Source organism: Dermochelys coriacea, chromosome 9 (assembly GCF_009764565.3).
Source record: "Dermochelys coriacea isolate rDerCor1 chromosome 9, rDerCor1.pri.v4, whole genome shotgun sequence".
NCBI classification, from domain to species: Eukaryota; Metazoa; Chordata; order Testudines; family Dermochelyidae; genus Dermochelys; species Dermochelys coriacea.
Genome location: NC_050076.1, coordinates 35,561,941 through 35,794,792, shown reverse-complemented (window position 1 = coordinate 35,794,792; position 232,852 = coordinate 35,561,941). Strand labels below are relative to the sequence as shown.

The following is a 232,852-nucleotide window of genomic DNA, read 5'->3' as shown; positions in this document are numbered from 1 at the left end:
TTGCTGTGTGGGGGTCACTGCTTGACAACAGCCCAGAACAGCTGGAAAGCAGCCCCCACCCAAGCATCCTGTGCTGGGGCAATAGTAGCAGGACCTCTCTGAGAACAACCCATTTAAGATGGATGGGACAACTCCTCTCTCTCAAATTCATTGTTTCATGCTGTCTGCGGACTCAGGCAGGCATCACTGTGTCATATTCTGGTCCTGTTTTCAAGGTTTTTTCCACAATCATGAGAGCAAGAAACTTGCATTGGGTTTTTGGGCTTTTTTAAAATGAAAGCTGAAATCCTAACCTGACCATGGAACTCCAGGAGCTGGGGCCTGCGGCAAAGGCTTATAGGTTTATGCTTCAATCTGGCCCTGTACTGATTTCAAAACGAAGAATAAGGCACATTTTGTTGGCTGTCTCCATCCCCTTCTTTCCCAAAATTCTAAGAATAAGAACTCAAAACATTAAGTTGAAATGGTCAAAATTCCATCACATATGCTAAAATGGTACAATATATTAATATTAGCTTATAAATATTGTGCCTTTTTCCTTCACTTTTACTGTTCAAAACAAAATGACAAGTGGACAAAAAGGAAAGCAGTTTTGCTTAGGAAATTTACTTAAGGGAATGCCACAAGCACAAGGTAAAGCTGGGGGAGTTAGATGTTCCCGGTACTTGACCTTTGATATTATTTCAATTATATAACATTAAGTGTAAATCATTTAGAAATGTATTGGTATTGGGTCCAAAGTATAAGTAATTTATTATTTTGAAAAGAATATGGCAGTAGAACCACTGATTCCTGGATGAAACACTGATATTAGGAAGGCCCCAAAAGAGGAATTTTCACACTCAGCTTTAGCGTATCACATGATGTACTATGTACATTCATCTTTCATCACCGTTTCCTTGCCTGTCTTCACATCAAAACACAGAATTTGTGATATCAGTATATAACAATAGATTGTGATGTCACAAAACTATAGTTTTCACTCATTTCACTTTCAAGCAGAAGCTGGGTTGTAAGGGAAAACTTCCTATTCAAAGATAAGTATCTGCAAAAATAGCAAAGGCAACATAGCAAATATCTGTAGTTTTTAATATAAATGTTTACTTCTTTTAAGTTTTTCACCTAGCAAAAAGACAACTCTTCCCATACATCAGTTACAAATTAATTCTATGTAAATAAATTAGATAAAAAATCTGTAGAAGCATGGTGCAAGAGACCAGTTGGAAATACATTTTCTGCAGGTCATGATCCTGATTAGCTCCCCTTCCGTCAATTTGGATGCAATACCCTTTAGCTTCCTACAAATAATATACAGTAGAACCTCAGAGTTACCAACACCAGAGTTATGAACTGACTGATTAACCGCACACTTCATTTGGAACTGAGAGTATGCAATCAGACAGCAGAGACAAAAAAAAAAAAAAGCAAATACTGTACAATAGCATGTTAAACATAAACCACACGCACAAAAAGAAAGTTAACAAAAAAAGGTTTGACAAGGTAAGGAAACTGTTTCTCTGCTTGTTTCATTTAAATTAAGATGGTTAAAAGCAGCATTTTTCTTCTGCAGAGTAAAGTTTCAAAGCTGCATTAAGTCAATGTTAAGTTGTAAACTTTTGAAAGAACTATAATGTTTTGTTCCGAGTTGCGAACATTTCAGAGTTACAAACAACCTCCATTCCCGAGGTGTTCATAACTCTGAAGTTCTACTGTAGTTTTTTTTAGTATGACTGGTTCCATCTGTCTAATCTCTAGAGGGCATAAAGCTTTTTGCTTTCAATCTCAGAGTTCTTAATATAACATCAGAGATGACAGGTGCTGGAGTAGTCATGGTGTAAGAGACATCTTCAGGCAGCAAGTTCTTTATGTTTGCGTAGTATTATGGGAATTCTCAAGCAGCATTTCCCATAGGTCATGGAAAAGTCTAATGGCTTGTGTGCTTCAAGTACCACTTTTACAACAAACAATAACATCAATTCAAACAGAGTTGAGAATGGGACAGGCTCACTTATACAAGATATTTCCTAGTCAGAACCATGAAGCAAAATGTAATTTTTTTTTAAAAGAGGTCAAGTTAGATTACTTCAATCTCTAAAAACAAACACACATCTGGTTGGTTACATTTATTGGATTAGTATTCTTATGGAGCCTGAAGAGTCTGATCCTGCTCCCATTGAAACCAAAGGGAGTTTTGTCATTGACATCAATAAGAGTCTATCTGGTCCATGTTTAGGAAGTAGCTAGCTGTGACATTTTTCTTTCTGAATACAGTGCACTAGTAATGTAAGGAGACCACTTGGGGCTCTCATACTTTTGACATGCTGAGAATGTTGCTGTATTTATCTTTGCATACACATTTTTGGAATGGATGAAGCAAATATAAAATTGGAAGAGCTATTTAAATTAAAATTCAGACCAGTCTGCTAAATCAACAGGGAATTTAAATTGTCTGAGACCCAAACTGGAATTGCACGTTTTGTTATGAATTGACAAAAGGAAATGGCCTTGAAGAGAACACATTGTGGCACTCCATACCACAGAGCAACACCCTGGAACCCCCATATTCATCATGGTCATATAATTATATGTTTTGTAAAAACTATGACTTGTGAGATATCATTTTGAAAGCCTTGATCTGTTGAACATTAATATCCTGTTGGATTGCATGAGCTATCATTGTATGTGAAGTTATGGAGTTTTGCTACTTATGTGTTACTAAAATATGTTGTGAGGTTGGGAACACCCACAACTAGTCTTTCAAGTACAACAATGGAGTAGCCATATGTGCTGATGGCCCATTAAAGAGAATCCACTATCCCAGGAACTGTATACAATGGAGATTTCTCAGAGAGCATATAGACAATAGAGAATGTTGACCAATGGGGGTGGACCCAAATGTCTAAAGCATAGATCTTTCTAACAAGCTAGAAGCAACTATAAAGAGGGAAAGTGGCAACATGACTTGGCCTCACTCCCCACACAACTCAACACCAGGAAAAACGTCTGGAGGACAAAAACGTTGAACTGGGGAGGGTAGCCCCAGGCTGGAGGAGAGTTTCAGCCTGTGTACTGAAGATCTGCTTAATTCAAATCTTGTTTAGTTTGTAGAACTCAGATTGCGAATTTTCTTTTATTTCTTAGGTAACAAACTATAATCTAAAAAGAAAAGGAGTACTTGTGGTACCTTAGAGACTATTTGTTAGTCTCTAAGGTGCCACAAGTACTCCTTTTCTTTTTGCGAATACAGACTAACACGGCTGCTACTCTGAAACTATGATCTCTATGCTTACCACTTATAATCACTTAAAATCTATCTTTCTGTAGTTAATAAATCTGTTTTATATTTTACTTAAAACAGTGTGGATTGGTTGAAGTGCTTGGGAAATCTGAGCTCAGATTACAAAGGCTCGCATGTGACCTCTCCACATTGAGGGGGGCAGGCTGGGTAATACAGTTCTGCTTCTGACCAGGAAAAGATGGCATATTTCGGGGGTGCAAGGCTGGGGAACTGGGGGGAATTGGCTGGAGTCTCTCTATTGTTGGTTCATGAGTGGCTGGGAGAAGCATTCATGTAACAGTTGGATTTGTCCCTGCCGCCTGTGGATGTCTGTGCAAGTTAAGTACCTGCCAGAGGTTTGTAGCTTGTCACAGCATCACGGTGTGAAGACTACCCCAGGATGGCGCAGAAGAGAGCTCAGTGGTCCCATAGTTCAGGTTTCACCCCAAAAACCCCATCACACACGTTTTAATATCTCATCTAGCAAAAAATTACATCTGACCCAAATTTAAATCAACACAGGCTTTCTAACTTCCAGATATTTAAAGAAATCTGTTGTAGGGAAATCGCATATTGTCTGTTTCCAGGAACATACTTACTGATTTCTACCAACCGTCTTTCTGCCACCCTTTCCTTTCCAACAACTTAATTAGCCCCTCCCCTCACCCTCTTTTTTTTTCTTCTGACATACGGCGTGGAAGAAGATTGGGCAATCTTATCCTGATTGCTCATTTCACTTACCTACAAATATTTTCCTCTTGAAGACTGGTGTGGTGACCTTAATTTCTTTTCTGTCTGTATGACCAGGGCCTGGAGAATCTGACACAGGCATGTGATTAAATTAATAAACTTATAGCATCCTTATAGTAGCAGCTATAAGAAATTATGTTCTTTGATAATAAGTAGGCAAATGCTTTGTGAACTTGGGACATGAAAGCTTTACCACTTTATGCCAACAACCATATGGTTTAGAGAGTACTAAGTCTGCAGCTGAGATATTGTTTTAGTTCAGTGCTGAGCCTCTTTTCCAGAAATGACAGCTGCTGGAGAGTGAGTGTTCCCTCAGTAGGCTAGGGATTCATGAAAATGTTCTGAACGCGAAACAAGTTCAGAAAAAATAATCAATTGAGGCAAAGGATTACTATTGTAAAAATGTAACAAAATTATCTTATAACACAGAGACCAATGTCCAGTGAATTTAAAATTTCCTTTTTCTGAAAGCTATTTTTAGAATTTTGGTTCTATGAAGGTATCTTTTTTCAAGAGTCACACTCTTAGATTTTAGCTCCTTAGTCCGAGGCTAGTGAAATGTTGGGGTGCGGGCTTTGGCTGGGGGTGAGGGTTCTGAGATGGAGCCAGAAATGAGTAGTTCAGGGTGCAGGATGGGGTTCCAGGCTGAGGCAGGGGGTTAGGCTCTAGGTTGGGGCCAGAAATGAAGGATTCAGGGTGGGGGAGGGGGCTCCATGCTGGAGCACGGGGTTGGGAAGCACGGGGAGGGGTGGGGACTCTGGGCTATAGCCAGGGATGAGAGGTTTGAGGTGCAGGAGGGGGTCCGGGGTAGGGCCAAGGTGTGTGGGAGAGGGTGCAGGCTCTAAGCTAGGGCAGGGGGTGAGGGGTGCAAGCTCCAGGCAGCATTTACCTCAGGCAGCAGGGCAGAGGCACTGCACAGAGTTGATATGGCTGCCCCTATGCCTAGGAGCTGGATGGACATGCCGGCAGCTTCTCGGGTGCCACACAGAGCTAGATAGGGAGCCTGCCAGCCCCGCAGCAACTGGACCTTTAATAGCCTGGTCAAAGCCACCAGGGTCCCTTTTTTGACCGGATGTCCCAGTCAAAAACTGAACACCTAGCAAACCTAGTTGGGAGAAGAGCTTCACTGGGATGGGTGACTGTCAGCAGGCTGACAAGCTAATTAAGATGGAAGTTCAACAAAACTTTGGAGAGGAATCGAGATAGAGGTGCTGAATGTTTATTTTTGTAAAACCTTATAGAAAGTGAGTTTATCATCACTAAAGTTTGAAGCTCACTTACTCTAAGCTGAAATCACTGCCAAGAGGAAAAGGAAGACTGACAAGAAACACTTGGTTCAAATGAGCATTCATAATTTTTATTGCCACATTAATATCCCACAACACAATGGATTTTTAAAATAGGAGTGGAGCTAAGTACCACAGGGGATCCTGGTTTACTGTCCATTAGCTAATGATAAGTCAAATTCCAATTATCTAGGTGGAGTTAGCCTTAAATTAGGTAAGAAGGTAGACAAGCAGCTATTGTACATGGGCATGAAATCTTTTCCACATTAATTGTATGGCTATTTGGCAAGTGGCTTATAAAATGGCAGGGGGACAAGAGGCAGCTGCTCAGAGACCCCATCCAAGAAGCTGTGGTTTCAAGTGATAAGCTGAAGTTAGATTTTCAGCCTGAATGCATCAAGTTTGCTCAACAGAACTCAGTTGAGAACCATACCTCTCTGGACCAGTACAGGGCAGTTATGATTAAACATCTTTCAATCCTGGGCTTTGCTAGGCCTTTGCTACCAGAAGGGCTGGTAGAAAGGCATACAGAAGTCTCCTTCACCACTGTACGGAGAAGGAAGCCCTTGCTACCACAACCTCCTTTTGATAGCTTTCTGCATAAGTGAGATGGAAGCAGTATCTCACACTGTAAGAAAATCTGGTCCCTCATGTTCTGATCCAGAGACTTCTTACAAGCATTGGTTACAAACCAATTGTCTGCAATTGTGTTCCTCTTGCCTGGCACATTCCTAGCTACAGATTGTTCCTAGAGTGCATTCATGATCAGCCAAGATAAAAATCATCTATTAGCCAATGGCGTGAGAGTCTCTGAATTACTTGCTTCCATGATCTTAGTCCACAAAACTGCCTCATCTGCAAACATACCAAGCAAACTATAAGTACAATACAGAAATGAGTTTTCATCACAAAAAGCAAGACAGGCACTAAAGTCTCTCAGAGATGCACTGAAAGCAAAGGGCTCAGATTTAGAACTGCTAAAACATGCCTGGGCTGAAAAGCAGGACTGGAAGGAACGAAGAAAGAATACCTAATGAGTATTGCTAGGATGTGAAAGAGAGCTGGACCAATAGCCCATTGTAGCACTAGATCTTGCAGGAACCTCCTTTGATGACCATCGTCAACTGAAACATTTGGAAAGCAGCATTTATACTCAACAGGTGTGTGCAGCAGGGGACTTGGCCTGTGCTTTATCTTACTACTACTGACCTAAGGAACCAAAAAGCTTGATAGCTAAGGGAGCTCCACCAGTCTATAGCTAAGGAGATAAGAATGAGGATATCCTGCACAAGTTGTAGTGTTAGAGACCATGATGTCTCTTGCTACATTACATAAAATCACTGGCTTCAATATCATTCCTCTGTAGGAAGTGGTTAAAACACTAGTGACACTTTAGTTATTATTATCGCCAAAAAAAACAACAAATTAAAAACCAAAAAAAAAACAAAATATTATCGCCAAAAACTAAACGTAACATTAGGTTTCCCTGATTTGAAATTACTTCACTGAAAAAGCTAAACATTTCAAAAGGCAAACTAGGGCTATCAAGTTATTAAAAAAATTAATTGTGTGATTAATCGCACTGTTAAAAATAAACTAACCATTTATTTAAATATTTTGGATGTTTTCTACATTTTCAAGTATATTGATTTCAATTACAACACAGAATACGAAGTGTATAATGCTCACAGTATGTTTATTTATTACAAATATTTGCACTGTAAAAAAACAATAAATCATATATTTCAACTAACCTAATACAAGTACTGTAGCGCAATCTCTTTATAATGAAAGTTGAACTCACAAATGTAGAATTATGTACAAAAAATAACTGCATTCAGAAATAAAACAATGTAAAACTTTAGATCCAACAAGTCCACTCAGTCCTACTTCTTGTTCAGCCAATCGCTCAGACAAACAAGTTTGTAAACAAGATGTGGGCAGCATTATCTCCTGCAAATTGTAACCAAAGTCACCTGAAAGTGAGAACAGGTGTTCGCATGACACTGTTGTAGCCGGAGTCTAAAGATATTTACGTGCCAGATGCGCTAAAGATTCATATGTCCCTTCATGTTTCAACCAGCATTCCAGAAGACACACGTCCATGCTGATGACAGGTTCTGCTCGATAACGATCCAAAGCAGAGCAGACAGACATGTTCATTTTCATCATCTGAGTCGGATGCCACCAGCAAAAGGTTTATTTTCTTTTTTGGTAATTCAGGTTCTGTAGTTTCCGTATCGGAGCGTTGCTCTTTTAAGACATCTGAAAGCATGCTCTGTTTTTGGAAGGCACTTCAAATTCTTAAACCTTGGGTCGAGTGCTGTATCTATCCTTAGAAATCTCACATTGGTACCTTCTTTGTGTTTTACCAAATCTGCAGTGAAAGTGTTCTTAAAACAGACATGTGCTGGGTCACCATCTGAGACTGCTATAACAAGATATATATGGCAGAAAGTGGTTAAAAAGAACAGGAGACATACAATCATCCCCCAAAGAGTTCAGTCACAAATTTAATTAAATCTTTTTTTTTTTTAAACAAGCACCATCAGCATGGAAGCATGTCCTTTGTAACGGTGGCCAAAGCATGAAGGGGCATATGTTTAGCATATCTGGCACATAAATACCTTGCAACGCCGACTACAAGAGTGCCATGCAAATGCTTGTTCTCATTTTCAGGTGACATTATAAATAAGAAGCAGTCAGCCTTATCTCCTGTAAATGTAAACAAACTTGTTTGTCTTAGCAATTGGCTGAACAAGAAGTAGGACTAAGTGGATTTGGAGGCTCTAAAGTTTTACATTGTTTTGTTTTTGAGTGCAGTTATGTAACAAAAAAAATCTGCATTTGTAAGTTACACTTTCACGATAAAGAGATTGTACTTCAGTACTTGTATGAGGTGAATTGAAAAATACTATTTCTTTTATCATTTTTACAGTGCAAATATTATAATAAAATAATAAAGTGAGCACTGTACACTTTGTATTCTGTGTTGTATTAGAAACCAATATATTTGAAAAAGTAGAAAGATCCAAAATATTTAATACATTTCAATTGATATTCTATTGTATTCTAAAGGATGTCAATTAGGAGAACGACTGAACTTTCTCTTCAGACAAAACTGAGCTGAAAGCAAGATTCTCCAATAGTCTACTATTTAAATACGTGACAGACAGAAGGCAGCATTAGACATTGCTTATAATATGAACATACCTTCCTTCTCCTATTCCTAAGTGTGCCTTTACTGGAAAATGTTTAATATTTGAGACATCTGACATTTAAAATGCTAACAAACCAGGTTAGTGTCAAAGACAAAGGATCAAGATTTGTTTACAGTTCCGTGGTACATGTGCCAGCTCAGCAGCAAATTGAGCTTGACTACAGCAATCCTCAGAACACAAGGTGTAAATGGGGCTAATACCACAGGAGACTGGTTCAATCTTTCTCCAACTTCAGTTCCATTCGTTCTCTAATGGTGGTGGGAAAGTATTGCTAAAGCCACATATGAACGGACTTCTCTATTGTAATTGTCCCAGTCAGATAAAACTTGAGATATAGGCAGCTTTCCTTTGAAAAAGATTGAAGGCAAAACTAAGCCAAACCAATCAGGAAAAATAAATTTGATGTAAAACCTATCCCATTTGTTCAGTTTAGTAACTTAAGAAATGAAAAAAAATCTTTTTTGCAATGGACAGAACAAGAGAATGCATAAACAAGATAATACCACATTTCTTGAAAAAGTGTATAAGCTTTAATATAATAGAGTTTCCTTCATGATGTCTGAATTTTTTTTAAAGTAAGTTGTGTAATTTACAAGTGTAAAAAACAAGGAGAAAAAATGAGATTTAAATTGGTTATGAATGCATTTTGCTTCATGAGACTTTTCAATAAATATTTGCTGAAATAGGGATTTTTATTTTTACTAAGAAAAATAAGCACCAACATAAAAACAGTTAGTGCTAACTTTGTTAATTTGTATGCTTAACAGTGTTAATTGCGACAGGAATGGAAGAGTGCTCTCACCCAACACATTCCCTTCCACCCAATATGATGACAAATGCTAATTTTTAAATTAAATTGATTAAATTAAAAAGTCAATACCCTTACACAAGTTTTGTTCATAGATATATGTATTAGAAAGGGTATTCAATACTTCATTTTAAAAAGCCACTTCACTGTAGCTTACGGTAGCTACAACCTATTTATTTCAGAAATTGTTAGAGCATGCAAATTATCTGAAACAATGCAGAGTGCATTGGTCACGAAATACTAGAACATCAAGGTTAATTTAACTGCAGCACTGGCCAATATTCAGCAACTCAATTAAATGCAGCAAAAACTCATGTTAAATTTGTTAAAACAGACAAAGTTGCGTGCCAAACATTTACTTTAAAACATATGCAAGTTTTCATTGAAATTTATATCTGTAAAGAAAAGCATAAGGAGTCCAAGGTGCAACACAAATGACTTGTAACTTAGGTTTACATGTGTTGGTCTGACATTTATGTGGTTTATGATGTAGTCTATGATGTAGTCATTACTGTTTCTTTAGTAAAAACCATGTCAATGCCTTTCAAGAATAATGGAACAAATCCGAGACTAGATTGGTGTTTTCTATCGGAGACGGGAAAAGAAAAGGGTGCCTTTTTCTGGCACCAACTTCTCTGGAGAGAGGCTTTCTGTGGACAAGGGCAAGAGTTTCAAAGGCAGCACCCTCTTCTAACTCTGCCTATCTTGAAGAAGGATGAGAAAAGAAACCCATTCCCTGTGGGCTCAAGGGCCATACTGCAGAGACAGCTACTGTTCCAATGGCCTGTCTCTCCTTGGGAATGCACCTCCTGAACTGACAGTGGCCTAGAGCTGTTTAACATAAGCAGCAGAAAGGACATAGGAAGCACCAATACAGCTTCAAGTTGTATTATTTCTTGACCATCGTTTCCACACGGAAATCCAGAAGCAGAGCCTGACGTCTGTTGCTCTACCCCACAACAAATTAGTGAAGCCCTGCAGATGCTATTAATGGAAATTCACTGGATCAGAGGAGGACATAGAATAGTGCCACAGAAGCAGCACTGCCCCACTGCCTCTTTTGTACACAGGGAACTCCCGAAAATTGTCTAGGCCACTTTTTTAAAACTAAAAACAGAAGTCCAGACACTGCTTCCAGTGAAGCCTGTGTGAATTTTTTCATCGACTTCAATGGAATGAGGAGGAGTGATAATTTCCTGGAAACATGAAGAGTATTAGTGAAGTAATTCAGAGATGTGTGCTCCCTGTTAATATATTGTATTACCTAATTATGCTTGAAATTTGAACTCTGAAGTAGCAAGCTCTATGGTATCCTGCCACCATTCATGGTAGTGCAAAAAGGAAATGTCAATAGAATGTCTGAGTGGATGGGTAGACAATTGAGACAATTTACCAGGAAAAAAAAAATAAGCAGATAAAACAGTATCTAGTTTATTACGTATAGAAAGATTTCCAGAATTTACAAACACCCACATATTTCATTCCAGGAAGAGTTTTGATTTGAAGACTTCACCCATGATTCTTTTTTTTCCTTTCTTCTCCTAATATATACACAATGGAAGACTTTGATTTCTTTTTTCTGCTTTTTGTAAGTTTCTGTGCAATAGATGAGTTCAAGTTGACACTTGTAAATACCATCTACAGTAAGTTTATCTTCATTTGAGTTAATACAGCCTATTTTACAAGAGGAGTACAAATTATTTATTTTTTTTTGGAAAGAATTTAGCTCAACATCAGGGTCATCTTACAACTGATAGTATCAGTAAATATGACTGTACAATCAAGGCCCAGGGGCCAATGATTCATATTATATTATTTTCTGAATTACAATCTTAAAACAAGAATAGTACCCTACTCTATTCTTATTAGCCTTGTTTTAAGCAGGTTCCCCACTCTGTTTACAACAGAATATAGTATACCTCAGTTCCACATCAAAAAAGATGTGCTGTAGGAAAAGTTACATTTTAATTAAAAAAGTACATGTATAAATCAAAACCTATGTTAAATATTTAATACTCTTCAACCAACATTAACAGTTTTATATGTAATAATTTACAATGATGATTTGTCATACAGGTTTTCAGCAGCAAATGAAATGTAATGTATCACATAAATGTGCTAGTACAATTCCCATTCTCACCATGACATAGTGGTGGGCACATCAGTTCACTGTGTCCAGCTAAGTCCTTATGGTAGAGGATGAAGTAATAGAGACTCATTGTCCAGGTGTCACAGTGCTTTTGCTTGGCACAACATAGAATGTGCAGTTCAGTCAACTAACTCCTGAGGTTTGTGTAAAGTAAACAAACTGAACTGGATGCATCGTACCCATCTATGGACGAGGAGGAGGATGTGAGGTCCTAGTTGTGATTCATGTAACATTTATAGTCTGGATACCCATGAGTAAAAAGAAGGATTTGCTGAGGTTGTATAGGTCATCATTCTGAAATTGAAAGAGAAAGAAAGTAACCGTATTAGGCTTGTAAACACACTGCTTATAATTACTGCTTTGAACACCACAAATGACATGTGCCATTCAAACTTCAGTCTTTAACACCTTGGAAAAGAATGACATACATAAACTATACTCAAACATGTAACAATTACTAAAGCCATCAAAGATACTGAATGTCAGAAATATATTTTTAACATATTTGAGAGATTCACATATGGAAAAAAGAAAACAAGAGTGTTCATACTGATTAGAGTTCTTGACACTAATTTCTATATCAAAGAAAAGAGTCCAGACCATTATCCTTTTGGGCTCTTTTGTACTCTCTGCAAGGAAGTTTTTGGTTAGATTGCTGACCCCACTTTCCTGCCTACCCAGGTGCACAATTTCTTGTGTGAGAAGGTGCCATGGAACCTCAACATGCCCACCACTGACCATTAATAAGTTATGAAAAACTATAAAAATGCAAATTTTGGACACTCCTATGGTGCCAGAAGTCAGGACCCATTGTTGATATCCACTGACGTCTTTTTAAAAATATAGTTCATATCATTGACAGAAGACTGATGCCTCATCCACACGGTGTGTTAGTCTGTACTAGTAGGGTATAAATTCTAGTGTAACCCAGCATGTCATGCATCAACTGGCCCATGTTGATCCTGGTGGTATGCACTAGAAGTTCCCTAGTGTACCGGGACTACTAGACTAGAATTTACATCCCACTTATGCAGACTAATGCATCATATAGACAACCTCTGACTCCTCACAAGATGCTGCAGCCATAATTCTGCTTCTGACCCTAATCTCAGTAGGGAGGATATGACATCATTAAAACTAGGACTCTGACAAAAAGTGACCCGCCAGCAAAAAATTTTCCATAGACAGCACTACTTTCTGTTTTACTTCTGGGCTAAACAGAATTTATAAGCTAAGATTCTGATTTTAACAAACGTGAAAAATTTTCATAACATATACTATGTCCTAGAAAGATTGACAGTATATTTCCCCCTGCAAATAAAGACTTCCAATAGGGACACTGAAGTAAAAACTGAAAAGGCCTCCTGTCCTGTACTCTTTCATTTCCCAAGAAACAGAATTTACTTTGTGTGGTCCTTCAAGTGAAAGGAAAATCTATCCTTGCAAATGATGCATGGTATGCTGTGAAAACTCCCTGGAGAATTATCTCACAGATCTCTCATTTACTTTCAACTTTCTCCTGAACTCATATTGCAATCTACTGGAATGTTCCTACCAGAATATCTATATACAGCTTAACATAGCTTCACGGCTTTCAACTATGTTGGACCTAAAAATAGACAGTAATGCCATGCTTTATTAAAGGACGAGTGACAAAGAAAGAAATCGCCTAATTTAAACAGAGAAGTAGTGAAATGCGCATGATTTGCTTTTCATTTCATATCTGGCTCTAATCCAGCATAGCTGAATGAATTTAGTGCAAGAACAAACTGTACTCAGTAGTATAGTCACATGCTCCAACCTGCACAGTGGAAGAAACAGGAAGGGAAATGTACAGTTCTTCTACTTATGTCAAACTTGTTGTTTTGAGATATTGTCAATAAATAAAAACAATTTTCAGTGTCAAAGCAATATATCATATCTATTATCTAATGTTTCTGTAATTTACCTAAACTCCCAAATCTGTCACGCATTACTTATAAAAATCCTCTCTTGCTTTCCCCAACACAAGACTCTTTTGTAAAGAAACCTGGTGCAATCTCTGGGTGTTACTCTCCAGTCTTCTGTACACAGAAACTAATACAAGAGAAAAAAACATTTTCTGGAGACAGAGAAATTATTATCTAGTGAAATCATTCAGAAACTTTAACTGTCCTGAAGAAAATAGTAATTATGGAAGACTAGGTGCATAAGCTACCAAAACCTTTGGAAAAGTGAAACAGGGTAAAGGCTGGAGTAGGTTGTATATCTAGGAATTTGTGACTCAGGATGACTGTCCAAAAATATATGGAGCAGTAACTGTAGTACGCTTTCAATGCATGTAAACTGGCTCTCAGTAGTTCCTTAGAAAAGCACCATGAAAAGGATACTTATAGTAGTAACATGGGTCAGTTTCAGATCTATTACCACACTTTCAATGTCTGCAGGGTTATATATAACAGGATACGACACCCTTGTAAAGGTTTCCTGAAAATTATCTTGTGACACTACTGTGACACAATATAAGCAACTTCAGTTTCCCTGTAAGATAGTTTGGAGCAAAGACACCACCATTTTAACTGGAGAATCTTTCAAGATCTCAAAAGTCTGTCCATTTGAATTAAGCTTTTGAGTGTATCAGTTGTTTTTGAAACAGGAATGAAGAGATGCTCTATACCACATTGTTTGAAACACTTTTACATAGATCAATTAAAAAAAAAAGAGTTATCCCATTTAAGTGAAAAGATTCTATTTTTAAAGAAAAGGAGTACTTGTGACACCTTAGACACCATCTCCCCACTGTATTTTCCACCGAATGCATCCGATGAAGTGAGCTGTAGCTCACGAAAGCTTATGCTCAAATAAATTTATTAGTCTCTAAGGTGTCACAAGTACTCCTTTTCTTTTTTATGAATACAGACTAACACGGCTGCTACTTTTAAAGAATTTGTATTGTTCATTTAGATCTAAAAAAATCAGCAAACAGTCCATATTACTTTGGTCTAAGTGTTCAAAATTTCTTTTAAAAAACCAAAACTAAACGAGTTACAAGGATTCTAAAGTAGGCATCTGAAACCTGTTACGCATGTCCTACATTACAAAAACGTAACACACAAGTAACAAACATTTAGAAACATTTGATTCTCTGCTAAGGAAAGTTTTAGCCTAGACAGCTGATTTTAAAATGACCTACTTATCAATTCCTTTATCCCCTTTTGCCCCCCCAAAAATGTATAATGGAGATACTGACAACCCATACTATAACTGCACAACTATGATGCATGGTCTGACTGATTCCACACACAACAAAAACAAAGATAACATCCATACTGAACGCAGACCTGCTTCCTCAAGGTCACTGTAATATAACCATAACTATATAGAATAAATAGGGCCTTAGATCTGTGTGTACACACATACATTAGAACTTATGAAGTGCACAACCATTAGGATTTAAAAACTTTAGAGTATTTCTTGACTTCTGTGACAAAATAACTGAATTTATTATGGGAATGATTCCCATCTTGTCTGAATTAAACGGACAATACCGGGTCTCATCAGAAAGAGCTCCCAACATCAGAGAGATCCTAGTGGAGGTAACAGCTATTGAGAAGACTATTTTGATATACAGGAATTAACAAACATCTCATAGGAGTTCAATCAGGTCAGCACCATAAGAACCAGAATGCAGGTTGATAATTGGGCTCTACAATCTTGTAGGGTGAAATCAGAGTAGCTCTCGTAGAGAGCCACTTAACATTGGGATGTGCAGAACACCTCCTTTTACTTAACGTAAGAACATAATGTAAAACAGACTTTTTAGCTTGGACACTTGTGTCCTATATAAAAAGGTCCTCCTAGATGAACTCCAGGCAACCTCTAACCAACTTTAACATCATATTTATCCCCTGGACTTTTCATTTGCAAGTAGAATAAGTTCATTTTATAGACTTCTTTCTAGGAGCTATTACTGTTGATACCTGAGTCAATTTTTGTTTTTGTTATCTCTTTCAAAACACAAGACAGTTAGGATGAGCCTATCTGGTCCTGGATAGAGGACTGGCTCTTGTGATGGCAGATCTCTGAGTCAGTGGCATTGGGAGATATTACGCTAGGTGATTGTTTAAAAAAAAAAAAAACCATAAGGAATTTCAGTGTTCCTCAGTTGAGGGAACAAACAAGAAAAAAAACACAGGACCTTCACCTCAGTCAATGGACATGACAGGGTGAAATATGGATGGGATAAACAGGAATTAATGGATCTCTCTCACATGAGTTCTTGTCACGGAAGCTTATCTGTGCATGAAACCAGCATTCCCAATAGGCTTCAATAGAGACTGGACTTTTGTTAAGGACGACTTGTTTTTTCATCATCGGTGCCTTCATTTTTAACATTCTTCCAAGACAAGATTTTGTATCTTGTAGTACCCAATATATCCTAAGATGCTTCAGAAACTATCATTCTGTATCTGATTTCTCTCACCCAGACGCTGATTAGCAGAACTGTCCAGGAAGTGATACAAGATCATTCCCTCCTTCTTTATTCATTATTACAAGTACCATGATCCTGGAAGAGATCCTGAAGCACTTTGCCAGACCAAACACTAATGATCAGAGTGGAAAAAGCTGTCAGCCATGTGTCAAGTAGGATTATTGTCTGTAGATCATACAACGAGAATATGAAGACAAGACAGAAAACCTCTCTGTAGATAAGTCGTCAAGTAGACTTGAGAACATCCCATCTTGAACATAGGCTCCTGTAGGCACTTATTCAGATTTTCAGGCAGAGCCCTGTTTTCTGTTACCAATTCTCCCAGGCTAGAAATATAGTAGGATGAAGAGCTGCCCTTGAGTTCCCTCTGCCAGGGAATGGGGTTGTATTACTCGAATCTGTAATAAATGATGGAGGACTGCCTTCATGTCCTGCCATTTCCATAATTGACTTGAGACAACATTGTCCATTTGATTCTTCCACAGCTCAGAATCACCCCCTATGGACAATGTTCAGGAACTTAATTTTGACCGCTGGTGAGTACCTATTAATTCCCAAATTTAAAGAGCCTGGCACCAATCGGGGTGGGGAGTACTTAGGGTGAGGGTCTATTCAAGACACAGTTGGCAGAGTCTCATGAAGATTGCTCTGAAAATATCCATCATCACTAACTCCTTTCACCCCAACTTGTTCCAACAACCAATGCAAAATGGTAATTTCTCCTGTTCTACTTCAGGGGCTCCTTCAACTTGCAATATGATCTGTATTCCTTTGCATTGTTTGGCAGGTGCCCGGATTATAACTTGACTTTTCTGATGACTCCCTGACCACCACGTCTAGGGTGACCAGACAGCAAGTACAGAAAATTGGGACAGGGGATGGGGGGTAATAGGTGCCTATATAAGAGACAGCCCCAAATATCAGCACTGTCCCTATAAAATCGGGACATCTGGTCACCCTAACTTTGTCCCTTGCCTTCCATAACATTTTCCACTGATATAACAAGAAAACATGAAGCCGATATGTATAGGAATTCGCTCTCAATGACCAAAGACACTCATGCCTACAAAAACAGAGTTGTATCCCACTATTCTGAGTAGAGATATATGGCATACCTAGTGTGATCACAGAGAAAGTGGCTGTCAAAAGACATTTTCCAGAGAGCAGCTCTTAGGCTGTGAAATCTTTAGTTTTGAGAGGCACTACACATGCAGTACTATCTACAACATGAGCACTGCTCATGCAAGGTATGTGGGCGTTTGGAGAGGTTCCTTAGATTGTCAGACAATCCCTTGTAATTCCTCCTGAGTGAGAAGTCCACTCTTTCAGGTAAAAATAACCTTCAGCTAGAAAATGCAGAGTCTTTAACCAGCAGGAAAGATAGGCCTTGTCCATCCTCTGTAGTGTCACCAGGTTGAATTTAGACTGCTACATGCAAATAAACTGTATGCTTTAAAATGAAGGCAAGAAGACTGAAAAGTAGTAACAGTGGGACAAGATGTTGTTCTGCATCTTGGGTTACTCTCATCCTTCCACGTGCAGCTTCAGGGGGATATGGGATGTAGAAGGTGATGGATGATGATGATTAAGGCTACGATTATGGTCACGGGTATTTTTAGTAAAAGTCATGGACAGGTCACAGGCAGTAAACAAAAACTCACAGCCCTGATGTGTCCATGACTTGTTCTATATACCCTTAACTAAAATTTGGGCCAGAGGCTGCAGGGGGGTTGCCCGAGACCCCCCATGGGCTGGAGGGGGCATGTGGCCTGGTGGGAAGGTGGGGGGGAAGCCTGGCAGGCTCCCTACCAGGCTCCACGCAGCTCCCTGGAAGTGGCCAGCATATTCCTGCAGCTCCAAGGGGGAGGGAAGGCCAGGGAGGCTCCACGTGCTGCCCCTGCCACGAGCTCCAGCTCCCATTGGCCTGGAATTGCAGCCAATGGGAGCTGTGGGGGTGGTGCCTCCAGGCAGGAGCACTGCGCAGAGCCCTCTGGCCCCTCCACCTAGGGGCTGCAGGGACATGCCAGCCGCTTCCGGAGAGCCCCGTCCCCCCCGAGGTAAGCGCTGCCCCACACGCCAACTCCCAGCCCTCAGCCTCCCCCCCCCCCCCCAACTGCCCTAGCAGTGGCCAGTGCGACTGGCCCAGGGATTGCCTGATCTGCTCGGGCAGCCCCAGAGCCAGCCACTGCAGAAGTCACGGAATCTGTGACTTTCCATGTCTGTCACAGAGCCTTAATGATGATCCACAGCGGCAGCTAATCATTACAGCCTGGTTGGAAAGGCATAGTGACTTGCAACAGCAGCAGCTAGGTACAATAGCCCAGATATTAGTTAGTATGTGTTAGTCTCTAAGGTGCCACAAGTACTCCTTTTCTTTTTGCGAATACAGACTAACACGGCTGCTACTCTGAAACCTAGCCCAGACGGAGGACCATGGTCCTAGCCCAGACGGAGGACGGAGGACACAGCAAGGGACATTGACCTGCTATTTTCCTATTCTTAGAGATGGTTAGAAAATCCTATTAGTTTCTTATGATATCTTCCCACAGACCATGCAAAGGGATATAAATATAATTTATCTAGAAAGCCACAGACCTTGGCCACAGTATCAAAATTCTCTATCTTTTGTGTTTTGTTTTATTATGGGTTTTCTGTTTGTTTGTGTTATTTTTGATCCTTACACTCTGATTTAGAGAGACTGCTGTGTTAGTCTGTATCAGCAAATTATTTGAGCATAAGCTTTCGTGGGCTAAATCCACTTCATCAGATGCATGCAATGGAAAAGACAGTAGGAAGATAGATAGATCTCACACACACACACACACACACACACACACACACACACACACAGAGAACATGAAAAAAAGAACAACTCTAATGAGTCTAATCAATTAAGGTGGGCTTTTATCAGCAGAAGAAAAAAAACTTTTGTAGTGATAATCAGGATGGCCCATTTCAAAACAGTTGACAAGAAGGTGAGAGTAACAGTAGGAGAAAGGTTAGCATGGGGAAATAGTTTTACTTTGTGTAATGACTCATCCATTCCCAGTCTTAATTCAAGCCTAATTTAAGTGGTGTCCAGTTTGCAAATTATTTCCAGTTCTGCAATTTCTTATTCGAGTCTGTTTTTGAAGTTTTTTTGTCGAAGAATTGCAACTTTTAGGTCTGTAACTGAGTGTCCAGGGAAACTGAAGTGTTCTCAGACTGGTTTTTGAGAGTTCTAATTCTTGACATCTGATTTGTGTCCATTTATTCTTTTGCATAGAGACTGTCCCATCTGGCCAACGTACATGGCAGAGGTGCATTGCTGGCACATGATGGCATATATCACATTGGTAGATGTAGAGGTGAACGAGCCTCTGATGGTGTGGCTGATGTGATTAGGTCCTATGATAGTGTCCCTTGAATAGATACGTAGCCAAAGTTGGCAACGGGCTTTGTTGCAAGGATAGGTTCCTGGGTTAGTGTTTTTGTTGTGTGGTTGCTGGTAAGTACTTGCTTCAGGTTGGGGGGCTATCTGTAAGCAAGGACTGGCCTGTCTCATCTCCCAAGATCTGTGAGAGTGATGGGTCATCCTTCAGGATAAGCTGTAGATCCTTGATGATGGGCTGGAGAGGTTTAGTTGAAGGTGATGGCTAGTGGCGTCCTGTTACTTGCTTTGTTGGGCCTGTCCTGTAGTAGGTTACTTCTGGGTACTCTTTGGGCTCTGTCAATTTGTTTCTTCACTTCAGCAGGTGGGTACTGTAGTTTTAGGAACAGTTGACAGAGATCTTGTAGGGGTTGTTTCTGTCTGAGGGATTGGAGCAAATGTTGCATCTTAAAGCTTGGCTGAAGACAATGGATTGTGTGATGTGGTCTGGATGAAAGCTGGACCACATCACATGATCCATTACGAATATATGGTCTCACTAACGCGCCATACTGAGATTTAACACAATACTTCAGGTGCGAATGCAGAAAACCGAAAGGGAGAGGGAATTTTTCATTAAAATTATGACTTAGATATACATGGCACAATGAAATATGAAACTATCATTTTACACATATTTTACACAAGGTTCCTGAATTACACCATAAATTAAGTAGTGCCCAATTATATTATCTATCCTGACAAAGATAAGCCTGCTTCACTAATTTGCATTTGTTAGACTGTGCAACCTGGACTCACATTGGTGAGCATTACATGACAAGTAGTATGCTTTTCAATGGCAAAAGCTGTGGTGTCGCCTTTAAAATTATTCGAAGGCAAATGCAGAAATTATTCTTTTATTATGGTGTTTTTGCATCATGTTCTAATTTTAGGCACTGAACTTGCTGTCCAGAGTTTATGCCGCATGTTTTATTTGAAATTTTCCACAACTGTGAAACAGCAGGGATAATACACATATTCAACACCTGATTTACAGACTCAAAACTGCCTTAACAAATTTTAGTTTGCAATCCATTGGTAGTATATTTACAAATACATGATTTATATTTTGTAAAATTTTACTAAATGAAAAAAGGACTCAAAATATTTCTTAAGTATTTAAAGTTTTTCTCTTAAACAGTAAGAGCATTTTATTTGTCCTCTCCCCAGTGTACTATTATAAAATGTTTCAATGGGGAAAGCACCTGATATAGATTCAAGTCATCATCTGGGTGCCCTATTGTTTCTTATCAACAAGCATCAGTGTTTCCTTAACAACATAAAACAGCACACACTAGACAAATGTTTTAATAGATGGTGCTAGAACTAGAGCAAGCCGAGGTAAGGATCATTAACATTACTGACATCATTGTTGGCAGCTTAACAAAAGGGAAAACCTGTGTTTAATCTATTTCCTGCTCACCACAGGCTGTAGCTGAGTCCCCAGTAATATGGTTTGTGGTTAACTTTATGGAAGAAGTTGGTAATGCAAGAAAAATGTACTCAAACAAACAAACAAACTTCTTTAAAAGTTACTACACGGTATGTTTGACAAGGGATCTCTACTCATCTGTTAAAAGCTACAGTTAATACTAATGTATGATCCAGTTGGCAGAACTTTCTTTTCACCAGGTTTTTAGACCAGACTGGATACAAGACAGCTCAACTGTAGTTCCCACTACTATTGAAGCCTATTTTAAGATTTCATATTAGCAACATGTCATTTACATCTCCTGAAGAAAGCAACTGAAGACTTTCTGAAGTTCACTTATTTCCCTTTAGGGGTAAATAAAAAATGGGGGGGGGCATTTAGGACTTTAACTATCCTAAAACACCAAACAGTCTAGACAAAAAGGACTTTTTTCCCTGAAGTCAACTGAAACCTCATGCATACAAGGGAAGTGTGCTTAAAAAGTATTCAATTTATCATCCTCATTCTTTCCTCCCCAGGCAATTCTCGTTGAAAAACACAAGACTAAAATATCTCCAAGCTAAGAAAATGAAAAATACAGCTATGTTAAAGCAAAAGAGGCATTCCAGTCTCCCATTTAAATTTCTTATGCTGATTTATTGGGTGCCAACACTGTGTTTCGTGTTGTACAAGGCATATGTAAAACAGTCCCATGCAAACCACAGGATTATCCTGTTTCAAAGAAGAAATATAATTATGCACTTTTCTCCACAATAATTTGACTCAGCTGAAACTGTTCTCAGTTCAGCAAATAGATACAACTAGTTTACTACTGCTTAACATGCCAGGCAAATAGGGCAAAGTGCATCTCCAGTAATACTGGATCTACTTGGTATACTGTGACATTACATGGTAATTTCAACTGAACATCAATACAATAAAAAAGCACAGACAGAAATGGGGAAACAGAAGAGCAGAGACAGAAATAGGGGCGGAACAGCTAGAAGGTGATTAAGGTAGGGATGTCTCTCTCCTCCTCGCCACAAAGGTAGCAGCAGGGAAATAGTTAAACTGCCACAGTAGGGGTTTGTTTTTAGTGTTTTGGGGAGGGGGTGGGAGGGGAAGGGAGAGAGAGCGGATCACCATACATGGAAATATTCCTGGATAGACTAGAAAACTCAATTATGGGATGGTGATAGAATACTCATTACTGTAACAATATACTGGGCTACCATTCCATATTCCTGTATTGTAGGCAGGAAAAAAACCCAAAACACACTTTGGATGAGCTTTAGTCTAAGCAAAATAGTGCCCGTCTAATGTGCAGCCTGGATTTTTCAGACTGCTCACATAGTTTTTCTCTGCCCCTAATTCAGAATCCTGCTCTGCAAAACCAGATGCATCTCCACTGAACATGGGCAGTTTGCTCTGCAACTGCTAAGCTTTTGGTCAGGCAGCTAGCCTGGAGGTTTGGGAAAGGGAAAACACTCACGACCCCTATTCAATACAGACGGTGTTTCAAACTGGGAACTGTGTGAAGAGGTTCACTTTATTCCAAATCCCACATTTTTCCTTGTCCTCTCCCCATCCCTACAACAGATATGCAGAAATCAAGCTCTTCACAACTTCAAGCCTCTGTTTTCATTTGGTGAGAAGAATCTTTCTCCAGACTGTTACAGACAAGGACAGACTAATTATTGGGGAGGAGGAATTTAATTTTTAAAAAATTTCTTCCCCATCTCTTGTTTTTTCTCTCTCTATCCTTCCTATCTGCCCCTGTGGGTCCGGACACAGAATATGCCCATTGCTCCTCCTGCACGTAGTAAGAGGTGACTAAAAGGGGGCTGCTTGGAGAGGGATGGGCTCTCCCAGGTCAGAAATTTGCCCAAGACACACCATATGATAAGCAAGTCAACCATGTCCAGACAGGATTGGTTGCAGCCTGGGTTAATAATGACTGCGCCATCCGTCTCCCAACAGGGTGGATGCAACACATATTCCTGGTGTAACCCCAACAAAGAGGATCCGTGGAAGAGATAACATCACCATAGCCACATGGAATGTAAGGATATTGAGACAAATAAGGAGGTTGAAAGAACTCACATACGAAATGGAACAATACACCTGGGACTTCCTAGGAATCTCTGAGGTCAGATGGATGAACTTTGGAGAGGCACTAACGGAAGAAGGCTATGTACTCTATTACAATGGAGAGAACAAACATATCAACAGCGTAGGATTTCTTGTGCATAAAGATATCAATAATTTAGTATTAGGATGCCGCCCAACGTCCAGCAGACTTATTTCCATTCGTCTAAAGGCAGTACCATTTAATATCAGTGGTACAAGTATATGCCCCTACAACAAATTATAACGATGAACAAATTGAAGATTTTTACAATCAGCTCCAAGACATCATCGTTGATGAACACAAGAAATATATTCTGATTGTAGAGGGAGATTGGAATGCTAAAGTGGGTACTGATGCACAGGCAGATTGGCGAGATTATTGTGGCCCTTTCTGTAACACAGTAACAAATGAGAAAAGTTTGAGACTTTTGGAGTTTGCCAGCTATAACACCTGATTCTTGCAAACACATTAAGCATCCAGATGATCAATGTGGTACACACCTGATGGTCTACATCACAGCCAAATCAACTACATCATGAAGCAAAACCGATTTCATTCTGGGATTAACAGAGCTAAAAGAAGGAGCTCTCCCCAGGGCTGTTATTGGAAGTGATCACAACCTTGTTGTCCAGGTTCCTTCCCCACTCTGAACTCTAGGGTAAGGATGTGGGGACCTGCATGAAAAACCCCCTGATCTTATTTTTACCAGCTTAGGTTAATACTTCCCCAAAGTACAAACTATTTTACCTTTTGCCCTTGGACTTTATTGCCGCCTCCATCAAATATATAACAAATATATAACAGGGAAAGAGCCCGCTTGGAAACGTCTTTCCCCCCAAAATCCTCCCAAAACCCTACACCCCCTTTCCTGGGAAGGCTTGATAAAAATCCTCACCAATTTCCATCGGTGAACACAGACCCAAACCCTTGGATCTTAAGAACAATGAAAAAGCAATCAGGTCCTTAAAAGAAGAATTTTAAGTGAAGAAAAAGTAAAAGAATCACCTCAGTAAAATCAGGATGGTAAATACCTTTCAGGGTAATCAGATTCAAAACAGAGAATCCCTCTAGGAAAAACCTTAAGGTACAAAAAGACACAAACACAGGAATATACATTCCATTCAGCACAGCTTATTTTATCAACCATTTAAACAAAACAGAATCTAACGCATATCTAGCTAGATTACTTACTAAGTTCTAAGACTCCATTCCTTTTCTGTTCCCGGCAAAAGCATCACACAGACGGAGAGAACCTTTACTCCCCCCCCCCAGCTTTGAAAATATCTTGTCTCCTCAGTGGTCATTTTGGTCAGTGCCAGCGAGGTTATCCTAGCTTCTTAAATCCTTTACAGGTGAAAGGGTTTTCCCTCTGGCCAGGAGGGATCGAAAGGTGTTTACCCTTCCCTTTATATTTGTGACACTTGTGATGATAAAACTTTTGGCGGCGGCTAAGGAAAATAGTTAGGCCAAAGTTCACCAGAACCAAGTTTGACTTAGAAAGACTCAAGAGACCGAAACACTGCAGAGTTATTCCAACCAATGATTGGCAGAAAATTTGCCCCATTGCTTGCTCTAGAGGAAGACGTAGAAACAATGACCAACAATTTCAACACTGTAATAAATGAGGCAGCAATGGACATCCTTGGGAAACACCGTAAGAAGACAAAACCATGGGTCACAAATGAAATACTACAGATATGTAACATTAGAAGAAAACTTGAGAGACAAGAACAGCACTGAGGGAGCTGATAAGTACAGAGCGATTGGCAGAAAGATCAAGAAAGGAATGAAAGTGGCGAAGGAGACATGGATTGAAAAACAATGCTCTAAAATTGAAGAGTGTATCAATAATAAAAATAGCAAACGAGCCTTCCAGATTGTAAAATATCTGAAGGAAAGATAGACCAAAGCTAACGCAATTCAAGACAAAGAAGGGAACAGTCTTACAGAAGAAAGGGACATCATCAACAGGTAGGAAAAACTACTGCTCTGATCTATACAACCACCAGACAAATGGAGATCCTAGTGTCCTAGACAGCCCAGATTCAACAGAGGAGGATGACTTTCCAGTATTGCATGAAGAAGTGGAGACAGCTGTGAAGTCATTCAAGAACGTAAAAGGTACAGATATTGACAACATTTCAGCTGAACTGATGAAATTCGGAGGAGAAATAGTCAGATGAAGTCAACAAGATCTCCTACAAGATCTTGCAGACCAGTGAGTGGCCCTCCACGTGAACACAGTCACTAATCATCACTCTGCCAAAGAAAGGTAACCTGCAATTGTGTCAAAATTACCAGATCATAAGCTTAATTAGCCATCCTAGCAAAGTGATGTTGAAAGTCATATTGAACAGACTGAAGCCGCAAGCGGAGAATATCATTGCTACAGAACAAGCTGGCTTTTGTGCTGGAAGAAGTACCACAGAAAAAGATTTTCAACCTTCGTGTTCTATGTGAGAAGTACTTATGACACCAGAAGGACATCTACCACGTCTTTGACGACTTCAAGAAGGTGTTTGATGGAGTACAGAACAAAGCTCTCTGGGCAACCATGAAGAAGTACAATGTTGGTCAGAAACTTATTCTTACCATTAAACAACTGTATGCCAAGGCCAGCAGTGCAGTTCTCGTCAATGGCACAATAGGAGAGTGGTTTCGCACCACGGCTGGAGTCCGGCAAGACTGCCTTCTTTCGCCCACACCGTTCAACATCTACTTGGAGTGCATAATGACTGATCCCCTAGAAGATCACGTATGCAGTCAGCACTGGGGGGCGAATAATCTCAAATCTTTGGTACACTGATGACACCGATGGCTTGGCAGGCAGCAAAGATGAACTTGCCAAACTTGTGAAACGATTAGATGAAACCTCCGCAAAATACAGCATGGAAACTAGTACAGAGAAAACCAAGCTGATGACAAAGAAACGTGACGGGATCAGCTCACATATCACCGTCAGTGGACAAGATCTGGAGACAGTGAAACAGTTCAAGTATTTGGGGAAAACCATCATTGATGAAGGATCAAAGGCAGAAATACTGGCAAGAACTGCGCAGACAGCAGCAGCGGCAAAGCTGAAGCCAATTTGGAGAAATAAGAATATAGCTCTGAAATCCAAACTGAAAGTGCTGCGCACATTGGTCATCTCCATTTTTCTGTATGTATGTGAGACATGGATCCTTACGACAGAACTTGAACAGAAAATAAAGGTAGAAGAGATGAGAAAGTTCCGTAAAATCCTGCGCCTCTCCTACTTCGACCATGTCACTAATGAAAAGGTCTGCAACATCATCACCCAATCCACTGGGTCATATGAAGACCTCCTGACGACCGTGAAGAAGCGCAAGCTGAATTGGTATGGCCATGTAATAAGACCATCGGGCCTATCCAAGATCATCCTCCAAGGGACAGGGGAAGAGAAGAAGAGATGGACTGACAACATAAAAAAAGAGTTGACAAGAATGGACTTAGCAGAGACTCAAGCACTGACACACAATTGTCAGTGGTGGAGACTGCTCATCAGTGATGGTGCCTCAACGATCAATGCAGTTATGGGAGTAGTGATGACGACGACGAAGACTACTTTTCCTTACTTCATATAGTGTTCTTCCCCTCTCCTACTATTTCACTCCTTCAGCTAAATCCCATTTCATCTCACATGCAGTTTTCTTCATTCCGCCAATGAGAAATGCAGGACTTTCTCTACCCTATCTGCTGGAAACCTGATCTCTACTTCTCCACTAACAAATCAGAAGGTACTCTGGTGAGGAGTTTCAAAGTAGATTTGCTTGACAGGCCTTGTCTTAAGTACAAAAAAGCTGCATACTTAATTTGAGTTACGTAAAGACTATGGCTTTACCTTGACCATGTGAGAGCTATAAGCCATCTTGTCACCATTAAGATTTTTACCTTAAGTTTGCTAACTCGAGTTAAGAACACACCTTTCTTCCTATTGAAAACAGCTGCAGAGAATGGTCTTACAGAATATGAGAGCTATTGTTTTAGCCATTTCAAGAGAAGGGAAAGGGTGCAGAAGATATGGTAAAAAGGGTTGTGGAGGTGGGGGGAAATGAAATTTAAGGAGTGCAAGATGTAGAAGAGAAGGCAAAGGATGGGGTGTGAAATGGAGTAGCAGATGGCTACATGAAAGAGAGAGAAGATAAATGGTGCAGAGGGGCTTGTGACAGAGTGGAATATATCTTTAACCAATTGTGAACTCCTTTTTTTTTTTTTTAAACTATGTTCTAGTTTATACCCCGATTACAGTTGAAGTTCATGGGAAAAATGATTGGGCTCACTTACAAAAAAGAATGATGACCGACCATACAGCGTGATTGGCCAGATTGTAAGAGGGCTAATACCAAAAAAATTGAACCCTCCCTTTTTCACCTCTCCAAAAATTATATTCCGTGTCTGCAGGAAAAATTATAAACAAGAGATGTATCACTTGGGCTAGTTCCCGATGCACCTTGCATTTATCAAGAATGGACTTTAAAATATACACCAAAGCTGAGCAGGAGTTGGTCAATCACAAATGGATCACCGTCCCATTCAGAATTCCAATGGAGGAAAGGGTGTCAGCAGCCTAGCCAGGACTGCCACGGCTTAAGATCAGCATTGTATTAGGGATGTAAATATCAGTTAAAAAAAGTTAACCAGTTAAACAATATAATTGTAATAGTTTAACCAGTTAACCAAGGTAACTAACTACAGCCGGCCTGTTATGGCAGAGGCTGGGGTCACTCCAGCTGGCATAACGTGGCCAGTGTTGGGTCCCACTGACTGGCATGGTGCGGCCAAGGCTGTGGCCACTCTGGGGCAGCCAGGGCTTGGTCCCTCTGGGCGGCCGGCCTGATGCAGCCAGGGCTGGTAAATCCATGCTGACAGTTCCTGATCACTTTCCTCTCCTCTAAGTGCTTCAGAATTGATTCCTTGAAGACCTGCTCCATGATTTTTCCAGTGACTGAGGTGAGGCTGACTGGCCTGTAGTTCCCCGGATCCTCCTCCTTCCCTTTTTTAAGGATGGGCACTACATTAGCCTTTTTCCAGTCGTCCAGGACCTCCCCCGATCGCCATGAGTTCTCAAAGAAAATGGCCAGTGGCTCTGCAATCACATCCGCCAACTCCTTTAGAACTCTCGGATGCAGCGCATCCAGCCCCATGGACTTGTGCTTGTCCACCTTTTCTAAATAGTCCCAAACCACTTTTCTCCACAGAGAGCTGGTCACCTCTTCCCCATGCTGTGCTGCCCAACACAGTAGTCTGGGAGCTGACCTTGTTCGTGAAGACAGAAGCAAAAAAAGCATTGAGTACATTAGCTTTTTCCACATCCTCTGTCACTACGTTGCCTCCCTCATCGGTAAGGGGCCCACACTTCCCTTGACTTTCTTCTTGTTGCTAACATACGTGAAGAAACCCTTCTTGTTATTCTTAACTTCTCTTGCTAACTGCAACTCCAAGTGTGATTTGGCCTTCCTGATTTCACTCCTACATGCCTGAGCAATATTTTTATACTCCCCCCGGTCATCTGTCCAATCTTCCACTTATTGTAAGCTTCTTTTTTGCATTTAAGATCAGCAAGAATTTCACTGTTATGCCAACCTGGTTGCCTGCCATATTTACTATTCTTTCTACACACTGGGATGGTCTGTTTCTGTAACCTCAATAAGGATGCTTTAAAATACAGCCAGCTCTCCTGGACTCCTTTCCCCCTCATGTTATTTTCCCAGGGGATCCTGCCCATCAGTTCCCTGAGGGAGTCAAAGTCTGCTTCTCTGAAGTCCAGGGTCTGTTTTCTGCTGCTCTCCTTTCTTCCTTGTGTCAGGATCCTGAACTCTATTATCTCATGGTCATTGCCTCCCAGGTTCCCATCCACTTTTGCTTCCCCTACTAATTCTTCCCAGTTTGTGAGCAGCAGGTCAAGAAGAGCTCTGCCCCTAGTTGATCCCTCCAGCACTTGCACCCGGAAATTGTCCCCTACACTCTCCAAAAACTTCTTGGATTGTCTATGCCTACTGTATTGCTCTCCCAGGAGATATCAGGGTGATTGAAGTCTCCCAAAACTTCTTTTTTACTTTATTATGGAAGTTCCATAGCAGACAGAAGCTTGAACACAGCTGACAGCTCAAACTGCATTTCTAGTTTATCATTTTTACCTTTCCAGTTTTGCAAAAGAAATTATTCTCCATCAATGAGTTGAGTAACAGGAAAGTGAGTTGCAGCCTGCAGATTGTGGGTTTCTTTTTCTTATAAAATGGGAAACATAGAAGAGAGTATATATCCCTGTGGAAAAATGTTACATTTTTAGTGAAGTGCTTGTTGGCTTTTTGCCCCAGTTTAATAAAAACACAATGTGTTTTGGATCCCTTTGCCCTCTCTACAGGCTTTTTTAATAATAATCCAGGCTGAAGATTCAACTAAAGCACCATTCCAACCAATATGAAGGGAATTTTTTTTTTCCACAGGAAGAAAGAAAACAAGTAATAAAGGTTCCCATAAAGTCAGAGAATTCAGACTCTGACTAGATTTGTTTCATCCAGCTCACCTTGAAACCTTTTATAATGCTGCTCTACTACTCTTGGCAACTTAAACTTTCTCTGATATTCCTTACATAAGAATAGTGATGGTACCCATCCTCTTTTCCCCTCCCCAAAATTGCAATTTGCTGTATAGAGTATAAATATCAGATACCAAATGTGTATCATCATGTTAATAGTTTCAATATTCATTGCACAAAGTGTTTGCTGCCGCTCTAAAACTCTCACAGAAATGGATCGAGTTAGTCGAAGAGTAACTAGTTATTGTAGAAGCTGCACTGTTTGCTGAATCTGAAGGACCTGAGAGTTGCTGGGCATCCTCAGTTCCCGCAGAAGATCAAACTATCTATTTACAAATTGATGGAATTTAAGGATGCAGAGTGCCTTTCAGGATTGGGCCCACAATCTAGAGAATCCAAAGTAGAAAACCTGATAGTTACAACCTTTTTCCTCTCTTCCTTTTAAACTGAAATTTCAATTTTAACGTTGAAGAGTAAAAGTTGGATGTGTTCATTTTCATCATCCAGTCAATGTAATCTAAAAGCCTCATCCAAAAGCCTTAAAAAAAAATAAAATAAAAAAATAAAAAATTAAATGATGATACATTGGGTGAGATTTTCAAAAGCACTTAGCAATGTCTTCACTGTTCCCAATAAAAATCAATGGTAAGACTGCCATTAACTTCAATGAGAGCAGAGTTAACCAAATGCTGAGCTTTTCTGAAAAATCCTATCTTTTATTTTTATGCCAAAGATTTGTAAAAATCTTAAATCAAGATTACATATTATAAAAATATTTGTTTTGAGAACTACTATAAATCTGACCCTATTGTACATCTCCAAACAAACATAGGGAACAGAAAAAAGTATATTGCATTTTTTTAAAAAATACACTACCAACTCAAACATATTTTGCATCCAGATTTTTTAATGAAAAAAACCACAAGGATGTTTCTCAAAAAACTCTTATTTGATGGATTTTAAAACTACACAATCTGATGGTTAAAATATGGTAGTTACGTTATAAGTGGTCTGTAAAAACAAGTGTCATTTACAGCTGAATGTATAAGATTACTAATAATTGGAAAATGTTACTTTGCATGATTCTTCATGATGCAATTCATTTCTCAAAAGGAATTTCTCACAAAAGAATATTTCTTTATTTCTTTTAATATAGTTAGGAGTTGAACAATCCCACCAACACTACTAACAACTGGAAGTGCTCTCTCTCCAGGAGGGGAAGTAGGTAACCTACCTACCTCTTGGTATATTAACACAGCCTCAAAATTGTAGCCAGTTTGAACACACACAATTAATCCTGACTGAACTTACGAAGATGCACTGAGACTTCCAGCATATTGGTATAATATAATAAAAGGTTTTCTAGCATCCAACATGACTATCCAAGAGCTCAATTTTCAAGGCAGTCACTCGTACCATTTTTCTGAAACCCTGCTAACAATTCACATGCTGTTTTCAAAGTGAAGGCATTCTCTTTGCTGGTTTAAACAAGAAGAGTGGGACCTATGTATAAACCTGGATTTCTAAGCACTAAAGTTTTTTTTAGTATGAAGCATCTCCAGGGCCAGTGTAAGGGAGAGGCAAAATTCAAAGATATCTAAGACAACTTTTATTAAGTAATATTATTGTTTCCGAATAGAAAATGAATGCTAGACAACTTAAGAGCAATTTTAACACACAAAAAGTGCAGTTACACTTAGCAAGTCTTCTTTGTCCAAGGATAAGTGAACTGGCAGGCAGTACAGTGAGACAGAAATATCTTCCTGACAGCACCTTAAAGAAATGTGCCTACAGCCACATCTACAGAAGCCTCGCGGTGACAGTTCTGGATTTTTGTATGTATAACAGTTCATGTATGTCCACCATAAAGCTAAGCCTGAAAAATTCTGCTTAGCTAGGGCCATTTCTTTTGATAGACATGTATAGGGAGTGCAGAACCTGACTGTGGTGGGAGGAGACTTTGGGTATGTCTACACAGCAAAGAAAAACCATCAGCTGGCCCACTGCCAGATGATTTTGGCTAGCGGGATTCGGGCTGCGGGGCTGTTTCATTGCTTTGCAGACTTCCGGGCTCAGGCTCTAGGACCCTGTGGGGTAGTTTGAAGTTTACACAGCAATCAAACAGTCCCACCAACCAAGCCTGAGTCAGCGGACATGGGCCAGACATGGGTTTCTCTTTGCTATGTAGACATACCCTTTGTGAAAGAAAGGAAAACATACAGCAGTCTCTGGGGTGGGTAACCTGGCCACCGGACCACAGCACCACTCTTCCAGGTCCCCCTGAAGTTTTGCCTCTCCAAATGAATGGGTTAGCCTATACAGCACTACTTGAAGTGCTGAAGGAACAAGTGCTTTACTGACTGTAGAAGAAATTTTCTCTAGTGTCCAACAAGATGACATTAAGGTTCAACAATGATAAGAAAGGAACAACTGGGAGGCAGAACAGAAGAATGAACAGACATCCAAGAAAGCAGAAAAATAGCACAAAAAAGATTGAACCAACCAGAAAAAACACAAAAGTTGCCAAAAATGGAGTGCGGGGGGGAAGGAGAAACTGGGAAACGAGAAGTAGACGAAATGCCATTCAGCCAATTATCACATTATGCGGTGTGTGTAACGCCTTAAATTTCTGTTAAAAGAGCTCACTGTGCCTTACAGCAAGTGGTTCTGCCGAGCAGAAAAAAAAATGTAATTCAAGTAAATACAGAATTAAAAGGAGAGTGAGAAGTCCTGAGTGAAAAATCTGCAACACAGAGAGATGAGGTACTAGCTCAAGACTACCCCACAAGAAAATAAAGCAGTCATTTGACCATAAGCCACAGTCCTCCTAACGGTGACTGCATTAAAGAGATTAGTTTAACTGATTGATTAAAAGATCATCTTGATGTCAAGAAAACACAGATCATATGCGAATTATGTATTTGGAGAACTTGAAATAAATCTTAGCCACTTAAATCAAAAAATTGTTTTTGATAAGAATATTCTCACTGCATTTCTGACATATATTTCCAGTAATCTGAACTCAGTTCGCCCTTCCCTGAAGACCTAACAGTGCTTAGTGCTAGTAATTCTCTCATAGTCAATCATCAAGATCCACATACATTTGGAAAATTTGTACATAAGAAATTACAATTTTGTGCATGAAAGAATAAATTAACTGATTTTTCACAGGTGATCATTTGTGTATTCCCCATTTGACACCTGGGACCTGATTCTCAGAAGGGCTGGGCACTCATAACTGCAACTAAGCCAAAGGAAGTTATGAAAATTTTGATAAGGCAATATGGTCTGGAGGAATAAGCATAGTATTCAAAGTCAGGAGATCCTTAAATCTAATCTTGAGTCTTTTACTGGTTTCTTGTTGGTCTTACATGTGTCACTTATCTCTTCTGTCTCAGGTTCCTCATCTGTAAAATAGATATTATACTACTTCACATCTACCTTCCAAGGTTGTAGTGAGGTTTATTCGGTCAATGTCTGAACAGTGCTTTGAACGTATGAAATATTATAAAAATGCTAGGTGTTCTGAAAAGAAATCATGCTCTGGATGTCTCAAGTTAGGACAGTCACTATAATACCCCAAATTAGCAGAAACTTTTTGCAAGTTTTAGCCTTTATTTCGCTATGCCTCGATTTCTTGCACGTAACAGAAGGACAATACTCTGCTATCTCACAGGAGAGTTTGACTATACATTCATTCATATTTGTGAGGTTCAGATATTACAGTGATGAGTGCCATGGAAATATCTGTGTGGCCATTAATAATTCCATATTCAGTGCAGGCTTTGGATGGTGTGCAATAAATAAGATAGAGGCATAAATTGACCCTTGCGGATAAAAGGGAAAAACTGAATAACTGCTTCATTCCCTGAACGCCATCCATCCTGCACACTGGACTAGGCAGGGGTCCTGTGAAAAAATTATGTGACCATGCAGTTAGAGACTATCACAATGCATATGCACAAAGAGGCAGAATTAAGGTTGTTCAGACAACCTTAATTCTGACTTTCCTAACTTTTGAGTGCTTGACTTTGCAACCTAAATAACGTTCTTTGAATGTGTGCATTTTTTTTGTTTTTTTAAAGAAAGAAAATGTATGCGTACACACACAACCTTCCAAAATCTACTTTTTTCATTATAAAGCATATGGTGGCAGGAAGAAGGTAATAAACACAAATTTCTGAAAAAAAGAAAATTTTTACAGTGCTCTTCAAAGCCTTTTCTTTTTAGTAGAGGGAAGTCCTTTGGTCTATACTTTACTTAAAACAGGATTTTAGGGGGTTTTTTGTTTGTTTTTTTAAAAAAAGTTCAACAAACTGACAACAATTACAGCAAACTGAATCTTTACTATAAGTGCAAGAGCTTGGATGGGCAGATGCATCACTCACACACACACACACACACACACACACACACACACACACACGCCCTCCCCTAGATTTAACTATCAAGATATTTTAGACTTCAATGGGATTAACCTCAAAAGCAATTTAATCAGCTCTCAGTGCAAGACCTGAATTAGCTGGTGAACCTGCTAGACACTGTAATACTTATTTGTATCAAAACAATTACAGTCATTCTAGTTGTTCTCTGAAGACTGTGTAGTAGGAAAATAAGGGCTAGACAGTGATTGGGAAAAGGAAAAATAGTCAATGCTAGTCCAGAACAATAAGGCAAATAAAGAGTGTGACACTGCACCCCATATGCTTCAAAGTGATATTATTATAGCATAATTATGACGTATTTTATACAAGATAAGTCATGTGAGTTGTCATTGGAAAAGTTATAATTTGTTGAATATGATTATCCTATTTGTATGCATGTATTATTTTTGTATCTGAAGTTATGAATATTGACTATGTATATGTACTTCAAATGTAGTTACACCTGGGTAATGCTCACTAGACCAGATGCTTTCAGTCTAGATAGTGAGAGGGGTAGGGCCTATTCATGGCAATAGGCCATTAGGAAAAACTTCCTGAAAGCCTTCTTGAGAACATTCCGAACAGCCTGTAAGTAATGGCTGCTATGACTCTACAAGGACACATGACCAAGCTACGTGATTCTGGACTCCATCTTGGGATGTCAGTATTCTTCCACAAACCTGTCTGGGAACCAAGTTTTGAAACAAAGGGCTCCCACCATATGCTAAAGCTATAGAAGGTGGTGAGTGACATCATCTGTGGTTCTTCAATCCCCACACAAGACAACTCCTGGAAAAACCTGAGGAACAAAGGCTGAACTGGGGAAGTGCTGGACGCAGGCTAAAGTGATTTCTAGCCTGTGTATGAAACACCTGAGGATTCCAAGCTATAAAGCAAGTGCAAGGATCTGTAGCCTGCTTGTATCATTTCTCAGGGTGAGAATCTGCTAATTCATATCCAATCTATTTAGTATAAAGAAAAGGAGTACTTGTGGCACCTTAGAGACTAACAAATTTATTAGAGCATAAGCTTTCGTGAGCTACAGCTCACTTCATCGGATGCATTTGGTGGAAAAACTTGCGAATACAGACTAACACGGCTGCTACTCTGAAATCTATTTAGTATATTAAGCTTAGTTTGCATTTTTTGTTTATTTGATAGGTAATCTGCTTTGATCGGTTTGAAATCACTATTAATTACAAAAGATTAGATTTTAAGTGATTATAAAACTTGTTTTTGTTTTAATCTATACCAGTGAGCTTTGACTGGAGTGCTTGGGGTAAATCTCTGCCTGGTTACCGCAAATGTGCATTATTCTCTTCACATGAGAGGCAGACCAGGTATTAAACCCATATTCTAGCCAGATTTGACCATGGTAGGATGGTATTGTTTTGGGGTCCCAGACTGGGAAACTGGTGGTTAGAGAGTCTGCATGCAACGACAGCTGTGTATGCCCCTACCTGTATGAATGCTGGTGAAAGGGCAGGCTGGTGGGCTTTGCAGCTTGTCAAAGCAGTACACTGTGAGAGGGAGCCCAGGCTGGTGGGTCAGGGGGCTCAGAGGTACTCCAGTTCCAGGTGGCATCCCAGGGGAACATTCACAGAGTTTGCATTAGGTCAGGAGTTCTCAAACTTCACTGCACCATGACCCGCTTCAGACAACAAAAATTACTACATGACCCTGAGCTGACAGGGGGAGGGAGGGGGGAGGCGTGAAGGCTGAGCACCGCCACCCCAGGCTGAAGCCCTCAGGCTTCAGTCCCAGGAGGTGGGGGTTGGGCTTTGGCCGTGGGCCCCAGCAACTCTAACGCCAGCTCTGGTGACCCCATTAAAATGGGGTTGTGACCCTCTTTGGGGTCCCAACCCACAGTTTGAGAACTGCTCTACTAGGTGGACACAGGAAGAAGAATCTAGCATGATCTGGGGTGCTGATTTGGATACAGCTGTGAATAAAATTAAGATTAATTAAGAAAAATAGATTAAATAAAAACAGCCCTCTGTTTTTGCTTCTTTACAATTTCATTCAGTGAAAAGCTGAAAGCCTGAAATACTGCTAGTGCTATAATTAGGGCCCTACCAAATTCATGGTCCATTTTGCTCAATTTCACAGTTATAGGATTTTAAAAATCTTTAATTCCATGATTTCACCTATTTAAATCTGAAACTTCATGGTGTTGTAATGGCATGGGTCCTGACCCAAAAAGGAGTTATGGCAGGAGGGGGGGAGGGTTGCAAGGATATTGTAGGGAGGTTGCAGTACTGCTACACTTACTTCTGCTCTGCTGCTAGTTGGCCGCTGCCTTCAGAGCTGGGTGCGGGGCCAACAGTCGCGGCTCTGGCGACCCAGCTCTGAAGGGAGTGCAGAAGGGTGGCAATATCACAACCCTCCTAAAATAACCTTGCGACTCCCCCGCAACTCCCTTTGGGTCAAGACCCCCAATTTGAGAAACAGTGGTCTCCTCTGTGAAATCTATATAGTACTGGGTAAAAGTCCACTAAAGATTTCATGGTGGGGGAGACCAAATTTCATGGTCTGTGGCAAGTTTTTCATGGCCAGGAATTTGGTAGGGCCCTAGCTATAATTTAAAGGCACTAACATAATAAATGGACTTAATGTTCACTGAACCAATACTCAGAGGCACTAAAACTAAGATTTTAAGTGAAAAATTGTTGAACAGCTACATTAATAATCTGTTATTTTAACAAATCTAATAATGTGAGAATAATATTTTGCTTGCATAATTGTACCTAAAATAATTGAAGCCGATACTCAAACTGGATTTTGAGAATGAGTAAGATATTTTAATTCAATAATAAAAATTACAAAATCTTTTAAACTTGTAGTAAGTTAAAGTCTGATACACAAAATGGAAATGGCTTACAATAATTTCACTAAATGTGTAACTAAATAACCAATACCAGGTTGTAGCCAATTATGTAAGAGACTTATCTTTTTGGTCACACTTACCATTAAAGGTATATTAATAGTTTATAGAGGCTTAATAAATGGATTAGTAGAGGTTATCAGCATGTTACAGGCATGCTTATAAATAAGGCCCTACCAAATTCATGGCCATGAAAAACGCAATCTGGTCTTGTGTGCTTTTACCCTATACTATACAGATTTCATGGGGGAGACCAGTGTTTCTCAAACAGAGGTCCTGACCCACAGAGTGTTTCAGGGGGGTCACAAGGTTATTTTAAGGGGCCACGGTATTGCCAAGCTTACTTCTGCACGGCCTTCAGAGCTGGGCTCCCAGCCAGCAGCCACCACTCTCCAGCTGCCCAGTTCTGAAGGCAGCACCACCACCAGCAGCAGCACAGAAGTAAGGGTAACAGTACCACAATCCCCCTACAATAACCTTGTGACCCCCCGCTACAACTCCTTTTTTGGTCAGGAGCCCTATAATTACAACATTGTGAAGTTTCAGGTTTAAATAGCTGAAATCATAAAATTTACCATTTTTAAAATCCTATGACTGTGAAATTGACCAAAATGGACCATTAATTTATGGCCCTACTTATAAAAGATTATAAGCACATCAGTAGCATGTGTTACAGATGACTAAGTCATGAATATAAGCAACCCATTTTCATGTTTGATTCTATACTAATTACAATAGAAGTTCCATAGCGCACTTTGACATTCTACAGCAAGTCAGTGCATGGTAAGATAGTGCAGTGCAGACGCATACCCAGGCTTGTTATGTACTAAGCGTCTCTATATACAAGCCCCCAATGATTAGAGATATCATTGATGCCATGCCTAAGCCTCTCCAGAAAGGAATTCATTTACAGGAATCATTATCCTTGATATATCAACTTAATTCAAAATTACTCAAAATAAACATTGTAGCATAAACAAAGATAACCTTTCTGCAATGTTTACATTTTTAAATATTTGCTTGACTAGCATAAGAACAACAGTTTCCCAAAGCAGGGTGACATAATAATTGGATAAAACTACTAGTAACTCACACCAGTATTAACGAATAAATACTATTTACAGTTACCAGTATGTACTTATAAAGAATAAGGAGGGAGATTTATGGAATTTAGAATACAAAAACCGGCCCTACAAAAGTAGGTATTAGGTTTTTTTCCCAAATAGATAACAGGTTCTGCAACTCATATTCACATTTATGAATATACATGTTACTCATCACAGAAGAATTAGTTTTGTGGCAGCAGACACCAACACCAGGTCAAGATTTCAAGGTAGCCACAGATTATTTAAATTCTTTTAAATTCCTTTTTACATAAGAATTTTACCTAGGTGCAACAGGAGAGCATTAGGGACCTGAAAAATCATACTGATACAATGATGAGAAAGCTAAAAGAAGAGTCTGAAAACTGGTGAGACCCCAGACTGATTGAGCCAAGCCTCTGAAATCACATTTAAAAAAAAAAATTCCTGATTGATGGGATTTCATCTATAGTAGTGCACAAAGGTCAGAGAGGAACAAACATTTGACAAAAAGAGCTGCATCAACAAACTGTATACATCTAATACAAAGGGTCAATGCTGGTCACACTGAAATGAATGTCTGAACTTTCATTAACTTCAATAGGAGCAGGATTTTAGTCCATAGAGTAAGTCAGTGAAGCTGCAGATTGGTTTCTAAATTACAAATTATTCACTGGAAAAAAAAAAAAAACGCACTTCCTCACTCCCTCCAAGACGACAGCTTGTGCTCTAGATAAATCAGCCCTGACCTTTCCATCTAGATATTTATACCAGGGGATGAGCATGGAATCTCACCTTGAGAGCGCAAAAGATTTCTTAAGCCTTATTGTAATAATTAGTTTTGTTTTGTTCTAGTCATACCCAGCAGTGCCATACGAGAGACTACCAGCTCATTACTGCAGTTTTGTTGATAATCCTTGGTTTCCTTACGAATGATGGATGTACACTGTTCTATGAGTGAAATCCTGGCTCCACTGAAATCAGTGAGACCTCAATTTCGCCCAATATATCTAAATGGAAATTGCACCCATGTTCCATTTTACAACTTCAATACACTGTGCAGACATTAGCTAATTAATCCTAATTACAATCACAATCACTAGGCTACCTTAGGGGAAACTGTGGCAGAAATGTGCAGTGACCTGCCCAAAACTACACAACACATCATCTGCAAGACTGGGACTAGAATTTAGGATTTTGTGATTGCCAACTGCACACTCATTCCTCCTTTGCTTTCCAATTTTTGGTTGTGCCCCTCCCCCCAACCCAGACAGGTTGGGTGTCATGCTGCAGCGAGTCAGTGGGTGAAGGTGACACTCCCTCCCCAAGCCCTTCCCCACAGGACTGCTCACCTCCCTGAATGTTCCCCCACACGTGTGTGCGCGTGCACACCCCACAGTTTGAAAACTTCTGTACTAAATAAAATATGGTGTTCGCTGTTACAACATTTTTCTCACGTACCCCCGATGAGAGCTTGTGAACGCACACCCCAGTTCAAAAACCACTGCTCCAGACTATTCAGTACAATTAGTTCTTTCACAAAGTTTTCAGTCTGGCAATCTTCTCTATCCTTTTAAAATAATGTTTAATGCAAATGTGTAGTCTTCTGTATATTCCACTTAATAAAAGGTCAATATAGCTCATGTTAATTCCAATCTAAGATAATTGTTCTAGCTTTAAACACAAAAGTCCATTGCTGTGTTCAGCACACTCTTGCTTCATTACTCTTCTTAATGAATATCCTGGTATCCCCAAATTCCATCTAGCTCGCTGCAGTACTAAGAACTCAAAAGTGAGAATGATTTTCACTACTTTGTGCTAAGATAATGAATTCCCCTGCAAATTCCTCCAATGACTTTTTCTCACCAGCAACATTAAATTCAAGTTTCTCATCGTCACTTTCAAGGCTCTTCGCAAACTTTGCCCACATCTGTTTTTCTGTTCTTGCTTATCATAGTCCCTGCTTTACTCTACCTAGGAGATGCTCATTCATTTCCATGTTTCTTTCTCTGTGCCTTCCTTTTATGATGCACCACATGCCTGGGGCATCCTCTCTACCCTTATATGTCAGGCATACAACACATTCTTCTTTTAGACTCACTTTTTCTGAAAGACTTACAAATGCGAACTCATCTTAAAATTCCTCTATGAGTACACAGACTATGATTAAAAGGACCCTAGCATCAACAACGCATGCATATTAATATATATTATAGCTGATTGTATGGCTATAGCTAAGGGACCATTCTCAATCAACTAACGTCTTAAAATACTGATAAAGACAGGGTAAATTGTATTTTAAACCATTTTAAACACAATAAAAAAAACTCTTAGTCTGGACATACTCTCCTTTAGCACCATTCTCTGAATCTATCAGTTTTGTGCGTGTCTAAATTTCAATTATACATTCTTTGGGGCACGGTTTCCTTCATGCCCAGGACAAGGCACACAGTTGGATTTTAACAAGCCAAAATACTCTTTAGTTCTGTAACAGCTGTGACGGTGCCCCCCATAAGGCTTTATGGAAACATGCTTATGAACGTATATATGAGACAACTGGAATATGTTTTATGCTACATATGCCATGTAACATATCTATGTAAAGGTTATGATCTACTGAATCTATTAATCTTATTTGTATGCATGTATCATTTTTGTATTCGAAGTTATGAATATTGGCCGTATACTGGCTTGATTTTTAAGTAGCCTTAATAGAGCTTTTGGTCAGTTCCTTGAGAAAGGAATGTGCAAATTAGGTACCCAATGAAGAAACACTTAAGAGACAATGAATCTTGGAATGCTCCAATCCACTTAAGAAGTCTACCTGAAGACATTCAAGGAAGCATGTGAATCATGGCTGCCACCTGTAAGTTCCGAGTCATGCATGGACGTGTGACTTGCCCATGTGACTCCAAAACTACATCTTGGAGCAGGACGTTGCCTGGGGGGGGAGGGTGTCTCCACCCACAAGAGTGAAGTCTATTTAAACCCCTGGGAGACCCCTCCATTTTGTCTTCAGCTGGCTAAGGAGACAGCCTCTCCTTCCCCAAGGATACCTGAAAGAAACTGGAACAAAGGACAGTAACTACAGGGGGTGTGAGTGATTGCTAGACCCAGACTAGAAGGAGTCAAGTCTGTAAAAGGAAGCTTACTGGAATTCCTCGAAGGGTGAGGTTTTTAATCTGTATTCAGAGTTCTTACTGTATTAGACATACACTTGCGTGTTCTATTTTATTTTGCTTGGTCATTCACTTTGTTCTGACTGTTACTACTTGGAATCACTTAAATCCTACTTTCTGTATTTAATAAAATCACTTTTTACTTATTAATTAACCCAGAGTACGTATTAATACCTGGGGGCGGGGACAAACATCTGCACATATCTCTCTCGGTGTCATAGAGGGCGAACAATTTATGAGTTTACCCTGTATAAGCTTTATTAACACTTGTTAAGTTGCTTTCAGTTAAGTCTCCAGCTTTGGGACATGTGGTTCAGACCCTGGGTCTGTGCTGGAGCAGACTGGCGTGTCTGGCTCAACAAGATAGGGTGCTGGAGTCCCAAGCTCGCAGGAAAAGCAGGGGCAGAAGTAGTCTTGGCACATCAGTTGGCAACCCCCAAGGGGTTTCTGTGATGAAACACATCACAACAGCCATGTATATGCACACAGTGGGTGGGGGAATATCAGGAGGAGGATAAACACTATTATCTGTTTCTAATATTCAAGGAACCTTTTCTCAATCAAACTGTTAGAAAATCTTGTTACCTTGTGCTTCAAGAAACCCACATATTGTCTAACAATCAAACTTCTGTTTCAGATTTATTTTTTTATCTACAATTTAACACAAGTATTAACATTTGTAATATATTTGAAGACTCAACATTCCTGTTGGCTAATCTACCCGAGAGAGTTATTTTCAGAACACATCACCTTTTTTTCCCCCCAGTGTTTGTCAAATGGATTACCCAACTGGCAGCTGACAGCATATTAGTCAACAGGCAAGGATGGCTGTTGGCACCAGAGCAGAACTGCAGTATGCCAGCATTTTTATTTATGTTCTTAAAAAAAATTAGAGTTTATGCAGAGCAGAAGGCGCATGGTGGAAAAGAAGACACACACACACACACACACACACACACACAGCTGAATTCAGTAACTCTTTAATCATTTATATGAAAAGTCTTTAAGTGTTTTTTTTTCTTAATACTAGTATTATACTGCGTTACTTCTCTACAAAGAGCATATTAAATCAAATACTAGGTAACATTCTATGGCCTGTGTTATGCTAGAGGTCAGACTAGATGTTCACAATATATATGAATCTGTAATATACTTCAAAAGAATGCAAGGAACAAATGGTTCATTGTATGTTTGAGATTGGAGGAGTGGGGGGAACCATGGGACAGATCACCTCCTGCAACAAAAACACACAAACAGTGCAGTTTTAAATCAGGTCAGCAGTGGCAACAACCAGTTAAAAAGTTTTTAAACGATGTGAACAACATTAGTAAGACACCTGTGAATCAGCATGTCTCTTTATTAGGCAACTAGTTGCAAAGCCAAGGCTGAGAGTTTTACACTCAATGAAATTTTAATGCAAGGTATATCCCTTAAGTATCTGACATTTGATTACATTAGGCCCCCGTCTCTTCATTATTACCCTAGAGCTGCTATTTCATTGTGACAGAAAAGTGGCAAGAACAAACATTTATGACTTTAGGAAAGGGAATAATAAGGAGATCTGGGTTCACCAAAGACTGAACAGAAAAAACAACCACCACCAATGGTTATGTAACTCCAATAGAGGGCCTATTACACAAAAGAAAAAATTTTAAAATACCTTTTTAATATGGTAAATAGATAACTCCCTTCTCTTCATGTGTCGGTATATTTATGTCTGATCTGTAATTTACACCCTACACTAGGCACTATCTGTAGGCTACATAATCATATTTGTCACACAGAAAATCAGAGACTACTTGTGTCATCCCAGCAAAAATCCGACACTTGCTGTCTCAACACCAAAGTCAAGTTTACTGGTTATCCCATGATCAATGAGAGGAAATGTACTGCACTGCTGAAAGGCAATGCATAACTGTTTAAATAGTACTTTTAACTTCCAAAATGTATGTTCCAATTCATGTACCAATTTATGTTTAAGGCCACCAAATTAGCCTTACATTTATTAAAAGCCAACAATGTTAAATGAACTGGCTGCTTCCTAAGACTTTTTCTTTTTTTATATTGTCTTTTTCAATATATTGAATACTTTTGGTTGGTTTGCACTCCAGGGATGCATGCAAGGGGCAGTCCCTGTGTTCCCCTGAGCCCAGGCATTATGAATGTCCCCCAGCCCTTATGGCGGGAGAGGAGGAATGTGAAGAAGGATGGCAGAAAGTACCTCGCACCTCTCCTCCACCTGTATGCTCGTGCACAGGCGGCTAGGGACACACTGGCTCCAAGTGGCCTCACATAACAATACTGTACTGCCGCTAAGGTAGAATCAGCACTTTCATTACAAACCTTCATTTTCTCAAGTTCTTGGAAAAAACCCTGCCCACCACAAAACAAAATGCCAAACCAAACATCGTCTCAACCCATGTTATTTTGGGGGAGAGGGTAGGTTTTCTAAAAATAGGTTGGGGTATTTATAAGTTATAAAGCAATGGGAAGTGGGGGGGTTGAACATATAGTTAAACGTGACTGTTTTAATGTGTGATCATTCATATATAGGTGGGGAAGGGAAAGAACTTAGAGGTTCAGCTATCATATTGAAAAATATACATACCCTCTAGAAAGTTGGGAATTGTCGTCAGGATGGGCATTGCAGGAAAAGGGTAATAAATACAAGAATCTACTACTTGTCTGTATAGTATAAATTACGTAAAGCATAATACTATAACAAACTAAAATTAACATACTGCAGAAGTATCCATGTACACTCAGATGATCTAATTATGGGAGTCAAAGTGAGCTGCAGCTGCTTGCAAGAATGGGTCAGCGCTATTACTACCAACAACGAACAAGATAGGTTATTCTTTAGCTCAGTTAAGTAACCACACTACTTTCAGAAGCAAAGATTTTCAGGTCCATTTCTTATTAAACACACATTTCTCAAAAATATGAATAATCGTCTCATTCGAACTTATTAAGGTTACCATCCTGTACTCTATACAGTCAGGTTTGAAAACTGTTAAGTGTTCTAGCATATTAGCTGACTTTTTGGAAACACTGTTCCTAGTTTAATCTTGACACTGTACTACTCATCATTTTACCCGTTAATAAGAGTGGTGGTTGTTCCTTGGAAAAACAGGATTAGTATTGAACACCATGAAGAGGAAAAAATAACTACAGATAACTCCACTGTAACAAGGAGTTAGAATTTTCAGAACTAATGACCAAGACTATAACAAATTCTATTGCATATGCCCAAGTGATCATTTTCAGCGGTTTTGACCTCTAACACATTTAGGCAGATATTCACTGGGACAGTGTAAAGCAGTCCTAAAGTTTGAGATATATCTTCCTGCCAAATTTCAAGGTCCTACTCCAAAACCTTTAAGACACTAGAAATGTTCAAAATATAGTTTGGACAAAAAAAAAAAAAATTACATAGTTAAAACTACCCATTTTCCCATTGACGATATTCTTGAAAATGGCCAAACTCTTCTGGACCAAGCTTTCTAATAAATTTCAACATGAGGTAGACACCAAATCATGGAAAATTTCACCTGACAGGTTAAAATATGTCAAAGGGAGCCCTAAAATAAAGGTAAGAGGATGCAAGTTAATTAACTCTATAACATACAACACCCTTCCACTTCCGTTTTCTCATTCAGTTTTACATTGGCTTGTTGCTCTGATTTCAAAGACTGAAATCTTTGCAGGCACATCTTAATTTTTTTTCCTCTTTGTGGCTGTATTTTGGCTTTCTAAATAAACAGTATATTTATAAAATTATAATTCACACACTATAATAAGTAAACAAGTACCCTGTTACATTACAGGCCACAGAAGGATACAAGATTAAAAAGTTACAGAAAACAGCTGCACTTTCCTTTCCAATTGTTTACATTTTTAAGGCAGCCACTCTAAAATATTCCCTATGCAGATCAAAATACACTATGCCTGAATAAGAGCTAAACAATTACACTAGTTTTAAAACACAGTTTATGGTAACTTAAGCTAAACTTATGCATACAACCTCTCAACACTGGTATATCTTAAGGATAAAGCAATAATTAAACATATCATCACTGTCTGCAGAAAATCTAAAAACCAATTTTAAAAAGAAATCACTCATGTCATTGGAATGTCCCGCAAATACATATTCTCCTATCTAGGAAGTAATTAAAGTAACTGGGTTTTGCGATTGCAAAAGTGACCAAAGAACATTGCACATTCCTATTTTGCTGATGGGGGTTAGCCTAAAGTCCAGAGTTATTTTATTATTTCGTTCAAGTGGCACAAAGCCAAGTCTTATTCATGTCAAAATTAACTATTGGGATGTTTGATATGCACACATTTATTTGCAATTAGATAGAAATTACTACATTTAACTAAAAGAGTCAAACTCCTAAAGCTTAGGCTGATACCTGTCCTTAAAATATGCGAGTTTATGTTTATTTTTAGCTTTTTTAAAAAAAGTACAATTGTATCACTTACAAAAAGAACAAACAGTAGTTTTCAATTTGAATTCTGTCTTTATATTATATTAGACAAAATATTTTAATATACTAATATTTTTAACATTCTTATCCAATTATACCCATATTTTATAGCTAATAAGTTGTAACTGAGTTTGGTGATGAACATGACAATACTAAGCTCGTGGGAATAGAAATCCTAGAAAGCATGGTTTCAGCCACTGAAATATTGACACATTTTAATATTGATTTTAATATCAACTACATAGGATGTAAATCTAGCAGTATCCGTAGAGACTTTTAAGGCTGGATTTTTCAAAAGCACCAAGTGCTGGTCTAACTCTGCTCCCATTGCACCTAAAGTGTATGAGATTATATACAACCACAAAATTACAGTTATGCTATTTTGTTACAGGAGAAGTGTTGCTAATGATAGTAGTGTTAGCATTACATTTGTAATAAAATACTTTCTTAGAGCACGTCTCTTGATCCTAAATGATTCCTGGGTATTTTTCATTTATTTTCAGTTTTTACCAAACCAAAGCTTGTGCAAAAGCTTAAATTGGGGGACGGAGGGGAAATGTAACTAGAATTTTAGTCATTTCATTTAAAATATTACCTGGGAACAAAAGTGATTTGTCCTATTTATAAGAGTACCCATTGCACAATATTAAAAAGCACTAAAAGGCACATTTTATCAAGCAATATTCATCCTCTTACAGTCATTTTTCAAATGTCTTTTATAATTGCTGCCTGTGGTACGTGTTAGGATTAGCAAATAATTTTAAGAAGTATTTTTGCTACATGGAAGGAGTGGAGTTGGGAGAACATGGAATGCCACTTAGGAAATAAACGACTTTTTGATTATTTCAAGTACAAGGTATGCTTAAAATAAATTCTAGTTCTATTTTCCTCACAGAAAGCAGTTATACAGGATCATACTCAAGTTCAGTAAAAACAAAAAAACATGACAAATATCCAAGGATATTTGAGGTCAATAAAACTACTATGAAAGCATTTATTACAAAAGCAAACCTAATATTGCTAGCATTTAGTGATATCATATCTCAGAATTTTACACATGGTCAATTCCAACACCGTTTATAGAAGTCTCCTTCCTTGAGTATGATGAACTGTAAACATGTTTCAGAGTAGTGGAAATGCAGTTAACAGGCTGGGCACTTTTGGTTCAGAACTCTATCCAATGATCCTCCACTAAGTAAAGTATACTCATGTGTGTAACAAAGCCTAACATGCTAGCTAAAATAAAAATTAGTGCCAGTGACTTAGTGAAACTTATTTTCTTTAAAAGAACGAACGATGTTAGTTCTTCCCCTCTTGTACCTCTCACACCTTTTACATCCAATAAGTAAGCCATAAACATCACATAAGCCATTTATAACTTGGTATAACATTTGTGTATCAGGAGAGAACTCGTTACTTGCTTTGACTTTGAAGAGAATTTATCTGTTCCTTGGATAAAGTTACACTGAAGAGGCCCAGCCAGAACCTCCTCAAGTTCTGTTGATTTGGCCCCTTGCCAACTTGGGAAACTGACTCACCACACTCCCAACTCCATAAGCACTGAATACTACAACTACTTGATTTTTAAACTGGTGTGTTGGGTGGTGAAAGCCAGAAATATTGAAATGGATTACTGTACAAATTTTTAATTATACTTTAGAATTTGATACACTGTTAACACTTGACAGCAAGAACACAGATTTCTTTAATATCTACAAGACATAAAAGCTGTTATAAGCTACAGTACTTGCAGCACATGCAAGTTTTTCCTGAGATTTTGAAAGATTCCTTATGTTATCTTTTAACTTGAATACTTTCAAAAAAGAGCTTTGTAATATATCCAAGACGATTATATACATTTATGAACATTTAAATATAAGCACTGACACACCAGTCCAAAACTACTAGGCTTTATATACCATCTGGTAAGTAAAAAGCACACAACGGAATACTGTCTTGATCTTTTCAGTATAACCAACAGGGCTATCCTGTCCCACCTGTGTGCACAATGTCAAAATGCAGTTCCACTACAGGTAAACTTGAACATTTTTAGAAACAGGAATCACAAAATGTTATTTAACAACAGATAAGGTATCGTTCAATCAGATTTTGACTTTGTCGTCACCAATGGCTCCGCAACACAGGCACAGGTACCATATTCTACATAATGTTAAACGATGACTAAGAAAACAAAACTACTGTGCTTGAATCTGACATGATTAATAGAGACTCAATGAAAAAAAATCCCAATACCTAAATTACATTGTACAACGATTATAGAGATTCAGACTACTCTTGAAACTGTTTAAATTATTGGTTCTTGCAGCATATTACCAAATCGTGAGAAGAAAGCCATATTTTATGTCTGAAATGTATTCTGATTAGGAGAATACAAGCAATTATTTAAAAATAAAAGCATTACAAGAAGAGTAACTGTAGTATTTCTTCCTTTCTGGGTTTGTTTTTTGTTTTGTTCCTACCTCTTTGTCGGGGGAAAAAACATGGTTACTATGGATCACAAGTACTAAGCCCGAAGTTACAAGTTAAACACACACACACACACACACACACACACACACACACACACACACACCCACCCAACTTTTAGGAGTTTGTTAATGGAATCCTGAAACATCTGCACCTCCTGTATTACTATATAATTGCGATGCACTGGCATTGAATGAAAATCACAAACAGATACCAATTAAGCCAATACATGTTCTTCAAAGACATGTAAAAGATTATTAAAAATGAATGGAAAAATAAGAACACAGAACAATTTTTTTTCCAATGTAGTGCATACAACCAATCAGAACCTCTATCACTACATGAAAGAAAGTGTTATAAGTTTTTGTTTGGCAAAAAACATTTGCAGTAACAGGAGTATCATAAAAATGGTTACTAATCTTCCGTAGTTGTTATTGTTCGAGATGTGTTGCTCATGTCCATTCCAATGTAGGTGTGTGTTTTCCCCAAGCACTGTCACCGGAAAGCTTTTCTCTCAGTAGTATCCATCAGATCGGCTCTGGTGCCCCCTGGAGTTGCACTCTCATACCACCAATTTAAAGGGCCCTGCTGACCCGCCACCCTCTCAGTTCCTTCTTGACTGCTAACTGACAGAGGGGTAGGAGGGTGGGTTTTGGAATGGACATGAGCAACATATCTCAAAGAACAGTAGTTACAGAAGATTAGTAACCATTTTTTCTTAGGTGTAGGCAGAGGATTCAGAGTTCACTGACAAGACAACCATAGCACCACTCTGCCAAACCCAGCATCGTCTATGACCTGCTGAATTATGGCATAGTAGAAGAGAACACCATTTACCAAGGGCTCAAATAGGGGATCCATGAGTCTTAACAACACCATGTTGAGATCCCAAAATGGGATTGGTTGTCATACCTGAGGGAACAGTCTGTCCAACCCTTGAGAAAACTACAGATAGAGTTTGCAAAAACAGATCAGCTGGCCATTCACTATGAGTGGAACGCTGAAATTGCAGCCAGATGGACTTGAATTGATGCCACCAATAGCCCTTGCTGCTTCAGGTATAGTAAGTAGTCCAGAATGAATGGTATTGACAAAAAGCGTGGACAAGACGCCTTTCTGCACTGACCAGATTGAGAACCTTTTCCACTTTGCCAGGTACATAGCTTTAGTGGAAGGCTTTATGTTCCTTCGAAGAACTTCTCGAATCAGACTGGAGTCATGAGATGAAGGGACTCGAGGTTCAGGTGACGCAAGCAACTACGGTCCTGAGATATCAAACCTGGGGTTATCAGGATGACTTGTGCTCTGTCCCGTCTAATACTCAGCAAAACCTTGTGTATGAGAGGAATGGGTGGAAATTTATAATACAGAAGACCTGCCCAAGGCAAGAGGAAGGCATCTGTCAGAGATACGGGACTGTGGCTCAGGAAGGAGCAGAACTGGAGACACTTCCTGTGTGCTCTGTTGCAAAAAGATTTATTTGGGGAGTTCCTCTCTTCTGGAAGAGGACTTGTAGGGCCTCAGGGTAAATGGACCACTTATGGTGGTCAGAGCAGATCCTGCTGAGGTGATCTCCTAGTTCGTTCTGACAACCTGGAAGACAGGACGCCTCAAGGAGAGTCAAGTGGGCTACACAAAATTCCCATAAGCAAAGTGCCTCCTGGCACAGGTAAGAGGAGCGTGCTCCGCCCTGTCTGTTGAAATAAAATATGGCTGTTGTGTTGTCTCACATGCATCTGCTCGTTACATGGGGATGGAACATCTGACAGGCCAGGCGAACTGCCCTGAGCTCTCTGACATTGATGTGTAACAAGAGCTCTTTCAGAGACCAGAGGCCCTCAGTACTGAGGGATCCCAAGTGAGCTCCCCATCCCATTGTGGATGCATCTATGATGAGAGACACTGATGGTTTGGGTCTCGAGAAAGGAACTCCTGCGCACACTGCTACAGGGTCCACCATTTGAGGGAAGTGATCACCCTTGGGGGAACCGCAATGACCGAGTCTAGCTGACGTCAGCTTGGTGAGTATACTGATGCAGCCACGCCTGGAGGAATCTGAGCTGGATCACGTACTGAACAACATAGGTACAAGATACGATGGGGCCCGTGAGTTGTAAGCAATTCCTTGCTGTAGTGACAGGGTGATTCTTGAGGCTTTCTATAAGCCTCTGTTTGGAAGTATGCTTCTGGGAGAGAATCCCTGGCTTGTATGGCGTGCAGAAATGCCCCAATGAATTCTATCTTTTGGACTTGGGAGATTGTGTATTTCTGCACATTTATGAGCAGACCAAAGTGCTGGAAGGTTGACTATTCGTCTCACATCTGCCTCTGCCTGACATCTGGACTGACCTCTGACCAGCCAGTCATTTAGATACAGATAAATCTGAACCCCTTACCTCCCCAGAAAGGCTGTGACAACCGCCATGCACTTCATGAATGCCCACGGGGCCACCGAGCACCAAACGGGAGCATCGTAAATTGGTAGTGCACATGGTTCACGACAAATAAAAGAGAAACCTTCCATGTCCCTGAAACATGGCAATGTAGAAATAAGCATCCTTTATGTCAAGAACAGTGCACCAGCTCCCTGGATCCAGAGAGGGAATGATGGAGGCCAAGCAGACCTTGTGGATCTTCAGCTTCTTCGTGAATTTGTTGAGGTTTCGCATGTCCACAATCAGTCCGAGACTGCTGTTGGCTTTTGGGATTAGGAAATAGCGAGAGTAGAACCCGCAGCACCTTAGCTCTGGCAGAACTTCCTCCTTAGGAGGAACTGCACCTCTTGGGCTAGAAGCTGCTTGTGAGAAGCATCCCTGAAGAGGAACGGGGAGGGAGAGTGGGAAGTAGGGGTTACAACAAAACTGATGGATGTATCGCAATGCTATTGTGTGTAGCACCCATCGGTCCGAGGCAATACAGGACCACACCCGACAGAAGTGGAATAACCAGTCCACAAAAACTGGGCAATCTGGATCCATTAACAGTCCTGGTATATCGTCCCTAATGTCCCATCAAAACACTCGCTTTGACCCTGTCCAGTGTCTCAAAAGGTGCAGGTGAAGACTGCAGCGGAGGTCTCTTCCTCTAGCCCCTGCTTCTCCTCCCGCTATAGTCCTATCAAGCAGGCAGGGGGAAGAAGGGAGCTGCCAGCTGTGGCCTATAGTGCTTCCTCTCTGGGGCCGGAGTATGGAAGGCCCAAGGACTTATTGTGGCCTTGGAGTCCTTTAAGCTGTGTAATTTGGAGTCTGCTCAGGAAAGAGCGATGTACTCTCAAAGGAGAGATCCTGCAAAGTTAGTGTGGGAAGCCTGGGGAGGTGGAGCCATGAACTCTTATGCACGTAGTGACTACCAAGGCCATGGAATGAGCCACCAAGTCCACTGCATCCAGGGCTGCCTGCAGGGACACCTTTGCTATGGCCTTGCCTTCCTCTATAGGAGCCACAAACTCATTTTGACCCCTGAGGTAGCAAGTCCTTAAGCTTTTGCACTGAGTCCCAGGTGTTGAAATCATACCTGCTCAGGAGCGCCTCCTGATTGGCAATCCTGAGCTGGATACCCCCTGTTGAATAGACCTGCCTCCCAAAAAGATCAACTTTTTGGCATCCTTGTCCTAGGGTGTCGATCTCTGTTGACCTTGCCTTTCTCGTTCGTTGGCTGGGACACCACCAATGAGTCCAGTGCTGGGCACATACAGGAACTCAAACCTCTTTGCAGGGACAAAATATTTTCTTTCGGTCTTTTTTACTGCAGGGATACTGTGGTCTTCCCCAATGCACTGATGGGGTCCATGATGTCACCATTCAGGGGCAACGACACTCTCACAGGGCCTGTTGCCACTAAGATGCCCACAAGAGAGTGGGAGGACTAATTTCCTTCACCTGGATCCTCAGGTTCTGAGCTATCCTCCTTAGAAACTCTTCATGTGCTTTATAATCCTCTAGCGGGGGCACAACATCAGTTCCTGCCACCATCTCACCTGGGGAAAAGGAGGAGGATGCTTGGGCCTGGACCCAGCATTGGGCCCTGTTCTTCACCCTCGGCACTGGCCAGACCTGTGGTGCAGTCTTCTGGTACACAGCACCGGCCTCAGTACCGGAGCCTTGGTCATGTTCTGGTGGTGGTGGCCGTCTGGACTCTGAAGCTACCAAATATGACCTCCTGGGAGTGGGACCCTGGTTGGGCTGGAAGTGCCCATGGGTTTCAGAAAGGCCACTGCATGTGGAACTGCCACAGCCTGGGTAGCCACGCCACCAGTGGCGCTCCACGGCTTGGGCCTTTAGCAGGATAGTGCCTAGACTGGCGGTGCTGGCTCCTACTTGAGACATAAAGACTCCGCCTCAGAGGATCCCTCTGGAGACCAGGGTGGAGCAGCGCCAGGAGAGAGGGGACCAGGACTGTGCCATCATGGCCAATTTCCCTTTCCAAACTATCTGCGACCTCGAGCCTGCAGAGGTCTTTCCCATCGGTGCCGCCCTTGATAGTTCCCATACAGCCTGAGATGTCTGCATCGGTAGCGCTAATAGTCCCTCACTGCCACAAAGGCCTCCATTGTCGACGACACCAGTACGTTCGTGGGATCGTAGAGCCTCTCTCGTGGCAATTAGTCTGTCAGCGTCAGACTCAATGGTTCCTGTTCAGAGATCAGAGTCAATGGTGCAGCATGGGTTATCAGCGCCACAGCATGGCCCGACCCAGGTCACATCCTCGTAGTATCCCCTTATCCTGCCAATCTCAGTGTTGGTGATCAGCTTCTGTCGGTCTTCATTTGTTTCTTCCTAGGCACCAGCGATGGTGAACGGTGCTTAGTGTCTCTCGCCAGCACATCTTTCTTTGGAACCGGATATGATTGATGGTGCCGGGGTTCTTTAGATGAAGCTGAAGCGTCTCAGCTCAACACTGGAATCAGGGAACAGCACCAGGAGTCTCAAAGCGAGGCCGGGGACTCCTTACTGAGGCCAAAGTACTTGGTGCTAAGTCCAAGTGGCCCAGTTCCAATGGAGGTCGAAGCGCTGCCTTCATGAGGCTAGAGCCAAATCTAGCATCTCTATTCGTAGCATGGGGATTCAATTCCCTACAGATCTAGCCAGTACGTCCCTCGGCCCGCACCACTTCCAGCAGCTCCCATTGGCCTGGAGCAGCAAACTGCGTCCACTGGGAGCCGCGATCGGCCGAACCTGTGGATGTGGCAGGTAAACAAACCGAGCCGGCCCACCAGGGGCTTTCCCTGCACAAGCGGCAGAACAAGTTTGGGAACCACTGTTCTAGATAAACATGAAAAATACTTTTTAAGTAAGACTGCTTCTAAACATGACACCATGCAGTAGAACTTCATTAAATAAAAACAATTACCATTCAAGTTTCCTATAAATTTACAAATTTCAATTAAACTTTCATTTTATGTTGATTTCACACTGTTCATAAGTGAGTTTTAAAATATTCATTAATAGTACATTATTTCTATTACAGCAACACAGATGTGTAAATCAGGATTGGGGCCCCAAATACACTGGCTACTGTAAATACACAGGAAGATACAAGGAATGTTTAAGTGTCAATAAAAAAAGATTATAAGTTAACAATTGTTATGACATCCTACTTACATTTCAGAAATAGTTTTAGCCATTTAAGAAAAAAGATTTAAGATACGTTTAATAAATTAAGCTTGCATGCATAACTTGTTTTCAAAAAGACATTCCAGATGGATAAGAGTAACGTCAGAGACAGAAGCCTTCAACAAGCTTCGATAAGAGTACAAAGTACAGCTGGTTCAGATTTTATTCAGCGCGCGCGCGCGCGCGCACGCACGCTCACACACACACACACACACACACACAATGAACTTCTTTTGTTTTAGCGATTAATTCTTTGTTTAGCATGGGTGCACGCATACACATGCACGCTAAACAAAATTAATCGCTAAAACAAAAAGGTCAACAATTTCAGAAAATGTCCCAGATTAATACAATTTTCATTGGACGGTGTTTTAAACCAAGTGTTAACAGCAAGACTACCACTGACTTCAGCAAGCCCAAGATTAAAAACTGCTGTTAAATATGAAGTCTGCAGCATAACAATCATCTTTAGAAATAAATCAAATACTCATTATCCAGTATCAGTCATTTAAATTGCTTTTAAGAAGTCAAAACCAAGCAACTATGTAGAAAGTTTTCTTTTACAGTTATAAAAAGATCAGTATGCAATATGCATATGTTGAGGAAAACCTTTTAAAGACAACATAGTGCAACACAATACTGTTATACTACACTGCACCATATAGTTATACATGTCCATTTCAGCAGAGCTACAAGAGTTGCTGAGGTTTCCCTCAGTACTTAAATGAAAACCAATACGTCTAGGTTTCACTGGCTGTTTATGTGAAACTAAAGCTAGAAGCTAAACTGAGCATGAAGAAAAATCAAGACAAATGTGTAAGTATGTATGAATATATTTAGAGAGCCCAAACATGTGTTAAGTCAGGAAAGATTTCCACTGACGTAAACGGGAGTTCTGCCTGAGTAATGACAACAAGACTGAACCTATAATTTTATGTGGCAAAAAATATCTTCTGAAAATAAAATGACATGCCTGTTTATTAGTAATAAGAAACAATGGAATGAAAATAGGAACTTTTTCTGCATTTGCTTGAAAATTCTCTCTTCTCATAAGAGATTCACATATACTTCACAACTGGACTTTTCACTGCTCCCAGTTTGAGAGGCAGACATATGTTGGTCTGTGACAAGGAAGGTATCATCCAATGCCTGAAGACTCAGCCAGTTTGAGGTAGCTTCTATAAATAAAGTATTTCTATGGCAGCAGCTAACTTTGAAACGAATAACAATGACTTCAGTACTCTTATAATACAGTATGTTACAGCAGAATATCTGCTGCAGCCAGGGAGGAATAACCATATACACCAAACTAGCATCTGGTCCATGTGACAGCTTGGAGCAAAGGCCGAAAAGGTTTCCACATCTAGTTTGTATAATTGTGGTAAAAAGCATGAACAAAAGACCACGGTTTACATATTTCTTCATCTGAAACAAAGGATCTTTCTGTCCATTTAGTTGCCATTACACTTAATGAACGAGCTCTAGGGTGAAATCATGGCCCCAAGACTACCATTGACTTCAGCAAGCCGAAGACTTTACCTCTAATATGTAAAGGAGGAGCAAGTCTCCTATATTTGTAGGCTACTGCACTTTGTCTACCTACACATATGTGGATAAATCTTTGGGACAGTCCAGGCTATTGCTGCTAGACAGGACAGAGTAAAGGAATCAAGAGTGTCTGAAAGCCTCTGAACAGCCTATGAAGAATTTAAAATGTTCTACTAATACATAGTGCCCGTCACAGATTTCATGATGGGTGCTTGAATATCACTTGTGATCTGTGGAGCATAGTGTTCAACTTGGAAATAAAGGCAAAGTCTGTCCCCAGTATTACATTATCCTTATGAAAAGTACAATAGATTATGCACAGAGTCCAGACAACTCTGATGCTGAAGTAGTGCCAATAAGAAAGATCTGGAAACAAGAGGCTGAACACAGCAAGCCAGGTTGCTATCCAAGTCTGCAGCTCAATGTGCACTGACAACGTTTGCTAAAGGAACTCCGGAATATTCTTAGTTTTGGCCTTGACCAGTATGGTGGTCTTGCTGTACCAAAGAGAGCCTTGACCATTTTTGGAATATAAACCTATTGGACAACCTTTGGTTGTATGAGCTTATAATATTTTCCCCCTTCTTTAAAATACCATACAGCTAAGCTAACCTCGTCTGGCTCTTGGTGGGACATGGTGGCTTGCATCAGCAGCAGGGAATGGTAACCCTTTTAGCTTTCTCCAGTTGGATTGGAGCTACAGGTCTTCTGATGGCTTTCCTATCCCTGTGGGGATGCAGCTGCCCGCGAGGCTTTTCCAGACATACTGTAAAGGGAGCTGCCATGGTCAGTTACCTCTTTATTAGGTGTTTCCAGAAACCTATCTTCCAAGATCCCAAAGCTAAATAATAACCCAGTAAAGCTTAAATCCAATAATAGGAATTTTAAAAATCCCTTTTAGGGGTTTCAGTTTGGGTTCAATTTCTGCTTTGCAGCAAGGAGGGCCTGAAAAAGCTTGCCTGCAACAGAGGTAGCAGACTAGGTCTTCAGGTATTGAAGACTTCACTGTCAGAGACTGATAGTTCTAGTTCTGCCTCCTGAGATGGGAGCAGGCTGAAGATCCATTATACAGAGTCTATGGGCCCCCCTGTGCAGAAGAGTATTATGTAAGCTTTGCAGTAACACAGACCATCAGAAAGGGTTTTGGGTATACTGAATTCATGTGACCTGGTACGAAGTTTCAGATTTTAAGACTTACTTTCTCAGCAGCAGACTCCAGGCATCATCTTTATATGCCTGTTTGCTCCTCCTTCCCTAAAATATCAAATAAAACCAAAATAGTTATACAAAGAAAAATAAAGGGCATGATTATTATATTTTAGATTTGTTTTTCCATATCTTTGCTTATTAGAGAGTGAACTTCACACATATGGACAGCTATCCTATTACAGTTACAGGTTTGAATAAGCGGAAGGGGACATGGGAGATCACAAGGAAAGTAGCTATTCAACGGCACACCTCCTATTGCTGCAAAAGATGCTTCCATGTCAGCTCCATACAAACTAACAAGAGGGAAGCCATGAATCAGACATGTTCTGTGTAAAATACCTCTTGGCCTTGCAACAAGCTGTACTAATATGCTACTCAAAATAGGAGAGAGGGACTGCAGCTACTAATCCAGCCCATAGGCTGGAGTAGCAGCTACTGGTGGACTACACTGTACTCCCCTGTTCTGAGACCAGATTTGGGAAAGACTTCATCTCCCAACCTTCCACCCACATAAAGCTGAATTATTCAGGCTTTTATGCAGGTGAACCAAATTTCACCCAATAAGTGGTCTCCTGATCTGCTACAAGAATCATCTATTTCCAGAATCAGCCAAGAGAGAGTGTGTAGATTAAATTTACCAGTGGGTCACTGCTAAACACCACACTGTCTCTAGTTCTACTATTAAAAAGCTTAGAAAACGCTGCAGTATAAACTCTTGTGGGCAATCTACACTAGCATTGTTACCATTGCTAGTGCCATAGTGGGGGATTTCCCTAAAATTGCCATTGCAGATGCTTCTAGAAGGCAGAGTAAGGTAATGCCTATTTTATTGTTAAGTAAGTGCGTTTTCCAGACACTTTACCTCCGGTCACGGGAATCTTACAAGCAGAAATTACAGGAACATGTGTTTCTAAACCCAGGTTTCCCATGTTACAATGTATTACTCTACTAACCAATCTTTCACTCTGCTTGTAGTGCACATTTTCCAATAGCTGCCTATAAAGATATCATTTAATATAATCAGAAAAGGCAAATTATAATTTCATGTCTAAATTCTAGGATCTAAATTTAAGTTTATTTTAGATCAAACAAATCAATTGCTTTAATCCTTTTTGAGAGTTTGTTAATTGGTATTTAATAAAAACAAACTCTTTGAAAGATAAGTAATCCTTAGTTGTCTCCTATGGAGGGGTCGTTGCTGCTGATAGTGTCAGTCTGATCATTTGCTGATTACAAATCCCAGTCAGGAATCACAATTTTCATGCAAGGTGGCAAGTTAAAGCATGGCAGAGTGCTGTATAGAAAAAAACATGGTACTCCTGCTCATCGTCCAAATGTTGCCTCAAAGTTTCCCTGATTCAAATAGCTCCCTGTTGTGCCTCTCTACTAGCCCTGGGATCTGGCTGACCAAATTCAGCCTTGAGGTAATGGGCCTGCACACTTCACCATGAGGGAAACTTTTCACCATTACCCTCACTACTATTATGAAGCACGCAACAGGCTGCTAAAACCACAGGATTAAATTTTCCTCATTTATGTCAAACCTACCACAAAGGCAGTGCTAGCGCGCCTTTAATCTGTCAAAGGCACATTCTACAGTCATTTTACACCTGCTCAGCTTGTTATTGAAGCACTCCATGCTACTGTCCAGGTTTCCCATGTAAGGCTTCATGAGCCATGGGAGTAAGGAGTTCACTGGGTCTCCCAGGATCATTATGGGTATTTCAGCATTCCCCACTGGAATCTTCTGGTCTGGAAAGAAAATCCCTGCTTGGAGTTATCTACACAGGCCAATGTTCCTGAAGATGTGTGCGTCATGCACCTTCCCGGACAACCCCACATTGATGTCAGTGAAACGCTCATGATGATTGTCATAAAAATAAAGGGAAGGGTAAGCACCTTTCTGTATACAGTGCTATAAAATCCCTCCTGGCCAGAGGCAACATCCTGTTACCTGTAAAGAGTTAAGAAGCTCAGCTAACCTGGCTGGCACCTGACCCAAAAGACCAATAAGGAGACAAGATACTTTCAAATATTGAGGGGGGGCTTTTGTTTGTGCTCTTCATTTATGTGGTTGGTCTCTCTTGGGACCGAGAGAGGCCAGACAGAAATCCATCTCCTCCAACCCATCCTAATCCAAGTCTCCAATATTGCAACCAGTATAGGTAAGCCAGGCAAGGCGGATTAGTTTATCTTTTGTCTTATGTGAATTTTCCCTGTGTTAAGAGGGAAGTTTATTCCTGTTTTCTGTAGCTTTAAGGTTTAGCCCAGAGGGGGATCCTCTGCGTTTTGAATCTGAATACCCTGTAAAGTATTTTCCATCCTGATTTTAGAGATGATTTTTTACCGGGTTTCTTTTGTTTTTTTAATAAAATCCTTCTTTTAAGAACCTGACTGATTTTTCCATTGTTCCAAGATCCAGGAATTTGGATCTTTGATGATTTTGTAACAGATTGGTTAGGATATAGGTGTATAGGGCTTGGGGGGATATTTTGGGGGAAGATGTCTCCAAGTGGGCTCTTTCCCTGTTCTTTGTTTAAAACGCTTGGTGATGGCAGCATACTGTACAAGGACAAGGTAAAGTTTGTATCTTGGGGAAGTTTTTAACCTAAGCTGGTAAGAATAAGCTTAGGGGGTCTTTCATGCAGGTCCCCACAGCTGTACCCTCGAGTTCAGAGTGGGGAAGGAACTCTGACATGGTGGCAGAGTGGTGGGATTTTGAACCAGAGATCATTTTGACTAAAACCACAGACCTGAAGAGGTTTCTTTTTTTTAAGCTGAGAGCCACTAGAGGGTTTTCTGTCTATTTGCCTGGAGACAGAGGTGTTAGTTTTTTTTACATAGGGATTTTTCTTTTTTGAGCTGGAGTTTTCTCTACCTAAAGGCAGGGTAGTTAACCTCCTGCAGGGAAATTCACAAGTTGTTGTTTTTTCCCCCTAACTCTCGGGTGCAGCAAGAGTTAAGCATAAGAAAGCAGGAAAATGCCTACCAGTGAAGCAGCTAATAAACTAGAGCTGGCCAGATTCGAAGCTGAAGAGAAACAAAAAGAGCACGACAGACAGATGGCCTTAAGGTGCTTGGAGATGGAGGCAGAAAAAGCCAGGGTGGAGGCAGAGGAAGCTGCCCACAAGAGAGCTATGGAGGAGAAAGGGGGGGAAAAAAAAAAAAAAAAAAAAGAGAGGAAGCATGCACTGGAGATGGAGAAGGCAAGGGCTCAGCAGAATATACCAACCAACCCTAGCAATCCTTCTCCAGGTACCACTTCCCATCCCAGAAAGTTCCCCACCTACAAGGCAGGCGATGATACCGAGGCCTTCTTAGAAAACTTCAAAAGGGCCTGTCTTGGGCACAGCATCTCTACAGACCAGTACATGGTAGAGCTGAAGCCGCAGCTCAGTGGACCCTTAGCAGAGGTGGCGGCTGAAATGCCTAAGGAACACATGAACAGTTATGAACTTTTTAAAATCCAGGCGAGAGTCAGAATGGGGCTAACACCCGAGCATTCCTGTCGGAAGTTCAGAGCCCTAAGGTGGAAACCAGATGTGTCATTTACCAGACATGCCTACCACATTGTGATAAATTGGGATACCTGGATATCAGGAGCAAGTGTTAAATCTCCAGAAGGCCTTCCTAATGCAAATGGAGCAGTTCTTAGAGGGTGTTCCTGAGGGAAAAGAAGGGTAAAAATCATCTCTGTAAAATCAGGATGGAAAATACTTTACAGGGTATTCAGATTCAAAAACACAAAGGATCCCCCTCTGGACAAAACTTTAAAGTTACAGAAAACAGGAATAAACTTCCCTCTTAACATAGGGAAAATTCACATAAAACAAAAGATGAACTAATCCGCCTTGCCTGGCTTTCACCTATACTGGTTGCAATATTGGAGACTTGGATTAGGATGGGTTGGAGAAGATGGATTTCTGTCTGGCCTCTCTCAGTCCCAAGAGAGACCAACCACAAACAAAGAGCACAAACAAAAGCCTCCTCTCCCCCCACGATATTTGACAGTATCTTGTCCCCTTATTGGTCCTTTGGGTCAAGTGCCAGCCAGGTTAGCTGAGCTTCTTAACCCTTTACAGGTAACAGGATGTTGCCTCTGGCCAGGAGAGATTTTATAGCACTGTATACAGAAAGGTGGTTACCCTTCCCTTTATTTTTATGACAGTGATTTACAAGCACCTGCAATACCATAGAGAAGTACCCCCTTTCTATTGATGTACTCCGTCACAAGCTGGTCCGGGGCCAAAATTGGCATATGCACGCCATCTATCGCCCTGCCGCAGTTAGGGAATCCCACTGTTGCAAAGCCATCCACTATTTCACGCACATTGCCAAGAGTCACAGTCCTTTCGTAACAGAATGTGATTAATGGTCCTACACACTTGCATTACTGCAGCCCCAACAATCAACTTTCCGACTCCAAACTGATTTGCAAACAACCAGTAGCAGTCTGGAGTCACCAGCTTCCACACAATGATCGCCATGCGCTTCTTCACTGAGAGGGCAGCTCTCATTTTGGTGTCCTTGCGCCACAGTGCTGGAGCAAGCTCCACATACAGATCCTGGAAGGTGGCTTTCCACATCCAAAAGTTCTGCAGCCACAGCTCGTCATCCTAGACCTGCATAACAATGCAATCCCACCACTCAGGGTTTGTTTCCCAATCCTATCCACTGTGTTCAGTTGTTCTGTGAATGCCAAAAGTAATCTGGTGTTGTTTCTTTCTATGGCAAACAGTAGGTCAGGCAATTCTGATTCCTCTTCAGATTCGGAGCTCATGATTAAGGCTATGATTTAATCATGAACGTTGTGGAGTCCATAATTTCCAAAGACTTTCTTGACTTCAGCCAACATTGGCTGGGAGCTGCAGGATCCCCTGCCCCGCAGCTCCCAGCCACCATGGGTGGCAGGGAGGGATCCGCCACTCCCAGCCGCCAGGGGGAACCTGGTGAGAGGGGGGAAATCCCTGCCGCTCCCAAGTACCATGGGCAGTGGGAGGGATCCACTGAGCTCCTGGCCGCCAAAGGGGTGGGGCGGGACACCCTGGAGCTAAAGTATCTGTGACAAAAATTTAGCCTTACTCATGATATATAGTATGACTATCCATTATGTGTTTGTAACAGTGACCACAACAGTAGAGAGCAGTGTGGGATCCATCCTTTCAGACAGAGATGGTGGGTGCACAGTAAACAGGCTGTTGAAAAATGCCACGTATTGCAGTTGGAAACCCATGCAATGTTGGGATGGAAAAAAATGCATCATAAGATGTTGAACCCATACCCATGATGCACTATGATCCATTCCACTTTCCCACTGTCGATGCTACAGCACCACATAGGCACTAGGATTTCTGCATAGGAAATTATCATAACAAAAGGTGCTCAACAAGAACCTGCATTTGTCTAAGAACAGAATGGAGTAAGAACTTTTCCCACTAGTGCCAGTTTGGACTAGAAGGTGGATTGGAACCTGCATACCCTTCGTTTTCTGGTGATTTTTTTTGCTGAAGATGAAAAACTTGTGTTAGTGGATTTGCATTAGTTCTACAGAAGTCACCACTCTGGATAATATCCATACTAAAACCTATCTAGTAGCTGGCCATCTTTTATTGAAGAGATGAGAGATCTCTGCTGCAATCCAGAGGTGCAACTGCAGCAGAAGTAGACATAGCGGAGTTAGCTTTGTTACTCTAGCCAGATCAACAGCAATGAAGCCACAGTAGCAGGCTGGCAGCACAGGCTAGCCCCACCCTCCTGGGACCCTGGCTACATACCAAATGGCTAACCCATTCCACCATCCATGCTGCTGGGGCTTTACTGCTATTGTTACAGAAGATAGCTAGATCAAAACCAGCTCAAGTAGTCTAGAGGTGCTGCAATAATATTTTCCTATTGCAGCATACACATATCGTGAGATCATCATCCTCTTTGGACTCAGCACTGATGAGTCATGCACTTCGATTTAAGATTAATGAGGCCCATTCTGTAAATGTTCCTCTACTGTAACCTCCCAGTTTTATTCCGTTTATACTCCGAGAACTGATTACCCTTTCTGCTCTGTTTTGCAAAGGGGAACACACGACAGCTTGTATACTTTCTTGTACTGCCTTGTGGATGAAAGCATCCTCTTGCAAGTCAACGCTCCATAGGTGAGAGCACGTGATGAGATTACACTATTTTTGTAATCTATGGCTCTAGCTGATGTATCCAAAATAAACAGGGTAACCAATCCCACAGGACTTCTTTGGTCTGCATAATAATACCACTTCTAATAGGGCATCTGTCCATACCAGAACTATTCAGTGAAGCATGTACAAAGGTAAAAAGAAAAGGAGTACTTGTGGCACCTTAGAGACTAACAAATTTATTAGAGCATAAGCTTTCGTGAGCTACAGCTCACTTCATCGGATGCATTTGGTGGAAACACCAAATGCATCCGATGAAGTGAGCTGTAGCTCACGAAAGCTTATGCTCTAATAAATTTGTTAGTCTCTAAGGTGCCACAAGTACTCCTTTTCTTTTTGCGAATACAGACTAACACGGCTGCTACTCTGGAACCTACAAAGGTAAAGTTAGTCTTCTCAAATGCAAGTTTATCTTCTCTAAAGTAGACATCTCATGCTCTGTTAAATAAATTGCTGTGATTTCCTCCACACCTCTCATAACATAGCAGGATGTTTTTTTAAAAAGCTCCTGCAAGATCTCTGTAACAGGTATACAGGAAGCATTAAATGTTTATTCCCTAGTAATCAACCACAACACAGATAAATCCTCCTAAGGCTCTCCCTTCAATTTGCACTCACTCAGGAGTTGTTTTCTTGGTTCTCCCCCTCCCTCCAGTTTAGCTGCAGCACTAGAAGGGCTTTTCTGAGAGAGGGGATAGTTGGTTTTGCACTTCCCAGCCAGAGGAAATGACACTCCATGCTCTGAGGGAAGTAAGAGACTCCCACGACAGGATAATTAGGTTTAGAGAATTGTACAAAAAGCTTAAGTAATGAAGTGGTTACCTTCCTAAGAATACTATAAGATAGCTCCCGTCATGCACTGCCAGCTTGGAAGCAGAGCACTTTGTAGCAGGAAGTCATTAGGTAGTTCTTTCATCCCAGTCCCACAGAATGACAGCGCTAGCTTCCTCCAATCACGGTCATGGAGGAACCTCAACCTAGATCAGATCAACAGATACTACTCTGAGAGAACCAAAATATAGCCTCTCACAAAGTTATTTCTGACCTTGTGACTGGAAACAAAGGGTATATTGTGTGCGCCTCTTAAAAGGAGCTAAAAGGTAATTCTTCTTTCAAACAATTTAATGAAGTGCTACAATTCTTTCTGGAATTTTTTTTTTCAAAATTATACATCCACACTTAACTACAACTTTAACAATTTTTTTAATAAAACAAGAAGGGTTTAAATCATTTTAAACAAAATCTTTAACAATTAATGATGTAAATGGTTGATCTGCTAGAAAAGCTATTTCCAAATGTTATTCCTTTCATCACAAGAATCATTTCCAGCCTTGTCCAATTCCAGACGTACTGTCTACTTCGATCACAGAAAACAAAGCAACCTTAAAACCAACTTCATAAACATTTGAAGAAAACACTAAAATTACACTACTTCACCTATATGCTCTCAGCTTTGGTCTTTGTCTTGTGGCCATCAAAAGTCTTAAGTGACACTTCATTAGCTTTGTGACCTTTTAACATGTCTCATTAATTTCAACTCTTGGGGGATTTATATCCTTACATGGGTCTGGTGTTTTTAAAATAGATTTTGTCCACATTCCCCAATGCATATATACAAAGACAACCTGCTAAATATAGAGGAAAAAAAAATTGAAAGCCACCTGCACACCCCCGCACCAAGCAGGAGCTGCCCCAGGTAAGTGCTCTGCTCCTGCCTGCCTGCCCCTGAGCCTCCTCCTGCACCCTAACTCCCTCCCAGACCCCAACCCTGAGCGCTCTCCCGCTAACTCCCTCCCAGACCCTGCACCCCCAGGAGGGAAATGGAGAAAAAAAACAGGGGGAGGGAGGGACATGAGAGAATGCTCCCCCTGCGGGGGGCCCCCAAAAATGAAGCTTAGCACAGGCCCCAGTAATTCTAAATCCACCACAGGAGGGAGGGAGAGGAGAGGGGAAGCATCACATCTCCACTCTTCCCCCTCCCTCCCAGGAAGTCCTAAGTGCCACCAAACAGCTGTTTGGCAGCAGAGAAGTGCTGGGAGGAAGGGGGAGGAGCGAGGTTTGTGGCATGCCCCAGGGAGGAGGAGGAGGAGTGGGAAGAGGCGGGCCTGGAGCATTCCCCAGCAAAGTCAGCGCCTGTTCTTCTGGGGGGGGGGGGAGGAGGGGGAAGCTGCTGGTGCGCAAGGTGCTTCCTAGCATCCTTGCCTACCTCATTGTCTGCAGCAGGCTGTGCCTGTGTGGGGTAAGCTGGGGCACCTCCCCACCACAGTATAGTACTGTACAATATATAATACCTTTTGTCTGCCCCAAGAAAGTTTCCTTGGAACCTATCCCACCACATTTACATTAAATCTTATGGGAAAACTGGATTCGTTTAACATAGGTTCACTTAAAGTTGCATTTTTCAGGAACATAACTACAACGTTAAGTAAGGAATTACTGTAATATGTTTTTTAAATCTTTTCAAAATTGATCTGCCATGTTTATCAGCACCATACAGATTGCTAAACGAGAGCAACGGCACCCACAAGTGTCAGCAAGGTCAAAACATACTGGTATGCTTAGCTGTAGTAAAAACTGCTTACGATACGAACAGCGATGTTGCTTGTAACTGAACACGTATTAGTAAATTCTGGTCAGAAAACAAAAACAAATACCTGAAAAGTTATGATGAAACCTTCTGAAAGGTGCTTCTGTGTCTGAAATAGTACCAAACCTTAGCATACAAGGATGAGAGGAATAACTAGGATTAAAAATTCAAATGCACCGGCGGCATGGATCCTGCAATGAGCTCTTGAGTTTCCGCAGCTGCCCTGCCCTCTCTGACTCTGAACAACCTAATCGCTTGCTCTAGTAAAAACTCTCATGTGACTCATGCAGACGGAGCCTCACAAAAGTTGCTAGGCTAAGGAAAGTAGTATTGAATAACAAGACATAGATAGCATAGAGAGTTTAATGGCAGCTAGAAAAACTTGGAGAAATAATAAGATACAATTTGAAATAAGTTAAATTATTGGTCATACTACAGAACAATATTTGGCATTTTTTTGCAAAAGAATTACAAATTTTACATTACACACACTTTTTAAAGAAAAGGTTTTTTTAAGTGCTTTAAGCATAGAAAGTCCTTGTAAAATGTGTTTACACTTTTTGGAGAATAAAACCTCTATTTATCCAGAAATCAGGTTTCCAATTAACTGAAGTTGAGCAAGTTTCCCCATACTTGCCATAAGTTCTTTCTGGATCCTTCTGACCTCTCTGATAAGACTACCAAAGCTGCCTGGTGTAGTGGCAGCTTGAAATGTATGGGTAATTGTCTCTTATGGAGGAATTCAATCATGCTACAATCATGCACCTCAGTAATGAAACATAGGGCTAGTTCATGCCATGGCTCTATGTGGGCACTCTTGGGAGTAGGAAAAATAAGGACTCTAGGGAATGCAGGGGTTACATCTGGAACTCTCCCCCACCTCAGGTGCATATAGGTTGGGAGTAAGCATAGCCATGGTTTCAAGGGTGCATGTGCTAGCCAGCTCAGGGGCAGGGGTCATGCTGCACCTCATTTACTGAATTTACAGGTCATTTCCAGTCCCTAAATAAGTAGAATAAAAAAAAAAACCCCAACACCACACCACAAATCCCAACATTTACTATTTTAGACTTTTCAAGGGTATCTGAGTTAAGCAACCAACTAGAAACAGTGCAAAAATTTAGCTCAGTGGAGTTGCACCAACTTACTTTAAATATGTTTAAGTTGGTCATAATATTTCCACTTTGAGCTGGAGAAGTGGAAAACATGCCTTGGTTAATGCTCCTTACATCAAAGTTGGGTGTTGCAGTCATCACAGTAAATTCTTCAAAGACTTCTTCATGGGACTTATTTCTCGACCAAAACAGTGGAAGACAATGGCTAAATATTCTGTGAACCAGAGGCCCAATTCTGCACTGCCTCACACCTTGTGCAGTCATTTACACCTACAACCTATGCTAAGCAAACAACAATGAAGTAAATTAAACTCTAGTTAAATTGTTTACAATTGGTGTAATGTTAAGGAATGTTTGTATGTCCCTTCAGTTTGATGCCTGGTTTACACATAAACTTGTAAACTGATTTTAATTCAAAATCTTATTATTGCAGTGCTGTACATAGATTATTCCTTAGTTTCATTACAAAATTTCCCCCATACTTAATCTAAGTCTCGTGTTTGGAAAAACTGACATATGATCAGGTTACTATTCAGCCAAATTAGATTTATTGTTATTAAACTAGGATATTATATATTCAGCAAACAAAAAAACCAGCAGAATCTGGGAATCCATGATTGGAATGTTTCAAGAAGATTTCTGACTCTAGAATAAAAGTTTGCTATTTCAAACTAGTGATTCCCCCTTCTTCTCCAGAAAATATAATCATAGAAATGTAGGGCTCGAAGGAACCTTGAGAGGTTATCTAGTCCAGCCCTCTGTGAAGAGGCAGGGCCAAATAAATCCCTAGACCATCAGTGACAGGTGTCTAAGCTGTTCTTAAAAATCCCCATAACAGGAATTCCATAACCTCCCTTGTTAAGTTATTAGAACCCTTAACTGAAAATTTCTCATAATATTTAACTTAAAATCTCTTTACCTTCAGGGGACATGGAGAAGAATTGATCACAATCCTATTTACAACATCCCTTAACGTATTTGAGGACTATTATCCAATCAACCCTCAGTCTTCTTTTCTCAAGGCTAAACACACCCAGTTCTTTTAACCTTTCCTCTCAGCTCAGGTTTTCTTTTATCATTTTGGGTGCTCTCCTTTGGAGTCTCTCAAATTTGTCCACCTTTTTCCTAAAGTGGAGTGCCCAGAACTGGACACAGTACTCCAGCCTTTTTTGCAACTGCAGCACATTGCTGACTCATTCAATCACAATTTACTATAACTCCCAGATCCTTTTCAGCAGTACTACCACCTAGCCAGTTATTCCCCATTTTGTAGTTGTGCATTTGATTTTTCATTCCTAAGGGAAGTACTTTGCACATACCTTTATTGAATTTAATCTTGTTGGTTCCAGACCAATTCTTCCAATTTGTCAAGGTTGTGTGAATTCTATTCCTGTCCTTCTAAGTGCTAGCAACCCCACCCAGTTTGTCCTTATCTTCAAATTTTATAAGTATACTCTCCTCTCCAACATCCAAGTAATTAATGAAAATGTTGAACAGTACCAGACCCAAGACACTTTCCTACTCTCACTCCTTCCTTTCTGTAGGATCATAAAAAAAAAAAAAAAAAAAAAAAAAAAAAAAACAAACATTCTGTGATCATTCTTATTTAAAAACAGCACAATGCTTGCAATTCCTGCTGTACTGACATGTATACCTATTCGGGAGAATATAAGTAAGTTATGAAAAGGAAATCAATAAGGATTGCCAATGATTTTCATATATGGAATAGAATTATATAAAAAAGGTAATTTGAGAATTTAGTCAGTCACTCTCCAGCAGTTCTGAAAAGAGCACAGTGAGTAGGGTGACACAAACCCAAGCTATTGTCATCTATTCCTGCCTGTTTTGCTAAGGACACATTGGGTGCAGTCCTACCCCCCCCTAAATTTAATGGGAGTTTTGTCACTGACTTCAGTGGGGACAGAATTTCACCTGCAACGTGCAGGTCCATAAGCAATGTCATCTCCTCATGCAACAGAAGGCATGAAGGGGTGCAAGTGGCAGGCTGTCTTAGAAGTATGCTGGTAGCAGCACAGAACTCAAAACTGAGCTTAGTTCCCTGAGCTGGGGAGGCTCCAGCGGCATTCTGTGCTCCAGAAGAAAATAGCGGAGGAAGGAGCACCCTGAAAACTCCAACTTTTCTTGTGGTATTGTAAGTTTCTTCTAGTCCTAAAGGACTCTGAATTGGACACCAACTGAAAGGAGATTCCACCAAGCAGTACAAATGGGCTAAGCTTGTAGTGGCTAGCTGAAGCAGTATGTGGAGCATTTTGGTCCTGCTTTTCTTATTTCTGATTTCCATACCATCACTAATAATAAACTGCCAGATGGCAAATGAAAGGAAGTGTGTGCTGTGTGACCTTCACTTGCTGAGGCAGAATGAACTTGGAGGAATCCTGTCAGAGGGGGAAGAGAGAGAGACCGACCCAGAGACCCCACCCTCCCCTACATTGCCAAAATATCTGACTCTGCCAGAGTCACTTAAGGTAGAAGAAAACGATCCATCAGCATGACCTGGTAGACTCAATTTAGTGTCTTTTATCCTACTATAAAGACAAAGTGTATAACCTAAATTAGTAAATCAAACTAATTTAGTTTTCACAGACTCCTCCTTTAGAGACAGTTCCTTCAAAATACACAAGATCTTGGTGTCCCTCTCCTAGTCTCTGAAGTCACCCATGAAATTCCTTTAAAATAATGGTTAAAGTCTTCAGTTATTACTCTCACTTCCTCAGGTCAGAAGAAACACTCATTTTTTGGATGAGCCATTAGTGTCATTTCAGTTGATAAGAAAATTGCTAGTTAAAAAAAATAAAGCAGTCTGAACTTTAACAGGGGAACAATGCTATATTTTTTCCAACAAAAAGTAAGTTATGCAGAAGGATTAGTTAATACAAAATGCAAATAACTTTTTTTTTTTTTTTAACATACACAATGGAAAAAACTTGAAATCAGAAAAAAAAAACCAATCCAAACTACAGATTTCCTAGTGGTTCTCAGCGCATCTTGATTTCCCCACTCAAGCCACCACTGGAGTTCCTGAACATTTGCAGAGTGAAGCTGTCTTTTAAAGGTAACTTCTGGACGTTGGCCACAATTTCTTCTACACTAAAAAATTTACTCCTTGTTCTTCCATTTACATACCACTTGTGTAATTTGCCTTGAGCATTTACACCACTAGATGAGGGCCAACATTCTATAGAAAGTAATCTTAGTACAAAAATAGGTCTGATGTTTATCTATCACCAACTGACATCTCATCTATCGCTATCTTGCCAAGCGGAAAGAAACATGTCTGAGGGATGCAGAGCTTGGTAAATTGTAGGCTTCTTCATGAACAATCTGGATTAGCTGAATCAACCTTGAGATTTTCCACAGTCACTCTAAGTCTGACTCAGAAGTGGGGATTGGTAATGGGTGCTCTTATTTTTCACCTCAACTCTTAGGTATCTATAGTTGGAGATGTAGAAGATAGTGTCTAGTGCATTAGATTTGTGCTGTTTTATATGTGAAAAGGATTTTACAGGCAAAATGTCAGATTTCAAGGATTCTCCCAAATGTGAGGTCTGTTCTACACTAGAAAACTTACACCAGTACAATACACCCTCACTATAACAAACACATTGGGATCCAAGCCATTTGATAGTTATAGCGAAAGAGCCCAGTCACAGTGGTGGGGCTGGAGATGGGATCCAAGGACCAGATTCATTATAGCCAAAGATTCGTCATTATGAAGGGTGTGTTATAGCGAGGGTTTACCGTACAACTATGGTGGTTAGGCTTTCTAAAACCACCCCACAACAAAAGTGCTCATGGGGATGCAGTTATAACAGTATAAAGAGGCCTTATACCAGTGTAGCTTATTTTGATTTCTAGAGCAGAATAAGATCCAGTCTATTCTGGATATTTTGCCACTAAGCGCTCTTTTGCCGGTATAAGCCGCATATATGTCACAATGGTTTGCCAGTATAGCTATACGAACAAACCTTTCCTAGTGTAGAAAGGGCTTAAGCTATACTGGTATAAGCACTTTGTACCAGTATAACTGTGCTCTCACTTGCAGGGGTGGGGGGGAGGGAAGAGAGAAGACAGGTGGCAGATTGCTATTTAACGACACTAGTACAGTAAAAGTGGCAAGGTTTCCTAGCATACACAAGCCCTTAGTAAAGCAAGGAGTTATGAACTACTGGTGGGAGAGCTCAGGGTGAGCATAAGGGAAATCAGCTCTTCAAAGGTACTCACAGATTGAGGAAAAACAGTGCAGATTGAGTTGTGGCCCTAATGATCTGTCTACAAGTGAGTCAAGGTTACCTCTGGCAAAAAGTAAACTCTCCTGGAAACTGAACAGTCAGCTTGATGCAGGGGTGTCTCTGGTGTTGGCAAGAGGCGGCTCCCAGATCAGAAGAAGAAAGTAATAGTTAAGTGGTAGAAAATGTTCCACCTGACCTCAAAGAAGGCATGGTTGAAGATGTTCCTTCTTTTAAAAAGTGGTACTTAAAATGTTCAATAAGATACTGACTCAGAAAAACAAACCCATTCAGGACAGCACTTAAATATGTGCTTAAATATAGGAATTACTCACTGAAGTTCTACAGCCTATCATAATAATAATCCCTTCTGGCTTTAAAATCTATGACATACCACCCTGAAATGAGATAAATATGTTTAAAATATTTTCCTGAACCGGGATCAAAGACAGTCACACAAAATTAAGCTAAATGATAGAAGTTACTACTATCTGTAGATTTAAAATAAGAGATCTATACACCCGGAAATAGACTCCAAAGCATGAGCTCTACTACTAATGAGCTTGTAAAAGCTTGGGGGGCGGGGAGGGAAAGTCAATGAATCACCAAAAAGAAAAAAATCTGACTGAAAAGCTATGCAAAGATAAATTACGAGTTCAACCCAAAAGCTGTTTTAAACAGTATTTTAACAGTTATTGCTAAACAATAACTGTACAGCAATACTACTAATAATCACCTTTTGCTCTTGATTTTTTTAAACCTAAATACAAATGCTAAGATATGACCTGAATCGGTAAAAGGCAATTAACATCACAAGATCTATCTGCTAGTACTACAGAATAAAAAGCTGATGTGTTACTGTAGCAAGCACAAAAGTAAACAAACCTGCATCAAAACAAAGCAAATATCTTGTCAATCTTCAAGAGAAGAGTTTTCTGAAAATATGAAATACCCAAGGCTATGAGATAAATTTAACACTGAAACAAATCATTTTGTAACATTAATAATATAGATGCAATTAAATTCAACTGGGACTTAATATTAATTCAAACAGAATGCTTTACTGATGGCAAATGATGGAAAACTAAAGTTTAAGGAGCCAGATCCTGGGTGGTAAAAGTTGTTCTAGCTCCACTGACTTCAGTTGGGCTATGATGAGTCACACAAGTTCAACATCTGGCCCAAGATGAGCAATTTTTGCTTTATAGCAGTAAGTGTCCTATACAGAGAGGAAACTGTTTATGGATCTCTCCAAAGAAATATTTTCTCAGAAAGGGTAAAATGTAAGGACCACCGGCATTTCTGATTGTGTAACTGCAGTACAGTTTTCTTCTTTAACCATTCTTTACACATTAATGCCTTTCACTACTCTATTTCCTAAAATATTATCTCCAACTACTCCATTTATTTCTACTTTTAATGTTTAATCTAATGTTATGTTTAATCTAAACCATTAATACCATTTGCATCCACTGAAAATAGAAGCCCAAATTCCTCTCTGCTTGGATTTCTGTTAACCTGGCTTCTGTCCTTTCCACTCCTGACAAACTGCTCTCACACAGTGGTTTCTAACTACCTCTCCCTAGGCAAGTCATGGGACCTCTTCTCTATTCTCACCTTTCAGTTTGCCAGCAACCCTCAGTACTGCTGATCACTCCTCCTGTACACCATCCTCCCTTGGCTTTCACAGTCCTGTCCAGTCTTGGTTCCTCTATTTTCCCTTCCAACCATTTTTGGAATTTCTCATAGTGGAACCTTCTCATTCTCATCTCCTTTTGCCACTTGGTTTCCATAGAGCTATGTCCTTGACCTGTACCTTTTCACTTTCTTACCTTATCCCTAGATGACTGCATTGAGGTCACATGGATTCCACCACCATCTGTCTGCCAATGATTCCCAAATCTAGCCTGCCCCCTTCCACTTAACCCAACTTGTACAGGGGGATCAGACATATCCGAGATGGGCTATGGCCATCTCAAGCTAAACAGGGCCAAAAGACAGAGTTTCATATTTTTCCTTTTAAACCTCATCCTCCTCTGGAAGTGACAAACTAACAGAGAAAAGGACACTTATTCCAGAATAAGAGTGTCCATTCAGGTAGTTATATCTGTATGGCTATAACAATATAACTATTCATATAAATTTCTCCATGTAAACAAAACCTTAGTTCTGAGGGATTTTTCCTAATAGACAGATCAACTGAAATCCATGTATTGATGTACCCTAGCTTGTAGGACCCTTAAACACATGAAATTTCTGATCACCAACCAATTAAGTGACATTGAGTGGCTCAATGTTTATTGTTGTGTCCTTGATAACACAAAACTCTATCCAAAAATCTTGATTATGCAAAACAGGCTTTGAAGGCACAACAACATGCCTCATGATTTTCAAGCCCTGAGGCTAAAGGCAGCAAAGAACCATTCATTCTTCCATCTTGAAACACGTTCCTAACTTAGTTCAAAGGCGTGAAAAACAACATGCCCTAGCTACTTGTCTGCACACCTTCTGAAAGGCTTTTCCCTTGTAACAACTTGCTAGATGATCAAGTTGCATGTTGAAAAATATTTAAGGTGTTTGGGGGTTCTTGGGTTTGTATGGCTTTAAAAAAAAACCACACAAACAAAAAACAGAACGGTTAAACTGCTTGAAATTATAGTCAAAATAAATTAAGAATAACTCCAACAGCAATGTTAACCCATTTAAGATTGAAATATTTAATCATTTACACGTCTAAGTCAGAACTTAGTATTGCATATTCTGATTATTACAGAGGATGTGTTCTTAACTTTTGCTCATTAAATTGGGGTGTAGGGGGAGCAGCTGTAAGAGGAGGACAGAAGGGTTGGCGTGTATTTTCATCTCTTTCTTCCTTCTCAGTTTTCATTTTATATAAAATTAACAAATTATTAATTGCCCATTGCTTATCTACAAAACTAAACAATGAAAGATAAAAATACTGTTTTTCATAAATATTGACAAAAATGTTGCAACAAATAGAAACTCTAAAATGTTGCTCAAAAATTTTTAACCAGTTGCTTGCTAACAGCGCAGTTTTTTGTACAGCCTTATTCAATTTGCTTTTCTGCTAAATTTGAATATTGTTGTGAAGTTAGGGAAAAAACCCACAAAGAAAATAAGCCTACTCAAAATAACTTTGCAGTTATGGAGCAAGGTTGCTTAAGACACGCAACTACTAGAGGTGGTAAAATGTGCTTACTGTTTTTGAGGTTCTTGAACTGTAATAACAGAAGTGATAATATTTCTCTCTAGTTGTTAGGAATCTAGGGGATTTTTAATCTCATTCCCCCCCACAATATGTGCTTTTAAAAGTTAGAAAGTGTCCCCTTACCTATATTTAAAATTTTGTATTGCTTTGATGTATACATATGCTAGCATTAAATACACACATCCTATTAGTTCTAACAAGAAAATCAGATATTCATCAGCCCAGTTTAAATAATAATTGTAAAATTATAACTCAGTCTTGTTAATTATCCATATCATGAAACAACAAATCAAGCATTCGATAAAATATGTAATAGAGCATAGAGGAATACAAGGGAAAGAATTCAACTCTGCCCACACTTCGTAAAGGAAAAGTGAACAAGTCATAGAGAAAAAAGTTCTATTTATATATCAGAGAAAGAAGATAAAATTGTCATTTCAACAAAGCAGTTCCCAAGCAAAATGAAAATCAAGATTAGAGAATGAAAGTACGAGTTGTGCCTTCACCAGATGGTTCCATTTCAGACTCTGCATCTATGTCTTCGCTACAAAAAAAAGATGTGTATTTTTACATCGTTTGCTATCTCGGTGCAAAAATCTTAGTGGAGACAAGGTTCAGGCAGCGAACCCACTCCCCAGCTCAAAGAAAACAAAAACAAAAAACGCTCAACTGTAAGATATATGTTTTCTTCTAATGACACAAGCTGAAGAACCGTCTATGCTATTCAACTACTGAAGCAGCTGGGCCAATCACTCTTGGCTACTGCCATAAATTCTGACCACAGTATGAAGGGAAACCCTCAGAGTTAAATTCCAAAACTAAAAACAAATAAAAGATGAAACAATCAATATAAACTAACCTAAGATGGAGTGCTCTGCACTGGTGGAAGCTAAAACAGGAGAAGGTTCAGATAAGAAAATACTTCATTTTTCCATAAAATGTCACCTTAACAGTCCAAAGGACATTGCGGTAAAGTAGCAAACAATTAAATCCATACTTTAGAGACTAGACAGACACATTAATGGGAAGGGGAGAATTAAGACAGTACCAAATCATTGCAACCTGGTTTTCATTTTCTTTTTTTTTTTTTTTTTCAGAAACCTATAATATTCTAGAGACACTGCAGCCTATAAAATATTAACGTGAAAGCCTGCATTGAAAGAAAATCATAGAGAGAAGCATAAATGGACTGGGAGGATGGCCTCTATTTCAGAGAATGGTTTAGCTTTCCCAGATATATTGTGCTTATCTTGGAGCAGGGTGAGTTGAATGAAAAAGAGTTGATGAAGCATTTCTGCATACCTGAACCAGTAACTTCCAGGATCCACTAACTGGACATCACCTGTGACTAGACATGAATTATTTTTCTTGGCCTCCCTCCAATTGTGTGGCTCTGTACATGTGCCTCCTGACCTTCAAGCAGCTCCTTAAAACCTGAAGGGGCTCCCTGTGGCTGATTTCCTGTTGTCTAGGGATGAAGAACTAAAATCAGTTGAAGACCATTCTCTCATTGGGAAGGTTTTGATCCCTTTTGCCAGGATAGCTGAACCCATTCCCATTGAATGGGCTTCCCTTAAAGCAGGCTCTGGTTTGAGTCATTTAAATAAACAGAATTGATAAGGCTCTTCTCCATAGAATAGCCTGTTTTAAAGGAAAGGCAACTATAGAGGCTATAAGATTGGTTTGTTGTATATTGTTTTAGCCATAAGACTCTTCTCACTGACAAAAATGAGGCCAAGTATTATTCTGAATGTAACATCAGAGATGAACAAGGGTACACTCCATAAAACAGAGCATTGCAGATGGGTCAGAGCCCTCATTCTTGGCCTCTGAAGATCATTTTAAATTTCTGTAGACACCTACCCACAGCACAAGAGGCATGAGTGGAATAAACTGAAGCTTGAACCAACAGAATCAAACAAAAACACTCAGATCTCTTCAGGAATGCCTCAACCTTTCTATTGAGAAGGCTTTTTGGTTCTTTCTCCCTTCTACCAGAATGTTTGTCCTTTCTGCAATTCCTGAGATGGCACCATCCACCCTTGAATACTTCATGAATGTCTTTATGTTCAATACTTGTAAAGGAACGTGGGAACGTCTTGAAAAAAAACAAAACAACCAATGATTCTGTGAAAAAAGGCCAGAAGAAACCATTATAATAATCTAATCTGACCTTGTATATAACAGTCCAAGCTGTGCTCTGTGTGGTAAAGTCATGGGGTTTTTTTGTTTGTTTTTTTTTTTGTTTTTTTTTTTTAAAAACATTTTAAAAATGTACAGTTAGAAAAATATTTTTAAACAAAACAAATTGAAATTTAAACAGGATACCTTAATTTTATACAACATGGATAAAAACCCATTTTTAAATAAAAATCAGATTTAATCAGATTTTTTAAAAATAAAAATGTTGAAAAAATCAATTTTAAATTGACAATCTACATTCAAGCCTAACCTTATAATCTGTTAAAGCCATTAAATAAAATATATTTAAGTAGTATGTGTTTGTTATCAATATTATAAACAAAGTCAGAGCACTCAACTGGTTGAACTCACTTGCTATAAATCTGGATCCAAAGTCCTAAACCAGCTTTAGGCTACCTCTTCTGCAGGTGCAGAGACTATTTTCTTTATTTCACTTTATTCAGCAAGTTCAATTCAATCACCAGTTCATTCAAATATCTGAGAAACTGATTGAGAGCTAAAGAAGCAGGAAAGCTTGTTTTCTGCTTCCAAGCTATGAATAAAAATAAGGAGTGAGAGGATGAGATCTACTAGTACTAAAATCTTGAAGGACATGATAACCAGAAACAATCAATTCCATTCATTAATTACAGACAATACTTAAAGAAATGAGTTTTAAATACAAATGTGTTTTGATCAACTTACTGTTTATAAATTCATTCAGTACATCTGAGACAAGGTGGGTGAGAAATAGTATCATTTATTGGACTAGCTTCTTTTGGTTAGAGAGAGCTTTTGAGCCACACAGAGCGTCCGCTTCCATTCAGAGACACTGGATTTATGGCTTAATACAACTACCTATAACCCACTAACGCCCTCTTTTTGCCCATGACTGCTGAGATGCGTTGAATGGTCCCATGCAATGTGTGCTAACTACTTACCCTAAGCAATCTGTTCTGCCTTGCATTTTGGTGTGACACTAGAAGTACCTTTCCCAGACCTAAGGAAGAAAACTGTCACCAGGGTAGATAAAACTCAATGGATTTTAAAAATAAAATAAAAAAATAAAATCTGATTTCTTTATTTAAATTGGATTTTTTTGATAAAATGCTTTTTGAGGGAAAAAACCCCAATCTAAAGATAATTTTAATTAAGATACATTATAGTTCAAAGATATATCTCATCATGGAATAGGGATAATAAATTCTAATTCTATAGTATGAGACCATATATTCATGTAATGTTTAAAAAAAGTTTTGTAAATGAGTTCCAATAGTTCATGAATTAGGGACCCAATTTTATGGAGTTCCAGGGGCTTCTGTATAGATTATTTAGGTTAATCTTTCTATCTCCCCAATGGGACTCAGGGCTCAGTCTAGAAGATGCCCTCAGAGATGCTTAGTTTTGCAGTTCTCAAACTGTGGATTTGTTTCTCCAGAGGTAACATGCTTGTTAACAGCAAAAATGTTTTTAAATATAAATAAATAAATAAATAAATAAATAAATATAGAGGTGAGAAATAACATACCTCAATTCTATTGTCCCTCTGCAAATTTGTGTACACAGAGTCAATCCCTTACCTCTCCCTAAAAGAGCAAAGTTTCAAAAAGTTCAATGAAAAGAAGATTGTTGGGGGCAGAATAGATCTGGACAAGGAGAAGTCTGGAGATAAATGTGAGAAGGAAGGGACAGGCAATAGAAACAAAAGTGAAACTGTTTGAGCAGCATATTCCAGAAGTCTTGAGGTCTTTCTGAATGCAGCTTTCATTGATTTGAGATTGACCATACCATTCTCTCACTAGAAGGGAAAACCTATAATGGCAGCAGGCCGTAAGAGAGACCCAGTTTGGGAATAAGAACTATTCAAGAAATAGATGTTTGCTGATGATGTTTTAAAGAAAATCACACCAGTGAACTGGTGGAAGTCACTTAAGCACTTGGATTCAGACACTGTTGACGTGATCTCACTTTTAACAGCAGTAGCTTCTTCTGCCAGTGTAGAAAGAATATTTTCTTCCTTTGGACTAATTCATTCCAAGTTCAGAAATCGTTTGGGACCTGAAAAAGCAGGAAAGCTCGTTCTTCTTTTCCCAATTATGAATAAACAGGAAAATGAAGGTGAAGATGACCGAGTTAGTTGTAGAAGCCAATATTTTAAGTTTCTCAGGTTGACCTGGCTGATACCATCGATTTAATTTGGGTGTTTTTTTTTTTTTAAAAATATTTTATTTAACTATTTTAGTTAACAATTTTAACAAAAACAAACCTGATTTTAAAAAACGTGTATGTTTAACTAAATTCAAAAACTCATGCGCTTGTTTTGTTAAAATATTATATGTTTGCTGTTGAAAAAAAAAAATCCAGAATACATAACATAGTTTTAGTTAAATAAAAATGTAAATGTCTGTCTGGTGATGTTCTCCTCCTAATACAGCATGGCAAGAAAATCCTCCAAATATTAATGATTAACTTGTTGAATTGGAGATGATTCACCTCCCAAAGACTTGATAAATATCTTCAACTACCTTTGGTAAATTAAATAACCAATCATTCATTTTCTGATATAGCTGTAAAACTAATCTGAAAAGTTTTCAAAATAAATCACTTAAAAAATGTATAGTGTGTACCTTCTAAAAATGAAACCTACATCTCTCTCAGTGGTGAAGAATATGTACTAAGATTATAACAACCAACAAGAATGCACTTTTATGTAGAAATCCATGATTAAATTGAGTCTTCCTGACTAGTGATTTAAATCAAATCCACCGTCTGTCGCTAAGAAAGCTTGTGTGTCTCTCACCAACAGAAGTTGGTCCAATAAAAGATATTACGGTACCTCACCCACCTTGTCTCTCATATCCTGGGACCGACACGGCTAAACCACCCTGCATCCAGTACATTTAACATTGTTTACTAGTTAAATAAGGCTATTTAAAAATGCTATTTTAGTGCATTTTTAAGAGAGTGAAAATTTCCATCCGAATGCAGTTTGACACAAATCAAAAGGTAAAAACTTATTGTGGTAAGAAATGCATCATTCACCATTTCTAACATAATAAAAAGTAAGTCACAAATCTGAATACATAATTTTAAAGCTATATAACTGCTTAGATGCATACAGATACAGTGTATTCCCCTGGTGAGCAAGTAGTACCAAAATTGGTGCAGAGGTAAATTCTTATAGTTGCAAATCAATACATTTTAATGGTTACCAACCAATGAGAAATCAACCACCCTTAGGGAAAATAACTGAAATACAAATGCAAAAAACTGATTTTTTTTTTAAATAAAGGAGTACTTGTGGCACCTTAGAGACTTAACAAATTTATTTGAGCATAAGCTTTCGTGAGCTACAGTTCACTTCAAATCTGTAAGTCTCTAAGGTGCCACAAGTACTCCTTTTCTTTTTTGCAAATTCAGACTAACACGGCTGCTACACTGAAACCTATTTAAATCAAGGTTCCCTACTTGCTCATTTAAACACAACATTTATCCTGATTCTTCCACAGTACAAAATCCATCATTTTCACATGTTCTCTAGAGCTTGACTTGAGAATTATTACTGATGAGTCACTTATTGCACCCCTTTGAAACAAACAAAAAACCTAGGTAAGCATTAGGAATACTTACCCACAACCACTTATACACTCCCCTATCAGATTTCATTTCTAAAGCGGAAGAGAGGCAGAAGAGAGAGAAAGTACATGCAAAAATCTTTCTCCAAGTGACACCAACTGTCATTAAGGGCACAATCCAACTTCCACTGACTTCAATGGAAAGACTCCAAGAGACTTCAGAGCAAGTCAGATCAGGCCCTAGCAGAACTACAAAAGATCAAGAACCTTCCTCCCCCCCTTCTTCTTCAGTAAAAAACACAGGGCAGAGGGCTATTTCATTCCCTGAAGAGAGAAGGTTGTGGAGGTTAAGTTTGCATTGAAACAGACTATGGATCTTCAAAAAAAAAAAAAAAAAAAAAAAAAAAAAAAATGTTCAACAACATGCAGGACACCTTTTTATTACTGACTAAAAAAGGAGACTCTCCAAAAATGCATGCCATAGATGCTAAAACTGCTGATCTAGAAAGCTGTTTCTGGACAGGTCTCTTAGAGCTAGAAACAAAATAAGTCTGTCAATAGACTTAAAAATAATCCTAAATTAATAAGAGTATTTCTGATGACGCTGGTGTTTCTCTCAATTCCCTTCCCCATTCCTTTGGGAGGATGGATTGTTAGAACTTCTAATTCCTGCCTCATTTTTTGGTTCATTTTTTCCTCCCACACTGCAAGAAGCAGTTGAGTTAAACAGAGCAGCTCTCTTGTTGAGTACGTGTGATCAGGCTTCGAACTGGAGTCCAAGAAAATGTCTGAGGTTGAGAGGTGGCTATTTTTCCCCCCTGCCCCACCTTCTTTTCTTGAAATTCACTGCTTCAAAGAAACCATTGGTGATGCTGATTGCAGATTTCAGAATTCCTATGACTTAGAAACATCCACCCACATAGCAATTGAAAAAATAAATAAATCTAGATAAAAGCAAACAAGACATAAATCAAATTGGGGGTGTGGGCTTAAGAGCTCACAGATTGTATCTTTCCAGCTTCTAACACTTGCGCAGCCAGTCATCATGAATAAATTTCTACAATACTTCTGCAAATGTGATGTGTTTCCATTCTTGTATTAAGCAGATCAGTTTTTGCATGCACAGTTTATGTATCTAACTTCTGAATGAGGGATATTACCTTACCCCCCTGCCTTTCTAATATCCCGTAGCTACAACTACACTGCATACAATAGAATTTTAAAGACAGCTGATAGAATATATACAGGCAAACCTATTATGTACTACTAGCAAGAAGACTATCAATATTACAATTCAAATACTAAAACATTAAGTTTTTAGTCAGAATCTCATATTATGATTAACAGTTCCATATACACACACACAAACTTTTCACTGTCATCCCAACCCCATAGTGAATTATTGTGAAGAAAACAGCACTTTCCAATTACTCAAGTTTAAATCTCTAATGACAGTCTTCAGAGAATGTGACCTAGATATATCAAGCATGATCAGAAAGAATATATATCAAGTCATCTTTTAGTTAAGAGTGCCAGGCTTATTTAAATCTCCTTTATCTAGTCACACCTCTGTTTTGATCTATTTAAATATGATGGGGAAACTGAACAAAAAGAGGTATTACACAAGACTCTCCTCTTCACCACTATTTTGTAACATTCAAACTGCTGTAATTGTTTATAATCAAAATCATTAATTTACCAAAACAAGGAACAATTAAAAAAGAGAATTAATGCTATTCAGTTTAGTGAACATGTACACTTTCAAACTACATTTCAGAGACCAAGTTTCAGTTTTCAGCATTCTGACAACCTGGAATTGTAACCATAGTTATTTGTATTTCAACTCTTGCCATAAAATGTAAGAGAAGATTTATTGTAATAGTAAGTCACAACCATTTTGCAATTTGAGCTTTTCTTTTTATGAGCTACCCTTTAAATTAAATAGTTTAAAGGGGATTTGATTATAAATGCAGGATATGAATAATTAAATTAGCATGTATCAAGATTTTTCATCTAGCAGGTTTATTACAGTAGTCCGAGTAGTAGCACAGTGTAAAGAAAAAAAGCCCTAAAATGAAAAACTGGAAGAAAAAAAAAAGTGCAATTTAAAAATCAGTGTGAATATTATTCCTTTTTTTTACTATGAGGATGTTTACATGACAACAAGATCCTTGTTGCTAAAGGAGTTATTCATTCATGCTTATTCTGTATTTAAAGTCCGACGTTAACAAACAGGGTTCTGTGCATTATATAATCACAGCATTCAAGTGCAATGACAAAGAGCACAGGACAAAAGAGCAAGTGGAAAAATCCTGCTCCCCTCACTCAGGACAATAGGATGCATAACAATGTGAATGGGATTCTGTGATAAATAGGAAGCAGGAACTCTAAGAAAGCTTACTTTGGAAAATAGGTTATCCTAAGTAATGAAGGAGGGGGAAAGAAAAATATAAAATGAATCAATTTTAACTGTAATGATTTTTGCTGTGAACATTTTTCCAAGTTATCCATGCCATCTAAATCTTACAGACCGCCAGCTTTTCTATTTCGAGTTCTACCTTCCTTGATTTTCAAATCAAAGATCTAGATGAAACTTGGTACACAAAATCTAAGTCCAAAAGCTAATTAGTTTTGAAAACAAAAAAAAAATTCACCTGAATGTCACGAGAAACAGAAATTTGAATTTAAGACTGTTCCTTTGAGACTTTATTTTTAAAAATAGTTTCTACAATCAATATTGAATTAATTTAGTCTGTTTTGAAAAGTAAAAAAAAAAATTCCCTTCCTTTACATAAGTGTGCGCGCACACACACAGAGTCACAGCAACTTTATCAAAAAGATATTCAGATGTGGATTCAATTAGCCTCACTGGTTGTAATCAAGTTTTTGCAAAACCATTATAAAAACTGTATGCTCCTAATTGAAATTTTCAAGTTCAGCTGTTCACCAGGCTGCATCCCATAAGTTATACAAGTAACGGAATACACTGAAGATCTTGGTCAGATTACATTGCAACTCCACAGGTGTTGGTCGCATATGTTCTTTAGGGTTCTACATCCCAGCTGTTAAATGTTTAAAACCAACCCAGAACACTTATGTTCTTTTTACAATCACCAGCTAAAAAAGGAGTGTCATCCTTAACTTTCAATTTCGTTTGTTTTTTTAAATTTAAACATGATCCTAAATGTGATTTTAATACTGAGTACAAAACCTGTGTGCCACGGATGCTATTTTATTGCCTACTTGGTGTCCGATTACGTAGTCTCCAATGTATAGAAGAAGGGCTCTATTAACCAGAGAGAAAAATCTTGAAAGCAATTTTCCTAAAACAGCCATGCAAGTCAGAAGTCCAGGCTAACTGTTTAATGCATCTACAGTAATTACATTAAAGGAATAGGTCTTCAGTTTGAATTAGGAATAAAATATTTAAAGAGTGCAGAATATACTAATAATTTAACAAACTGCAAGCACACAGTGACACACAGTCTAGGTTTTAGCAGATAATTAGTTGAGGGGAAAAAATATGTACATACAGTATAAAACACCCTCTTTAGTCTATAATAATACTGCTGTAGCATGTATAAATTGCATATCTTGCTGATGTTCAAGTTACTGCTGCCCCAGAGCTAAAGGCTTCTGAACCTTTTGTCTTTTGAAGTGCTTCAGTTTTTTTAATTGCATGTAGATAAATCTGCTACATTTTTAAAGTAACTTAAGTCCACAAAGTTTTTTAAATTATGAAGTAAACTTAGAAAAAAAGCTATAAAGCTATTTTAACTGCAAGTTAGAGAAAAAGTGGTATTTGAAAATTTTGCTTAGTATATTACACAAGAATTTCAAGATGGCTTCATATTTCAAATATTTTGTGACTCTGTATTCAGATCATCAACTATCAATTCCTCATCTTCGTAATGTTGCCAATTGTGAGAGGCTCCTAAATACCACACCAGCAGCAGGGAAGAAGTAGATGTCTCAGTTAATTCTGCACTGAGAAATCCCAGGAGAAGCCAAGTGAAACTTACAAGAATCCTTGTCAGTTTCACTATACCAGAGTTTACAGCTACCAGAAAAGGCAGGACACAGAAAAGAGAAAAATCTAAGAGTGGTCCATACACAAATAGATTACTGTTCCTTACTAAGAGCACAATAGATTACTGTTCATTATCAAGAGCACAGAAAGAAAGCGAAAACACTCTTTTCCCATAACCCAGGAAGAGAAGAGGAAAGACTGGGGGGGAGGGGGGAAGGAATGTAGTTGTCTGGCATAGGTCTTAAAAATTGCATGTCAGCTCACCAAGGTTGCTAATAAGTGCAATCACAGAGCAACAGGCTCCTTCTCTAGAAAGGAGGGGTGGGGGGAAGTATCCAAAGCACTAGAAGTTCTTTCTGAGGGACAAAGGAAGGATGGATTAGAGCAGCTGGAACCACTGTAAAGGAACTCAAGGAACAGGGTGGAATTTAAACTGCTGATCCTTTAACAGGCTGGGAGAGGAGCAAGAAGCAGAGGACCCTGGTGTTGAGAAACAGTTAAAAGTTTGAGGCCCCCTGTCAACTCAGGAAAGCAGCAGGGTTTGGGATAGCAGCAGCAAAGAGGTATGGGGACAAGAACATAGATGGAGTAAGAGGGACAGAAAAACAGAACAGATTTGGAAACAAGCAATTTGTTCAGGGGGAAATCTATTAGAGTGGGCAGAACTGATTTTTGATGGAGACACAGAATGGGAGATGTTTCAATATCATTAAATGTGCATAACATGCATGGCTTGGGGAGAGGGAGGTTGTGGTAAGGTGGCTCACGTTTATTCACCTGCTAATGAGAAGCTGGAAAGTCCTGATCTGACAAGCTGGGACAACAAAATATTTTGGTCTAGATAAATAAAATCTGTCCAAGTAGTTTAGACCTTTTGTGCATGAAAGCTGTCCTATGAAATATATATATAGAATGCAATCATGTATATAACTTTTTGCCAATTTCGGGGCTTAAAAGATATCATAATGCATATGAACCAGGGAGCCAAATAAAGGGTGCATAAGCTTGTCTCTGGTTTCAGAGTAGCAGCCGTGTTAGTCTGTATTCGCAAAAAGAAAAGGAGTACTTGTGGCACCTTAGAGATCACTCTCCTTACAGTGTGTATGATAAACCCATTGTTTCATGTTCTCTGTGTGTGTGTGTGTGTATATAAATCTCCCCTCTGTTTTTTCCACCAAATGCATCCGATGAAGTGAGCTGTAGCTCACGAAAGCTTATGCTCTAATAAATTTGTTAGTCTCTAAGGTGCCACAAGCTTGTCTCTGTCCTTCTCCGCTCCTACTCATCTCTATCCCCTGCCCTGCCTGCTTCCCCCTTCCTCCTCCCTGAGCCAAACCCAGCTCATATCTCCTCCAGTCTAGCCCCAACCTCTTCTCATCCATCTGACCCTCTCTTGGCATTCTGATCAGGTTGCTTCCTCCTTCTCAGCGCTGGGGCACCAGCAAAGGGAGCAATGAAAGCACAGGAGAGAGAGTCTCCCTGCCCTCAATTCTTTTTAGTGCCAGACTGGTGCAGCCCCAGCAGCCAGAGGAGGAATTTCAGGGAAAGTCCATCTCAGCTCCAGGATGGAGCATGCTCCCTTGGCTCTGTGGAAATGGTGCATGCACAACCAGATCACCCACACAATCTGTGTGGGAATGGAGTATGCGCCATGCAGATGGAATCTGCAGAGAAGTCATTTAGCTGTCAGCCTCTACAACTTCATGTTTAGTAAACAGATTTTTCAGGAACCTATAACATAGCCAATGTTGAGCAGATTTTTTCAGGGAAGGCAAAAGGCACACCCCCCTTGACACTACAGCAATACCCTTGCCAAATTTTAAATCCTGCCCAAAAGGCATGAAGAGTCTAGCACATGCTGATAAGATAAAATAAGACTACCTTAATAATACATTGTTCAAATAAGTGATAATTGCAAATGTTAAAATAACAAATATGGAAAAGGGTGTATTGTTTTTGTTTCAGGTATTTGCGATTCACACTTTTACCTGAACTGGTGAGCCTAGTGTAGAAGGAAAATCCTACATTTGATTGTTAAATCTTTTATCAAATCCACTCCCAGTGGTGTTAGTACTTTACACTAAGCGAAGAAGCAATAAACATATTCACTGAATAAGTGTGTTATTACAGTTTCATACTATTTGACTGTATTTGTCCAACTATGTTGTTGTAAAGGAGTTAAATACATGAAAAACTATACAGGAGTTAAATACAGAAAAAATACAGAGATCAGGAAGAGTGTTAAAATTTAGATTCATAGAATCATAGAATATCAGGGTTGGAAGGGACCCCAGAAGGTCATCTAGTCCAACCCCCTGCTCAAAGCAGGACCAAGTCCCAGTTAAATCATCCCAGCCAGGGCTTTGTCAAGCCTGACCTTAAAAACCTCTAAGGAAGGAGATTCTACCACCTCCCTAGGTAACGCATTCCAGTGTTTCACCACCCTCTTAGTGAAAAAGTTTTTCCTAATATCCAATCTAAACCTCCCCCATTGCAACTTGATTGGAGTTGTCTATTCATAATAGAAACCTTGGAGCAAAACTCAGTTGTATAAAATATCAGTATTCCTGTACAATATGTGGAGAAAATGTTTTATTAAAAAAACACTTTGTATTCAGTTTCTATTTGGCAGATCCATCACATTGGTTGCAAAAATATTCTTTGTCCTATGCACATCTTAATACAACAGGCTGACAAATTTTGCCTAGATTATTCGTTCATTTTTAAACATTTTAAGCTTATAATCAGAGTCCACTCTACACCATTTGCTTCTTCTGCAGTTTGCAGATACTTATAAAATTGTGCTTTGCTAAATTTGGTATCAACACACACACACACACACACACAGTCTATCAGAGTTCCTTTAAAGCACTTTGAAAACATTACCAAATTAATCCTCACAGCAACCCTGTGAGGTAGATACACACATTTTACACATGGGAAAAATGAGTTAGAAAGGTTAATTAGCTTGCCCATGGATACAGGAGTTATAACTGACCACACTAAAAACTTAGAACGTAGGAGCTTCTGAATCCCATACCCACTCCCATGTTCAACATAGTCCACACCCCTTTCTTTTACATCCCCTCCTCCATACCCTCTCCCTCCACTTACTGGGAGTTTTAAAATATATATTCCTAAAGATTAAAGGAATGAGATAAAAGTGCCACTAGAAAGCATTTTAGTCTCAGCATCAATATTCAAGAAGATTTCACAGAGAGAACCACCTCACCATAACGGTTCACAAAACATGAGACCCCATTGCCCCTTGCCTGGAGAAGCTTACAGTGTGTCAAGTCTGAAAAGCATCCATGATTCAAGGAGGCACTGTCAAATCCTAATTTTGCTTCTGGAAGCAACAGCATATTTAAAGCCAAAATGAACCAAAACAGTCATTTAACCCTTTGAGTTAAGACTTGATGTGGCTGCAATATTTTCCAAAACACTTCCCACATAGGAAAAAATATTTTCAGTTCAAAAAAACCATACCATCTAGTTTACAAAAGTCACCACACCACTCTAATTACAGGAACTTCCTCTAGAAGGAATAAGCTTCAACGGATTAATCACCGTTCCAGACTTTATCCAACCTATTTTTGTTATCTGTTACCTAGGGACCATCCTTAGGTGTATTTTGGTCTATTTTTCCCCACAAAAACTTAATTATGCAATCTTTGAAATTGCAGCTATCAAAAGATTAACTCAGTGAGTGAACCTGGATCTTCTTCCCACGCCTCCACAAATACTCCACACACTTAAAGGGCTCTATTTGAGAATAGGACGTGAACGTGCAAAGAAACAAGAGAAAAAAAAAAAACTGTTCTCCAATAAAACAAGAGAACACTACAGACCGCACCTTAAGCTACCCCTTTAGAAGACAGTTCAGTGGTTTGAACAACCTCCAACGAGGTGCCTGATTTTTACTGGCCCTTTGGGCTCACTTTTACGTGGGCGTTTCTACTCGTTTAAAGGCCTCCCCCCCCCCGTGCACTCACCTTCTCTCTGGCTCTTGCCCAGCTATTAGACGTCCTCCCGCCTCTGGAAGCTGATGCTGGCATATGCACTCAAATCGTCGCTAGAGTGGCTACTCCCACAAGGCTGATTAGGGGCTTTGGGCGGCGGCTGCCCCCCCCGCAGCACAGAGGTGCCCTCCTGGGGGAGTTGGCGACGCTGATTAAAATCCTTCACCAAGTCCAGGTCGATGTAGTTGAGTCCGTTCTCAAAGCCACCCCCGGCCCCGAGGGGCTGCTGCTCCCTCCTGGCGGCCGCCCCCAGCTCCCCCGCGGCAGGCCGGAGCCAGACGTTCTCGAAGGACGCCGAGCTGTGGCGTTTCACCTCCCCGGCGCCCCCCGGCCCGTAGAGCAAGGGCGCGTTGAGGCCGCCGCCGCCCGCCGTGCCGCGGGCGTTGCTGGGGGTGGAGGAGAAGGTCTCGGAGCTGTGCCGCCGGCGGCCCCCCTGCGGGTCGGCGCGGATCACTTTGGCGCTCTGGTTGCGGCCGGGGCTGAGGCTGACGCGGGTGAAGGCGCTGTTCGCCCCGGGGCCTCCTATCAGGGAGGAGGAGCGCGGCGGCGCCGCTGCCAGCTCGGCCGGCGGCTGCGCCTGGGCGGCGGGGGGGTTCTCCGGCGCGGCGCGGCCCGTCCGCATGTCGGCGTAGTTGAGCAAGAGGGCGGGGGACGGGGGGTCGCCGCAGCCCGGGCAGGGCCCCCCGGCACCGCCCCCCTGTTCCATAGCCACATAGTCCCGGCTGCCGAGGGCAGCCCCTCCTCGGCCGGGCCGGGCCGCAGCTGCCGCCCCTACGGCCGCGCAGCCGGCTTGGCAGGCAGCCCGCGGCGGCCCCAGCTCCATGTTCATGTACTCGGAGGCTCCGTCCCCTCGGGGCCGCGCGGCCGCCGGGAAAGCCGGCTTGTCACTCGCCACGAACTCAATGTTCACGTACTCGCCGGGGCTCTTGGGCTCCGGCAGCAGCGGGGGCTGCTCCCGCGCCCGCGGCAGGGTGCTGGCCTTGGGGCCGTCCAGAGACAAGCGGGTGGGTCTGCTCAGGCGGCTCCGGCTCTGCGCGGCCGCCTGACGGGTAGGCTGCTGCGGGGGCTGCGCCTGGTAGGGACCGCCGGCGCCCTCTTGGCCCCCGCCTCCCCCGAGGCTGTCGCTGCTGGTGGAAGAGGACGAGTCCTCCGCGGCGTAGAGCAAGCGGCCGGAGCTGAGGGAGATGCGCAGCTGGGGGCCGCTCTCCTCGGCTGCCCTGCGCTGCGCGTGTTTGAAGGAGCGCGGCAGGGAGAAGTAGGAGTAGATGGGCTTGTGTGGGGGCTGGGCCGGGCCCTGCGCCGAGCCCTCCTCCGAGCCCGGGGGCCCCGAACTGGCGAAATAGCAGTCCGGGGGGGTGCTGGTGGCGGAGCCGCTGGCTGGGGACATGTTGATGTAGTCACTGCCGCCGCAGGGGAGCTTCCCTTCGCTGCTCTCCACCGAGAGCTTTGGGTGGTGGCCAGCCCCGTTCGTCCATATTTTGCCGTAGCCGGTGGGACCACCGTCAGGTGAACAGCTGCCACTAGGGGACATCATCATGTACCCATTGGAGTCCACCATGGCTTGGGCGTGGCGACCTCCCCGGCCAGGATTGATGATCTGCTGTGGGGCTGACACGCTCTTGGGGCTCATGGGCATATAGTCACCGCCTTTGGGAGCGCCACCACTGCTGGGCACAGGGGCCACCCCAGGTGACATCGGCATGTAGCCATCATCAGTGTGTGGGGTGGGGTTGGTCCGGTGGTGGCTGCCCTCCAGATGGCGCATCTCCAAATGCTCCTCAGGATAGGAATGAGTGGGCACAAAGGCAGAGTGCCGGTAGGAGGGCAGCCGGTTGCCACCACAAGGGTAGGAAGGCAGCATTTCCGTGTATTCCTCAATGGAGGCCACCGAAGACTGTGAGGGTGTCTTCTGGTGGGAGATGGTGGGTGAGGTGCCTGCAGAGTGAGTCCGCTTCCTGAAGCCCTTCTCCAGGTCAGTTACCTCCTCTCCACCACTCCGGGGGCAGCATGGGGTGCCAGGATAGCGGCACTGCTGTTGCTGTGGGTGGCAACTGCGAGGGATGAAGTGGCCATTGGGAGCTGCCAAGCTGCAGGATGAGGCAGCCTTGCCCCCCATACAGATGTAATTGTTGAGCTCCTCATCCCCCCGTGCTGGCGGGGTGTGACCCAGAGAGTCTGGAGTTACACTGCGAAAAGAGCTGCGGAAATCACAGGGGCTGGAGCCATATTCGTCAGAGGAGATGAAACCACCATCACTGGGGGAGCCTGATACAGAAGCGCTGGACCTGCGTGGGAAGAGGCAGTCTGAGGTGGAGCCATGACCACTGGTGCTGCTGGATGACAGGCTGACTGGGCTGGTGGCTGAGGGGGAACAGCGTGAAGAAGGCATTGGGATGGAGCGACTGTGGTTGAGTGGAGGGTGAAGCCTGGAGTTGCCACGGTGCCGATGTGAATGGGTCCGGTTGGCACTGGGACTTACTGGGCTGCCGTCCACCGAGGCAGGCCTGGACATAGTTCCTTCCCCATCACTTGACGCTCTGACTCGGAAAGAGCTGGGTTTTCCCCCTGTTCCTCCTCCACCTCCCCCAGCAGGGGAGGTAGCAGTCACACTCTCAGTCCTGGACCTGCGACTGAGCCCCACCTGGCTGGGTGGGGGGTTGTTGACATGGTGTCTGCTGCGGAGGGGCACAGAGATGGGATTGGAGCAGTTGGAGGAGGACTGGCTCTTGCTGCGGGGCCGGAATTCCTCACTCATGGCCCGCATAGCCTCCAGGATGGTCTCATGCATGTTCTGTGCCACCACCGAATCATCCACCTGCATCCAGAACTCACCAGGCCCAGTCACCGCAGAGCGCCCCACCTCAATGAAAAAGAAGTTCTCTGAATGGCCACAGCGGCGGATGTTGAGTAGCTGCAGTACCACAGCAGCTGCATCTGAGTTCAGCTTCACAAAGCTGATGGTTTTGTTGGTCAGGCACAGGCGGTAGATGCCGATCAGGTTCTTCGTCTGGCCCAGACCTTTAGGTTTCAGGATCACTTGCCAAACCTCCTTGAAAGCCGGGCCAGGGACCACCTCGCCATAGCTATCGTCACCTGCCTCCCCCAATCCTGCACTGCCACCCCCAAAAGAGACATCACTGTGGTGGTGGTGGTGGCGGTGATGATGGAGGTGGTGGTGGCCCTTGGCCCGATTGTGCAACTGCAGCAAGGCTTGGTACCAGCTCTCCTGCTCAAGCTCATTGTCAGCTGCAATGGCAAAGTGCTCGTCCTTGGTATAGAGGGCCACTAGGTGCTTGTTCTTGGAGTCTGCCCGTTTATTGATGTTGAAACAGCTCTCCAGTGGGATGGAACGCTTGGGGGCTCCTGACTTATGTCTCCATTTCTTCTCATTCTCATAGTACTCCAGCCGGGCAGGTCCTGACTCGCTGGCTGCCCTCAGCACGAAGAAGCGTTTATGCATGCTTTTGGGTTTGCGCAAGTAGCCCACCTTCCTGACATCTGAGAAGAAGCCCTCGTTATTATCTGTGGGGCTAGCCATGGTGGAAGGAGAGGTGGTGGTGCTTTTATGGCAGCTATCAGCCCACAGGCCCCCAAAACTGCCAAGCAATGCAGGAAAAAAATACCTCTTAAAATACAATTCATGCAACACAATCACAATAAAAAAGCAAACTAGCTCAGAATCCCCTCTCCAAAACGGGATGGGGGGAGGGGATACTGGCAGGGTGAGAGCAGCTGTTCAGTGGCAGAGGCAGCTTCCAGCACCACAGCAGCCTTTATATTGCTGTTTATGCCCAAATCACCCTTAGGAGGGTCAATATATCCTTAAAAAGTCCAGTCCCAGTCAGTCCAGATGAAAGTCTAGTTCTCCCAGCAGCCGCCGCCGGGGAAGAGAAGAAACGCATCTTTCAGTCGTATGGGTCGGATTCCTCTGTAGAGAGGAGCAGGAAGGGGGTCCCCCTTGCTTTGCTCCAAAACACCCCCTCCCCTTCACAACTTCGCCTCAGCGAGCGCAATCTCAATCTCTGTAGCAGATCAAAGATCCTCTGGGTAGCGGTTTGTTTTGCAAAGTCCGGGGCTTACACCCCAAAACACACGCCTCTTCTCACCCCCCCCCCCAAAACACAGCCCAGCCCAAAAATCAGCGCTGTGCCTGCTGCTGCTGCCGCTGCCGCTTATGCGTGAGGAGGCTGGCGACCCCATTCAGTCCCATCTCGTTAGGAAGAGAAAGTGCCATTTCAACACAAAATGCAACCAGGCAGCAGCAGGAGGGGAAGCAGCCCAAGTGGGGAAGGAACATCCTCTCTTCCTCCTCCTCCTCATTCCAGTCGGGAAAGGCGCCGAGGCCAGCAGCAAAGCCCCCTCCTGTGCCCCAGGCTGAAGGCGGGTCTGGGGCTGCCTGGCTGACTTCTCCTCCTCCAGCAGCTCCTCGGAGTTTCGGAGCGCCCCAAACCCAAACAAGCGGCGGTGTCTGTGTTTATGAGTCCGGCCCCCTCCAGCCGCCGCCGAGACTCAGTCTCACTCCAAGGGGAGAAACACGTGACGGCGCCAGTGCGTGGACCATCCCAGCAGCGGCCGAGGGAGGCTCCAACCTAGCCTGGTGCCGCGGCATTCCAATCCGCCCCCTCCTCCCCGCCCGCCGCTCCTTTCATTCAGCGCCGCGGCGGCTGCAATTACCTTCGGGCCCTGAGCCGCCCGGCGCCCTGGGGGGCTGCCTTCCTATTGGCAGCGCGGCCTGTCCCTCAACCCCTCCACGGGGGGAGGCGCCCAGGCTAGGTTGAGGAGTGGCGCGTAGTAAAAAAGGCGTAGACGCCATTCACTGGCGTGTTATTTATAAACTAGGGGCTTGCGAGTGAATCTCCGCAGTGTGGCAACTTTGATCGAGGCGCTGTTGCTGCGTTGCAACCACGAGGCTCCCTCCTCTCCCCACCCCTTCCACATACAAGCTGCGTCTAAATTCCAGTGTTGCCTGATCTGCAATATAGACATAAGGGTGCTGAAAATCATCTCTCCCCCCCCCCCCCGCATCTATCCCCGCTCTCCACCATATTAGTGCAATTGAGGCTTCCCTTTCAAAGAGGGTAAAGATGGAAAGAAATTAATGCAACCGCTGAATTCAAAACAGAAACGTCCCCCTCTCCCCAACCCCCTCCCCCCCAAACAAATAAAATCCATCCGTAAACTGTTCATGAATGTCTATGGAATTGGAGATTTCTGTAACATAATACAGAGTGACTCTCCTGTGCCGAAGTAAGATTGTTGTCCTCTGGGCGGCTCAGAACACTGAGTTAAGACTATCCCCGTGAGCAAAATTTTAAAATAAATAATGCAACTTTATGTTGCATAATGTTTTCCATATAATTTGGATCCCAAAGTTCTATACCGTTTCAAATAATATAATCCCAAAGAAGACCAATAATAGCAAAAGGGTATGAGAAATTAAAGGAAGAGACACGTTTGGAGCTGGGAATTTAAAACAGGATATGCATACAGGATGCATAGTTTTGAGACGATTTTGACTGCACCATTGACAATAGAAGATTTCTGTGGGATTTTCATTTGTAGGGATGTTTATAGTTGAAACTCAGCGGTGACTGATTTTGTTATTGTAATTTTCCTAGTAGCATGGAGCCACAAATCACAGATTTTACTTATTGTCTATGCAGTTGGGCCCTGAATAAAGACTTTTATTGATGAGTGGAGATTTATCATAGCTGGAAATCCAAATCTATGCTATCATCTTTTACAGCAGAATTATGTGGTAGAGATTCCCTGTAGAATTTCTCCAATGTGGGGTCAAGCCGTTAAATATATTTCCCGAAATCATTATATGCTAAATTAAACTGAATAGTCAACATGATTTGACGTTTACAGTACTGAAATGTGCTGCATGCGTAACTTTTATTTCACTGTTAGGGTGAAAGAGGATACGAGAAGTGTTGCAATCCAATTCTAAAAAAATAAATTACTCAACGCTGCCATCTCCAGGACAGTTCATTAAAACATCCTTGAACATCTTTTCTCTTTAACACTCCAAATATAGAGCGCATATATATATAAGTTCCAGATTGGTTTGGGTTTTTTTAATGGTCTCTATATATTTATTGGAACATGAATTAATCCACATATTTTATACAGTTTAATAGTTCTTTAATATGTGTGTTGCTGGCAATATATTTAGTGAACAGGCTGTTATTGATATGATACTTTTAGTTTGATAATTTATGTAATAAAATGCAATAACAACATTCAGAACTACTTTCAATATTGAATTAGAATGCATAATTTTAATTTTATTTGCATTTAGGTGGGCCCAAACATGGAATAACTAGTGCAAAATCATTAGGTAATGTTCATCTATTGCAAGGAATATTATCAAATGATCATTAGTTGTAAAATTATTTTAAATCATGAGTAATCTAAACAAAAATGAAATGTTCTCATTGAAATATTTGCAGCAAAATTTGGAGAGCTTAGAGATGACAAGAGGCATCATTGCAGCCTTAATGTCTTTTCCTCTTAGAGTTAATAACTAGATAAAATGCCAGTTACATGACTATTATACTATTATTTGTACTGTGCAATACCTAGGAACAGAGTCATATTGTTAAGAAGTGGTCAGGAATGCAAACTGTGTATCACCTATATGGCTTTCTCTTTGCCATTGTCAGCTCCCTAAATACGCACCCCTTTGCAAAATAGTTAAGCAAAGAAGCAAGGAGTTATACCAAAAATAAATCAGCTTCATGTACACTGGATTTCAGCACATTATGGACCAAATCTTACACTATGCTGTGTAGGGACAGGGTTGGGAGGTTCCTCACCCCAAACTTCATGGAGCTGATGCTGGGCAGAATTTCAGCCTTAAATGACTGTTGAGAACAGTGATTAGCCACCATGCCAGCCAGTCAATAAAGAATTCCAAGGGGGTATGGCTTGTGGACCATAGGGCAAGGCCAGACCCCAAAGCCAGCTAGTGTACATCCTGCATACCACAGCCTGTGCTAGTGGGTCGTGCACACTGCTGCTTTTCAAATTGGTGCAGCTGTCTGTGACAGCATGACTTAGGTACCCTTCTCCCTGTCCCCAGAGGCACATGCACCTGTGTAGACACCCAACGTAGATTTGGCTATTGTTGTTGAATGGATACGTTTTGAAGACGTTATATTTCTGGTAATAAATAACAATGTCTCAAATTTACTGTATATAGTGCTTTTCTTTCCAAATGATCCCGATGTATTTCATACATGATATTGGGATATACAACACTGAAATACAATCGCTTCTGTCATGCAGCATGCTGCACAAGAATGATGGAGAGGAGATTTGGAACAAGAATAACGGGGTAAACTTTTACACTTTAAAAAAAGTGTTATGAGGTCATTAATGTCCACATTCAGCAGTCAGGATTGTCCACTCATTTATCACCAACAACAAACTCACTTTGCAGACATCAAGATTTTTTATTCTATTTCTGATTTTCAAATTGAATGTTTCCATAACTGTCTTCAAACATTTCTATACAGATTTGAGCCCTTCATTTGACACATTATAAAAGGGAACATCTTATACTTTTATCAGGCTTTCAAAGCTACAACTTTAGTGGACAGTTTACATCCCAGCAGACACCATCTTGGAGGAGTTTTTTAACTGTTTGAACTTGGGTCTGTAGCATATTAAACTCTGAAATATTCAATTTTTTTATAATCTAACAATATTCAAGTGTGCAGGACAGCACACCAAACAAGCAGGATGTGTCTCTTCCTGTATCCTTTCTATCCTTTTTCTATGGAGCAAGGTATGCTTTAGCACACATGGATGATGCAGAGGTCCCTATTTTGATGATTGTGGCAGGATCCTTAAACCAACACAATTATATTTCTCAAACACCTTCACCCTGCACTGAGGTTACACATATTTAAATATGCCAGAACTAACTATTGTTATAGAGACAATAAATGTATTCATTATGGAGAAATGAAGGAAATATAATAATCGACCACGTTCTGGCCCATGCTAAAGTTTCATTGTATCGTTCTGGGAGCACAAAGGGTCCACAAAGCTGCCCTAAATAGGTACCTGAGAATTAATGTGGCATGGGCTGATCTATGCCATCAACTCCTACCACATCCCCACCAAACCTAATATAATGGGCATACTGAGAGAGGGTCATGGGCCAGTGAAACCTAGTGGTACTGGGCTGGTGAAACAACCTATAGCAGGGCCATTGCAAACCAGCAGAATTTAGAGAAGCTGTAGTGTAAATTACTGTGGGGACTAGTTTGGCCTAAAGCCACCTTTGTCCACACACACACGCCCCAGCAGGACCAAGCAGAGCTCTGACATACATGAGTCTCTAGCCTAATATGTTTAATTTTTGCATTTGAAATACAGACAGGTCAGTCAGCAGTTCAAAGTCTACATACATCCTCAGTGCAGTGAGAGCTCATTACATATTTATCTTTATTTATTTATATTTATTCAGGTGAATTTCAGTTTGCTTTTCGTCCCCCTGCTTTCACAAGTTTCTTTTGCTCTCTCTTTTCTCAACTCCCTTTCACTCCCTCGACACTTCTTCTTACAAACTTTGCTCTCTTTTCCATTGACCTTTCCTAAGACCTTAGGCCTTTCTTAAGATCTTTTCCTGTTCTCTCCTTGTAAAAAGGCATCCTGCTCCTGTCAATTTTTTTTCAGACTTCTAGGGCTGATTCTGACTCACTTACAGGGGCATAAATCAGAAGTAACTTCACTGAAATCAACAGAGTTACACAGTTGTAAACAAGTGTGAGATAAGAATCAGGTCTTCCCTCATCAGCTAACCCAATTCTAAATATAGCAGGATCTTCTGGTCCCAACCACTGCTCCCAACTGTAAAGAGACCTTCGGATCCCAATTGTCATGGTAGCTTCTAATTCCACCTGCTATTCCTAACTTTTTCAGGACTGTCCTAAACCAGCTGCTACTCCCAACTCTCTGTACTGTTTCTCCTGTTGAAGAGACTTACAAAATTCTAGCCCTAAATGGCACCACTGGAAAAAAAAACGTAGATCAGGAAAGCCACATTTTCAGGGCATTTTTTTCACATCATATCGTAATGGCTTGATCCAACCCCCATTGAAGTCATATATGATCATATGAACAATGCTACCAATCAGTTATCAATCTTACTCATAGCAAATCTGATGAAAGGGCTGTACAAACTATGAGCTTTCCCATTTAAGTAATATTTAACAATGCATTTCTTTTCTTCATCAGACTTTTCATAATAAACATGGTTTTAAAACTGGAAGCCATCATGTGTTTGCCACTGACATCCCACTTTTTTGGCACAGACTCCAGCTGCATTTTGTGACATTTTCCTTCTTGGATGATGATGTATTTTGTGGAGCATATTTAAGTTGTTTTCCTATTATTATTTTCTAGAAATTAAATTAAAAAAATATTTTTGACAAAATAGGTAAATTTTCAAAAGTACCCAAGTCCAGTTGAAAGTCAATGTTCTTATGCACTTAAGTGGTTTTGAAAAATGTATACATGTTATATACATTTTTATACTAAGCAGGTTTTACTCTCTTAGATTTGTTGCTGTTTGTGGTGGTAGCCCCTTTCACATGGGCACCTTCCCTAGTGTCCTCCAGTTCTTTACTAACTCTCCTCAGTATAAGGCTGCTTAGGAACCATTTTTCCAACATGCCTTTCTGGAGCTGGCCTTTCATGCGTGGCAGGGCTAAGCACTGACCATTTTTGATCTGGTTGCTGCATCTTCCTCTTTTACAGCTTGTAAGTATGCTTAGCTCCTTTATATTTTTCCCCTGATTTTCTCTTTCCTATTCCTGAGAATCGCACAGGCTCACACTTAAACAGTGTTTGTAAAACAATTTGACCATAAAACCACTATCTGCTAAATATTATTTGATGGCATATGTACCCATGATTATAGTCCTTGTTTCAAAGTTGATTTGATTACATCTTTTATTTGTTCTAAGTTGATTGAGAGTATTGACATTTCTGTGTCCTTCAGCATAAATGCTGAAGCTCCTTCTCCAAGATCAGAATGGTTGCATTCCTGAAGTAGCTTTATTTTACATGATGAATTAATAATTACTTCTTTAAGCAAACAGGTTGTTTTTCCAATGAGAGGAATGCTACGAATGCAATTATTATAGCACAAATTCAAAACACATAGAATAATTGTGCTGGATACTGCATTCCTTGTACACCCACAACTTCCACTGACATCTCTGAGGCAGAAAGATATTGTATACGAGGAACATGTAGAATGAGGAATGAGAATCTTCAGACCTATTACATCCAAAACAGTAAGCTTTAATGTTTTATCCAGTTGTTAGCAATTATAGTTCACAGAGTCATAGAAATTAGAATTGCAAGAGTCCTATTAAATTATCTTGTCCATGCTCCTGTTTATTCAGATGGTTTCTCCTGTATATTCTCTTGTGTTTTGTCCAGTTAATTTGTAAAACAATTATGTAACAGTAATCAGTTAATCCAGCTTTCCTCTTCAGAACTGTGTGCTTAATAACATTGCATAGTTATAGTAATTTTTGTATTTTTCCCATCTCACTCCCACCTCCCTAACTAAAGAGAGAAAGAGAGAGAGATGGAGCCCTGCTCCCATTTCTTTCTGTTGAGGAACAAGGAATTTCCAATGCTGCACTATTAACCTAACAGCAAACTAAAGAATATGATGGGATAATTCCCAAATTAGACTGTTCAACCTGGAATCCCTGGATCTATTCTCTTTAGATTTCTCTGTAATAAGTTAAAAAAAGGCCTCCACACATCATAGGAATTTTTTCACTTTTAATTCTTGGTGGGTTTTTCCCCCTCTATGAACAATATTGCCAGGAACACTGATTTCCAAAGTGAGATACTGATGGTGCAGTTTTTAATCCATTTTATAAGTATTTTTATATCTGTGTTACAAAAAGTGACAGTCTCAAGCAGTTCTTGATTGAGGAAGGGAATCACATATGTACATAGATGTTATACAATAAATGTATAGTGAAATTGATAGGGACATGAAAAATCAAAGCACTGCAGATGATCTTCCCCAGGGTGGTAGCATATGGGGAAGATCTTGTCATAGAGTAGGCATCCATAAGAACCTGAAGGGTATTAATGCCATAAAGAGAGAGTGGGATTGTTAAGTATTGTTCAAAGGGATGTAGCTAGGAGTAATAGGATGAAATAAAGAGGAAGTGACTCACCTTGTGCAGTAGCAGAGGTTCTTCGAGATGTGTCCCCCTGTGGGTGCTCCACTTTAGGTGTCATTGCGCCCCTGTGCTCGTAGCCAGAGATTTATGGTAGCAGTTCCCTAGTTGGGCCGCATATGCACAGTTCAGCTCCAGGCGGTTAACAGGTGCTGTACGACCAACTCTCCGCCCCGCCACCTGTTCCTTCTCTACTGCAGAGTCTGTATTTGATAGAACTCGGAAGCACAGGAGATGAGGGAGGGTAGTGGAGCACCCACAGGGGGACACATCTTGAAGAACCTCTGTTACTGAACAAGGTGAGTAACTTTCTCTTCTTCAAGTGGTGTCCCTGTGAGTGTTCCACTTTAGGTGACTTCAGAGCAGTGCCCTCCAGTGGAAGGAGGGGGCTTCGGAGTTGAAGTCGTAGCAGATAAAAGCACCGTGTGACCAAACAGGGCATCAGAAGATGCGTGTTGTTGCAACACATTGTGTTGTGTAAAAATGTGTGGTGAGGTCCAGGTTGCGGTCCTACAGATTTCCTCAATAGGGATGTTGTTAAGAAACGCTATGGAAGTTGAGAGACTCCTAGTAGAATGTGTATGGATCCCTGTAGGGGGTTGTCATTCATGCTGGAGATAACAGAGTTTGATACAGTCTGATATCCATTTGGATAGGTATTGTTTGGAAATGGCATGCCCTTTAGATTGTTCAGTGATGGAAACAAATAATCTTGGAGACTTGCGGAAAGATTTTGTTCTATCGATATAAAAAGCGAGAGCCCTGCGTACGTCCAAGGAGTATCATCTGGATTGTCTACTGTCTATATGTGGTTTTGGAAAAAATGTAGGTAAGTATATAGGTTGGTTAAGGTGGAACGATGAAGCCACCTTAGGCAAAAACTTAGGCTTTTGAGATGAGGCTTTTGGGGATCTGGATGGAGGATGCGACCTGCATCCTGCGATAGAAGCCAAGGCAGAAGCAGGAGCCTGTGTGGGGGACAGACTGATGTATGGAGAAGGTAAGGGTACTATATTTATCATGTCCATGTGGGGGCTATGAGGATCACTCGGGATCCATTTTGCTTTATGGAGTACATGGGCTAGGATGGGGGTGGCAGGAAGGCGTACAGGAGGAGGGCGCTCCAACTTGATGAGGAAGGTGTCACCCCAAGAGTGTCGACCGAGTCCTGCTCTGGAGCAGAACTGGGAGCATCTGGAGTTTTGTGTGGTTGCGAAGAGACCTATTGTTGGGAACCCCCACATCTGGAAAATATCTTGGATGACGCAAGTGTTCATCTCCCATTCGTGGTCTTGATAAAACTTTTCCTCGGGGCATCTGTTGTGTTGTTCTGGCAGCCAGGTAGGTACAAAGCTACAACATGGACATTTTGTTTGATGCACCATTACCAAAGACACATGGTTTCCACACATAGGGAGTGTGACTGCACTCCTCCTTGCCTGTTTATGTAGAACATGGTCCGTGAGGATCTGTACTGTTTTGTTTTGGATTAGTGTAGGAAATAAGAACAAGAATTTCAAACTGCTTGTAGTTCCAGCAGGTTCATATGAAGCTGGGACTCCGCTGGAGACCAGTGGGCCTGTATAGAATGTGCCTTTAGATGTGCCCCCCAGCCTCGGAGGGAGGTGCCTGTGGTGATGGTGAGCACTGGTGGATTGTGAAGAAATGGCGCGCCCCTGCAGACATTGTCCGGATTGGTCCACTACAGCAGGGAGTCCTGAACTGCACTGGGCATGGTGACGAGTTTGTTTATGCTGTGCCTGTGGGGAGTATAATTTGTCCATAACCAGGCTTGAAGGCACCATATGTGTAGCTTTGCATGTTGAATGACGAAGGTCGTGGCGGCCATGTGGCCTAGGAGTTGCAGGCAAGTTCTGCAGACACTGCGGGTTGTTTCGCACTGTTAAGATTAAGGCGGTTAGAGTCAGAAAGCATTTTGTTGGAAGGAAGGCAGTTGCTTCAAGGGAGTTGAGGTCCGCTCCAATGGACAGGTGTTAGGGTGGACTTTTGTAAGTTTATTTGAAGTCCTAAGGAGGTAAAGAGGTGTATCGTATGTTGGGTGGAATCTATGGCTGCTTGCAGTGTTCGTGCTTTCAGCAGGAAGTCATCCAAGTATGGGAATATAATTATTCCCTCTCTGCGTAGTTAGGCCACTACTACGGTGAGTACTTTGGAAAATACCCACAGTGCAGTCAAAAGGCTGAAGGGTAAAACTTTGTACTGAAAATGGTCCTGTGCTATTGTAAACCGCAGAAATTTCCAATGTGAGTGATGGATAGATATATGAAAATATGCATCCTGTAGGTCAAGGGCTGAGAACCAGTCCCCCCCTCTCTAATGCTGGGATTATGGTGCCAATGTGACCATTTTGAATCTTTGTGTTTTTACAAACTTGTTGAGTCGCTGTAGATCAAAACTAGGTCTCCAAACTCCTGTTTTTTTCTGTGTGAGAAAGTAGTGGGAATAGAACCCCTTCCCTCTGTACTCGGTCATTATAGGTTCTACTGCTCCCAGAGATATGAGATGGTTCATCTTTTCCAGCAGTAGATGTTAATGAGAGCAGTCCCTGAAGAGGGATGGGGAATGGGGCTGGGTAGGGGGTTTTCAGGTAAGTGGAATGGAGTAACAAGTTTTGACGATTTCTAATAACCATCTGTCCATGGTGAGGGACTGCCAGATGGGATAGAATGGAAGTAAGCGATCTCCAAAAATTTTGCCAGTGGCAGATGGTGCCAGCATTGAGAGAGATGGGATTCTCAAGCCCTCGACCAAGGCTTCAAATCTGTTGTCCAGAGGTTGATGGCTAGGAGGTAGTAGTTGAGGAAGCGGACTGCCTTCTCCTCAAAGTTTTCTGTTTCTGCCCCTGTTAGTCGTAATACCTATTTCGTTGAGTATACAGAGAGGTTCGGAACCATTGAGGAGTTTGATAATTGGTCTCCCATCTCTTGTTCCTACATGTGTGGATGCCCAGAGACCACAAAGTGGCCCTTGAATCTTTCAGGGTATGCAATGACTCATCCATTTTGTCTGCGAAGAGTTTGGCGCCTTTGAAGGGTAAGTCTTCTACAGTGGACTGCACTGGTTTTGGAAAACCAGATAGATGAAGCCAGGAGGCTCTCCTCATAATGACCACTTTTGCTATGGATCTTGCTGCAGAATCAGCGGAGTCAAGGGCAGCTTGTAGCGCTGTTCTGGTGATAAGTTGGCCCTCTAAGATGAGTGCTTTGCATTGATCCTTTTTGTTGTCTGGAGTAAAGTTTATCAAATCTGAGATACTTGCGTAATTATTGTAATCGTACTTTGCCAGTAGGGCCTCATAGTTGGCAAGTCTCAATTGTAAGGTCACAGCCGAGTATGCTTTACGACCAAATAGGTCGAGCCGTTTCCAGTCTTTATCACATGGGTGGTTTCTACAGTATTGTTAACCCACGTCAATAACCAGTGAATTCAGCATTGATGTGAGAAAAGGAATTTAGTGCCCTTGGCTGGCACGTAATACTTCTTATCAGACCTTTTACATGTAGGTGGAATCGTTGCTGGGGTTTGCCAAAGCAACTACAGGGTCCATAATTGCATCATTCATGGGAAGGGCAATTTTGGATGAAGTGGACATCTGTAGTATGTATACTAGCTTGTGGCGAGATTCCTGGACCTCTTCCAGAGAGATGTCTAAGGAAGCAGCCACTCTCTTGTAGAGATCCTGAAACTGCTTGAAATCGTCCGCTGTGGTGGTAGGTGGAGGCATTATTGTATCATCAGGTGAGGAAGATGAAAATTGAATGTGAGCTGGTTGGTTTGGGTCCGAGAATTGCTCCTGTTCTTCTGCCCCTTGTTTGGAGATGGCAGAAGATGCCTTCGATGGCAATACGGGTGGTTGAAGTGGGCCAGCTGCAGGCAGAGTGGTTGGTAATCCCTTTTGTTGCTGTTGTGGGTATGGAGCCCATGGCTGCCAGAATGGCCATTGCGGTTGGAAGGGCATGGTGGACATCCAGGGTTGGCTGTACCAGGGTTGGTTTGTAAAGTTTACAGGGAAGTCCATGCTTGGTGGGGGCTGTGTGGCAGATGTAGCCACAGGAAGAGAAAGCTGTGGTGAGTGTCCTATATCCTCCTCTCCATCATCCTTCCCACTAGAGAATTGTGTTGAAAGCTGTGGAGAGCTGGATTGGCTAAGTACCACGTGTATTGTGGTACAATCGGTGCCAAGGAGAGGAGACTCTGGTACCGATGAGACAGATAAGCCTGTGTGACACAGGAACTGCTATGATATGCCCGGTCTCGGTACCGGTGGGATGGTGGAGCTCAGTACTGTGTGCTGAAGTGAGCTTATCGGCACAGGTGTGTGGCTTGTGTGCATAGTACCAGCAGTAGGTGGTTGCATTAGCGCTGGGATTCTCGGTACCAATGGTTGGCTTGCTGTTGTTGGTGCCACGGCATGGGGTTTCACTTTCCCCTTAATGCCTGTGGCAGAGCTTGACTCCTTTGGAGCTCTGGATTTCTTAGTCCCGTTGGTACCAGAGGGACCTGGTCTGTCAGCCTTGATATGGTCGGTGCGGTTGGTACTGGGAGCATTTGGCCACTATCGGAGTGCCTTTTCTTGGCCAATTCTGGAACCGGGGACATGGTGCCCCGTTTCTTTGTTGCCTTCTTGGCAAGTTGTTCAGGATCTTTTCCCCTGAAAGAGGGGCCTTTGTCCGAGGCGGCCGTTGGTGATTTCTGGCTAGGAGGGGTTCGTACCTCAGGCTCAGACGCCAGGTGAAGTGATTTCTCCATGAAGAGAAGCTTTAGCTGTAAAACTCTTGCCTTTCTCGTGTTGGCTTTCAAGTTGTGGCAGTGCGAGCACTTACATGTCCCTCACTGAGACAGCGGATGCACTGAGAGTGTCCATCTGAGAGGGGTATTGAAAGCCAGCAGATAGTGCAGCACTGGAAGCCTGGGGAGTTAGACATGCCCCTGAGGGAGCGTATTCTCTCAGTGATGTGGAGAGACATAAAACTATAGTGCCACTGCGATCAGGGAGACTAGAAACGTATGGTCCTATGAGGAAATTTTTTTTTTAAAGGATGGGGATAAGGTAGGAAGGGAAATAATCTATTGTATTCTAAGAACTACAAACTACTGCTACAGGGACATGAAAAAGGATTATTTCTAGCTGCGAGGTGCTGCTGAGTGCTCTGACTAGAGCCAGTGGCGGTAGAGAAGGAACTGGGGGGCGGGAAGAGTTAGTCTCACAGTGCCAGTTAACCGCCTGAAGAGGCGCAAGATGGGGACTGCACATATGCGGGCCACTGCTACCATAAATCTCCAGCTACAAGTGCAGGGGCACAATGACACCAAAGTGGAGCACCCACAGGGACACCACTCAAAGAAGAAATAAAGAATAATTTAATATGAATATCTGCGGATAATTTCTTAAAAATTGGATGTATGGAAGATATACCCGTTGAGACAGTTAAAACTAGACTGGACAAAATATATACAGAGAGGTGGGTAGGATGATTTGGACAAATCCTTTCCACCTCAAACTTTTATGATCTAAGTTCTAATTATCAATAGACCTATTTCTGCTTCCACTGATATAGTTGTAAGACACCTTTCTTAATTTCAGAAAGGCTTTCTCATAGCCAACAACAGCTTTATTTGGGCTGGTTTATCATCATAAACAGTTCCAAAATGCATCCTCGAAGTCCAAGTATTTCAAGGTCTATATAACCATACTTCCCCACTCTTCGTCAAGCCATTCCCAAGCCTTCCTACCTGGTATTCCCTGCCTTGACAGGTCACTTTTCACCAGCCTAGCTAGCATCTTTTCTCCCCTAGTGTTTCAGGCTCTTCCACCCCGCCGCCTTCTAATTCTCTACAGCCCTCTCATCCCTACTTCTAAGCCTTCCTATCCTGAATCTTTCCACAGGCCTCTTCCTTAGCTACATGTCAAGTATCACAGGTCCCAAATCTAGCCCTATAGGGTTGCTAAGCAATAGCCTTACCTGCTGCACCGCAGCACTGCAAGGGCATGGGAGGGAACTGCAGCTAACACCCCACCACCAGAGGCTACACCTACTGACTCAGCTGGGTCTGGTGGCTAGCAGCAGACTGCTGACCGGACATAAAGCTTCCTAATCCTCTTTACGTGGTTTCTTCTCATTTCTCCTGTTACTTGCTTCCTTGCCCTAATTCCAGTAACTGATTCCGGCTTAACTTCTAACTCTGATTTTGGCTTAACCCTAGGTGTGGCTACTGACTCCAACTCTGGTACTGACCCTTGGTGTGTCTCCTGATTCTGGATTGACCATTGAACTTTGATTTTTATCCTTGGTGTGACTTCTGACTGTGACCATGACATTACCCCCTGGCTCTGACCACTAGGTCAGACTACCCTGTTACAAGCCCAGGCGCTACCCCAGAGGCCAAATTGGGTACTAAGACCTACTGGTCAAAGGACCTTCATTTTCCCCTCTCCTCTACAGAGGAGAATTTGCTGTGTCACAGATGAGTCTGAGATCTCCCTCTCTTTAAAGGGACAGTCACCCTAGCATTGCATCATTCTGCTTTTTATTTTTCTGCTTATCTTTTTCTGTTAATTCCTGCTTGATTTCCTCTTCTTGAATTCCACTATGTGTTATCACTGTATCTTTCTTCCTTTTTTTACCTAGTGTTCATCACCATTTTATCTGAATGCCTCCCACTGGTGCTATCTGGTCATTCAGGCTTAGCGAAGCTTCAAAAAGGACCCTGAGGCTCTGCACCACTTGGACAAATGGAGGCGGGGTACAGCTTCTTGGACAGTATCTTGGTCAATACTTTCTTTCTTCCAACATCATTTCCATCTTCCTTGGGTTCAGAATAAGCCAGCTGCTGTTCATTCAAGAGCTGATTTCTTGTATGCATTCTGACATCTTAGCAGTGCCGGTGATTGTATCATCTGTGAATGAGATATACAATTGAGTGTTATCTTCATACTGGTGTCTCACTATCCATCACAGTTGTCTCCTTTGGATATTGAAGAGGAAGAATAGTATGGATTCCTGTGGAAACTCACAGGTCTTTGGAGAGGAGGAGCAGTTATCCATCACTACTCTCTGAGATTTGCTGGAGGGGAATGATTAGGGCCATTGTAGTGCTTTGCTATCTATTCCTGCTATGTCATTTAGGTGGATTAGTAGTACCTGGGAGTCTATTGTGCCAGAAAGAGATTCAGCAGTATAAGCATGGAGATCTTCTCTGTGTTCATGGCTATAAGGAAGCTGTCTTTCAGTGCCATTAGGGTTTGTGCTGTGCATCTCAACCCTAATTGTGCTGAATCCAAGATGATGGGTGATAAGGCATGCTGTTGGAGCTTGGTGGTTACTATTTTCTCAATTATTTTGCCTAGGAATGGGAAGCTGGAGGTAGGATGGTATTTAGAGAGGGCATCAGGCTCGAGTGACGGCTCCTTGAGGATAGGATGAACTATTGCATTTTTCAAGTTTGGCAGATGGGCTTTTCTAAAGCAGGCATTGACTATTTCCATTAGTGGTGGGTATGGCTGTTCTTCAGTGACTCTTATCAGCTAGGAGGAGCACTGATCCATTTCACAGGTTGTGGCTCTAATACACTGCAGGGCTTCTTGCGCTTCACCATGTGTGATGGGGCCAAAATCAATCATGGGTGGCATGATAGATAGTAGTACAGTCTGGCCAAGAATCAAGTTTTATTGCCAAGTTAGTTCCATATGTATTTGCTTGATCTTATTAACAAAGTACGCTGACAACCTTTAGCAATGGTCAATGCTTGCGTCCAACATCTGGGTTATGCAGCCTTGGTTGATTAGCCAGTGTACTAGGTGGAATAGCTCTGTCAGTTGTGTTTCTGCTGCCTTGAATGTAGATGAGTAGAAGGCTTTTTAACCTTCTTTTACTGCAGTGGTATAGTCTTGTAAGAATTGTTTCTACTGTTGTCTAAACCTGGTGAGGCACATCTAGGGGCAAGATTGGGGTGGATACAGATGAATAGGTTTGGGGGATCAGATTTCAGGGGCAAGAGAGAGTGGGGGCAGGTTTGGAGGGGCTGAGGGGCAGGATTGGAGGTAGATTTGGGGGAAGAAGGATTAACTGTGGGGAGTCAGGATTGGGGGAGTCATTTGCACCCACAATTATTTGCATCAGCTAACTTATGCCCACAGTTGATTGAGAGTGCAAAACTGAAGGTTGGGTTAGGTCCCTTTTAAAAATTCAGATAGATATGTAGCTAAATGAAATTCTTATTTACTGGATATGAGACAAGGATTAGTAAACTAAGTGTATTGTATTCTTCCTAATTACATCATGCCAAACACCTCATCTTCTGTTCACTGGAAAGGACAATCTATTAGCCTTTAGGCTCTAGTCTATATGGACCATAATAAACATCCCAACTTAATACTGAAAATGTAGCAGCTTTAAAATAGTTAATTACAATGTTAAATCATGTGTGGCATCCTATTAATTTTTTGAAATCACACTAATCATCTAGATTTGCTTCCTTTGTGTTTGCATTTGGAACCCACATTTTGTTTATTTCATATATTGTTTTATGTATTCTGCTTATTGATTTTGCATGTTATAAAATATGATCATTAGACTCCAACTCTCAGAAGAGTTTGACAAACTAAACAAAAGTTAAGATTTCAAAATGCAAACTCAGCAATATTGCAGTAATCCTCTAGACACCCTATAGTATGGCATAAGGCAAGTAGAATCAAATCCAGTGTCTGTAAGCACAGTCTCTATGGATAAAAGCATAACTAATGAGGAAAGAAGTGCAGATGAGGACATCTCCTCGAGGCTTTTAGCAATTACTGCATGGTTATACACCTAACACAACAGAACAGAAATGAAAAACAGTTTCCTAGATTTAATGGAACTCAGACATACATTAGTAAACAGTAGTATTAATCCCATACAGTTGAAACAGAAAACATGGACAAAGCTGCCAAGAACTTTTTTTAAAATGTCAATACACTAAAGAATCCAAATATGCCTTCTAAAAAGAGCCACGAAAGGGAAATACTTCAAAGCACTACTTAAGTAATCCATTCGAGTCCCATACCTTTCTCCTAAAACCTACTCTTGAGCATTTCTGAGGTGAGGCAGAGTCCTAGAAAAGTATCCTTGTGGGCTATGAATAGACTGCATTTAAGTGTGATCCAAGCAGTATTGGTGTAGCAATTCACTTCTTTAGAAAAACACCATTCATACCAATAAAACCCTCTCTTTTTGTATAGTTAATTTCAGTGCAAGAAAATAAAACTTTGCTACTTTCCAACATTAGACTACCTTTCTGGGATATTCTTAAAATCCATTTGCAGTCATCTTGATTGACAAAGTAGTTATTAGAATACATCTATTACCTTAGCCACATCTAGGTTCCTGGTAAGCACTTTGAACTATATTTCCATATAATATATTTCTAGGATCAAGTAGTTCAGCAATAAATTTTTCAATGAAAGCAATGTTCTCAAAAGCTTCTTTTCCCCTGGGTATCCTAAGTGTACAAGTATTCCTGTTCTCCAGTTGATTCTCAAATTGCAGATCATTATCTAGGGGTTGTTTCAGTGAAAATGCTTTTCAAAGTTATATAACAAGTATATGGTATAACCATGCTTTATCACACTTACTATTGTGTTTAGTCCTCATTTTAGTTCTGTCCATCTGCCAATAAAGGGGACTTAGATGTTTTTGCTAAGGATTTACATTTATCTTCCAGCATTGAGAGATGTTATTGGAATATGCCTGGTTTTGAGTGTAGTGCTTCTGTAAATTCATACGGTTTATCATATCTGGAAAGACAGTGATAGCAACTGGTGTTAAGCTTAAATTTTAACTCCCTTTTTAGCCCCATGCTTCACAACTTTCTCAAATGCTTTTTGGGCTCAAATTCTATGACTCATCTCAGACAAGAAGCTGGCAAATTATTTGAGGAATGTATAAGCAAAACCTTTGCAGCTGTGTTTGAGTTCCACATGTGTGAAAAAATAAATGTACACCCTTTTTCATTGGTACCAGTGCACAAAATTTTCCCTTCCTTGACTGTTTTGAAGCATCAGACTCACAGTCTAGCAGCTTTCCTTCACTCCCCAGTCTACTGTAAAGCTTTAGAATGAAAGATGATATATAGATTTAAAATCTTACTACAGTAGGTGCTACTTAAAAGGGATATGCTAAATTGGGACAGTCACTTTACTGGGCCACTTCCCAGGAAACTGATTTTTAGCTAAATAATAGTGAATTACAATGACTGCTACTTAATTGGGACAATGTTAGCAAAAAATTTGTTGTGATAGGGTCAGTTTTAATTAATGCCAAGTCTTTAATACTGACCCTTTCAAAAGTGTCTATTGATCCTGGATGCCTCAAATTTTGTACATACTACTAGAAAAACTTAGGTGTCTCAAACTGACCTGCCAAACCTAGGAATTTTGACCAAAGTGATGTTCAACCAGTTGTTAAACTGGAGTGAAATTCCAAACTCTGGTTTTAGTGTTTGAAACTACAGAAGTGACAAATAAAGGTTAAGGGTTACATTTTCCTGCTTCCCCCGGAGGTCTCAATCAAAGGAGGTTGAGTTCTCTTAGCCTTGGTAAAGGGTAGTTGGGTTCCGGACTTATTAAGTCAAAAAATTCTAAATCATGTAATTCATAGGGTCTAATGGCAATTTTTATTCATTAAAAAACTACCACTAATGCAAACATCTAGTTGAGGAATCCAAGACTCAAAAGTCAGATAATGCAGAATTAATGTTGAAAGCCCAGCCCTAGTATAGCCTCCCTTAATATGATTGCCATTTATTTGTGTAGTGCCAGCAGTGTGCTAGATGCTTTACAAACAAGAAAGAAAATTAGATGTTTGCCTCTAGAAGTCTAAAAACTCATTATATTTTATAAACAGGACTTCTGTTTTTCAGGGTTTATTAATTTAATTTTTCTGGGTTTATTTTTAGCAAATTTTGATTTTTATGTAGATGTCCAAAAATTGGAGGTGTGGGAGAGGGGGAATTTCTCTTTGTATATACTGTAACGAGTAATCTCTTTATAATGTTGTCTAGTGTGTATTAACGTACTATTGTTTCAAACAGTACTATGTGAAAGTACACTAAGGAAGCTTTAGTGAAAACCAGTAGGGTCTCTGTGGACCAATTAATGCCCAACACATTAGTGCAATTTAGAAATCAAACCCCCATAGTTTGCATTACTGCTCCATGTAGACAGACCTTAAGATTGCAAGTAATCATTTCCAGGGTTTATTGGATAAACATTGATTTCTTTTTTTCTTTTGTATCAGGGGTATTTTATCAGTTAAAACCTAAAATCAAAAGCCATACTTATTAATTATCAGTTAGCTGACAATTCATAAAGGTATTCTAGAATTTCTTAAAATCTTACTACAGTAAGTTACCGTAATGTACAGAGTCTTCATACTTGTGTTGATCTTTAAATCTCCAGAAGACTGAAAAAACAAGCCAAGTTTGAAGAAAATCATTCAGTAATATTAATGTTATGGACATCTAAATTTGAATGCCCCAGAGTTTGAGACACTACTAATTCAGACTACCTTCCATCTGAGATAGCACAGAGATTGATGAGACTCTGACTTTTATGATTTGTGAGTAGGGTGATCATCTTTGTTGGATGGAAAAAAGGGACAATCAACTGAAAAATAAGGGACAGTGATTTATTTTAAGGGACATTTTAGCGAAACACCATTTTTCTTAGCATATCATAGATTTTTCTCAGGTGTACATTCTACTGCCCTAAAGTATACAATGCAATTATTATAAGCTTCAATTTATTGTTCAAACAGTACTTAATATCAGTTTTAATACATTTTAATGCATCTCAAATTAAGGGACATGTGGGCACCCTATTTGTGAGTAATGCCATCAACCTAATTTTATGCCAATAAACTATTTATACTAGGGCTGTCAAGCAATTAAAAAATTAATCATGATTAATTGTGCAATGAATCACACTGTTAAACAATTATAGAATACCATTTATTTAAATATTTTGGATGTTTTCCACATTTTCAAATATACTGATTTCAATTATAACACAGAATACAAAGTGTATAGTACTCACTTTATATTTATTTTTGATTACAAATATTTGCACTGTACAAAACAATTCACCTAATACAAATATTGTAGTGCAATCTCATTTTCATGAAAGTTGAACTTACAAATGTAGAATTATGTAGAAAACCCCCCCTGCATTCAAAAATAACACAATGTAAAACTTTAGAGCCTACAAATCCACACAGTCCTATTTCTTGTTCAGCCAATTGCTCAGACAAACAAGTTTATTTACATTTGCAGGAGATAACGCTGCCCACTTCTTGTTCACAGTGTCACCAGAAAGTAAGAACAGGTGTTCGCATGACACTGTTGCCGGCATTGCAAGATATTTACATGCCAGATGCGCAAAAGATTCATATGTCCCTTCATGCTTCAACCACCATTCCAGAGGACATGCTGCTGCTGATGGGTTCTGTTCAATAACAATACAAAGCAGAGCAGACTGACACATGTTCATTTTCATCATCTAAGTCAAATGCCACCAGCAGAAGGTTGATTTTCTTCTTTGTTGGGTAGGGTTCTGTAGTTTCCGCATTGGAGTGTTGCTCTTTTAAGACTTCTGAAAGCATGCTCCACACCTCATCCCTCCCAGATTTTGGAACTTCAGATTCTTAAACTTTGGGTGGAGTGCTGTAGCTATCTTTAGAAATCTCATGTTGGTACCCTCTTTACATTTTGTCAAATCTGCAGCGAAAGTGTTCCTAAAATGAACATGTGCTGAGTCATCATCTGAGACTACTATAACATGAAATATATGGCAGAATATGGCTAAAATAGAGCCGGAGACATATAGTTCTCCCCCAAGGAGTTCAGTCACAAATTTAATTAACACATTATTTTTTTAATGAGTGTCATCAGCATGGAAGCATGTCCTCTGGAATAGGGGCCAAAGCATGAAGGGGCATACGAATGTTTAGCATATCTGGCATGTAGATACCTTGCAATGCTGGCTACAAAAGTCCCATGTGAATGCCTGTTCTCACTTTCTGGTGACATTGTAAATAAGAAGTGGACAGCATTATCTCTCGTAAATGTAAACAAACTTGTTTGTCTTAGTGATTGGCTGAAGGAGAAGTAGGACTGAGTGGATTTATAGGGTCTAAAGTTTTACATTGTTTTGTTTTGAATCTACATTTGTAAGTTGCACTTCCATGATAAAGAGATTGCACTACAGTACTTGTATGCGGTGAATTGAAAAATAGTTTCTTTTGTTCATCATTTTTACAGTGCAAATATTTGTAGTAAAAAATAATAATATAAAGTAAGCATTGTACATTTTGTATTCTGTGTTGTAACTGAAATCAAGATATTTGAAAATGCAGAAAAACAGCCACAATATTTAATAAATTTCAATTGGTATTCTATTGTTTAACAGTGCAATTAAAACTGCGATTAATCATGATTAATTTTTAAAATCATGATCAATTTTTTTAGTTAATCACGTGAATTGATTGTGATTAATTGACAGCCCTAATTTATACTAAAGCAGTGTTTGTACCTATAAGTATGTTTATCACATAATGCCATCAAGTATTTTGTGTCTACTATGTACTTTAAAGAAAAGCTATTTTGCAAATATTATAATGTTTTCTAAAAATTTCACTAATACTCACTTTTATTTTGCTTAGAGACAGGAAACATGGAACTAGAACAGAATCTGCATCTCTCCCTGATTGCTTCGAGAAGAAAAAGTAAAAGGTGAGTTACTGTGAGACCTCCAGCTTGAAGTGAAAATCTGTTTGCTAAAAATGATAGACAAATCTGGTTAGTTAATTCTGTTTACCAACTGCAATACAGAGAAAGGCTTTAATGCAGCTAGGAAAGTGCTGATAAATTTTTTTTTTTTTTAAAAAAGGATTGTCCTTTTTGTGAGAAAGATATATACTCTTTGTTATACATTATTTACTACTTTGGCTATATCTCATAATATTAAGTACTATTAATAACTACATATTTTAAGTGCTTATCTCAGTAATATCTGGGCATTCTACAGAAACTTTTCATGAATAAGGAATGCCCCCAATAGGACTATAGCTCTCCAGTCTTTTCTCCTTCTTAATTCAAGTGGAGGTAGAGCAACTCCACCTAGCCTTTAATTCAGTTTCTCTCCAAGTTCCAGACACTGAGTTTATCTCAGATAGAAGCTATTTGAATAATTTTTTATTTATTGGTAGTTCTGTTGGTGCAAGCATGAATTTACTATTGCTGTTACACAATAAAATAGAATTTGGTTTGATCCAATGCATTTTGTACTCTAGAAATTGTGATGCAGTGCTTGTATCAGCAAATGCAGCAGCTATCTCCAAAAGGCCTAGTAATATATCCATTTGCAGTTTCTATGCTCAGTCTGCACAGAGATGACATATTAAGGATAAAATTGCTTTCTGACTTTAATATTTTTACTAAAAATAAACCTGAACATCCCTCTAAAAAAATTCAGATTTATGCAGATGAGTGCAATTGCTTCTCTTCCTTTCTCTCTCATAGGATTAAACGATAAACATGAATATAGCTTCTAGAGTAATGTATCTGCTTACTCTATTATGCTGTTACTTTTAAAAATTGCACCAGATACATATGAACTAATGAATTCTGAATTTCATTTCCCCCACTCTTTTAAAATCCTTTTTTAGAGAGTTTTTATTACTCATGTAAGGTGCTAGACTGCTAGCCCTGTAATCTGAAACCCTCAATTTATTCATAGTGTCAACAGAGTCCCATGTATTCTAATATTCCATAGCTATGGAGTTTGTCATTGAATTCATCCCTTCCTGAAGAGCTATGCTCAAGAATCTCAGCTTTCATTTAAAAAAAAAACAACATTTCTAGCCCTCATCATCACAGAGGTCACCTTCAGAACATGAACTGAGTGTAAACCAATGCAGCGATGTCTTTCTGAATCTGCAGACAGTCTGAAACAGTTTATCAGAGGGGTCTGACCATTCATCTCAATAGGTTGACAAGTCTGAAACCTAAAGATAAGTTTAAATGTCAATATTAGTGACTATTTCACTGCCGATCATTTTAGCAGAAACATCCAGCTAATGTTCTTAAACCATAGCCTAAAAAAGCTGCCAATCTGGTGGATAAATTTTTAACAAAATAAACATTCAGGGGCTAACACCCTGATTGTATCATTCTTTTTCATATTTAAAAAATTGAAGGTTGTAATTAGTCTACAGCAGCTTCATTTAAATTATTCAGTGTCTTCTGCCATCTCGGAGTGCTGCAGAATCCAGGGACTTGCTGCGGAATTTAGGTTCACCTTGCCAAACTGCACATGGAGCCTTCATTATAGATGCAGCAGCAATGCAAGCTTCTACATATTGCAGCATCAATGCACCCTGTTTTGGAAGGATGACAGGGAGTAAAAAGGTACAGTCTAATCACTCGATGTCCATTCATTCCTTGGCCTCTGCTGAAATGGTCAATTGTGATGTAGACACCTGGCGATTAGGAACTAGAATCAGGGGTAAAAGTAACTTAAAAGACTTAACGGTACGCTGAGCGGGGGCATGGCCTCAACTGAAAGAGGCATGGCCTCAATTGGAAGAGGCAGGGCCTTTAAATCAAGATTTAAAGGCCCCGGGGCTCCGGCTGTGCTGAGAGACCCACGGCCTTTAAATCACCCCGGAGCTACCAGCTGCAGAGTCAGCTGGGAGCCACGGGGCTCATGGGCGAATTAAAGGGCCCGGGGTTCTGGCTGCTGCTACTGCAGAGGAACTCTGGGCCCTTTAAATCACCACCGCCAGTAGCAGGGCTTGGGCAGCGCTTTAAAGGGCCTGGGACTCCCCACAGTGGCTGGAGCCCCAGGCCCTTTAAATCACCGCTGGAACCCTGCTGCTGCTACCCCAGGGCTCTGGCCACTGCAGGGAGCCCCAGGCCCTTTAAAGTGCTGTCCAAGCCCTGCTGCCAGAGCTCCAGTGGTGATTTAAAGGGCCAGGGGCTCCCGCAGCAGCTGCGGCTTACTTTCATCTCTGACTAGAATGCAATCACCAGGTTATTTTATAAGTTTTCTCCATATGGGAACTGCATTGTTGCAATCTGCACTAGTGTAGTTGAACTGGTGAATTTTGCAATGTCCACAACACTAGCAATCCTGTTTCTTGTAGGTGTTTGTCTCTGTCTGATGGGTTGGAGCAAATGCGGTTATATCGTAGCGCTTGGCTGTAGACAATGGATCGAGTGGTATGATCTGGATGAAAGCTAGAGGCATATAGGTAGGAATAGCGGTCAGTAGGTTTCCGATATAGGGTGGTGTTTATGTGACCATCTCTTATTAGCACCGTAGTGTCCAGGAAGTGGATCTCTTGTGTGGACTGGTCCAGGCTGAGGTTGATGGTGGGATGGAAATTGTTGAACAAACACCTACAAGATCTCTATCATGCATTCCTACAACTACAATACCCACCTGCTGAAGTGAAGAAACAGATTGACAGAGCCAGAAGAGTACCCAGAAGTCACCTACTACAGGACAGGCCCAACAAAGAAAACAACAGAACGCCACTAGCCATCACCTTCAGCCCCCAACTAAAACCTCTCCAACGCATCATCAAGGATCTACAACCTATCCTGAAGGACGACCCATCACTCTCACAGATCTTGGGAGACAGACCAGTCCTTGCTTACAGACAGCCCCCCAATCTGAAGCAAATACTCACCAGCAACCACACACCACACAACAGCACCACTAACCCAGGAACCTATCCTTGCAACAAAGCCCGTTGCCAACTCTGTCCACATATCTATTCAGGGGATACCATCATAGGGCCTAATCACATCAGCCACACTATCAGAGGCTCGTTCACCTGCGCATCTACCAATGTGATATATGCCATCATGTGCCAGCAATGCCCCTCTGCCATGTACATTGTCCAAACTGGACAGTCTCTACGTAAAAGAATGAATGGACACAAATCAGACGTCAAGAATTATAACATTCAAAAACCAGTTGGAGAACACTTCAATCTCTCTGGTCACTCGATCACAGACCTAAGAGTGGCTATACTTCACAAAAAAGCTTCAAAAACAGACTCCAACGAGAGACTGCTGAATTGGAATTAATTTGCAAACTGGACACAATTAACTTAGGCTTGAATAGAGACTGGGAATGGATGAGTCATTACACAAAGTAAAACTATTTCCCCATGGTATTTCTCCCTCCCACCCCACCCCCCACTGTTCCTCTGATATTCTTGTTAACTGCTGGAATTAGCCTACCTTGCTTGTCACCATGAAAGGTTTTCCTCCTTTCCCCCCCCTGCTGCTGGTGATGGCTTATCTTAAGTGATCACTCTCCTTACAGTGTGTATGATAAACCCATTGTTTCATGTTCTCTGTGTGTGTGTGTGTATATAAATCTCTCCTCTGCTTTTTCCACCAAATGCAGCCGATGGAGTGAGCTGTAGCTCACGAAAGCTTATGCTCTAATAAATTTGTTAGTCTCTAAGGTGCCACGGGTACTCCTTTTCTTTTTGCGAATCCCCAGAATGAAGCTCATGCAAGCAGGAGATATTAAGGTCAAGGCTTTGGAACTCACCCAGCCAAAGCCAGGGAAGCTAATGATCCAACCAGTGGACAAAATTCAGTGATGAATCTTGGTCACATGCCACCTGAGGCATATTGCACATATGCTAAGAAGACCAGAGGAGATTAGAATGATCACAAATTTAAATGCCTTCGACCTAGGTGTAACAATATTTTTTTAACTGAACTTTTTCACAGCAACACGAATAACAGCAGTGAAGGAGGAAGAGGAAAATGAAAGAGGTAAGTCAATAATGAAGAGAAAAAAGTAGCATGAGTGGTGAGAAGACAGAGAAGAAGAAAATACTCAACAAACAAAAAAGCCCACATATACACTCATATAACCCTGACTGCCTTGGCGGAAGTAGGGATGAAACCAGATCATTTGGTTTTTGTGGTTTGTGTTTTATAATTCTCTGTGATATATTGAAACACTGTGATAACGGGCATGACTATAAAAACCTGGGTGGGTTGGCAGGTCATATATAGACAGACAGAATATAGGCTTTCATTATGGGCCTAGTCCAACTCCCATTAAAGTCACAGGAGAGACTTCCATTTACTTCAGTGGAAGGTGGATCACGCCCTATATGATCACAAAATACCATTTCTGTCGTACCTCTACCTCATGTACTCAATGAATGAGGCAGGAGCCATAAGGATCTCTGACATATTCTTGTATATCCTCTGTTCTAATTTACAACAGTGTAAAATCAGAGTATCTCCAGTGACATCAGAAGGGTCACTCTGAATTTACATTGGTGCAACTTGGAGCAAAATGTTCATGGGTTGGTGGTGCACAGCAAATGAGGTAGTGTTGGCTGCCAGTCACTAGTTACCATGCAGTTTGCAGATTAAACAACGTGCAGTGAATAAATCAGAAGCACATTCATTGAACAAAGATTATAACAATAAATTATTAAAATACATAATTAATTTCCAATAAGTAAGTATTTTAAAATTTGATAACCCCACAGAAATTGTATTGTGAGAAGCCTTCTTCTTCACTTTTGTTTTAATATTGGGATTCAATTGAAATAATGATATGTGATCATGTTATTAAAGACTATAGTAATACAAAAAGACAAAGAGAGAGATTTATGGCTGTGTGAGTAATCTTAACTTTGGCATTTCCTGACTTTTGGGTGGTTAACTTGCAACCTTAATGTTCTCTTTACAGAGGTCCCAACCCTTCAAACACTTATGTACATGCTTAGTTTTATTTCCTTGAGTAGTCTCACAGCCTTTGTTCCTGATTTTTTTAAAAAGTCTCTCTCTCACTATGATTGTTCTCAAGTATTAATTTGTGTACATATAACTAATTACCAAACATTAGCTACACTGAGAATAAAGAAAAGGAGTACTTGTGGCACCTTAGAGACTAACACATTTATTTGAGCATAAGCTTTTGTGAGCTACAGCTCACTTCATCGGATGCATTCAGTGGAAAATCACTGGGAATGTCACTTTGTTGAAAATGCAAACAATTAAGACCTTAAAGACTTCTCTCAGTTGCAGAGGTGGTCTCACTGGTCTGTTATCAAAGCTTGCATAATTAAGTAGATGACACAGCCATTAACTTGCCTAGGGGGCTGTATATGTCAAAGCAGACCAGCTTAATCTAACGGTGAATTCAATAATGTTATGCTGAATTGCAGTCTATAAAGCCTATGATTAAGGGTCAGCATATCTGGCTCCCGATTTGATCTTAGCAGCTGACCTTTCTTTGACCTTCTCCCAGGCAGACTTTCTAACTGAGTAGTGCTAAATATATTGTACAATGTCATTTGCTGACTCTTACTATGTGGTGACAAATTGAATATAGCATCACCTTTTGCTAACACAAATTCAGGACCTGTAATTGTGCCTGGAGACTTAACGTTTTATTTGAATATTCTGAGTTAGGAGTCTAGTCTCATTCAGTTAAGAATATATGCAAAGAGGAGGAAAGTATGACCATTTCCCCCCCCTTTTCAAAATAATCGAACTGCCCACTCTATAAGCTGATCTGATCTACCTATGGAATTGGTTTTCATAACAGAATTGGTTACTAAAATTTATTAGCCCTCAGTGTAGCAATGTGAAACTGAAGCAGCAGAACATTTTGCTTATATTGTATAGGAAATCATTTCCTCATTGCTTGAAGTTTCCTACTTCAGTGACTTTTACTGTCCCTCAGTTTATTAATTTCCTTCCATTTGGCAGGTCATTGTCCTATTTTTATTGTTGATAGGTTGAGAGGCTTCTTTATGCCCTTGAGTAGGGCAGTCCAAATCTGCCAAAAAAATTAGGACAAAGTCTGAGATGCTGTATCCTTCTTTGTGGGGGAAAAAGGGAAAAAAATCTGCCAAACTGGCTTTCCATTTGCATCAGAAAAAAGCACATCCCTTCACTAGAAACAGTTACTGATCTTAAGCAGTCTAAACTTCACACCAACTGAAATCATATAGACACAAACCAGCATATGCTAAAAACAACAGCATATGCTAAAAACAAAAAGCTTAATTAAAAAAAACAGTTTAGGTTGATAATTATACCAATGCACCAACTTATATCATTTACAAGCACTTGAAAGGAAAGAAGGAAATAGATCAAACCATAATGAAGAATATCTACCTCTTATATAATGCTTTTATTCAGTAGATCTCATAGTGCTTTACAAAGGAGGTCAGTATCATTATCCCCATTTTATAGACAGGGAAGAGAAAATAAAGGCACAGAGAAATAAAGCTACTTGCCAGCAGGCCCGGAGTAGAGCTGGAACTAGAACCCATATCTCTTGAGTTCTAGTCCAGTGCTCTAGTCAGTAGGCGAAATTCATTGTTCTTAACTAAATAAATGCATATTATGTCACAACAAGCAATCGTGACTCACTGATTTTTTTTAAAAGATACATTTATTATTTACAATTTGGTATCTAAATGACAGTGGAATTTTTTGTCAAAACTCTCAGTTGTTTCTTGAGGATAATGTATTACAAATAGTTTTACAGGAGAAATGCATAATATTGACAACTGGTAAAGTTATTTATATATGCGGTTTGCATTTTAAGCTTATCAATATTTATCTAAATTTATGTAAGCCTCAATAGGCTTCCTATGCTTGGGATACCCATTAGATACATGAAAATATGCAATGCAATAGAAAATGACGACTCACTTCATTTTGGGAACTAAATATCCATCAGCAAATATAATTATAATAATAAAACCGAAAGTCTTCCTACCTTCATCTCGTCACCTTCCAAAAGTCTGGGGAAAATAGGGCTCATTAATGGAAGCTGGTTGCTGTTGCTTCTCCATAATTCACACCCAAGTAACGAACACACAGACTGTGGAACCCATTTTAGATACTAGGCTATATATAATGAATCCCTATGTGTAGTGAAGTAGTATAAAAGTCTTGGGGTTTTTTTCGGTGCTTTGCAAAATACATATTATAATACTGTTTTGTAGTAAACCTCTACGTATAAACTAGAGGGTTGCACACTTTGTTGCTTCTGTAGGCCAAGCTCATCACTCACATCCGGGGCTCTTTGCATTCCTCCATTCCCTCCACTCTAATCAGTGATTCCCCCCATGCTCTCCCTTGTGCCAGGGACTCAGTGTGACCTCCATCCTCAGGCATCCATTCTTTCCCCCATGTCAGGGTATCCATTCTCTTACCCGTGCAAGGGGCTTTGTGTGACTCCTCATTATCTCCTTGCCCATGCAGGTCAGGGTGGATCACTTCATGAAATGCCTTGTTTTGTTTGCTCCCATTGAAGCATCTGGAACCAGGCACTGCTGGAAGACAAGGATATTGGGCTAGATGGACCACTGGTCTGACCCAGTATGGCCATTCTTATGTTCTTAAAAATAATCTAGCTCTCTGAGTCCAGTCTATAGTTACTATCCATCTGAGGTACTTACATGTTTTTCAGAGCTGTAGTATCCAAGCGCCTTACAATCTTGACCGTATTTATCCTCATAACACCATTGTGAGATAGTGAAGTGTGTTCTTATCCACATTTGTGAAACTGGAAGTCTGTGGAAGAGCAAGGAATTGCACTTACATCTCCCAACTCCTATACTAGTGCCCAAATCACTGGACCATATTTTTTTTTTTACTGGCTGCCTACTCCTGCCAGTAACATACTCTGCCCTGCAAACTAACAGTCCACATCTCAAAATGCCACCAATAAACATCAAGTAAAATATACAGGAGACATACATAGTGTAATAATTTTACAACCACAAGTCTAACTAAAAAACCCCTCATATTACACATTTACAGCCTAATCCTTCAAATGTTTAGGTACATATCCTTCTGCCCATGAGTAGTCCCACTGGGATTACTTATGTATGTGTGTGCTTGCTTAGAGCTTTGAGATGAAATTCACCCCTGTGCAGAGAGCCAGCCTAAAGTATTTGCACCATTTAAATTCTACTTGATCTTAATTGGTCTTAAATTAGATTTGTGGTGCATAAACCTTGTGCTGGCATTCTGCAAAGGGGTGATTTGAAAATCTATTTCATAGCTATTTCTGCTGAATCTTATATGACACTACCACTTTCCAACTACCTATCCAATTCAGCTACCTCACTTTTTAGCAACAGGTGGCTATCCCATAGCCTCAGTTGTTTACATGAATTTTTACATGAAGTATTTTGCATATAAGATAGAGGGAGGGTAAAGATGATGGTTGAATTTGTTGCTATCACTGTGTTGCATTCAATATCCATATAATTAGTGCAAGCCTTCTATAAGCATTTGTTACAACTGGATATGCACAAAACACGTTTCACATGTTCTCTGTGTACAGCTCTGGCTGGCACATTCAGCAGTTTAATTTTGGTTGTGTGAAAGTTTCATGTTTTTCCCCATTATGAGTCCCCACGGTCTAAATTAATATTGGACCCAGCTGTCTCTTATAATTACATTTTAATGATTTAAGATGGTTTGTTTGCATTTTGGCTACTTGTTTAATAGTGATGACATTTAGATTGTCACAACTAGGCTTTGACGTTATCAGTTTATTTAGATGATCAGGGAACTTCACACCTTTGATGGGGCTATTGTTTGGCTGCAAACTCAAAAAGACATCAGTGCACTGATTTCCATAATGAAAGTTATCTTCATAGGGATATCATAGAATCATAGAATCATAGAATCATAGAATATCAGGGTTGGAAGGGACCCCAGAAGGTCATCTAGTCCAACCCCCTGCTCAAAGCAGGACCAAGTCCCAGTTAAATCATCCCAGCTAGGGCTTTGTCAAGCCTGACCTTAAAAACCTCTAAGGAAGGAGATTCTACCACCTCCCTAGGTAACGCATTCCAGTGTTTCACCACCCTCTTAGTGAAAAAGTTTTTCCTAATATCCAATCTAAACCTCCCCCATTGCAACTTGAGACCATTACTCCTCGTTCTTTGTCTTTGTTATATGTCTTTGTTAATTCAGTTGTGAATGGGATTACCTTTCAAAAATTAAATAAGCCATGTTTATTTATTGCTTATTGTTTTAAATGTATTGTCATTCTAAAATGCACATGGACTTGTGCTTCTCATTTCTTGCTGTTTTCTTTCACTTTGTATGCTGATATTTTGGTTTTAATCTCTTTTCCTCCTGCAAATGAGTCTGGAGATTGCAAAATCACGTAGGGGGATATTTTCCCTTGATACACACACTCTCAGACCTACTGATGGATGTTAAGCACACGCAGCATAACCCTTATCAAGTTTTTTGTAGGCATCACAGAAAAGGAGAGTTTTGAGGAGAGATTTGAAAGTGCATAATGAGATAGCTTTGTGGATGTTTGTTGAGAGTTCCTTCCAAGCATGCAGGGAATCAAGGGAGAAAGCATGAAGGTGCTTGTTTGAAAATTGAACAAGTGGCAATGAAATCTGGCACCATGGGCTGATTGGAGATGAGCATCACCCACTCAACAGCGAATGAGAGGTGACTGGTAGGGTGGGGATTGACTGTGAAGGTCCTTGAAAATGAACACAAGCAGCTTATGTTTAATGTAATAGAGAAGGGGGAGTCAGTGGAGGGACTCAAAGAGAGGAGTGACATGGTCAAAGCGACTAGCCAGGAAAATGATCTCTGCGGCAGCATTCTGAATGCATATAAGTGGGGCAAGATTGCATTTGTCAAGGCCAAAGAGAAGGATGTTGCAGTTATCAAGATATGAGATGATGAGAGCTTGGACAAGAGTTATAGCTGTGTGGATGGATAGGAAAGGCTTTATCTTAGAGGTATTATGCGGAAAGAATCAGCAAGATTAGATACAGTATGGATGTGAAGACCCAAAGAGAGACTGAGTCGAAGATGATGCCCAGGTTACAGCCTGAGCAACAGGCAAAATGGTGGTGTTGTCCACTGTGATTGAGAAAGGAGGTAGTGGGGAGGACTTGGGGAGGAAGATTAGAATCTCTCTTTTAGCCATGTTTAGCTTGAGCTGAGGGCTAGATATTCACAAGGAGATGTCAAAGAGACTGGCCAAAGTTTTTAGTTTGGACAGAAGGCAACACGTCTGGAGTACAGGTATATCTGTGAATCATCAACATAGAGAAGGTAGTTGGATTTGTATTTGCATGCCAAGTATTTTGCTAGATATTTCAGTTCTCTGTAGCCACCCAGTATGGCATCAAAACTTGCTTTCAGTTTTCAGACAAAAATATTATATTGATGTATCTGCCTGGTGACCAGGGTGAGTGGGCATACTTCACACTTTCAAAATGTGCAGCAGGTTTTGTTGTTATTCAGTCCAGAGCACGGTACCTCCCAACCTCTTTTGGGATGGCTGGTGTCCCAGAGGACAGTAACAGGGAGTAATCAGAAGAGCATAGAATGGGGAGATGCTCTTTGTAAACTGTCCCCCACTTGTACACCTGGGTAAGATGGTGTCACACACTAGCCAGATCTTTAAATGTAATGGGAATTTCCACTCACATCAAAGGAGTAGGCCTAGTGTTGAGTGTCTCACATAATGCCTAACTTGAGAAATGATCGGTTTCAATTTGTGGAAAATTTTCATGAACAAATTTCCTTTTATATTTTTGACTGGCTCTTTCCCTTTATCATTAGCATTACCTTCAAACAAGCTGTTTTTAGAGTAATTAGAACTCCAAGAAAAGTCGTTTCAAGTACAGAATTGCTTCAATAAATTCCCTAGGATGCCCATGCTGTAGCCATTGGGCAAGATCTAGTGTGAATTCATCTGACGAATAGGCCAATGCTCATTAATCAAGGGAAGGCCTTGCTGAAGTCACTACAAGTTGATAAGCAGAATACTTAGGCTATGTCTACAGCATACCTTACAGCAGCACAACTGTGCCACTATATCCATGCTGCTGTAAGGTCTCCTGTGTAGCCACTCTTTGCTGGCAGGAGAGAGCTTTCCTGCTGGCAAAATAAAATTACCCCCAGAAAGCCATGGTTGCTTGTCAGTGGGAGAGTGTCTCTGGCTGACAAAGCACTGTATACACTGGTGCTTTTTGTCGGTAAAACTTTTGTTGGTCAGGGTGTGTTTTTTCACACCCCTCACCGACAAAAGTTTTACCAACAAAAGTGCAGTGTAGACATAGCCTGAGTCACCTTGTTGTAACCAATCTAGATACTTTGTTATGCCAAAAGCCAAAAAACTGCCACAGATCATTATCTTACAAAAGGAAAGGTGGTTATGGGAACAAGGAAAGTAACTGATTAATTAAAAATAATACTTATGCATTTCCAAAGCTCACTGAACACAAATCAAAATGAACATAAATTCCAAAATAAATAAATCTGAAAGTTATAGCAAGATGCTGTATACTGTTTGACGCCTGAATCTGATGTCCATATATATTTCAGACTGAAAGAGAATTATGGGCTGCATCACCGTTTCCTGTAGTAAATGGGGAGGACTTCCCTATGGGAATCCCTTGAGGAGCTCTTCCGTGATTTTTTGGGAAAAGAGAGGGTCTGTCTCATTGGAAAGCACGTCAGAGCCTACTTCCATGCCTGGAATATCTCCAGAGAATTTTTCAAAACAACTGTATAGAACCTTTATTATGAACAAATGACAGTACAGGAAGTAACTAGGAAATAACTTATTCTTTTAGGCACATGCAAAGATGAATGGCATATTTCTTCTTTTGGGGAAAATATCATTTGGTAACCATATCATGGCTGGATCTTGCAGATCCAAAAGCTGCCTTTAGCAAAGGCATCTTCTCTTTGAGTTTTAGAGAGAGAATTAAAAATTAATTATACTGCCATAAATAATTGCAGTTTTATTTAAATCATTTCAGGGCTAAGGTTATGTTCTCTTTTATTAAAACAACTTGTCTAGAGCAGTGGTTCTCAAAGCAGGGGTCTTCCAGGATGAGTACATCAACTCATCTAGATATTTGCCTAGTTTTACAACAGGCTACATACCCCATGGTTGGGGTATGCAAGATAAATCAGACTCCTGAAAGTGTTCTGGAAAGGTAGAGAACCACTGGTCTAGAGAGCAATCACAGTGGACTGTTTCCTCCCTCTTTAAATGACTGATCTTTACCTAAAAGCATTTTAATGGGGAAAAGGTAAACCATGTTTATCCTTAAATCTAAAACTAAGTATGAGGTGTATAAGCAGCACAAGAGATTATGTTTTAAACAGGGCATGGCCTATATACATTCTACACATAAAAATATTTATGTGTATTATGTATATAATAATTATAATAATAATTATACAAAGCAAAAATACTTAAATTTATTTACCAAAAATTATCACTAGTCCTTATCTAATCCTTAGTATCTCTATAGATCCTTTGTGGAATTTCCAGTCCCCATCCCTTTATTCTCTCAGACAGTCTCAGGGTGGAGAGGTTTCAAGATTCCAACTTTTATTAGGCTATTCAGAATGTCCTAGTTTAACCCTAACTTTCCTTCCATCACCCCAGTGAGATAGAGGGAGGGAGAAGGGGGGACAGGACGGGCCCCAGGCAGCAGAGGCAGGCTGGGCTGGAGGCTAGCCTCTCCAAGCCCGTGGTTCACCAGCCACCCATGCTTAGAATAGCCTCCTTATCTTCGTATACCAGGCATCCATCCTTCACTTCTTCAACTTAGTTTTCCCCACAATAACTCTTTTCACAGTCAATGCAAACACAAGCATAGTGGGAAGAAGAAGGGAGGGGGCAGTCATCTCCTTTCTGTCCAGCTATTCCTGCAGGGAAAGAAGGGAAAGTTTTGTTTGTTATCTTTTTTATTAATTTGGGAGGCACTCAGCTACTAACATCACGGTGGTCATTCAAGAACCTTGATACACTCAAATTCCTTTTGAACTGACTTCTTTCTCCACCACACCAATTTATAAAACAAATTGATAGAGCATTCAGATCTGGGGTTTTGGTTCTGTCCCACTTCTAGTAAGAACTTGTTGTTCACTTCAAGGGAACTGCATGTTATCCAGGCTAAACACCCTCAAGCAGAATTGGCCCGCCTCTTCAAAAGTAGACACCCGTCTGAGTCAAGATCAACACCCCCAGCAAAGTTTTGTAATCCAAAAATTTCTACTAACTCGTCAGCAAAAATAAATTTTCTGCATCTCCCTTCTTCATGCTCTGAAGGACCAAAGCATTTCTTATCTGTGACTTCTTTTTATCTGTGTCATCGAACTGTGGTGTTTTAGTCTTCTCAGCTGAAGAAATCTTGCCTTTTCAGACTTCTGTTAAATGGAAACGGCTATTTCAATTCTTTAATTATCAACTAACAATATTCATATTTTGTGAAATTTTTTATTTTGTTAACATCCAAAGCATGGGTAGGGAAACACTTTATCACCAAATTTGAAGGTTAGGACTCTGGACATTAGACTAATATATAAAACAACATGTCTCTCCTATTCACTCTGTGACAATGTTAAACAATCAGAGTAAGGGTAGGATTTTCAAAAGCATCAAAGTCTCATTTTCAAAAGTGACTTGGGCTATGTCTATACTGCAGTTAAACACCAGCAGCTGGCCTGTGTCAGCTGATCGTGCTAATGGGGCTTGGGCTGTTTAATTTTGTGTAGATGTTTGGGCTTTGGCTGGAGCCCAGATGTCTACTCCACAGTTTTACAGCCTTGCAGCTTGAGCTCCGTAAGCCCAAGTCAGCTGACACAGGCCAGCTGCAGGTGTTTAACTGTGGTGTAGACATAATTTAGGCAAAGAATAAGTTATAGCTGGCAAGAGACGTTGGTGAGAACAAGAAGGGGTTTTTCAAATATGTGAGAAAAACAGAGTGATCAGGGATAGTGTGGGTCTGCTACTCAATGGAGAAGGTGGGCTGGTAACAGAAGATGATAGGAAGGCAGAACTGCTCAATGTCTACTTTGCTTCAGTCTTCTCAGAAACATGTGACTGGACGACTAGCGATGTTACCATAGACAATAAGGGGGAAGGGGTGCAGATTGGGATAAGTAAAGAACATATCAGAGATCTTCTGACCAATCTGAAGGAATTCAAATCTGCAGGGCGAACAATAGACCAGTCAGCCTGACTTCGATACCTGGGAAGCTAGTAGAGTAATCTATAAAACATTCAATTTGTGAATAATTGGAATATGAAGGGGAAGATCACTAGCAGCCAGTATGAATTTACTAAGAACAAATAATGCCATGCCAGCTTGATTTCCTCCTTTGACAGAGTAACTGGTTTGGTAGATAGGGGGAATGCAGTGGGCATAATAAATCTGGACTTCGGCAAGGCTTCTGACTCTGTCCCACATGACATTCTGATAAGTAAGCTGGAGAAATGCAGGCTCAGCAAAATTACCATTAATTGGCTAAATAACTGCAAACAAAGTAACTATTAATGGAATGATGTCAAATTGGAGGGAGATCTCAAATGGGTTTACATAGGGATCTGTTCTGGGCCCAGAATTGTTTAACATCTGGATGTAAGAATAGAGCGTATACTGATCAAATTTGCAGATGACACAAAGCCAGGGGGGGTGGCCAATATTCTGGAGGATAGAACTGCAATTCAGAGGGATCCTGATAGATTGAAGACCTGGGCTATAGTCAACAAAATTAATTTCAAGAAAGACAAAAATATAAAGTGCTACACTAAGGAAAGAAAAAAAATGCACAAATGGAGAGAATGGGGAATAACTGGCCTGGCAGCAGCACTGCTGAGAAGGATCTGGGAGCTGCAGGGGGTGGAGCCTGCAGACAGGGCAGTGCGCAGAGCTGCCTGGCCAAGCTTCAGAGCTGGAGGGGGGACATGCTTCCGGGAGCTGCTTGCGGTAAGTGCTGCCCAGAGCCTGTGCCCCTGAGCCCACCCCGCACCCCAATCCCCTGCCACAGCTCTCATCCCTCTTCTGCCCTCCAAACCCCTCAATCCCACCCCAGAGCCCGTACCCCCAGCCGGAGCCCTCACACCCCAACCTCCTTCCCCAGCCCTGATCCCCTTCCTGTCCTCTGAACCCCTCGGTCCCAGCCTGGAGCCTGCCATACAATTTCCATACCCTGATGTGGCCCTCAGGCCAAAAAGTTTGCCCACCCCGTGTTAGAATAATAGTAACCTAAAATTATGCTAAACTTGTGAATGAAATACTGAGTTAAATCCAGATCTAAGGTTTACATTAATATTAAAGGTTAATATGCAGGCAATTGTACCATGCTGTTCCACATATAGGCAAGGGAGGAGAAGCACAGAGATGTACACTAAAGCTATGTCTACACTACAGATTTTTTCATCAAAAAACTGAAAGTCAAAACAATTTTTATCCAAAACTTTTTTCCCCCATTTTTGACTGAAAATTTTGGTTTTCTGCAATTTTTAGCATTTCAAAGATAAATCAACATTTCCACAAAAACACCATGCTGCCATTTTCTGATTAGCTCTCTCTGTGTGAGCACAAAATAATCCAATCATCTTCCTCAAAAGCAAGCATGATTTGAAGAGGCAGGTTGTGTCTGAAAAGATAAGAGAATGTAAATAGAATAAAATAACACTGGTGAAGTCCATGTTGACTGCTGCGTATTTTTAATTTAACTTCTCTGCATGCCAAGGAAGAACCCAATTTTCACACCTTAATAGGAAGCTTAATCTTGCATTTGGACATGGCCCTTGGGCACAGGAATACCCATCAACTGTATCTAATATATGGCTCCATTACCATACTACCTCAACACCTCATAATCACTAATTTATCCTTCCAACATCCCTGCAAGGTAGGAAAATACTAATATTCCTACTTTACAAATAAGGAATTGAGGAATAGAGAGATTAAGTGATTTGCTCAAGATTACACAAGAAGTCTGTGGCAGAGCTAGGAACTGAACCCAGATCTCCTGGATCCCAGTCCAAAACCTTAACCATGCTTTCTTCTTAAGTACAACTTCAATATTCAGTAATGGGATCTGGAATTGGACCTTCAGTCTGCAGGAAAGCATTATATTGTTAGGAATGAGTGATTTGTGGTCCTTTTAAATGAAACTTGCATTTGAAGTATGATGGCAAGAAAGTAGATGATGCTATTATAGAAATAATAATATCAATTATCAATTTTAATATCAATTATTAAAAATCAGAAATTTTGTTAGAAATTTTCTCTCTCATTACTGCAGTTTCTGAGAATGGATAGGATTAACATGAATTGAAGTAACAGATATAAATGTGCCAAAATTCAAGAGTTTAAGATAATGTGCTTAAATGAGGGCAGAAGCTGAAGTTGCCCTGCTCTTTTGGCATTTTTTGTTTTTGGAAGAAAAGAATATGCCAAATGTGCTTGTTTTGGCAAGTTCAACTCCTTTTACTTGATCTTTGCCCCATTTCTAGGAATTCAGCCCTTTTTGTTCCTAACAGTCTTCTGAGCCATGGGATGTTTTTGGAAGGGTAGAATACAATTTTCATATAACTTCTTTCACATACTTTTATAATTTGCCAGAATTTCCTTTGGTAGTCCAATTTAAGTACCATATAAATTATGGCAAAATAGAGTTATTTACATGCAATTTTGTCTGGGTTTTATGATTTATAGTCACAAATTTGAACCATCAGATTGAAGGGAATGCCAACATTTCTATAATAAACTATTATTTTAGGCATTTGTAAGTTCTCAAAAAATTGTTCTATGCTGAATAAGAACAACTAAGCTTGCAGACCATATATTCATATCAATTTCATTGAAAGAACAGTTCATCCTTAAGGTCAGCTATTTATATTCTACATGCAATTGAAACTAATGTGTTGGTCCAATTGCTTTTAGTGTTTGGAAAAAAATTAAAGCAGCTGAATTATTAAACTTAGAAAATTGGTTAGTTCTGCGCATGTGCATTAAATATTTTTCATAAGGATCCTTATTACCCCTTTTTAACATGAATAGGTACAAGTAAGGCTGATATTTTAATTCTCACTTTTGGGGGTAAAAATGATGTAGGAGCCTTCCAACCAGGAAGGTGAGTACCTGCTGTCCTTTTACAATTTGTTGGCTTTGTGAAATCAAGAGAAACTGTAGGAAAGAAGAAAGGAGCGTCATGGAAAAGCAAGTCTAAAACTGAATAGAAATTTGTAATTCATTGGGCTCACAAGTTTTTTCCAGAACAAAGCAGAAGTTGTAACAGAGAGATGAGCTTTCTGCTTGTTCTACACTCATTTAGTCTCTCAAATTTGAATTAACTAATCTAGACAAATAAAATATTCTCTTAAAAAATACAGGTTTCAGAGTAGCAGCCTTTTAGTCTGTATTTGCAAAAAGAAAAGGAGCACTTGTGGCACCTTGGCGACTAACAAATTTATTTGAGCATAAGCTTTTGTGAGCTGCAGCTCACTTCATCGGAAAGCATCCGACAAAGTGAGCTGTCACTCACGAAAGCTTATGCTCAAATAAATTTGTTAGTCTCTAAGGTGCCACAAGTACTCCATTTTTTAAAAAATACAGAAATTTCGACAGTTAAAAGTTGGTTTCAGAGTAGCAGCCGTGTTAGTCTGTATTCGCAAAAAGAAAAGGAGTACTTGTGGCACCTTAGAGACTAACAAATTTATTTGAGCATAAGCTTTCGTGAGCTACAGCGCACTTCATCGGATGCATTTGGTGGAAAATACAGGGGGGAGATTGATATACACACACAGAGAACATGAAACAATGGGTTTATCATACACACTGTAAGGAGAGTGATCACTTAAGATAAGCCATCACCAGCAGCAGGGGGGGGAAAGGAGGAAAACCTTTCATGGTGACAAACAAAGTAGGTTATTTCCAGCAGTTAACAAGAATATCTGAGGAACAGTGGGGGATGGGGTGGGGGGGAGAAATAACATGGGGAAATAGTTTTACTTTGTGTAATGACTCATCCATTTCCAGTCTCTATTCAAGCCTAAGTTAATTGTATCCAGTTTGCAAATTAATTCCAATTCAGCAGTCTCTCGTTGGAGTCTGTTTTTGAAGCTTTTTTGTTGAAGAATAGCCACCCTCAGGTCTGTAATCAAGTGACCAGAGAGATTGAAGTGTTCTCCAACTGGTTTTTGAATGTTATAATTCTTGACGTCTGATTTGTGTCCCTTTAACGTAGAGACTGTCCAGTTTGACCAATGTACATGGCAGAGGGGCATTGCTGGCACATGATGGCATATATCACATTGGTAGATGCACAGGTGAACGAGACTCTGATAGTGTGGCTGATGTGATTAGGCCCTATGATGGTGTCCCCTGAATAGATATGTGGACAGAGTTGGCAACGGGCTTTGTTGCAAGGATAGGTTCCTGGGTTGGTGGTTCTGTTGTGTGGTGTGAGGTTGCTGGTGAGTATTTGCTTCAGACGGGGGGGCTGTCTGTAAACAAGGACTGGCCTGTCTCCCAAGATCTGTGAGAGTGATGGGTCATCCTTCAGGATAGGTTGTAGATCCTTGATGATGCGTTGGAGAGGTTTTAGTTGGGAGCTGAAGGTGATGGCTAGTGGCGTTCTGTTATTTTCTTTGTTGGGCCTGTCCTGTAGTAGGTGACTTCTGGGTACTCTTCTGGCTCTGTCAATCTGTTTCTTCACTTCAGCAGGTAGGTATTGTAGTTGTAGGAATGCATGATAGAGATCTTGTAGGTGTTTGTCTCTGTTTGAGGGGTTGGAGCAAATGCGGTTATATCGTAGAGCTTGGCTGTAGACAATGGATCGTGTGGTATGATCTGGATGAAAGCTAGAGGCATGTAGGTAGGAATAGCGGTCAGTAGGTTTCCGGTATAGGGTGGTGTTTATGTGACCATCGCTTATTAGCACCGTAGTGTCCAGGAAGTGGATCTTTTGTGTGGACTGGTCCAGGCTGAGGTTGATGGTGGGATGGAAATTGTTGAAATCATGGTGGAATTCCTCAAGGGCTTCTTTTCCATGGGTCCAGATGATGAAGATTTCATCAGTGTAGCGCAAGTAGAGTAGGGGCATTAGGGGACGAGAGCTGAGGAAGCGTTGTTCTAAGTCAGTCATAAAAATGTCGGCATACTGTGGGGCCATGCGGGTACCCATCGCAGTGCCGCTGATTTGAAGGTATACATTGTCCCGAAATGTGAAATAGTTATGGGTGAGGACAAAGTCACAAAGTTCAGCCACCAGGCTAGCTGTGACATTATCGGGGATACTGTTCCTGACGGCCAGTCCTTGCTTACAGACAGCCCCCCAATCTGAAGCAAATACTCACCAGCAACCACACACCACACAACAGAACCACTAACCCAGGAACCTATCCTTGCAACAAAGCCCGTTGCCAACTCTGTCCACATATCTATTCAGGGGACACCATCATAGGGCCTAATCACATCAGCCACACTACCAGAGGCTTGTTCAGCTGCGCATCTACCAATGTGATATATGCCATCATGTGCCAGCAATGCCCCTCTGCCATGTACATTGGTCAAACTGGACAGTCTCTACGTAAAAGGACACAAATCAGACGTCAAGAATTATAACATTCAAAAACCAGTCGGAGAACACTTCAATCTCTCCGGTCACTCGATTACAGACCTGAGGGTGGCTATTCTTCAACAAAAAAACTTCAAAAACAGACTCCAACGAGAGACTGCTGAATTGGAATTAATTTGCAAACTGGATACAATTAACTTAGGCTTGAATGGAGACTGGGAATGGATGAGTCATTACACAAAGTAAAACTATTTCCCCATGTTATTTCTCCCCCCCACCCCACCCCCCACTGTTCCTCAGATATTCTTGTTAACTGCTGGAAATAGCCTACCTTGCTTGTCACCATGAAAGGTTTTCCTCCTTTCCCCGCCCTGCTGCTAGTGATGGCTTAAGTGATCACTCTCCTTATAGTGTGTATGATGAAACCCATTGTTTCATGTTCTCTGTGTGTGTATATCAATCTCCCCTCTGTATTTTCCACCAAATGCATCCGATGAAGTGAGCTGTAGCTCACGAAAGCTTATGCTCAAATACATTTGTTAGTCTCTAAGGTGCCACAAGTACTCCTTTTCTTTTAGTTAAAAGTTGGTTTATTGTCTCAACGAATCCATTTGGGTGAATCAAGTAGTATTAATATATTTAAGCAAGCATTGTGAGACTATATTAAATTTAATAATGAAAGAAGTATTAATCAGTTTTATGCATGAGAATAGGCAGTTATTTTTTTGGTGTGGTGAGGGAATTTTTTTTGTTGTTGACCATGCTTGTTTCCCCAGATTGGATTTAACTGTTTTGTAAGGTAGTATTTTCACACTCATCTTACAAAAAATGTGCAGGAAAGAGATGGTAGTGCAGTCATCCTAAAATTCTAGATGTGAAGGGCTGATGACCTGTTTCTTGTCCTACCTATAGAATTTATTTTTCTTGAGTACTCCCCACAAGGACTTTTGTAGGATATTTCAGTGGTCAATCAGAAGCAACCAAATTAAAAGCAATCATGACTTTGCATTTGCTAGAAAAGATTCCAGTGAGCTTTTACAATACGAGTGAAGCTTTGAGCAAACGAATATTACTATATTTACAATTGTTTCACTTCGCTTTTCTCCGTTGTACTTGCTTTGCTGCTCTGTTGTACTGGAAATTAATGGGATATGTAGAGTATATAAAAATCAATACAAAATGACACATAAATCTTGTTCTGTAAGAAGGTGTAGTCATAGCAGAAACACATCTGTGGAAGCATAACTGGCAAGAATCCCATAGCTATGATTCTGGCCAATAGCAGGACACCTCTGCCAAGAGACATGGCACTCCCTAGTGGCCTCCACAACTCTTTTCTAAAGTATAAAACAAAATTGTATTGATAGAAGAAAAATTCTACATTCTTCAATTGCAGAATATGTAACACCTTAGCTTCAGGCTCCCCCAAAAGAAAAAAAAATCTCCACAATATGCAGTATTGTTATACCAATAAAATAAAAACCAGCAGGATCTTATTAAAGGGGAAAAGGCAAAATGCCACATTTATTGTGAATACAGAAAGAATCTAGTAAGCAGTTAGTTATAGCTATAACATTCCATTCAATTTCATATTTATTCACACATTCATTCATACACACACAGAGGTTCTGCAAGGTTATCATAGTTACAAGCCTTAGAGCTGCTCGTGCCAAGCCACTGGTCAGGTGGCCTGGACATGAGGAGGGAGCAGGGCCTTGTCAGATGCTCATCTGATGCCCCTGGAAGTTGGTTTGCAGAATCAGACCCCAAAGTTCTAACTTTCTAGAATCCATTTTTATAGGAATTTCTTCATATGCCAGTCTATGGGAATTGCTTCATCATGCTGTTGCTGAATCAATCAGCAGATAGCACATTCCTGATGGCTCCATGCTGCCAAATGTTATCTTGTTCTTTGGTTCTCCTGTCCTTGAGGCTGTTGGGTGGATTCCAGTCTGCCCTCTGCGGGTCCTCTGGTTATTTCAACTTGACACCTTCTTCAGCCGATGGACACTGGATTCTTAGGCTGGCACCTCCCTGATCATTCAGTTATTATCCACACCAAGCATCCATCCACATACATCCTCGATCTCTATTTTAATCACAATTGTTAACAAAGCGAGATGAATACAACAAAAGTGTGGGGACTCTCTGGGTGCTGATTCTGTTGTTACAGAGTATTGCTTTGAGTCTCTATGCATCCGATGAAGTGAGCTGTAGCTCACGAAAGCTTATGCTCAAATAAATTTGTTAGTCTCTAAGGTGCCACAAGTACGAATACAGACTAACGCAGCTGCTACTCTGAAATCTGTGTGAGTAGTTGTTGTTACAAAGAATTGCTTTGAGAACAGACTCTGTCTTAGAATGTACTAACACAATTAGCAGCTTGCAAGTTTCATACATAGAGGGAGAGAAACAGTACCAAAAAACAAAAGACCTCTTAATTAGTAATACCCTGGAATTTAAACTATGGGGAATCAAACTCATTTGTGATTTTAATACAGAACTTCTTTAATATGATCCAACAGTATGAGGTAATAGGTTTCCTGAAACGAGAACATGGAAGTTATAAAACAAGAACTTTTACATGGAGCTTGCAATGTCTGTACTTCTTGTGTCCATACCAACTCTGCCAGGCATTTTGGGATGGGATCTATAACTAGGGTGACCAGATAGCAAGTATGAAAAAACAGAACAGGGGGTGGGGGGTAATAGGCGCCTATATAAGAAAAAGTCCCCAAAATGGGAATGTCCCTATAAAAATGGGACATCTGGTCACCCTATCTATAACTCATCTGGGTGGGCTTGTGCAACCTATATTGATTTTTTCCCAGACCATACATGAAGCCAAAAGCATTGCAGCAGCACCAGTTCAGTCAGTTTTAACTTCATCTTGCAATGTAGTGCCTCATATATGACAATTATCCAGAAGCTCCTGCTCGGAGCAAGAGCACTAGGCATCTTCACTGGTTCCTTCACTCAGTTAAATTGTAGACATAGTTCTAGTGACTGCCCTGAAAAATCTCCTGAGTGAGAACTGAGCAGACACTGGCTACCGGAAGGCAACATCCTGAGGCTAATCTTGCCTTAACACGGTGAGCTATGTTACTGCAACTGTGAACAGAATCACTGGAAGAGCTTGGTGTATACATCTGTGATGTGGATGAGCAGGTACGATAGAAACAAACAAACTATGAGGGAAAAATGAATGACCCAGTGACTGGAGCCTTGCACTTTTCAGGCCCACATCTACACTAGAGCTAAAAAGTATGTCCCTTGAACTTGTCTTCAAACACAGAACTCACCCTAAAGACATTTTTTTCCTAAAGTAACACGTGGTTTACTTCTGTTCATGCTGGCCAGTGTAACTGGCTGGATGGGGTCTTCTGTTGACCCAGCCTATTGGCAGGTTCTGGGAATCGGCAAGGAGACGTCTCCTGGTGACTCGGTGGCAGGTTCAGCTGGTCAGGTGGATATAAGGGGGTGGAAGGGAGCCCTCTGCTCGCAGGGCTCTATGGCCCGAGGTTGAGCAGAGCTAAGGGAGAAACCCTAGCAACAGCCAAGCCTGAGGAGGAGGAGCTGCCGCCCCGCAGCGCTCCTGGAGTCTCCCCTGGGGGCGCAGCCGGCCCCTTCCCAACGCCGCGGGGCGGGGCAGGGCTGCTCCTCTTGCAATCGCCCCCGCGTTCCGCTCCAACACGCCCTCCTCAGGAGCGGTCAGACCACTCCGGGCTCCACGCCTGCAGGCAGGGGGAAAGCGGGAGCTCGGACATCACCCCTAGAGGGCAGGCCCGCCCCCGCTGCTGCGCCTGCGCCTTCGGGACTGGGAGAGTCGCCGCGACTCCCGCGGCCTGTCATTGAGCCGCTTCAGGGTCACGTGCTGAGTCGGGGGCCGCTGTTGCGTTGCGCGCGGCGGTGAACGTGAGTGTGGGGAGCGGGGGCTCGGGGCTGTTCCCGGATGTGACCCTTCGCCTCTTGAGTCCCGACTCTCTCCCGCCGCGCGCGGAGCCCCCCTTCCCCTGGGAGGAGGCCTGCTGCTTCCTGGATCCCCATAGGGCAGCCCCCTCCCCTGCGGGAACTCGGGGCCGTTGCCGGGGGACTGGCCGCCGCCTACGGCCATCTCTTGTCCCAGGCGGTACTGGCGGCAGGGCGGGCGTCTGTCGTGCTCTCTTGGCGCAACCTGTGGCCAGAGGGGCTAGGCCAGGCCCTGCGCTTGGTGCTGTGGGGCGACCAAGTTCTGCTGTGACCCACGTAACCGGGGGCTGACCAGCCGAGCCTGCTCCCTCTGCACTCGGGGGCCCCACCTGCAGCTTTCGGTCTCAGTTCTGCGAGCTGCCACAGGGCCAGGCGATAGCTACACGCCTGGCACCGCCTCCCAACCCAACACGCCTGTGCACCTCCTAGACCGAGCTTTCGAGCTGTCTTCCCCCACAGTCTAGAGGAGCTCCTCGGCGTGGGGGAGGGAGGCGGTTATGGGCAATCCTCATGTAAGGGGCTACTCATCCACAAAAGCTTATGCTCCAATACGTCTGTTAGTCTATAAGGTGCCACAGGACTCTTTGCAGCTCCTCCAGTTATGAGCACTTGAAAATAGGCTTCTAATAAAAGCTCTTCTGAAATCATTATGCTGCTGCAAGCCTAATAATGGCAGTGTAGCACTGATGTTTTAAGTCTATGTTGATGGCTTTGGAATTGCACGTAGCCTGGTGCCTTGGCATTATGGAAAAAAACAGATGTCACGTCACATGTGGAAGTGTAGGCAGTCTGCATAGCAAAGATAAAACTCTTCATTTATATAGCACTTTACTGTTTCAAACCCATTGGTGATAAGTATAAGAATGTAAGAACGGTCATAATGGGTCAGACCACAGGTCCAGCTAGCCCAGTATCCTGTCTTCCAACAGTGGCCAATGCCAGGTGCCCCAGAAGGAATGAACAGAGCAGGTAACCATCAAGTGATCAATTCCCTGTCGCTCATTCCCAGCTTCTGGCAAACAGAGGCGGGGACACATCCTGTTCATCCTGGCTAATAGCCATTGATCGATCTATGCTCCATGAACTTACCTAGTTCTTGCTTGAACCCTGTTATTGTCTTGGCCTTCACATCATGATCTAGTGAGAAGTTCCACAGGTCATGCATTGTGTGAAAAATACTTTTTGTTTGTTTTAAATTGCTGCTATTAATTTCATTTGGTGATCCCTAGTTCTTGTGTTATGAGGAGTAAATAACACTTTATTTACTTTCTTCACACCAGTCATGATATATTATTTTTTTATTTATTTATTTATTTGTTTATTTTATTTCGCCATTTTACTAATAGGAAAACTGAGGAGAAGAGAAATTTGTACAAGACTGTTTAGCAAGTCAGTGGCGGACTGAAACAAGAAAAGCAGGAGACATTTATGTGTGGGCCTTCAAATACTAATATTTACCAAAATTTGGTACAGAAACTGGCCCTTGAGTTTTAGGTCCTTGTTGTGCAATGGGATTCATCAGTTTGTGTGGGCTACTAAATTGCTGTTTACAGTGGGTTTACTTAGGAAGTACAAGAATGTTACAAATTATTTAAACATTTTAGCTGGAAGTTTTTTTTTATATACATTTTTGCATCACAAGTTATGACAGATGTCTCATTCTTAAAATGTAATATAATATTTTAACAGGCTGTCTAATAGCATTGAAGGGGAAAAAAGGAAACAAGGAGTAGATAAATGCCATATAGCATTTCTTATTTCTTCTGTTTCGTGCAAATAGTCATTAATTGTATCATATGTTTTAAAATGTTTTTAATATGTGAGTCAAGTTTTACCTTCTCCAGTTGTAGATAAGTGCTGAGATACTTTTATACTGAAACAACTGAACACACACAATTTTTTAACTGTCTTGGTATTACAGTAACTCTCACTTAAAGTCGTCTCTGTTAAGTTGTCTTCATTGTTATGTGCTGATCAATAGAGAACTGCTCGTTTAAAGTTGTGCAATGCTCCCTTCTAACATTGTTGGCAGCCGCTGCTTTGTCCACTGCTTTGCAGAAAAAGCAGCCCGTTGGAGCTAGGGTGGGGGCTTGAACCAGGGTGGACGGCGCCCCCCTCAGCTTCCTTGCTCCCCTAAGTTCCCTGTAAGCAGCTGCCCAGCAAGCTATCAATTGCTGGGCAGTCAGCAGTATCTCCCCACACTGCCATGGTGCTGCTTCTGCCCTCGGCCTTGGAGCTGCTCCGGGAGCCTCCTGTTGCTGTGCGAGAGTTGGGGGAGAAGGGGCGCTAATGTCGTGGTATCCCTCCCCCCCTGCTCCTGCCCCTGCTTGCCCATCACATAGAGCAGGAGGGAACGAAAGGGCTCAGGAGGAGGGCAGCAGGGGCTGTCTCACTTGCTGATCTACTTAAAAAGACAATGTACTTAGAGAGGAGTCAGCATACTTAAAGGGGCCTTGCACATCTCTCTGTCACACACACAGGGTGTGTGTGTGTCTCTCTCTCTGTCTGCCATGCTGTCTCCCCTCCTCCAGTGCTACCTTGTAGAGTGAGGCTACATTAACAGCAATGTGTTAATCCTTGAGGGCTCAGCTGTTCTAGTTCATCATTTAGCAATAAGGCATTCCCTGGGAAATGTCCCACCCTCTGACTTCACGACCTCTACCAAGCTTCACAATCATCATTGCTGTGTACAGTATTAAATTGTTTGTTTAAATCTTGTGTGTGTGTGTGTGTGTGTGTGTGTGTGTATGTATGTGTGTGTGTGTGTATATATATATATATATATATATATATATATATATATATATAGCCTTTTGTCTGGTGGAAATAATTTCCCTAGAGCCTAATCCCCCCCATTTACATTAATTCTTATTGGGAAATTGGATTCGCTTAACATCGTTTTGCTTAAAGTCACATTTTTCAGGAACATAACTACAACGTTAAGCAAGGAGTTACTGTAGTTGCAAAGTGATACAATTTTTGTGTGAAGACAAGTCGTAAGAGGTCTGACCAAAACTGGATATAGCCCTAAAAGGTGGTGTCTGAGGGCTTATCAACACACAAAAGGTATAGTACTATACTATACAGTCCCCCAGTATAGATGCGGTTATACTGATATAAATGAATGTATACAGATATAGTTTATTCTGTTTTTTATATGCAAATAAGATATACTGGTATAAGCACATTTATACTAATATAACTCTGTCCACTCTAGTGGGACGGTAGCACTCTAACTCTACCCAGTATGTTTGTAGACATGCTCCTGTCTAAACCTTTGGAAAGTGGCCATTAATCATTGTTACAGATTTTCTGTTTCTCAGTGGACCATCTCTTGGGAAGTGGATACTGAAACTATTTATCAAACTCTGTTGTGCTGCTTTGCCTACAGAAAACTTTGGGAAAACTGGACAGGGGATTAATATTCTCATCCCAGGATTAAGTTTTCTGTCTTTCTACACCTATGTAGACATGGCATCTAACTGATTCTAAAACTTCAGGGAATGTTCAGGGCATCGATGGCCAGAACCTAACTGATTTGAGAGGGCAGTGAGAAAAAAAAAAAAAAAAAACAAAAAACCTGAATAAACAAAATGAAGGAGACATAGAGCTCCTGATTAGTCACAGTTTCAGGCATGTCTTCAATTGTCTATAGATCAAACAACTGTTTGATGGAACTGATTGCTGCGTCAAGCATAATAATACCCCATCTCATCTCTACTCATTCTTCCAATAGAATGTAACATGTTATGTTATAGCGATGCAGGTAAAACTTTAAGTGTAGAACTGGTCTAAGGGTTTGTCTACACTAGAAATGATACACTGGGTACTACAGCAATGGAAGGGGTTCTCTCATTGTAGTAAATCCACCTCCCCAAGGATAGTAGTTAGTTGACAGAAGGATTCCATGACGTAGGTTGGCTTAACTATGTCTTTCAGAGCTGTGAATTTTTCCCACGCCTGAGGGACGTAACTGGGTTGTCCTAACGTAGACCAACCCCATATGTGTCCATGGAGAGCCAAAGAAAAGTTATCTAGAGAGCAGGTGATTCTGGCAGTCTGACCAAAAAGTGGTCAGAGAGGAGATGTTACTTTAAAGAGATGAAAGCTATTCACTTTTCTAGTTTTTCTGTGTAAGCCCCGGTGTGGGGCTGACAGCTTGGCCTGTCAGTGTGGGGCAGCGGGGGCCTCCAGCTGTGAGCTCAATGTGGGGCTGTCAATGTAGGGCAGCGATGGGGGGGGGGCCTTGAGCTGTGAGCCCTGGGGCAGAGCAGTCAGCACAGGGAGGGAGGAGGTGTGTGTGTCTAGCTGACAGCCAACAGACGATGTAAATAATGCAGTGTCTACGCTGACACTGCGTCACTCTAACTACATTGACCTAAGTGCTATGCCTTTTGTGGAGGTGGAGTTATTATGTCGATGTAGCGGGTGACTTAAATCGGTAGGAGCTACATTATAGTGTAGATGGTTACAGAGTTAGGTCAACCTAAGCTGCCTTACATCAACCTAACTCTGTAGTATGGACCATGCCTACGACTGAATCATGTTGATGTAGTCATTTGAGAAAGCTGATGTTAGCTCTGTGTATGTTGTGTACCTGTTCTGTGGATTAATGAGACATCGCTTGCTAAGGCAGGTAACTTTCATAACCACTAAATAGATTTTAAATTATTGTTCAGATATGGATGCAGTGAATTTAAGTATAGGAAATCAAAGTTAAGGGATAAAAATTTGTGTTTTTAAAATTGGAGACGCTCTCCCGCTGACAGGTTTCAGAGTAGCAGCCGTGTTAGTCTGTATTCGCAAAAAGAAAAAGAGTACTGGTGGCACCTTAGAGACTAACAAATTTATTAGAGCATAAGCTTTCGTGAGCTACAGCTCACTTCATCCAGATACCGCCGCTCATTAGGGGTGGTTTAATTATGTCAGCGGGAGAGAGCTCTCCTGCTGGCATAGAGTGGCTACGGTAGAGACCTTACAGCTGTGCAGCTGCAGCGGTACAGCTGTGCCGCTGTAAAGTCTGCAGTGTAGACATGGCCTTATTTTTTCAAATATGGCTGCACTGTCTACAACACCTGGCTACAACACGTAACCTGGGGAATGGTAAGGGGAAAGGATGCTCCACCAATGTCTTATTTCTCTATTTATTTGCTATTTGTTTGCTATTTAAAATATTCTAGGACAATGAAACTGGACTTGTATGTTTCAAATACTTTGCAGAAGCAAGTTTAAAATAAACTACTGTGAAAATGTTCTAAAATATAATTACAAAATTTCCATTACATTTTATAAGATATATTATTTATCATTATTATTCAGTTTTTTTAAATTAAACCTAAATTTTGGGCCTAAGCTATTTGAAAAGAGTCAGTAACAAAATTTGTATTGTATTGTATTCATTTTGTATTGGCATTCCTGCCCGTCTTGTTTCTTGTGAACAAGATAGTAGCGGCTGTATTATAAGTGTGTGTTTTTTAGAAACATATTCCTTAAATATCTTTTCATAACAAATTAAAAACTTCGTTTCTTTTGTTAACAAAGCTTGGTATTGCTTTACAAATGAAAAATCATTAAATCCTTTAAAGAGCCATTTGATTAACCGGAACTCACTCTGTGTAAATTAATTACAACTATAATGATGTTACAGCCTTGTCTTTTGTTGTTAACCACGGAATTGACTGCCAGTTACAGTAAGCTGTGAAATTTATAGCTAGTGGCTTGGCCTTCTGTTTACATTCAAATTAAGCATACACATTGAATATATAAATGGAGTTCACCCTATTTCAAATTTTTGAGCTGCTTCTCATGCTGGTTCAGTTTTTTTTTACTTGCATTCTCATTTCTAATTCATGAGTAGATGATTTTCCAGGTATTGAAGGTAATGTCAAAGGAAGTGGCCTAACTTATTACTTTGGCCTTTTTACATTTAACATTTACGTCAAGGTGTGAAAATTCCACATCCCTGACCTATGTAGCTATGCTGACCTAACCCCCAGTGTAGACACAACTAGGTTGATGGAAGAATATTTCCGTTCACCTAGCTACTGTCATTCAGGAAGATGGTGTTCCTACTGTGACAGGAAAACCCCTTCCATTTGTGTAGGCTGCATTTGTGTTACGGGGTTATACTACCATAGCTATCGTTATATTGTATCGTTCCTGTAAAGTAGACATACTCTTTGAGACACATTCTTGGTTTTATACTGCAGATTTAGCACCACAGATGATTAGATCTTCCTGATAAATCATCCAGAGTAGTATTTGCCTCATTGGACCACCAGCCTTTTCTTTCATAGAATTTCTGCTTCTATTCTGCTTCGGTGCTAAGGTAGTTATACAACTCTTATACTTTACAAAGGTTGTTTGTTCATTGATTTTATTACAAATAGTTATTTCACGTGTTCTAACTAGGAATTCTCATTACAAATCAACTTTGTTGGCTCTAGGCTGCTCTTACTGCAATACCCTTAGCTTTTTGAGAGAAGATTGATGACAGCTCTTCCAAGGTTCAAGTTCTCGCACCCCCATAATTACTGAAGCAGTTTCAAAGCCTCAAATATGGCTGCACTGTCTACAACACCTGCCTACAACACCTAACCTGGGGAATGGTAAGGGGAAAGGATGCTCCACCAATGTCTTATTTCTCTATTTATTTGTAGAATGTAGACCCAAGGCAAGAGTTGAGTTTTTGCCTCCTTAAAAATATATTTCACTTAAGCAGAGTCCCAGTCTTTGTTGTTAGACATTTGTAGCTCAGCCCTTTCTCCAGAAACTGGGGTTTTGATGTGGTGTGTTATCCACTCTGCTGCTTTAGGGAAAGTCAATAACATAGCAGGAACAGAATTAATTCGTAGTTGTTAGCTATAAAAATATTTTAAGGAATGTTACTAACGGGCAATTTAATAAGGGTAATCCGTTAATCACAGTATAATATCCTATGGCTGCCAAACAATTTTTCTGAAGCAGAAAGGGTTCTATTCAAATTAAAAATAAATCCTTAAATGCTTTTCACTGAATAAGTGCAAAACAAACAAACAAATTCCTGGAATGTTTAGTTCATACATTTATCTTGAGTAGGTGATAAAAAATGCAGACTCGTGGCAGTCTTGGTTAAAGACAAACATCCAGTTCAAGCCTATTCTGAAAATGTGTACATTTTGGAGGCGGTGGCATGTTTTGGAAATCGTTGGCGAAAAAGAGAATAAGTCCTCCATTGTTTCAAGTCTCATTAGCTTTTTCATAAACACAGTAGAGGCTGAAGGAAGAATGTTTCAGACAGTTGAAAGCACTATATGTTTTAAATGAATTGCATTCCAAAAGGCTTTCTAGAAACTGTTTGCTATCTTTCTTGTGTGTTTCACTTGTAGGGGCCAAATATAAAGCTTCTTGGATGACTATTTTTGAGGATACATTACCATTATTATTATTTATTCACATTATAATAGCGTTCAGAGGTCCCAGTAAGGTTTGGGCCCTGTTGTAGTTAGGGATGTAAATATCGTTTAAAAAGTTAACCGGTTAAACAATTAAAAAGATAAAAAGGCAAAATTTCTGAATCATAGAATATCAGGATTGGAAGGGACCTCAGGAGGTCATCTAGTCCAACCCCTTGCTCAAAGCAGGACCAATCCCCAACTAAATCATCCCAACCAGGGCTTTGTCAAGCCTGACCTTAAAAACTTCTAAGGAAGGAGATTCCACCACCTCCCTAGGTAACGCATTCCAGTGCTTCTCCACTCTCCTAGTGAAAAAGTTTTTCCTAATATCCAATCTAAACCTCCCCCACTGCAACTTGAGACCATTAGTCCTTGTTCTATAATTTGCTACCACTGAGAACAGTCTAGATCCATCCTCTTTGGAACCCCCTTTCAGGTAGTTGAAAGCAGCTATCAAATCTCCCCTCGTTCTTCTCTTCCGCAGACTAAACAATCCCAGTTCCCTCAGCCTCTCCTCATAAGTCGTGTGTTCCAGTCCCCTAATCATTTTTTGTTGCCCTCCACTGGACGTTTTCCAATTTTTCCACATCCTTCTTGTAGTGTGGGGCCCAAAACTGGCCATTCGAGGCCACTGTCGAATAGAGGGGAACGATCACGTCCCTCAATCTGCTGGCAGTGCTCCTACTTATACATCCCAAAATTCCATTGGCCTTCTTGGCAACAACGGCACACTTGACTCATATCCAGCTTCTCGTCCACTGTAACCCCTCGGTCCTTTTCTGCAGAACTGCTTCCTAGCCATTCGGTCCCCAGTCTGTAGCGGTGCATGGGATTCTTCCGTCCTAAGTGCAGGACTCTGCACTTGTCCTTGTTGAACCTCATCAGATTTCTTTTGGCCCAATCCTCTAATATGTCTAGGTTCCTCTGTATCTTTTCCCTACCCTCCAGCGTATCTACCTCTCCTCCCAGTTTAGTGTCATCTGCAAACTTGCTGAGGGTGCAATCCACACCATACTCCAGATCATTAATGAAGATGTTGAACAAAACCAGCCACAGGACCGACCATTGGGGCACTCCGCTTGATACTGGCTGCCACCTAGACATGGAGCCATTGATCACTATCCATTGAGCCCAACAATCTAGCCAGCTTTCTATCCACTTTATAGTCCATTCATCCAGCCCATACTTCTTTAACTTGCTGGCAAGAATGCTGTGGGAGACCATGTCAAAAGCTTTGCTAAAGTCAAGGAATAAGACGTCCACTGCTTTCCCTTCATCCACAGAGCCAGTTATTTCATCATAGAAGGCAATTAAATTAGTCAGGCATGACTTGCCCTTGGTGAATCCATGCTGACTGTTCCTGATCACTTTCCTCTCCTCTAAGTACTTCAGAATTGATTCCTTGAGGACCTGCTCCATGATTTTTCCAGTGACTGAGGTGAGGCTGACTAGCCTGTAATTCCCCAGATCCTCCTCCTTCCCTTTTTTAAAGATGGGTACTACATTAGTCTTTTTCTCGTCACCCGGGACCTCCACGAGTTTTCAAAGATAATGGCCAATGGCTCACATCTGCCAACTCCTTTAGCACTCTTGGATGCAGCGCATCCGGCCCCATGGACTTGTGCTTATCCAGCTTTTCTAAATAGTCCCGAACCACTTCTTTCTCCACAGAGGGCTGGTCACCTCCTCCCCATGCTCTGCTGCCCAGTGCAGTAGTCTGGGAGCTGACCTTGTTAGTGAAAACAGAGGCAAAAAAAGCATTGAGTACATTAGCTTTTTCCATATCCTCTGTCACTAGGTTGCCTCCCTCATTCAGTAAGGGACCCACACTGTCAAGGACCTTATAGTGATTATTATAGTAAGGACCTTGGATTAATATAATTATCAGAAGTAATGAGAACCGGAGGAATCAAGGATGAATAAAGTAGGCAAAATGGAATGCTGTGGTAAAGAGGAAAATTTATTGAGAATTCAGGTAATTTAATCAGTTGCTGTTCTGTATTTATTTCTTTGTTTTCTTATGAACAGGCAAGAATGATGAAATTGAGATTAGGGATGTGAAGTGAAATGAAAGAAGTGTGTTTTGAAGGAGGAGGGGAATGGTTTTGAAGGCACCTGTCCCAGACATAAAGGGCTGATGTAAAAAAGGTATAGAATTAGAATGAGAGGAAGATTCAAAGGGAACATTACTTGAAAGGAGTAAACAGAGTGTAAGAGATGTGGCGGAAAGAGAAATAACCATCTTATTGCAATACAGCGCTTCCAAGTATTGCCCAATTAATGCAAGCCCCCTAGGCACATGCTTAAGTGCTGTACTGAATAGGGATGCTTTTCTGAATTGGGGCCTAAATGAGCTGCTGTTTTGTAGGTGCTGAAATGAAGGGAATGATTATTCTGCTTCCTTTTCTCTTCAATAGCCGAGAAATCTCTGTTCTCAGCCAGGGATGTTGCTGTAAAAGTGAGCACTCCTGTGTCTTGTGTATTTTCAGGGGGAAAGAAAAATTCCTCGGAAACAAAGGCACTGTCACAGGGTAGCTGGTCCCTGTGAGTAGACCAGGCCCAGTTCCCCTGTGTCAGAGCAGCTCAGTCCAGTTCAGCCAATTAAGGGGGTAGGACTACACCTGTGGCTATAAAGGCCTGATGGAGGGCGGGAAGAGAAAAAGAGAGATTGGAGCAGGATATGTCTGGGGAGAGGAACTACAGAGGAGCGGAGCTAACTCTAGGGGTGAGTCTCTGGAATAAGGGGCTAGGTGCTGAGGGGGACAGCCCTGGGGCCGGTGTTCCAGAAGGAGAATGAAAGCTGGCTGTGACTGGGAAGCTACAAGAAGCAGGATTACCGGAGACCCCTGGGAGGGCAGGCTGTGAAACCCTAGGACAAAAGATCCGTGGAGGAACTGTTTTTGTCTATGTTTATGTTTGGACAAATAAACCTACTTAAAGGTGCCTGGGCATGGCAATAAGTGCTTATTAATCCGTGGAAAAGTTATGCTATGCCTCATATGGTTAGGCATGGAAGAGCTTGATTTTTATTTTTTTTTTCTAATTTTGATTATTTTTATTTTTATAGTTGTAGGAAGTTAAGGGGGATGTATGGTTAGGGCAGTGCTGTCAGTGGGGCTGCAGGGGGCTCCCTGCATGTCAGAGGAGCTCAAGTTACGGGCACAAGATATAATAGAGGAGGCTGAAGTTGCCCAGCCCAGTGGAGCTGAGACCCCTGGCCATGACTGCCAGGAGGCAGATTATCACCGCAAGTGTGCTAACTGTTACCAGTTGTGGTGGGTGGGCAGTGTGTATGTTTGGGTTTTGTGTGTGTGTGTGTGTGAGAGAGTTGTATGTCAGCTGAAATGTACATTTACTGACAGTTATTAATTAAAATAGAATTCAGACAAGCCTATATATGGTAGAGAATGTGTGCACTTTGATCCGCCCCGATATAAGGGGAGAATGAGATGGCTCTTTGGTGTCCAGTGAAGGAGTCAGAAAAACAAAGGTAGGGTGCTGCTGCATGACCTTTGGCCATGAGGAGGTACTTTGGTGGTAACCACCATTTCACACGCACTATCAAGGTGTTTTACTTTGTCGTATACTAACCAATGCCAAATATTTTTTGTTACTTACTTTTTATACTCTCTTTTTCGTAATTTAAATGCAACGCTCATGAGTGAATTTTGAACCTTAAAGTAATGCTGTTTCTTGTTGTCATATTTTGGGTTACTTTCTTGAGTCTAAGGAATTCTTAAAATTCTATGGTATGCTTTTTATTTTTGACCCAGGGATTTCTTCTGTTTTTGTAAGAATTCTTATTTTAATTTTGGGAAACCAACATGTTCAAAAATAAACAATGTATTTCATTTAAATTGAGTTTGGGGAAAAATAGAATGTATAAACATTCAGAATCAGTCTGTGTAGTCCATTTTTTTCCCTATAAATTGATAAGCGGATACAATAATGTATATGACAATTTCATACCATTACATTATTTTAAATTTGTTTTTAAATATAAGTAGTGAAATACATTGTTTTGATACTATACACATGCTACATACATTTTAATGAAATGTAACTATACTATATGAGAAATATATTGTAATTATAAAAGACAATTTTCTTTCTAGTTTTAGGATCTTGAATTAAGAAGAAACAACAACTTTTGCACTATTACATTAACTGGAGCATTCGTACTGAAAATTCTGATGTATTTCTTTATATATTGCTATTAGGGGAGCTGGTTGCAATCTCTATATTTAGGTTACCCGCCATGTTTCTTCCTGGAAGTTTTTTGTTAATGTTTTGTTGAAAAGTTCTAACACTTCTGTATTTACCACAGATCTTGAAATTCAACAGGAAGGCAGCCCTGTAGAGCCAGATAAGAGCCCCCCGACCCCCCGAAATTTTGTTCAGGTTTAGTTGAATTATGAACTTTTAAAAATTGCTCTTTTCCTTTCTGTTGCTTGTATTATCAACAAAAATTTTGGCAGCATGCAAAAATAACTGACATTCTAAAGAGCTTGGCCCACTCTCACACCAAAAAATCAACATAACTAGCACACGCTGCATGGGACTCCCTCTGTCAGACTCCACTCCCTAGACCAAGCAAATGGCCCAGTGGCTCCCTCCGCACCCTCTGGAGACACTATGTGGGGCAGGGGGCTTTCCTAAACATCCCCCAAACCCAGCATATAGTTTCAATAGCCATTCACCCTCTGAAATAATAGCCTTCTCTTTGTTGCAACCTAATTAGTTATTCTTGTAACAAAAGCAGTAGAAGTCTCTTGCTGCAGTGCAGATGCATGGTAGAGGTGGTGATTGTTACAATTACACATAAATATAATTTGTTTTTCCTTTTTTTAACACCATAGCCCTAGAAAATTATCTACAGAAATACCATGTTAAAAGAATATTAAGATTGCAAATGCCAGAATTTAGGTTGACCATGCAACCTTAATTTGTGCATCTGTGTTATGGTATACAGTAGAACCTCAGAGTTATGACCTGACCAGTCAACCACACACCTCATTTAGACTGGAAGTACACAATCAGGCAGCAGCGACAAATAAATAAAATAAGTAAATAAAAAAGCAAATACAGTACAGTACCATGTTAAACATAACTACTAAAAAATAAAGGGAAAGCAGCATTTTCTTCTGCATGGTAAAGTTTCAAAGCTGTTTTAAGTCAATTGTAAATTTTTGAAAGAACAACTATAATGTTCAAAGTTACGAACAACCTCCATTCCCAAGGTGTTTGTAACTCTGAGGTTCTACTGTAGTTTTAATTACCTGATCAGGGTGCAGATGGTTCAGAGGTGGACGACGTTCAGGGAATGAATTAGGGTTGAGTAGTGAATAAGGCCAAAGTATTCATGAACTTAACCAGTTCTTTTTTTGAACCCAGGTATTTTTTGAAGTATAGGTCCATCCATGTCTGTTAGTCACAAGTGATCAGGGACATAGGTCCTATGCTCTGGCTGTGTCTAAGGTCGTTGACCGCTAGAAAACTGGGACTGGGATGACAGGAGATAGATCACTTGTTAGTTGTCCTGTACTGTTCATATCCTTCTGAAGCATCTGGTCACAGAACACAGGGCTAGATGGACGTATTGGTCTGATCCAGTGTGGCCATTCTCCTGTTCATATAATTTCTAAGCAGCAGTATTTATGCTACTATTTTCATGGGAGGTCAGGTCAGATCTTTTTTCAGACCTACTTCAAAGCTAGAAAAACTTGAAAACTTAGGCATCCTACCGGCCATGAAGAACTCAAGGAAAAAATAACTGATGTGCTGAAGTATATGCAGGTTCTGACCTTATATTTTAATGCCATTTACTTGCATGTAGGTGAAGGAGTATCACGTTGTCCCTTCTGAACATTCAGGGTGCTACTTGCAAAATACATCTTTGTTAACTTTGGGGATTGTTTACATGGGAACGTTCAGGAAAGTTAAGGTGAATCAGCCAAAGGTGTGAAGTCAGTGTGCAAATATGTTAACCCCATTCTCCTCATGCTTTTGTTCAGTAATAAAGTAGCTTTAGATTGCTGTAACTAAGCATGTCTACCGTAGTGTAGTGTAGACCATTGTTTCTCAACCAGTGGTTCGGGGCCCTCTGCGGGGGCTGCAAGCAGGTTTCAGGGGGTCTGCCAAACAGGGCCAGTGTTAGACTTTCTGGGGCCCAGGAAAGAAAGCCGAAGCCTCACCACATGGTGCTGAAGCCTAGGGGCCCTGAGCCCCACCACCCAGGGCTGAAGCTTGAGCAATGTAGCTTCACGTTGACCCTGGTGGCACTGAGCCCCAAGCAATTGCCCTGCTTGCTACCTCCTAACACTGGCCCTGGCTTTTATAGGCAGAAAACCAGTTACTGTGGCAGAGGTGTGCTTTGGAGTTTTTATAGCATGGGGGGGACCTCAGAAAGAAAAAAGTTGAGAATCCATGGTGTACATGCTTTCTACATCGACGGAAGGGGTTTTTCCATTGATGTAGGAAAGGCCTCTCCCCGAGCTGCAGTAGCTAGGTCAGTGGAAAAATTTAAATCAGGGTTTAGGTCAGCTTAACTGCAGTGTCCAGGGTGTGAATTTTTCAATTTTTTATCAGATGAAAGGAAAAACCAGTTCTTTTTCTCTTATTTTTCATCTTGTTTATATTATGCACTTGGAATATACTTTGATATAGTCAGTTTCACTGTTTTGTTGTGGTGCAAGCCCATTTTCAATCTCTGCAAAAGAGAGTGTTGACAGCTTTGGTGTTGCACTGGAAACAAAACCAAACGGGTAGCAAGTAGGATTGTGCAAAGAGAGAAAGGGAAGGAGAAACAAGCTTGAGGATGTTCCAGCGATAAGGTTTGAGCCTGTTCAAAGCGCGTTCTAAACATCAACAGGGGAGCAGAAATATACTCTGATTTTTAAAAAAGATTTTAAATATATCCAGTTGACAGTATCTCTTATGATAGATACATTTCTGTAAATATACAGTTTTGATTTATATTTCGACTCTTTGTTCTGAGGCTCGCTTATGACAGGGCTGAACTACTTTAGCTGAAAGATATATGGCTCTGTGGGGCATAGGTGGGTAGACGAGCTTCATTCTTATGACATTGGTAGTTGGTCTGGTGCCATTTAGAACATTGTATTTCAGTTTCTTCTGAACTGCACCTGCTTAGGTAGGTTACGCTTCTCCAACTCCATTATGGAGTTCAGCTTTGGTATGTATTGTGCTTCTGTATCCTTTAATATTCTCTTTTTCCTTTAGCTCCCTGGTGTCCTGGAGTGGCTCCTTGCCAATGGTTTCCTTTATCGGTTTTAGCTGTGTCATTGAAATTGTGTTTGAGCTCACCTTCTTCAAAAGGGTGTACCAACAGGTTTTTGGTTGCCACAGTGTTTGAACAATGAGACTCACCAAAACGAAAGACTCCACTAGTATGCTGGTCGAAAGATTGGAGCATCTTGCTAACTCTGTTATTCAACTCATGAATTTTGAAAACTTTCAATTAAAATTGCTACAGTTTCTGAATCCTTAGAAGGTACAGTGCCAAAAGTGAAATGCCTGCAAGCTGCATGGAAACTTTTTTTTAAAGATACAATAATAGAGGCTCAACTTACATTTATATCCCAAATTAAAAACCACAGGAAGAGAACCAAAAAAGTGCCACCATGGCTAAACAATAAAATAAAAGAAGTACTGAGAGACAAAAAGGCATCCTTTAAAAAGTGGAAATTAAATCCTAGTGAGGAAAATAGAAAGGAGCATAAACTCTGGCAAATGAAGAGTAAAAATATAATTAGGAAGGCCAAAAAAGAATTTGAATAACATTTAGCCAAAGACTCAAAAAGTAATAGCAAAAATTTTTTTAAGTATATCGGAAGCAGGAAGCCTGCTAAACAACCAGTGGGGCCACTGGACGATTGAGGTGCTAAAGAGCACTCAAGGACAATAAGGCCATTGCGGAGAAATTAAATTAATTCTTTGCGTCAGTCTTCACGGCTGAGGATTTGAGAGAAATTCCCAAACCGGAGCCATTCTTTTTAGGTGACAGATCTGAGAAACTGTCCCAGATTGAGGTGGTTTTAGAGAAGGTTTTGGAACAAATTGACAAGCTAAATAGTAATAAGTCATCAGGACCAGATGGCATTCACTCAAGAGTTCTGAAGGAACTCGAATGTGAAAAATATCAGAACTATTAACTGTAGTTTGTATCCTATCATTTAAATCCACTTCTGTGCCAAATGACTTGAGGATAGCTAATGTGACGCCAATTTTTAAAAAGGACTCCAGAGGTGATCCCGGCAATTTATAGGCTGGTAAGTCTGACTTCAGTACCAGGCAAACAGGTTGAAACTATATGAAAGATCAAAATTGTCAGACACATAGATTAACATAATTTTTTGGGGAAGAGTCAACATGTTTTTGTAAAGGGAAATCATGTCTCACCAATCTACTAGAATTCTTTGAGGGGGGTCAACAAGCATGTGGACAAGGGGGATCCAGTGGATATAGTGTACTTAGATATTCAGAAAGCCTTTGACAAGATCCCTCACCAAAGGCTCTTAAACAAGGTAAGCGGTCATGGGTTAAGAGGGAAGGTCCTCTCATGAATTGGTATCTGGTTAAAAGATAGGAAACAAAGGTTTCAGAATGGAGAGAGGTAAATAATGTTGTCCCCATGGGTCTGTACTGGGTCCAGTCCTAGTCAACATATTCATAAATGATCTGGAAAAAGCAGTGAGATGGCAAAGTTTTCAAATGTTACAAAACTACTCAAGATAGTTAAATCCCAGGTAGACTGCGAAGAGCTACAAAAGGATCTCTCAAAACTGGGTGACTTGGCAACAAAATAGCAGATCAAATTAAATGTTGATAAATGCAAAGTAATACACATTGGAAAACATAATCGCAACTATATGTATAAAATGATGGGATCTAAATTGGCTGTTATCACTCAAGAAAGAGATCTTGGAGTCATTGTGGATAGTTCTCTGAAAACATCCACTCAGTGTGCAGCTGCAGTCAAAAAAGTGAACAGAACGTTTGGAATCGTTAAGAAAGGGATAGATAAGAGGACAGAAAATATCATATTGCCTCTATATAAATCCATGGTACTGTGTGCTGATGTAGTCTCCCCATCTCAAAAAAAGATGTATTGGAAAAGGTTCAGAAAAGGGCAACAAAAATTATTAGGAATATGGAACAGCTTCCATATGAGGAGAGATTAATAAGACTGGGACTTTTCATCTTGGAAAAGAGATGACCAAGGGGGGATTAGTTGAGGTCTATAAAATGAATATGGATGTGGAGAAAGTAAATAAGGAAGTGTCATTTGCTCCTTGTCATAATGCAAGAACTAGGGGTCACCAAATGAAATTAATAGGCAGCAGGTTTAAAACAAACAAAAGGAAGTATTTCTTCACACAACACACAGTCAACCTGTGGAACTCCTTGTCAAAGGATGTTGTGAAGGCCAAGACTATAACAGGATTAAAAAAAGAACTATATAAATTCATGGAGGATAGGTCCATCAATGGTGTCCCTAACCTCTACTTGCCAGAAGCGGGGAATGGGCAACAGGAGATGGATCACTCGATGATTACCTGTTCTGTTCATTCCCTCTGGGGCACCTGGCTTTGGCAACTGTCGGAAAGACAGGATACTGGGCTAGATAGACTTTTGGTCTTGCCCAGTATGGCTGTTTTTATATTATGTTCTTGGAGAAATTACTGTAAACATTTGTTAGGGGCATGCTCTGTAATAAATTATGAGTAGCATGTATTGACCTGGTAATTGAGTGTGTTAACTGTATGAATATATTGGTTTAGTTTAATGGGGAACTGTAAGGAGAACAAGCAGGAAGGGAAGAAGAATGACTCAAGATAAGCCACTTCTCAACTAACACTTAATAACATTTAAGACACTTTGCCCAAACTATTAACTCTTAAGATTCTAACTCCTTACTCCAGCCAATTTACAAAACTGGTTTTGATGACCTGGGCCATGGTCTGGGAACCTGAAGATGAAAAGAAATATAGTAGTTTTAAAAAGGTACTCTGTCTCAAAAGGGGTTGACTGTTTAGGGAGGAGTTCAACAGGAACTAGACTGACACACAGGCACCCCTTGGGGATGTCTGAAGAAGTCAGGGCTGCCTAGGGATACCGTTGGGGATAGTAAGACTTTAGGTAAGAGTGTTTATGTATTGTGGTGTTGTTTTGAAAGCCTTTTATGTCTTCTGCTTTGTGCCTACTGTTAAAGTAAACAATATTTTGGGTTTAAAAAGACTGTTTGGTCACTATATCCACCACTAGTCACAGATTCCCAAAGAGAAAAATTGCAGGTGCTGAAACCCATCAGACCTCCTGGATAAGCTCAATTGATATACAGGGTACTGCAGCCCATGGCCTGGTCTAAAAGTAGAATCGCAGAGTTCCACCTCCAGAGAGGTAAAGGTACAAGCATAACACCTGAAGGAAGTGCACTCAGAGACACCAGAAAGGGGACAGAGGAGCAGGTGCATGTGTTACTTTGACATTATTGATCTGGGTCTTCGTGGACTTTTTGCCTGCATAAGTAAGGGTACTTCACTGTTCTGAATGACATTGTCAGGGGAATAATGCAGACACTTCAAATTTGTCATGTAGTTAACTGAAGTCTTGTTCATAGACTATATTTGAAGTAATTAGTTTGCAATTAAGTCAAATTATTGATGATTGCATCTAGTACAGGCTACAGGCAAGCTCAGGTCACATCCCAGATAACTCTATTAAATGAGCCATTGTAATGCCTCAAGTAACTAACTAATCCCTATAATTTTTCTGCAGATATTTTGCATGCAATGAGTCTATTTGTTGCAATGACTCAGTAGTAGAGGGAGATTGGGCCTGTGTCAAAAGTTCTCATTGGTTTATTGATTACTTGGCTCAGCTACTACTGTTTAAAGATTTTTTTTTTTTTTATAATTTTTTTTCCCACTGCATGCTAGCTAGAGCATCAGTGCTTGAGAGACTCTCCATAGTGCTGCAACCTCAGTCTCACTGCACACTTAGGCAGCACTGCCAGGGGAACTTAAGCAGAAATACAGGGGGAGCCCGTAAGCAGGTGGACACTGGATCTCAGGGACTGGTTTCTCCCTGTGTCTCTTTCATGTAATGACACTAACACAGCCATTTAATCTAAACCAATAAGTCAATTGCAAAATAAGGGCCTGGTTCACCCAGTACACTTTGATTGCATTAAACTCCTTTTGTGATGTAAACCCAGTTTAACTGTCTGGTAGAATCTGCCTGCTGGAGTGTACCAGTGAATCTGCCTGTAAAAGTTAAACTTTTTTTTTATTAAGGTTCATACTACTTATCTTCAGATTGTTAGAAATTAATGAATGGTTTCTTTCTCTTTGGGTTTCTTGTATTGTGTTCATGTATGATGTTTTAATAATTTAAAACTATTCAGTAAATCCCAGGCAAAAATCTATGCAATGGTGAGAGTATGTATTAGTAACTTACGTGTTTAAAAAAAAGTAAAATTGTACTTATCTCTAGGCCTAAGTGTTATATACCCAGAAAATTCAAAGTTGAGATTGCACTTAAGAGAAATCCAAACATATTGAGATAAGAAATGGATGGTTAAAAAACTGAAACAGCTTTAACTCTTCCATTTAGTGATTCCATGAGGGGGAAAACATTTACTATGTCTTGTAAAATGTTTAGAACCACAGACTCTAAAATGCTTTAATGATAATACTGTGGTTATTGCATGAGGTCACTACATCATGAATCCAAATATGTAGAGAGCAGAGAGGGAGCCATAAACTCTCAAATGACCTCAGATAACTTCTTTGAAAATAAAAATATTACATTTAAAACAGGGCTTATCTCTGGCAATTCCAAGAATATTAGCGAGTGCTGGGTCCCATTAGGAAGCTGGAATTCCTCCTCATTGCAATGGTTTATAAAACTCGCAATTCTAGTAATGCAGAGCTGTGAAATACAGACTTAAGATAAACCAAAATAAGCCACTGCTACTTTTATATCATATATAAATATTCATTTTTTCTAAAATAATGGATTTTATCTGGAAAACGTCTTGAGTATTGTTATGTTGAGATAAGAACTTTGGAAAACATGGAAATGATTTCATGGTGTAATTTTGAAAGATGAGGTTGACTGTGATGAATTTGATCTTTGTTCCTGGTTCTGTAGATTAATACATATACTGGGTGAAATTCTGTGCTGCATCTCTTAGAGGTGCTGTACAGAACACACACCCCAGGAGGTGGGGGAAAAGGATGACTTTAAACCACACTTGTACCCTCTTGATTCTGGGGTGCCCCAGTGTAATTTAGAAAGCCGTGAGGAGTTGTTTGAATTGTAACAGCCCATTCCCACCTGCCTATAGGCAGCTTTGTTGTCCAGAGTCTCTGCAGTGCTACGTGTCCACCTGGACTTACAAAAGTCCTCAAAGGTCAGCCTGTGACTGTCTTCCTCAGTTTCCCATTGTCATAAATATAAAGGAAAGGGTAAACACCTTTAAAATCCCTCCTGGCCAGAGGAAAAATCCTTTCACCTGTAAAGGATTAAGAAGCTAGATAACCTCGCTGGCACCTGACCACAATGACCAATGAGGAGACAAGATACTTTCGAAGCTGGAGGGAGGGAAAAACAAAGGGTCTGTCTGTTTGTGTGATGCTTTTGCCGAGGACAGAACAGGAATGGAATCTTAGAACTTAGTAAGTAATCTAGCTAGATATGCGTTATATTATGATTTCTTTAAATGGCTGAGAAATTAGACTGTGCTGAATAGAATGAATATTCTTACTTTGTGTCTTTCTTGTAACTTAAGGTTTTGCCTAGAGGGATTCTCTATGTTTTGAATCTAATTACCCTGTAAGGTATTTAGCATCCTGATTTTACAGAGGTGATTCTTTTTACCTTTTCTTATATTAAAATTCTTCTTGTAAGAAACTGAATGCTTTTTTCATTGTTCTTAAGATCCAAGCGTTTGGGTCTGTGGTCACCTATGCAAATTGGCAAGGATTTTTATCAAGCCTTCCCCAGGCAGGGGGTGCAAGGTTTTGGTGAGGATTTTGGGGGGAAAGAAATTTCCAAACAACACTTTCTCAAAAATAAACCTGGACATTTGGTGGGTGCAGTGTAAGTCCAAGGGCAAAAGGTAAAATAGTTTGTACCTTGGGGAAGTTTTAACCTAAGCTGGTAAAAGTAAGCTTAGGAGGTTTTCATGCAGGTCCCCACATCTGTACACTAGAGTTCAGAGTGGGAAGGAACCTTGACATGCTTGAAGCTTGAACCATGCTTGAAGAATTCTCCTCCTTCTTTGCCCCCAGCCACACCCAGGGCTCTTGGAGCTCTTTATATTTCCTAAATCATTTTAGTTGATGGGGCAGAGAGGGAGCAAAATCTCTCCCACTGAGTATACTTACGTGGAATTTTTATTTCTGGTTTGTACTACTGTTCTTTTATGCTCATTTCAGGGGTAAAAGTAAGCCAGTATGGCGTACCAGTAAAAAGTGGCTGCCGGTACCGGCCCATACTCAGCTGACGTTAAAGCACTGCTATGGCAAAGGACCCTGCTTAAAGCGCTGCCGCGGCAGTGCTTTAACATTGTTGCCCCTTCTACCCCCCCCAGGCTGCCAACAGGGCGGGGGAGGAGCAGCTGTCCTGGGGCCGGTGTTTTAAAAGGGCCCAGGGCTGCGGTCAGAGCCCTGGGCCCTTTAAATTGCTGCTGGAGCCCCGGGCGCTGCGGGCAAGGCAGCACAGCTGGGCAGGCTGGGGGACACTGAGTCCTGCCCCTTCTGGGGGCCAGAGTCGGCCACTCTACCAGTAAGTGTTGAATGTTAACTTTCACCCCAGCTCATTTCTGCTATAGCTTAAAGAAGTATATGTTTTCACCACTCTACAAGGTTTTTCCAAGAACTACATTAATAGTCTCAGTTTTTAAAGCAGGTTCTTATGTGGAACCACTTAACTATATGAGCAGAATTTTTTTTATATTGCAACCTGACATAGTCATTTAGATTATCATTCTTAGTGTCTCTTGAATATCTGTAAAATTTAGAAAGAAAAGATAGTGAGAGGATTTCAGACAGAATGAGAATCAAATACTGTGATTGCCTCTAGGGCCATGGAAAACTAAAAATGGAATACCAGAATGTTGAGACCATAGAGAGGAACTTTCCAACTCCTTCATGACAGTTTGGGGTCACAAGTTAGTTGTGGGTAGATCAGGGTGGAGTGGAAACATGGCTAGCACATTCATGAACAGCATGGATCAACTGCAGCCCTACATAGGGATGTAAGATGCAAAGTGTAGCTGTTCTCGCAGGTTCCTTTCTCTTTTTCATGCCTTTATGAATCTACTGTGCAAAGTCCTTTAACTCAGACCTTACACAAAGATGCAGAACATCATCCTGTATTTATGGTCAACTTGTGTGCTTGAACTTTGTTAATGTAATTGTATTTTTGTCTTTAACTGTGCTGTGCGCATCTTTTACAGTTGAGAAAATTCTGCAGAATTTGTAAATATTCCATGTATTTTTAGAAAACATCCAGTGAGCTTGAAAATGCCCCTTGTGTGTTTGATTAGTTATTGATAAAATAATTGTATGTCAGTTAATATAGATTTATTTTTCTTTCAGAATTTCCTAAACTTGTGTATTTCTGGATTCCAACAATAGACTGGAAATTGTTACAATCCTATAATTTCCCAGAATAAGAAGTGATTATGCAGCGAAGACGGAGAGGAGTAGATGTTGGACTAATCTTGCTACTTTCTCAAGTATTTCAAGTTGGGCTTGAAAACATTCCACCTGTAACACTTGGGACCTTAGCACTGAACGTTTTTCTTTTTTTGAAGCCTCTGAAACCACTGCTGAAAGTCTGTATCAGTGTAGACCAAAGTTATTACCAGAAAGACTGGCAACGTTTGCTGCTTGCGCCAGTTCACCATGCAGATGATTGGCATTTATATTTTAACATGGTCTCCTTGCTTTGGAAGGGGATAAAGTTGGAACGTAAGCTTGGAAGCATATTGTTTGGGTATATAATTGCAGTATTTTCAGTGCTGATTGGCATTGTGTACATAGTGTTGGAATATGCACTTGCAGGACTTCTGAATGACCCTTCATACAAAATGAATTGTGCCGTAGGCTTTTCAGGTAAGGCATTCAGGAGGTACAGGTTAATTTATTGAAGTGCACATTTATAGATTCTGTATAGTAAAATTTTATAATATAGAAAATGGAAATATTTTCTCTAATGAACATGGATTAGAACAGGTAATATCCATCACTACGTCTTTGAGTGCTTATTCATACATATTGTGACAAAGCTCTGTCCTTGCCTCTGTGGGTCCCACATTTCCTGGCGGATATCGCTAGCCTCAGAGGCTCACTGTGACCCTGCATGTAACCCTTCTCTCTCTAGAGACAAGGGTCACAGTCTACTGAGCCATTTTCATCAGAAGCAAGCGAGGGAGGTGAGGAGAAGTTATCCTTCCTTGCACAGTCTCTGTTGGCTCCCAGTCTCAGTGATTAATCAGGAGGCAAAGGTGGGGGGCGGGGGGAGCCCAGGCCCACCCTCTACTCCAGGCTCCAGCCCAGGGACCCTAATAGTATCAGCTATGGTAGCTGACCTTTTAGAAACATACCATGTACAATTCCCTGGGCTATTTCCCCCGCAGCAGCCCTCACTTCCTCAGGCTCCACTTCACCCTTACCTCAGGCCCTCCTTCCTTGTGCCTGATATGGTGTGTACTACTCAGCCTCTCCAACAGTGCAACTTCCTCCCACAGCTCCTGACATGCACCCCCACCTGACTAACTGGGAGGCTTTTAACTAGTTTCAGCCAGCCCCTGATTGGCTTCTGGTGTCCTAATCAACCTAGCCTTCTGGAAAGTTCTTAATTGGCCTCAGGTGTCTTAATTGACCTGGAGCAGCTGCCATTTCACTTATCCTGGTACCAGGGATTTGTTTAGCCTGGAGCTAATATATCTATCTCCCACTACTTTCCTATAGTCAGCTGGCCTTGCCCCGTCACAATATGTATATCTTCCACTCTTGGTGCTTGTGCGCCCATGCACTTGAATTTAGATTTTCTGGGTGGAGGCATGAGTACTCACGGGGCAGAGGTACAGCCTCAACGTACGCTGCTGGCCAAAAGACTCCAAACTTGAATGCGTGTAGTACATGCACACCAAGAGTGGGATATATATGGCCAACATGTTCTGTCGAATTACAGTTATTGTAAAGTGAATAATTTTCTTTTTCTATTATATATTTAAGTTTACAGTTTCTGCACAATCAAAGTCAGCAGCAAATACTGAAAAATGTTTTTGTTACGAATACTTGTGATCTTAAGATTGCCACTCATGGGCTCTTGTGCTTTCAGCACAGGGCAGACAGAGAATGCCACTAGCTTTTAGATTATTAGTCCTCAAAGATTCTGGCTGTGGAGGAAAAACTCCACTCTCTTTATTTAAAAAGCCAGTGTCTCATTTCTCTCTAGAACCCTTCCTACTTATTTTCTGACCAAAGGTTCACTTTCTATCCTCTTTCAGAGTTGCAGCTGTGTTAGTCTGCATTCGCAAAAAGAAAAGGAGTACTTGTGGCACCTTAGAGACTAACAAATTTATTTGGGCATAAGCTTTCGTGAGCTACAGCTCACTTCATTGGATGCATTCTGATGAAGTGAGCTGTAGCTCACGAAAGCTTATGCTCAAATAAATGTGTTAGTCTCTAAGGTGCCACAAGTACTTCTTTTCTTTTCTTGTGTCCTCGGATGCTGCTCAGATTTTTCTACCAGCCCTGACTATTTAACATTCTGCAGTATCTTTGTCTAATCAGGCCCAATCATTTATTTTGGCTTTTGACCAGTTTAATTTCTCAGTGCACTGAGTATACTTGGCCCCAAGTTCAGGGATTCCTCAAAACACCCCAGACGTTATCAGCCATTTTTGTTTGTTTTGCAGTTGAGTTTTTCACATCGTCTGAACTCAACTATTTCTTTTTTGGTGTGATTTTTATTGTTTTTAGGAGTATTATTTGCTTTGAAAGTCCTTAACAATCATCATCACCCAGGAGGGACCAGCAACATCATGGGAATTCATGTATCCAGCAGATATGCTTGTTGGCTGGAGCTTGTGGCCATTCATTTATGTTCCCCAGGGTAAGTTAATTAAATCAGTCTCAGGTCTCACATACTTTTTTGGATCCATTTAGGTGTATATATACATTGTGACATATGAGCAATGACATCTGGTACCCAAAATAAATAGGTAGCAATCTGCATCTCTCTCCTCCACACCTTGTAGGTTGATTGTGCTTGTCAAAGAGGAAAAAATGGGACACCTTGCTCAGGGGGGTTACTGAGAAGTGTTTTGGTTGGGAAAAAGAAGGGACTACCCTTCCTTTTCCCACTCACTCATCCTGTTAGAATGAAAAACTGGGATATATTGCATGAAAAGGCTTGGCAGGCAAAAACAAATATTTATCTGTCTGTCACTTTTTTACTGTTCATTCCTAGTGCCAGTCCCCTTTTCTCCCCCATCTATCTCTTTATCCCATTTTCTCCCAAACCCTACACCAATTAATCCACAACCTCACTGGCCACATGCCTCCATTCTACCCTATGCTCAATCCTCCCAACCCATCCCATCCCTCTTTCAGTTTAGAATCTTCCTCCTCTTCCTTTTCTGCAAATTTCTAGAAAATTGGTTATATATCAACAGTGTTAGGGTATAGAATATTTTATAACTTCTTAACCATAATGGAAAATGATAAACCCACCAAATATTAATTTTTTTATCAGTCTGTGAACACCACTTACCTGCTTCAGGGGGTGGTTAAAAAACATGAGACACACAACAAAACACTCCCTAATCAAATGGTCCTATAGCTAGGAAAACTTCCCTAAGCTGGAAAGGAGGAGACCGAGAATTTAAATCTCCACTCTTAGTGATGTTTAAATTCCTGTGCAATTTACTAGCCTTACTATTGACTGCTGTCATGAACTCCAGTCTAGGAGACAGGGAAGAGCTACTGAACATTCCCCCACCCACCCGCTCACAGTTTTTAACTAAATTGGCAGAGAGCTTGTGCAAGGTCATTGCAGGCATAGAGTCAAGCTTTCTAACATGACCAACCCAAATTTTATAATTTCACTATACTACATTTCATTGTGTCTAAACTACTGTACTATTTCTAACCACTATATTACTCACACTCCTCTATCAGAGTCTAGGATAGAATCTAGGTTCCTGATTACCAATATTCTACTGCTGAATAATAAAATAGTTGTGTTACCCACTCTGAATGTGTGTCAAGTCCTTCTCCAGTGGCTGATCTGGAAAGGGACTTGCAATTACTCCTGTAGCTCAAATAGTAAGGGTCTAATTTAGCACTGTTGAAGGTCAGGGGTTTCAAACTTTGCTGCTGATCTGTGTGGGGGAATGGTATGGTTGCATGTGATTCACACTATGAAAAGACCACTTTAAAACAGTTTTTTACTTAAAAATATAATATGTAAATCATAGTGTCAATCATCACAATCACGAGTCATCAAACTTGTATTCTAATGCAAAACCTTAGCGGTGACTCCAGAAGTGTTAAGGCAGAATAACTTCCAGAATCCATGCTCTAATAAATTTGTTAGTCTCTAAGGTGCCACAAGTACTCCTTTTCTTCATGGTATTTGTGTAAATCATATATGCTAATCTATTGATGTAATTGATATAAAAGCATATGAGATGACTGTTAAGGTTTTGCTTTAAAGTGCACATTTGAAATTGGGATACGGATTGGTTTTGGGGTATCTTGGAGATGTAATTGAAAGTCTTATGGGGCACTATAATGTGTTATCTGCGGGGTATGCAATATGAAGATGGAGAAGAATGTACAGATTTCCCCCCTTAATTTCTTTCTTCCATGCTTTTAAGGTGGCTGATGGATGGGATGTCTCCTGGCACAATTTTACTGTCAGTGAATGTAGTTGTGTGCTAATTAAATTGTAAAACTACTACAACTTCTCTGACATTATTGCAAAAACCTTACTACTACTTTTGTATGCATCGCAAGTGAATGTCTAGTTTGTTTGGCCATCTAACTGCTGAATCACTGAGGGTAGCAAGGCATTATAATTTACCCTTCTGTCTTCTAATGGTGCGCTCCTCTACCACATTTTTGACCATCTGCTTTGTTGCTTCGTAGTCACATTGTGGAGACTGGACTAAGCCAGATTTCTGTGTTGTGGCAACTATTCTGGCTGTTCTAGGCCACAGATTGTTAAGCCTCAACTAGGATCTGCATCTCAGATCACAAACTGTTGTATCTAAATAAGGCCTTCTGAAATTAGTCAGCATGCCTATCTCTCTATCCTAGAGTTGCTGCCAGTCTGTCACACAGCTGTCGGCTCTGATATACCATTGTTCAGCTGAGCTTTGGCAGCGTTAGACATGAGTGATGAACAGCTATTGCAAAAGGATGTAATGAAATCAGTCGTAGTCACTGCAGGTGTAGGTGTTTTCTCCTGGAGGCAAGCAGATCTTCTTGTGGAAGTATGCATTGCTTATTTGCACCTATTGGAATCATTGTCAGCCTTGTGTGCAGCAGGTTGCTTTCATCTGTCATAGCCCTCCATACTGTTTTAGGATGACGTTATCTTGTCTTCACTTTTGGGGAGCTATCTGAGCCAACAAACACAAAGTTAATGTTAATGTGTGGCTAAGGCAACCACTAATGATATGGGTGGTTGTGTTCTGCTCTGAATAAACAAGACTCACATGACTACTTCTTCCCCAAACTGCTGCAAAATATTTTGCTGGAGTGAATATCAGTACCAGGACTGAGGTTTGTAGAACATTTGCCTCTACTTCCGAGGAGGATCCTGGCAGTATGGGAGGTGATCTTTTTCTTTAAGTGTCCTAGATGGGATTGGTGTGTTAGACTGTGGTCCCGATTGATTCCTAAATAAGTGGCAACTGGCTGGAAATGGGGTGGACTGTCCTCAACAAAGGTGGTAAGGAGTTGATTGGCCAGATGATTGTTCAGATGGAAGGTTGTGGCTATCATCTTAGACTCACTTAATCTAAGACTCCACTGACAAAGGTAAACGGACAGAGAATTAATATCCTGGGCGAGTGACCATATCCTGTAGATAATTACCAACGTCCGCCAGACATAAGTCATCTGCGTACATGTACTTATTGGCCTTAGTTGTTGGTAGGTTGTAGGTATATGTATTGAAAAGGAGAGGAGCCAGAACAGATACTTTTGCCAGTCTGCTATAGAGATGGCTAAGCTGGCTGACTTTGTCTTCAGCTTGCGAGATGAAACTGCAGTTTGTTATTTCCACGACGAACCAGACCAGAGCTAAGAGGGAACAGTCAGCAACATATCTCTCATTTGTGTCACATAGAAGCTTACGGAGAGCCTGATTTTGATGCACATCAGCAAGGTTATTGAATCACGAGTGCCCTTTGTTCAGGCTGTGTTCAGACAACCCGAGTTCAAATTATTATACAAGACATTGAAGATAGCTTCAAGAAGGGCAAGAAAGTTGGTGCTGTTCGGTGGATCTGTCAGCTGTATGTGATATTGTCTGGCATGTGGGGCTGATCTCCAAGTTGTAGCAGACTGTAAGCCCATGGCGGAGTCTTCCAATTATCATCATGGAAATGATGATGAATCGGAGAAACTTTTCTGATTTAATTATAAATCATATTCAAATTAATGAATATAAATCCATTTTTCAGTTTGTCAAAAATGTTGTGTATGTAAGTTTACATTAATGCCCAATCCAAAGAATCTGCAAATTTTGCATTTAATTACAAATCAATAGAACATAATGAAGCCCCTTACTTATCAACAACTGTTCTCCATTTCCTCTTATAAAACATCGGTTGAAAGCCTATCCAGACAAATAGTTCTTACATTGTCTCCTGAAGCGTGTTCATCTTGGAATATGAAGAATTTCCAAGGGAGGCAGGTTCAAGAAATATGGATATCTAATAACATTGCCACTGATTGTGAAAATTAAAAATCAGAACTCAGGAGCTCTTGCCTTCTATTGTGAGACATGGAAAATGGGGTGATTTCTCAGGTAATCATGTCCTCCAAGGCCATTTAGAGATTTTACATTATAACTAACCTCTCCAGTTATATTCAAACGAACAGATAACCAGTGCGGATCTCGGAGCACTGGTGGTATGGAGTCAAAATGACTTTCCCCTCTCAAGACTTTTTGTAGAAGCTGAAGTTTGAGTCTGATTCAACAATAGTCTTTGTTAGAGTGTATTTCAGTAATCTAGTCTTGAAGCTACAAAGGTTTAGATCATTGGGGCAAGGTCCATCTCAGAAAGACATGGACTCAAATTAGGTCTGATATAGATGAAAAAGGGACTGTATGCCACAGCATCACCTGAGAATCCAGGAGTGATGGATCTAGAAATAACACTCAGATTGCAGACTATTGGGAAGGATGGACAACACACTTTGAGAGATAAAAGAGGAGTGCAGTTTTTATCAGCATTACTTTTTTGTCTTATTCAAATTGACCCATATCCTGCTTGCTCACTTCCACTCTTCCATTTCATTCTGTTACTAGAAAACTGCAGACACTGGGTTTGACTTTAAAAAAGGAGATGAAGGCTTTACATCAGGATCATTGGGATGGAAGGATCCTTGAAAGATTTGCCTTTTGGAAATTTGCAGAGAGCAATGAGCACACTTACTGAAGAATTATCCTATCCTCTTCAAAAACAGTTATGGTCAATGATATCCAAGATTATTTATCTACAAAGACACATGAGTCCTTAACCTGATCTTATTACCGGGAGAATATAATAAGAGATAATGGTACTCCTTCTGAAATAAACCCCAACTTTTGCCAGACTGGTATAGGGAAAAAGTATGGGTTTGGGGCTGGGTGCTCTACTCAGTTTCACACTGCTTCTCAATTAAGTTACAGGGATTTGAGAAAGATGAAGGAAGGAAGATGGATGACCCCCAAAATACTTGGAGGGTGAGAAATGAGGAAGAGAGTGGGAACCTCGCTTTTCAGCAGCAGGAAGTTGTTGAGGGCAGTGTGATGGGATTCACCACTGACTCCCTGTGGCCGGGAGTGGCTGCTCCCTCCCTGCTGGGTGTCTCCTGACCACGGCTGCTCTGCCTTTGCAGTGACCTGCCTCTTCCTTTTATTTGGCCATTTGACCAGGTCACTTAAATAAAGTGAGGTAATAAGAATTCCTTCTCAGGGTGCATCAGAATCTGGTCCTACTTTCCTTCAGGGAGGGGTCTTCAGGCAATGGTTGTCTGGTAAGCTCGTGCCTTCAGTCAGACAATGTAAGAGCTATTCCTCAGGAGCTGAGGGCTGAAGATCTGTTCTCTTCCCTGGTCTGCCAACAAGAGAGCTCCTCCGCTCCCCTTTTAAGTTCCTCCTCGTGACAGGGTGCAACTACCTGAGCCCAGAGCAGATCCATAACCCCTTGTTGTCCAGTATGGGATTTATATACCCCATCACAGCACGTGTAGACTCTTTACATCCTCTGCCCCTTTCAGGATGTTGTAGCTGGAGAAATGCTCTCCCTTTCACTAGCTAGTTGGGGGAGAGAGAGACAAAGAAAGTGGAACTCTGCATCTTTTTGAGGATGGAATCTGGGGTCATGGGCATATCATATGTCCTTACATGCTTTGATGACTCCTAGAGGCAACCATTACCCATATTCTGGTTGAGGCATCCATAGGAGGAAGGCTTACTGGGAGGGATGTTTCTTCTATGGCCCATTGTTAGAGTGAAGTGTCCTTAATGGGCCATCAAGCCTGAGTAGTTCATTCACAGTGGGCTGGCTAGACTGGATGTAAACTACCTTGTGGGTGTTACCCCAGGAACAAACACATTTGAGATACAGAAACATAGCCAATATTCATAACTTAGATACAGTGATGATACATGGATTTAAACAGGATAATCTTATTTCGCAAATCATAACTTTTCCATTGACACCTTACATGATAGATTTTGTCCAAGAATTGTTGCAATTGTAGAACAGTGGGAATATCAATGATATAAATGGTTATATTGCAATCATACAGCATCACAAGGTGTCTGGTAAATTTTTCCAGATTCGCAAGATGGCATAGACCACAAAATGTAATACATTTTTCTTATTTAATGTGGTACATGGCTGATGCTGAAAAGGAAGATTTTTCTAGCTCAGGTCACCACTAACTTATGTTCAAAGTTTTCTCTTCATATCTGCCTGTTTCTAATTCAACTATGTTGATTAATGTGGATTTGAGACAATTCTGCCCACTTTCAGTAATACCAGACTCTCACTGGGAACTTCTAACGTGCACAGAGTGAAAGACATGAGAACTACCCCAGTTTTGAAGAGCAGGTGCATGCTAGCAGATTATTGTTTAGATACAGAGGCTTCAGTCAGCTTCTTAAACTCACAACCAAAGTTCAGAGATCTCCAGTGAAGTCTTCAGTGTATTATTTGTTACAAAATAAGGGTATTTTATAATGGGTCAATCATGTAGCTTGGTAAGACTTAATAAAATCGTAAAAAAACAAAAGACACACAAACAAACAAAAAAATCTTGGTGGTTTCACTTCTTAGAGAACCATCTGAACATTTTCTTTGGTTTCATTCCATGTGGGTTCAAGCCCCTTGAGTTTCAAAGAAAGCTAAAATCTCATAACAAACCCCAGACAGAACTTCCAATACAGTATTACTTTTTTAGTTTGGCAACATGCACAACTGAGAATTCCAATTTGTCATGTAAAACCAAAAACCATTCCAGGTTTGCTCAAAACTGAGCTTAATTTTGCAAATATTGAAGAATAATTTGTCAAATCAAATAATTTGAATTTTGAATTTTTCATGAAAGAAGGAGAGTTTTGTATAGTTTCAGGTATCATTGTCAACATTTTGTACAGCTGTAAGTTAAAAGATTTATGTCATGAAATTTTGGTATTTTGCTATATTACTGTGTAGTCCGATTAAAAGCTTTGTATTTTTGCTCACTAGTTGAGTTTAGGGACCACATTGTTAATATTGCTTGTATTTAAATACTGCTTTATTGATGAGAGCTGCCTTACAGCTTTGCCATGTTAATAGTGATTATGGTTATTGACTTGTGACTTAATTTGTTGATGCTAAGAAACTTTCAGTCTCCTTCAGGTTTTAGTTTATAGCTTCATCTTTGAGAGCTGCTAAATCAATGAGCCAACTTACTCTTGCATGGCAAACATTTCTGTTATTTTCAGTACATTTTCCCCACCTATCTCTTGCCTGCAGTACCATTAATATGTCTTCACAGTAATGTTATGCCAATGAAAGCTGTAACAGCAATATAAATCGACTCAGGAGGTACATGGATAGAGTATCTCCTTTTCTTTTCTTGAATTGGTTGTGGCACATTTAAAGAAGTGACCTGTTATAAATGATCCTGCAGCTGGGAATTTCAAGAGTGTGATTGAGATATGCAGGTTAACTGTGGCAGCAGTTCAAACAACACAGTTCATTGGTGAGAAGCAAATCTTTTGTCTGACTGCTCATTGGAGGGAAAATAGTTGTCTGTGCTGCTATTCACCCCACCACCTTCTCTAAAGATTATTTTAAAAAATAGTACTTCCCCTTTTTATTGTAGTGAAATTAGTGTCACTATTCCTACATATAGTAAATCATTAGGGCCATATAGTTTCCTATATATAGAAATTTACTGAGATAATATAATCAACATGTTGCTTGGTACTAATCGATTAAACATTTATAATATAAATATTTTCTTCCTACTTGTTCATTTTAACAATCTAAATGCTGCAGTTTATGATAGTTGGAGCTTTCTAACATTCTGCTGAAGTATTTAGTAGTTTACCATTTTACTCTGCTTCATTATTTATTTATTTATTTACTTATCTATTTATTTATAATAATTCATTGGTAATGCAGCAGCTCTTGGTGGGGACCCCCAATCATTGCTGAAGCCTCTGTGTGCCATCACAAAACAAATAAGTAGTTGTGCAAGGTGCTATTTAAATATATATTATACACTTTGTGCCCTGAAAAAAGAAAAGGAGTACTTGTGGCACCTTAGAGACTAACAAATTTATTTGAACATAAGCTTTCGTGAGCTACAGCTCACTTCATCGGATGCATCCAATGAAGTGAGCTGTAGCTCACGAAAGCTTATGCTCAAATAAATTTGTTAGTCTCTAAGGTGCCACAAGTACTCCTTTTCATTTTGCAAATACAGACTAACACAGCTGCTACTCTGAAACCTGTCTTTGTGCCCTGAAGTAATATAATTTAGTAAAACAAACCTTGTCAATGGGGGTGGGGGAAGGGATAAAACACACATCACCTCTTTATTTATATGCATTTTATGTAGATACTTTTATCTACAACTACTACTACTACCGAGTTGTGTGCTTTGTTTTCAGTATTATATCTAGCCTAACAGCTTTTTTTTAAACAAACTGTTGCCTTCCCCAACTATTGTACATATGCCTATTGATAAAATTACACAGCTCAAGATTTTCAGAACTAGCAATTTTGTGTACCTGAATATTTGGGTGTTCAACTTGGCACTAAAAAGGGTGTTTCAGAAGGCATATTCAGCCCTTTCTAGAAAACTGAGGCACCTGGAATCTTTAGTGAAGCTTGAAAATGATAAGCAAAATTACCTTTCTGTGCCAAAACTCTTAAATAAAACCCCATCCAACATCCATTGGGTTGTCAACTTCCAGCCTCTGATGTCACATGGGGAGGCCTTCAGGTATGTAAAGCCAGAAGTGCCTCTGGTTTCATGTTGGCTCTATGTGTTAGATTGGTTGTCATGAGTGAATTTCAAATGGTTTTGTGCAAATTGGTTGTCATGAAAATCTGCGGGACTAATTCAGACCTGATCCTACAAGCTGTTTGTGGGTGGACTCCTGTGCCCATTTCTGTGCCCAGTCCTGTTGACTTTGGTGGGGTTGTGCACTGACTCATTACATGGGTCCTCACTCTCAGATTTGAGGCTTCTTGTACTTGCCTGAAATATATCAGTGTTTTTTAAAAGGGTTAGTGTAGTCACTGTTGAAATTGTTTCTGACTGAAACTAGGGAACAGGGAATCATTGGATTTTTTTTTTAATTTAAAAACATACTCTTTAGAGCAGCAGTTTGCAAACATTTTGAGCTGAAATTTGAGTTAAAATTTTTGATTGCGCCTCCACAACCCAGACAAAAATAGAGACATGCAAAAGTATGCTTGATAGCTGTCATAACCATACAGCTAAGAGTAGCCTACAATTCCTCCTTACCTGTAAGGGGTTAAGAAGCTCAAATAACTTGGTTGGCACCTGACCAAAAGGACCAATGGGGAAAGATGATACTTTCAAATCTTGGGGGCGGGGAGGCTTTGTTGTGTGTGTTCTCTTGGGAAGCAGAGAAGCATCAGGTCAGAAAATTCCTTCTCCTTTTAACCATCCTAAGAGTCTCTCATGTTACAAAAATTGTAAATAAAAGCCAGGCAAGGCGTGTTAGATTATCTTTTGTTTTGCTTATGAATTTTTCCTTTGCTGAAGGGAGGTTTATTCCTGTTTTTTGTAACTTTGAAACTAAGCCTAGAGGAAGTTCTGCTATGTTTTTGAATCTTTTGTTACCCTGTAAAGTTATTTTCCATCCTCATTTTACAAAGGTGATTTTTACTTTTTTTTTTTTTTTTAAATAAAATCCTTCTTTTAAGAACCTGACTGATTTCTCTATTATCCTAAGACCCAGGGGTTTGGGTTGGTGATCACTTGGTAACCAATTGGTTAGGATATTATTCTCAAGCCTCCCCAGGGAAGGGGGTGTAAGGGCTTGGGGGGATATTTTGGGGGAATAGGAACTCTAAGTGGTCCTTTCCCTGATTCTTTGTTAAATCACTTGGTGGTGGCAGCGTACCGCCCAAGGGAAAAGAATTTGTGCCTTGGGGAAGTTTTAACCTGCGCTGGTAGAAATAAGCTTAGGGGGTCTTTCATGCAGGTCCCCATATCTGTACCCTAGAGTTCAGAGTGGGGAGGGAACCCTGACAATAGCCTATTCATAAAATGAACAGAGACTGTAATACAACTTTAAATTGCCCACACCTGTAAGTTTTAAATACACAGATACTTACCAATGGCACAGCCAAGTCTTCCTTAGCAGCGGGCTGCTTCTACCTTGCTAGCTAGTTAGCCTGTTGAGATGAGTCGGGGTGAAGGTGGCATTCCCTCCCTGCACCCCTGTGTGGGGCTGGCCCGAGACACCTGCTGCTGCCGCTCAGCCCCCGGAACATTCCTCCACGTTCCCCTGAAGGGGGGCACACCCCACAGTTTGAAAAACTCTGTTTTAGAGAGGTACAGTATGCTGCATGGAATGTTTATTTATTTTGGTGACCCTTGACCTTTTAACATTCAGTTACACAAGGAAATCAATTTCATCAGAGTCTGAAGAAGTGATGTTCACCATTGAGAGCCAGTTTCCTGGCTTCTGTTCTTTGCCAGACTTGGCTGGTAAAGATTTACCAGGTAATTAAAAATTCCAGATTTATTACAAAATAACCTGAAAGAGGAGTAGTTGATTCCTTCTTGTGTGATGATTTAATGTGGTCTGATTTGCATTCAAATAGTTTGTTCAGCACTCTTAAATTAGCTATAGGGCCTGCTTGCTAAGCATGTTTTAATTTAGCAATGAAGAATATAAATTGTCTGGTGTATTTGGCTGTACATGCTATCGATTTAGTTGAACTAGCACTTACTATTTTGAGAAATTCATCATTTTATCTAAAGACAGTGGTAGCTCACAGTATGTCAGTTTGCTAATGCTGCTTTTTTTTAAAAGAGCACACTTTATCTAATAACAGGTTTATCTAATGTGGCCTCTCAGTAGACCAAAGATAAAAAATACATGAAAACAAATAAGCTGTTTCTCCAAAAGACTGTAATAATGGTGGTTTGAGCTCAGAGTTCTGGACTAAATGGCTGATGTACTGTCCTATAATTTGTGTGTGTAAGATAACACCTATCACTTTTTTTTTTAACTACAGAACACTGTTAATAAGAGACAGTGACAACCCAGTGACACAAGTCTTTGTGTTCTGTTAACATTAGATATTTCAGATAATTAAAGCTACATATGTTATGTTAGAAGGATTGAAACAATGTAAGATAAATCATGCGATGTTGGTGAGAAGTTATTTCAATTAAAAAATGAAGATCCCAGTACAGTATTAATATAAAATTAGAATAAAGTTGTGGGGAAAATTAAAAGTTTTTCATATGCAAACAAATCATTTGGATTTCATTTGCTTTCCTGTAGTGTTCTTAATTATTTCTGTTACCTGCACACTCTAGGGGCATCCATCTTTACTTTTTTCCTAAGGCTCAAGATGTAACCCTTACCCTCTGCGGGTTTGCAGGGTCTTTCACCAGTGAAAGATCCTTACACAGTGAAATCTGTAACCTATGTTTAACAATCACCACAACAGAATGCACACAGAAAGGATACGGTGCTCACCACTCCCAATAAGGCAGACAAACGTTTCCTGCTGGCCAGGATCAGGTCGTCCAGGGACTCCAGCTTCTGCACGATATAGTTGGCACGATGTTGCGGTCTGGCAGTTCTCCAGGACACAGCCCCAAGTTCAGTTGATTCCAAAAAACTTCCTTTTGGACCTCAGTTGATATAGTGAAACTTGAGTCCTGCTTAGCTATAACTTAACCAATCATTTTATTGAAGTATTACAAAATAATTCTTTGACTAATCCTAATATATTTCAAAATAATCCTTTACCCAGTCCTATCCCACCACCTGAGTTGATTTACACCTTGCAAAATTAGTTATGTAACAGAAACAATCAAAGATCCGGACAGAAACTATACAGATAAACAATAGAGAACTAGGGACCATAAAAGCAAAACAATAAAGTAGTAGAGATTTCACACTAAGTGATTCCTTGTAATTAAAAATCTTCAGCCAGGATGATCTTACTATAAATTATGAAAGGTTTTTCATGTGCAGGTATTACATTGTCTTTAGGATGTATGTTAAAATTTTTTGGCATCCAAGTAATTTTAAGTCAAATTCCAGCCTGGAGGGAGTACTTATAGAGCTTTAAACCTATAGAAAAACAACTTACACGGGAAGTCCTGACCCAATTGCTGTAAATGCCAATGTAGTTGATCAATACATGCAGGTGAATGAATGGCAGATACAGAGAATGGATTTAAGCAGCAGGTCGCAACTTTATTTAACACTTCCTGCTTTCTCCAGCAGGCATTTAACTGGGTCCAGAATCGTGTTCAGGACTTCCAACACAGAACCAGTAACATGGAGTCATCCCGCTATGGCTCACTCCTATGACTCAGCTTGCTTCTGAATCCTTCCAACCTCCCCTGCAAAAAAGTTGGGGGATAGAGGTTCCCAAGGGAGGAGCTCAGTCTACAAAGACTTAAGGTCTCCTGTTTTCCCATGAGCAGAAGGACCACTAACAAAATCCCAGGTTTCATTTACCTTTGGGAACTGGTCTGTCTTATCCTTCAATTCGATGGATACCAGCTGTAAGGTGTGACAAGCTAAAACAAAAAGAAAAGGAGTACTTGTGGCACCTTAGAGACTAACAAATTTATTTGAGCATAAGCTTTTGTGAGCTACAGCTCACTTCATCGGATGCACTCCTGTTAAGTGAACTGTAGCTCACAAAAGCTTATGCTCAAATAAATTTGTTAGTCTCTAAGGTGCCACAAGTACTCCTTTTCTTTTTGCGAATACAGACTAACAAGGCTGCTACTCTGAAAGCTAAAACAAGTTTTTCTTTTTCTCACTTTAAGCCTTTTTAAATCTTAATTCTATAACCTAACTATGCCTCCATGTGAGTATAATAGCCAAAACTAGACCTTGTTAGTGGCAGAGTTGTTCACCTCAGATTTTTATAGCATTTGGAAAAATTCTTTGACAGAGATCTAGGTGAATAAATTGTAGAATGAACATTTTGGCATTGTGTGCCCTATTTGTTCGCAGTCTTTACAGTGGTGTTGTCTCCTGCATATATTAACTGGAAGTAGAGCAGCACTGAATCAGGGCTTAGTACCTTCGTTTCAGGAAGAACTCTTCAGAACAATAGCTCCGAAAGCTGAAAAATACTATGTTAAAGTTTATAACGAGCATTACTCAACTCAAACAATTTGCACTACAGCCTTAACAGGAATTTAGAGATTTTCCTGAAGAAAAATTCCACTTTCAAATTCCTTAACAAGTCAGTAATTGCTAGGAAAAACCACAGGATCATAGAAATAGAGCGAGCAGGGAACTCAAGAGGCCCTTTAGACATCCCTGGCAAGTGTTTGTCCAACCTGGTCTTAAAAACCTCCAATGATGGGGATTATACAACCTCCCTTGGTAACCTATTTGAGTATTTAATTATCCTTATAGTTAGAAAGCTTTTCCTAATATCTAACCTAAATCACCCTTACTGCAGATTAAGCCCATTACTCTTGTCCTGCCTTGAGTGGATACTGAGAGCAATTACTATCTTCTTTATTATAGATGTTAAAATAATTGAAGACTGTTCTCAGTTCCTTACTCCTTTTCCCCTAGTCTTCTCTTCTCAAGGCTAAACTTGCCTAATTCTTTTAACCTTTCCTCATAGTTCAGGTTTTCTAAACTTTTTATCGCTTTAGTTGTTCCTTTGGACTCTTTTCTGTTTTCCACGTCTTTCTTAATGTTGCCCAAAACTGGACACAGTACTCCAACTGAGGCCTCCCCAGTGCTCAATACGGTGCAACAATTACCTCTTGTGAATTGCATACAATATTCCTGTTAATACACCCAGAATATTAGCCCTTTTCACAACTGCATCACATAGTTGGCATATATGCAACTTGTATTCCACTTTAATAACCCTCTAATTATCTCCAAATGATGGGGTGCACCCCCTGGCGGGGTGCAGAGGCATGTTTGGGGGGCGCAGTGGGGCCTGAGCCAACCCCAGTTGGGGGCAGAGAGGAAACATCGCCCCTCTCTGCCCCCAGCTCCATTCTGGCCTCACCCTCGGCCCCAGCTTGGCTCCCAGCCTCGGGCCCTAGCCTCAGCCTTGTTGCCAGCCACAGCTTCGGCTCCTGGCCCCAATCATGCCTCTACTCCTGGCCCCAACTGTGGCTCTGGTCCTGGGCCTGGTTCCACTCTTGGCCATGGCCCGGAGCCTGGCCATGGTTCTGGTCCTGGCCCCAGCTCCCAACTGCAGCTTCTGTGGGTGAGGGGCATGGACAGATTCCATTACAGGTAAGGGGGGGGCGCGACAAAAAAAAGTTTGGGGACCACTGTCCTAGATCCTTTTCTGCAGTACTACTTATTACTTAGTACTACTATATAATGAGATTTTTGAGTAGGGATCACACTGGAGGGTCTTAGAAAACTAAAGAGTAGGACTCAGAGTAGCAGCCATGTTAGTCTGTATTCGCAAAAAGAAAAGGAGTACTTGTGGCACCTTAGAGACTAACAAATTTATTTGATCATAAGCTTTCATGATGAAGTGAGCTGTAGTTCACAAAAGCTTATGCCCAAATAAATTTGTTAGTCTCTAAGGTGCCACAAGTACTCCTTTTCTTTTTTCTTAAAGAGTAGGACCAAATTTTTCCCACATACAGTTTTAAAGAAGCCTTGCACCGCTAGCCAGAGTTTATAGTGAGTTAATGGGAAAGAGAACCTCATTATCCAAATCATCACCAAAATTAAAAATATTAGTTATATAAAGCTCTTGTTTAGAAACAAAGCCAGATCTGTTTACTTACAAAAGCTATTGTTGTCACTCATATATATTTAATATTTTAAAATGTGCAGTAATTCTGAATTATTTTATAAACACAGTGTGGTAATTTACCTCTTACAATGACCTGATTTACCATGGCTCTACTCCAGTTTTATGCTTTTGTAGCTTTGCTGATTTCAGTAGAGTACCATTGATGTAAAACTGGAGCAGTGTAATGCTGAATCAGGAATTTCAAGAGCTAAAAGAGAACTAATTTTAGATGATGCTTTTTGTACAACAGAAAAAAACTGAAGTTGAATGGAATTTATACAATTTGTTTAACTGTTCTTATATTGTTTGGGGCATATTGATACATCAGTCACTTTTACCTCCTCCTTTGATCAGAGGTGTTCCTTTAAAACATATTGTGGTTGTTACTCATTTCAGCGGTCAAAAAAGGTGGAAAATGTTATTCTTTGAGATGTATTAAACTGCACAGAACGAAAGACGTATGGAACAAAGACTGCAAACTGTGACCAATTGACATACATTGGAATAATGGGAATACAGAATATATCTAATCGTCAGGCATACAAACTCTTGCAAATGATTCTGTTCCTCCTAGGACTTCTTTTGCTGGGCATCTGGCAGGTATTCTTGTTGGACTGATGTACACGCTGGGGCCTCTGAAGATGCTCATGAAAACAACTGCAGGTATGTAGTGAACACTGTTGGCATGACAAGAAGTTAACAGTCTAGCTTAATATTAAATTTAAGATTTGGGTTATTAGAAATACAGTAAATGGAGCCAAGAACAGGATCAAATATTTTTCAAATGTTTGTACTTCCTAAGACAATAAATTATTAAAAAAAGATTGGGGTAAAATTAAAATGCCATTTAAAAACCTTCATTTTAAATGAAATGTAGTAAACCCAGAGAACTATCATGTTGTTATATTATACTGAGTATGGTACGTTTGTGTCTTTTTATTACCTGTATACGTTATATTGGAAGTACCTACATTTTAAAAAAGAGCTTTTGGCGTTTAGACAGTTGTCTAAAGAATTTCCAATATTGTTGATTTTGGTATTGTATTACTACAGGTTTACACATGGTACTGATTAAATGGGGGGGAAATGCAAATACTGCACATCTGTATATTTAGAAATACAAACCATGGGCCCAGTCCTGCAACTCCTTATGTGAGTAGTCCCACTGACTTCACTCTTTCAATCAGGTAAAAATACAAGGGCCACATTACTGAAAGTTTGCAGGGCTGGGCCCGATGACAAAGTGTGTTTTATATGTTCATTCAAAAATGTAATAGTCAAAAGTAGTGCTTTGAATTTTCTATAGTAGCTGATGTTCTATCATAACATAACAAATCTAGCATAAGCTTTTCACAATAAATATTTGTATAAACTAAAAATATTAATAAATATGGATATGTAGCTTATTTACTTGATAAGGTTGACTAATTAATATTTTTATTCAAGATACCTTGTTAAATGTGAATATAGCTAATGTATAATGAGACTACATTATCAGTTCAGAAATCTGTACTCTTTCTACTTTTCATCAAAGCTGTTATATTAAATGATTTCTTTTAGCTCTATTTTTAAATACTAAAATAAATCCTTAACAAATAATCCAGTAGGTCACTAGTCTGAAGATTTATCCTACTTGCTGTCAATGCTTGAAGTGAATGCAGGGTTTGGTGATGAAGCCTCTGTAAGTTCTAGATATATAGGACTTTTAAGTGACGAAACTAAGAGAGAGCGATTTCACAACCCACTTGGTTGATATGAGAAAGTTTGCACCTTTTTTACAGGTGAATCTTTCACCCATCTGTAGCAGTACTGTCTGGTGGTAGAACCAGTGTAGTACAGTGGGTGGAGCAGGATTTGAAGAGAGCTATTTGCTGCAGGAAGGATATCACTTGGGCACTGCTGTGCAGCTGCGATTTGTGGGCAGGGCCAAGAGATTATTTCCTGGATTCTCAAGTCTTCTCTTCCCCCTCTTATATAGCAGGGCACAGACAGAACGGGCTAGCCTAGCCATAAGTTTTCTGTGGAGTAGCCTGAAACTGAATAGCTCCTTTCTCCATTCTAGGGGAACAGGATAGGTTGTAGATCCTTGATGATGCGTTGGAGAGGTTTTAGTTGGGGAATGAAGGTGATGGCTAGTGGCATTCTTTTATTTTCTTTGTTGGGCCTGTCCTGTAGTAGGTAACTTCTGGGTACTCTTCTGGCTCTGTCAATCTGTTTCTTCACTTCAGCAGGTGGGTATTGTAGTTGTAAGAAAAGTTAGTAACCATTTTTATTTTGCAATTCATACATTCACTTACTGTAACTCAAACATTTTTCATATTGGGGAGCGTCAAGGTGAATGGCTGGCTTGTGGATTTCTGGGGTCCACCAAAATTATAAATCTGTTTTGGAAGGGAGAAATACTCTCTTGCCTGTCTCCTCACCCTCTAAATTCCTTTCCTCTTTTTCTGCTTCCATATGGTCTGTTGGGCAATGAACTGTGGATCTTTATATCTTGAACTAGGTTCTAAGTACTCAAGTGAGGATTGGTGATTGATGGTAAAAACAGACCACAAGTGGTGGCTGCTGTGTTAAAGAAGATCTAACAGTGGGGGGTTTCCTGGATCTGGCAGTGGGTATCTTGCTAATTTTCACTCCTACTCTGTAGAAGTAGCACAATGCTATCAGTAGGCTTGTACAGCAGCAGTTAGATATTAAATTCTGGATTGTTGTGCAAATTGCAGGGTTTTCTGGCAGGAGTACCTTGAGCCAGGGATTTTTTAGGTCTCAAAGACAATTCTGAAAAGTGCTGATGGTTGCAGACAAAGTGGGTTGGGGACTGTGGAGAGAAGTGAAATGAAGTACAGGTCAAAAGATGCATGAAAGGTAACTGAAAATTCAGTTTAGTTTTGTTTTTTAACTCTGTCACATTAATATAGTCTCCAGTTCTTGGCATTTAAATTTTAAAAGGAGCTCATCAAAACTCAGCCTTTTAATTTTAGAGTACAAGTCTTTTATTAAAATGGAGCATTTTATTACACTTATAGACCATGAAATAATTTTTAAAAAATCAAATACATTTTTCTTTAAAATATTATCAAAGGCCTTGCCTGCCACCATAGTCTATCATTTATAACATACAAAACTGGCTAATAGTTTGTTTTACTGCATATATGCTTGTAGCAGATTCTTTATTAATCACGTTTTTTCCCCTAAAACTTTTCTAATTCAAAAGGAAAAGCTGCTTGAGGCGATGGTAGACAGTAAAATCAAATATTTTATGCAATGCCAGCATTTTATTTATTTATTTAGCTTTTTTCTCTCTCTCATTCTATAGGGTATTCTAGACACCCAAGTTATCCATACAACATATCAGGGAACTATGACATGTACACTGGTGGGCTTACTGAAGAGCAACAGTTTGAAAGGGCATTGAGAAACAGTCTTCGTGATAGAGGTAGGAATTTTATAGCTATCGTTTATCTTGACAGCAAGTGAATCATTCAGAATTCATAATTTTCAAAGTATAGGAAGTAAACAGTCCTTCAAGGAAACCAAGAAAAGTTGCCTGAATGAATTTTCGCAGTATGGAGTGTGATGCTGTACTGGATTAAGTTCTCCATTCTGTAAATATGGTTTATATTAATTGTTAGTAAAAGCAACAAGAGTCTTTATGGCATCTTAGATGAATAGATTTATTTGAGCATAAGCTTTCGTGTCTATAACCCATTTCATCAGATACATGGAGTAAAAGGTGGGAGTTGCCTTACCAAGTGGGGGGTCAGTGCTAATGAGGCCAATTCAATCATGGTGGATGTGGCCCACTCCCAACAGATGATAAGAAGGTGTGAGTATCAACAGAGGGAAAATAATTTTTTGTAGTGACCCATCCACTCCCAGTCTTTATTCAGGCCTAATTTGATGGTGGTCAAGTTTGAAAATTAATTTCAGTTCTGCAGTTTCTCATTGAAGTCTCTTTTTGAAGTTTTCGTTGTTGAAGAGTCACCACTTTTAAGTCTGTTATTGAGTGTCCAGGGAGACTGAAGTGCTCTCCTACTGGTTTTTGAATGTTACAATTCTTGATATTTGATTTGTGTCCATTTATTCTTTTGCATAGAGACTGTCCGGTTTGGCCAATGTACATGGCAGAGGGGCATTGCTGCCACATGGTGGCATATATCACATTGCTAGATGTGCAAGTGAACGAGCCCCGATAGTGTGGCTGATGTGGTTAGGTCCTATGATGGCATATCTTAGATATGCAGTCAGAGTTGGCAACAGAGTTTGTTACAGGGATTGGTTCCTGGGTTAGCATTTCTGTTGTGTGATGTGTAGTTGCTGGTATATATTTGCTTCAGGTTGGGGGGCTGTCTGTAAGCGAGGAGTGGCCTGTCTCCCAAGGTCTGTGAGAGTGAGGGATCATCCTTCAGGATAGGTTGTAGATCCTTGATGATATGCTGGAGAGGTTTTAGTTGGGAATGGTAGGTGATGGCTAGTGGCGTTCCATTGCTCTCTTTGTTGGGCCTGTCCTGTAGTAGGTGACTGCTGGGTACCCTTCTGGCTTGTCAATCTGTTTCTTCACTTCCCCAGGTGGGTAGTGTAGTTTTAAGAACTCTTGATAGAGATCTTGTAGGTGTTTGTTTCTGTCTCAGGGATTTGAGCAAATGCGGTTGTATCTTAGGGCTTGACTGTAGACAATGGATCGTGTGATGTGGTCTGGATGAAAGCTGGAGGCATGTAGGTAAGTTATAGAGGTCAGTAGGTTTCCAGTATAGAGTGGTCTTTATGTGACCATCACTTATTTGAACTGTAGTGTCTAGAAAGTGGATCTCTTTTGTGGACTGGTCCAGGCTGAGGTTGAAGGTGGGGTGGAAATTGTTGAAATCATGGTGGAATTCCTCAAGGGCCTCCTTCCATAGGTCCAAATGATAAAGATGTCATCAATGTAGCGCAAGTAGAGTAGGAGCACTAGGGGACGAGAGTTGAGGAAGTGTTCTAAGTCAGCCATAAAAATGTTGGCTTACTGTGGGGCCACGTGGATACCCATAGCAGTCCCACTGACTTGAAGGTATAAATCGTCTACAAATCTGAAATAATTGTAGGTGAGGACAAAGTCACAATGCTCAGCCATCAGGTTAGCCGTGACATTATCGGGAATACTGTCTTGATGGCTTGTAGTCTGTCTTTGTGTGGAATGTTCATGTAGAGAACTTCTGCATCCATAGTGGCTAGGATGGTGTTTTCTGGAAGATGACCAATGGATTGTAGTTTCCTCAGGAAGTCAGTGGTGTCTCGAAGATAGCTGGGAGTGCTGGTAGCATAGGGCCTAAGGAGAGAATCCACAGAGCCAGACAGTCCTGCTGTCAGGGTGCCAATGTCTGAGATGATGGGGCGTCCAGGATTCCCAGGTTTATGAATCTTGGGTAGCAGATAGAATACCCCTGGTCGGGGCTTTACGGGTATGTCTGTGTAGATTTGTTCCTGTGCTTCTTCAGGGAGTTTCTTGAGCAGATGTTGCAGTTTCTTTTGATACCCCTGAGTGGGATCAGAGGGTAATGGCCTGTAGAACGTGGTGTCACAGAGTTGCCAAGTAGCCTCTCGTTCATACTCCAACCTATTCATTATGACTACAGCACCTCCTTTGTCAGCGTTTTTGATTATGTCAGAATTGTTTCTTGTGGCACCTTAGAGACTAACAAATTTATTTGAGCATAAGCTTTCATGGGCTAAAACCACTTCATCAGATGCATGCAGTGGAAAATACAGTAGGAAGATATATATATATATATATATATATACACACACACACACACACACACACACACAGAGAACATGAAATAATGGGTGTTGCCATACACACTATAATGAGAGTGATCAATTAAGGTGAGTTATTATCAACAGGAGAAAAAAACCTTTTGTAGTGATAATCAAGCCCATTTCCAACAGTTGACAAGAAGGTGTGAGTAACAGTAGGGGGGGAAATAAGTATGGGGAAATAGTTTTACTTTGTGTAATGACACATCCACTCCCAATCTTTATTCAAGTCTAATTTAATGGTGTCCAGTTTGCAAATTAATTCCAATTCAGCAGTCTCTCGTTGGAGTCTGTTTTTGAAGGTTTTTTTGTTGTAATATTGCAACTTTTAAGTCTGTAATTGAGTGACCAGGGAGATTGAAATGTTCTCCGACTGGTTTTTGAATGTTATAATTCTTGACGTCTGATTTGTGTCCATTTATTCTTTTACGTAGAGACTGTCTGATTTGGCCAGTGTACATGTCAGAGAGGCATTGCTGGTACATGATGGCATATATCACATTGGTAGATGCGCAGGTGAACGAGCCTCTGATAGTGTGGCTGATGTGATTAGGTCCTGTGATGGTGTCCCCTGAATAGATATGTGGACAGAGTTGGCAACGGGCTTTGTTGCAAGGATAGGTTCCTGGGTTAGTGTGTTTGTTGTGTGGTTGCTGGTGAGTATTTGCTTCAGGTTGCGGGGCTCTCTCTAGGTAAGGACTGGCCTGTGTCCCAAGATCTGTGAGATGATTCCTGCAACCTTCGTGACTTCTCCAGTGGCAAGTGTGGCTGACCCCAAGGCACCCAAGCAGCTGGCCCTGGGGACAGCCATGCTGGCTGCTGCTGGAGTGGCTCATGACCTGTTCATGACTTTTATTAAAAATACCCATGATTAAATCGTAGCCTTATTCATTGTTCATAGATGTATGACCTTATGCTTGGCCTATTAAAAAATATGGTTGGCTCATTCCCAGTTTACCATGTGATTCAGATCACTCTGTATCAGTGACCTGTCCTCTTCGGTTTACTACTCTCCCAATTTTTGTGTCACCTACAAACTTTTGTCATTTTTCAGAGTGGTAGCCACATTAGTCTGTATCAGCAAAAACAACGAGTCCTTCTGGCACCTTAGAGACTAACAAATTTATTTGGGCATAAGCTTTCGTGGGCTAAAACCCACTTCATCAGATGCATGGTGTGGAAAATATAGTGGAGAGGTATAAATATGCCTCATATGAAAAGATGGGAGTTGCCTTAACAAGTGGGGGTCAGTACTAATGAGCCAATTCAATTAAGTTGGAAATGGGCTAGTCTCAACAGTTGACAAGAAGGGGTGGTAATCACTTTTGTAGCGCTAATGAGGCCAATGTAATCAAGTATCGGGGGTAGCTGTGTTAGTCTGTATCCACAAAAACAACAAGAAGTCCGTTGGCACCTTAAAAACTAACAGATTTATTTGGGCATAAATTTTCCTGGGTAAAAAATCCATAATGTTTTTTTTTTTTACCCACAAAAGCTTATGCCTCAAAAAATCTGTTAGTCTTTAAGGTGCCAACGGACTCAATGTAATCAAGATGCCCATTTCAAACAGTTAACAAGAAGGTGTGATTATCAGCAGGGGAAAATAATTTTTTGTAGTGTCCCATCCACTCCCAGTCTTTATTCAGGCCTAATTTGATGGTGGTCAAGTTTGAAAATTAATTTCAGTTCTGCAGTTTCTCATTGAAGTCTCTTTTTGGAGTTTTTTTTGCTGAAGAATTGCCACTTTTTAAGTCTGTTATTGAATGTCCAGGGACATTGAAGTGTTCTCCGACTTGTTTTTGAATGTTATAATTCTTGATGTCAGATTTGTGTCCATTTATTGTTTTGCATAGAGACTGTCCGGTTTGGCCAATATACATTGCAAAGGGGCATTGCTGGCACATGATGGCATATATCACTTTTGTCAGTGGTGATTTTGTTTTCTCCCGGGTCATGGATAAAAATATTAGAAACCATAGGGCTTAGATCTGATCCTTGCAGGACCTCACAAGAAACGCAGCCACTTTATGATTCCCCATTAAAATTGCATTTTGAAACCTATCAGTTAGCCAAACTTTAATCTATTTTAGCATGTGCCATGCTGATTTTGTATTGTTCAGGTATCTTAATCAAAATGCCATACAGTACCAACTTGAATGCCTTACAGAAATCTAAATATCAACACTATTACCTTTATCAACCCTATTTGTAATCTTACCCCAAAAAGATATAAGATCAGTTTGACAAGATGTGTTTTTCATAAACCTATGCTGATTGGCATTAATATTATCCTCCTTTAATTCTTTATTAATCAAGTCTCATATCAGCCATTCCATTGTTTTCCTCAGAGTTCATGTCACATTGATAGGGCCTATAATTAGCTCTGTTGTCCTTTTTACCCCTTTAAATACAGGCAGAGCACTAGCTTTCTTCCAGGCTCTGGAACTTTCCCAGGGTTCCAACACTTATTGAAAAGTTCCACAGTCTGACCTTTTTTTCTCATTTGTGGAATTATGGCATTTTGGGCATCTAGTAAAATATTTTAAAATGGTTTCCTGTTAGCATTCACTTTTTTCTGTTTAAATTCTTCTCCCAATAATTGTTTTCAGTTTTATGAAATTGGCCCTTTTAGAGCACCTAGTATACTTTCCAGAGCCATTATTATAAGCACTGTATTTGAGGCAGTCTGGGAAAAATGTTTATAATCAGAACAGTTCTAGTCCAATCAGTTTTTACTTGCGGAAGATATTGAGGGCTACAAATTGCAGGTATTCTGAATGCACTTCTATGAATTTATCCTTTCTTGTCAGCTGCCTTGGGTTTGTATGCGTATGCTACACAGGCCTTGAGGGAACTGAACCCAAGTGAAAAACTCAAGAAGAAAAGGATTGGATAAATGTCATATCCATCTTTGAATGAAAGGAGGATGCCACTTGATGATGTTAGGTAAACTCCCTCCTTCTGCCTCCTAATGAATAATTAACCTTTTTGTGTTCTGACACAATCTACAGCTGGAGTATTCAGAATATTTTGCCCTTCTTATCTTTATGCCTGCAAAACTAGTTTATATTTTTACTCATGCCAGAAACATTTGACATGTGTAGCAACTTGTGATTGTGCTTTGCTTCACCTAGTATGATAGCTGAATAGTGTTGCATTCAGATTTTGTGTGACTCTTCAGTCAACTTGTTCTTTTTACAGACACTTACCTACACAACTGCTTAATTTTTTAATGATCTTGGTGGAAATTATCAGACAGATCGATTTGTGTGAAAAAACAACCACATCATTTGATAACTGTTTTCATTCCATTCCACGTGTGAAGACATGAACAGTTCATCTTCCAGAAGCAGAATTAGAGAACCATCGTAATCTGATATCTAATTTGGCATTCTTGATTAGCTACCGATAAAAGTAGTTACTTAATGTATGAGGACAAATATTACTTTTTCCATAAGCAGTATTCCTGGGGGAATTCTGTGCCAAAAAATTAAAAATTCTGCAAAATTCATTTGTCAAAATAACACAATATAATCACACCAGTTTCAATTATTTTGGTAATTTCTTTCAAATACCTATCAACAAGTATGTCTGTAACAATACAGACATCAAAAAAGATTCAGAAAATGTTTTTTGACAGATGCCTTACTAGCCATATTAATACAGAACTTTGAGTAATAATTCATTTAAACTACAATGTGGAAACATATTTCCTGGACCCCTCAGAAGCAATGCAAAGGCTTCGGGAATCAGGGATAGTGGAGGAGCTGAGGGAGAGGGAAGTAATTGCTGGGAAGGTGCCTGAGAGTGAACCTGGAGGGTTGTTGGGCTTGGGTGGGAGAAATACGGAACAGGTGTTTTTTGGGTTGGGGGAAGGAACCTCTTCCATGCAGACCCTGGCTGACCCCTAGCTTCTCCCTATCAGTCAGGCACATCTGCCCCATCCCAATATGTCCCTGCACTCCTTCTCCCCCGTTCCCATGTGTCCCTGCACCCCCACTCAGCCACTCCTCCTCTCCCTTCCCCATGTGGTCCTAAACCCCCTCCCCCATCCCCATGTGTCCCTGCACTCCCTCCCCTGTCCCCATGTAGTCCTTCACTCCTCCATCCCCATGTGTCCCTGCACCCCACTTCCATTCAGCTTCCACTCCAGTCTGTCCCCCTCACTAGCCCTTTGAACCCCAGACTGTGAACCCCCCCAGCACCCTCATGTGCCCCATTCTGTCTGTCCCTCTCCCCATATCCTGTGCCTCCTCACCATCCTAGCACTGCAGGCAGGGCGCTGTGCTCTCTCCCTATTGGCTGCTGCCTGCTACAGCCCATGAGTGGTGAGCTAGCTGCCTTTATTCTGGCACCACAGCAATCCCTGGTGGGCAAAAGTCATAACTGCAGTGCCTCTCCAGCAGAATGCATTTTCTGAGAAGATAAAAAATCTACAGGTCACATGAATTCTGCGCATGTGCAGTGGCACAGAATTTCCCCAGGGCTGCCTTTCCAGTAAGGGAGTAGGCATGACTTGTCATCCTGCTGTTTTCCTGCTGCAGAGGAAAGTAATGGCTCTTTGCAACACCAGTGACTTACACAACTTTTCTTGGAGAGCAATTGCAGCTGTTTCCTACCCTCCAGAAGTATAGTAAGAAGCACCCAGCTAGTCTTCTGTGCCTTCCCAAGATGGTTAAGAAAACAACATTAGATAATGTTGGCACAAAGGGTATGAAATGTATAGTCTGTCATTTTTACACAATCTGTCAGTTGTTGGCTTCCATTTGCCCTCCAGTGACCACCTACATCTCAAGGTTAGATTGCAGGAAGCTCCTCTACCTCTCATTCAGCTTACCAACTTACAGAAGCAGCTCTGTGATACAATACAGGCTCCCATTACTCTCCCCTCCCTGCTCCAGCCAGCTTCATTGGTTCTTACAGCCTTTACCTTCCCCTTTAAATTCAGCTAAAATGTGAGGTAAATTTTTAATCTCAAATAGCATTTTTGAGCTGACATACATCTTAACCCCTCCTTGAGCCCATTCTCCAAGGGCATATCTTCCTCCAAAGCAGATCCTCCTCCTCCTCCCCCCCCCCATGTTCTCAACTAGGTGGATATCTGCTCACGGAAGAGGCAGAGTCTTTCAGGAATCTTCCTTGGATGCCTCATAGGTCCCACCTATATCTCTGCAAACATGCACAAGATCAGTGTTTCGTCCTTATTGACAGGCTTCCTTACTCCAAGAAAATTATCTCAAAAATCAAAGAAACACAACACCCATCTCCCGTGAATACTCTGTTCCTCAGTATCAGGTTTGAAGTCTTTTCTTCTATATAATTCCTCCTTCAACAGAGGAACCTACTTTCCACAGGACAACCAAATATCCTCCTCTCTCCGCTTGCACTTCAAAAGTCTCTGAATCTGAAGACAATGACTATTTCTTATGCCTGAGAACATTAGTGAGCAGGCTGATTTCAACAGAAGTGTTGACCATATCAGAGTTTTCTTCCAGTCAAAATAGTAACCTCTCAAATTGAAATATAAAAAGGAAATATCAATCCTGAACCCATGGAGAAGATTGTGGACTTCAAATGAAAACACCTATGGTGAAAACATGGCCCTATTGAAGTCAATGGGAGTTTTGCGGTTGCCTTAATTGATGCCAGGATTTTACCCCTGAAATGTGAAGGCTCAATTTTAGGAATATAGGCATTGCCATACTGGATCATACCTGAGGTCTATCCAATGTCCTGTCTCTGACAGTCGCTAATGCCAAGATTCTTCAAAGGAGGGTGGAAGAAATCGCTCACTAGACAGGTATCCTATGCTAATCTCTCCCCTCCCCTATATTAGGTTTAATCCTAAACACTAATAGTTATATTGTTTTAAATCCTGAAGCATGAGATTTATTGGCATTAAACTATTGAAACTCTGGTTATATTTTTATCCATTTAAATTCTCCTGTTCTTTTTTGAATCTTGTTAAGTCTTTGAGCTCTTCAAATCTTCTGTTCTCTCTCAGGAAAAAGAATAGGGATGGTCTTGTGGTTGAGACTGTGCATTGGTACTCAGGAAATCTAGTTTCAGTTCCAAGCTCTTTTACAGAATTCCTCTTTTACTTTAGGCTAGTCATTCAAGCTCTCTACACCTTAATTGCCTATATGTAAAATGGGAATAATAATACTCTGTCTTGTCTGTATAGGTAATAAACTTAATTCAGGCTCCATTTGATGTCATCAAACTCTTAGGAGAATGTTGGAAAAAAACTTGAGTATTCCAAATGTATTAAAACAATTCTGTTTTATTCCTTAAGATTAAATCATAATGCATATTCCTAAGAAGGCAAAGTTGATTGAACTACACAAATGCCCATGTGCTATATTATAAATTACACATAAAGGACCAGAGTCTGATATCCTTATATTCAGTAACATCTTACTATTCAAGTAGCTCTATTAAAATCAGAGGCTATTCTCAAAGTAAGGTATTATTTAATTTGAGTAAATGTGGCGGTATCTGATCATAAATCTTTCATTTAAAAAAGAGTGTCAATATGTATGTTTGGTAGAATTTTTTTTTTTTTTTGCAATTTCAACAACACTGATTTTTCTTAAATAATTAATTGTAACTATTGTTACAGCATGGGAAATTAAGCGGGGATAGGGTAAATGTTAGGATTAGGGCACAGCTGACACTGGGGATGCAGGGAGCTCCCTGTTCGGCCAAGGGGCCCAAGACACCCATGCATAAAGCGTTGGGAAAGCTATGGTCTTGGCCACGCACCATAGAACCCCCTCGCCAGGATTCTATGGAGGATGAGCCCCTGGCTGCACGGGAGGCCACTCCTCTGCCTGAGGATGGCCCCTACACTCCTGGCTGGTGAGCAAGGGAGCAGGGCTGTGACAAAGGGCTCCCTGCAATAGTGCGGGATTGGTGACATTGGATCAATGCAGGTGCAAGGTGTGAGGAAGGCTGCGGTCCTGGCAGGGCAAAGCAGAGGAGGCCCACCCCACTGCTGAATGGCTCCTGCCCAGGGATGGAACTGTTCAGCAGTGGGATGACGTCTTCCCCCATTCAGGGGCTCGTCGTCATCCTCCTTGCAGTCCTGGCCAGGGGTCTCTCCTCTGCCCACGAGGACAACTGTCTTCTCCACAACTTGTGCCTGCAGCGATCGATTGTCTCAGCAGTGCAGGGAGCCCTCTGCAACCCTGCTTGGACAGCCCTGCTCTCTCATCCCCATGGCAGCAGGGCTACGGAGGGCTCCCTGTGCTTCCTCAGGACAGGGCACAACCAATCCATGTAGGTCAGGGGTTCTCAAACTGGGGGTCGGGACCCCTCGGGGGGTCACGAGGTTATTACATGGGGGGTCGCGAGCTGTCAGCCTCCACCCTAAACCCCGCTTTGCCTCCAGCCCAAACCCCGCTTTGCCTCCAGCATTTATAATGGTATTACATATATTAAAAAGTGTTTTTAATTTGTAAGGGGGGTCGCACTCGGAGACTTGCTATGTGACAGGGGTCACCAGTAAAAAAAAGTTTGAGAAGCACTGATGTGGGTGGAAGGTATGGAGGGAGGCTACATATGCTGACTGTTATCGATGGCTATTTTTTTTTATCAGTTTCAGTGAGCCAGTTAAAAGAAAAGGAGTACTCATGCTGACCAATATCTATAAGATTAAATGGAATCCTGCCAAGTGTGTATATATACATTATTGTTGTAGCCATGTTGGTCCCAAGATATTGGAGAGATGAGTTGGATGAGGTAATATCTTGTATTGGCCTGGTCAGGACCTAAGGAAGAACTCTGTGTAAGCTTGAAAGCTTGTGCTCATCCACAGAAGTTGGTCCAATACAAGATATTACCTCATAAGCCTTTATATATTATTGTAGTTTGTTTTTGCTTTGATATTTTATTACATCACTAATATTCAACTAATCCATATAATATTCTAATTACCAGAAAATGACAAAATCAGCTACTGCACATGCTTCTTTCTGGAGTTAAAAACAAACTAAAGAAAGCAATACGCAGCACTATATTGTAGCATTAAACATTATATGGATTTTTTGGGGTTGACAAAAGCTTTAGTGATGGGTATTCTGTGTTTCATCATAAAGACATGTATAAAGTAAAATTCACTTTGATTATTTTAGTTTTAAATCTTTGGAAATAAGCTGCATAACTAATAATGACATATGCTCTCAAATCAGTTTTATTTTGGTGTGTTGCTAGTGCGAGGAAACTGAAAACTGCTGTTTCTATTAAAAATGAAAATTACGGTTCTTAAAATAGTCTTGTTTCTTCACATGATATCTCTAAGGATTCAGAATTATAAATAATCCTATTGCTATTGGACCATTATTATAAATAAAAGGCTATAGATAGCTAACGAATAAATGGTGTTTTAGGAGGTGTGGACTTAAATCTGTATTTTCTCATACTGGAGTGGACTTGTAAGTCATGCTGTAAAAATGAAACCATGGCAAATATTATGAGATCCTTACATATTATTATAAAAAGCTTTGGACATACATTAATTTTAATCTCGCTGTATGGTATGGGATGTCATTTTATTAAAACGTTTGTATTTGCATTATCACAAAGTGAGTTCAATCTATAATAACCAAGACAAAACAATGGTAATAATTTTATACGTACTTCAGAAAGAATAAATCAGCCTGAAGCACCTTCAAAAAGCTTTAAATAACCTGCATCACTGCAGGTTAACAGCCACCACCAGCACCATTTTGTTATAGTATGTCGTGTTTTGACAAAGATAAGTTTTCAACTCGAAGAGGCAATTTATTCTTATTTGGAGAATGCCCTTTGGTGAGACATGAGAGAGAAAGAATTCAGATAGTATCTGAGGCATGAGGGTGTCTGACTAGTAGATAGCTTTGGCATGGCAAGGCACTTTTTAAATTTGAGCTTGAGACAGCAACATTTATCAGACTATGGCAGTGTCCCTTTCTTAGTGTTTTAATGCTAATTTTAGTTGTGAATCATGATAGATGTGTAAAACATGGGAAACACTGTGTATTGCCTCCAATACAACTCTATCCTGTAGAACTTATTTTAGTATTGTTTTGTCTTTGTATTGTTTTTACAACATTATTTTCATTGTCCAGCCATGCTGGAAGAAAGACAGGAGGCAATAGATGTGGTTTAATTAGGCCACAATTTTATGTCTTAAAATATTAACTTCAAATACTTGGGAATACCCAGCAATAAATTATACAGTGCAGGCAGGTCATGATCATTTCCACCTATTTGGGGGGCTGCCATCAGCCTTCCCCGTTCCTGATCTTGTCCCATCTACCCTGTTGCTGGGACCCTGTCGCTCTCACCTCATATGAACGTTAAGGAGGTTGGCTCCCCGCTGAACCCCCGTTCCCTAGCTCCTATAAGGGATGCTTTCCTTTAAATCTTTTTCCAGTCCATATTATCTGATAACCATATCCTTTCCATAGCCATTACCTGTGCTGGACATCCGCCATATGGGCATGCCAGCAATTTAAAGTGGCTTCCCCCCGCACGCCCCCCCGTTCCTTATCGAGGTGAAAAAAGGCTTCTCTGGGACTGCACAGGGTTGAACAAACTCCCCCTTTCCAGTCAGTTGGAAGGTTAATCTCTCTCTTGCTCTTCCTCCCCGCCCCCCCCCCGCAATTAAGACACTGCCATTTCCAACCAGATAAACTTTCTCTCTCCTCTCCCTCTGCTACCAGTTGCAGAGGGAGCCTTTAAAAGGACAACCATCCCTTCTGTCCACTAGACAAGCACCCATACAGTACCCATGCATACAGCGGCAGTAAGATTTTCTTCATTTTTATTATTTAATCTACCATTAAGTTTGAAGAACTAAAGATGTTTAAAGATCAAAACTTAAAGTATTTAAAAAAGAATTTTTCTTAAAATGTAAACATTCCTGTTACCTGCCTATGTAAGCGCAGTGCTTTCCGTTCCAAAAATCAGTAATATGCAGCTGCATGCTATGTAAGTCTCCTTAGACCCTGACACAAGACACTGAGTACATTTTAAAGTGTTAATGAGTAATTAGGATATTTTTCTCTGTCAATTAATTTGAAGAATAATGAGCCTGAATGAGCACTGACCTTTCAAAGGATGTGCATTTCCTAAAAGCATGTAATTCTCTGCTGTTTACAATTACATGGATGGTGAAACAGCCACTTATACGAGTAAAAATTAAATCATATAATTGGAAACAGATGGATAGATAGATGTAAAGACAGGTGCCACTTAATCTAAATTTAGAGCTACCTTAATTTCTATATCTTTATTTCTCTTTCTTCTGCTGCAGTTACGACACTTCAGCTTCTGCTACTATTATAATTGCTCTGCGGTTTGGCTGAAAGGTGGCACTGCAGTTAATGTCCTATTAGTTGGAGAAATAAGTCTATCAGGATTTTAGGTCCAGGAATACTGAGTAAAGACCTAGAATTTTGGTCCCTTCGTATAGCTCTGTGTTGGTATCCCACCAACCTATACAAAGAGTTCAGTTACATAGTATTTTCTAGGACTAAAGTATTAGAAATTTCTAGAACAAAAACAAAGCATGTTTATTGCTACAAAATGAATGCTAGGTTTATTTATCTGAGATTTTAAAAGGGTATTCTATTTTTGTATATATCTGTTTTAATCTGCATTATCAAACTGACATGCAATGCTTAGGCGTATTCCATAATAGAAACCACTGTGTAGATTGTTCATATTACTAATTTTAGAATGGCTATAGTCTCAATAAATTAAAATGATATCAGTTGTATATTGTCCTAAAGATTGTCAGAGATTACTTATGTTGTTTTTAGGTGATTGATTCTTGCGTTTTATTTCCATTTATTATTATTATCATTATTGTAACTTTATACAGTAACTCCTCACTTAACGTTGTAGTTATGTTCCTGAAAAATGTGACTTTAAGTGAAACGATGTTAAGCAAATCCAATTTCCCCATAAGAATGAATGTAAATAGTGGGGGTTAGGTTCCAGGGAAATTTTATTTGCCGTACAGTACAGTACTATAGTTGGGAGGTGCTCCCGCCTTACCCCACACAGGCACAGCCCACTGGCACTGGAGACAATGAGGCAGGCAAGGAGGCTGAAGGTGCTGTAGGCTAGGAGAAGCATATTGAGCAGCAGCAGCGGCAGCATCCCCTATTCTGCAAGCACCAGGGGCGGGGAGGCTCAACGCTCGGCCCGCCCACTCCACCCCTTCCCCCAAGCCCCCACCCTTAACCCGCTTCTTCTTCTTCCTCCTCCTCCTCCCCCTTTACTCTGTATGCTGCGTCCTCGCTCCTCTCCCCTTCTTCTGCCAGTGGCAATCAACTGGCTTGCGGCGTTCAGGAGGCAGGAGGGAGTGGGGAGGAGCGAGGACACGGCATGCAGGTTCCCTCTCCCTCCCCTGCCTCCTGAACACCATAAGCCAGCTGATTGCCACGGGTAGGAGGCAGGGGAGGGATGGGGAAGGCACGCCGCATCCTTGCTCCTCCGCCCTCCCTCATGCCCATGGCAATCAGCTGACTTGCGGTGTTCAGGGGGCAGGAGGGAGGGGGGAGGAGCAAGGACCCACTGCACTACCTCCCCCCTCCCTCCCGCCCACGGCAGTCAGTTGGTTTGCAGCATTCAGGAGGCAGGGGAGGGAGGGGGAGCCTGCACGCTGAGTCCTTGCTGCTCCCCCCTCCTTCCTGCCCACTGCAATCAGCTGGCTTGCGGCATTCAGGGGGGAGGAGCGAGGACTCAGCTCGCAGCCTCTCCCCTCCCTCCCTCCCACAGCAGTCAGTTGGTTTGCGGCATTCAGGAGGGAGTGGGAGTCTGCGCGTCGAGTCCTCACTCCTCCCCCCCCTCCCTCCCTCCTGAACACCGCAAGCCAGCTGACTGCTGCAGGCAGGAGGTGTGGGGGAAAAGCGGGAAGGTGCTGATCCGCGGGATCTGCCGGCGGGTGGGAGGTGCTGGGGGCGGGAGGATGTAGGGAAGCTGATGGGGGGCTGCCAGCTGTGGACCAAGCAGGCAGCCAAATGACGATATAATGAAGCATTGCACAACTTTAAATGGAGCATGTTCTGTAACTGAGCAGGGACATAAGATCGAAACAATGTTAAGCGAGAGGACGTTAAGTGGGGAGTTACTGTATTGGTCAAACCTAAATAATAGATTTCTTCAAATACAGCATAGAAAAGGATTGGTATGTGATAAGTCCTCATAAGTAGAAATCTGAATCATATGACATTTTAAAATAACAATTTGTGACAACAGTAACATCCTCTATCTTTAAGTTTTATATTGTGAAAATAAAACATTCTGGCTGTTGGTTTCTGTTTTGTGCTGATTTTGTGGCCACCTCACAGTATAATTTTTCTGCAGCCACATCTCTGTAGAGCGTGTATTTGACCTGAACATCTCCATTTCTAATTTTCATAATGTTTCACTAAAAAGAAAAATTCCTTGCATTTTCAGATGTTCAAACTCCTTTATACAGCACAAATGACTTACACCAGTGGTTTTCAACCAGTAAAATCTGAGTTATGAACACCTCGAGAATGGATGTTGTAACTCTGAAATGTTTGTATCTCTGAACAAAACATTATGGTTCTTCTTTCATACGTTTACAACTGAACATTGACTTAATACAGCTTTGAAACTTTAATATGCAGAAGAAAAATGCTGCTTTCCCTTTATTTTTTTTAGGGATTTACGTTTAACACAGTACTGTACTCCTGTTTGCACTTTTTTTGCCTCAACTCATGCCTGATTGTGTACTTCCAGTTCCAAATGAGGTGTGTAATGGACTGGTCAGTTCATAACTCTGGTGTTCATAACTCTCAGGTTTTACTGTATGTCTAAGATTTCCAAAGGGGTCCGCACCTTCATTTGAAATTTTTTAGGGCTCCATAAATGAAAAAAGTATGAAAACCACTGTCTTACACTGACCTTGCTGTTTTTCTGACTAACAGAAGCTAGGGTTTTTAATACCTTGGTCTTCTACTTTGGTGAATAAATATCAACCTGTTTTAATTTGTGTACAGGCATTCAGTTTCTAGTACAAGTGATTTGCGCATGTCCTTTCCACTTCAGATGTGTGTGTGCCCAGAGTTGGAGATTTTCGCCTTAATGCAGTACCTGTTGGGGCAATTTATATATTCTCCACTGCCTCATGTTGCTGCGTGATGGTATGACGGGTGCAGCTGCCCCAGATCTACCTCCATTTGTTCTGATGGCCTGTGATCAGTAGTCAGAGCACATCAACTTGCTTCTGCAAGTTTCTCCCTTCACAGGCTATTTATCTTCTGTTTCTGTAAATAGTTAATTTGTAGTATTTGTTACTGTTAGAATAATATAAGATATTTTTGTTGCTTTTTCTTGGAGTGTGGGGGTCCCTCTTATTTATGGGGTATCAACATCTGGTACAGGGTATGAGTTGGTCTCTGAGTTTTAAGCTGTGTGCTGGCTGCAAGAAATCTGTGCTGGAGCATGACCCTGCCTAAAGTGCCTCACTGAGGGTCATATGCGAGACTACTGCCAGATTTGCAGGGACTTCAAACACTGGACAAAGAAGGACAGGGACATGAGACTGCACCACAGTCCCATAAAGGCTGTCCTGCATCTGCCTTCTGAACCTTCCTGCTTGGTTTGGGCACCAGCTACCTCGGCATCAGTGAGGATAGTGCTTTGGATAGTGCTTCTGAACATTGGTACCAATTCTCTTCTCGGATGCTGAGAAAGAAGCACAAAAGATAGGACCTTTCATTGAAAGAGCTGAGATGTGGCTCAGCTAGAGAAGACAAAGGCAAAAGAAAGTATTAGATCCATCCTGGGCTTGTGAAATTTGAACAAATATATAAAGAAAATAAGGTTTCACATGTTCACTTGAGGGTTAAGAATCTGGGGGGACTTGTATGCTGTCCTCAGCTTGACAGATGCATATTTTCTTGTGGCAATCCATCAAAATCACAAGAGATTCCTAAAATTTCCAGTCAACAGCATCCATTATCAGTTTCTGGTCTTGCCCTTCGATCTGTTTGCTTCCCCTTGAGTATTCACAAAATGTATGGGAGTAGTGGCAGCATTCCTAATGAAGACATGAGTGCACGTATTTTCTTATTTGGACAACTGCCTGGTAAAAGGTCAATCCAGGCTTTAAGTAGAACTCAGTCTATGCAGGATCTGATCCCTTTTCAGTATTCTGGGTCTTTTGATCAATGAGGAAAAGTCAGTGTTCTCTCCAGGTCAGAGAATAGAATTTATAGAGGCAATCCTGGATTCTACAGTAGTCAGGATGTTCCTGCCTCAAGCCGGATTCCAGATATTAAAACTTATATAGATATCAAAAGCCATCTGCTCACAACAGTAAGAAATTGTCTAAGACTACTGGGACAACTTGGGCTCTTGTATGTATATGGTTTGACATGCCAGACTTCATCTCAGAAAGTTGCAGAGAAGGTTAAAGTCAGTGTACTCTGGCTTGTCACCCACTGGACATGCTGATTTGAGTTTCTGCAAGAATAGTAGCCTCATTGGATCCAGCCAATGTATGTATGGGAGTTCCCTTCACCCTTCCCTTACTCACATTGACTCTAGTTACAGGTGCTTCCTCTCTCAGTTGGGGAGCTGACCTAGGAAACCTATGAACTCAAGATCAATTGTCTCAACAGGATTTGGATCTCCACATAAATATGCAGAGAGTTGAAGGCTATTCTTCTGGCCCTTCACAGCAAAGGAGAGAGACTACAAGTCCTCATGGACAACAATGCCGAAATGTTCTTCATGAACAAGTAGGGAGGGGCCAGACCAGATCATCTCTGTCAAGCAGCAATACATCTTTGGGAGTTTTGTATCACCAATACAATATATCTCAGTCTTCCACTTCCTGATGTTCAGAAACGCTTGGGAGGATTCATCATATAGACCTGTTGCTACTGGTCTCAACAGAAAGTGCCAGCTCTTTTGTTGGGCACATCACAGTAAGGTATCTCTGATGGATGCTTCCCTGCTATTTTGGAAAGACAAACTGTTGTATGCCTACTCTTCCATTCTACTCCTTCTGTTGGTCAAGTTCCAGAAGGTTCATGTTCACATGATCCTTATAACGCTGGCATGGTCTCACCAGCATTGGTTCTCCAGTCTGCTGCTGTTCTGAGCCATGGCTTCTTTGATGCTATCTTCTAGGACCACAGTTGCTTGCTACATCTCAACTTAGCTGCTCTCCATTTTATGGCCTGGATGCTTCTCGGTTAATGCCTCAAGAGGCCGTGTGTTTGGGCATATGAAAAAAGTTCTCATGAATAGCAGAAAGGCATCTACTAGATATGCTCACCTGTTTGAAGTGGAAAGGATTCTCCTTATGGTCAAAGCAGAAAGGGTGTTTTGCCAGTTCAGGTCTCTATCCAACATGTTTTGGATTACTTGTTCTACTTGAAACAAGAAGGCCTATCAATTAGTTCCATCAGTGTTCCTGAAATGGAATGGGCATGTGAAATCACTCGAAGAAAAAATGGTTACTGATCTTAACTGTTCTTCAAGATGTGTTGCACACGTCCATTGCACAACCCATCCTCCTTCCCCTCTATATCTAGGTCTGACTGGTAAGAAGGAATTGAGAGGGTTCTGGGGCAGCTTCACCCTTTTTGCCATTATGCAGCAGAACAAGGCAGCAAAGGGTGCATGCACTGTCCTGAGAGGGTACTCCTATGGGAGCAATCTCTGACTTTGGTGCAGTGGATTTGCCCACACATGAAGTGGAATGTCCAATGCATCTAGAAGAACAAGTTACAGAACAGCTAAATAACGTTGTTTTCATCTTTAAGTGCTGGACCCTGTGTGTATTCCACTCATGAGTACACATGTGCACCATGTGCCTGAATTCAGAGATTTTTAGCAAGTAGTGTCCATTGGTCTGCATGTGCACTGCTGACCTCCTCATGCTCCAGACTATTAACAAATTGATACAACAAGTCACTTTTCTGTCCACAAACCATGTCAGGGTCTGGCTTTCTCTGCTAGGCCACATGACATCATGTTACAGCCAGTTCACCAGACTTCACCTACATTGCCTACAAGCCCCTTCCTCCCCCTGCTCCTGCTCCTCCTCCATAGACATTTGGCTGTAGCAATCGTTCACCATTTGGTTTGTTCCTGCACAACTGCAAAGGCTTGAAGGCCTTAAAGTCCAACATTGGAACAGACTGGATGAACCCATGTAATAGGGAGTCTGCCTCTGGGCCACCTCCGCTCCTTGGTTGGTGGAATTTTATCCCAGATGTTATAAGCCACCCAGAGAATGGCATTCGCTGGAACGTCTTGTGGTATCCTTGCAACATGTCCTACAAGCCTGGCTCCAGTCCATTTACTCACCATACAGAGATCACATAAACACTAAAGTGACAATTCCCACCAAGATCATTGCTTCTCTTCCATGGTGGACAAACCTGTAACAAATGAAAAAGTTTGCTTTTTACTAAATGAACTATGTTGAAAAAAATTTGGAAAACTTTTTTCCTAACGTTCAGTAAAATACATATTCTAAAACAAAGGTCGAACAACTTTGTATACTGTGTAGAGAAAATTTGTTCTGACCGTAAAAAACGTTATTTGAGGATAATCTCTGTTGGAGCTAGTCTTGATGGTGCAATCTCATTTTGGGATCTTGCTAAATTTTTTCTTGTTCTGTATGGTCAAGCTTAAGCTCATGCAGAGACAAACAACCTAGGACTCAGTCAACACCTTCTTAACTCTATTTGAGACCAAAAAATAGTTAGTTAAGATGTAATCCTTTTTGGAAACAGAATAGTCAAAGTTCCTGAATAACAATCTGAGCAAGCAGGCAGGGTGGGATTGAAAACTGCCAGAGAAATCTAGAGTGAAGGACAGATAATGTGTTTTACTGAGCCGATAATGAGCTGGTTTCTAAATGATTTGCACTGAGTGCAAATCTAAGGAGCCTAATAAATTAAAATATGCTGCTATGTAGTTCATATATCTCGCCAGAGAAAGGGACAGTCTTTTGAGATGTTTGTCTACCAAAGACCTTATTTAATATTGAATTGAATGAGAAAAAGTCAAATAGTTCTTCCTGGTTTGCGACTTTGAGAATTAAAAACTGAGAACAGAATAGCTAAACAAAAGGGTAGGTTGTTTTTCCTTGCAGAAATAAGTGTGTTGGTTAGTTTTCAGGAAAGTGCACGTGCATGGTGGGGTGGTTTGGGCAGTTAGACAATTTTACAACTCAGTAAAACCAGAAGTGGCATTCTACTCTTTATTATATCGTTTCTTTGACCAGACACTTGTACTTTGAGAAGTATGCCATATTCCTTGATTCTAATCATCTAGGCTGGATTAAAGTAAAACAGTAGCTCAGAGGAGAAGCCTCCAGACTCTGCCAGGGGCTTAAAATCTATATGAGCAATTGATTTCTGTTGTAGTTACTGAGAATCTTACTGACTTTACAGGGCAGGTAGATGAGCTCAGAGAACAAAAACCCTCCTATGCTATTATGAGGCAGTCTATATCAAAGAAGTTATGTCCTGTTTTATCTTTTCAGGACTGTAGTATACCCCCAATCGGGGAGACTGCAGATTATGTATTCCTTATGCCACCTGCTCCTAAACTGAATTTCGCACCCCTTGATAATCTGTACCTTATTCCCTGATAACCAGAAACTTCTATGCCTAAACTCTGTACCATTTTCTTTTTACTTCAACATTATCTTAATAAAATTATTAAATTTAAAAGAACCATTGGAAAACTCTTACCAAATTTTCTCTCTCTGTGGTTTGGGATCCTTACAAGAGGACTGAACTTTGTCCTTTCTGTAAGTTTTCTCTAAGGGAGAATTGGGTTTCTCAGAACAACAACCAAAATGTGTATATATAGTGACTTTTCACAATTTTTTGAAGCTTTAATTTGGCTCTTCAGCACTTGTGTCTTCTTTAGAGCATTAGATGTTTTTTCTTTGAAAGTCAGAATTGTAACAATTTTTGCTACAAAGATTTCAGAACTGACTTTCTTGTAGTTACTTTTTGGTATTCCGGAAGGGCAAGAAAATAACTAAGAGTCCAGTTTTTCTCTCAAGATGGACTGAGTTAGGAGAATTTAGATCTACAGTAGAAACTATTATTTTTGTGTTTTTATGTGCAGGGCAAGAAGTGTATTTATTTGTTAACCAACTATCCAGTACAGTACAACCTTAGAGTTACGGACATCTTGGGAATGGAGGTTGTCCGTAACTCTGAAATATTCTGTAATTCTGTAGACATAGTTCTGGACTTCAGCCACTTGCGGGGTTGGGATTGCAGCCGTGGGGGGAAGGAAGAGTTGGGACTTCTGACTCTCAGGGCACTGGGGTTCTAGGTGGGGGGCTCAGGGTTCTGTCCCGCAGGAGCACTGGGGTGCAGCGCTTTATACCTGAGGGGAGCGCAGGGGCTCAGGGCTTCAGCCCTTTAGCCCCACTCCCAGTTTCAGTTTCACAGGGCAGGGGCTCAGGGCTTCAGCCCGCAGCTCTGTTCCTGGCTTCAGCAGGGCGAGAACACACCAGGGCTCGGGGCTTTAGCTATGGTGGGAGCGCTGGGGCTGAAACCAGCACTCCCCTTGTAGCTAAAGTCCCATGCCCCAGTGCCCCCCTTGCAGGGCTGAAAGTGGGAGTGGAGCCACAGAGCTAAAGCTCCAAGTCCCAGCACCTCCCCCTTGCCCGTTAGTCTAAAGCCCTGAACCAGAGTTGCATCATCAAGGATCTACAACCTATCCTGAAGGACGACCCATCACTCTCACAGATCTTGGAGACAGGCCAGTCCTTGCTTACAGACAGCCCCCCAACCTGAAGCAAATACTCACCAGCAACCATACACCACACAACAGAACCACTAACTCAGGAACCTATCCTTGCAACAAAGCCCGTTGCCAATTCTGCCCACATACCTATTGAGGGGACACCATCATAGGGCCTAATCACATCAGCCACACTATCAGAGGCTCGTTCACCTGCGCATCTACCAATGTGATATATGCCATCATGTGCCAGCAATGCCCCTCTGCCATGTACATTGGTCAAACTGGACAGTCTCTACGTAAAAGAATAAATGGACACAAATCAGACATCAAGAATTATAACATTCAAAAACCAGTCAGAGAACACTTCAATCTCTCCCGTCACATGATTACAGACCTGAGAGTGGCTATCCTTCAACAAAAAAACTCCAAAAACAGACTCCAATGAGAGACTGCTGAATTGGAATTAATTTTGCTAACTGGATACAATTAATTTAGGCTTGAATAGAGACTGGGAGTGGATGGGTCATTACATAAAGTAAAACTATTTCCCCATGTTATTTCTTCCCCCACCCCACCCCCACTGTTCCTCAGACTTCCTTGTTAACTGCTGGAAATGGCCCACCTTGATTATCACCCTGAAAGGTTTTCCTCCTTCCCCCCCTCCTTCCTGCTGGTAATAGCTCATCTTAAGTGATCACTCTCCTTACAGTGTGTATGATAAAACCCATTGTTTTATGTTCTCTATGTGTGTATATAAATCTCCCCACTGTATTTTCCACTGAATGCATCCGATGAAGTGAGCTGTAGCTCTCGAAGCTTATGCTCAAATAAATTTGTTAGTCTCTAAGGTGCCACAAGTACTCCTTTTCCTTTTTTCTCAGTAATTTAGTAGATAGACTGAAATGAAAACTTGATTTAAAAAAAAAAACACACAACACACACAATTTATTTGCTTAGTCTCTCTCTCTCATTGGAATATGTGCCTTAGTTTTTTTTTTCTCATCATGTTTAATTTTCTAGTTTATGTGCTGCACATGTATTTGAAACCAGTTAGATCAACTTTGCAATTATTATTGCAATTATTGTAGCATATATTAAAGTTAAAAATATTTTAATATTAAAAATTAGAATTTAGCAGATTATCTAATGACACATATATCAATATTGTTTATAATGAAAACCTGCTATTGTTGCTTCTTTGCAGAGCAGAAGCAGGTTTTGGGTCTTGCAGCTCTTTTGGAAATCAATGATGCATAGTCAGTTTATTTTTGTAATGTAATTTGACTATTTATAAAATGTACACAAGTCCAGATTTCTTGAACCGAGCTGGTAAAAAAATATGCACAGGCAATTCTTCATGCAGAAACCTCAGATAAAACATCACTAATCCTTTCACCAAGATTTGCTTGTCCACAGTAGAATAAAAGTGTAGGGTTCACCTGGACCAGCTTACACACACAGTATAATTTACCCTGTCTGTGCTATGGTATTAAAATCTGTGCTATGGTTTTAAAATCCTTTTTATCATATGCTTTGGCTAAAGTAGGATGTGAAGTTGTGATGTTAGCACTAACACATTCTAACTGTCACATTCTAAAACACTAACGTAGTACATGTCTGTCCATCCATATATTGTGAGTAAGTTGAGCAGCTTAGCATATGTCAAAGGGCACACTGCCTGTCTTAGAATGTATTTGCTAGAACAATACCACACCTTTACAGCCTAGTCTAGACAAAACGCGACACTGCACATGCCCCAATTTGCAGCTGGTTTGGGCCTTTTCCCCTCTTGAAATCTCATGGAATGCATCTTTTTTTTTTTCTTAATGTACTGTTCCCTGTTCCTGTACTTTTAGTTTTTTTCCCAAAGAAAGGTCAACTTTCACTGGTGGGTAACCGTTAAAATATATTGGTTTGCAGCTAAGTATACAGCCTTTACACTACGGGTAGGTCTACACTACTAGTGCTACAGTGGCACATTTGCAATGCTGCAGCTATGCTGCTGTAATCTAGATACTTGTTACAGCAATGGAAGAGGTTTTTCCTTCACGATGGTAAATGGACCCTATGTTGGCAGGGTTCGTCCCTTTCTGGGGTGGCGGGGAACCACACCGCCTCCTTCAGTCCTTGTACTGGCCCCTGGGGGAATCAGTTAGGCCACAGGAGTCCTGGCTTAAGCCGTCCGGCAGGGCTGAGCAAACACAGGTAACAGCAGTTCACAAGCTCAGCCCCTATGTCAGGGCGGGGCAGTAAAGAGTCACAGCTCAGGCCCTTGGGCAGGGGCTGAGCAAACACAGATAGCAGTTATCAAGCCCAGGCCCTGGGTCAGGGTGGGGCAGCAATGAATTCAAGACTCAGACCCTCAGGCAGGGGCTGAGCAAACACAGGTAACTAGCACACCCAGGCTTCAGGCTCCGAGGGCCTGGGAGAGGGGGAGGCTGCTACCCACGAGTTGGGTGGCAAGGGGGACACAGGCCTTCCCACTCCACTGCATCCCAGCCTGAGGCCCTAGCTGCAGCCAAAGGCCCGCTGCTGGCCGCAACATACTGACATGGGTTCTGGCAGTGTTGCAGCCAGACTTGGGTTGGCTGCCCCCAGGCTACTTCCCAACTCCCCCTCTGGAGGTACCTGGGTCCAGGTGGTGTCCTCAGAGGGGTCGATCACCATTGGATCCTCAGGATAGCTTTTGAGGGGTAAGCTCAGCGACTCTTTTGGGTAGCTGGTGAGGGGTAAGCTCAGCGACACACCCACACGCTGCTCCGCATCAAGGATCGGCCAGTCTTCAAGTCCGCTGCTGGAGTCTCCACAGTGGGAGCTGGGCCAGAGGCGTCTGCCTCTCCAGCAGCTGCCTCCCGAGTGAGCTCTGGGGTTGGGCTCATATACTTCCGGTCTGGCACATGACCCTCTGGGGGACGGGCTTGGAGTGCTCTGTCTCCACCCACTCTGGTGTCCAGCTTGTCTCTCTCCGGGGCAGGGGGGGAACCACACCGCCTCCCTACAGACACCTTCTGTAGGAGGTGATAGCTAGGTCGATGTGTTTATAGTGGGGTTAGGTCTATTTAACTACATCTCACAAGGCATAACCTTTTTCACAGCCCTGAGTGGTGTAAGTAGGTCACCCTAAGTTTTAGGTGTAAACCTGGCCTAAATTTGATACTTCTTGCTAACCAGGAGGATACACTATATTTGTGCACATTTATTTAAGCAATTATATAGCTTAATATACTTTTTATTTAGATTCTTAAATTCACATGTTATATTAGAAACTGGTGAATGACATGTATTTACTAGATTTATTCTTTTTTCTCATGATTTGTGACAAATTGCATTTGGATGGAAATTGGAATTGAATTAGATGCGCGAAGCCACCATTACAATTTTTTTTAAAGTACTAGAACTACCTTAAATGTACTGGGTATGTACGGGGAAAAAAAGCTTATAAAAACATGTTTTACATTTAAAATTAACTAAGTTATTTAAACAAAGCAAGTTAGTGAATTGAGCTGATTATCTGGTCACTATATCTACCAGTGACCCCCTGGGGCATGAGTGGTTGTGTCTAACAGTTGGATCCGGAGTTGATAGCCAGCAATCAGAGCCAAGGGCCAGAGTTGGAGTCAGAGGACAGATAGCAGAGCCAAAGGTCTAAACCAAGGCTGGGGACCAGATTACCTGACAAGGCAAGGCAAGGGTAAGGCTGGGTCTGGAGCAGGAGCAGGACTGGAACAAGGCAGGAGAGGGGCTGAGAACAAACAAGCTCAGGCGCTATGCTATCTCAGCTGTGGGCAAATGCTTTGAGCAGCAGCTGCTGGGCGTAAGAGCCGTTCTGCTGACTCTTCCAACCAATCAGGTGGTACAGTCAATCAGGCAGACCTCTGTAGACCAGCAGCTTTTGTTAGGTTGCCCAGAGACTGACTCTGCTGCAGGCCCTGCTTCCTGGCAGTGTCCTTCAAGATTTTAGAATGAGTAGCTCTCATCCCTTCACACCTCATTTTTATTCATTGATTGGAAGAGAACATGTTTTCGTGCTTCTTCAACTCTTATTTATTCTCTCAGTTCTAATGAACGAGTTATTGAACTGAACTAGATGAATATATTGAAATGACAGAAGTATTCTCTGTTCCTGGTTTAGCACTATTCTTCAACAAAATGTGTTTTCAGGTGCTTACCCAGTGACTTCCACAATTTCAGTGGTATGACTTTCTTTAAAACTTCAGCAAACAAATACTGTTTGAATATTCTTTTTTAAATTAATTTAAATTTAAATTTTAAATTAATTTAAATTCTAATAGATTATAGTTTAGATCTTTACATTGTCATAATGTTACATTTAAATAGGCTTATTTTTTCAAAATAAACCTGTATTTAATGTAAATAAAAAATCCAATTAAAAATCCATTTTAATTGTTTTATTTTTAAATCAAATTTTGTTCACATTGACAGTGCCTCACACAGTGGGATTTCTGGGAGCTGTCAAAATACAAATAATAATTCCAACTTCTAATATTTGCATGCTCAGTAATTTGTACAACAAATATTAAAGATAAATTTGTGCCAAGAAGTACATTTTAAAGATAAAATACATTATCTAATATAGGGTATCTATGATAGTATTAATCATTCATAGTGATTAAATCACTATGGAGATGTTGGCATTAGAAATGAAATTATAATGATATTTTAAGACTTCTCCAAAATGCGGCTAACAGCAGTCAGGACTTTCAAGTGGCGCTTTTGCAATTAAATCTATCTTGTTTACAAAGATTTTATTTATATGGTCAAAGCAATTTGTTAGCTGCAGATGGGAATTTAATCACTAGAGGGTTGCATGATTTGCTTCTGTAGGCCAAGCTTATTGCATATACCAGGTGGTCCTTGCATGCCTCCATCCTCACTTCATTGCTTATGTAGACTGACGCCTGTGTGTTGTTCAAATTTGTAAGTACAAATATGTTTTCTTTTTTTTTGAAAATAACAAATAGTGAGAATCTATGGATTCTATGGATTAACTGTAACATCTGGCACTTTTACAGGGTACTCATTATCTTCTCCTCATTGTTTATCCGTTTCATATTTTTTATATTTTGTATCTGTTGATAATTGAACCTAGGGTCCAACATAATCCCCCTCAAATGTTTGGATCCTTGAAAGGGTTACATATGTATAACCAGCTGTGAGTTCATGTTGTCCGACATCAACAAATACTTTTCGATAATGTGAGACCCCCCTTCCCCATGACTTATGAATGGTCACAGCCCAAGCCCAAAGCAGAGGAACCTGGCTTTGAGAGCAAGCTACATTTCTGGTTTTTCAGCACTAGATAATTGTGGTGAGAGTACTTCATTTTGTGTATTTATCAAATGCTACACAAACTACTATGGGCATGTTTTCCAGTGACTTGCACCCTTGACTTATACGCGTCTTACCCACATCATGGTCCCCCATACTCCTCCCCTATGCCAGGGCTCAACTTTTTTTCACCACCCCAAAGTGCCTTTCATTGTCCCAGGTTGGAAGTGGTGGACAGATGACTGGTGTTCACTGGCTCTCTCACACACCCCATAGATCAGGCTTTGGGGAGGCAACATGCTATGAGGAAGAAATTGAAGCCTCCTTTGCTTTCTCCTCTTTCTGGCTATCCCTGCTGTTATTTTTTTTTCTCTTTCTGTCTTTGGAGATAATTCATTCTTGATGTCAGCATTTTAAACTCCAGGGGGCAGAGTGGAGATGGGGGTTGTGTATTACACTGAAAGGCATTAATGGCTGCTATCAGCTGATTCTCTGTTCTATAGTAATTACAGAGCTGGTTACAAATGATGGATGTGCTTAGCAGATACAGGGACTGTGTGTGTCCCACATTTTCACACTCTGGTTTTCTGATTTTCCTCAAAATAGGGTCCTGCCCATTGATTTCTAGAACGTTCCCCAAAATTTTGAAATAGGTTGGATGGTTCCAAGGTTACCGTGTTACATATGGACACACATAGTAATGTCATCAAGTTGAATGTAGGGGTTCATTTCACTCAGTGGAGAAGCAATAATGTGATTGCATTTAGCATTACATTGAGACATTATGAAAGAGAAAAACATTTTTGACATTGAAACATTATTTAGAATATAATTTCATGTTCTCAGATTGATGGCCTAATGGGTTATCTTCATGTTCTTTTAATGGAATCTTTAAAAGACAAGCTGTTGGCTATGACATATATATCCCTGCATTCTGATTAATGTGTCTGAATCACAGATGATAAACCTGAGTAAAAGAAGTATTCTTTCTCTACAGTAGATGTTATCATACAGTTTGCTGATGGAAAAAGTGTAAATATAGTACTGACACAGGAGGTGTTTATTTGAATTTGCAGACTGTATATTAAAATGTGCATAAGTTACTACTTTTTCTTACTGTAATTTTAAAGTGAGAGCACACGTTTTTAAAGTGGCTTGCCAGTTCACCTTCCTTTTGGATGCTTCCCTTCTTGTGAGGAGTCTATATTCCCAAAGAAAATGGGACTGATAACAAATCTGTTGTAAAAATATTTTAAAATGGGTTATGAATACAGCAAGAAACTTTTAAAACAACAGCGTCAAAATTGCATGCTCTGATTACTGCTGCATGTTTGTGAAGTGCTATGAAGATATAAATTTCTACATAATTGCTTCTTATTTATTCATTAGGTACAAGCAACCAGGTCTTGGTTAAAATAAGGATCTCTGAATCTTCAGACCACACCTAGAATCAAATGTAATCCAATTGTGTGTGTGTGTGTGTATTAAAAAGGTTTGATTAAGGAAGCCTTTCTCTCTTTCCTGCACACCCAAAGGTAGGAGTTTCCAACGTAGCATTTTAACCCTCCCAAATGTCTCTGCTGTCTTCTTTACAAAGAAAAAAGATGTATTCATTGTCAAACAGGCTTATACAACTACAAGGATACCTGTCAGTGGAGATATATATATTTAAGATCTTTAATAACAGTAGATTCATTTTTCATGCATGGCAACCACTCTTAGTCCCTCCAAAGAATAATTTTTACTGATGCATGGTTTGGAGCTGAAGGTAAAGTCTGAGTCCTAGAATCTGATCCAGTGCCTGCTGATGTAAATTAGAATTTTTGTTCACTTCAGTGTTTTTTGTTTTTTTTTTTTTTTTAATCAGGCCCGTAGTTTGGAAGACAGATTTTTATCTCAGTAATGGCTTTCATGATTTCTGAGGAACAAATCCTGCCCCTTCCACCATGGGCTTGACAGTGCCACTTTCCTGTCGAACATGCAATTCTGCTGAATGAGTCTGGGCATAATTAGGAGATGCTCTGTGGGAGCTGCATAAGGGTGCTCCCTCTTGTATTATGGACAAAACATGAACTGTTATAGTTGCGGAATGGGTCCACTCTGTAGTTCGACAGCACCCAGCTGAGTTTCTCAGGGTACGTCTTCACTTCCCGCCAGATCGGCTGGTAGTGATCGATCTATTGGGAAATCGATACCTGTACTCCACCTCAGCAGGAGGAGTAAGTGGAGTCGACGGGGGAGCCACCACGGTCGACTCGCCGCCTTGAGGACGGCCAGGAAAGTCGAACTTAGATACTTGGACTTCAGCTACGCATCTTAGTTCGAACCATCCTCCCTCCCCCCCTTCCCCCGTGTAGCCCAGGCCTTAGTCTTGGCACTACGGAGAGGATTTTATTCGAAGTTTCTTTATTGGAAAGGTGGTTAAATAAATAAAATGTTCATATTTATTAAGAATGTAAATTGCATCAACTAGAAAATAAAAACTTGGTGGTTCTTTGAGGGCTGGTCCCTATGGATATTCTCTGTGGGAGTGCATGCACTCCATGCACCTGAGACCAGAATATTTTTCAATAGCACTGTCTGTTGAACTGTACCTGAAAACTGTGCTTGCTTGTGTTCTGAACTGAGGGCATAATGGGTGTCACAGACCAACCACCTTTCCAGTTTCATTCTACCAATTGTGGTCTGAGACGGAACCCTTCAGTAACTGGGGGATGGTGTCCCTAGCCTCTGTTTGACAGAAGCTGGGAATGAGCAACGGGGTATGGATCACTTAATGATTACCTGTTCTGTTCATTCCCTCTGGGGCACCTGCCATTGGCCACTCAGAAGACAGGATACTGGGCTAGATGGACCTTTGGTCTGACCCAGTATGGCTGTTCTTATGTTCTTAATTGTAGTTTCTGCTAGTGTTCCCGCTTGAACCTTTTTTTTTTTTTTTTGTAAATAATTTTTTAGATCATTGTTAGATAGTTTTGTAGCTTAAGGGTCTCTCCCCACCCTTACTATCTCATCTTTTGGGGAAATGAGTCTGCCCAATAAGCCATTCTTTAAACCCTGCCTGGCGTGGCCCCAGGTCTTTCCAGTTAGTGACCCTCACAAGAGCTCAGTCTTCCAGCTCCAAAGGCACTTAATGGAGCTTTCTATGAGGCCCTGATCTGATCCTGGGCCTTCTGGCTCCCTGGCACAGTGACCAGAGCCTCTAGGTAGTGCCCTTCCAGGATCAATGCTCCGGTTCCTCAAGCTAGCCCAAGGACTTGTTTAAACAGAGGCATGTGGAGGGTAAACACCTTCTTAAGGATAAATTGTCTCAGAAATCCTCTAAAATGGGGACTGCTTCTTCCCCACCCCTGGTGCCAAGTAAGACTCCATGCCCAAGTGACATCTAGTATCTTTGCCCCTGTCCCTTGCTAAATGTTCTTTCAATTCTTCTGAGTACTGAATCTCCAACAAGTATCATCTGTCTTTGATGATTGGAGAACTCTTTGTGGGCAAGCTTGGTTCGTTCTTACAGGTTGGGTTGAGTTGTGATCCATATTGATGCCCTATACATCTCTCAGTTCCCTTGGATCTGCAGGATCTTATGGTATTTTCCAAAGTTTCCAAATTGACAACCTGGTATCTAGTAGCAGTGTGGAATTCCTCCTGGTCCTCTTCTCTCTGGTGGCCACAGCCTGCTCATTCTTATCTGTCTCCAACCACATAAAATGCTGCCATGACCTCCTCTCTCTCATTGTTATGAACTGCCAGGCCTCCTCTCTTACTTTCTCTTTCTTCTGTGGCTTGGTGTCCAACTCCGTTCTTCCTTGAACCTGAGGTACTGGTGTTTCCCAAACACAGCTGTCTACGTACTTCCCAGCTTCTCAATAGCATCTCTATTTGCCCCTTCAGTCCAATAATGTTTTTCTGCAGTACAACCATGAACTTGCACTACATGTTCATGAAATCCAGTCTGTCTTCAGGCAGGAAAGAGAACATGGCACATCTGTTTTAAGTCACCACCACTGTTTCATCGCTGGCCATCTTAATATCACATGATGTGCTGAGCCTGGAAAGAAAGCCTCTCATACTCCCTCCAGAACTCCCCGGTTAGCTGCCTCTGCAGCTCTTGAGTTCTCCAAGCAAGTGACTTTTTACACCAAGTCTTCCCTGCTTAGCTTAGTCCCTCACCACCAGGGAGCGATTAACCACTCAGAAACTTAAAATAGTTAGGTGCAAGGGCTAGAGCCTTGCAGCATTACAAAGACACCCTGCTTACTCAGGGGACTACAGCAGTGCAGCGCATACATAGAGAATAAAGTCAGTCAGTCAGTCAGCCCACAAGTGGACCAAATGCACTACTCACCAAGTCCTCCGATCTGCAAGCACAGAGTCTGCAGCTACTCCTGAAATTCCCATTAGCTGCCTCTGTTTGCCAAGGAGGTCCAAATAACAGTAAAAAATCTCCGCTTTGAGGATAATGACGTGTTCGGTAAGGAAACAGATGAGTCATTCTACGCCCTTAAGGATTCTTGCATAGCTCGCCGTTCTTTGGGGCATATACCCCGACACACTGGAGGAAATATTGAAAGCCGCCTCCTCCTAACCACCTCAGCCCATCTATCATCAAAGAGCCTGTGAACCCCCTATGAAGAACCAGAGGGTACAGTACAGCAGGCACAATGCACCACCACCATCCCTTCTTCAGTCTGAGCCTCCTGCCAAGGCCTTCTGATGGAACACTCAAGAGCCATCAACCAGTCTCTGCACCACCAGTTACCCCCACCTCCTTTGGTGCATGCCTGGCCTGTTTCCTCCCATTGTGGTGACCTATTACGGTGTACAAATGGATCCTAGACATCATCTTGACTGGCTACACAATAGAATTCCTTTTCTACTCCTCTTCCAAAATCCCATTCCTCATCCCTCTTCAGGAACCCCTCTCATAAAGGAGGTAGAGATCAGCTAGAGAATCCCTAAATGAGCTAGGGCTAATAGAACTGCTGCCTTCTTAATGTGGACAGGTGTTTTTAGTCACAATATTTCCTTGCTTCCAAAAAGAAGGGCAGTGGGGGCAGGAGGGGAGGTTGGAGACCCAACCTTGACCTCAGGTAGCTGAACGTCTTCATACATCATTCAGGATGAACACCTTGGCCTTAATGATTCCCTCCCTTAACAAAGGTGACAGGCTTGTGACCTTCACTTTGAGGAATGCCTACTTTCACAGACATTCATCCAGCATGTAGGAGATTCCTGCTCTTTAAGGTGACCCAGAGCATTTTCAATACAGAATTCTCACTTCAGCCTCTTGATGGCACTGAGTTTTCACAAAGATGCTTTTTGTGGTAATGACGTACCTGCATCACTGAGGCAACCTGATATTTCCTTAGCTCAGTGATTGACTGCTCAGGGGACGATCATATCAGAAGATTCAAATGGTGGTCATATGTGACCTCTTTCACTCTTTTGGAATCCAGATAAATCTAGAAAAGTCCTCTTTAACCCTCCCCCATCCCCAAATTATACAGTTTATCAAAGTGAATCTGAACTCAGTTTTGGCCAAAGCATGCTTACTGCTAGACAACTTCCTCACACAGAGAGACCTCATTGCTCAATTTCACCCAAAAGGACAGTGGAGTCTGATCTGGTTCCTTTAGGCCACATAGCCACCTATCTCTATGTGACACCTTTCGTGAGGCTCCATCATTCATACCTGCAGGCACAGTTGCAGATGGTCTACCCTGCAACAGACATCCTGGACAAATAAGTTTTGCTTCCTCTGAACATCTTCATGTCCCTCACCTGGTGGCAAATCAAAGAGATTGTCTAAGTAGGGGTTCCCTTAATTCATGCACCATCATAAACCCACCACATAAAGACTCGCATTATGAATGCCTCCCTACTGGGCTCAAGAACTCACCTGGGTGACCAAATAGCTCAGGGCTCCTGGACTCTGAAGGGATCTAGACTGCACATCAACCTTCTAAAGCATCAGGCAGTGCATGAAACTTAAAGGAAGTTCCCACCCTTCATCTATTTTGCACACGTCCAAGTATGTCAGCCAACATGACTACAGTATTTTATATAAACAAGCTGGGAGCAGCAAAGTCTGCCCCACTCTACACTGATGCAGTCAAGCTATGGAATTGGTGCATCTGGCACCAATCACCTGTTCATCAATGCACCAATTATAGAGATTGGGAGTGGCTGGGTCATTATACATATTGAATCTATTTCCCTAAGTTAAGTATCCTCACACCTTCTTGTCAACTGTCTAAATGGGCCATCTTGATTATCACTACAAAAGTTTTTTTTTTCCTCCTGCTGATAATAGCTCATCTTAATTAATTAGCCTCTTGCAGTTTGTATGGCAACTTCCACCTTCTCTGTGTGTGTGTACACACACACATATTTATATTTATATATAAAATATAAAAAATATATTTTATATATATATATATTTATATAATATATATATAAAAAAAAATCTTCTTACTATATGTTCCATTCTATGCATACAATGAAGTGGGCTGTAGCCCACGAAAACTTATGCTCTAATAAATTTGTTTGACTTTAAGGTGCCACATGCACTCCTGTTCTTTTTAAATATGTTCTTTGTCTGAGTATTTCTCACTTGCTCTCCTTATAAGAATCTAGTTGTATCTGAACTCATTACATGTTGCTTTTTCAGCCTACTTCCTTAGGCTATGATTAATTTCCTGACAACTTCAGTTGTCAACTGTCAGCCATTCCAAAGTATGGTCCACTATCTAGTGGGCTTTCTTTTCTCCTTTGCATCAGCCTCTATCATCTTCCAATCTTTAGAGTATGTCTATAGACATTGTCATCAGGAAAAAGAATTTGTGAGCGTTTGGATGTATGCACTTATGCCACAGCATGACAAAGCTGTTTCACACTTTGGAATTGCACAAGTTTCATGTAGAATGTTGGAAATGACAGCAAAGGTTGCTGGAAGTGATACTCTGTGAGCTAGGTAGAAGCAATATCATATTGCCTTGCCTAGATGATGATAAATGATAATGGCCAGATCATTCGGTATGACTCAGCTGTACACAACACAGTGGGGGAGGTGGGAAGAAAAAAGATAGTTTTATGCTACCTTTGTGACTTTCTAGTTGTTTGGTCATTTGGCTCCCAGTGCATCTTAGAGCAGCCTGGGCATTCTGCATCCCCTGGGCATTCTCCCCACACTTGAAGAATCCTCAGGTAGCGAGTTAGGCTGGCTTCATGACTTCTCTGCAGTGCCTGAATCAAACCAGCCAGACAATAATTTGTATGCTTTTTTTCGACTTTCCTCTTCATACTCTGTGTGCTAGAAATGGATAGATTTTCATGAAAAAGTTATGTTTTCAGATGTTTATAATCTGAGAGAATCCCTTATGGTTATTATAATAAAACTACTTAAATATTGGCATTTTATGTTGGAAATTCAAGGCAAGCCAAGTATATGCTACAGAGACTGCTGTGGAATGCTTTTTGTATAATCTGTACCATGCCCAGGAGCGATTTGTGAACTTTGAAACACATGAAATAATGCCCTGACATTACAGCGTAATTAGCAGACCTAACTACTATATGTTGCTATGGAAGAAATTCAGTCTGTCATCTGAGGTAAATGAAAGCCAAGCATGAATTTAAAGTTTTTGATGATAGTTCATCAAATATTTCTCAAACTGCTGTTGCTTAGTCAAACTGGTAAATAAACTGGAACATGTATTTCAAGAATTTTTACAAACTCCTTGAACTTTTATAAAACCACCATAAGGAACCTTGAGCTGCTTAAGAGATGAAGTTTCACACTAGAAACCTAGGGAGGTATTTCCAAATTCATTGAAACTTCTGTTTACTTGAGTGGGAGCAAAGATAGGCTAACACTAAGTACTTTTAAGCAAATCTCTTAATTAGTGTACAATTATTGTGTTTCATTCTTACTAGTTTTACAAATCTTCCCTTTATGATGATTCGGATGTTAAATTTGTTTGGATTGTAAAATATGCTTTGCTGTTTCCATAACAAATACAATGTTTTTTTAAAATATATTTTATACAGCATTAAAATCAGTTTGGGACTAGTGGAAAAACATTCTCTTTAAGAAAGCATTCTGCTTGTAGGTCATTTTCTTCAGGTTTCTTGTCTTGTTAAGGATATTTGTCTGAAAACAGGATCTTTGTCTCCTACAGGTTTGCCTGTTCCTGCTGCTTATTCCTTGCTTAAAGTCATATCATAACCCTGTGTTCCTTATGTCATGCACATTCCACAGCAATGAACTGAAACGTCATAATCCTGGTTGAGATGCCACAAGTGGTAGCGGGAAATAGTTGTTATGCCACAAATGTTGAATTAGGACTTCAGGCAAGGAATTAACCAGCAGGAAAAGAGGAACTCTTTAAGACTCAAATCTCTTCAAGCAGAACCCAAATGCCTTTTTCAGCAATATGCCAGGGCTTTCTTGAACATGCTGTTGTCTTCCTGTCAACATTGCTACACCATGTCCTCAGCTAGGACTTTCTGTAGGCTGTCCTTACTCGCCAGAATTCATGGCAGAAGTTCTTTAGCTAAGACACAGGGTGAAATCCTGGCCCTATTGTAGTCAGTGTCAAAACTCAGACTTCAATAGGGTTTGGATTTTACCCAGGCTTCTCAACAGGAAATATTCTTCTCAGGATTCTTCCAAGAATCAGCTCATCTGTCTCCCTGTTTGGATGTTTTCCTTTCCCACCCAAATACCTTAATGAAATATAAAATTGCTGCTGTTGGTGCAGTTAATTTTTGCAGTTGTTTCTTGCCTTGCGTTCTCCTTTCCCTACTATGAGCTGTATTTTTAAAACTATTTAGTTGTGCCATTTGAGGGAGAGCAATGTAAAATACAAGTGAGTGAAAAAAGACTGGTGAAAAGTTATGAAGTGAACACAAGAAGAAGATAGACTAGGAGACAAACACGAAGTACTTAGTTATTTTGAATCATCCATTGTGTTAAATAATGAATCCACCTCCCCCCCGCCCCCCGCTTTCCCACAAAAATACATTAACTTTGGTTACTCAGATCCCCCTCTGGCGACTTATAGGATATCACTACTTGAACCCTATGAAAGCATTTACCAAGGATTCTGGATATAGTTTATTAAGTCTGTGTTTCTTTAGATTTTTTTCAAATGTATTATTTGCAGATGGTACTCTGTTACTCTGAGCCTTGTTACTGTGTTCATGCTTGTAATATAGAGCAGTGATGTACAGGTTTAAGATTTTTAGAAGAATGGCTCCTCATTGCCTATACCTACCTGCAATAGATGGATGTTAAGTGGCTTCCAGCTTTAATAAGTCCTTTGAAACATGATGTTCCTATAAAATCTTTGCTCCTGCACAAGAGTTCCAAGGACAGCTTTTTATGTGCAGAATTTATTTTGTTAAACTGGAAAAGATGTTGGATGTTGAATATAAGGATTTTAAAATACAAAACAAAATAGGCCTCCTAAATTTAGTCCAGCGTATTGGGTCTGCTAGCTCACTGCTCCACATTAGAGTTAGAATATTGGTTATGATGCTGATGATTCCAGAATAAACATTGGGTTACAAAGTACAGGGCACAATTGAATGCAGGACTGGATTAGTACTTATATGTGTGTGTGTGTGTGTGTGTGTATATATGTAATGTATTCCAGTGGGCTTTAACTTTACACTGCTTCACATGAAACCTGATGTGACACAGAAACTGCTAGATGCTTGTGAATAATCCCTGGGTTTCAAACCAGCCAGACAATAAACAACTCTATAATATTCAATGCAGCAGCTTCTGTAGAGCCCATCTGTTTCAAAATAACCCTAATTCTGCTTACTTTGCGGAATGCTTTGTTGTCTAGGGTTTGTCCTAGTTTTCTTGAATGTTTTGACTATGTGACTCTGGTGCCATCTCCTGGATAAATATGAAGTATGCCATCAAGTTAATATTTCAAATCGAACAGCATCAGCGCTTTGTTTAATTCAGCAGTCATCCATTCAACTCTTAGAGGTGATGGAAAGATCTCAAATCTTATTGTTTTCTAGACACCGCACCTATTTGCTTATGGAACATTGCACATACAATGAAAAGTGTTCATCCCAAAATTATAATAGTCCAGATGTAGACTGGTGTACTGGTTTGGAGACGGTGGGCCGACTGCTACCTTATATATATTCCATGCAGTCCTACTGAGATCAGTGGTATTGCATGGGGTCGCAGTGATACTATCTACTGCAAAGTCCAGAATGGAACTTCATAGCTCTCCAGGAAGACAACTTTACAGTAAAGGTAATCAGCATTTTCAAGGGCAATTCAGAAAAAGAGTACTTGGGGCACCTTAGAGACTAACAAATTTATTTGAGCATAAGCTTTCGTGAGCTACAACTCACTTCATCGGATGCGTTCTTTCCACCGAATGCATCCGATGAAGTGAGCTGTAGCTCACGAAAGCTTATGCTCAAATAAATTTGTTAGTCTCTAAGGTGCCCCAAGTACTCCTTTTCTTTTTTGCAAATACAGACTAACACGGCTGCTACTCTGAAAAGGGCAATTCAGTGTGCTTGGAAGAAACTATATACTTTTCATTAGCTTTTAGGTTTTGCATTACAGCATGATTAACTGTTTTCTGATAGATCCTCCAAAATGCAATTTGACATTGTGAACTCTTTGCAAAAGATGAGGCTAGATAGGTCAAATTGCTCTTGGCCCAATGGTAGCAGTTCTTTTGTAGTTATCACTGTGGCTAGACTTTGATGTTAATGAACACGGCATTTCTGGAGCTAGACATTGTGCTTGGATCAGTGTAACTATTATGAGCCAGATTTCTGGTTTTAGAATCCTACAGTAGAATCTCCTGCTAGTTGTTTTAGGTGCCTAAGGTTAGCTCCTGTGGTAAGGGTTGCCTTTAGTGTTTATACTCAGTACCTGATGAAGACAGCAGAATTTTTAATACGTTCAAACTTTATGTTGCCGTGGTGACTTAGGTGCATATATTTTTTAACAAACTGGAAAGCTGTATATAATAATAGAATAATGAAAGTATATTTAATATATAAAATGCATAGGGCTTCTGTTGTCATATATCTTATTCCAGGTTTCTCATTTACTCATCCTTTGTTGATAAGGTAATAGTGATTTGACGGCAGATAGAAAGTAAACAATGAAGAAATATCTATTCCTTAATTGATAATAACCGGTCTGTGTCAGAAAATGATAATGCTGAACTATGAAATCTTCACTTAACTTTAAATGATCTGTTTCAAACAGTTCAGCTAGGTTGAAGGGCTTTCCATTACTGAACCCCGAGTGCTTCATAAGTGTTCAGCTGTGCCTTTTGCATTAATATTGGAGATACATTTGAGATATATAGATAGATTATATAAGAATGAAATGTATCTCAAATCTATCTATCAAATATATATGAGAGTTCATTCTGGTATCATGGACTGCTCTGATGCAGTTTTTGGCAATATCAAGTCCTACAGGTGAACAGTTTTAGAAAGTGCCAAAAATGTAAATGAGAACAGTTAACAGTGTCAGATAGAAAAGCAAAAAATCCTTTCTACATGAATTACAAAGAAGAAAACCCTGTAACTAGAAAGCAAATTTATTTTTGTGGGTGGGGAAGAAGGTAACAATTGTTAGCATTTGCTGGTGTAGTGGAATGTCCCAAATGATATCTGTTTCTTTTTATGCCTCTAGTGTAAGATTACAGTGGGAGGCTTATTCCTTTTTTGGAAGAAAGAGTGCTTAGAATGCTAGTGTGTCTTGTGCCATGATTGTTAAGATAAAATACTCTATTATATAGTGCTTCAGAATGTCAGTTTAAGAGCCTAATCTATAGAGGTGGCTAAGCAAGAGCAGTCACATTGAAATCATTTGGAACTGTGGAAGCTGAGTGCCTCTGAGGATCTGGCTCGAAGACCATTGGACCTAGTGGATTGAGTAAAAGTCTTTTTAATACATTGTTTTCAGTTGTTTTTTTATTATCAGGAATAACTGAGGTAATAGGAGCTGAATATAAAATAACAGCTTTTACCTTCTTAGGCATTATAGAAATAAATACTGGGCTTTTCAGCACAGAGAGTTAACCATCACTGGTGGCTGAATACTTAATTTCTCTTGCATTCAGGCTATATACGTCTGTCTCATTGAGTTTAGGTGATCACATCATATAATGACTGTGTTTAAAATGCCTGTAACTAGCTTCCAAACTCAGAACTTGAATGGAAAAATCTGTTTAGGTCAAATTGAATTTATTATTGTTAACCTCTGTAACCTCCTGAGTTTTTGTGTTTCTATTTTCTTTTGTTTTAACAACTTCCATTAGTACCAACAAACAATATTTCTGTATAAAATTTTAGTTTTCTGCATTATAGCTTATTCTCTGATTTAAGTAACTTTAAATAACAGCATTATTTTTTCTTACTAATAAAAATGTCATCCAAGTTCAGCCATCAAGGTTTTTTAACATGCCCTCTTCCAAATTCCTTTTATGCTGCCATGCAAATGATTCCTTTTCTAAATATTACCCTGGATGATGGTAATTATTTTTTATTTAGAAAATGATTTTGTAATATAAAATATCTGAAGATTGTCTTCATATATGTTAATTAACCACTTTTTGATGTCTGACATGCCAGGTAGTCATTGCATGGAGTGTACCTGCAGTATCCTCAACACGTATGTTATATGATAATTTCTATGAAAAAATTGTAGACTCAGAATTGTGTGCTTCATTACAGTAGCTGGACTGAATGGTTGAAAAGCTGGTTTACTTAACATGGTGATAAAAATGCCAAAAGCTGCCACATCATTTATCTATACATTTGGTTCTGATTTGTATATGTTCCGTTGAAACACTGGTAGCCCTGGTGAAATTTTTTTCTTGTAAAATTCTCTAGTTGTAGGCAAGGATTAAGTGGCTAAGGCATTTCTAAAGGTATTTAGGCATTACTGTGCTCAGTGTTGCAATGCCTAACTGATTTAGGAGTCTAAATATCATATTTCAGAAGGGGTTTAGACACTTGAGTCCAAATTCCATTGACAATCTGAGATTTAAGCTTCTAAGTGCCCAAATCACTTTTGAAAATGAAATTTAGACTCCTAAGTAAGTTAGGTGTTGCAACATTGAGCCCAGTAGTGCCCAAATGCTTTCAGAAATCAGGGCCTACGAATTTATCCCTTCAATTATTTTTACATTTTTGGGAACTATTTGGATGTTTGCAACCTGATTTCTTACCCAGAAATCCAGATGACCTTTTTGGCAGCAGTTTCTGAATTAACTGTCACTTTCAGCGTACTGTGGTTTGTAAATAATCTTTTGCACTACTGAAAAGATTCTAGTTCATCTTTTATAGTACATGGTGGATTAAAAGTGACTGAAGGAGTAGTTTATTCTGGCAAAGAAGGCAGTTTAAACTATCACTTTTTTCTTTAGCCTCAAGTGGAAACATCCCCCACTCAATTGCCTCTCTTTATTGCTATCTCCTAGGTGGTTGTTTTTTTTATCTTGTCCCTTCCCTGCCTTAACATTAACATTTCCTCTGTACATAAAGAATTACAGGTGTGCTTAAATGATAAAATCTTAATGGGTGCCGCTGAGCCGCTGTAGCATTTAGTGAAGACGCTACCTTCTCCTGTCAGCACAGGTACTCCACCTCCCAGAGATGCTGGAGCTATGTTGACAGGAGAAGCCCTGCCACTGACGTAGTGCTGTCTGCACTGGGGCTTAGGTCGGTATAACTGTGTCACTCAGGGGTATTGATTTTCCATACTCCTGAGTGACAGTGTTTTATCAACATTCATTTGTAGTGTAGGCCAGGGCTGAGGACTTGTTGCATGACTATGACCTCATCAAAAATGCCCAGCTAACCTGTCAAAATGTGGCTTTGGGCAATCAGTATCCAGCCATACTCTAATAATGTATAAAATCCTTAATACAAGGGACATGAGGAACCACCTCTCCCCCAGTGTGTACAAGGACATTTCAGCTCTCTGTCTCTTATCAGAATAAGACCAGGAGTAGGGCATTCATGTTTCCTGGAATGCATCTATGGAATTCTCTCAGTGAGGACATTTTCTTGGAGGATGTGTCTGAAGCGGTCTTCAAGGCTCATTGCAAGGCCTTTCATTTTGGGTCACTATATAATTGAGCAATTGTTCCTACTTTTTTCACCAGTTCTTTTTTGTTTTGTTGATGGTGTGGGGGCTGGACTTTAAGGGGTTGTGAGTACTGTGCCCAGTTTTTGTTTAACTCTGATGATGTTGTCTTCTCTTCCAGATACTAAAACTGGACATGGGCACTCTATAAATAGGATCCTAGAAGACCCTGATTTTTAATTGACCATTTTACTGTAATACATAAAAAGGAAAATGAAGAAAAACTTTTTTTTTTCAGAGAGTAGCAGTAATCTAGAAAAGTATGTAATAATGCTAGTTAAAGCTGCAATACAATTTAAGTCCCAGTTGTGCAGTTGACTGTGTGTCTGGACCCCTGCTCAGATGCAAAGCTTCAGTAGGTCTCTGTGTGGCCTTGTGGTGTGCCCATGAAGAGTCATTTGCAATCATGGCCTTTATTACATTGCCTCTGCCTGCAGTGGTTTTAGTATTTTATTCATGCTTTGACTATTTTTGATATATTAAATGTATTTACGCCCATCAAAACTCTGGACATCTGAACAAAATATTAATTCAAAATCCATACAAATTGTACCAGTATGGAAAACCAAACAATTCTCTGAAAAGCACCCACTACTCACTCTTTCACCATACCTTCCCATCCATTCAGCCTAGAAAAATCTAAGGTACTGTATGCTCTAAAGTACCATCACATCTTCAGTTTCAAAGTCTGATAAACTTTTCCATCATGGTGATCTTGACATCATTATTAGTGACAAAGTAATGAACTTGATGCTATTTTAACAATTTCTTACAAGTTTTTTAAAAAAAATTCTTTACCCTGGTGTGTCCAGCTTCTGAGACACACTCTCATGAATGAATATTGATTGAAAGCGTTAGGGATCACACCTTGGATCTTTTCTTTCAACTCCTTTGCACAGACATGTTTAGGCCTTTAAGATGTATTTACAACCATCATTGAGCTTCCTTGCTCAGTACATGTATAAAAAAACCAATCTGCCGTTCTGTATCCACATCTGGGACAATTGTTTTCTTTCTTTTCAAATGAACCATAGCCAGTTTGTATAATGGATAAACATTCTTTTAATATGCCAGTCAGTGGCCTGTTTTCAATTCAATGATCTGTAATGCTTTTTAACTGCCTGAAATCAAAGGTTCGTGTTCACAAAATTTCCAGCCTCCTGAAGTGAATAATTATTTTTCTCTAACATCTGCAGATGGCTGTTTCCACTTGTGTGTGTTTACAGGATGGCTGCAATATTACTGCGGCCATGGTTTAGGGTTACTGTCCATACACTGACACCTATTGGTCTCCTCTAATTAAGGTGGGACTTCTCTTTGAGGTCACGTGGTGGAAGGGCTTAGGCCAGATCCAGAATGGAAACGGTTTAGGTCATAACATCACAACCACTATGTTGTCATCAGTCTTAACTTCTCTCAACCAGTCTCATTTTGACAGAAGGATAGGGGGGAGGTATAAGTTATGAGGTATTCCTTGGCCTTTGGGGAATGAGGGTGGCTTTTTCAAATTAGCAGGAATAATGCTTTGTTTCTAAAGGAAAGTATTTAAAAAGGAGATGGCAATATTTCATCACATACAGGAGCATTTCATCACGTACAGGAGCACAGAGTGGCATGTTGTTCTGAAATGGTGGGTGTACTTATGGGTGAGGTAAAGAGTAATTGACAAGTTGCAGTGTTTGTGTTTAATGTTTCTTAAATATGATGTTTTGCCTCTATCTGAAAATACTGATTGTGTTTCTGAATCTGAAAAAGTAATGTGGTGCAAGGCCATGTTGAGGTTAAAGTGTTACAATGCACATTATATTGATTTGCTGCATGTTAATGTGAATTAAAACTTTCTTCAACTATTTCTGTTTTTTTGTGAATATCCCATGTTATTATAGCTAATCACTGGTGCCTGAGCAGCTAGATAGGCTTGGCAGCATTTCCTAAGAGTTTGAGCTATTTTCAAGGACCAAAAAAATCCTTCTGGATCTTCCAGTCTTTGCGTAGAGTCATAAACTTGTCCATTATTAAGGTCCTGTCTGTACATTTAAATTAGCACATAACTGAGTCAGAGGTCAATAACTAGGTCTCCCTTACTGCACTGTAGATAGGCCATCAGTGTACTATACAAACTGGCCCCTGGTATTTAAGCTTGCCAAGCACCTCCGCATCTGAAAATGAGCTCCACTATATGTATAGTACACTACTTGTTTTTGGTTTTTCATATTCACTATTACTGTTAAAACATGATCCTAAGATGAAAAGTTAATAAATACTAACATTATAAATATATATGCAGTCTGACTCAACTATTCCCTAATCTTTAGAACTAACTTTTTTATCCTTAATAATGTATGTACCTAGGTTCAGAAGCCAATCTCTACTTTTTTTTTTTCCCAAGGACCCTTAGCATATAGGCAGTTGATGTCATATTTAGGCACAGCCTTTATATCTTTTCTTGCTTTCCTTATTATGTGGCTTGGAATGTGAATTCTCTGAATTCTTTAGTTGGTGGTGAGGGAGGAGGTTCTGTCTGTCTGTCTATCTTTCTTTCTTTCAACGGTGCCAGGAGAGAGAACCACCTATAGCCTGTACTATCTCTGCTCAGATTAATTTACTAGTTGTGCTTCGCTATAGCTGAACTGCCACATTTAGTTTATTTCTGAATTTGCTTGTTGCCAACTAAAGATGGAGTTAAATGTGTATCTGGTATGGGTCACCACATCTTGGACTGTAGTACTAGCTGAAAGTTTAAAAAGCTTGCTTTGCCAAATGTAACTGTTGAGGACTTGTAAATAGTTTAAAAGTCTAGATGTTACTATATAAAACAAGGATGCTGAAAAATGTAAAGTCCTGGACTTTTTAAAGAGTAATTGCTGTATTAAAAGTACACATTTTTAATGGAAAAAAAAAAAGGAGTACCACCTGTGGCACCTTAGAGACTAACAAATTTATTTGGGCATAAGCTTTCGTGTGCTAAAACCCACTTCATCGGATGCATGCAGTGGAAAATACAGTAGGAAGATATATATATATATACACAGAGAACATGAAAAAATGGGTGTTGCCATACCAACTGGAACGAGACCAATCAATTAGGGTGGGCTATTATCAGCAGGGAACCTAGTTGATTGATCTCGTTCCAGTTGGTATGGCAATGCCCATTTTTTCATGTTCTGTGTGTGTGTGTGTATTATATATATATATAATATAATATAATTATATATATAATCTTCCTACTGTATTTTCCACTGCATGCATTCGATGAAGTGGGTTTTAGCCCACGAAAGCTTATGCCCAAATAAATTTGTTAGTCTTTAAGGTGCCACAAGTACTCCTCATTGTTTTGGGTTTTTTTTTTGTTTGCTGTTACAGACTAACACGGCTACCACTCTGAAACATTTTTAATGAACATTAATGCAGTGGGATTGCTCTTAAACTAGCAGAATTTTTTTTAAATTTTTTGCTTTGTCAGTGTAAATTTTTGAAGTCTATCTAGTTACATAAAGGACCAATAATTATTTCATGTTTGTTAAAATATATTTGTACAGACGATATTAAGAAATCAAGTAATACAGAAATGCCAAGACCAAGGGGACAAACTCATCTGCTAACTAAGCACTGATCTAAGAGATTCCTTACTGTTGAATCAAAAATTACTCATGCATGGCAATTGAACGAAAACTGTACAGAAATCCCTCAAAGATATTTCCATAGTAAATTATTCCAGGAAGATTAATGATCTTCTGTGCATTACAATGGTAATCTGAGTATAATCATAATGGTGTTAGCTCAGATAGGGTCCTATGTTACTCAATTGAGCAGTACTGGTTCAGTCCAGTAGAGGGCAGTACTGCACACTCAGTAGTTCATTACAGCCTGGTCTCAGTTATGACAACTGCTGCTCTTGTTTAGTTATTTTGGTTCTATGTATTTTCTTTTTTTCTATGACAGTTATTTTTTCCACTGCAGTTTATGATTCAGATTCTATCCTTTACTGGTCAATGCATTAATCAAAAGACGAGTTACATAAAAGTATTTCTGCCGCATGATGTAAGTTATTTGATTGCCTGTATTAAAACCTCCTTGTTATATATCAAAACCAATAACATTATTTTAAAATGGTTTTGTAATAATAGTAAACAAAAAAAGTATACAATGCTCACAACCTTACTACACTACACAGTTTTTTCACTGTTTAAATCATAGGATGTGTATGATTCTGCACTCAGCAGAGGATAAAAATGGTTTACATTTGCTTTTCATTTTGTCTTACAGGTTTTAGTGCAGGAAGTCATAGCAATGAGAGGCGACCTTATGGGTTTTGGTTTCCATCTGAACAGCTATCAGAAGAGGAAGTGAGAAGACGAAGACTTAATAGACTTGAGAGATGGTGAAATTGCCAAGGGTCTAATGAAAATATGTAAAGTGCTCTTCAAAGTTGCCAAAATGTTTGCAGATCTGTTCATTTATACAGTTTCTATTCTAGTTCAGAACTATTTACTACTGGCTACATAATTTAACAGCAAAACATGCCAAGGATTTTGCAAAATAAGGCTGAAAATCTAGGCTTAAAATAAGTGGCCAAGGGTGTGGTCCAAGAGCCAGAATGTGGTCTGTGGCTGCCCTCCATTTTGCTGTACTTAAAATATGAAAGAAACTGGTCGATTAATGATTGTAACAGGCTGCAACTCACATCTGACATTTCTCTACAAAGGCTTTATTAATGCCTTGGCTTTTTGTTTGTTGATGAGCTCAATCAACAATTTCTCTTCATCTATCAAGGGGAAAAAAGGGAAAATTCAGATACTATATTAGTGTGTGTCCTTGATTTTAAAACTATATAAATCCTATAAAGCCTTGCAAAATTCTTCTCTTTGCCTGTGACAAGTAATCTTTTTGGATTGGTGAGTAAAATAGTATTTTTGAAACATCACAGTGACTGAGCATATATGTAAATTAGATACAGCCCTATAAATCCTGACAAGTTGCCAGCACAGCCTTTAAAGTTGCAGAATTTGGTCTCTCTTGTCTCAAATCATCCCATTCTGCCTAGAATATGTGTACGGTAAAACTCATTTGTAACATTTCACACTATCTTGATACTCCCGGTCTATGGCCAATACGATCATCCTAATATTGCAGCCTTAACTCTGAAAGTTCTTCCTTTTGTCGGGTTATTGTACTTTTATATTTATATATATATTTTTGTTTCTGGGGGAGGGGAAAGATTGTTTAAACAATCAAAACTGAAACATTTTCAAGGCAAGAGACTAAGTTGGAATCCAAGAAGTTACTGTGTGTTGTTGACTTGCCTATTTCCCTTTTAAAGAATACTTTGTAGACTATAGGAACTCCATCATGCAAATCTTTTTTCATACAACTTTTAAAATCAGACTCTTTCTCTTGATGGTCTACACTGGCTTATCTGGAGCTTGGGTATAGCTCATAAGAAAATGAGCTGTTCTAGGGAGAAGGAAGTATACTGCCTAAATATTGGTGGCTGGAGGCATACTGCCTCCTCGGAATTGTGGAAAGCACACTAGGCAGCAGGACTTGATGCATTTTGGAAAAGATGTAGCCAGAATTGTTCTAGAGCAGTGGGTCATGAGAGCACCATCGCCCCGCTGCCACTTTCCTGAGACCTGCAGCCTATGGGACTACTGGAGCCTGCTGGCAGCATTAGCTGCCCCTCCTCCTCTCCAGTACAGCTAATCATATATTGGCTGTTGTACCTGGGACCCACTCGGAACAAAAGTTTGTGTGCTCTGTTCTTACACTAGCACACCTGTGCCAGGTCATTCATAACTTGATCTTTGCTGTGTACTGTAGAGAGCTGTCTTTCAGTTAAGTTTGCAAGTAGAAAAACGAAGAAAAATGTCTTTATTCAAACAAAGTAGCTGATATGCTAATATTAATAAAAACAGCTTTGTTAATTTTTTGTCTATTAACATTGAGAACAATTATATTTTAAAAACAAGTTTGAGCAACGAAATGCCCAAACAGGCAAACCTCTTCTGACTGTTCTTTTCAGTCCTTAACAGCTGTTACCATACGAAACACAATTCATTGCCATCCTACAGTATGGAACTACTAGAATCTCTTGAGCATTGATTTATGTTAGTGTTGGGTTGAAAAGTTCTTGTATAGAGTATTTTCAGGGACCTATCATGATCAGTGATCTGCGCTTTATGAAATCTTGAAACCTCTCCCTCTCAATGGAGTTTTGACCTGGGTATATTATTACAGCTGTATGTATTTTAATAATGATAGCTGAAAGTTAAATTACTGGATGCACAGTAAATACTTATGTATACTCTCTGGTTTTCATCAATAAGTCTTTTATTTGCACAGGCTGATTCCTATCATCTTCTTTGTCTCTTTCCCTTCTTGTCCATTTCATGCCATGGAGAAGCATGAAATGGGCATGCCAAATGTTTGGCTTTTCAAGTGCAGAGCTAGAAATCTTACTTGCAGATACTATTCAAACCCATTATTCACAGTGCTTTCTGGAGGACGCTCAATACAGGAAAAATTGTATTGTAAATGCCCATTTTCGTGATCACCTTCAGGATCGCACAGTCAGTATAAAGACTCTTTCTTGTTAGCTAGCTGTGCTTTGTATACTTTACACATACTAGCCACAAACTAGAATGGCTGATATTCATTTATATTTAAATAGGTTGATTTTTCTAATAATTTCCTGCCTTCTTCACTGAGTAAATAATATAACAAAGCAAGCAAAATTGAATATTTGTGATTGTGCATATTTTTATCCTTCACTGGAACATTATCCCCTCCAAAACTGATCTCATTGCTGTGATGTTTCCAGTGTAGTTTCCAGTGTAGTTGGTCATGTTCATGAGATACATAATTTCCGTTATTTAAAGCAGTCAAACTGATATAGGCAGAAAATATATTGTAAAAGAATGACAGTCTTGTGGCGTTTTTAGTACAATGAAAAGTATTTAAACAAAGCCAAAAAAATCACATTTTATGGCATTTATTTACTCTTGTAATGTTGGTTTAGAAGTCTCAGCACAAGGCAACTTAGTGCTAAAGGTGTCTTGTGCTCCCTTAAAACAAAACTTGTTGAACTTGGGGGGAAAAAACTTTCCTTTGTCTGTGTGGTGTAGTTCTCCGGGCAAGAGGGGAACAGGGCAGCAGTTATGCTGTGAGAAGCTGAAGGCCAGGTATAAAAATCATCAGAATCATACTTAGAATTGCTTATCTGGAACCCAGATATTTAGGTTATCAGAAAATGTGTAGGAAGATGCGATTAGGTTTATTTTGTTTATTTCATATGACTTGTAGATTCTTCTATGCTAACCCCAGATGCTTTTGTTGCTTGTAACCTTTAAACTGAAGCCCCAGAAAACTATTTTGGGTGCTTAATTTTTGGAATTGCTCTTTTAAAAATCTAGCAACAGCATGAGTTTCAAGATGTATTTTCTTTCTTTCTTTTCTTTAATAAAATTTACCTTTTTTGAGAACAGGATTTGGACTTTTGTGTCTTACGAGGTTTGTGCACATTTTTTTTTAGTTAGCTGGTGGCAGCTTCTGATTTCTTTGTTTTAATTTCTCAGCTCTTCCCCGGGAGGAGAGGGAATCCTTGCAGGTCCCCACCTTCTGCACTCTAAGTGCCAGAGTGGGGAATCTGCCTTTAATCAGCCTCAGTAATTGTGTGTAAACTGAGAATTTTTTAAAAACAAGAAATGTTGCTGTATAAAACTTTGAATCTGAAGGTGAATTCATTTTTATCAGGAGCTGTGATTTCTTTTTCGAGTGTTTGCTCATGTCGATTCCATTGTAGGTGTGCGCATGCCCACATGTGCGGCTGTCAGAGATTTTTATCTTAGCGGTATCCGTAGGGTCAGCTGTAGCACCCTCTTGAGTGCTGTGCCCATGCGTTGGTATATTAGCTACCACCGGTGGTAAACCCTCTCAGTTTCTTCTTACCGCCCATGGTGGTTAGTCAGAGCGCCTTTCCCTTGCCTCACAAGAGCTAGCGCAGTGGTCCCCAACGCAGTGCCTGCGGGTGCCATGGCGCCCACCAGGACATTTATCCCCTCACACAGGACATGTGTGCCTGCTGTCAGGGCTGGCGCCAAGGAACGAAGAGGGGAGCGCATCCGTTGGAGAACCTGCCACCGAAATGCCGCCAATCAGCACTCCCAGCTGAGAAGTGTCGCCACCAAAATGCCGCCGATCAGCACTTCCAGCAGAGAAGTGTCACCACCGAAATGCCACTGCTGGGCGCTTCTGGCAGAGAAGCGTTGCCACCGAAATGCTGCCAAGAACCATCTCTGCCTGGCACACTCTTCTGAAGGCATGAATGTGCTCTTGGCCAGAGAAAGGTTGGGGACCACTGGGCTAGCGGTTTTTCTATTTCAGTCTTCGAGCCTTAAGGCCTGGTAAATAGTTTTACAGTAGTTAGTAAAAAGAAAAGGAGTACTTGTGGCACCTTAGAGACTAACAAATTTATTAGAGCATAAGCTTTCGTGAGCTACAGCTCACTTCATCGGATGCATCCGATGAAGTGAGCTGTAGCTCACGAAAGCTTATGCTCTAATAAATTTGTTAGTCTCTAAGATGCCACAAGTACTCCTTTTCTTTTTGCGAATACAGACTAACATGGCTGCTACTCTGAAACCATTAGTTAGTAAGTACTTGTTAAGTAATGTAGTTAGAGATTAGAGTCCCAGTGGGGACTCTGCCCCAGTCTCTGGATTTTAAGCCCTGCTCTGACTGTAACAGGCCTATGCCTGTTAATGACCCCGATAGCAGCTGCCTCAAATACTTGGGGGAATCACAGGTGAACGAGAAGTGTCGTATCTGTAAGAACTTTTGTCCCAGAACTCAGAAAAAGCGAGACATCCGTTTGAGGGCCCTCCTCATGGAGGCTGATCTTTATTTAAGCACTTCTTGCTTCAGGATTGATAAATACTGGTGTCTGGCTCATGAAAAAGCTGTGTCTGAACTGCCTCGAAATAAGCAGCTGGTTAATGCATACTAATTCTGGAGCTCCGCATGTTCCGATGGAAATCCAGACATGCTGGATAGAATGGTTTTGTGTGGGCGTTATATGCTGCTAATTGTGTTCAGCGAATTGTTATGCACGCACAGGGTGGCGTAATAGACTGGTAGTGTCCAGAACTCTTGCAGTAAGTGTCAAAACAAAATAAAGTCAGTGGTCTTTGGATGAGGCCTTAAATACAGCCGGTTGAGTTTTCAGTAGGTGCAATGATGGACTTCGCTGTGCTTCTGCTGCTCACAACTCTCACGATGGTGATGCCTTCCTTTTTCATGTCATTCCAAATGTTACGTGTGGGTTAACCAGACACCTGCAGTAAAACCAAAATTGAGTTTAATCTAAAATGGGGGGAAATGGTCATGCTTTGACATGCACAGTTCCAAATGGTGCCTCTTCTGTGTATGTACTGTCAGCCGAAAAGCACGGACAAAAAACACTTGAGTTCTTATTTTAAAAAAAACAGGTTCATAAAAATTACAAACTTTTATTTAAAAAAATTGGGGTAGGATTTGTGAGCATATAGAAAGGGGGATACTATTCAATTTAAGGAGAAACTGACATTTTATAAATGGAAAAAAACTGTTTCCCTTGAAACACCACATCATTTTCTTTGTAAAACACCATTTTCAGAGTGCAACAAAATAATGTGCATTTAAGAAGGTGGATAGTATTTCAGTGACAATCTAAGTATCTACTGTGGAAGTTGCTATGGTAACAATTCGTTTATCAAAAAGAAAAGGAGTACTTGTGGCACCTTACAGACTAACAAATTTATTTGAGCATAAGCTGTAGCTCACGAAAGCTTTTGCTCTAATAAATTTGTTAGTCTCTAAGGTGCCACAAGGACTCCTTTTCTTTTTGCGAATACAGACTAACACAGCTGCTACTCTGAAATAATTTGTTTATCATGACACTGGAGTAAATTGGCTTATAAAATCAGAATAAATTGTCAATGCATGAGTAACTGTTGCCCTACAGCTGCACTGACATATTCACCCTTATTGATATGAACATTCTCCTTTTTGTTTTGTATAAAAACAAATATTTAATTTGTTTTTCATCTGACTGCTGCTCTTCTAGAATGTTTAAATGTACAGTGACTACTTTAGCTTGAAAATAACATGCAACAGTTATAAATGTCTTCATAGAAACCTTTTTGTGGGTAAATCTTGTAATAATTACTTGCCTACTTGCCACACAAGTTCACTCATTTTTTTTAAAGTATGTCAGGCTCACGTGCATAGGAAAAGCCTGGAATCTATAGAAAATAAATGTAATATCTTCAAAGTTAGCGTATTGTTGATTGATCATGCTGCCATCATATAAGAGCTTGATCCAAAGCCCATTGAGGTCCGTGGGAGTCTTTCAATTGATTTCAATGGGCTTTTGATCAGACCACCTCAATAAGGTGCCTAAGAGTAACAATATGTTTTAATGGAACATTTGGAAGTAAAAACCAGGTCTACTAACTATTAATTTGGTACACTAATCTCCAGACATTTCCAGATTGTAGAGCTTGAAAGCTTGTCTCTTTTGCCAACAGAAGTTGGTCCAATAAAAGAAGTTACTTCACCCACCTTGTCTCTAATATCCTGAGATCAACACAGCTACACTACTCTGATAGTATAGTACAGATGTGAGAGTTTTTCTTCAAGTGGAGTCCCTGTGGGCGTTCCACTCCAGGGGTGAGTCAAGGCTGATTCTCCACTCTGGCACATGGAGTGCAGAGGTGGGTGCCCGCAAGGTTTCTAAAAATTAATACTAGCCACTCCAGGGTTACACTCCATTTAATTAATACTAGCCACTCCACTTACAGCTTCTCTCTGACCTTGGATGGGTAGATGCTGTCACTACCCAAACGCAAAAAAAAGAACCCAGAAAGGCGCACTTGGCAATTCCTTCCTGTGGGGTACCCTCAAGCCCTTTCACATACACCCTCCCCCCCGCCCCGTGGAAGAGCTGAGAAAGAAAAACAAAGCGAATTAGTTGTTGCCACCAGCTAATTAAACAACATATGCACAAACCTCTTAAGGGCACAAAAATCCAATCCTGTTCTTTAAAAAGGTAAATTTTTATTAAAAACAGAAAAAAAATATAACTGGAACTTAGGCTTTTTGCTAGATCAAAAAAAATTACAAAAATTAATCATCAAGATAGCTCTTGAGGTTCATCTTAAAAGTTACAAGCAAAACAAAAGCACCTGGGATTAGCACAGAGGAGTCCACAAACCAGTAAGAAATAAAAGAAATAACCCTAATTGCATCTTCCTTAGATCTTCCCTGACTTATTTACATATCTGGAGTTTCAGATAAGCAATCTCTAGGTATGATCTGATGGGTTTTCATACCTGGTTTAAAGCTTCCTACATCATAGCTCAGCCTGGTTCTTGCTCTGCGTCTCCTTTCTCCAGAGAACAACAACAAACAGAAAAAGGAAAAGCTTTTTCCCAATTTTAAAAAGTTCTAGCCCTCCCATTGGCTCTTTAGGTCAGATGCCCACTCCCTATTTTTAACCTATGGGCTTTTTAATCCTTTACAGGTAAAACAAGTAGAGAACAGCTACCAAGAGGGATTTTATAGTTAACTGTCTGGCTGGGTGTCCATAAAAGGAAGCTATACCCCCCCCTTCATTTATCACACGCCCCCAAAATCACAGACAGCACTGGCCAGCCTGGTTCAGGTCGGGTCCACAGCGCCTGGGACTTCTTCCTGGAGGTTTAGGAAACAGAGTTAATAAGATACATGCACCTCTACTTTTACTAATAATTACAGTATTTTTCACATTTCAAGGACTACAATGACTTAGATTATAGGGACATTTTTACCAGGCTGATTCTGGGAAACCTTCCCAGGAGAAGAAAAGCAGTACTTTTGGCACCTTAGAGACTAACAAATTTATTTCAGCATAAGCTTTCGTGAACTACAGCTCACTTCATCAGACGCATTTGGTGGAAAAAACAGAGGAGAGATTTATATACACACACAGAGAACATGAAACAATGGGTTTATCATACACACTGTAAGGAGAGTGATCACTTAAGATAAGCCATCACCAGCAGCGGGGGGGGGGGGGGGGGGGAGGAGGAAAACCTTTCATGGTGACAAGCAAGGTAGGCTAATTCCAGCAGTTAACAAGAATATCAGAGGAACAGTGGGGGGTGGGGTGGGGGGGAGAAATAACATGGGGAAATAGTTTTACTTTGTGTAATGACTCATCCATTCCCAGTCTCTATTCAAGCCTAAGTTAATTGTATCCAGTTTGCAAATTAATTCCAATTCAGTAGTGTCTCGTTGGAGTCTGTTTTTGAAGCTTTTTTGTTGAAGGATAGCCACTCTTAGGTCTGTAATCAAGTGACCAGAGAGATGGAAGTGTTCTCCAACTGGTTTTTGAATGTTATAATTCTTGACGTCTGATTTGTGTCCATTCATTCTTTTACGTAGAGACTGTCCAGTTTGGCCAATGTACATGGCAGAGGAGCATGGCTGGCACATGATGGTATATATCACATTGGTAGATGCGCAGGTGAACGAGCCTCTGATAGTGTGGCGGATGTGATTAGGCCCTATGATGGTATCCCCTGAATAGATATGTGGACAGAGTTGGCAACGGGCTTTTGTTGCAAGGATAGGTTCCTGGGTTAGTGGTTCTGTTGTGTGGTGTGTGGTTGCTGGTGAATATTTGCTTCAGATTGGGTGGCTGTCTGTAAGCAAGGACTGGCCTGTCTCCCAAGATCTGTGAGAGTGATGGGTCGTCCTTCAGGATAGGTTGTAGATCCTTGATGATGCGTTGGAGAGGTTTTAGTTGGGGGCTGAAGGTGATGGCTAGTGGCGTTCTGTTATTTTCTTTGTTGGGCCTGTCCTGTAGTAGGTGACTTCTGGGTACTCTTCTGGCTCTGTCAATCTGTTTCTTCACTTCAGCAGGTGGGTATTGTAGTTGTAGGAATGCATGATAGAGATCTTGTAGGTGTTTGTCTCTGTCTGAGGGGTTGGAGCAAATGCGGTTATATCGTAGAGCTTGGCTGTAGACAATGGATCGAGTGGTATGATCTGGATGAAAGCTAGAGGCATGTAGGTAGGAATAGCGGTCAGTAGGTTTCCGATATAGGGTGGTGTTTATGTGACCATCGCTTATTAGCACCGTAGTGTCCAGGAAGTGGATCTCTTGTGTGGACTGGTCCAGGCTGAGGTTGATGGTGGGATGTAAATTGTTGAAATCATGGTGGAATTCCTCAAGGGCTTCTTTTTCATGGGTCCAGATGATGAAAATGTCATCAATGTAGTGCAAGTAGAGTAGGGGCATTAGGGGACGAGAGCTGAGGAAGCGTTGTTCTAAGTCAGCCATAAAAATGTTGGCATACTGTGGGGCCATGTGGGTACCCATCGCAGTGCC

General features: G+C 40.6%; 2 protein-coding genes and 1 long non-coding RNA gene across 15 annotated transcripts; 1 reads left to right on the top strand and 2 right to left on the bottom strand.

Moving 5' to 3' along the window:
- Window positions 1–10,508: 10,508 nt before the first annotated feature.
- Window positions 10,509–92,250, bottom strand: IRS1 (insulin receptor substrate 1). 6 transcript variants are annotated; one of them, XR_006274258.1, is made up of 4 exons: window positions 87,532–92,174; window positions 63,395–63,549; window positions 56,377–56,432; window positions 10,509–11,785 (listed from the first exon to the last, which is right to left on the bottom strand). XR_006274258.1 is itself a non-coding variant. In XM_038417625.2 (2 exons), exon 1 carries the CDS (start codon window positions 91,094–91,096, stop codon window positions 87,557–87,559), a length of 3,540 nt encoding a protein of 1,179 aa, XP_038273553.1. In that variant the 5' UTR covers window positions 91,097–92,250; the 3' UTR covers window positions 10,509–11,785; window positions 87,532–87,556. The 6 variants fall into 6 exon arrangements, 2 of the variants coding, with proteins under 2 accessions (XP_038273553.1, XP_043348307.1); XR_006274259.1 differs by lacking the exon at window positions 56,377–56,432; XR_005295057.2 differs by lacking the exon at window positions 63,395–63,549.
- A 41,496-nt stretch (window positions 92,251–133,746) lies between these two features.
- Window positions 133,747–225,298, top strand: RHBDD1 (rhomboid domain containing 1). 8 transcript variants are annotated; one of them, XM_038417530.2, is made up of 8 exons: window positions 133,747–136,157; window positions 142,421–142,539; window positions 142,658–142,819; window positions 158,278–158,796; window positions 160,672–160,804; window positions 176,017–176,105; window positions 178,759–178,878; window positions 223,708–225,298. In XM_038417530.2, the coding sequence occupies exons 4-8, from the start codon at window positions 158,364–158,366 to the stop codon at window positions 223,824–223,826; spliced, it is 894 nt and encodes a 297-aa protein (XP_038273458.1). In that variant the 5' UTR covers window positions 133,747–136,157; window positions 142,421–142,539; window positions 142,658–142,819; window positions 158,278–158,363; the 3' UTR covers window positions 223,827–225,298. The 8 variants fall into 8 exon arrangements, 7 of the variants coding, with proteins under 7 accessions (XP_038273458.1, XP_038273459.1, XP_043348087.1 ...); XR_006274157.1 differs by lacking the exons at window positions 142,421–142,539; window positions 142,658–142,819 and adding an exon at window positions 219,563–219,701; XM_038417531.2 differs by lacking the exons at window positions 142,421–142,539; window positions 142,658–142,819.
- LOC122455724 lies at window positions 194,008–202,936 on the bottom strand. Its single transcript, XR_006274158.1, has 3 exons — window positions 202,623–202,936; window positions 197,583–197,656; window positions 194,008–196,683 (listed from the first exon to the last, which is right to left on the bottom strand). It is a non-coding gene; the product is annotated as an uncharacterized LOC122455724 (long non-coding RNA).
- Window positions 225,299–232,852: the final 7,554 nt, after the last annotated feature.

Coding starts and splice junctions, on each gene's coding strand:
- RHBDD1 (XM_038417531.2), top strand. CDS start 158,364: ATGCAGCGAAGACGGAGAGGAGTAGATGTTGGACTAATCTTGCTACTT. Junction 160,805..176,016: donor ATTCATTTATGTTCCCCAGG/GTAAGTTAATTA, acceptor TGTTCCTCCTAG/GACTTCTTTTGCTGGGCATC. Junction 176,106..178,758: donor GCTCATGAAAACAACTGCAG/GTATGTAGTGAA, acceptor CTCATTCTATAG/GGTATTCTAGACACCCAAGT.
- IRS1 (XM_038417625.2), bottom strand. CDS start 91,096: ATGGCTAGCCCCACAGATAATAACGAGGGCTTCTTCTCAGATGTCAGG.